Consider the following 276575-nt stretch of genomic DNA (forward strand, 5'->3'; position numbering starts at 1 on the left):
TCCGACCCGGTTCGCCTGGTTCAGCGAAGCAGCAGAAACGGTTCGACCCGGCACATCTGGTTCGAACCGGTTCAGCTTGCCCGATCCCGTCCAACTAAGCAACAGGAACGGTCCGACCGGTCCAGCGATGCAACAAAAAGGGTCCGATCGGTCCAGCGATGCAACAAAAAGGGTCCGACCAGGTCCAGCCGGTCCGACTCGATCTAACCGGTCTGAGCCGAAATGCAGAAAACTCACCGGTTTCTGCAGATTGTCGCCGGAATCCTTTCCGACTCTCAGTAGCTGGCCGATTGGAACGAAAAAACTCGCTAAAGTTTCTGAAACTTGTCGAAAAATGGCCGGGAAGTTGTGGACTTTCCAAGCTTCGATCACGACGATCGGGAAGGATGTTCGAGGCGAGGCTGGGTGTTGTCGACTAGCTGGCGGTGGGTTTGGGCCATGGTGGTCGGGAAAGTTGTGCACCGTGTGTGCACAGTGAGAGCAGGAGAAAGCGTGAGGGAGGAAGGAGGAGAGAGAAAGAAAATGCGAGGAGAAGTGAGAGGGAGAGAGAGAGAGACCGAGTGCGGGAGAATAATTCTGACAAGAAGAGGTAGTAAAACTTTTAGCCAACATTTCAAGTTAAAAACTCTTTAGTTCCGGGGAATTGTTGCGATGTAGACAGTTTGAATATTTCCGCCAATCTATCTCTTTCATAACGCGACGTACCTCCCATCACATGATGAGAAATATAAATAAGGAGATACATTGCAGATCACCGAAAATTCTGCCCATTTTACATGAGAGCCTAATTTCCGTCTAATTTTTGGGTCTAATTTACTTTCTCTTACACAAACCTCACACCACCTCCTCCTCTTCAAACCTTACAGCTTTCTACTAGACATTGACAGTATGGTGAAGACATATATTCCTGCAAATGAATGCTGATATCCAGAGAGACTCAAATGGAATATAGCAAGAAAAGCCGGTCCTTATTCTCTCTTGTCTTCCTCTACATCTTCCCCAAGCCCAAATACGTGATGTTCTGCTGCACTCGACGCCTTCCTTTCCTTTCTTTCTAGCTTGGTTGCCAAGTCTCCGCCCGCCACCTTAACTCCACTTCCTGTGAGCGAGATACCCTCGTCATCAAAGTCATCCGCGGTCTCCTCCGAGTATGCATATCTGCAGAAGCTCGTATTAGGTAACAGTTAGTATCCTCACCAGGTGTATTAGAAATTTACAAAGCTGAAGCTAGCGCATTCTATACAAAGGAAAAAATTCGGCACTTAATCGTTTTGGATATGTTTGTAGAGTTGAAACTTGGGACATTATGTCACGAACTTTAATGAAAATGAAATACGATATCTAGTAGATTTTCTATTCTGGTCTGTTCCTATGCTCGCTCATCTCCGGAATGGCTCATAAACGTCACCCAGATAGCATTTTAATGCATGATTAGGAGAATTTATTAAGACATTCAATCGAATAATGTTAGCTGGTTTACAAATGCCATGAGAGCAGAAGCCAGCTGAAGAAAACACAGAAACTTGCAGCATGCATTCATAAGGAGGCAAGGATTTAGAGCGTACCCGGTTGGGTTATGAGATGGAGCCCAAAGAACACATATCACCACCAACAGCAAATAAGCAAGCAAAGTCCAGAAAGCTGGGATGACCCAGGCTCTTCGCCACAGCTCACTCAACGGATCAGTGGCATTGAAGTACAACTGAAAGACAAAGGTCAGTAGTTTAATTCTTAATCATACAAATCTTACCATTGTACACAAAAGTAAAGGAATAGAAAGGAGTATGCGAGACATACTTACGAAAAATTCAGACAGGCGGCAAATTGAGCAATTTTGTGGCTAGTTAAAAAAGCTATAAAATTGTCTAGCCAAATGCAGTCACTAAGAAATCAAATACTTGTGACCTTTTCTTACAAAAAGATTGAAGCGAAATCACTATTAAATTGACAGCCTGGTAGAAGAAGAAAGAAATAACGGACCAAGGAAAAGAAACAAAACAAAACCAACCTCATAGCCAATCCAAGCAACAGAGAGCAGCACTGATACTGCAAGAGAATTCGTAAACTTTCGGTACAGCTCAAGTTTGGCCATGCTTCTTCGAATCTGTGTGCACAGTAGACAAGGGGCCATATTCACTTAGTTTCCTCAAGCTACATACAGAGTGTCCCATTCAAGCGCATGCTAATGAATCATTCCATGTATGTAACAGAAACATAACGAAATACATATTCCACAGTCAACATTCTCATATACATAGATGGTACCGTGTTCCTAAGCACTAAAATATTTTTTCAGCGGCAGTCATGCAGTAAAACACAGAATGGATTCAATTGTGCACCTTGAATTGAAAAACTGTTGGTTAGATTTCTATGATGCTCAAACATCCAAGATAGGAAATATCAATGCCTGTTAGTTAACGAATGTGCAGACGAAAGTCAAGCCAATAACTATATTCATGTAGCTGATAAGGTTTCTTAATTTTATTAATTATTCAATATTTACCAAAATGTAGCACATACTGTGTTTGATGTCCATATCTCACCTGCATAACTCTTCAACCTTAATGATAAGCTGAATAACTTATTTCCTTCCCTTAGCAATTGTAAACTACTGGAGACAGTAAGCGATGTCAATGTATCGATGGAAATGAAAAATAAGGTTACCTGAAGCTTCTCCAAAGTTTTAGATAACGAGGAAAAGATCCAAAGAATAAAACAGGCATCCAAAAGAGCAACAGGCAGCACCAGAAAAAGCCTTGCTTTTCCAGAAAAGTCGTTGATATTCCCCAAATGCTCAACAAGCTCAAGTGCTTCTGATGCAACAAAATATATCACACCAAGGAGAAGTACTTTCGAGGTTATACCACCGAGAGTTGGCCGCACCACACCATAGCCCATTGAAACCACCAGAAGGAGAAGCCGGGAGACAGTTTTTTTAACGGCGCTGAAGGTTACTGCCCATATGGTAATTCCCATTGGTCTGCTTCCAGTGGAATTGAAATTTGCATATTCAAAATACCAAAGGGCCATTTCACACATTCCAAGTCCAATTACAGCACTGATGTGGTAGTGCAACTGTATTATGTCTTTCCAATACTGTAAAAAGCGGAGAAACCAGAAAAGACCGAGGACTAGGTAAGCTAAAGACATTAGGCCGAAAAATGTCATCAATGGGGACATCTTTCCAGGTAAATAACCATCAGGGTTCCTCCAAACAGTTCTTCCACTGATTAATGTGCCGACAAGTTCTGGATCACAGAACATAAAATAGAGATAGTACATTCCAGTGCTGTTTATTTCAATAGTTTGGATATCCATATTAGCCTCTTCATTCTTCCCCTCGAAGAAGGTCTGAATCCTTTTTGGCCCATCAGGGTTGTCTGGGTTTTGTTGGATGATAACCTCTCCCACCTTGCAAGAACCATCCTTGGATAGCTCTGGGGTGCAGCATATTGCATTGGAGTTCAAATAAGAACCCCCAATCCTCTCCCTGTCCCTAACCTCAAGAACAATAGCCTCGACTAAGCCAGTCCTCTGCTGCATCTCATTCTTCTTTTCAGCAGATTCCTTGGTTCTTCGAAAGATGATTGATTCGAACCTGCATTAACATATGGCAAGGACACACAAACCCCTTTGAAATGTTTTGTTTATACACAAAAACCAACAAATACTTCTGATTGAAAATGGTTAACTAAGAATTTCCCATAGAACAGCCATATGTGACATTCTCTCATTATATTCATTCTAAGTTGTTTTCAAGTTTTAATTTTCGTATAATCTCCTTCATTTCTCTCTCCTCCCTCCCACCACATCCCTCCATCCTTCTCCATCCCTCATTCTCCTATATACTTTCCCTCTATCTCTAGCACAAAAAAATGATAAACAAAATGGTTGTCAAACGGGACCTAGATTAGCGTTATAAGTGGCATCCTCTCAACTATATTCATTATTTTTTCACCAGATTTCAACTCTATCGCATCAAGAACTGGCATTTCAATAGTCAACCCTCATTTAAACAAATCAATCACTGCTTAATAAATTGCACATTTAATCCATAAACCGCAGCTTTCAACAGACACCAACACAAAGCCAATTCAATTTTCACTAAAAATTTCAACTTTTCCTAATCATTTTACCAACCAGCAAATGCGGATTAGTTGGCTATGACAATGAGTCCACCCCCTTGCACCCAAGTTTTAACCCACCTCCCCGTAAATTAGATTTAGTTTAAAATATCGTCTTCTCAAACAAAACAAAAAACCAATCGCAATCACGAAAAAACAAAGAACCCATCAATTATTCCCCCCCCCCCCCCAAAAAAAAAAAAAAAAAAACAGATCAAGAACAAAAAGGCGGAAACTTTATCAATTTACCTGATGAATGACTTGCCATTGAGGGGCCTATCCTCAGAGCTGGACTTGTCATTGCCAGAGTCGAGCTTGGAAGCGTAAAGGCCTTCACTTCCGCCATGGAAGAAGAAGGAATTGGAACGACGGATGAAGGACTCGTCTTGGTAGTCATGGATCGAAGCTCGGGCTAAAATAATCAAGTGCATCAGCATCAAGATTATAAAATATCCATTTGAATTTGGAGAAGGCAGATCTCTGTGACCCATTTTGTCTGACAACGCTGTTTATCAATCACAAGGAATGATGTAGAATCATAGGATTTTAGGATTTTTCAGCACTCTTTGGAATTTGGCCTAACCGGGTTGACAGACACCATCGACATTCCAGTTTACCCTCCAAACTTACTAATTTTATATACAAAATTAAAAGGAGGTTTTATATGCCGTGGTGGAATTTTTTTTTAATTTTTTATATATAATTATTTTTTATCATTGATTTGCATCAGTTCATCAAAATTAAATGAGAATCAATGAGTTTGTAGCTTAAATCGTGAATTTTCTCTTGCATTAGTAGAGGTTGTGTGCTTGCTCCATCTATCGTTTGTATAAAAAATAAATATAATGTTAATTACAATTTTATTTAAGAAATATTTTAATAATATGCCCTTTTGATATGAAGAGTAGCCCTACTCTCTCTCAAGAGACTGGCCAACTCTGCATAAGCTCTTGTATGATTTGGTTCCTCATCGATGTCGAAATGTCCTCACATTCTCACAGTGACAAGGCTGAGGAGCAAGGTGATATGGCCGGTGACCTATTTTCCTCGAACATCATTGTTGTCGAGTAGGAGTTTGATTAGGCCTTGAGGGAAGATTGATGTGTTCAAGAGAGTGCTTAGAAGGCATAGTTTCCCCATTAGGCTATGCCCTTCTTATGCTTTTTTTGTTATGGCGACTCGGGGTTTTGCGAAATCCATTTCTTTTGGCGAAACAAGTAACCAACTCGGTCGAACGTGGTGCCAATTCCCACAGAAAGAGAAAATGTCTGCAATCTCTCGCTCTCTCGGATTATCACGAACAATTCAGTTTTCTTCGATTAGTTTAGTTCGAAAGAAAAGGGATAACTAAGAGATATAGTGCGAATTAATGTGTTTTGAGGTGAGAAGATGGCGATGAAGGACGATGCAAGTTACAAGAGGCAATGCAGGCTATTGATAGAAAAGCCGCTCGGATTCAAGAATGGCTTCCAGATGAAGAACAAGGCATGATTAGTATATTTTTGTGGATTACTAGTAGTTTTTTTTCTTCTTACATTTCCTTTCTCTAATTGGCATGAATGATGAGATGATTTGAGCATAATATTGTAAGGTAACGAAAAATTAATATGAACTACATTTCTTGTTAATTAAGCCTGTGATTTTCTTGTGTTGTGGACATTGCATGTTTTGCAGCAAAGGGAATCACAAAGGAAAGTTCAAGCAAAATATCGGAAACAAATGAAAACATTTCTTATGCCACCAAACTAAATTGGAAGCATTAACGATCATATTGCTTTGAATGATATGTTTATTCTTCTTAGGAAGAGGTATAATATACAATCTTAATCCTAATCAAATAGAGAAGAATAATTACAGGAGATTACAAAGAGATTTCTCCCAGATTACACGGGATCCATCCTAAACTAGGAAATCCTAAATTATAGAAAACTATACAAGTCAACACTCTCCTCCACAAGTTGGTGCATATATGTTACACATACCCAACTTGTCTAGAAACTTAGAGAACTTTTCACTAGAAATTGCTTTGGTGAGAATGTTAGCTATTTGATTGGAGGCACTTCAATTATTTTACCTTCTAGCTTTTCTTTAATAAAGAACATGTCAACCTCTACATGTTTAGTTATGTTGATGCACAAAACCGGAGGTCTTGGAAGAACGTAAATCCGACCGTGAATCTGCAAGAAAGTAAAGAACACAAGATGTATCGTGGTTCACTCCAATGTTTGGGCTACGTCCACACTGATGTTGATATTGTTTCTCTGTATGGATGTATGGATTACAAATGTGAGAGGGAGTCCCCCAGAGAAAGAGAGAGAGTTTGAGAGAGCCTCTGTTTAGGGGATATGAGGCCTCCGGATTGTGAGGGTGAGGAGTCCCTTTTATAGACTAAGTGATCCTCACTTATTACATATTTACCCCTTCATTTATTACATAATTACATTTGAGTCCCTCGAGTATTTATACGAGATCTAAATACGGAGGCCCTAAGTATAGTACAAACAAGTTATATCATGTTGCACCGGATTATGAGCAATATCGCGAGCAACCTTATTATCACAAAACAACTTTATCGGTTGACTATGTTTGACACCCAAATCTTGTAGTAGAATTTAAGCCATAAAATCTCACAAATACCAAGGGCCATACTTTTGTATTCCACTTCTGCATTCGACCTTGCTACTACTCCCTACTTCTTGCTTCGCCAAGTAACCAGATTTCCACCAACAAAGGTGAAGTAACCTGATGTTGAGCGCCTATCATCACTCGAATCGGCCAGTCAGCATCCGTATAACCTTCAATACTAAAATGACCACTTTTCTTAAATAAAATCCCTTTCCCAGGACTTCCTTTCAAATAACTCAATATTCTCATAACTGCATTCACTAACGACACTCAACGCATAAGCAAGGTCTGGTCTAATATCTGCCAAATACATTAATCTTCCCATTAACCGTTAATACCTCCCTTTATCTATTGGTACTTGGTTTAGATCAATGCTCAGCTTCATTCCTTATACCAACAGAGTAGTCACGGGTTTGCATGCTAACATGCCAGTTTTATTTAACAAGTCAAGAATATACTTTCTCTGTGATAGGAAGATTCCTGACTTGCTCCTTGATACCTCAATCTTGAGAAAATATTTCAGAAACCCAAGATCTTTCACTCGAATTATGTACTTAAATATTTCTGTAAGGCTGCACGCTCATCTGGATCATTACCGGTAACTACCATGTCATCCACATATATAATGAGTGTTGTAAGCTTTCCATTCTGACGTTTCAAGAACATATGTGTGATCACAGTTACTTTGCTTATATCCAAATGCTCTCATAGACTTGGTAAATCTACCAAACCACACTTTTGGGGACTGCTTTAACCCATACAATGATTTTCAAAGCCTGCACACCTTTTGTCTATGCATATCTGGAACATTACTCCCTGGTGGGAGTTCTATGTAATTCTCATCTGTTAAATCCCGCAAGAAGGCATTCTTCACATCGAACTGTTGTAATGGCCAATTAAGATTTGTAGCCAAGGACAACAAAACACGGATTGTATTCATCTTGGCCACATGGGCAAATGTATCTGTATAGTTAATTCCATATTTTTGAGTGTATCATTTCGCTACTAGTCTTGCCTTGAAGCGATCCATCGTCCCATCAGCTTTGTACTTCACTGTATAGACCCATTTGCATCCCACATGTTTCTTGCCAACTGGCAAGTCTGTGATCCCAGGTAGCATTCTTTTTCAAAGATTTCAATTCTTCAATCATTGCTGCTTGCTAACGTGGATCAGCTAAAGCCTCATGCACATTGTTAGGAATAGATACAGTAGACAATTGATGCACAAATGACTTATTTGATTCTAACAGGTGATTGGTAGACATATAATTACTTAATGGGTATAACACATTAGACTCAGGGTTGGGCTTACTCACCAGATACCTAGTTTTGCATTTGGGGTCGGCTTCATAAGTAAATTTAGGAACACCCCGGTTGATGCAATCAGGGAGACGACGTGGTGGTAGTGCATGTGGGATTGAAGGCGATTGATTATGGTTATTGGGACTCAAGATCAACTGTGAAGTAGCTGGCGACACATGACTGTCTAGTGGTGAGGAACTGGCAGTAAGTTATTGGACAATGAGTTATCTGGTGATGTCAACTCGTCACTTTCAAAGTTTTCGCCATTGTTTCTATGTGAATGATCACCACTTATCTCAAAGACATTACCCTTTAGTTTCAATTCATTCACATCATTGTTTTCATGTGAATGATCACCACTTATTTACAAGACATCACCACTTAAATCCAAACCATTCACACTATTTATATTTGGAATAGTATAATTAAGAGTTTGAACGTCTGTCTGATTCTCCCCCTGAAGTGAAGACTCAGGATTGGCAAAGTACATATCATTCTTATGAAACACAATATCCACAGTAACACACAGTTTTTTTCGTCGGAGGGTGATAACAACGATACCCTTTTCGATTTGAGGCATACCCCACAAACACACACCGTAAAGCCCGAGGTTCAATCTTACTTCTCTGCTGTTTATGAAGATGAAAGAAGGCCACACAACCAAACACGTGAGATGGAAGATTAAGAACTGTAGGAGTATTAATAGATGAAGAGAGAGTCTAGAACGGTGTCTGAAAGTTGACTGATTGGGATAGAACACGATTCATGAGATACATAGCTGAGGTGAGATTTTCTCCCCAAAAGGATAACGAGAGACGTGCCTCGAACAAAGAAGCAAGAACAATCTCTAAAAGCTGACGATTCTTGCGTTCTGCAACATCATTTTGTTGTGGAGTATGTAGACATGTAGTTTGATGAAGAATACCATGATGATCAAGAAAGGCACGAAGTTCAGAGTTTACATATCCGCCCTCATTGTCACTTTTGAGAACTTGTATTTATGACTTATATTGTACTTGTACCATTTTGTAAAACTGCTGAAACAAAGAAGTAACTTCACTTTTGGACTTCATCAAACAAACCCAAGTCATACGTGTGGACTCATCAATAAAAGTAACAAACCAATGAGCACCACCAAGTGTAGCAGTTTTAGATAGTCCCCAAACATCAAAATGAATTATCGTAAACGGGTTTGAATTTTTATTCAAACTAGGCGGAAATGAAGTATGATGACTTTTAGCCATTTCACAAACACCACATTTAAAGTTAGAAATATCATGATTAACAAATAGGCTGGGAAACAACCTCTGAAGATGGCTGAACGAAGCATGTCCAAGTCAATGATGCCACAACCAAATCTCCAAAACTTTATTCCTATCCCTCTGATTTCCTTCCACTACAAGAGCTTAAGTCAACATTCGGGAACTGTTCAATGTCAGCTCCAAGTAGTAGAGCTTTCCCTTCCTAATACCATAACCAATCATCTTGCGAGTTCAAATGTTCTTAAAAACACAAAAAGAAGGCCAAAAAATCACAAGACAATGTAGGGCGACGGTTATTTGAGCAACAAATAATAAATTATAGTCAAGAGAAGGAACAATGAGTACATAATCAAGATTCAAGGTATCAAAAACTGAGACATCGCATTTTTCGATAATAGGGGCAACATTACCATTGGCAACACTCACGACAGTTTTGGGGGAGTGTTTTAGGGTTTGTACCTGTCTAAAATCACAACTCATATGTTCAGTAGCACCATAATTAGTTATCTATGTATTATTCGTAACAAATGCAGAAACCTTTAAAGCCTTACCATCATTACATGTATCATTAAGAAAGGCCAACACTTTCTTGGCTATATGTCAGAATCTACCTTCACTTCGACAATGGATGTACAACAAGGAAAATCTGAAGAACAATTGGACCGATCACGATTAATCCTACTCTCCCGCCCGATTCGATCAGATCGATTTGGAGCGATACGACCCTAGACTGCCATATTCCCAAGAAACTTCAATTAGTACATCAATTGGTGATGGATAAAGCCCAAATTTTGCCCAAGCAGCTTCAAATAGCACGGTCCAACTAGAAAGAAGCCCAACAACCACAAACAACCAATTAACAAATAATAACAAATTGAAAAACCAATGAATTTTTTTCTTTTTTATTTTTTGCTTTTTTCTTTCTTCCTTTTTTCTCTCATTTTTCTCTTATTCTGTGTCTTCTATTCTTGGGTTTTCTCCATAACGCACAAAACAAGTGTGAACATAGCAACGATGAAGGTGTGCCAGCGGGTACAATTGTTGCAAGTTCGACAAGAAGGAATCTGTGCGGGTCGTGATAGATACACGAATCTAGGCTAGGATTTCAAACTGGCAAGACGCAATAGGTGCAATGTGTTGTAGAATTCTGGGGTTTGTCAAGTAGCAACCGCAGGTATGGTTTGATACGAGTTATGAGTATGGGTTCGTGTGCACGTGATGCAGCAGCAGATCTTGATGGGCGGATGATGGGATTGTTGGTGAATTCAGGTCAGCAACGAAGGCGTCACTTGCTGTTTGGAGGGGGCGATGCACAACTGGCTGCGCGGTTGCTGATTCTCGATGGATTCTAAGTCAACAATGACAATGTTGCTTGCTGGTCCGACGGTGCAGGGCACAACTAGCTACGCAGTTGATGGTTCTGGATTTTGCGCACAACGTTTTTATTATTATTATTTTTTAACCTAGGCTCTGGTGACAAAAAAAGAATGCTTTGAATGATATGCTTATTCTTCTCAGAAAGAAGTATAATATACAATCTTAATCCTAATCAAATAGGGAAGAATAATTATAAAGATTTATCCCAAATTACACGGGATCCATCCTAAACTAGGAAATCCTAAATTATAGAAAACTATACAAGTCAACTATATCTGTCTCAACCTGCAAGCAAGACTCGGACATCATGTCGAGGTATCACCTCCGTTGTGGCCATTATTTCACAGTATGATGGTTCGTGGTCGATGGTCCTCGAGTTGAGCAGCTATCGTTTGCTGGAAGATCAAACAATCTGAGTCATTGATTCTCGAAAAATCACAAGCAAAGTGAGGACCTCCATGTAGGATCGCGCCTACTAGCTACAATCATCTATATATTCAACATAAAATGTACAATGTTAAAAATGTGAAACATTTGTATTCGTGGGTTAGTGACTAGGGCAGTGTGCATGCATTATCCCCATGCAACAAAGTTTTCTTGAAAACTAGTTAATTTTAAAGAGAATCGATTTCCATGATTGAATGTACCTCAATGAAGTCCCGATTTTCGGCATCAAGCAGATTCCATTGCAAAAGTTCAAAATAAAATTATAATCCCTAAGAAATTCAATTTGTTATCTTGGTGGAGAACTCATGAAGAACTGAGGAGTATGCATGTGGTGAATTTAGTGCGTGTCCATCTCATGTTACTCTTGATTATTATATGTTCAATTAATGCAGGCGCCCCTCAAAATCTCCAAAGTATAGCTTTTTAACCATTTCAGATGTCCTCGTGAGTCCTGCTTAAAATGGTTGTTGTTGGAGCAGTTATGATTTTATTTAAATATTCATATATATATATATATTTATGTTTTGTTTTATTAGAAATATTTTGTATATAATTGTTAATTGCTATTAACCTTATCAATTAATAATGAGTAATTGGCACCACATAAATATTTTTTGAGATTCCTTCTCTATATAGAGAAGAAGAACAAGTCTTTATCCATAATCATTTCGTGTTAATTTTTATTCCGTTTTGAACTCTTCCGTTTTGTTTTTCCCCCTTTTAATTTCTTACAGTTTTCAAGCCCCCAATAACTCAACCCCTCAACGTCTCTTTCTTTAATATATATATATACACACACACACATATATATTTTTCCGTAGAAAAAACAATATTCGAAGAAGAAAAACTACAAGTTTTACATATATTTCTATTGAGTTAATAGCAACATATTGAAAAGGTGAAAGTTCGAAGGTTCTTTCGTTGTGCAAGGAAGAACCTCATTAGAAGAAGAATGTTCTAGACTATTTTATCTTGGGGCCAACGTGGTGTTTGTGAATTGCTTGCACACTTTGGGTAGAGCCGCAAAACGTCTTAAAAAGAGCGACTTAGTTTGCGACTCATCCTAATAATCATTTATCACTCAAGGCTTCTACATTTTTCGGGTAACTTCTTTCCTTTTTATTTCAGTTAACAACAGTTGCCTTCAAAGATGATGTATAAAGTGCAATTTGAAAAATAAACGATTCAGATTGTTAAAATTCGATATGGAGTGAGCCCCACAACTAATCCCAAATTTTACAAATAAATGAGAATCTTTTTGGATAAAGGCTCTCTCTATATATAGATTATTTATGGACTAAGTCGTGTTCCCTTCATGATGCCGTAGTTGTTATGATTTATTTGTACAATTCAAATGATGACCTTGTGGCTTTCCAGGTGTTGTGATTTGGTTCTGAACTGTGAGCTGCAGCTGGGAAAAGTTCTTGATCGATAAAGAAGGGTAGTTGGAGGTTAGCAAGTTTTGATTGGAGAAGTTGAGGTTTTACCATAAAATTAATTGACAATATAAAAAGTTCAACCTCTTATAAGCATATGCAATGTCCCTCATTTCATCAATGATTGACAATATGGAGAGTCCAACCCCTTATAAGCACATGCAATGTCCAACCTCTTATTAGCACATGCAATGTCCCTCATTTCATCAATGATTGGCAATATGGAGAGTCCAACCTCTTATAAGCACATGCAAGGTCCCTCATTTCATCAATGTGGGATTCATTCTCAATGCATGTGGCGAATTTTCAAGCCTAACACGTGGACAATACAACTCGGGTAATGTGGAGCTTGTGTGAGAATTCACACGTTGGACAATCTACTCTGATACCATGAAGAAGTTGAGGTTCTACTATAAAACTAATTAGCAATATGGGGAGTAGCACAACCTCTTATAAGTACATGCAAAGTCCCTCCTGTCATCAATGTGAAATTCATTCTCAACATTGATCAAATGCCAAAATTTGGTGAGGCTAGGGTGAAAAGAGAAAGATTATAGGATTTAAAACAATCAGATTTGACCGTGTCAGAATATGTGTTTGTGAAAGGGAGAGATTCTTAGCTATTCATATATATTTCTTTGTGTCTATCTCTTTCGTTATGAGAAAATGCACAACCTACTACAAGACAAATTTTCTTTACACTTTTTTGACACTGGCTTTGAAATGATCCAACTTACTACTTACCAGGGTCGGTCCAAGCCCAGTGCGAGCAGGGCGACCGTTCAGGGCCCAAAAAAAATTAGGGGCACCAAAATTATTAGTGTGGCATATTTATATACGTTTTCATAAGAGTATAAATTTATAAAATATGGTTTAATAACAAAGAAATTTAACTAGAACCAGTGATTTTGTTATTTGAAATTAATGAGGAGATCTTAGGTTCAAAATACCATGTGTGCTTATTTAAATTCCAATTTTTACAAATTTCTTTTCATAACAGTATAAATTTATAAAATTTGGCTAAATGATCAGAAGTTTAATTAGAAGCAATGATTTTTGTATTTAAAATTAACGAAATGTCCTAAGTTCGAAATGCTATGTGCATGTTTATTTTTTTCAATCTTTACGAATTTTTGTTTGGTTGTTAATTTATTTTTAATTACTAGCTAGTAACTATGTGGGTTGCTATTTTTAAACATTCGTTCTAATTCAAGTCTAATCTCTAACAAAGGGTAATGCGTAGACTAAATTTTTAGACTAAATTTGCAAATTGTATGACATGTCATCAAAAGGTTTAATTTGGTGCTCATTCATTACTTATACATATCCTTAAAGACTCGAAAATATCATTATTTTTTAATCTTATATTGACGAGGTTAGTAAATAAGAAAAAACATCTCACTATTTATACAAAAACACTTTAAAAGTTCACATGGAAGACAAAACTCATAATCTATCTAATTGTAAGCCTGCAGTTTTTTGGTCTCCTTCTCTCGATACAAAATAAATTAGTTTTTCCGTGTTTCTAAATTACTGAGTTTGAAGTGTTTTTCTAAATATAATTTTATTGATGTCTTACATGTAAAAATAAATAATTTTTTTATATAAAGTGAAGACACATTTTTTGGCATTGTCTTGAACCTCAAAAATCTCTGAACCAGCCCTGCTGCTTACACTGTGCATGAGGAGGCAAGAGCTCAAATGATCCCAATAATAGCCTTGTTTTTCTTCACTAATCTTAATTTTAATGTTCAATCTTTATGTAAATATTCAGTGTTAACTTTTCATGAACTGACGTCAGAGATAAATCACATCTTTCAAATTGAACAAAGAGAAATATATCAATTGGGAGATAAATTTTATACTCTCCCTCTATCTTTCACCCGACTCCTTTCAGTTTGTCCTTTATTGTCTAAGTACCTTTATCTTCCTTTATTGTCTAATGCGTCTTTATCTTGTGGAAGAAAAATGAGCAGGGACAAAATGGAAAAACATGGAAGTTTATAACGGATTTGGATCCTATTCGGATTCAAATTGTGGAAATTTTAGGGATTTTTACATTTTTATCATTCATCGTGCATCGTACCTTCAGAAATCATTTAATTTTTTTAATTTAAAATTAAACATTAATAGTATCTGATAAAAGTTGGCCGCACGATGTATGATGAACGGTTAGGATGTGAAGATCCCTAGGATCCCATAAAATGAATTCAAAAAAGATCCTCTTCCGTTTTTAACAACCTTAGGGGTGTTTTTTCCTTTTTAAAGTAACTTTTATTGCATTAAGGACAAACAAGGGTTGTGATTGGACCAGCATAACGGGCCCGACACAAAGTGTGGCAAGCAACCGAAAATTTTGAGAAAACTCCAGTACAAAATAAACCCAACTCATAACCAAAACAAACGAACATAACAGCAACCCTATTCTCTATATATATATTCCAAATGCTGAGCCCGCCGCCAGAACAGAAACCGTCATCAACCACTAAAGTAGTCGCGATGAAAAAAATAACCGACTGGTTAATTCGACCATGACGTCGCAACACAAAGACTATAGGACGAGGATTGTCTGTCTTTCTTGTTTCTGTGCCCTTCTGTTTGTATGATCACGGTTAAGTCACGTCAACATTTTATATTACTATTCATTTTTATCTTATTATTTCTATAAAAATAAAAATAAAATGCTGACATGGCTGAATCGTGATAACACAAAACAGAAGGAAACCGAGAGGGCACAGGAACAAGGAGCGCAAACAATCCTTGTCCAAAACTATAACCCGGGAACTTCATTTCGTCACCCGAGTCCAACAACCTGAGTGTTTAATTAAATATAATATATTTTTAGGTGTAATAGAAGCAGAGTGTGTAAAGTTTGCCTTTGTCAAATACCATTTCACGGAAATGAGGGTGCCATAGGACCCATGGATTCTTGACTCACTGTGGTTGGTTAGTGTAGATTTTCAGTGGAGAACCATCTTCCTTTCAACACAAACTAGACGTAGGTCCGGGGCAAGGGTTTCAAACACAAATTTACCATACCAAAACTAACTGGTTGAATGACACATCCCTTCAACACACCTAGAATATGCAATGAGTTAATTTCCTCAATAGCTTACTAATAAGCTATGGTGAATGTCTTGAAATTGCTCACTATGGTGAATTCATTGCATTGTATTCAGAATCAAAATGCCCATATGTTCGACTCTTTATTCAAATAAATAAAAATATATATTAGACGTACAAGTATTTTATTCATCAGTGTATGTGGATCTTTTCATGTTGTAGATAAATAGACGACTCATTAAGATGAGTTAATTATTTCAAACATATGCCTTAACAGATATGAGTTAGATCAGTTGACCATGACAATTTGTACACTTCTCATGAAGCAAGTCTTCTTCTAGACTAAGGAAAAGAGAAGGTTTGAAATTGAAATCCGAATTAAGTAGTTCAGCACCTGTTCCCATCTGACCAAGACTTGGTCATATTTGCGTACTTTCCAAATTTTGTACCGTGTAAAAGAAACAAAAATACCTTTGAACAATTTCTCAATCTTTTTCATGGAGCACCAACTCAGAAGAAGCCTCACAAAAGCAGCTTATATTCACAACACATTTAAATTTCCCCACCACCACCAGAACATCTTCAAATCCAAACCAATCCAAAAGAAAAGCAAAAGCAGCTAGAACCAGAAGCCATGGATGAAATCATTTCTTTAATCCTCCATGGATGCGAGTTGGCTAGAGAGCTTGGAGAAACCCTACCCAACTTGGCCACCCAACCTGACTCACTTTTCAATTCATTGGAAAAAATCACAAAGATTTTTGGTTCAGCAAAGGAAAGGGTTTTACATAGTCAAGATTCAAGTAGTAGTTCATATCTTCACAACACTTTAACACTTGAGCACCAGCAGATTGGAACAAGTGTTGAACAATGGCTGAGGTCTAATCCGCAGGCAATGGATATAATCCAAACCCAACTAGCAGCTGATCGAAACGAAGCGAAGATCAGTGGCGGCATTGATATCCGGGGTTTGGAGGCGGCAGTTAAGGGTTCTCAGGCAGTGGATGTTGTGCCAGCTTCTGACTTGAACATTGCTTCATCAAGCTCACAAAGACCGCGACAAAGGTTCGTTTATCTCCAAAATTTGAGAGATTATATTATGTGATTACTTAACATGACCTTAATTTGTGCATGTATACGTAAAAACATTATGTTAAATTATTGGCACCAAGACAACTCTGTAAAAGATATTGCTTTGTGTGTGTATCTGTGTACGATAGTTGAACAACACAACGTAGTCTGTATTGTATCGTTATTGTCAATATTGTATTAATAACATGTTCATGTATTGGCGATGATAATATATCGACATATTATCGACAAGAACAGTTGCCTGTCCTATAGCTAGAGTATGAAAACAAATACGGTAACTTTGCTAAGAAGAGAGAAGGAAAATGTATCGAAAGCAGAAGAGCATTACCAGGTTGCTTCTTAGAAAATGACCTCAATAAAGCATATAAACTCTATATGGCTTTTACTTTGTGAATCAAGTACTTTGTTTCGGCAGCATGCACTTGTTTTCTAATCATACTATTATATTTTCTTAAATAGGAAAGATCAAGGGTTAATTAGCAAAATGACAGTGCCAGCACCTAGGATTGGAAACACTGAAATCCCACCAGAGGATGGCTTCACTTGGAGAAAATATGGTCAAAAGGAGATCATAAACAGCAGATTCCCAAGGTAATTAATTTGACCATAATCATAGATTAAGGTTAATTATATCGTATTTGACATGTTCAATTCAAAGATATGTCACGTTCTTCTACTTCTCCATCTTAGTGGTTTACCAGGAATGCTATATATGATAGATATTGGAGGCCTTTAACTTGTTCGAGTTGGTATAATTAGTGTCATTTTTTTCATGGAATGAAATATTCATACGTGGACCAGACTTGACTTGGTCAGCAATCAGTCAGTTTTGACCAGAATTTGGCAAACAATCTTTAATTCTTATGACCAATTGCTTCTTAGTAAATGGGAAAACCCATGCCCAGAGTGGAGTGACTTGAGAATGTTCAATTAGTACTATATATTCGCTAAATTCAAATGTTTAGTCACAGTTAACTACTAAATTACTTAATTAATGCAGCCTCTGATTATGACAATGATATTAACAGTTGACGGGTGATAAGTTTTTTTCCTTCGTAATTTAATGAATCACTTCAATCGCCAAACTATAGAAGAAATAAAAATTCATTATCCGTCAACTATTAATGTTGGTTGCATGTATAACAGTTTGATACATTGTATTTTTCTTTCTCTTCAAAACGCTACTTTCAAGTGTTGTTTTGCTGATTAATTATATCATGTTTCTTTTTCAGGAGTTACTATAGATGCACCCATCAAAAGTTGTACAATTGCCTGGCCAAGAAGCATGTCCAGAGGCTGGACGATGATCCCTCGACATTTGAAGTAACGTACATAGGTGAACACACATGCCACATGTCAGCCACTGCACCTTCAATTCTAACACCCACAGCAGATCATCATATTACACAAGATCAGATGGCAGCAACCACTGAGCCTCCAACATCTCGATGGCTTTCCATGGACTTTAACCCTATTAGAGGGGGCAGCAGCAGCGGTGGTATGATCGGTGGCAGTTGTGGCGGCGGTGGTGATGACGTCGGTACATCCACCGGCACACGTTACCCCGGTAAAGAAGTTGACTTTCCTGTGATGGATTTGGCTGATGCTATGTTTAATTCAGGCAGCAGCAGCAGCAGTATGGATTTTATTTTCAGTTCTGCTGAACGTACATGGGAGCCAGATGACAAGAAAAATTGAGATCACTAGGCGGGAAATGCTTGTACTTGGGCCGGCAGGTCAATTTTCTTTATAATGTTGTTCAGCCAATGAAAAGATCATAGGAGCTAATTAACCAAATTAATCTGAGTCAGTCATCCTAGTCTTCTAGGGAGGTTAATTAAAGTAGTTTCACACAGGTGTTTGTAAACTTTTTTTCTGGTCAATAGGTGTTTGTAAACCTTATTTATTATTTATTTTGAAAAATGGTATTTTATAGTGATCTAATCTCCGAGAATGATAATCCAAATTCGAAAGTAAGAGAACGAGCCCACTGGCATAGCAGTTTAATTTTTGTTAATTTTAAATTGTATACTATGTTCACTTATGTTATGTGCATGCCCACTTCTTTTCCATGACAAGTTTGGGATGACCCTAAGGAAGATTATGAGTTAACGATAGGCTTACACATTAGTTAATGTGGTTTCAGTTTTTCTAACTAACTGATCATGAACATCATTATTAGGATACTCCATATTACGACGTCAATAATTTAAACTCAATTAGATGTGAGATGAAGCAACTATTCAACTAACTAAATCCACTTATGTCCAGTTTTTGTAAACTTTAAAGTAAAATTAACTTAATTCTTTGTTACTTTACAACTAATGCGATCGTTAGATAATCTTTGTCTATTGCCACAAATTAGGGTTTTCTTTTTCTCGGACTAATGTGATCGTTAAAGAATTTCTATCTACCGCCACAAATTCGGATTTTCTTTTTCTCGTAATAATATTACTAGACCAAAAACTAATTAATTAGTTAGTATTTGTTTAGTTATGTAGCATTGCACTGAACTCGATTGATGAGTAGGGATACGAAACCACAATCAACGTGAAACTTCTTCTAACTCAAACTGATTATTTACATCATTATTCAGAAACCCTTGCTATTAATGAGATACAAATTAAACAGCATCAAAACCTTCATCAAAATTAATATCACACTCAAAATTAATAGACTTAACCATGTCGTCCCACTGCATGTTTGAAACCACGTTCTCATTGGAAGACACGCAGATTCGGGCAGGCTCGGAAAAATCCAAGTGATCCTTCAAACCAAGCCACACATTGTTGTCCGTTACATCACTTGGTGTCCCCACTTTGGAATCTTCTTGTTTGACGATGGGAATGGACGACGAGGATGAGCCAAAGAAATTAGGGTTTTGGCGATGTGGGGACCCAGATTCTGAGCTAACAGTCTGAGATGGCCAAAGATCAGGGCCGATGATCATTGGAGAAGCCTTGATCATGGTTCTGCACGTGTGCTCGCCAATGTAGGTGATTTGGTACGTGCGTGGGTTGTCTTGGATTTGTTGGACCTGCTTGGTTGCCTTGCAACCTTGATCATACTTTCTTGTGCATCTGAAGTAAGCCCTGTAAATGCGATTATATAACTGTTAAAGAGTCCGTCTGGTAACGTTTTTTAAACACTTTATCGTAAAACGTTGTCATAAAAGGAACGAGAAAATACATTTATATTTTTAAAATTTGAGAATGCGCCGACACAAACTTACTGGCTACGTAAATTAAATTCAATCCACTTTGTTTGTTGAATGCCCTTCAATGATTGGGGCCTGGTGCTTTAACTTCATATGTTTGTACTGTGCATCTTTTCAATAGTGAAATGTGAACCCTACCTTTGTTGTAACCACACAATGTGAACACCGACTTTTCAAGTTAGGATTTCCATACTTCATTTATTTCTTTCTAGTTCTTTTCTTCATGAGTTGGATTTTAAACGCTTGTTTGTAAGTGTTTTCAAAAATACGTTTAATCATTTTAAAAGCACTTTTAAACAAGTCCTAACTCATATTGGATGCAAGCTGTCAAGCTATGTGAAAGTAAGAAATAAAGATATAGGCAGCTAACGGTTTATCATAACGATGGAAAATAATTATGCATATGCATCACAATACGGAATTGATTTCTACTAATTCTCAACACCAACCCCCTAACATTAACTATTTAATAAAAAATAAAGATAAGAGTTTAATAACTTTTGTGACTAGAAAAGAATAAGTATTACTTAACAATTATCCATATTTTACCTTTCATTTTTTTACTTTTACTTTTTTCTTTTAACATACTTGAATCTAACAAGTTATGCAATGCAATACAATTTTAAACACTAAATATACCCCTGTATTGCCACACTGTTTTTCTCTATGCACATCCATATTTGATTCTACTATTAAAATTGAATAAAATAAATGACAACATTTATTTTGAATAAATCATTTTCCCCGAAAAATTGTTCATAAATTCTTAAAAATAAAAACAAACCTTGGATATGAAGCTTTGAGGATTATCTTTTGGCCATATTTTCTCCACGCCTGACCATCTTCAATTTTGGTAGAGATTACTTTCCATGATTGAGATGTCTTTCTGCAACCAAGAAGATGAAATAAACTTATTAGTCTTGGATTTAATTTTTTATTTAATTTAAAAAAATAAGTACTAAGTAACTTACACTCATTATTTTTCGAAAACGTTAAATTCTTTTCTAATTGAGTATAAAAATCCTAATTAACTCAGTTAAAAACATTGAGATACGGTATAAGACGATATTTTAAACTATCATGAGCTACACAAGGGTATTTAAACTCGCTTTCACGGAACAAATATACTATTTCAGCCAACCAACCTAACTCATGTCCGTATGTTAAACAAATATATGAAATTGACAATACACCCCTGATTTGTGTATCATACTAGATAGGAAAGTAAACAAATAAAAGAAAATAGCAAACAATTATTCACATATTAATCTATGATTGAGATGTTTCAATTCATTACCTCCTCTTGTAGCTACCTCTCCGATCCTTGAAAGCCTGAGTCTTTGGACTCTCACCGGAACCTTCAGAGCTCCGGTCACCGCAATGCGAGTGCTCCACATGGGAAGGTTCAGGCTTGACCTGATAAACCTCACCGGAAGCAGCAGACTGGTGATCCTCATGGCCGTTAGAAGCAGTCAGAACAGAGAGACTCTCTGTGAATGTTGTCATGATCTTCATCAAAAGCTCCTCCGCCGATTCACGATCTCCGAACGGCTTGTGGAGCAGACTCTGAAGCTCCACCGCCGTCTTCCGGCCTTCTAGTAGCTCCTCGATCAGTCTCTTGTGGTTGGTTCCCATTCGTTCCAGGATGCTCTGCTTTTGCTCTGTTCCCAGCCTTAACTCCTCTGTTCTCTCTCTCACTGTTTTTGAGTAAATATAAGAAATGGGTTTTGTTTGGATGTAACCACTATTGGTATTGCTTTTGAAATGATTAAAAGCGTTTCTTACCGTGTTTGACGGTTTTTAGTAAAGGAAAAGTTTTCATTAGCTTCTAGATAAAGCGTTTCTTAATAGAAGTGCTTCTTACATAAACAGTTTCAAACAAACTATTGGAGAGTGGGAAGTGGTTCATGAAAGATGAGAAAAATGGCTTTTAGGGTGCTCCTCTTTGTTTGCTCTGTTTGTGTGTGGAAAAAGGAAAATTTTGAATTGGGGTTTGTTTGGATGAGGTGAGAGAAGTGGATGTGGTTTTATGTATGTGAATAGGAAGGTGGGAAGCAATTCATAGGAAGTTGCAAGGAAGGAGGTGAAATCCCTAATCACATAATTACATGATTAAAGTGAGAAATTTCCAAACAAATCAAATGCTTACAAGGCTGATGTGATGTCATATGGTGATGCAAATGCTTACATCATTGGTATTTTTCATGTTATCTTCCAATCCAACTGGCAGGCTGTGCATAGTATTTACTTTTTGAGTGTTCTTTGGTGCAATAAAGTCTCTGTAATTATTCAATGCATATCCATTTCCTAGATTCTTGCTAGATACACTTTGATCACAAATCTTGTAGTTCATGTTTTCACTAAGAGAATTGCTACCGACACTCGCCCTGAAAGCAATTTTCTATAAACTCGCTGACCATCTAGAGTTGAGAAATGCTAAACGGACTCATTTAAATGTGAGATTGTTCGTTAATTTTATGTCGCTTTACAATTTAACGTTAATATGTGACATAAAATCTACAAAGAGTCCCAATTTTGAAAGGCAATATCTTTACGTTTCTCAATTATCAAGGCGTAAACTCTAGATGGCCAACGAGTCCAAGGAGAATTGCTTTCAAAGATTAATCAACTTTCATAACTATGACTAATCATAAAGATTGGAATTGATGCAGCCTCACTCTCACAACAACTTTCCATGAAATTTATGTCGTTTAACCCTCACAGCATGAAACTCACCACAAACAGAAGGGTATGATTGGCATTAGGAATAAAATTATGTTTTTACAATTTGAGGGAGGGTATGATTGGCCGCTCCTTACAAATTCGAGAGAATTGACGAATACCTCTATTTGCATTTGGTAAATTTTGGCCCACCAACAAGTACACGTTTATCACATTTATCATATCACATTTATTTCATCTCTCTAATAGAGTAAAGTAAGACCCGCCAACACATGCGAGTCTCATTTCTATTAGAAAAGCGATTTAAAGCAGCTTAGGGTTTCATTGCAACTATGTATATTTTGTAACATTTTAATCTCCCACGTCTTTTTTGATATTAACATCAGAAATGTCCGAACGCATTGCCCAATCAAAAATATCCCCGGTTAAGGTTAAGATATTAGAAAGCTCTGTTTGTGGTGAGTTTCATGTTGTGAGGGTTAAACGACATAATATTAGGACCATCACTTTCAATGTAACCCTTTCCCCTTTGAAAACTATATATTACATAATATTATAATGTAACTCCTCCAGACTTTCATCCACAGGTGGAGAGGCCTAATTGGCTTATTGGTCCATTGATCATTGTACGACACTCTTAAAAAAAACAACTATTTTATTCAAAAACTAAAGATTCTTTGGAATTGTTTTTTAAGTGGTTAAAGACGCATTTTATGAATTTTATTTTGCAACTAATTTTTAATAAGAATGTAAATAAATTATTAAAAAATAATCAATTATAAAAGTTCAGAAGATAATCGATTAAAATTAAAATTTAACTAAGAAATTAATCAATTACAAAAATTTGGAAAGATAATTCACTAAAGTTACAATTAAAATGAAGAAATTGACAACTCTTGCGTATTGGAAAAGAAAATCGACAGACATCCGGTTCAAATATTGTGACGTGGGCCGTATTAGGATCATCACTTTTCAATGTAACCCTTTCTCCTTTGAAAACTATATATTTTATATATTACATAATATTATAATGCAACTCCGCCAGCCTTTCATCCACAGGTGGAGAGGCCTAATTGGCTTATCGGTCCATTGATCATTGTACGACACTCTTAAAAAACAACTATTTTATTCAAAAACTAAAGATTCTTTGGAATTGTTTTTGAAGTGGTTAAAGACGCTTTTTATGAATTTTATTTTGAAATTAATTTTTAATAAAAATATAAGTAAATTAAGAAAAAAAACATTTGAAGTGTTTACTATTATAAGAAATACTTAGTGTTTTTTAAACTCAGAAAAGTTTTCTCTAAACAAACCCTAAGTAATATCACACTTAAATAATGCTAAGTAAACTAATTAAGTAATCAGTATTAAAGTTTAATAATATTCTTCTTCACTTGTATCATTGTATGTGAGAGGTCTTAAGTTTGATTCTTGTCAAAGATGAATTTGAATCACATTATTGTTAGTCCATTGTGAGACTTAGTCATCCCCTTAGGGAAGAGGATCCTCTCCTGATCCACTTTGTGGGGATCCTAGAACTTCCCACATTCTAGCTGTATATCGTATATTATGCGGTCAGTTTTCGTAAGGTACTATTTGTGTTTAATTTTAAATAAAAAATAAAATGATTTATGACAGCACGATGCACGATGAATGATTAAGATGTGAGAATTTCTAAGATCTTCACAATTTAAATCAGGATGGAATCCAAATTCTTCCCGTAGTATATGTAATATTGTTTATTTAACAGAAAAAATAAAAAGTAAGATAGTGACAACACATAGGTAATAATTTAAGTAATAATCTCATTACTTAAGTAATAGTTTTATATTAATATTTAGAAAATAATCTAATTATCAATCACTATATAATTTATAAAATATTATCTATATATTATTATTAAAAGAATCCTTCTTTACAACTTTTTACCATATTGTTTTTCTATTTTGCCCTCACTTTTGATACACAATACTTACATAAGGAGGGTAAAATAGTAATTTTGTATTTTTGCCCCTTTTTTCCTATTTTGTCATCACTTTTTTCTATTTTTCCTTCACTTTTGATACACAATACTTACAAAAGAAGGGTAAAATAGTAATTTTATATCGTTTGAGAAAATGACCATCATATCCTTATTTTTCGTATTTTACCCTCACTTTTGATACACAATATTTACATAAAGAGGACAAAATAATAATAATTTAATATTAAGATAAAATATGCACTTATTAAGAGAAATTGTCACACTATTATTTTTTATATTTTTTTTAAAAAATTTTAAAAACTAATCATATTCCTTAATAAAAAAATAAAAAATAAAATAAAATTGTTCACATACATAGAACGTGTGCTTATGGGCTAGTTAAATTTTATTTTAACATTAGCCATTCAAATATCCAATTCAAACCTTTTTACAATACAGACAATATACGGCGCATTGATTGGATAAAGCCACGCATCTAACCCAATATACACCCGCCACGTGGTCCCGCCATTAATTGCAAATTCACACGTCGAGAGCAATACAGAAACCTAACCGAATGCCGCGCCGTATGCGAACCTTACCTTCCGCGGTCCACTCTATGCTAAGCTGGAGGTCACCTCCATCGCTGTCGCTGAGGATGCTATGGTTACCTCCACTGCACTCCGTAAACCCTAACCCTAGATTGCATCCCGCCTCTTCAGTTTCGCCGCCCTCCAATCGACCCCCTCAGTCGTTTTTCAACCCCAGTTGGATTCCTGTCTCCGATTCTCGCTGCGTCCCTCAAAGCATGACGCTTTCGAGGTGCTTCTACGGGCCCACCAGTCCGGTCCCGATTCCGGGCTCGCCCGAGTCGGATAACTCGGATTCGCAGATTCTCGTGGTGGTCTCCTTCTACAAGTTCGCTGATTTTCCCGACCATGCTTCTTTGCGGCAACCAGTGAAGCAGCTCTGCGAAGAACTGGCGGTACCCGTATTTTATCTGCATTTCTATATTTTCTTAAGTTTTAGTTTGTTAATGGTTAATTTCCATGAAATTTTAAATTTCAAATCTTCAGGCATTGTTGGACTACTGGGGATTAAAGCTTTGTTGGGTTAATTAACTTAATTTGGGTGAGATTAGAAGATGTCGAAATCAGTTTTGGTTGGCTAATGGCTAATTAGATAGATAATTTGATAAAGTCTGGCATTTTTTGTCAATTTATTGTTAAATTCTTAATTTGTGCTTAGCAATTCTCAAAAGACTTCATTTTTACAGGATTATAATTAAAAGAAAGCTAACGAAAAATTCAAAAAAAACTTTAGTTTTAATAAAAAATGACAAATAAAGATGTAGTGATTAATTCTAAGAAAATGTAAAAATGTGATTTTTCGTTAAAAATGAGCAGTACCAGGAGTTTTTCATTAAAGTTCTCTATAATTAATCCGTGACATTACATCTTCCTGTGGTTTTATTCGATTCTGTTTTATGCTTATGTACTGTCTATTTTGTACCTCACTAAGCTGATCGTGACCAGCATGTTTCAGGCGGTATCATACTTGCCCAAAAAGGGATAAATGGGAGCATTTGTGGGACAAGAGAATCGGTGGAGACGGTTCTTGAGTTCATCCAAAGTGATAACCGCCTCGAGGGACTAAGAAGATTCGAGTCAACTGTTAGTCCTAAGCATTCCGAGAGTTCCAATTTTATGTGATATAAAGTCTATGAAGAGTCTCAATTTTGAAAAAAAATCTATTTACGTTTCTCAATTATCAAGGCGTAAACTCTAGATGGCCAACGAGTCCAAGGAGAATTGCTTTCAAAGATTAATCAACTTTCATAACCTATGACTAATCATAAAGAGTGGAATTGATGCAGCCTCACTCTCACAACAACTTTCCATGAAATTTATGTCGTTTAACTCTCACAGCATGAAACTCACCACAAACAGAGCTTTCTAATATCTTAACCTTAACCAGGGATATTTTTGATTGGGCAATGCGTTCGGACATTTCTGATGTTAATATCAAAGACAAAGCACTCTCCCTCCCACAGGCTCTCTGTCCGCGGAACTTCCTCAAGATACTTAAGAATTCCGCCTTCTAGATGATAAACCTAAGACCATCTTGTGTTCCGGTCACACAAAAAAATCTCTTAATTCTAAGAGACTTAGGCCATCTTCAACATAGGCCATCTTCAACATAAGGGTCCAGAGGATCAAAAATAGCTTGAAAATCGTCTCCAACCGAGGGTTAGGCCAAAGGGCTTATGGGCTCCACGGGACAAAAAAGAGCAAAATGGCCAACCGGCTGGCCCAACCCAGCCAACCAGCCACCCCGGGCCAGGCCATAATTTCAAATGTAACGGCTAGCTGATGTCAATGTGACGTCAGCTAACCGTTATGTTTGATTTTTTTTTAACAATTTTAAAAAAAAAAATGTAAAAATTCTTTTTTTTTTCCTATGACTTCCTAAGCCATTAAACAACATTAAATAACATTAAACAACATTAAACAATGTTAAACAACATTAAATAACATTAAACAACATAAAAATTATACAACATAAAATAAAAACATTTAACAACATGAAACTTAAACAACATTTTAAAAAACATTTAACAACATAAAACTTAATCGCATACTCTATGGTTCTTTTGTCGCAAAGATGTGCAACAAGATCTTATTGTAAGTACTTGTTTGTGGCACATGAACATATCATTCTATAGCGTCTCATGTACTCATTTAAAGAGATACTATCAATTCTTGGATTGAAAGACAAATTAGGCCCATCATATTTTTTGCACGATCCCTTCTTAACCTATTTGGATCATCTTGGTCGTCATCAAACTCTCCATCAATGTACCAATCTCGCTCATCATGCACAATCATGTTGTGTAATATGATGCAAGACATCATGATGGAGTCCAAATTTTCTCGACTTCACCCTCTTGCCGGTTCCTTGATGATCTTCCACCATGCTTGGAGAATACCGAAAGTTCTCTCAACATCTTTTCGGTATGCCTCTTGTTGTATGGTAAACCACTTTTCGGCGTCATTCGCAGGGTTTGGAATTGGTTGGATAAGTGTCGCCTACTTTAGGTAGATGTCATATGTCAAGTAATACTCCATATTGTACTGACGCCCGTTGATGTAGTAGTCAAGTTGAGGTGATTTACCTTTCGTCAGGTTATTGAAGATGGGTGAACGCTCAAAAACTGTAATGTCATTTTGGGATCCAAGGACTCCAAAGAAAGTATGCCAGATCTATGTGTCATACGAGGCAACCACCTCTAACACAACAGTTGATTTTATCGACCTTCCGCTAAAGACTCATTGTCATCTGGTGGGATAATTCTTCCAATTCCAATGCATGCAGTCTAATGACCCTATTATGCCTGGAAACCCACGGTCTTCAGCTTTGCGAATGAGCCGATCCAGATCTTATTGATTTGGCTCAAGGCGGTACTCCTCTTTGTAAAGCTAAACAATTGTGTTACAGAATTCAACAAGAGTGTCAAGGCATGTAGACTTAGACATACCAAATGTTTCATTTATCGAATTAGCTGGGGAGTCATAGGCCATCATTCGTAGTGTAACAATAACCTTCTGATGAGGTGAGAAACCAGGGCGGCCTGCTCTGTCCAGCTTCTGTCGATTATATGGATTGACCTGCTGGACATCATGAAGTAAATACTTGAAGACATGACGCCTCATCCTAAAGCGACGTTTGAAATCCTCTTTTGTGTACACCGAGTTGGGGTTGAAGTAGTTGTTCATTAGATTGGCATACGTCATCGCTCTGTTTCGTGGTTTGTAAGAGCGACCAGTAACAGAGCCACCCCATTAAGACTATTCCTTAGTTGGCTGACACACCATGGTCGTAGCCATGGCTACCACATATTGTGTGTTGCGCCATGCTTCATCTTCTTCATCAGACTTCTCACCTTCTCGTCTCATCTGCGTCCATTTTTCTTCCAATTCAGAATTGGACGAGGACCCCTAGTTGGAATCCGAAGAGGATCCAAAGTTGGAATTCATTGCAAACTTGAATTGAAAGAGATTGAATTCAAAGGTGTGAATTATAGCCCAATATTCACCTTATTTATAGCCCTAAAAAATTCAAATCCAACGTCTAGCTGACGTCAGTTACCGTTGGCTTTGAATTTTTTTTTCCCGCCAAATTTTTTTTAAAAAATATTAAAAATTTCTCATTTTTTCCTATAAATTTAAGTTGTTGTTTTTAAATTTAAATAATAAATTATGTTTGGCCCTCAGTTGGAGATGATTTTTTGTCACAGGGCTATGTTTGGCCCTTTGGCCATCGGTTGGAGATGGTAAGAAATATGACCTTACATTGTTCATTAAAATATTAATTTCTTGGAGGGTGTTGACCCTAATAACTACCAAGCCTACGTGGCGCGCATGCCGAGTAACTAATGAGCTAACTACGTCATTTGGTTGTATGCGGGCGTGCCAACTCGTCGGCCGAGGAGTAAAATTTGTGATGTTGCGTTGAATGCGCTGTTGACTTCTGAATCTCGCAATTGCGGCTGAGGAAGGAACACGTCTCGGCCTTTGGGTTTTAGAGCTTGAAGACAAGGCTGCTAGTTTTGCGAAGTTCAATATCAAATTCGGCTTTCAATGTGTCGAATGTAGTAACTTGTAACACCTTACTTCGCCGAGAAGGTTGATGAGATGACCTCCGCCAATAAGGATCCGAGTATCCTTCTCGAACGAGACTCGGATAGATAACCAATCGGCCCTGTCGCAATATTGTTTATCCAAACTGAAGGTGCTTCACGGTCGGCAGATTCTATGACAACAGTGATGTTTATCCAAACTGAATATGTGTTGGCGAAAAAGAAAATAAAAAAATCTTAAGATGTTTGAGAGGTTTCGCGTAAAGTGAGGGTTTGCGCATGACAGTTTGTGTGTTGAGTTAGAGGTACCTTGAATGTTGCACCGAGTCTTGTATTTATAGTATTCATTTTTCTGCTTAGCAAGGTCTGATAATATTGTAGAGTCCAGCTGTAACTTAAACTCGCGGAGCAAAAATTGATATGTGTCAGAGGCCTATCCTTCAGATTGATATCCTTGGTAGCCTCTAGGTCTATCACATCATAATCAGAACTCCCATCAATGCCTTGCTTTATCCCATTAAAACTCCCAATGCAACTATAAAACTTTATTTTCCATGATATCTGTTCAGGTGCAACTACGCATTATCAAAGAAAATATCCACTAGATCACATCTCCCCACCCTCCACGTGTTTACATGTTGACTTACCAACTTAATCTAATCACCATATTCCAAAAAACATCACATCCAACAACTCCATCTATGAATTCCAAGTCAAATTGACTTGTACCACCCACTCTTTTATCAAAAATAGGACACGTAGGAGATTGCATGCATTTGGGAATTGATATGATGAGCTCATTCGAACTGAAGATGGACCATATCAACTTTTTCCAAAACAACCAACTGGATATATCACATATTAGGTTTAAATATCCTAGTTAATATTAAGAGACAATATTATCAAAATATCATTTCTCAATAATAACTAAAAATTATTTCTACCACTTTATCATCTAACGGTCTAATATTTGCTCATTCAATGGTCTCGATCGCTTGGGCCAATAGTGTTCAATTGGGTCCAAACAGAGGGCTAAGACCATCTCCAACCGAAGACTGACAAATGGCTCGCTTTAGCCTTTCGGCCCTTTAAGAAATTAATATTTTAATGAACAGTACAAGGCCATATTTGCCTCTATCTCCAACCGAGGGCCAAAGGGCCAGATGACTTGTTTTAGCCTTGTAATAAAAAAAACCGTCTCCAACCAATTGCCAAAGGGCCATAAGGTCAAACATAATTTATTATTTAAAAACAACTTAAATTCAAAGCCAAAGGCTAAGTGATGTCAGCTAGCCGTTGGATTTGAATTTTTTTTTTTTGCTATAAATAGGGTGGATATTGGGCTATAATTCATACAACTTTGAATTCAATATATTTCAATTTAATCTCTTTCAATTCAAGTTTGCAATGAATTCCAACTTTGGATCCTCTTCGGATTCCAACTGAGGGTCCTCATCCAATTCCAAATTGGAAGAAAAATGGGCGCAAATGAGATGAAAAGATGAGGAGTCTGATGAAAAAGTTCAAGTAAGGTGCAACAAACAAAACATAGCAGCAACCATGGCTGCGACCATGGTGTGTCAACCAACTGAGGAACAACCTCAATGGGGTGGCTGGCTCTGTTGCTGGTCCCTCTTACAAACCACGAAATAGGGCGATGATGCATGCCAATCTGATGAACAACTACTTCAACCCCAACTCGGTGTACATAGAAGAGGATTTCAGAAGTCGCTTCCGAATGAGGCATCATGTCTTCGAGCATTTACTTCGTGATATCCAACAGGTCAATCCATACTTTCGACAGAAGCGGGACATAGCAGGCCGCCCTGGTTTCTCACCTCATCAGAAGGTTACTGTTGCACTCCGAATGATGGCCTATGGCTCCCTAGCTGATTCGATAGATGAAACCTATGGTATATCTGAGTCTACATGCCTTGATACTCTTGAATAATTCTGTGACACAATTGTTCAGGTTTACAAAGACGAGTACCTCCGCGAGCCAAATCAAGAATATCTAAATCAGCTCATTCGCAAAGCTGAAGACTGTGGGTTTTCGGGCATGATAGGGTCATTAGACTGCATGCATTAGGATTGGAAGAACTGTCTCATCGGATGACAATGAGGCTTATGCGAAAGGTCGAGAAAGTCAACTGTTGTGTTAGAGGCGGTTGTGACAAACCCTAACCCGAAGACTAGGACGTGCTGGCCGTCACGTTTAGGGATATTTTAGTACTTTCACGTCCTCGGAATTAAAATTCCGGGACAGGCTGTGACAGGTTGCCTCATATGACACATAGGTATGACATGCTTTCTTTGGAGTCCCTGGATCCCAAAATGACATTACAGTTTTTGGGCGTTCACCATTCTTCAATTGTCTGACGGAAGGTAAAACACCTCAACTTGACTACTACAGAAACGGTCGTCAATACAATATGGGGTATTACTTGGCATATGACATCTACCCAAAGTGGGCGACACTTGTCTAAGCAATTCCAAACCCTAAGAATGACGCGGAAAAGTTGTTTACCTTACACCAAAAAGCATACCAGAAAGATGTTGAGAGAGCTTCCGCTATTCTACAAGCACGGTGGAAGATCATCAGCAAACCAGCAAAATGGTGGGGTTGAGAAAATTTGGACTCAATTATGATGTATTACATCATATTACACAATATGATAGTGGAGGATGAGCGAGATGGGTATATTGATGGAGAGTCTGATGATGACCAAGAATATCCAAATAGGTCAAAAAAGGCTCGTGCAAAAATATATGATGGGCCTAATTTGCCTTTCAATTCAAGAACTGGTAGTATCTCTATAAATGAGTATATGAGACGCTATAAAATGATACATTCCCATGCCACAAATAAGTACCTACAACAGGATCTTGTTGCACATCTTTGGGCCAAAAATAGCATGGAGTAGGCATTTAAGTTTTATGTTGGTTAATGTTATTTAATGTTGTTTCATATTGTTTAATGTTGTTTCATGTTACTTAATTTAATTTAATGTTGTATAATGGCTTAGGAAATTATAGGGGAAAAAAATAGAATTTAAAAAATATATGAAACAAATTTTGTAAAATAGAAGTTATAGGAAAAAAATATAAAACAAATTTTGTAAAATAGAAGTTATAGGAAGTTATAGAAAAAAATAGAAGTTATAGGAAGTTATAGAAAAAAATAGAAGTTATAAGAAAAACATTGTGTAAAAATAATAAAAAAAATAAAAATAAAACTGTAAAAAATAAAATAAAATAACGACTAGCTGACAGCTAGCCGTTGCATTTGAAATTTGGCATAGAATTCATGTCGGTTAGGCCATCTCCAACCGAAGGGTCCAGAGGGCCAGAGGGCCGAAAATAGTCCTAAAACCGTCTCCAACCGAGGGCTAGGCCAGAGGGTTCTGGAATCTGGGAGGGCCCCACGGGATCGGAGAGGGTTGGAAGGCTGGAGGGCTGGCTGGCTGGCTTATTTTTTTTTTAATGTTTTCTATTGTTGTCGGTTAAAACCGACAACATTAAAGAGGTTTTTTTTTTTAAAGTTCTACTATTAGTGTCGGTTATAACCGACACTAATAGTTTGAATGTTTTTTAATATAACGGCTAGTAGCCGTTGTATTATTAGGTCTTTTTTTTAATGAATTTAAACTTTTTTTTCCCTTTTTTTTCCTTTTCATATTAATCAAATTTTGTTTCATATTTTTTTTCAATTCTATTTTACAAAATTTGTTTCAATTTTTTTTTAAATTCTATTTTTTTTCCTATAACTTCTATTTTACAAAATTTGATTCATATTTTTTTTCCTATAACTTCTATTTCACAAAATTTGTTTAATAATTTTTTTCAATTCTATTTTTTTCCTAGGCCATTTATACAACATTAAATTAAATTAAGTAACATGAAACAACATTAAACAATATGAAATAACATTAAATAACATTAACCAACATACAATTATAAATTATGTTTGAATTTAAATTGTAGTTTTTAAATAATAAATTATGTTTGGCCCTCGGTTGGAGACGGTTTTTTGTGACAGGGCTAAAACGAGCCCTTTGGCCCTCTGGCCCTCGGTTGGAGACGGATGCAAATATGGCCCTGTACTGTTCATTAAAATATTAATATCTTGGGGAATCTTGGAGGGCCAGAGGGCTCAAACGAGCCATCTGGCCAGCCCTCGGTTGGAGATGGCCTTATATCTGACAGGAATGCTAGAATTTATGGCTCAGCCCGAGACTGGCTGGATTGGGCCAGTCGGTTGGCCCTTTGGCCCTTTCAGATTCCGTGGGGCCCACGAGCCCTCTGGCTTAGCCCTCGGTTGGAGACGGGTTTCGGGCTATTTTCGACCATCTGACCATCTGGACCCTTCAGTTGGAGATGACCTAAAACGAGTCTTCTGTCCCTCATTCGGTTGAAGATGGCCTTATACATTAATGGACTCCAAGCAATTTTGGTCCATTAAACATTGGACATTTAGGGGGTGTAGTCAATTTAGATTTCATAGGATTTTAATACTTTATTTTAAATGACAGATTTCAAAGGATTTTAATAGACTTTACAATTCTACATGGATTTTGGCAGATTTATATAGATTTCTATGGATTTGTATGGACTGTCTTCCATGGATTTCTTAGGATTTTCAAAAAGAAAATAAATTTTTATGTAAAAAAAATTAAATAAAAAAGAGTGATTCCATCCCTTCAATTAACAAAAATTCAAGAAATCTCTTTCTTCCTCTGCCCATTTTCCTCTCTTGTGTGCCTTTCAATGACTTCCAAAGAGAGTGCCTTCCAATGACTGAAGCACCAAAAGCCAACAATAACGAAGAAAATTCGGTACATAAACCCATGTCTTTGGCACGAAAATGTGAAGCTATTTTTTAAGTTATTTGCTATGAAATTTGAAGTGAGTATTGAATTTCTTAGAAATGTTGGGCAAGTTGGAATATGGGGATTTGGAAAAATGGAGGTTTTTGTTGGTTTCTGTGAAGTGGGTTTTGGATTGGAATATGGGTTGTGATATTGGCTTGGTCAATTTTGATGATTTGAGTGTGAATGGATCCAAAGGGCTGCCACAAAATTCTTGCTGTACATCTTCTTCTCTGCAATCACCTTGGCCTACTATGTATTACAATCCATCACCTTGGATTTTGTTTGTTTATAGTTTGAATAGTGAGGTTGAAGGCGATGGTAGGGAAGGGAGGGACGCGTAAGATGAATGTTCATCTTCTGTGGTTGCGTGAAAAGAAATCTGAAGGGAGAGGTTGGATTCTTTATGCTCTTTGGTATATATACCACATACCTTCAAATCTATCTAAATTCTTCACTTATTAAAATCCTAACAAATCTTTGACATTTTCACTACACTTGAATTTAGATGTATTCTTTAAAATTGTAATTGACTACTCTTGGATTTTGATGTATTCTTCAAAATCCTTTTTAAATCATAATTTGACTACACTAAGATTTCAAAATCCTTTAAAATTCTTTTTTAAAATCTAATTAGCTATACCTGAATTTTGAAGTCTATTAAAATCCTATAAAATCCTAATTTGACTACACCCTCCTCAATTTTAGGCTTGTTATTCCTTATTTATGTCCTTATTATTAATAAATTTGTATTAAATTTTTTTTATTAATTTTTCTAATTTTAAAAGTAATTTTCATTAATCTAAAAAAAACAGTGATCGTCAATTAGTTGGATGACTTTAGGGTCCCGCAGAATCAACGGCGGAAGATTGATAATCAAAGTGATACAGCATATCAGCGACCGCAGTGGAAGATTCCGTCTTCATTATGTTAGCGTACTTTTTGCCACTGATCTGACACATTGTGCGGACTGAAAAGGACTTGGATTGTCTGCACTTTAATTTTGATGCCCTACTCGTGTCCTTCTGTTTTTTACTCGTGTCCTTCTGTTTTTGTGGTCACGGTTAAGCCATATCAACATTTTATATTATTATTTTTTTTTGTTTTATTATTTTTATAAAAAAATAATATAAAATATTAACGTAATTTAACTATGACCACACAAAACAAGAGGATACGAAGAGGGCAGGGAGGGCAGACGATCCAAGTCCGACTGAGAAACAAAGATTTTCTTCATTTAATTCGGGTGATATTTTAGGGTTAGGGCTGAGAATACAGAAAATCGGAGGAAATGGCAGGTGAATTGAGCATGTTCAAGCTCGTGAAGCCAAGGCTTCGTCCCCATACTACCGATGTCCAAGCCACCGCCGCGTGGGGCGTCGCCGCCTTCACCGGTGCCCTTTGGCTCGTCCAGGTCTGTAAACTTTCATCCCTGTCGCTTCGATTTTCCACGCGCTCTGTTGGATCGCGCCTTTTTATCTTCTTGTGGAAATAAATCATTTCTCGTGTGCAAATTTGATCAAAGATTGTCAAAAGTCCATGTTTTTTAAACAATTGTAGCACTGAGATTGCGGATGATGAATCCATTTGCATGGAAACGGAGGATTGGACGGCAGATTTTACTGTATTTCTGCGAATTTGAATTATTTTTGCTAGAATTTCTGGTTCATTACTTTTAATTATTGATAATTATTAATTACAACTGATTCCCATGGGTTCAAAATTTCAAATCCTGATGAATGTGTTTTCTGATTGAGTAATGTGCTTGTTGCCGAAACTTTAATCGTTTATAATTTCAAAATCGTGCTATACTGTTTTCCGCTGAGAAGGTACCGGGTAGCACAATTGGAGATTTGTTTTAATTTGCTATGTGTGAAAGAATTACGATCATTAGCAGATGATCATAATCCCGTAAAAGTAAAGAATTAAAATCGTTAGCCAGGGAGCACCATTCGTTGGACTCCTGCCGGAGGATGTATTTGAGAGTTATGTTTGGATGAAATCCATCTACAATTTGGTTGCAATTTATCATGTTTTCATTATTAATTTTCTCAAATTTCGACCTGTCGGAAGTTCCATGAACTTCTCCGACTTAGCCGGAAGGCGATGAGTTTTTGTAAGCTCTTGTTTTGTTTTGCACTTTCCCAGAGCCTATGTTTGCATCATTGTTATTTTGCGTTTATAAGTTATTAATCTAAGAATTAAGTCTAATATTTTGTAATTTTGTTTTGCAGCCGTTTGATTGGATTAGGAAGACCTTTATTGAGAAGCCAGAGCCCGAAGCTAAGTGAGGAAGGGAATTGAACATTCTGGTAAAACTTTTCGGTTTCTGTTAAGTGGATTGAGCTTTGTTTTGATGAAACTACCAAGTGGAAGAGTTTATGCAAATAATCATGTACTTTCGTACCCTTGATCATCATTAATTACATGTTGATCATTGTTAATTACACGCAAAGGCCTTTCTTTGCATTATCTTACCAATTCCAGGGTCTTTGTTTGTGCATTCTTGCAGTTTACTTTCTTATCTGTGTTTTGTTTGGCATGTGAATGTGATCTTCTAATCCTCTATAAACAAATAACCATATGAAATTCCACACATTATGTAAATGAAACAAGCATTCCTTGGCCATTCGTCTTGCAGATAAATTATTGTCTGACACATCTGCAAAACTTATTTATTCTTTCCTGATTTTAACGTAGTTACTTTTGCATACATGTTAGACAATGATTTGCATTTTTAAGGAAAATAGCTCATTTACGTGTCAGATAGTGATTTGAAGCCAAAGAGAAATGACTCCTTAATAGCCTTTTGTCGGAATTTGGGAGTTTGTAAATCTCATTTGCATATTAAGGCTTATGAGTCGTGCTCTCCTAAGGTCCTCATTATGAGAACTTGTGAGGATCAAATGCATATTAGCAAAAAATTATATTAGTTTAGATTAAGTGGTTTAAAATATTTGACACTTAATAAAGTAAAAAAAAAAAAAAGAGTTTTCTAATGGTTGATAGATTTTAAGTTGGTTTTGCTTTATTAATAATCTTGTGGGTTTTAATCTATTATAATCTTGTGGTTAATATGCATTTAGTTCTCAGGTCTTCAAAATGAGGACCTTAGGAGAGTAAGACTGTAAAGCTTATATAGAATAACACTCATGCAAGAAGAAGTGATTTTCGCACTTTTTTTTTTTTCTGCATTTCTTCTCCTTTGTCTAATCTTGGGATTGAACAAAGAAAAATCAAGGGACAGAAATAAAGAGAGAAGTACAAAATGGGTACCCGACCCAGTTGGGATAGGCTATTTTTTTTTTTTTCCAAAGATAGGCTATTTTTTTATTTAATTTTAAATAAAATTAAAAAAATAAAAAGGAAAAGGCAAAAGCGTGCGAAAGTGCACAGTTCCGAACTCAATCTATGGATTCCAATTTCCCATTCTAATTAGGTTTTGGTAGTTGGTAGGTAGACTCGAGAAGGCGCGTAACTTGACGCGCCAAACTCCAAAACGAACGTAAGAAATAGAACACAAACAGAAAAACCGAACCCTAAAACACACGCGGCACAACGTCGGCCGTCCGATCTCCAGATCACAGTATGATATAGTCTAAAAGTTTGTTCGCGTCACCGAAACAGACCAGGACATTTTGCCGGAAGCAAAATAAAGGGGAGGACTTTCGACAGTCCCAATCTCTCTCTCTCTCTCTCTCTCTCTCTCTCTCTCTCTCTAGGTTTCTTACTCCCCTGTCGATTCGGTTTCTAGGTTTTCTGGGTTTCTTTCCCTTCGATTCACTGATCAAAGGGTGGATTTTGTTAGTCAATTTAGAGGAAAAATTGCGAATTGGGGGGAGATGGAGAAGGAGCTTCTGGAGTTGTTTGACGCCGTGAAGAAGACGGCGGACGCCGCCACATCTTGCGACGGAGGAGCCGAGGAAAGCCAATGCCTTGAGGCCTTCGAGCAGCTCAGGAATTTTCCCGTCACTCATCAAATCCTCGTCTCAACCCAAGTACGTTCCTTTTTCTTTTTGTCCCAAATTTAATTTGAATTTATATTTGAATTATTTTTTTGTCAAAATATTGTTTTGATTTTATTCTCCGCTGTTAATTCAGTTACACATATCTAGATGACATGAATCAATTTTTTTTTTATCTAAAAGTTTAATTATCCTTTTATTTTCTCTTGTTTTTTAGAAAAAAATTGGTAGACTAAAACAATTTGAACGTATTATTCATAGACCAGAATTGATCTTCCATAAGAAATAAATCTGCAATTTCTGTGTCCTAATTTGAAATGTCACATTGGTCTGTGGATTCAACTTTTTTCGTAAATTTTGGTTTGCAGTTTTAGCTCTTAGAGACGTAGATATTAGCAGCTTTTAAGATTAAATTGAAGTTCAGTATCTAGATGATGTCCTGTCTATGGCCAAGAGGGGTTGTTTGTTTAGTTGTAGATAGGGTTGTTTGTTTAGTTGTACATTGTTCTGCGTTGTCTAAATCTTTTTCTATGGGGCATGGGTGAAAAGACATGAAATTGGGTTTGAGGTTTGTTCTGACCTTTGATATGTAAATTTCCAGGTTGGGAAGCGTCTTCGACATCTCACAAAGCATCCTAGAAAGAAAATCCAGTCTGTTGCTTCTGGCCTGTTGGATAAATGGAAAGAGATTGTTATGATCGAGGTAGAAAAAACTGCGAAAAATGTGAACTTGGAGAGAATAGACTCTCTAAAACGTGATTCTCCACGTGCTGACAGCCCCAGGCCTGAGAAGGTTCAGAAGACATCTGCTGTGAAGGTTGAGAAGGTTTCCAAGGCTGAACCTGTTGAGGTTAAGAAGGTTGATCGTGATGTCAAACCAAGATCTGAGAATGCTTATGGTTCCGGAGCTGTCAAAACAGAAAGGAAGGTTCCAAATCCTAATCCTGTCAAGACTGAGAAAGCTGCTTCAGCGGAGACTGTTAAGGTTGAAATGATAGCCAAAGAAGTGAAGAAACCAGCACTCAACTCCTCTGATCCCCCAAAGTTAACCTCTATGATTAAGTGTAATGATACAGCTCGGGACAAAGTAAGGGTACTGCTGCATGAGGCCTTGTCAAAGGTTGCTGCGGAGGGTGATGAAAGGTTTGCCGATGAGGTGAATGCAGCTGATCCTATTCGAGTTGCTGTCACTGTGGAATCTGTGCTCTTTGAGAATTGGGGTGGTTCCACCGGCTCTCAGAAGGCTAAGTATCGATCTTTGATTTTCAACCTGAAGGACCAAAAGAACCTAGATTTCCGGAGAAAAGTTCTGCTTGGACATATCAAGGCAGAGAGGCTTGTGAACCTGTCAACAGCGGAAATGGCAAGTGATCAGAGGCAAGAGGAGACCAAGAAGCTTGAAGAAAAAGCATTGTTTGAGTGCGAGCGTGGAGGTCCACCAAAAGCCACAACCGATCAATTCAAATGTGGTCGGTGTGGGCAGCGCAAGACCACCTACTACCAAATGCAGACCCGGAGTGCGGATGAACCTATGACAACATATGTAACATGTGTAAACTGCAATAACCGTTGGAAGTTCTGTTAGGGATTCTTGTAGGAGCCATGGCCATTTTATTGCCATTTTGACGTCGTAAGTTAAGAGTCATAAGACGTGCAGTTTGTAGCGTGGTGGTGCGATTAGGGCAGTTGGACGAACGGGAACTAGTCAGGACGAATGATTCCCATTCGAGTATTGTAGCATGTAGAACTCTTTCTTCAATCATGTTTTCATGTTCTAGAGTTGGTAGGCTTAGTTTGTTTGGAGATGCTTTTATTGAATCGACGCTCTTCGTTTCTTTCACTTCACTGATGATTCATAATTTCATATTGCTGTGTTATTGGACTGTTATTCCAGCCTAGGGATTGTGGTGTGTGTTATTTTTGTTGCGAGTTGCCAAAGGAGGTTAGTGACAATTTTGATGTTGAAAAGGTAGTGATCTTCAAGCTCTCGTTTTCTCTTTCTGTAATTTTCTTTTGTTTTCGTCCCTTGATTCTTTTTGGTATATTCAATTCGAATATTGGAAAAATTGAAGAAAAGGGGAGTGCATAAATCGTTTTCTTCCAAACATAAGCTTTTGTTGTTGGTTTGCTTTTCGCTGTGGAAGCAAGTGCTTTTAAACAATATTGCAACTTGCGAGTGTGTTTCTTCAGCAGAACTTGGAAGCGCATAAATTGGTCCTACATAAATTGGGACAATTTGAACCACAAGTGCTTTTATAATCAGGAAAGCACTAGAAAACAGTTGGGAGCTTTCTAGTCACACTCAATTTTTGTCTCAAGACATCCATAGTTCTGCCGAACATCAATGATAAATTCGGTGGATAATACCGAATGTGAAAGTATTTGAAAGTGATGATTCGGTGGGTTCTTGCCGAATAATTTATAATGCAGTAAACATCGTTTATTTTGGAAGTGCTTTTAGCCTTCTAACCCTCCCTTGCTTTTACATACAAATTTTTTTTTGAGTATATCGATATTTTTACACTAAGAAGAAGAAAAGTTCGGTTAAGCCACACAATGTGCAACCTAATTAGATATCAAATTCATCATCCACGAGACTTCTAAGTAAAAGGAACACCACCAGACCGTAACTTTCAAGTAAAATGAATACCATCAGACCGTAACTTTCAAGTAAAATGAACACCACCAGACCGTAGTACTGAGTGGTTGCTTTTACATACAACTTAATAATTCTTGAAATTAAACCATACTATAAGGATCTAATGGCGTTTTGGATTCATTTCACACCAAAATTATCAAAACAACCGTTATATATTGGAACAAACACTGGACGAACGATTCGATTATTACAACCATCAGCATTCATAAATAAATAAGAAAAAAAAAATCACGATTGGGAACGTTCCTTGAGAGCCTGAAAAACCCTAGAGCTCTTGTAAAATATTTGAGCCCTTCTGTTGTAGTCGTCGGGTTCTTTGCCTTCGTCTTCCCCCATGATCGCCTCACGCTCCAAACACTCCAGAAGCTCCACCATTCCTTTATCGCCGCACTTCTCGCTCCACCTCCCTTCCCTCATCCACTCCGCTCCTTCTTCCGCCCTCAACTCCGCCTCCAACTCGCTTTCCACCTCGGTTGAGCATCCCTCGTCTCCGCACCTCACCGCCACCGCCTGTTTCTTGCGGTCCAAGCTTTCCTGCCTTAAGATCGCCCCATGGTTCTGCCAGTTCCTAAGTCTGAACCCTAAATTGTTGGGAGTTGCAGGGGTTTTGGCTATGCGTGTGGGGAGGATGGAAGGGCAGAAGTTGTGCGTTTTTGTGTGGCACAGAGAGAGCTCCATTTTTGAACCCTAGTTTTTTTAGCCAAAGTGGTTGGTTAGGTTGGGGTGGATATATATATATATATATATATATATATATATATATATATATATATATAATAGTATAGATGAAGTGTTGGAGGGGATGACAGGGTGGCGGTGTTCTTGTTGCTCCACGTGTCCAGTTTGGACACGTGACATGGTGGGGAGGCACGTGTTTGTTAGAGGTTTCGAGCATCGAGGTGATGCTTGCAGAGAGTGTGGGATGGTTTTATTTGGAGAGTTTTAACAAAACATTTTCAGTACTGTTTTTAATAAAAAATTATATTTTTATCTTTAACTGACATTTTTCACTATATCTTTAAAAATGGTTTTTCGTTAAATGAGAAGTTTTTTTGGACTTTTCGTTAATTTTCCTTTTTATTTGTTGTCCACGAGAAATTTTTAGTTGTAATGGAAATACAAGTGGTACACCATGTGTTGTAATAGGAGTGATGTGAAATTTTATTTTTTAAGTTATTAAGTTTTTAGCACACATATCCAACCATTTGTATAGTGAACCATTCTATATGCGATAACATTGAAAAATCTCTCATTGTCGACACCAAGAGGCACACTTTTCAAAGTGTCATGGCCCACGTCAGCCCTCCGAACCCTTGCTGATCTATTCTTTGTGCCCGATTCAAGGCAAAGACTTGATCAAAAAAATAAATAATAATAATTCAAGGGAGCGACGGTTAAATGTTAATCTGATAATAAAAATAGAAGAAACGTCTTACCAATTGTTCAAGTGAAGGAATACCTTTGGCATAATTGGATTAACAGTTTCCATGGTGATAGAGTAGTAGGAAAATAATTTTTGTTGTAAAAAACCTTAAGATTTAAAACCATGTAATGATGTTTGTTAGCAATTAAGCCCAAAATTAAAAATTTGTTCTTCCCTTAAGTTGGAATATCTATCCTCCCCTTAAGACATTTTTACTCAATAAAATCCGAGGAAGAATCAAAGAATTTAGAATAGGAGAAGTGTAAATAAACGAAATCTAATCAACAAGCCCCCTAATTGATACGATTGTTTATTTTAATTATTTGATTATGGATTTTAAAAATATATTAAACAAGTTTCCGATTTTATATGTATAAACAGCATAAAGTTCAGAAGTAAAAATGATTCTCATGTTGACATTTTGGCTAAACTCAATAATAAAAAAGAAAGAAACCAATGGTTTTAAGTCTCTCCTACCTAGGAAAGGGACTCGTCAACGAAGAACCCTAATCAGATAAAATGTCACGCTCTTTCCTTCTGCTTGGAAACTTCACATTTGAAGAGAATCCTGCTTTGTTTACTTTTTCTTTGTTTGATTTGATTGGAAATCTTGCTCAACTTGTTATTGATTATGTGAATAGGCAGGAACCAAATTACTACCAACCATAACTATTCAATGTATTAGAAATACGACTTGATACCACATGTGACTAATACATTTAGTTGGAGATTAAAGATCATTCAGTGTGCTGGAAACACGGCCAAATACACCATATATTATACTATGATGACACATGGTGTATCAAATCACTCTCCCGGCACACTAAAAAAATTTCCCTATACATATAGACGGGTCAAGCACGCTTGACGTCACCGTATTTGTATTTTCTGAAATCTTTCATATTCCTTGCCACAGTTTCCACGAAGAATATGACATGCGGATAAAACCTACCCATACTACGCTTTCAGTATTGACAAATCGATTTAATTTTTTGGAGGTGAAAGTTTGGACTAAGTCGGAATGGACCAACAATAATTTAGTTCTGAGCTCATCGTATATGAGTCGAGCTAAGACTCAAAAAATACCAATAAACTGTAGTGCAACTAGTACCGGCCACAAATCAATTTTTAGACCAAAAGAATACTACCGAGAGGGATTTTAGAATTTAGTGACTAGTATCTGTGTAATTAACATCAGACATCCAAAAAATTAGCAATAAATAATGAAGGATTCAATATATACAAGAAAAATGATAGTTCTGAAAATAAAATTCTAATTAAACAAAAAACATGATTGAAAAAGCCTAACAAAATCTCCTCTTTTTTTTTCTTTTTTTTTTCCTGTGTTGCAATGTGTTTCTACGAAATTGCTACTGTACTTTCAGCTGCTATGTTATGGTAATGAAGAAGATACATGCTACTCCTTATGTCTCTTCTCAGCTGCAATGGCAGCAGCCACAGAAGGTGGCAAATGCTGTAGACTTTCCGTTGGGTTCTCGTCGGGAATTTCAGTTGGCTTTTCGTTAGTTTCTGGTACCGGGGGTGGCACCGTTGCGAATAAGGACTCAATGTCTTTTAATGTGAAGAAAGGCTGGTCTTGGTTCTTCGTGTTCCCGATGAATGCAGTGCTGTTCCGGCTTCTGTTGAGTTTATATATACTCTCTTCAACCGTGTCTTTAACCTAACTCCAGAAAACGAATTAGCGTGATTAAATATAAAAAATGCACAGATAATTGTGTTCTCACAAGCACTTTCTAGTAACATGGTAGTGAATCTTAAAACAAGTTGTTCTACAAAACATAGAAGTATCCGAAGTTCAAGGGAGATGCACATACTATGAAACGATGAGCTATGGTCCTGCTTTTCTGTCCTATTCGGTGAACCCGGCTGATTGCTTGTGCTTCGACTGCTGGATTGAGAAGCGGCTCGACAAGGATAACATGCTTCGCTTCTAGAAGATTGAGGCTGTTGGCTCCATGTTGAATTAAGAGCAGTAACACTTGGAAAGATCTTTGCTCGGGTTTCTGTCCACGTAGCTTGTGATTTCCTTTTGAACCTATCTTTTCTCCTTTGAATTCGCTAATGGCAACTTGCGATTTCCTGTACTTACACAGCAAGCGTATTTAGAAAAAGGGAGAAGCAATTCCAAGTTCAGTAAATTTTATCTGCTGTAAATTCGGTAATGGCAACTTACCTTCCTCCTTTCATCCGAATATGCGTAATGTCATTAGCAGTGAAGGCATGCTCCAATGCGTTAATGTGTGTGGATGCTCAAACGTTTTCTCTTTACCCTCTTCTGAGGCATAAATAAGCATATACACAATTATACATGTGCATTGCCAACTAAAGAATCACCTTTGATCAGCCAGCACTTGGGGAAGGTTCACTTTTCTGAAGCTGCTCCGATGTTTTTACCACGTCGTTCATGTTTGGCCTAGACTTGGGGTCTGCTGCTAAGCATCGAATTGCTAGTTTAACTACTTTGCGAGTGTTACTCGAAGGGTACTGTCCTTCAATACGAGCATCAAAATTTTTGAAAACCTTGCGTTTGCTGGCAAGGTAAGGCTTGGCCCATTCAACTAAATTGCGTTCTCCGGATGGCCGGTTCTTGTCCACAACTGGTCTGCCAGACAACATTTCAAGCAGAACAACCCCAAAACTGTACACATTACTTTTGGCGGTTAATTGACCTAAAAAAACAAAAACACAGAAGGAATAAAAAAAGGATCAGAAGGGTGCGATATCATGCATTGTAGATCAAATCTAAGATAAAAATAATGCATTGTGGTAGCTGCAACACTAGTTAAGGTGAAGAGCGGTGGAGACGAAGCCTCTTATAAGTATAATCTAAGAAGAACAATTTGTTCCTACACGACAGTGACTGGAAAATGAACTACAAAACGAATACAAAAGAAAAGCTGGTCATTCCTTAAGGACTTTAGATGCTGCAACTGCACTAGGTATTGAGCAGAAACGAAGTAAACGGTGAGCGACACTAATCTGTGATGCATATTAAGAATGGAGAATGGCCTAATCCATGAAGTAATCACCATTTTATTGTAAAGATGATAGAAGAAGCGTAGCTCGGGTTTCAGCTGCAAATATTTGGGTTATTTTAAGTGATCAAATTGAACTGATCTGATTAATAAATAATAATAGTCTAATAGATGAACTTGATGGCCCAAACACAAAATATTGCAAGAAACAGAACATGGCCATTCAAAACGTAAACATGTTTTCCTCCTTTTTGGGCTAGTTTGCTTTTGTAAGTGAACTCAGTACTGTAAACTAAAGTACTTGTGGCTACATACTCAGGAGCTACATACCCATACGTCCCCGCGAGCCTTGTTGGGACATGGTTTCTATCACCGCCTGGCCAACCCTCGACCAGACAAAATCCAGAGAGTTTAGCATTGTACGTCTGTTGTTTTTCAATAAAATTTGATGTGTGAGCAAGTCAACAATAACTCTTCCAGAAAAAGAAACAAGAAAAAAAATCAATAATTAAAGTGTTTTTATCATGTCTAGTCCCAGAAATTGAACATTTCAATCAAAATGATCCTTGAAAATAGATCCTTCCGTTGTTCAATTTTTCTGTTACTGTAGTAATTGGCACCGAGTAGGACATATCCAATCATATCACGTCACGTGATTAACTATAAAAAACTATTTATTAATTAGAAAATAAAAGGGTAAATTATATTTTCATACATCAGGTTTGGGGTCTATTTCAATTCCTTACAACATCTTCAAAATATTTCACTTTTATACCTTAAGTTTCAATTTTTTTTTTCTTCCTCCCTCTTCTTTCTCTTGTAGACTGTGGGTCGCTGTGTGTTTCAATTTTTTATTTATTTATTTTTTTTTTGGGTGAGAAAAATCAGGTTTTGGGTTGGATGGGATGGGTTTTTGGATGGGAGGGGAGGTGAAGAGAGTGGAGGAGAGGGAGGTGGTTGGGATGCTTGGGAGGGAGAAGAGGAGTTGCGGGGGTGGGGTGGGTTTCTGCGTTTTTAAGTTTTTATCTACCTATGAGACAGATAAGGCAAGTCAAGACGACACCACACTCCGATACTTAGAAGTTTCGTGATTACGAGATCATTCTCCCACAATATTTCCTAATGTCATTTGTACTAAATCATTCACTCGTACTCACTAAAGGAGAGCTTGAACCTATGTACTTGTGTAAACCCTTCACAATTAATGAGAACTCTTCTATTCCGTGGACGTAGCCAATCTGGGTGAACCACGTACATCTTGTGTTTGCTTTCCTATCTCTATCCATTTATATACTTATCCACACTAATGACCGGAGCAATCTAGCGAAGATCACAAAAAGCGACCGTTTTCGTTACCTAGGATCTATCTTGCAAGAGAACGGAGAATTAGATGGAGATCTCAACCATAGAATACGAGCTGGATGGAAAGAGTGCATCCGGCGTGTTGTGTGACCGTCGTAGGCCACTGAAGCTCAAGGGAAAATTTTATAGGACGACAATAAGGCCAGCGATGGTGTATGGCAGAGAATGTTGGGTGGTGAAGCATCAACACGTACACAAAATGGGTGTAGCGGAGATGAGGATGCTTCATGGGATGTGTGGGCACACGAGAAAGGATAAGATTGGGAATGAGGATATCCGAGGTAAAGTAGGAGTAGCCGAAATTGTAGGAAAGATGAGAGAAAATCGGCTCTGGTGATTTGGACATGTGCAAAGAAGGCCGACTGACGCTCCGGTTCGAAGATGTGACTACGGGACAGAGGTTCAGGGCCGAAGGGGTAGAGGAAGACCTAGGAAAACTTTGGAAGAGACTCTAAGAAAAGACTTAGAGTACTTGGATCTAACGGAGGACATGACACAAAACCGAGCGCAATGGCGTTCTAGGATTCATATAGCCGACCCCACTTAGTGGGAAAAGGCTTTGTTGTTGTTGTTGTTGTTGTCACGTGGCAGACATTTGGCAGTCACGTGTCATATATGTGGCAGCCACGTTAGCATTTAACGGATCAATGGATGAAAAATATAATAGAGGTATTATTTTGAAATAAAATAGTACTTAAGCTATAAAAGTGAAATGTTTTAAAGATGTTGTAAGGAATTGAAATATAGCCCAAACCAAACTTGATGTATGAAAATGCAATTTACATAAAATAAAAATAAAAAGAAGCAGAACATTGTCGTCTTCATCTCCCACCCAGGTGGAGAATTGGAGATCTTTTTCAAGCAATTCCAATTAATTAGATTTTAACAGCAACCAAACAACAGGTAACATGCTTGGGATCTCAAATTCATCGGCTAGGAGATTGTGCTCAAGTTTGTCGACGATGGATTGTATATGAGCAGTGGAAGCGTCGTCGGAGTCATCGAATCGGAAGAGCAGAGAAAGCAGCGATAGAGCGAGAAAAAAGCCTAGTCTCGTCGCCGTCGTGGTGGTTCACAATCTTCTCCTCCTCATGGTGAATCTGCATCAACTTCACGTGCGGCATTGTAATCTTAACAGTGCAGGCACTCCATCTTCGTGCATCCTCCCTCCTCTTGCCCGGTCCAGTCAGCTATTTTGGCGGCTTTCCCACCGCCACGGTTCGTCATCGCAGGATCAACCTTGGCAACGGACCGCGGAGATGAAATGGGAGAATGCGTGTATCTCCTTAAAGAAGTTTTTATTTTTAGTTTTAGTTTTTAATCTTTTAAAAATTTGGTACTTATGATTAATCTACTGGCGTCATATGATTGGATTTGTGAGACTCACTCGTGTGCCACATAACAGAATGACAAATTAATTTGCAAACCCATTTTCAGAGATTAAATTGATGAATTTTCTATTTCAAGAACAATTTTAATTGAAAGGTCTAATTCTAGAGACCAACGTGATAAAACCCCATCGTTAAAAGTTTCACTTACTGAATCCAGCAGGATATTAGAACTTTTAAAGTCGTGATATATCACTTGTGCCTCACCACTGTGAAGAAATGCTAGACCCTTAGCAGCACCAAGAGCAATCCTCATACGAAGGTTCCACGAAAGTGGTGCAAAGTTAGAAGACCCTGTTCCACCAACAACATTCAAGTATCTAAATTATACTTTGTAGTGAAACAGTTGATCTCCTTATCAATAGTACTGCTGACTTAAAAGATCAAATGGCTAAAGAGTGAAGGAAGTTCATTCAGTCGATTATCCACGATTATCGGGTTTAATGATTTATTTAAATTTCTACTGTCCGCACATGAACAAAAGGTGCGGTGGAAATTTGCCATTAGCTATATGGCTAGAGCGGTCTGCTCTCCCAAGTTAAATTTTTTTTCCCCTAAAATATAGTGTAACTATCCTATCTTTTGTCAATATAAAAACAAAGAAATGTTTTCATTAGGTCGAAATAATAAAACAGTAAGGCTAAAGAGAAGATTTTCGAACCCACACATAGTAGAAACTCAACACCCTGTCCACTACAATATTGTACTACATGCATGAAGGCAGTTATTGGACAATAAACTTACAACAGAGAAATTTGGAAATGTAGAATACATATCACACAGGCACGAGTTCAACAATTATTGTGTCTTCATGGCATATCATATCCTATAAGTAGTAACCGCTCGAGATCTAAAAGAGATCGAGGAAGCCCTTGCAGTCCCCAACAACGTCTCATGGTGAGCTTTCTCAAACTGATCATCTCGCCAATGCCTTCAGGCAACGACTTAATGCCGACGCAATCAGATATGTCAAGAAAGTGTAACTTCCTGAGGTTCCGAATCGAGCCTGGCAACTCCAACAAGTTTGTGCAAGACCTCAGCCTCAGCACTTCTAGATTGACCAGATTCCCAGTTTCCACGGGCAAGGCACGCAACATATGACAGGTGGTGATGCTGAGTGTCTTTAGCTGAACAAGATTACAGAGGTCGGCGGGCAATTCTCTCAACTCAGTGCACCAATCAATGTTCATTTCCTCGAGATTTGGAAATGCATCTGAAATTGGGATGGAACAATTGCTAAAAGCTTGACCGATGTTGCACATGAACAAAGATATCTTTCGTAGATTCTTCAGTTGTACGAGATGCCTTGTTATAGAAGGATCAGAAATGTGTTGCAATCTGATTCTCTTAAGATTTGGCAACAAACCAAGTAGTTGAAAATGACCCAACTTTGCATGTAAGAAACCGTATTTTGTGACTATTAGAGCCTTTAATTTATCCATTTCTCCACAAATTTAGGCAAAACGTAGTTCTTTGTCTGAAAATTCAAAACTAGAACCTCAGCTTTTGGCAGTTGCATGTCGTTCCATTGACTTGAGAACTCTCCATCTAAGAACAAGATGCAATATCATATTAGTGTGGGAGAATTAATATGCAAATGTACGTATTTCCTGGGAAAAGAGATGAGATACCGGTCAAAATAGATATTAAGCGAGCCGTCTTAGGCCAATATTTAGGTTCTGTCCACCACTTTGGAAGATCGTTTCCACAAATGTCAAGAATTAGTCTTTCTCTATGTTCGATTGGGTCTGTACGCGTTTTAGTAATCGCAACGTCTCTAAGTAGATCATGTTGGGTAACAAACAGTTGACTGTATCATCCATCCACTTCAATCTCCTTCACCCTGTTATGGTCGAAAATAAGTTTTTTAGGAGAGATATTTTCGATGTACATATTGAAGTTGTACAATAACCAGATAATTGTTGGTAGCAGCAATCGAAACACATATACCAGAAAAAGTAAAGTGAGAATATCAGATAAGTGAAACACAGAAGCATGCACACCTTCTCACAACAAATTTAGCCAGACTTCGCTTGGTGAGCTCCTGGAGGTTTGCGATGCACTCGTCTTTGTTGAGATCATGTAACTACATATCAATGAGGGCAGCAGCAGGGATTCTTTGGTCTTCAAGAAATGAACAGAGGTCTAAGAAGCGTTCCTTGATCGTTTCCTTATTTGATCCATATTCTAAACTACTTCCGAGGTAAAAAAGCAAATCCCTCTGAGAATGTTTAGACCATTCATATAGCATTTGTTCCCAGATCTGTATAGGCTGCCCACGAAGTGATCCAGCAACCACTTTAATTGTGAGTGGTACCCCCACACATTGTTGGACTATCTTTTGTTTGTCAGTAAATATTTCAAGTGAAGTCAATTACTCTTTGAATATGAAGATAAGAAAATGGATTAGTAACCAATCTACTTTTTTTATTATTATTTTTAGATCTAGTTCATAATTGGCATACATACGCATATCAGTTAAGTACATTTGCAGACGCAGAATTACCTTTATTGCAAGATCTATTGGAAAGCTACTATCTCCCAGAGAAAGGCGGAACAACTCCATTGCACTCTCGTTATCAAGAACTTTACAATGGAAGGGATATGAACAATCAAGTCCCGGAAAATCAAATCTTGAAGTTACCAAAATCTTGTAGTTTAGCCTTTTGATTTCGTTTAATTTCTGAAGAAGTGATTCCGATCCAGGCCAAACATCATCGAGGACCAATAGTAGAGGATGTTCTACCTTGGCCTTGATAAAATTTTGCAAACACATGAATGCAATTTCTTTGTTTCGGATAGTAGGTAACTGGGAACCCTCGCATTGATATAGTTGTTGTACAATATGTTCCAAGTTGGGTTTTTTTCGAAACACTGACAAAGTAGATATTGTTCTTGAAAAGATCTATCCAAATACAATACAAGAAAGCTGTCACAAGTAGGCATTTAAGTACGTAGATATACGATCACACAAACATAAGACATACGAGATGGTGATGTTGAGGTCTCACAAATCTATCATTCCTTGAACATTTTTCAGAGTTTTTGCACTGGGGAAGGTTGTTAACAGAATTTTTCCACAAGGAAACTAACTATCAAGTTATAGTCTAGTGGCTTGGATCTATCAAGTTATAGCTAGTATAGTGGTGGATAAGGTTTGGGCATAGTTAACGTTAACTCTCATAAGAATGACAATGATATCCTTATGATTAGTCCATTTGTAAAACAAACATTCCATGACGCGCTGCAGAAAGAACTTCCATATATACCATAGATTAGGAGTTAACTTTCCTACTAACTACTAGAGAAGTTTGCGATTCAGAAGTTGGACTTCAACTAGAATAAAAAGATAAAATGATGATACGCGCGCACGCACACACACATAACATACCTTTTATCTCCCGATCTAGACAAAACATTGTTGCCAAAGTGGTTTTCCCGACTCCTCCAGGAGAAATCAGCATAAACATCGACACCTTTTCATTCTTCAATAACATCATCTTCAACTCTTCCAAAGGCTGACTCAGCGAAACTACAACCTCTGGAAGGTGAAGTACTGCATCCCAAGCATCAATCTCAAGATAAAACTAATTTTAGGGTTTCAATATATTTCTTTATATCCTTCTCTCATAGGAGGCAACACATATATATACATACTCAATCCTTGTACTACAAGGAATAAAGACATAAAAGGAGAGTTATACCCAAACTAGGAAACACAATTACATTCATATTGTATTATTGTTGACTCACACCAACAGTCCCCCTCAAGTTGGTGCATAGATATCACCTAGGCCCAACTTGTCGAGTGAGTCTTGAAACCTTCTTGCAGAAATTGCATGAGTTAGTAAATCTGCTAATTGTTCTTTTGTCTTCACGAACAAAATGTCAACCAACTTAACATCCAACTTTTATTTGATAAAATGCCTATCCACCTCAACATATTTGGTCCATCATACTGCACCGGATTGTTAGCTATCTCTCGTCCTGCTTGATTGTCACAGTACAACATCATAGAACCTTTTGGTTTAAACCCTATCTTAGTGAGTAGAATCTGAAGCCATAGAAGCTCACAAATACCATGTGCCATTCCTCTGTACTCAGCCTCGGTCGAAGACCTTGCCACCACATTTTGCTTCTTACTTTTCCATGTCACAAGATTACCAACTACAAATGTGAAGTATCCCGATGTAGACCGCCGATCAGTGATATTTCCAGCCCAATCTGCATCGGTATACCTTTTCACCTCCATATGCCCATGCTTTCTATACATCAACCCTTTTTCTGGAGCTCCTTTTAAGTAACTCAGAATCCGCATTACTGCTGCCATATGATCCTCACTAGGAGCATGCATAAATTGACTCACCACACTTACTGCGTAAGCAATATCTGACCTTGTAAATGACAAATAAATCAACCGCCCTACAAAACTTTGATACCTTTCTTTATTCACTGGGACTTGATCTTGATAAATTGCTAGATGATGATTCTGCACAATAGGTGTATCCACTGGTTTACACCCTAATATACCTGTTTCAGACAAAAGGTCAAATACATACTTTCTCTGAGATAAGTATATTCTTTCCTGAGACCTAGTCACTTCAATTCCCAAGAAGTATTTAAGTACTCCAAGATCTTTCATCTCAAACTCAGAACAAAAATGCCCTTGCAAACGTTCGATTTCCATTATATCATCACATGTGACAATCATATCATCTACATATATGATAAGCAAAGTTACCTTGTCATCCTTGCGTTTGATGAACAACGCATGGTCTGCGTTTCCCTATTGATGCCCATACTTCTTCATTGCCTGGGTGAACCGCCCAAACCATGCTCTGGGTGACTGTTTAAGGCCATACAATGCCTTCCGAAGTTTACACACTTTCCCGCTGGAGTTCGCAGCACCATAACCTGATGGAATATCCATGTACACCTCTTCCTCTAAATCACCATGTAGAAAAGCATTTTTAACATCAAACTGTCTCAGAGGCCAGTCATGGTTCGCAGCAAGAGATAATAAAACTCTAATGGTAGCAACAAGAGCAAAGGTCTCCTGATAATCAACCCCAACGGTTTGGGTAAAACCTTTGGCCACTAGCCTCGCCTTGTATCTATCAATTGTTCCATCTACCTTATGTTTAATAGTGAACACCTACTTGCACCCCACTGATTTCTTTCCTTTGGGAAGTGGGACCACACTCCATGTATTATTCTTTTGTAGTGCTTCCATTTCAACTTGCATTGCTTATGTCCATTTCGAATCTTTCAAAGCTTTCTCCACTCTGGTAGGTATTTAGATGGTTTCCATTTGCTGAACAAATGCACAGTATTTAGATAGTTTGAAATGGAATAACGCACCCTTCCTTCTGGAGAGTACCTGTCGGATGGTTTTCCTCGATTTTGTCGAGGAGGCAACATATAAGATGGTTTAATAATTTCCGAGTAAGTACTTACTTCGGGAATATCCATTGGAGTGTGAGGGAGTTTGTTACTATCTTCTAACGCACTGGAACTATTACTTGAATTTGGGGCACTCAGACCAACGCCACAATTTCTATTTGGCCCACTTGGGTTGGCAGCTGCAGATGGGCAGAAAGCAACAGTAGCGTCATAATTTGGGCTGCAGACAGCAGCGTCAGCATAAGATCCATCAGTATTCTCGCTGGGTACAACATGCGGCCCACTTGGGCAAGCATCACATAGTCCTGGCCCATTCCCTCTGCCATGGTTAGCACGCGCATCAAGGCAGTCACATTTAGCTTCATCTAAGCCAGTTTGGTCAGTAGCATCTGGGCTGATTTGGTCTAAAGGCCCGTTTGGGTTATTTACAGAAACAATAGGCAAAATATCGAACCAGCCATAATCTTCACCTGAGGTTTCTCCCCCTGAGGAGTATGGCTAGGAGGACAAAATAATTTGTCTTCAAAGAACGTAACATCCATGGTGACTTATGTATGTTGAGTGGATGGATAATAACATCTATAGCCTTTTTGTTGAGGATGAAAGCCAAGGAACACACATCGCACCGCACATGGATCAAGCTTGCTTCTTTGATTTTTGTGAAGAACATATGCCACACAATCAAAACTCGGGGTTCGAGATAAAGAGTGGAAGGGAGCAAAACATGATCAGCAAACACGACTAAGGGAGTTCTAAAAAACAGAACACCCGATGGCATTCGATTCATGACATAAATAACATAAGTGACTGCATCGCCCAATATGTCTTGGGTGCACAGCTACCAATAAGAAAGGCACGGGTAATCTCAAGGATGTGCCGATTTTTTCGTTCGGCAACTCCATTTTGTTGTGGGGTCTGAGGACACGTAGTTTCATGAAGAATGCCTTTTTTCTGTAAAAAACTGAGAAAGATCCTGATTAAGATACTCACCACCGTTGTCTAACCGAAGCACTTTAATAGGGAGTGAATACTGAGTATAGACCATGTGATTAAATGCTTTAAAGATGTCACCCACATCACTTTTATTCTTCATGAGGTACAACCAAGTCATCCTAGTGCAATCATCAACAAATGTTACAAACCAACACACACCATGTTGAGTAGTAACCGGAGATGACCCCCACACATCAGAATGAATTAACTCAAACGGAATTGTTCTTTTATGCAAACTCGGGGGATAAGAAGCTTGATGACTTTTGGCTAATGTGCAAACATTACACTTTAACGAAGAATCTGAAATATTACCAAATAATGATGGAAGTAATTTTCGCAAATAACTGAAGGAAGCATGACCAAGACGACGATGCCACAACTGAATAGTCTTCAACTTTCCACTATCATGACCTTGAACTTGATGAACACGGCCTTGTGTAACATCATCAACATAGTATAACCCCCTCATCTTAGTACCACGCCTAATGATCGCCTGAGTTCAGGTATCTTGAAGTAAATAGAAAGACGGAAACATTTGCACAACACAGTTTAATTGCTCGGTGACCTGTCCCACATATAACAAATGGCTAGAGAGTGTGGGAACAAGTAAGCAATTGTGTAAGGAAAGTGTAGGAGTGAGTGCAATCGAACCCACCCCTGTAACTGGGGCAACACCTCTATTAGTAGTGACAATACTATCCTTAGGTGGTGGTGTTATTAATGGCTCCAGAGTCAATAATCCAACCTATATCAAGATCAATAGATGCAATCAAAGTTGTGCCAGAGTTACCTGGATCATTGGATTGCCCTTGAGAAGCAATCAAATTCAATAGAGACAGCTGTGGGCTCGGATTGTCTGGGTCTGAGTTCCAGTCGTGATGAGTCTTCGCTGGTGGGCTAGGCGGGCCCATGCCCAAGTTGTTGCCAACCTTCTTACATTCTTGTTTCTCGTTCAAATTGTGAGCTTCAGGTTCACATGCCTGCTGCCCTATTGGTTTGTGGATTCTAGATGGACCTTGCTGTCTAAGTACCTTGTGGGCTCGAGAATCAGGCTCCATTTCATGTTTCCATTCCGCTGGTGGACTAACTGAGTTCGTCAAAGCCTTTATGGCAGCACCAGCATCATCACCTTTCTCGAGTTGATGGTGGGCTGCAGACTTGGCAAGCCCAAGTCATTCTACGCTGGAAGTCAGGGCCGCTACCCCATGTGTGGCCTCAGCGACCTTTGCTTGTGATGTAAGTCCATCGTCTGCCATAGTAGCAGCAGGTTGAAGTTTGGGTTTTTATTTTTTCTGGGTTTGAATTTTAATAGATGTCTGGTCTCTTGTTTCGAGACCTGGATTTGGGATTTTAACAGAGGTCTCTTTTTTTCGAGACTTCTGGGGTTGGTTCCAAACGACTGTTAAGCAGCCAACTGAGAAGCACCAAGTCCGCAGTGAATGGGATTAGGGTTTAGTGAAAGAGACAAGCCGAAACCTGCTTTGATACCAAGATAAAACTAATTTTAGGGTTTCAATATATTTCTCTCTATCCTGGCAACACATATATATACATACTCAATTCTTGTACTTCAAGAAATATTAAAGACATAAAAGGAGAGTTACCCAAACTAAGAAATACAATTGCATTCCTATTGTATTATTGTTGATTCACGCCTCCACAATCTCATATTCAATTTGGCTGACCTCTGCTGAAATATTCCTTACTGTCTCCATCGAATCTCTCACTTCTGACAGCAGTAATTTCATTTCTGACACCCCAACTATATTCAACAGTTCGTGTAGAGATTCGTCCAGTTCTATGAGTTTACGGGCGTAATTATACTTTTTGTAGACTGCCCACGTACTAACCTTGGTTGATTTCTGAACAAGCATTGCTCCATTCCTCAGCTGATTTTCAAAATATTGTAGTTTCTCCTTTGGCCAATGAAACACCTTGATGTACTTTTCTATCCTTTCAATCGGTTCTAAATCGTCGAGCTTGGATTTAATGCCTTCAAGCAGAGGTTTAAAGTGCATGGTCCTTTCCTTCACATCCATAAGGACATCAAGCAGCTCCTTGAATGCTGATATAAGAGTATGCCCTGCGAATAACGTGGCCTCTGTCGTAATTACAACACCACCATAAATTGTCAATTGATTATATTGGTATCTACAATATATCTTTAAATTCACAACATATATATGTAAACCAAGTAGATCTATGTATACCTTGTACCACAATGCTCTCTTCAACTGGTTCGAGTTCCGTCTCTATTTTGCTCATTGGAACCACGGCCTCCATGCTTTCACTTAATCTAACAATTTCTTCGCTTTTCGGGCCTCCTATCTGCAAGGTCACTGCTTCCTCAGGCGCCTTCAAGTCCACTTTTCCGGATGGTCCTGTAGCAGTAAGAGTAGCAAGCAGTGCTTCCAATCGCGCAATTGCTTTGGTATTTTGCTCAATCATATTGATTATGTCTTTCTTCTCGATTTGCAGCTGCTCCTGGACCTCGAGTAGTTTCTCGAGGTCGTTAGCAGTTTGCCTTCCCACAACCAGGACCTCCCTTACAACCACTAAATCCTGCATCTTCAGCTTGTCTACAAGTGTTTTAAGACACCCATCTAACTTCTTAAGCATGCCAGTGTAACGACACTTTACCATGCAGTTCCACGTCTGAAGCTTGGTAAACTTGGGAACGATCTCTGCTCCCTTCTTCATTTGTTTTGCCAGATCTTCTGCTTCCACAGTGGGGAGTGAAAGCTCTTTGTTAAGCTTTTCTATCTTTTGAATGATCAGTGGCTGTAACATGTCTAACGTCGTTTTGAGATCTTCGAGAGGTTTGAAGTGCAGAAGCTCGCCGCCCATCGCTTCCTTAACCACATCGTACAACACTGTGAATCCTGGTCCTAGCACGAAATCCATAACTACAACACCACCCCCAGTTTCCTTAATTTCAATCCAAACTTTTAATACAATAGACTAAGACGATAACAGTTCTCTTTTTTGCTGCCTCAGTAAGAGAGCAGTATCTTGGCTGAATGAAATTGCGAAAAAGAATCGGACATACTAGTACAGTACAATGTTGGAAACCAAGAAACTAGTAAAACAAGAGATTCATACCAAATGCAAAGCAGTGCGCTCCGTTTTTATCTTTCTGTATTAAGAGTTTTTTTTTTTGGGAAGAATCTGTATTAAGAGTTTTAGACTGACATTAACACTGAAATAAAAGAAAACAAAAGAAGATAATATAGGACAATACTTGGGTCCAAGTCATGGCTGCTGGCACGCCTTGATATATTTATTACATGGGTCCTTGTCATGGCAGCTGGCACGCATGTATATATATGGAATTTTTTATTATGATCGGAACACAGATGGTGTACTACGTGTTTTTATATAAATGATAAAAAAATTTATTTTTTAACACACATATCTCATCATTTGTATTGCAACTTGTGATATACCATTCTATATTTAGATCACCCTGGAAAAACTCTCATATGTAATATGTGTCACGGTATATTTGGTCATTGAGGGTCATGTCTTTGCGATTGAAACCTGATTTCAAGTTTTTAATTTACTAGTTACTCAAGTCAATTTTATGACACTAAAAAATGTCCACTGGGATAGGAATGTATAACGACTGAAATGGTGGGCTGTTGGACAATTTAACCCAGAAGACCTAACAGTTGGAAAAAGATCCTCATCGGATTTTTTTTTTCTAGAGATTCTAAGGATTCTATAATCATATTCATTTATTGTATATCGTGCGGTCAATTTTCATTTGGTATTTATATTTGAATTTTAAATTTTAAATGATTTTTAATCGCATAATGTATAATAAACGGATACGATTATTGGATCTTTAGGAAAAGGATCTGGCGATAATCCTTTTCCCTAACAGTTTATCATATATGTGTAGTTTTTTAGTTTTATATTTATAAATTCATTGAATTTAACATCTAATATTTATTATATAAATCCAACAGTAAAAAAAATAAAAATCTAACAGTCCAAATTTAAATCCAACTATTAAAATAATTTAAAAAAATTATTTCATTTGTTTCATATTCTTTCATAGTGTTCCACGAGTTTTATGGTGTCAGTTTATTTATTTTTCAATATTTATCGGAATATGAATATTTTTAGATTAAAATATTTATAAAATTAAATGTGACATCCCGTTTCGAGATTTATTATATTTTATTCTTAGTAGTAATGAAATGATCAAAATAACCCTAAGATGCCACGTAGGCCTTCCACATGAATCTTAATTTTCCTTTCACTTTTCTAATCTTATTTTACCATTTTCGAATAATACTCATTTTTACAAACACGTGGCCATAAATATAACTTAATTTGAAGTTATAACGAAAAAGTTATGTCCGAAACTATATGAAAATACTTGAGACAAATTCACACGTACCACTGCATGCGTTTTATCTGGAACACAAAACCAGCCTTTGTGCAGTGTAAATGCTTGCATAAGCTGACTGATTTGACTAAGACCTAGTTTGGGAGTGAGGTGCTTAAAAAAAAGCACCCATGAAAAAAAGCTGTGAGGGTTTTAGGTGTTTGGTAAACTGAAAAAAAAGGGCTTATTTTAGAAGCTGCTGTGAGAATAAACTGAAATCAAAGGAAAAAGCTGAAGCTGCTATTTGTAGTTTTGGAAAACTGGTTTTTTTTCAAAGCACACAGAGCTATAGTGCTTTTTTAATGAAAAGACCCACTATCAGACTGCTTTTTTTTTCCAAAAGCACTTTTACAAAAAAGTTTACCAAACACTCAGCTGATTTATTTTACAGCCGCTTATTCTCACAGGACAGCCGTTTATTCTCACAGCAGCTTTTTTTCAAAGCACAGCAATACCAAACCAGCCCTAAGAGAAGCAAGTGGCTTTTAATTAATATTTTATTGAGGCAAAATGAAATTTTGATGGTGGATTTCGTAGATGGATGAGTTGCATGAGAATTTATTGGCTTTGATGAAGGCAAGTGGAAGATTTATTATTTTGTTTGGGATTTGAAGGATTTGGATCCTCTCCTAGCTTAGGAGGTTGAATATTTTAAACAAATCACATAGATTATTGGATTTTGATTCAATGACCATGATTATTATAATTTTTAAAGGAACTCACTGTTTTTAACCGTTAGATCAAAATCTAATGATTCGTATGATTTGCTTAGAAGGTTCAGCCTCCTGAACTCAGAAAATGATCCAAATCCGGGTTTTGATTTTTGAACATCCCATTTTTCCACTCCATCTGACACCATCATTATTTTTTATTAAATCCCTCTTGCTTCTACTCTCATGTCCCATTCCCCAATTTTATTTTATTTCTTTTTCACCATTATCAGCTCCCAATTTATTAGGAAATATTATATACGGCATTATATGTAAATTCTTGTATTATATTTATCTAAATAAATTTGAGTCAAATCCCATAAAATATGGGTCATTGTTTCCTAGTCATTAATGTAGGGTTGATTAGTTGACTAGGAGATGTATATATTGTACAGTTTTCTCTGCCAATGAAAATTGACGAAGAATATTCAATCTATCACGTGTCATAGACATCCAATCTAGCCATTTGAATATTCAACTATTTTAACATGGTATCCAGAGCATAACGTCCTGGTGCCTGATTGCCCATGTTTTCAACTCTCATCAATTTCTAAACATCATGTCAGACACATTTGTTCAACAACCACCACAGAAAAATCAAAACAATAGATCCATCAAGTTCATACTATGTTCATCATTCAGATAACCCCCATCATATTAACCCCGGTCATATGATCGTTTCAGAAAAATTGAATGGACCCAATTATTCATCTTGGAGTAAATCCATAATCCATAATCCATGCTCTCACAACCAAGAACAAAATTGGCTTCATCGATGGTTCAATTCAGCCCCCCTCAGCAACAAATCAACCAAAAGAATTTGATCTCTAGAATCAATGCAACAGTATTCCTAGTCATTGTTTCCTAGGCATTAATGTAGGGTTGATTAGTTGACTAGGTGATGTATATATTGTACAGTTTTCTCTGCCAATGAAAATTGACGAAGAGTATTCAATCTATCACTTGTCATAGACATCCAATCTAGCCATTTGAATAAGAAGAAAATGCTTTGAATAATGATTTTATTCTTCTCAATGAGAGGTATTTATACAAGGTGTACAATCCTAATGTAATAGGAAGGAAACTAATTACACGAGATTATAGGAGATTAAACAGAATTGATATCTATTGATGCACAAAATCAATGAGGATTTTGGTACAACAGAAAGTGTTAAGTTTGTGACATTCGCTAGATTGATCCGGTTACTAGTGTGGATAAGTATGTATATGGATAGGGACAGGGAAGCAAACATAAGATGTACGAGGTTCACCCAGATTGGCTACGTCCACGGAGTAGATGAGTTCTCATTAATTATGAAGGGTTTACACAACTACATAGGTTCAAGCTCTCATTTAGTGAGTACTAGTGAATGATTTAATACAAATGACATTCAGAAATATTGTGAGAGAATGATCTCCTTTTATAGAAGAGTTTCTAGCTTTGTTCTGACATTGACACATGTCGTGTTGTGATTGGCTTCTGATGTTGACACGTGTCGCGCTGTGATTGGCTTCTGATGTCTACACGTGTCGGGATAACATTAACCGGTGCTCAGTAGTTTCGGGATTGGTCAAGTAAGGTACAAATAATATCAATTAGGAATCCTACCTAAAATACAAAGTCAACACTCCCCCTCAAGTTGGTGCATATATGTTACTCATGCCTAACTTGTGTAAGAAACATAAAAACTTATGACTTGAAACAGATTTCGTGAGGATATCTGCCAACTAATCCTCTGTTCTTATTATCGGTAGCTCAATTATTTTTTCTTCTAATTTTTCTTTGATGAAGAGCCGATCGACTTCGACATGCTTTGTTCTATCATGTTGTACCGGATTATGTGCAATGTCACATGCAGCTTTATTATCACAAAATAATTTCATGGGCTGATCATGTAATATACCCAAATCACGAAGCAGGAGCCTAAGCCACATAAATTCGTAAATCCCCAAAGCCATACCTCTATATTCAGCTTCTACACTGGAACGGGCAACCACATTCTGTTTCTTACTTCTCCATGTAACCAAGTTACCCCCAAGGAATGTAAAGTAACCTGATATTGAGCACCTATCGTCTATCGAACCTGCCCAATCTGCATCAGTATAACCTTCAACTTTAAGATGAATATTCCTTTTAAACAAAATTCCTTTGCCGGGACTTCCTTTCAAATATCTCAAAATTCTCATCACTGCATTCATATGTTGTTATCCGAGATCATGCATGTATTGACTTACTACATTTAAGGCATAAACAAGATCCGGCCTTGTGTGTGCCAAGTACATTAAACAACCTACTAACCTTTGGTATCTCCCTTTGTCAACTGGTACTTGATTAGGATCAACACTAAGCTTTAATCCTTCCTCTAATGGTGTAGCTACTGGTTGACAAGCTGACATGCCAATTTCGTGCAACAAATCAATAATATACTTCCTCTGTGATAAGAAAATTCCCGAACTGCTTCTTGATACCTCAATCCCCAAAAAATATTTCAAGGATCCAAGGTCCTTCATCTCAAATTCTGTAGACAAATATCTTTGTAATACTGCACGTTCTTCTGGGTCATTACCTGTTACCACCATATCATTTACATACACAATAAGTGCAATAAGTTTCCCATTTCGTCTTTTCAGGAACAGAGTATGATCGAAGTTACTTTGTTTGTAGCCAAATGCTCTCATAGATTTTGTGAATCTTCCAAACCATGTCCGAGGGGACTGCTTTAAACCATATAAGGATTTCTTCAACCTATACATTTTTCTTTTGTTTTTATCTGGAACATTACATCCCGGTGGAAGATCCATATAAATCTCTTCTGTCAAGTCCCCATGCAAGAAGGCATTCTTCACATCGTACTGCTATAATGACCAATTAAGATTTGCAGCCAATGACAACAAAACATAGACTGAATTAGTATCAGCTACAGGGGCAAATGTATATGTATAATCAATTCCATATTTTAGAGTGTATCATTTTGCTACTAGTCTTACCTTGAAGCGATCCACCGTCCCATAAGCTTTGTACTTCACCGTATAGACCCATTTGCATCCCACAGGTTTCTTGCCAGCTGGCAAGTCTGTGATCTCCCAGGTAGCATTCTTCTTCAAAGACTTCAATTCTTCATTCATTACTGATTGCCAATGTGGATCAGCTAAAGCCTCCTGCACACTGTTAGGAATAGATACAGTAGATAATTGATGCACAAATGACTTATTTGATTTTGATAGGTGATTGGTAGACACATAATTACTTAACGGGTATAACACATTAGACTCAGGGTTGGGCTTACTTATCGGATACCTAGTTTTGCATTTAGGGTCGGCTTCATATGTAAGTTTAGGAATACCTCGGTTGACACGATCAGGGAGACGATGTGGTGGTGGTGCATCCAGGATCGAAGACAATTGATTATGGTTATTGGGACTCAAGATCTACTGTGAGATAGCTGGCGACATAGGACTATCCGGTTGTGAGGAAACTGGCAGTGAGCCATCAGGCAGTGAGTTATCTGGTGATGTCGACTCGTCCTTTTCAAGGTTTTCAACATTGTTTCCATGTGAATGATCACCACTTGTCTGCAAGACACCACCACTTAGTTCCAATTCATTCACATCACTATTCTCGTGTGAATGATCACCACTTGTCTCCAAGACATCACCACTTAGTTTCAATTCATTCACATTATCTATATTTGGAATAGTATAATCAAGAGTTTGAACTTCTGTTTGATTCTCCCTCTAAAGTGAAGACTTGAGATGGGCAAAGTACATATCATTCTCATGAAACACAACATCCACAGTGACAAACAATTTTTCCGTCGAATGGTGATAACAACGATACCCTTTTTTATTTGAGGCATACCCCACAAACACACACCGTAAGGCCCGAGGCTCAAGCTTACTTCTCTGCTGTTTATGAAGATGAATGAAGGCCACACAGCCAAACACATGAGGTGGAAGATTAAGAATTGTATGAGCATCAACATATGAAGAAAGAGTCTGGAGCGGTGTCTGATAGTTGATTGATCGGGATGGAACACGATTCATGAGATACGCAACTGAGGTGAGAGCTTCTCCCCAAAAAGATAACGGGATACGCGCCTCAATCAAAGAATCACAAACAACCTCTAGAAGCTGACGATTCTTGCGTTCTGCAACACCATTTTGTTATGGAGTATATGGACATGTAGTCTGATGAACAATACCATGATGATCAAGAAACGCACGAAGTTCAGAGTTTACATATTCGCCGCCATTGTCACTCATGAGAACCTATATTTGTGACTTATATTGTACTTGTACCATTTTATAAAACCGCTGAAACAAATAAGTAACTTCACTTTTGGACTTCATCAAACAACCCAAGTCATACGTGTGCAATCATCAATAAAAGCAACAAACCAATGAGCACCACCAAGTCTAGCAGTTTTAGATGGTCCCCAAACATCATAATGAATGATCATAAACGAAATTAAACTTTTATTCAAACTAGGCGGAAACGAAGTACAATGACTTTTAGCCATTTCACAAACACCACATTTAAAGTTAGAAAGATCATGCTTACCACACAGGCTAGGAAACAACCTCCGCAGATAGCGAACGAAGCATGTCCAAGTCGACGATGCCACAACCAAATCTCTGAAGCTTTATTCCTATCCCCCGGATTTCCTTCCACTGCAAGAGCTTGAGTCAACATTCGGGAACTGTTTGATGTCAGTTCCAAGTAGTAGAGCTTCCCTTTCCTAATACCATAACCAATCGTCTTGCGAGTCCAAATGTCCTTAAAAACACAAAAAGAAGGCCAAAAAATCACAAGACAAAGCAGGACGACAGTTAATTGAACAACAGATAATAAATTATAGTCAAGAGAAGGAACAACAAGTACAGTATCAAGACTAAGGGTATATGAAAGGGAGACAGTTCTTTCCCTGATAAAAAGGGCAGGATTACCGTTGGTGACACTGACGATAGTTTTGGTGGATGGTTTTAGGGTTTCTACCTATCTAGAATCACAAGTCATATGTTCAGTAGCACCAGAATCAATTATCCACGTATTATTCGTAACAGAGGCAGAAACCTTTAAAGCCTTACCATTGTTACCTGTATTAGTAGAGGCAGACACTTCCACAACTATATTTTCAGAATCTACTTTCGCATCAACAAATGAGGTACACGTGGTCGTATTCTCATTTCTGAGTTGATCGGATCGACTTGGAGACGTACAAGTCCAGACTGCCATTCCAAAGCAACTTTAATCAATATGTCACTCGGTGATCGGTAAAGCCTAAATTTCCAAGCAAACAAAGCCTAAAAAACTTCAATTGCACAGGCCAACATGAAGGATAGCACAACAACAATTAAAAAATATTAATAATATAAAAAACCACAATTTTTCCCCTTGCTGTGTGGGCCTTAATCAAACAGCCATGTTTTTTTCTTTCTTTTTTTTTTCCTTATTTTCTTTTCCTGATTTCCCTTTTTTTTTCTTTTCTTTTCTCCTTCCTTTCAACCTCTCTTTCTAGGCAGTGTTCTCTAGAGAACAACCAAGTCCGAGTGCAGGTCTGGGATCTCAATTCTGGGATTCGGGACGCTATGAGATATCAGCAGTGGTAAAAGGCAGATCAATGTGACGGCGAAGATGCAGGTACAAGGAGTGCATCAAATTCAAATGGAGGTGTGCAAATGACTGGTACGAGCATAAAACCAATTGGCAATATGAGGAGTAGCCCAAGATCATATAAGCACATAACAAACCTTGTCCCTCACCAATGTGGGACAACTCTCAACACGCCCCCGCACGTGTGGCGGATTTTCAAGCCTACACGTGGACAACAACTGAGTGACGTGGAACGCATGTGGTCATTGGGCTTCACACGTGGACAACCTTGCTCTGATACCAAGAAGAAAATGCTTTGAATAATGATTTTATTCTTCTCAATGAGAGGTATTTATACAAGGTGTACAACCCTAGTGTAGTAGGAAGGAAACTAATTACATGAGATTATAGAAGATTAAACGGAATTGATATCAATTAGGAATCCTACCTAAAATACAAAGTCAACAGAATATTCATTTATTTTAAAATAATACACTCAATCACCATTACTCTCACACCACCATAATTTTTCTTCCATTTTGGCCGGTCCCTCTCTCTCTACCCACTTAACCTTCTCTCAGCCCTCAACTCTGCTTTTCCCGTAGCTCTTTCCCTCTGCAACTCATCTTCCCCTTCTATCTCCCTTTCTGCTCGTCGTCCCTGCAAGCAAGACTCCCAGGGCTGGTCTAGAGATTTTTTAGGCCCAGAGCGACGCCACAAAATATACCCTCATTTTATATAAGAAAATTATTTGTTTTCATAAGTAAGACATCGATAAAATTATACTTAGAAAAGCACTTCAAACTTAATAATTTAGAAACACGGAAAAATTAATTTATTTTGTATCGTGAGAAGGAAACAAAAAAACTTCGGGTTTACAAGTAGATAGATATGAGTTTTGTTTTCCATCTGAACTTTTAAAGTGTTTTTGTATGAATCGTGATGTGTTTTTTCTTATTTACTAACCTTGTCAATATGGGACTAAAAAAACAATGATGTTTTTGAGTCTTTAATTGATATGTATAAGTAATAAATTGGTACTAAATTAAACTTTTTGATGATACGTCATATGATTTGCAAATTTGGTCTAAATATTTGGTCAACGCATTAATCTTTGTTGAAGATTAGACTTGAATTTGAACAAATGTTTAAAAATAACCCACATAGGTACTAGCTACTAATTAAAAATAAATTAACAACCAAACAAAAATTCATAAAAATTGAAAAGAATAAATATGCACTTAGTATTTCGAACTTAGGACCTCTCGTTAATTTTAAACAACAAAAATCATTGATTCTAATTAAACTTCTTGATCATCTAGCCAAATTTTATATATTTATACTCTTATGAAAAGAAATTTGTAAAAATTGAAAAGTAAATAAGCACACATGGTGTTTTGAACCCAATACCTCCTTATTAATTTCAAACAACAAAACCACCAGTTCTAGTTAAATTTCTTTGTCATTGAACCAAATTTTATAAATTTATACTCTTATGAAAACATATATAAATATACCTATAAACATGAATTTTCCTGCGACAAATGAAACAAGAAACTTGTACGAAGTAATATTTTGTATTAATGATTTTGGGTTACAATCTCTTTTACAATTTGATTCTTTGACTCGATCTCCGTAAGGTGTAGATTTGTGGATGTGCTGTTGATCCAAGGGTCATCGGGGCTTGATCTAGGATGAACAATTGCCTCAAGGATTTGACTTGGGGCGAGCAAAAAACTGGCACGTGTGGTTGTGCTTGTTGATTCTTGTGATGGTTGATGATCCAAGGGTCGCGGTGACTTGATCTTAGATGAACGATTGGAAGTTTCTTCAAGGGTCGTCGGGGCTTGATCTTGAATGAATGAGGGCCTCAAGGATTTGACTTGCGATGGAAGAACCGGCACATGTAGGCAATGTTTGTTGATTGTTCGAAGGTGTTGATGAATAATGAAGAGAGTTTTCTTGATTCTTTGGAATTCTTGGGAATTTAGGAGGTTGGATGCTTGAGAGATTTAGAGTTTCAAAGCTTCAAGGATTTTGGGGAATGAATTCTCTTCCAATTTGGGAGTAGAGAAAATGTATGTGAATTGGTGAAATGAAATGAATGAAATGGCTTGCTATTTATCGAGTTTTTCAAGCCTTGATTTTGGATTTAAATAATTAGACCAAATAAATCATTTCTGTCAAGTGTTGACACGTGTCCTTCTGGATGACTTTTCCAATTTTTGTTAAGTCACACGCTATGTGTACAATTTATGCGACACGTGGCACGTGACATGTATGCCTCGGCACATTGAAATTTTAATGCGTGGGTCAACATTTATTTCACCGAAATTTCGATGTCTACAAATGCCCCCACTTCAAGGTGCATCGTATACATATGCTTGTCACGTGTAGAAGATGTGTTTTGAAGTCCCTCAATGTAGATGTCGATTCAAGGGCCGTTGATGCTTGATCTTGAATTGGGCTTGGAAATTTCTTCAAGGGCCGTCGATGCTTGATCTTGAATTGGGCTGGGAAATTTCTTCAAGGGTCGTCGAGGCTTGATCTTGAATTGAGCTGGAAGTTTCTTCAAGGGCCGTCGATGCTTGATCTTGAATGAAATTAAACCACGATGAGCTTTATGTGGTAGATGATCTTTGGCTTTGGTAATGGATGAATCAGCACATATTTTGTTGTGTTTGTTGACTTTCCACAAGCTTGATCTTGAACTGGGTTGGAGGATTTTTTTGGTTTCCTCTAATTGTTGACTTTCCACAGGCTTAATCTTGAACTGGGCTAGAAGTTCCGAGTAAGGAAGAGGATAATTCCCTAGCGGTGGTGGCAATTTGATGGCGTTGCAAGACGAGGTTTTGCTTTTCTATGACGATGTCAGCGAAAGGTTGTTGAGGCTTCTCGAGCTCTTCAATTAGAGTAATGATGCGGAGCTTGGATTTGACTTAGACTCATTCGTCTAGATTATGCGGTTCTGCAGGGAAGGGCGTCGTGTTATAGTGACCTGTTCTAGCCCATCATTGATCCTTCTGCTTCAGTCTTTTGCATAGCAGAAGTCGTGCACAACCTTTGCATTTGAATAGTCATTCAGAACATCACTTCTCAGCGACTCATCCATGCTTGGCAGCTTCAGTGTAAAGAGCCAGCATCATATCAACTGTTATGAGGTATTCACTAAGAAAATTTGAGACCTATCAACAGTTGAAGATGAGCATTTGAGAGCAATGCTAGGTAAGCAACCAGGCAAAGTTTCCAGGCAATCAGTTCCAGATCAAAAGTTTGATTTTAGGTTCCGACTGATTGCTTTCTTTCTCCTTGTCTTGCATGTAAGAGCAACGACAAAGGAAAAGACAGGGAAAAATCATGATATAAGATACCTTGCTTTCGACCTTGATGATATGAGATAGTTTGCTTTTGAAGAAGTAGCGGATGAATCGGCAAATGTATTTGTTGTGCTTGTTGATTCTCCACATGCTTTGACGTATCATTTTCACTTGCCTTATCAAATGCATGTTGATTCTCCACATACTTTGAATCGGCACTCGTATTGACTCGGATGCTTGATTGCTTATTGAAAAACCTTAGTGTTTGATGTTGTTCCATCGCCAACCCTTCCATAATTTGTCAGAGAAACACTTTTGGCTTTGCAACTTATGGCGCATAGAAGTCCATCTGCCAGAGATGACGGAAAATAAGACGTTGGGCTCGACTGCGATGGTTGAGGCAACTCTTCGAGACTGTATAGAAGCTGAACGCCTTTTTGGATTTTGAAGTCGTTGTTGAAGAGAGCGGCACAAGGGTCGGTGAAGATGGTGGAGTGAGCAGGATGTGGGTGTAACTGTGTTTTTTGCCGCTTGGTGCTTGTTGTAGTGCGTCACTTTTTTATCGTATGGTACTGTGTAAAAGACTGTAGCGGGGTTACGCTGTGTAGTGCCTTTGGGTCACAATTTTCCCTCGGTGGTGACGTTACCGTACAGTGCAAGAAACTGCTTGCGTAATCGCTGCGGGGTTACGTAGTGCAATTGCGTAGCATTTTGGTTTTCTTTGCTACTGTAGCATGCTTTGAATGACTGTCTTGTAGTTGCCCTCTTTGCTGTGTTGCTCAAGCTTTGTCGCTGATTTCTTTTTGTCATTGTGACTTTGTCATCGTCATCCTTCAACGCTCACGAGATTTGTCTCGCACGTCTTTTGCTCATTTTTGTAATAAGGCTTTGTAGCCATATCCTTCCTTTAAAGAAATAAAGTATTCACATTTTGAATTTGCTCTTCATTATTCAAAGTGTTAGTGTTTTTGTTGATGATGTGATTGTACTTGAAGTTTTGAAGTTTCAAGTTGCCTACGTACCCTCAATTGAGGAAGGATCAAGTCATGGCGTAGTTCAAATACATATTTTTTTTGGTTTTTTTTTATGTGTCGTACGCAGTTTATGCTCTTGTGGGCTAGGAGCATGGCTTCTTCTCAGACATAGTACCGCTTCAAGAACTTACAGTTTATAAGGCTAATCCTTAAGCCGTATTCTTCCATAATTTTATAAGCATCGTTTGTATAGACTTCTTGTACTACGTCAGGTCCATCCCACTTCGAGGTGAATTTTCTTTCCGTCTTATGTGTTGTGATGATAGGCCTACGTAATGCAAGGACGAGATCTCCCACTTGAAAATAACGAGGGCGAACTTTCTTGTTGAATGCCTTGGAGAGTCGTGCTTGATAACACTCCAAGTGCTGTTGAGCTTTGAGCCTTCTCTTATCCAGCACTTCCAACTCTTGAAGACGCAACTTTGTATTCTCTTCATCAGTCAAACCTTCTTGTATAGTCATCCTTAGTGAGGGAATTTGGCTTTCCAGTGGCAAAACAGCCTACATGCCATACACGAGCGAATACGACGTAGCTTGAGTAGGCGTCTAGTGCGTCGTCTTATATGCCTAGAGTGCTTCGCTTACTCTCTCATGCTAGTCTTTTTTGGTCCTGCCAACAACCATCTTCAAGAGGTTACATGGAGTCTTATTGAATGTTTCGGCAAGGCCATTGGCTGGGGCATGATACATGGAAGACTTGTGTTGCTTGAACTTTTATTTCTCGCAGAGCTCATCCATAAGTCGGTTAGATAACTGTTTTCCATTGTCAGTGATGATGTAACGAGGCACACCATATCGGTGGATGATATGCTCTTTGATGAAACGGATGACAGTTTCCTTCTTGACTTCCCTTAGAGGTATGGCTTCAGCCCACATAGAGAAGTAATTTGTTGCAGCTAGGATGTAAGTTTTCCCTGCAGATGACTTTGGTGTGATTGGTTCTACGACGTCCAATTCCCATTTATTGAACGGCCATGAAACAATTGTATGGTGTAATGGCTCAGGTGGTTGATGTATGAAGTTGGCGTGGAATTGGCAGGCTTGGCACCTGTTGGCATGTTCTAAGCAATATTTCACCATGCTTGGCCAGTAGTAACCTATTCATTTGAGCTGGAAATGTAGCTTTGGTCCAGACTGATGCGCCCCGTATACGCTTGAATGTGCTTCTTCCATGGCTTGATTGGCTTCTTCCTCACCTAGGCATCTAAGAAGTACTCCTTCAAAAGAGCATCGGTAGAGTGTTCCTTTGTAATGGAGGAAGCGAGGTGCTCGTCGACGTATTTCAGAGTAGTGTCTAGGATTGTCTGGAAGCTTTCTATGCTCCAAGTAGTCGATCAACAATTGTCTTCACTCTTCAGTGTCGACTGGAAGTACTAAGATGATGTTTGTATCATCCAATAGGATTTCAGTGACGAGCGGAATCACCCATCTTTGGCAAACTAACACGTCTGCAGCTTCGTCTTCTCCTAGTGCCATACTCGAAGCTAGGTTAGCGAGAGCGTCTGCCATTTAATTTTTTTTTCTTGGCACATGTTCTAGTGTCATGGCCTCAAACTTTTGTAGCAGTTGAGTTGCTAGCCGGATATATGGGATGAGATCGTATTTCCTTACTTTATATTCAGTTAAAATTTGATTGATTATGAGCTTGGAGTCGCCATATACTTCTAAGGTTGTGATTTCCATGTTGATCGCCATTTGGAGTCCGATGATCAGCGCTTGGTACTCAGCGATATTGTTGGAGCATAGATCGCTTAGTCGAAAGGAATATGGTAGTACTTGTCTTTGTGGCGACATGAATACTACTCCTACCTCCGCTTCTTCTGTTCGTGTCGATCCATCGAAGAACATCGTCTATGTCGGGAAGATGTTGACGTAGAACATTTCCTCATCAGGTAAGTCGTTTGAGATTTTCCAACCGGCTGGGATTAGATGATCGACAAGGAAGTCTGCTAGCGTTTGTCCCTTGACGGCTTTAGTTGGGACGTAGATGATCTCATACTGATTGAGAAGCAACACCCATTTAGCTCGTCGCTTTGTCAAAACTAGTTTGGTCATGACGTATTTGACTGGGTCAGCTTTAGCAATCAAGTGGATGGTGTAAGCATGCATGTAATGTCTTAGCTTTTGGAAAACAAATACTAGGGCAATGCACATCTTCTCAATCGGTGAGTAGTTGAGCTTGGCGCCAGTGAGAGTTCTACTTAGGTAGTAGAGTGTTCTCTCCTTTTGGTCTTCATTTCCTTGTGCTAAAAGAGCTCCAACTAAACTTTCCTGAGCGGCGATGTACAATATAAGCAACTTCCCAGGCACAGACGCCCCCAGGACTGGTGGACTTGATAAATATCTATTTATGCTTTCAAAGGCATTGTGGCATGCTTCATCTCATACGAACGAAACATCCTTCTTTATGAGTCAATTGAATGGTTGACAACGCTCTGCCAGGTTGAAGATAAACCGTCTGATGAAGGTGAGCCGTCCTTGTAAGTTTTTCAATTCTCATAGGTTTCTTGGCTCTGGCATACTTTGGATAGCCTTGATCTTGGATTGATCAACCTTAATGCCGTGATGTTTGATGATGAAGCCGAGGAACTTCCCTGACATGACACCAAATGCGCACTTCAACGGGTTCATCTTGAGGTTGTAGTGTCATAGTTTGTCGAACATCATTCGTAAATCCTTCAAGTGATCGGATCTTTTCTTGACCTTGACAATTATGTCGTCTACGTAATATTCTACGTTTTTATATAGCATGTCATTGAAGATTTTCTGCATTGCGCGTTGATATTTAGCTCTAGCGTTCTTCAGGCTAAAAGGCATTACATAGCAGCAGTAGATACCTTTTGGAGTGCGGAAGGCTGTTAGTTCATCGTCCCGAGAGCCATACGGATTTGATTGTATCCAGAGGAGCCGTCCATGAATGATAGTGCATCGTGGCCAATGGTTGCGTCCACCATGATTTTGATGATTGGCAAGGGAAAGTCATCCTTCAAGAAAGCATCGTTGAGGTCGCGAAAATCTACGCAAACACGTATTTGTTCAGATTTCTTAAGGACAATGATAATGTTGGAGATCCATTTAGGGTACTGCATATTTCGAATGAAACCCGCTTCAATTAGCTTGTCAATCTCAGCCTTAATTTGTGGGATGAGCTCGGATCGATAGCGTCTTTGAGTTTTCTTTATCGGTCGCGTTCCGAGTTTAATTGCAAGATGATGTACATCGATGGTAGGGTTAAGGCCGGGTATTTCTTTGTAGGTCTAAGCAAAGACGTCTTTGTACTTCATTAGCAGTTAGTAGTACTCCTCTATCTTGTCCGCACTTAACAGCGCACTTACGAAGATAGGTTTCAGCTCATCTTTTATGCCTAAGTTGAGCTCATTGAGATCATTGACCGTGGCTTGCCCCTTGTCCTCGAGTTGTGGTGACGCATCAATGACGGCTTCCTCGGGGATTTGGTCTTCTTTACCTTCTTGGATCGTGATGTGGAATACGTCTTGGACCTCCTCTTCAGTGTCGTCTACTTGGGCTTGTTGGCGTGAAGATTGGCCAATGTGGATGATGGTGCCCCTGCTTACCTTCAGTGGTCCTTTTGTGTCAACCTCCAAGATTTCTTGGCACTTCATTATTGAAGGAATCAAGCTTCGAACGTCGTCTTTTTCTGCTAGACTGTCGAGCTTTTCTTCCTTTGGCGTTGCTTTGTTTATTAGGTTTTGACAACCTTTTGAAAACAGAGCTTTGGGGTGTTGGCGTGTTAAGCCTCTTGAAGATGGAGGTTTGGTCTTAACCACTGATGCGATTAAACGCCAAAATTCTGGGTCAAGAACGATTTTGGCCTATCGAAAACTGATGTCTGAGGGGTAGGTTTAGGCTTCTCTTGATCTTATTCAATGCTCACGCTGATGTGTTAAGCGCTAGCGTCTTCCGCTTTGCTTGAAATCTTCACGGGTGCATTTGGCATGAAACCAAGTCCATCTTTGTTGTTGTCAACTCCATAACCATGCTCCTTCAACTTATTTTGAGTTTTGGTGAGGTCACGTTTTTTGTCGTTAACGGTGTTTGAAACCTTCTTTCCAAGATTCAAAGAGGAAGCGAAATCGTACCCAACCTTTGACATGAGTTTGTAGGCGTTTGGGTCAAAACCTTATTTGGTCCTCTTGGTTGGAAGAGAGCTTGGTTCCGCCCCATTTGGCAGTGGTTTTACGAAACCTTGTGGTGGTTTTGAAACCTTAGGGTCGCCTAACTGTGTCAGAGGTAAAACTGCATTTGTCTTGAGCAACTTTACAACATCCTTATGCAGTTGTGTGTCGGCTTTGCTTGTTCTAGTTTCAAATATGGATTAACCATTCTTTCTTCTTGACATTGGGATGTATCAGAAGACGGGTGTGTTTGGTCCTTTTGAGGGTGTCATACTCCCTTTGGTTTTTGTAGGTTTAGCAGGCTCATCATCATTTTTGCTTGAAGATGGCATGGTTTCCCTTTCTTGCTTCTTGGGCATGACTTGCCAATCCTGCTTTTTAAAAGCGACTTTGCCTATGGATTTGATCTCTTTTGGAAGAGCTTCAGGCACCATGTCTTCATCCATATAGAACTTGGCATCTATGAAATGTGATTCAGCTTCGATGAATGGTTTGGTGTCGCCTTGTATCACCTTTACTCCTTTTTGGTATAATTTTACGCATTGGTGAAAGGTGGACGATACCACTCTATTCTCGTGGATCCAAGGCCTTCCTAAGAGTAAGCTGTAAGAAGTTCTTGCATCAATCACATGGAATAGCGTGCTTGATTTGAGTTCACCAATGGTCAGCTCCACTCGGATCATGCCCATCGCTCTTTGTCATCCTTGGTTAAAACCTTGGATTAGGAGGCAGCTTCGGGATAGTTCATCCGCCTTGATGCCGATTGTGGTAATTAACTTTGGCATGATGTTTATGGCTGATCCACTTTCCACAAGCATACGGTTGACTTTGTACTCTTTTACGTACCCAGAGACAAAGAGATGACAGTTGTGAGGCTTTGATCCCAGTAGCAAGTCTTCGTCAGTGAAGTTGATTGCATTATGGACGGCACAACATGTGGCATATTCATGTGGCCGAAGCTTTAAGCCTTCATCCTTGCTTTCTTGCACCTCATGGTCGTCGGGACTTGCCAATACCCCTACTTGTGCTTTTCGTATCTCCTTGGGCAATCGTAGTGCTTCCTCGATGCTAAAGTATGTTGGCAGGCTTTCTTTGGGTGTGAGGGTCTTCTCTTCCTCGGTGGCGATAACTTTGCCTTTTAAGGGATCTTCTATCTCTACTTCAACCATGTGACAAGCAACAGTAGTGCACTGTTGGAAGAAGTCATTCAGGAAGTACTCATGCAAGGAGATAGGAATACATGGCTGTTACTTCATAGGTTCCCCAGCATATGTTGGCTTAGCAGTTCTTACATTCCCTTTGGGTTTCCTATTGTTGCGGCGGTGGTGTTTTCTCCCTTGTTCCACATTTGGCCTTGTGGCTTGTGATCTTGGCTTCCTCGTCTTTTTGTAAGTCACCAACGTCCACCATTCTTCATCGTCGGTAGGTGCATCTTGGTCATATGCCCCCAATGATGGCTGTGTAGAAGGTGTTGTGTGACCTGAGCATTGACGAGAATAGTCATGCGTCATTTGAAGAGGCACGGGATCGAAGAATCTAAACACGATTGTAGTAGTGTGCGTTGCGACCGTGTCTTCAAGGTCGAGTTCGATTCGCCCTTGTTGTGCCAGCTTTATGATGAGCTTCTTAAGGATGAAGCACTTCCCAATGGGATGACTTATGATACGATGGTACTTGCAGTACCTGGGATCGTTAACGTGATTCATCTCTTTGGGAAGCTTGCATTCAGGCAGCTCAATTACCTTCTTCTCTAACAGGTCGTTTAGCATTGCAGCCATGTCAGAGTCCGAAAAATGGTATGTCTTATGCACCAGTTCCTTCAAGATGTTTTTGTACATGTCTTGGTTGCGAGAATGCTCACCTCTCTTCATCTCCTTTGCTTTGTTCTTGAAGGAGATCTTGACGGGCGTATGGGAGGTCTTGATGGGGGTAGTGTTGATGGTAAAAGCTTCCTTAGTAGGCTTCTTCCCATGATTGTCCACCTTTGAAGCGAACACCTTGTCTTTCTTGAAGTCGGTGATCAGCTCATTCTTCCCATGATTGGCGATACTTAGCTCCATGTCATGAGAATGAGTTGCCAACTCCTCAAATGTTCTCGGCTTTATGCCTTGGAGGATGTAATGTAGCCCCTAATCTATGCCTTGAACACACATCTCAATGGCAGGGGTTTCAGAAAGCTGGTCTTTGCAATCTAAACTTAATGAACGCCATATATTGATTTAGTTGACGACAAGTTCTGTAGAAGCGGTTGAGGAATTCCCTTTCTAGCTGATCACAACTGTTGATAGATTCGGGCTCAAGGTTGGTGTACCAGTCAAATGCGTTATCTTTTAGCGAGCACACGAACTGCTTGACAAGGTAGTCTCCCTTCATCCCAACATTGTTGCAGGTTTCAATTAAATGGGCGACGTGTTGCTTTGGGTTTCCATTTCCATCGAATTGCATGAATTTTGGCGGCCGATAACCCCTCGGCATTAAGTATAGCACGGAATCATGTGAACTTCATTTGTACTGCGCCTTGATTGTGCTTGCGATCATCTCCTGCAACTGCTGGATAGAGAGAGATCCCATGAACGTCGTTGCTTGGTCTGGCTCCAGCTTTTCTTCGGCTTTCTCCACTATAGGCTCATCTTCTTCATCGACTTCTCTCTTTAGTGGATCGACCTTTGGGTGAGCTTTCACGTCGTGCTGCGCTTCCAGTCAGTTGATGAGTGAGGCAATTTGAAGTTTTTCTCATCCACGGTCCTTGTTAGCCTTGCAATTGCTTTGCTCATTTGAGCCAGCTGCTCCTCGACGGAAGTCGCACCAGTAGTCATGACTTGCATGGCTACGGATGCGAGCTGTTGCTTGAGTCAGCATCAGAAGTCAATGACTTAGAGTACCTCCTCGAGTTTTCTTCCTTTGGCGCTCTTAGCGAGGCCAGGGTGATCATAGGCTCGTGCCTCGGGTGCTCTTGTTCCTTCGGCAGAGTTGATGTAGGGGTGGAAGACACGGTTGAGAGAGCTCTGGCCTTGCTTCGTGTTGTGACACCCGAAGTGCCACCACTTGCGGCGAAGACGTTCTTGTTCATCGCGCTGGTTTCGAGAACAGTTTAAACCTTCCTTGATGCCATTTGTACTTTTTGCAGATTTGAAGATAAAGATGAGAGGCAAAGATTGTCCCACCGGGCGTGCCAAATTTGTAAACATGAATTTTCCTACGACAAATGAAATAAGAAACGTGTACAAAGTAATATTTTGTATTAATGATTTTGGGTTACAATCTCTTTTACAATTTGGTCATTTGATTCGATCTCCGTAAGGTGTAGATTTGTAGATGTGCTATTGATCCAAGGGTCGTCGGGGCTTGATCTAGGATGAACAGTTGCCTCAAGGATTTGGCTTGGGGCGAGCGAAGAACCAGCACATATGGTTGTGCTTGTTGATTCTTGTGATGGTTGATGATCCAAAGGTCGCGGTGACTTGATCTTGGATGAACGGTTGGAAGTTTCTTCAAGGGCCGTCGGAGCTTGATCTTGAATGAACGAGGGCCCTCAAGGATTTGACTTATGGCGAGGGAAGAACCGGCACGTGTAGGTGGTGCTTGTTGATTCTTCGAAGGTGTTGACGAAGAACGAAGAGAGTTTTGTTGATCCTTCGGAATTCTTGGGAATTTGGGAGGTTGGATGCTTGAGAGCTTTAGAGTTTCAAAGCTTCAAGGATTTTGGGGGAATGAATTCTCTTCCAATTTGGGAGTAGAGAAAATGTATGTGAATTGGTGAAATGAAATGAATGAAATGGCTTGCTATTTATAGAGTTTTTCAACCCTTGATTTTGGATTTAAATAATTAGATCAAAGAAATCATTTATGTCAAGTGTTGACACGTGTCATCTCTGGATGACTTTTCCAATTTTTGTTAAGTCATACGTTATGTGTACAATTTATGCAACAGGTGGCACGTGACATGTATGCCTCGCCATGTTGAAATTTTAATGTGTGGGTCAACATTTATTTCACTGAAATTTCGATGTCTACTATACCACACTAATAATTTTGGTACCCCCAATTATTTTGGGCCCAGGACGGCCGCCCTACCCGCACTGGGTCTAGGCCGGCCTTGAAAACTCCCCATGGAGAAATGGGGGCTGGGCGCGAGGTCCAAAACTCACTGGACGGGCTGAGAGACAAGAACGTGATGCAGTTGAAGAAGCTTTAACACTGCCCTGTTCCCAGTCCACTACAACAAGAAGCACTATGCTGATGCCCTCGCTTTTGGCGACTTCACCAAGCTAGCATATTTCAGTGATATATGCGTTGGTGCAATTGCATGCCGGCTTGAGAAAAAGGTAAATGGAGCTGTCCGCATGTACATCATGACATTGGGAGTTTTAGCACCATACTGTGGACTAGGAAAAAAAAAAGAAAAAAAAAAAAACTGTTTAACCATTCTCTTGATCTGTGCGCCAAGCAAAATATTTCACAAATTTAATTGCATGTTCAGACAAACAATGAGGAAACCCAGCGAACCGAAGCCCTCCATCTCAGTAAGGTGGACCTCCCTCCTCTAAAACTTAATATTTGGACTTTTCTAGTGCGTTTTACAAGCTTGCATGCAAGTTTCTGTGCGTTTTGAAGTGTGTTTTTAACTAACCACCATCTTTCCGACGAGTTTCGTAGGTTGAGTGGAACGAGGTCTTTTCGCCGTTTTTTCTTCTCTGTTTTTGGCTGCGATCCATTTGTTGCATCGAATTCGTCTTTTCGCCGTTTTGTTTCGAGCCTCTCTTTTGAGAGAGTTGGTACGTATTAAGGTGAGTGATTTCGAAATTTTTGAGTTTTGCTTTGCAGTTTGAAAATTTTCATCATCTGGGCTTTCAGACTCTCCGATCTTGAGTTCTCTGTCCCTCTCTCACTTTCTTGCTAAAACCGACGAAACGATTTTGGGGATTTTGTTTGTAGCACCGGATTCCTCATCATCTGGGCCCTTCGAGAGACTTCTTTCTTTCTTTCAGCTGAAGCAGTCTTGAATATTGTGCTTACTGCGAAATTTAGCTGATTAGTACAGGGTTAAAATAAACGTTTATTTTCTGTCCTAAATGTATTCATGTGTTGTTTACCTTCTCGAACAGGTTCCCGCGCAAGTTGCGGCTGCTGCAGCTGCCTCCATATCAAAGGTTTAGTCTCTAATCAAGCTCTGAAGAATTGAGCTCAATATATGGAAGCAGACATCATGGTAAAAAAGTGGAGGAGATAGAGGAAGTATTCTATGAAGAGTTGCTACTGTATAAATATGTTTTTTAGTACATTTCCATGTGAATTTTCGCAAAACATAACACATGAGGAAGTATATTGGTATTTGATTTCGATTTTAGTTGTAGAAATTAACAAACATATAATACATACCTTTTAATTTTCTAACGTAATAGTTCAAAAGATTACGTTGTGGAATTTTATTTTTTTACAAAAATGCTAACTTTACCACATTTTTCATACCACAGTTGTATCATCTCTTTAATAGAAATGAGATCCACATATATCGATGGGCCATACCTCTATAAAAAAAGCTGGTACAAATGTGATACAAAAATGTGATAAGTCTAGTATTAATCAAATTTTTATGCAAGGATAAAAGTATACGTACCTTCTACGAGAGTGAATAGCAGAAAAGCTTTCATGACACCACATATTTTCTCTCTCATAAACAGGTGGATTTCAGCAATATGTTGTACCTTTGGATGATCCATGCCTACTCTTATGGACTCCATAAGTTGCATTGGAACAGAGACACCAGATTCAAGCGTTCTACGTTAGCAAGGAACTCAATGCCTTGTGGCAATGTCTTTAACCCCATGCAGTCATCAATGTCTAAGACCTGGAGATTTGGCATCGCCCCTTTCTTTATAGCTATACTATCCAATAAGGGCATGTTGCTCAATTCCAAATGCTTAAACTTTATTCAGCCTCTAGAGAAACGCAGATTTTCGCCAACATATGCATTAATTAGGTCAAGCCTTTCAAGATTCGGCAATGCTTGAATGTGAGGTAGCACATCTTCTTCAAGTCTAGACCAATGTAGACACATACGTGTCAGGTTATGGAGTGAACCAAACCAAAGAGGTACCTTTTCTAGTTTTGATTTTGTAGTTGTAGAAATATTAGCATTTGATTTTGATTTTAGCTAAACTCATATTGATAAAATGATTCTCATTTTGATTTTGATTTTGATTTTAGTTGTAGACACATAATGTAAAATGATTCTCATATTGATATTTTAGCTAAACTCAATAATCAAAAAGAAAGAAACCAATGGTTTTAAGTCTCTCCTACCATAAGAAAGGGACTCTTCAACGAAGAACCCTAATCAGATAAAATGTCACGCTCTTTCCTGCTGCTTGGAAACTTCACATTTGAAGAGAATCCTGGTTTGTTTACTTTTTGTTTGTTTGATTTGATTGGAAATCTTGCTCAACTTGTGATTTATTCTGTGGATAGCACCAAATTACTACAAACCATACAAAAACAGAGATTATCCAGTACGCCAGAAACACAATCTAATACGATTAGTTAAAGATTAGAGGTTATTCAGTGTGTCAGAAACATGATCTGGTACACCATGTATTTTGACACATTCCTTGCCGGCACCGTTTTTGTATTTTCTGAAATCTTTCATATTCCTTGCCACAATTCCACGAAGAATATGACATGCGGATAAAACCTACCCAATACTACGTTTTCAGTATTGACAAATCAATTTAATTTTTTGGGATGAAAGTTTCGACAAAGTCGGAATGAACCAACAATAATTTAGTTCTAAGCTCGCTATATATGAGTCGAACTAAGAATCGAAAAATACCAATAAACTGTAGTGCAACTAGTACGGACCGCAAATCAATTTTTAAAGAATACTACAGAGGGATTTTAGAATTTAGTGACTAGTATCTGTGTAATTAACATCAGTCATAAAAAAAATTAGCAATAAATAATGAAGGATTCAATACATACAAGAAAAATGATAGTTCCGAAAATAAAATTCTAATTAAGCAAAAAACATGATTCAAAAAGCCTAATATAATCTCCCTTTTTTCTTCATTCTTTTTTTTCTTTCCCTGTGTTGCAATGTGTTTCTACGAAATTGCTACTGTACTTTCAGCTGCTATGTTATGGTAATGAAGAAGATGCATGCTGCTCCTTATGTCTCTTCTCAGCTGCTATGGCAGCAGCCACAGAAGGTGGCAAATGCGGTCGGCTTTCCGTTGGGTTCTCGTCGGGAATTTCAGTTGGCTTTTCGTTAGTTTCTGGTACGGGGGGGTGGCACCATTGCGAATAAGGACTCAATGTCTTTTAATGTGAAGAAAGGCTGGTCTTTGTTCTTCGTGTTCCCGATGAAAGCAGTGCTGTTCCGGAGTTTATGTATACTCTCTTCAACCGTCTCTTCAACCTAACTCCACAAAACGAAGCGTGATTAAATATCGAAAATGCAAAGATAATTGTGTTCTCACAAGCACTTTCTAGTAACATGGTAGTGAATCTTAAAACAAGTTGTTCTACAAAACACAGAAGTATCCAAAGTTCAAGGGAGATGCTCATACTACGAAACGATGAGCTATGGTCTTGCTTTTCTGTCCTATTCGGTGAACCCGGCTGATTGCTTGTGCTTCTACTGCTGGATTGAGAAGCGGCTCGACAAGGATAACATGCTTCGCTTCTAGAAGATTGAGGACGTTGGCTCCATGTTGAATTAAGAGCAGTAACACGTGGAAAGATTTTTGCTCGGGTTTCTGTTCACGTAGCTTGTGATTTCCTTTTGCACTTATCTTTTCTCCTTTGTATTCGCTAATGGCAACTTGCGATTTCCTGTACTTACACAGCAAGCGTATTTAGAAAAAGGGAGAAGCAATTCCACGTTCAGTAAATTTTATCTGATGCAAATTCATTAGCAGTGAAGGCATGCTCCAATACGTCGAGCACATCATTCCAGCTTGAGAAAACAAGAACTTTAGCTTCTGGATCTGTTGACTTTATCCACAGGATTCTTCTTGTCACTGCTTCAATCTGCACAAGTACCCCGCCCCAAATGAACATTAATCTAAACTTGCTGACACAAACTATACTAATAAAGTGGCAAGGGTCAGCGGAAAATGACGAAGTGGATAGATAGAACACATACCTTTGTTCCATATGAACCTTGGACCATGACAGATGCTTCAGACATTTCACGACTTTCAGTTGTATGAAGCACAGAAGAAGCACAAGTTTCACTCTGTCAATCATCAGCATAAGCAATGTTACCAACATCACTATGTTGTCGACATGTTGGGCATTTTACCCACTTATCATGAACCTTGTTATGCCGTTCAGTAATTGCAAATAAACCTAGCAGGAACAGTTGTGAACTCGAATTGAACAATTGCAAATAAACCTAGATGATGTTAGAGAGAAAGAAGAAGAAGGATAAGATTTGTTTCTGGAAAATCAGACTGAAAATTCTCTCTGCTGGTTTTTCATATACTCAGGGAATATGCACACTCTCACAGAGATTGTGAGCTCACACACTTTAATGAAATAACCGTTGGAGGAGAGAGAGAGAGAGAGAGAGAGACAGGTCCTCAATTCAATCTCAGCCATCCAATTTACACTCCACTAAGCTTAAGACACTTGTCCAATGTTAAGCCCTATGAGACTTAACCAACACATTACATTTTAACACACAAACTCAGCCTATGAGCTTAGGCATAACACAAATGTAAACTTATAATCTTCACTAATCAGTTCATCAATTTACACACTAACACTCCCCTTTAAATTGTGAACCGATTTCACTCCAAGAAGATCTCTAAGATATGTGTATTGTTCCCTCGCCAATGCCTTTGTGAAAATGTCAGCAACTTGCTCCTTTGTAGGACAGTGAATCAAGTCAATCACTCTTTGCTGCAATGCCTCCCTGATGAAATGATACATTCTGTTGATATGTTTGGTTTTCTGGTGGAATATGGGATTTTTAGTGATAGCAATAGCTGAAGTGTTGTCACAGTTCAATGGTGTGGCAATAGATTGCATTTCACCAAAGTCTTCCAACACAAATCTTAACCAAGTGGCTTGTGCAGTTGCCTCCAATGCACTGATATACTATGCTTCACATTGTTGTTTGACAGAAGCCCAAGAAAAGAAACAACTGCCAAATTTAAAAGCATATTCAAATGTGTTTTTCATGTCTTCTTCTGAACCACTCCAATCACTGTCACAAAAGCCTATCAGAATTGTCCCTTTGCCTTTCTTGTACTCCAAACCAAAATCCATAATTCCTTGAACATATCTAAGCACCTTCTTTGTTGTCCCATAATGCTTGTTAGAAGGAGAATGCATGAACCTTGCTAACAAACATGCATCATACATTATATCAGGCTTAGTTGCTGTGAGATACAACAAGCTTCCCACAATTTTCCTGTATGGAGCTTCATCTGCAGCTCCACTGTCATCATCCTTTCTCAGCTTGTCATTTGGTACAAGTGGGATACTCACAGGTTTACAATCCTGGAGTCCAAACTTCTTCAACAGAGTTAAGGCATACTTCCTCTGATGTATGAAGATACAATCTTCAGTTTGCATTACCCACATTCCCAGAAAATGGTGCAACAGACCCAAATCTGTCATTTCATACTTTTGCATCATATCAGTCTTGAATTCTTCCATTAACTCCTGAGAACTTCCAGTATAGACTATATCATCGACAGAAATAGACACAATGATCAAATCCGAGTCTCCTCTACATTTGGTATACAATGTTGCCTCACTGGTACTTCTTTTGAAACCACACTATGCAAGATAAGAATCAATCTCTCCACCTAGCCCTGGGTACCTGTTTCAAACCATATAAAGCCTTGTGCAATTTGTACACCTTATCCTCATTTCCTTGCACAATGAATCCATCTGGCTGATCTACATACACCTCATCTTCAAGTACACCATTTAAGAAAGCTGATTTCACATCTAGTTGAAACAGCTTCCAATTGTTCTTTGCAGCCAGTGCAATAAGAGTTCTGATGGTGTCTAACCTTGCCACATGTGCAAAGGTTTCATTATAGTCTATTCCAGGCTTTTATGCATAGCCCTTTGCAACTAGCCTAGCCTTATTCTTTTGGACCGAGCCATCTAAGTTCAGCTTTGTTTTATACACCCATTTCACCCTAATCACAGGCTTATCAGATGGTCTACTTACCAATTCCCATGTCTAGTTCTTCTCAATCATGCTCATTTCATTATCCATTGCCTTTTTCCATGCCTCATACTGTGCAGCTTCATTGAAATCTTCTGGTTTAACAATGCATAAATGACATCTCTTATAAATCTCACTCAAGTTCCTATACCTCAGTGGAGTATGATTATACTGAGATGGAGAACTTGAGCTACACCCTTCACTAGAGACAGTAGCTGGAGAGTCTTCAATTGGAGCTTGAGGACATCCAGGTACAACATCATCATTGAGTCCATTCATTTCCAGGGATTCATTTACAGATAGTGGAATGCATACTTCCTTGACTTTGTGCTTCTCCCAGTCCCATTTACCATTCTCATCAAAGATTACATCCTTAGAAAGCAAAACCTTTTGAGTTGCAGGATTCAGCACCCTATACCCCTTCTCACAAGCACCATATCCAATGAAAACACCTATGACACTTGTTTCTTCTAATTTGTGTCACAAATTTCCTGGAATAAGAGAGTAACACACTGAACCAAACACTTTCAGGTGTTTAATCCCAGGTTTTCTTCCACTGAATTTCTCAAAAGGTGTAATGTTCCCCAAAGCCTTTGTAGGACTTCTGTTTAGCAGATATACAGATGTGTTCACTGCTTCACACCAGAGATTGTAAGGAAGTTCTTTCTCATGAATCATGCATTTTGCCATCTCCATCACAATCCTGTTTTTCCTTTCTGCAACTCCATTATGTTATGGAGAGTATGCAACAGTGAGTTGCCTTTCTATCCTCATGTCTTCACAAAACTTCCCAAAGTCATTTGAAGTGAACTCTCATCCCCTATTTGTTCTCAACCTCTTCACAGAGTATCCACATTGAAGCTCTACCATAGCTTTAAACTTCTTAAACACATGGAAGACATCTGATTTGTTTCTTAAAAAATAAACCCATCACATCCTTGAACAATCATCTATGAAGGAAATGAAGTACCTGTTTCCACTCAGACTTGGTGTTTGCATAGGACCACACACATCTGAATGTATTAATTCTAGTGGCTTCTTTGCTCTCCACTTTGATTCCTTGGGAAATGACTCCCTGTGATTCTTCCCCAGTGCACACCCTTGACACATTGCATCACTATCTTGGATTTCAGGCAGCCCCAATACCATTCCTTGACTCTATAATAGCTTGAGACTCTTGAAATTTAGATGACCAAATCGCTTGTGCCATATCTTTGCACACTCTTGCACATTTGTTCTCAAAGCAAGCTCCCTGTTTGTACTAAAGATTAAAGGAAAACACCTATTTCCTTTCTGTTTCACACTGACCACTAAGTTTCTTAGAGATCTGTCATCAAACACATCCACTTTATAATCTCCAAATAGAAGAAAGTAACCATGCTCAATCATATGGCCTACACTTAGCAAATTCTCTGCAAGACCAGGTACAAGCATGACTTCCTTTATATATCTCTTACCCTTCATTATTTCAATGATCAGTGTCCCCTTTCCAGCCACTTCAACCAAGACTCCAGTGCCTACTTGGACCTTGTCTTTCACCCTTCTGTCAATGTCAACAAGTAAATCTTCCCTGGATGTCATATGATTACTACATCCATTATATATGTACCATTCATCACTTATCTTTTTTACTTCTCCAGAATGATTAGCATAGAATAGATTTCCAGGTTCTTCAATCTGATTAGCAAAATTCACTTGTTGCACAACCTTGTTTGTATTACAGTATCTTGCAATATGTCCAATTTTGCTACACTTGTGTCATTTGACCTTGTTCTTAACCCAACACTCCCTATAATGAAGTTTATCACATAACTTACACTTATCCCCAGTGTTATTGACATCATTCTTCACAGGGAAACTAGCCTTATTACCCCAATCAGCCTTGTTACTCCACTGTTTCCCCATTTGCTTAAAATTCTTCTGGTATTTGCTACTGTTTGGCTGACCATTAAACCTATTTATTTTCAGTGCAATATTCAAACTAGCAAATGCTTTCTCCATACTACTCTCCCCATGTCTATCAAGCCTTTGTTCATAACCTTTTAGGATAGCGACTACGTCATGTGCATCTATGGTCTCTAAGTCCTTAGTATTTTCTATTACAGCTGCAATACTATCATAGGACTTAGGTAGGTTAATTAACAACTTCTGAACAATTCTTTGATTACTCAGATCTTCACCATAACTTCTCATTTGATTAATCAGATCAAACAGTTTAGCAATATACACACACAGAAAGTCATTATCATTCATGCGAGTATATTCAAAATCTCGCCTAAGGCCTTGAAGTTCACAGATCTTACTTGCTTATCACCAACAAATTCTTGTTTCAGAATGACCCACGCAGCCTTTGCACTTTCCTGGGTTGCGATCCTCGGGAAAATTTCATCTGAAACGGCACCTTGGATGATTCCAAGTGCTCTAGCATCCTTGACCATATTCTCATGTATCAGCTTCTTCTCCGCTTCCGTGAGCGTCTCCTCCTTCTTCGTCGGAGTTTCGTACCCATTTTCAACCAGATCCCACAGTTCGTGTGAACGAAAAATGGTCTTCATTTTGATTTGCCAGAAATCAAAATTCTCGCCATTGAAGACTGGTGCTCTGAGTTCTCCTCCTCCAGATCCAGCCATGTTAGACTCGATCACTGATATTAGCTTGAATCACTGCAATAAGCTTGTTGTTGTGAATCCGAGCTTAACTCTAACAAACATGACGCCCAAAAATTCAGACCCAACCTGGCTCTGAGGCCATGTTAGAGAGAAAGAAGAAGAAGGATAAGATTTGTTTCTGGAAAATCAGAGCGAAAATGCTCTCGGCTGGTTTTTCATATATTCAGGGAATATGCACACTCTCACAGAGATTGTGAGCTCACACACTTTAATGAAATAACCGTTAGATGAGAGAGAGAGAGAGAAAGATAGACAGACAGATCCTCAATTCAATCTCAGCCATCTTATTCACACTCCACTAAGCTTAAGACACTTGTCTAATGTTAAGCCATATGAGACTTAACCAACACATTACATTTTAACACAGAAACTCAGCCTATGAGCTGAGGTATAACACAAATGTAAACTTATAATCTTCACTAATCAGTTCATCAATTTACACACTAACAAATGAATGGTTAAAAATGGACTTTTGCTTCTACCTTTAAATAACGAAGTTTCCCTTTTGTAACAGACAACGAATTCAAGGACATGAACTTGTCGCTAGTATATAGGACGCCAGCTGAAGGTAATTCTTCTTCACTTAAAGCATCAAGAGCTTTATCATCCTCATCTTCTGCAAGGCGCAGTCTTGAGGTTGCCATGTTAATTTCATCATAAGCTTGTAGAATTTGAGCTTGGGCTATTGCCAAGGATCTTGCATGGGGATACTCTTTACGCATGCCCTAGACCAGGTAAGAAAGAAAAAGGATCATGTCTTGCAAAAGCCTAACGGGAATACTATTAGGGCCCGTTTATTTGACCGGATTAGGGAAGACTGGACTGGACTGGACTAGACTATAGTCATTTGTTTGGTCTGCGCCAGGATTAGGTTTAATGACCTTAGCACGGACTCGCTCGGATTATACGCCTCCTTAGCAGTTCTTAACGAGGATCCCTAATTTTGGGCGGACTCGTAAGCCAGAGAAAACCACGAGAGATTTAGTCGTCCAAGAACCCCCCAACGTCGCTCGTCCTGCTCGTCCTCATCTCTACGTCTTCCCTCATCGTCGTCCTTGCCCTGCTCCCTCATCGTCGTCCTCCTCACCCTCATCTCTGTGTCTTTCCTCATCTGCATCTGCTCGGCCTCATCTGCTCCGAGTTGTCTGGTAAACTTTGAATCTTTGATTTATTTCGTTGATTTGTTTTGCAAATCGTGATGTTACTGAGCTTTATTTGATTTTGTTGTTTTGGGTTTGAGAAATTTTCAATCATAGAACTCTAGGCACTTGAACAAATTAGGGTTTTGATTTTTAGGTCAAATTGAGATTAGAATTTGGGGTTTTTTCATATTTCAATTTTTCTTTCAATTCAAACTCAGAAACGTGGGTGACTTTACTTGTTTTGTAGCCCTTCACATTGCGGTTAAAGTTGTTTGTACCATACTTGACCAATCCCGAAACTACCGAGCACTGGTTAACGTTATACCGTCAATGACCCAGAAGAGTTTCCCTCCAACCAAGAGGCCAATCACAGCGTGACACGTGTCGACATCAGAAGTCAATCATAGCGCGACACGTGTCAACATCGGAAGTCAATCACAACACGACACGTGTCAATGTCAGAACAAAGCTAGAAACTCTCTTCTATAAAAGGAGATCATTCTCCCACAATATTTCTTAATGTCATTTGTACTAAATCATTCACTGGTACTCACTAAAGGAGAGCTTGAACTTATGTACTTTTGTAAACCCTTCACAATTAATGAGAACTCCTCTACTCCGTGGACGTAGCCAATCTGGGTGAACCACGTACATCTTGTGTTTGCTTCCCTGTCCCTATCCATTTACATATTTATCGACACTAGTGACTGGAGCAATCTAGCGAAGGTCACAAACTTAACACTTTTTGTTGTACCAAAATTCTCACTGATTTTGTGCATCAACAAAAGTCATATATGTTTTGTAACATGAAGTACCACATATGACTTTCCAGTTTGTGGCTCTGTGCTGTTATTGCTAGTATGATGTTAAGAAATTATAAAGCACTAAACCAATTTGGCGTTTGCGTTTTCCGTCAACAATGTACTCTGCCATCTTCAGTTATTTCAAAATTCTGTTTGCTAGTGCAATGTCAGTGCTGTGGATTGATCTTTGATTCATCTCCACATGAATGATATCATCAATGTTTTGCCCTGCTTTCCGTCATTCCTCTATTTTCATTTTTTTTTCTTCTTCCCTTCCCCCTTTTCATCTGCATCACCCTTTCCTAATATTTGTGATATTGATTTTCGACTTGTATCATTGGCCTTAAGTCATCTGTTTAAAAAGAAGAGTTCAATGCAAACAACAAAATAAATGTGGTTTAGTCCCTTCTTTTTCCTCTTTTGTGTGTAGTGTTCTTTATGCATGTTATGATAACTGTCTATGGGTATATGAGATGAACTTGGGAGACAACAAGTATAGTTTACAGTCTTTTGATAACCATTTCATTCTTAGTATTTAGTTTCGATTTTCTTAGCTTCAAAGCGAAAATATGGGAGAAGTAAAGGAGAAAGGATGGAGAAAGAAAGAGAGGAAGGGGTGAGAATGGTGAATGCATAAATGATGAGACAAAACTTGAAGGGAAAAACAATCTCTCCTTCCTCCCTCCCTCTCTCATTTACATTCTTTCTCCCATGAAAAATGAAAACTAAAAACAGAACGTTCGGTAAAATTGTTGGATGAGAAATCTCTGCAAGCTGACGAAATTTTTGTTATGCACTCTTTAATGGTTTGTGGTTATGTTCGAAGTTGTAATTTCTGTTTGGTTTTGTTTCTGAATTTTTTGATTTCCTTTTACCTTCCTCGGACCACCTTGTTTGAATGGCATTGGAGATAGGCAGGAAGCAATTCCATATGTCCTGTCAATGCTTCATCATTGATGATTTTTTTCCCTTACAGAAGGGTAGTCTGGAAATATCTCATTTTGCATCTCAATCCATTTGTATCTTCATGGTCATTTTTATCATATTGATAAATGCAACTTCACTTGTTTGGTTGAAACATATAGTGGTTCGTTGTTGGTTCTGTTGTGTATTTAAGTAAATGGTTAAGTTCTTTTTCAGGCTCTTCTTGGGCTGCAGTGTTAGGGAAAAGAAATAGCCAGTCTTCCTGCAGATTTGTACCGAAGGTATGGATCAGCAATGTGAATCTGTTGAAATAGTTATATGTGGTTTGTGGTGATTGAAACCATTTTACACGAAATATGCATGTCTACTCTTGCAAACATATCTGCATCTTTATCTAGCATGAAATATAAAAAAGGACCCACCATTTTGTAAAACTTCATGGCTGTTTGATATTTGATCGTATGAATTTAACTTTAGAAATACATTTCTTTAATTAGGTGGTAAATGGAGAAAATTCCAGTGTGCTACATGTTTAATTGTATGACAATATCTTCAAAGGAGTGTTGATGCAGTTAGTTGTTTCAGAATTCTTTGCATACCGTTTCTTTTGATCTAGTTCATTTCATATCATAATCCATCACCCTTAATAACAGTAAATATTACGTATATAATGTTGTTATTTTTTTTTTCCTTTTTTTTTTGGTTTGGATAGATATGGATCGAAATGATGGATTGACTCTTATTTTGGAAAAACCACAAAATGTGGGAGTGTTCAGGGCAATCAATTCGGAACTCAAGAAAGTGTTCGTTCAAAGGCTTTTAAGCGACAAAGCAAGCGAATGAGTATATTATGTGGTGCCTTTTGACATGGATGTATTTTATTAATCGTACAATCTTATGTTATGACTTCTAACTTAGCTTTGCACTATGAAGTATTTTGGCTAATGTTAACTATAATTTTGTAAATTATGGAAATCTACTTTGGAATGCTATACTATAGTTAACTAGCATTTTGTAAATTATGGAGATCTTCTTTCTCTTCAGATTTAGTCCAAGAAGCAGTTACCCTCGGGACCATATTATTTGCTTTCCTTTTTGTACCTCTAACTCTAAGCAAGTTACTCTCAGACGCTTTCAGCAACCTTGCAAATGGGTTATCAAGAAGCACGATCTCGGGCTCCTTTTCGCCAATCAGTGCAGTTTCTTTCAATTCCATGGGAAGAAACTTTCAGGACTATCTTCTTGATTTGTTTCTTGTTTTCTTGATTTGTTTCTTGTTTTCTTGTTTAAACTTGGAAGACTTGTTTTCTGCTACTAGAATTCGTGTTAAAAAGCAAAATAGTCTCCTTGTCAAACTATAAGTGGTAAAATCGTTTTATACACCAAGCCCAATTTCATTTGAATTAGGATATGTATTTATCTTTTCATTTATATTAGCAGTACTAAAAACAAAACAATTGTTCTTTTTTTTTTAAGATTCATAATATATATGGAAAAAATATGCTCTAATTAACCCATATTATGAGATTTGTAGCATTACTCTATTACACAATGGGAAAAATTTTAGGGCGTTGGGCACATGTTTTTGAGCTATTAAAATAGAACAATAATGTAGTCCTAGTCTAAGCAAACACAAATCTGGCGAACAATACTGTTTTCATTATCCTGCTTCTTAGTCCGACATTGCACCAAACGCTTCACTAAGTTAGTCCAGCTTAGTCTAGTCTAAGCCAGTCCAGCTTAGTCCCTGCAGCTAGTCCAGTCCGAGACAGTCCGGTGCAACAAACGCACCCTTAGCGGACAATTAGCATCCCAAAGAAAACAAAAGTTTAGCACAAGTAGCCTCCGTTCTGTGATCCATCAACTACAGGAGTTCTTAGTTTCAGAGATAAATTGTGGCTACTGAAAGAATAGTACAATACAGGACATATGTGGAGGTGCTTTTTGGATTCTGATATACCATCCCTCCCTAATTGGGCCTTGCAATGATTTCTTATAACTCCACGAACAACCTCTAATTCAGATGGAGATTTTGAAACCTATCATCCAAATATATAGAAGCTCCATACTGTAGTTTCGGTGCCATTTAAAGTATAAACGAAAGACGGCTGCATTTTATCACCCTTTAAGGATGAACAAAACTAATAGTGAGATAAAGTGACTGACCACAACTTTTCCAGCATCTCTCTTCTTCAACTCTTTATTAGAATTGGATGATGTTGAATCTTTATGTGGCTGCGACAAATTCTGATAAAAACGATTAAGTTCAGAGTTCTTCTTCTGCAAAGCCACAGCCTCTTCAGCACATGTAGCTGTCCCTCCGCCTACTTTTTCACTACAAAAGAGCCTTGCTTCATATTCCTAGTAAGGAAATCAGAAATTGTAAAAACCATGCTGCATTAAGTCATACTGCAAATCAACAAGGATTAAAAAAAATAATAATAAAGAAGAAGAAGAGTAACAAACCCGGAACAATTCATCTAGTTCACAAAGAACACATAGAGGACCATCATCATAAGCCTTGCAATTTCGACAATTTCTCATGCAGTAATATCCTCTTCCTTTGGCGTCTCCATCGTCTGATCAAATTCTAAAAGTCGATCAAGCAACACCTTCCTAGATGCTGCTAATTGGTCCAAACCAGTCTGCATATGATACTTCAGGCCACTTATGCTTCGGAAACTATATATCAAAGGGACACAAAATTAATCAGAATCCACAAAATATTAGACAGCTAGACTCAGTTTACTTGAAAGTATTGGAAGCCACAAGCAACATTCTCGAGATACTGGTGAAGAGATAAACAGTGCATAAGGTCAAATATATGACCCTGCAGTAGATGTGATGTAGCGAACCCAAACGTTTACTTACCGAGACACAATTCTCGATGACTTCCCTTTGTTTAGAGTTGTTACAAGGGCCTCTTCAATCTTTCTGATCAAATCCCTAGAGAGGTCTGAGTTCTTTTCAGCGTGAAGAAGATACAGAGTGTGATCTTCTAGACAATACGAAATAGAGGATCATAAAGTGCTACACGGAAGCAGGTACGAAATATACCTGTGTGTGTGTAAGACTTGTTAAACTCTGGTTGAGCCATGGATAGCTTTGAACTGAATGCAGACAAGTACTTCTGCTTAATATTGTCACAGGCTATTCTCAAAGATACATCACTGAAAGAACTACATGATGCATGGGGCCCATTATCGCATTCTTGGTGAACAGCAGGAACTTTATATGATAATTCAGATGCACCTTCAAGTGAGTTACCGGCATCATTGGCAATTTCGTCTTTCCCACAAAGTTTTTGCCTCTTCGCTACATGTTGATCACAAGTTTCAATGCCCTGTATCTTGGAGGCCATTTTACTAGAGCTCCCGGGAAACTGTTCTTTTGAAGGGCAGCAGTTTGTTGCCAATGTGAGTATTTCTGCAAGATTATGATAAATGCGGATATTCAACAAGGGGTCCAGGCGGAAATCCTCAGAGTGCTCTTCGGCTAAATCCAGCGCTTCCTTGTACAGGGATATAGCTGGAGTGAAACGTTGTTCGAGTATACCTATCTCGGCAAGCCCATTGAGAGCCCATTAAACAACAGAACACCCAAAAAACAGAAAAACGAAAAAAAAGCTAATTAAACACACTACAATTTAACAAACAAAATAGTAAGCTTTTGACATATTACAATTTGGAATTCAGAAAGTCACAGAATTTAATCCCAGATGATTAAATTAACGAACTTTGATTATCCGGACATGTTCATTCACTGGAACAATGTAATTAAGTTAACGTACAATCTTTCAAAAAAAGTTTAAAGTACAAAAACAGGAACGACGAATTACTGTTAATCCAGAATTTTTGTTGGGTTGACTACGTATGTAATCTTGTATTCCAATGCAAATACACAGTTAATGGCAAAAAAAACATTTATCCAAGTTACTTTTACTGTTGTACTTTCTCTTCTACCGTTCGATTGCGATCCAACGGTAGTTTAATATAATTTTCTTAGTTTAAGGTCTACCGTTAAATTGCGATGGAACGGTAGCTTACTACAATTTTCTTAGTTTAAGAAATGGAATCATCGTTATACAGAGGCTTCATTTTTAATCACTGTGTCTCGGAGTCAAATTACACTTACAAAAATTAAAAATTAAGATTTAAAGAAACACGGCACAAAGTAATAGAAAAGCCAGAAGGATCCTTGCCGGATCTTCATTATGAGGATCGTCTAATTACATTTGTTCATCGTATTATAAATTATTGTAAATTTTTTTATTTAAAATTCAATATAAACAGTACCTGATAAAAACTAACCGCACTGTATACGATAAACATATATGATTAGAAGATTATTAGGATATGATCCTCTCTCATAGAAAAGCGCTATTAATTGAAGCAGTTCAGGACTGAGAGAAATCTCACGGCGGTAAAGTGGACAAGTCTCAGAACCGCGCCAACAGTGAACAGCCTAGCCACGTGGCGTCCTCTCTTTCACTTACGACTCGTGAGTCGTGTGTATTAGCCGGCACTCGCAAGCTGACAGAGAACGACGTCGTGAAAGTTTCCAAATTCCGCTTTGACACTTGCAAATTCCAAGCCCCGATTTAATTTCCAGAAATTTTGGTAATTTCTTTGTTTTTTTCGAGTGAAGAGATGGCTGTTTCGATGGTCTCAGCCGTGAGAGGCGGTCGTTTGCCGGCACTTCACCGTCATCACCGCCGTCAGATGATTCCGAGCTCCTCCTCCTCGTCGATTATTGGTAGTTGGGGTTCGTTAAAATCATCGAAGCAGCTTAATTGCAGCTCAAACTCAAGGGGCTTCACTCTCTTTGCCCGGTACTCTCAAGCTCAGGATCTTTACTCCTCCCGCCTTCAAGGTGCTTAATTTCTCTCTCCCGTTGGCTTTTGGATTTTGGGTTTGAATTTTGGTTTCTGGGTTTATCTCAAGCTTAAATCTTTATTTGATTTGTGGGTTTTTTTGAATAATTTATTTGTTACCCATACGAACAAAATAATAGATTATACTTCTGCTAATGGTAATGTTCTGCTCACATTGATATTTTTAATCATGAAGATGTGAACTTCTTGGTGTTTCGCTTAATGGGTACCTCGAAAAATGTTCATTTTTTCACTTCTTTTAGTGAGTAATTGGCTGTTGCCTTTTTCATGGATATACAGAAGTGAAACTTAGGTGTAAAAACTGTTGAAGCAGAAGTACAACTCTTCTGTTTGGCAGACAGTTATGAATTAATCGCATCACCTCTCAGAATGAGAAGGAAACTTTGATTCGCGCCTTTGTTTAGACCCGGGCATGGGCATCTGTGTTCTTTAAGCTTGAATTATTTTCTTTCTGGATCACTCTATTCGTTTGAGGTTTTAAGGTGAAGCTGGAATTTCATGTTGTTACCAGATAGGTTCGAAGACTTGCCTAAACTGGTGGAGGACATTCTCCAAACATCAGTAAGCACAGGTCCTCGCGGCGCTCTTAGGATGGTCCAAGGTATTCAGGCGTTTATTGGGGTTGGGGGGGAGTGGCTTGCCGACGTATCAAAGGTAACAGGAACTTCAATTTTTATGGTTGTACTTTCTTTATTCAATAGACTTTGTTTCCTACTGCTCAAGTCTTTCCTTTTAGTTATATTTTTTTAGGGTTTTCTCATTTTTTATTCTGTACATGAGGATTATGCAAATTTCATATCTTTTCCATTTTAACATATCATCACAAGCATTTGATTGTTGCATTGCTTGCTTGGCTTTCACCTTGTGCAATTGCCAATTGAAGGGGTTCAATGACAACATGTGTTTGTTATCACCAATTCCATTAACTTGGATTAAGATTTCACTCAATTGAGTGTTCTGTTAACACCTAGGTATTCGTTAACACTGACCCTTTTATCTGAATAAGCAAACTCTTCAGGAGTATACTTGTAAATGACCTTACCTTTGGTCTGTAGTCAGCAAACTCATCTGCCGGATTACCAACCCAACTGCAGCTTGGATTGGTGTCCCCCCTTTATTTGAGGAGATTGTTTGAGCGCATGGGGGCAACCTACGTTAAGTTGGGTCAGGTATATCTTGTTTTTATTCTTGTTTTTTGATTGCTACTCCATAAGTTTGTTCATTATATCTAGTATAAACTAGCAAAAGATTATTATTTTACTTTACTATCTTTATTCATTCAATGTACACAATCACTAATGCTATGCTATTTACAAATGATAGTTCATTGCATCGGCACCAACATTGTTCCCACCAGAATATGTTGAAGAATTTCAGAACTGCTTTGACAGAACTCCTGCAGTACCCTTTGCGGAGATTCAAGCAATCTTGCGACAGGAATTGGGGAGACCAATTGACAGTGTTTATGAATATGTTGACCCAACCCCGCTCGCTTCAGCCTCAATAGCACAAGTTCTTTTCTCTTCCTATCAAATTTCTTATGTTCCTCAATCATTCTGTAAGCTTGGTAATAAGATTTGTGATATATTATGTTTAGGTTCATGCTGCAAGGCTAAGAGGCTCCCAAGAAGATGTAGTTATAAAGATCTTGAAACCCGGAATAGAAGATATGTTGGTTGCAGATCTAAATTTTATCTACATTGTAGTCCGCATTTTGGAATTCTTGAGTCCTGACATAAGCCGCGCTTCATTGGTATGTGGACATAAATTTCTGCAGTTGTAACAATTGACTTTGACTCTTATTGTGGATGACAAGCATAACCATACTAATTATTTTCGTACTCTTTAAATCATTTACACTGCCAATTTCTTTAGTTACAAGTTTTATTCTGTGAAAGCACAAACATTTAAGCTGATTATGTAATTATTAGTGTCCTTTGGACTCTATGAGTAGTGAAATAATTTGGGACAATGTCAGCATCTTTGGTGCTTGTTCTTCTATCCTGCCTTAGTCGAAAGAATAAATGTCCATTTAGTATGCATTCATATGTTGCGAAATGATGGTGGATAGAAGTTTCCTTTGTAATCTGTAGAAGTTTCCTTTGTAATCTGTTCATCGTTTCAGTAGGTTGGTATTGTGCAAGATATACGGGAGTCCATGCTTGAAGAAGTTGATTTCTATAAGGAGGCTGCAAACATTGAGTCCTTTAGGAGATATTTAGAAGCCATGGGACTCACAAGGCAGGCTACGGCTCCAAAAGTGTATCACCAATGCAGCAGCAAACGAGTTTTAACAATGGAGAGGCTATACGGAGTTCCTCTTACTGACTTAAACAGTATAAGTTCCTTTGTCTCTAATCCGGAGACCAGTCTCATAACTGCCCTTAATGTGTGGTAGGACTTGAATATTTTATCCACCATTCAGGTGCTTGTAGTTTTTGTGTTCATTTATTTGTCAAAATTTTTACCTTGTCGCTTGTTATGAAATGTCTCTGTAGGTTTGGCAGTTTGCTTGCCTGTGAAAGCTTCCACGCAGATGTGCATGCAGGCAACCTGTGGTTGTTGCGAGATGGCCGCATTGGGTTTCTTGATTTTGGTATTCATATATCTTCATGCACCAATTGTACTCATTGCTTACTTATAGTTCTAATTGTCTGTCGGTTTTTTTTTTTTAATGTTTCAGTTGCTTATACAATATCTGCACATATGACTAAACGTTTATACCTTATATAATATATACTATGCAGAAAAAGACTTGCCTCATGTTTGTTCTTTAACAACTTGCATAGTTCCATGATGCAGTACCTACCATTTGCTTGAAAGTTTTAGAAGTTCTCTGTATTTGTCCAACCTTTCAAATGTTATTGAAGTATTTTTGCCTGCGTTTGACTTAAATTTACAGGAATCGTTGGCCGTATATCCCCGAAAACATGGGGTGCCATGGAAATCTTTCTGGCATCAATTGCAACTGAAGAATATGAATCAATGGCATCTGCACTGATTGAAATGGGTGCTACAGACACAAATGTTGATACTAAGGCCTTTGCAAGAGACTTGGAAAAGATGTTCTCATCAATAAAGGCAAGCATTAAATTCAGGAGTTTGCTAATTGTGTTTTGGTTTCCAAAAAGGTTAATTTTTCGGTCTGTACTTGTTCTGAGACTATTTCAGAGCTAAGGGAAATTCGTGTTTAGCAGAATGGTGCAGCCAAAAGATAACCCTATTTCCTTGCCCTTAAATGTTGTGCTGTTTAAAAGAATTCAAACTGAAAGAGGTGTGTTGAATCGGAAGGGGCAATAGCCGGATTTAGAATATAGAAAGGAAGTGGCTAAATCAGCTTATTGATAACAATCGCATTTGCTTCTTACAACTCCTCATGTGCAGGATTTGGATACTGAAGTAGTCATAGCAACTGCCAGGGAACCATCTACGAATGCAACTGCTGTCTCTGCTAATCTAGTTGTTGATGAGAGACAAATGAATGCACTTTTTCTCGATGTGGTACGCTGTTGACTCCCTTTAGGTTTACATGCCTGCATGATTTAGCGCTACTTCTGTAGCTTATGCCATCTTTTGACAAATTGTTCTGACGCCATGAACTGCTCGCATGTTCCTATTTCAGGTTCGGGTTGGTGAATCATATGGATTGAAATTTCCACGAGAGTTTGCACTTCTCCTGAAGCAGCTTTTGTATTTTGATCGGTACACCCGTTTGTTGGCCCCGAACTTGAATATGCTCCAAGACCAAAGGATTTCCATCGCTTCTAATCGAAGAACCAACTACAGGAACAATTTCAGATGAACCTAGGAAGTGCAGATGCAGCTTCTTGTAGGTTGTGTAAATGTAAATAAAAAGTTCTCCAGCATTCGGAGTTACATTCAATAGGAACGATATCGAGAACAAGAAGAATACTGTACTCTAAACCATACGAAAGCAAAGCGTGTATCGTTTTATGTATGGAATTGATCATATCAGATTCTTCTCCTATTTTATGTATGGTTTTATGTATAGTTGCACAGGATATGTTGCATATAAACAAATAAACGAAATAGAAATCCCTGGTAAACTTGTATATACACACAACGATCGAAAACTTGATTTCTACATCTAACATATACTCACTCATGGGAAACTATATCAGAAAGAACTCCTTTCGCGACAAATTTTCGAGTCCTAACATGTAGATATGGCAAAAATAAGGCAACGTCTCTGTTCGAATCACTTCCCGGAAACCTTTGCTTCCGTCAGGGTTCTATTCGCTTTCTCCAACTTTGCAATGCTTCAGGGTCCGGTAAGTGAGACGAATAAGTTCTTCCATTTGAGAAGAATCCTCGGAGCTTCGTATTATCATACTCTGAGAAATCTGTTGGTTCCTTGAGTTCAAGGTTATCTCTGCAAAGGGTATGAGCTTCTCCCTGTCTGAGATGATCCAGACCCTCTAATCACTTGGCTTGGCGAAGCGTAGCCCATGAGTCGATGAAGTGGTGAACTCGACTTTGCTGGCAGCTCCTTGATTTCTGAGGATAACGATGGTCTTGCTGACACATATGTTTCAATTGGATTCTTATCTTTGTTCTGAGACTCTCTCAAAACAAGCTCCTTCCTCTGTCTCATTTGATCCAATGAACTATATGACATATTCCGGTCTTCTGAATTGCCTCGGGGAGAGTTGGAGGGTGCGAGAGCTCCAGGATCACCGTCAGTAGAGTAACCGTTGTAGTAAGAGGGTCCGTAACCATAATCATCAGAACATGAAACAGTATCCGCATGTTGAGCCAAGTTACCGCCATTAGATGCAGCATTATAGTCGCCAACCTCACTCGGAGGAGGGGCTATAGCATTCTGTTCATAGGGGACAATATGCGATCTCTTTTGGAGCGAAAATCTGAGCACCTCCAAGCAAGCCCCACATCGAAGTCTATGGTATCTCCTTTTGAAAAGGAGAAAATCTGCAGGTATCAGCAGTAGTTTTGAGCAGTTGTAACAAGTTATGATAGGGGCTCCACCTGCTATGGGGCGGAAATGTCGCTTAGCCAAATGTTGTTTCTCTCTGTAAAGCTTCTTCACATCATGCCTTTGGTGCCTCAGATCATCAGACATTGTTTCACGGCCCCAAAGAGGAAAATCAGATTCCACATACCGTTCGGGAGTTAAGGGACGAGACTCGTCATATGATGTCCAGCAACTGTGACCAGGGTGAACCATACATAACCCGTTGTTGCTGCAACGAATGGGTTGAGGCAAAGGTGCTGAGCACTGCCAGTCTTGGGGTTCATGATGCAAATATGAAGAATCAGCTTGGTGCCTGCTGGTTGTTGCCTCACTTGAGAAAGGTATACGCATGTTTTTGCGGTGGTGTTCAGGGGGATAGTGGCTGCCTGCCCTGTGTCTTCTCAGATACCTCTGGTAGTTTGGATCATGATAGAGTTCCTCCTCGGATGCCTCATAATCACGGTACTGGGCCATGCTCTTCTCCTTCCAAGTGGCTCCTCTGGCAACCCTTCCACCCGCCTTTCCATTCAAATTGTTAACTTGATCCTGCAGTTCATAAACCATTCTTAATAGTGTCCTCTTGTCCTGTTCAGCCTCCACAGACATTTCAGATGATTGGTAGCCTGAATTGTGCTGGTACTCATTATCCAGTTGATTTGTGAGGCCTCTATTTTTGTATCCGCCTTGGGAAACTCTTCGACGGAATGCCATCCTAGACATATATTCATCACTCTGCAATCTATTCCAATCTCGGCTTGGATGGCCTTGTCTTCTAGGTGGCAGTAATGCATCTTGATCCCACTTTCTGTATTTCATGGCATGATCATTCTTCACAGGAAAATTTGACCAGGGATCCCTTGCTTGACGTTGCAATCCTGAATCTCTAGTCATCATGCTATTCGCCATGAATTTATCCCTTCGGATTCTTTCTTCAGAATGAACAATGTTTGAACGTGTATTTCGGTTGAAGAACTGATCATCCATGCCATCATAAGAAGAAACACTGGCATCATAAGCATGATGACTTCTATTTGCTGGGGACTTCGACAGATCTCTAGGTGCACCGCTAAGCTCAAAGCTGGGGAAGAACTCCGTATTTTCAAATGCATCAGGAGACCCTACATGATCAAAGCCATTGGGAAAATCATTATTCTGAGGTTCCTCCAGTTGGCCATTAGGAGAAGATGTCAGGGAATCCGCTGCAACGCTTTCCCTTACTGCCATATGAGCAGTAACTATACTTTCAAATGCAACAGGAGACCTTACATGATCAAAGCCATTGGGAACACTATTCCGAGGTTCCACCTGTTGTTCATTGCGAGAAGATTCAAAGGAACCTGATGAAATGATTTCCCGTGAGGCCGTATGAGCAGCAACATTTGAACTACTTCCCCTTGCATCTCCCTGATTTACAGTATTTGAGCTCTGGAAATCAGAATCAATCTCCTTGTTGATGCCTACGTCCATATTTTTTTCTCCTAAAGCTGAGCTCTCCTTAACTTCTTCACGTGCAAACTCAGTCGATGAACAAAATTCATTGGAAACTTCAAGTTTCTCACTATCAAAATCATGAGAATCATTTTGATCACTCTGATTATTTTGATCTTCATTTGGTAGGTTTATATCTCCAACTTGTTCATGATCACAATCTTCAGAAGACTCATCGGGACCCTTCATACTGGTTGAAGTGCACTCTCCTGAGTCTGGAAGAGTAGCCCCATGATTTGCGCTGCCAAATTCTCTGTCATCAGAAGACTTGATTTCACTCTTCTTATTGTCTTGTTCTGAGAAGCATTTTCCCGAGTCAGGAAAAGTTGCCTCTGGACTTGAGCTGCTAAGCTTGTTGCCTTCTGAAGGTTCACTTAGATCCCTCTCGTTGTTTTGGTCCAGTAAACATTCTCCCGAGTCAGGAAAAGTAGATTTTGGACTTGAGCTGCTAAATTTGTTGCCTTCTGAAGACTTAATCTGCTCCTTCTCATTGTTTAGGTCCAAGAAACATTCTCCTCGAACAGTAGCCTTGGGACTTAAGCTGCTGGATTCATTACCTTCTGAAGATTTACTAATGACAGGATTATCTGTCTCATTGTTTTGGTCTGAAGCGCATTCTCCCGACTTTGAAAGACTTGCATTATGACCTGAGGTGCTAGATCCTTCGTCTTCGGAAGACTTATCTTCGCTCTTCTCCTTGTTTTGGTCCGAAAAGTATTCTCCTGGGTTTGAAAGATTTTCATTTTGAATTGAGATGCTAGATTCGATGACTTCAGAAGACTTATCTTCACTCTTCTCGTTGTTTTGGTCAAAAGAGTATTTTCCCGACTCAAGAAAAGTAAGCTTACGAGTACTTGGGCTGCTAGATTCGTTGTCTTCTGAAGATTTACTTCGATCCCCCTCGTCGTTTTGCTCTGGAAGAGCTGCATTATGACTCGAGCTGCTAGATTTCTTTTCTTCGGAAGGCTTGTCTTCGTTCTTCTCATTGTTTTGGTTCAAAAAGAAATTTCCTGATTCAGGATAAGTAGCCTTAGGAGTACTTGAGGTGCTAGACTCGTTGCCTTCTGACGACTTCTTCTGATCCCTCTCATTCTCTTGGTCTAGAGGAGCTGCATTATGACTTGAGCTGCTAGATTTTTCTTCTTCGGAAGGCTTGTCTTCATCCTTCTCATTGTTTTGGTTCAAAAAGCAATTTCCTGATTCAGGATAAGTAGCCTTAGGAGTACTTGAGGTGCTAGACTCGTTGCCTTCTGACGACTTCTTCTGATCCCTCTCATTCTCTTGGTCTAGAGGAGCTGCATTATGACTCGAGCTGCTAGATTTCTCTTCTTCGGAAGGCTTGTCTTCATCCTTCTCATTGTTTTGGTTCGAAAAGCAATTTCCTGATTCAGGATAAGTAGCCTTAGGAGTACTTGAGGTGCTAGACTTGTTGCCTTCTGACGACTTCTTCTGATCCCTCTCATTCTCTTGGTCTAGAGGAGCTGCATTATGACTCAAGCTGCTAGATTTCTCTTCTTCGAAAGGCTTGTCTTCATCCTTCTCATTGTTTTGGTTTGAAAAGCAATTTCCTGATTCAGGATAAGTAGCCTTAGGAGTACTTGAGGTGCTAGACTCGTTGCCTTCTGATGACTTCTTCTGATCCCTCTCATTCTCTTGGTCTAGAGGAGCTGCATTATGACTCGAGCTGCTAGATTTCTCTTCTTCGAAAGGCTTGTCTTCATCCTTCTCATTGTTTTGGTTCGAAAAGAAATTTCCTGATTCAGGATAAGTAGCCTTAGGAGTACTTGAGGTGCTAGACTCGTTGCCTTCTGACGACTTCTTCTGATCCCTCTCATTCTCTTGGTCTAGAGGAGCTGCATTATGACTTGAGCTGCTAGATTTCTCTTCTTCGAAAGGCTTGTCTTCATCCTTCTCATTGTTTTGGTTTGAAAAGCAATTTCCTGATTCAGGATAAGTAGCCTTAGGAGTACTTGAGGTGCTAGACTCGTTGCCTTCTGACGACTTCTTCTGATCCCTCTCATTCTCTTGGTCTGAAGAGCATTCTCCGGATTCAGAAAGAGTTGCATTACGAGCAGAACTTCTGGATTTTTTATCTTCAGAACCGTGATCCAAACGAATCCTCTGAGCTGCCTCAGTGTCATTTAAGCTAGCGCTCTTGCTTCTCAATCCATTTACTCGAGGTTTTGCTGCATCCAGAAGGACGATTTAGGAAACTAATACAAACAATGAAGTAAAAAACTGAGTAACAATATGTCGAAGTAGCTATCTATAAAACTGCAGGTGAAAAAAAGAGAGAGCTCAATTACTCCGAACGTTGAATCAACAGATAGAAATGACATTGATCCCACATGCGATTTCTCATATTAAACAAACTAAGCAATCGAAGAACACAATCTCGCCAATGTGGGGTTAGGCCGGTTGGCCAGGTCCCACACACCCGAGTTCAAATCCCTCGCCCGATAAATTGTAGTAGTTTAGAATAGAATATCGCCTTATCAACAAAATTATCGCGGAAAATCTCAATAGCTGATTCCTTCCTTCTCTATACATGTTGATAGTTTTTTTTTTTTTAGTATATCAATATTTTTTACACTAAGAGAGGAAGGGAAGTTCGGCTAAGCCACAAAAGACAATCTAATTTGGTATCGAATTCGTCATCTACGAGATTCAAATCTAAGATCTCTCACTTCCAATGAAGAGGGATACCAACCAGTGGAGATGAATACCACCAGACCATAGTTATATATACAACAAAGTAGATAGCAAATTAAATTTGTGATATGGTTTGAGTTTAATACCTTGGAGAGTGACACCACATCCGCCGCACCTGTAGACCGGAACATCCGGCAACTCCGCAAGAAGTTGCCGGCATTTCGGACATCGTACCAGTCGAACATTTGCTGTCAGTTCAGGAGACATCTTTGCCCAACACAAACGAAGGGGCTTCCAGTTCCAGCAAAAAAGTCTCAAACTTCGAAGGAAGCTATAGAATTTCAAACACCATCTGCAACACAAACAAAAGGGCTTCCAGTTCCAACAAATTCTCCAAAAAACTAAAAGGGTTTTTCTAAGATCCATGAAACAACAGCAAGAACAACAAAAAAACATAAAAACAGGAACATTCCGAGCTAGAATTTGAGGAAATTAAGGAAGCAGTACCTGAACAAAACAGAAGCAAAACCTCAGACTTCGGAGAGATCCAAAAGAGAGAGACGGACAGAAAAAGGCAGTGAATTTTGTTTGTCTGTTTGGTTTTCACGAAATGGGTGAAGAAGGCAAGGCGAATGGAGGTGTTCGGCAAAAATGTGGAAAAAAAGTATATAAAAAATCTTAGTCTTTGGTGTTTACTGTTTGGCAAAGCTCGTCAAAGTCTTGGGAGTGCGTAAAGGGGTAAGTCTGTGATTTTCCAAGCAGAGGAATCGATAAGGATTTGGAATTGGTCTTCTGCTTTTTTCGTGGTGAAGAAGCTTCTTCCTGGTCAGATCACTGCTGACCGTGAGAAACCCGGGCAAGCTCAAAGACTGACTACAGAGAAGAGAGAGAAGATAGAGAGATGAGTGATACCCCCGCCCACGTATGTAAAGCGTCCGTCTTGACGTGTCATCTTGTTACTAACTCCGAGATTAGCTTACTTGATACGGAAATATCAAGGTTGCGAGAAATTCTTGTGCTCGGTCGTAGAACTTTGTCATCCTAATACCCACACACAAACTAGCGAGCCCCCTTGTAATTATAGCAAAGATTATCTCTTGGTGCTAAAACATAGTTCGAGTGGTGTCACCTGACCAATGAATATATGTTACGTGCAACCATTTAATACGGTCTATATGTGGTGTCTTTGATTACATGAGAGTTCTCCCATACAATAACGTCCCCCACTATCCCACTTTCACCAACAAAGCACAAAGCAATATGTTGGAAGTAGCGTTACACTTACCATCTATTGTACCATCATTTGTATCATTTCTACAATAGAAATAGATTCCGCCAACACATGTAGATCTCGTCTCTATTATAGAGATGGTACAAATAAATGGTAAGAATATCATTTTTAATCTTTTGGTTGTGAGTATTTTAAAGTAACGATATATCAAACTAATCATGAAGTTTTTTTTCAAAAAATGTAAAACAAATATTTATGTTATTAATTCAAAAAGTTAGGGTAGCGTTGAAGTGTAGGTAGGCCCTTGTCTACCAACTCCCCTTCCCCCCACCCCCCATAATTCAAATCAATCAATGCAAAGCTAAACACTTATCCCGTTATCCGTATTACCATTTGGCACAAGAGAATCGAAATACTAAGAAAAAAAATTCAAAAGTCAAACTCTCTCTCGGTCATTTTATATTTTTAGACAATTTTCATATTAATATAATAAAATATTATGTATAAAACTTGAGGAGCGAAGAGCTCAAAAAAAATCTAAAGATTCTCCTTAGCATTTCTCAACCAACCACTCTTCCCTCGTTGGCACGACAGTTATATAGGTAGGGTTATTTGGAAAAGGATCCTCGTCGAATTCTTTTTCTAGGAATCCCGTAATCGTATTTGTTCATTGTAAATCGTGCATTTAATTTTCATTAGGTACTATTTATATTTGAATTTTAAAATTTAAAATTTTAAATAATTTCTGAACGTATAATATACGATAAACAGACACGATTATGAGATCCCTAAAAAAAGGATCCGGCGGTTATTTTTCCAAAACTCGAAGGTCTTCAAGTCAAAGTCAACTGCCTCAGCCACACAAGCAACTGCTATTTCTGGGTTTCTGCTGGGAAGTCCCAGGGGAGTTTTCACGTCAAAAATCCCCATTGGCTATGAGGAATCACATAAAAATAGACAAAGGGCTGCAAAGTCAAACCTCTGGAATTGTATGGCCTGTCTCTCACTCGTGGCAGTCATCCTGCACTGTATAGAGTAGGTATATTTTCTTGTGTGGGTCCAAAATTTGACTATAGGGGTTTAACACATGAACCAAGTCAAATCAAATTATTAGGCTAACTACAATTTTCAATTACGAGAAAAAAAATGTTAAAAAGACTCTCTTAAAGTGAAATTATTTATGAAAATTCTGTCACCTTATAGTTTAACGTCAATTCGCATGTTAACATTATAAATATAATGCATAAAAATGAGGTGACATAGAGTCTATAGATAGTTCACTTTTGAGAGAGTCTCTTTAGCATTGTGTTTTCTGTCCAAAATGTTTTATAATGGTACCACATAAATTGACGTTAAACTGTGAGGTGACAAATAGTCAACTTATGAGATAGTCCCCTTAGCATTCCTCTTACATCTACAATAGTAAGCGGAGCTAGGTTGAAGATAATATTTTAGGAGTAAATTGTAACAATAGTCCCTCACCATTGGTCCCTCAACTTATCAAAACGTATAGCTATAGCCATTTTCGTCAACTTCGTCATATTTTTGTCAAAATAAGTTATGTTGGAAGGACCATTGCTACAATCGGGTTAAAGTAAAGGGATAATTTCTCCAATTAGGTTAAAGTTGAGGGACCATTTATTCAGTTAGATTAAAGTTGAGGGACCATTGGTAATGAATTTTTAGTTGAGGGACTATAGCTGCACGTTCTGATAAGTTGAAGAACCAATAGTAATGGATTTTTAGTTGAGTGACCATTACTCCAATTGAGTTAAAGTTGAGGAATCATTACTACAATTTACTCATATTTTGGTATGGCAATGTCGTAGTCATGGAGTGTTTCAAACGCACATATATTAAGAACGACATATATGTCAATTGGTAACAAAAGCGCTAAACTAAATTTTGGAATAAAAGAACTAGTGTCGTACTAATTTATTAATTAGTCAGTGTTTGAAGACAATTGAAAATATCATAAATAAATTAACACCGTAACACGTTACAATATGAGTAAACAGATTATTTGCGTAAAAGTCTCAGTATAAAACCAAAGATGAAAGATTTCTTGGAAGCGAGGGTACCTCTTGCAAAAAGACGTGGCCGCTCGGGCTTGGTAGCATGGCTTCGCATTCACAAGTGAAAAAGGGTTTCAAATTTGTCCGTATGACTACTTGACTTCGACGTGCTGACGGCATGAATGTTTCCGGACATGAATTTGGCTGAAATTTCTTTGTGAGTTTTTTTATCTATCGAAAGGCATAAATAACCGACTTACCAGTTACCACCAGTTATCTCCCTTCAAAAAAATAAAAATAAAAATAAAAAACTTTCTATTTCCAAATAACTCTTTTTTTGGTCAAACATCGGTATCTTCCTCGTTGTCTTTTTTTCTTTCTCTTTATTCCTGTTTTGTTCTTGTTTGTGTTCCCAAGTATTTTCTTTTGCTTTGCATTTGCATGTCTTCTTGTCCTTGTTGGTAACTCACAAAACCTGGGAAATTGAAGTCACTTGTGCATTTGGAGGCCATGTGAGATGAAAGTAGTTTTATATGAGCTCACTAAATTGAGAAAATGCTAGCATGAAGAGAATCTTCAGTTGGGCGGCTGATCACGTCATTTGTAATGTGAATTACTAAATTAACTAAGAAATTTGTATCAAACAAAATAAAAGAGTTGAAAAAGTTGAGGTTTTATCAGAAAATCAATTGATAATAGGAGTAGTCTTAAAAGACATAAAAGATGAATTTTAGGGAATATCTAAAAGATGTGGAGTGAACCCTACAAAAGACCCATCAAATAAACTTATATGAGGAATCCTTCAACAGAAGATGACTGATTCTTTCAATTTGTATTACATTATGAAATTTATAAGACAAGAACAAGCGTGTGGTGAAAGAATAGTCCCACATCATGAAAGGAGAAATCTAGTGAGGGCTTATAAGAAATTGAGTTATTTCCTATATTGTCAATTGATTTTATAGTGGAACCATAATTTTTTTCACAGATATGTGTGTGTGTGTGGGGTGGGAGGTGGGAGGTGGGAGAAAGAAAGAAATGGAGTCAAGTGAAACTCAAATGTAATTATTTGCGAGAGTTATTTTTCAGGTTAGACCATCTCGAACCGAAGGAGGGCCAGAGGGCTTGTTTTAGCCATTTGACCCTCCAAGAAATTAATATTTTAATGAACAGTGCAGGGCCATATTTTTTACCGTCTCCAATCGAGGGCTAAAGGGTCATAGGGCCAAACATAATTTATTATTTTAATTGAATTACTATGGTTACTTAAATTAAATTACCTCAATAATTTTATGTTATGGATTGTCAATAATTTTCATGTTGTTAAACGTTTTTAAAAATATTGTTAATTTTTTGTTGTTGTTTAATGTTATTTAATGTTATTTAATATTGTTTAATGTTGTTTCATGTTACTTAATGTAAAAAAAAAAAGCTGATAAAAAAAATCAAATATGACATCATCATGATGCCCGGTCCCGGGCTGGCTGGTTGACTCATTTGGGCTGCCGGGTTGGCCCTTTGGCCCTTTTTTGTCTAGTGGGGCTCAAGAGCCATTTGGCCTAGCCCTTGGTTGGAGACTATTTTCGGACCATTTTCGATCTTCTGGACCCTTCGATTGGGGATAGTCTTACCCCATTGAAGATTCACATGCCAGCATTGTCATTCGCACTATAATTGTTGCACAATAATGTGTAAAGCTCACAAAATAGAGCAATGTTAGCACAGTTGTCTACAATGTCACTATAGCAAATTAGTGCACGTCTACAGTGAATTAGGGTTTTTCTGTTAGTGTCCAATTAGTGAAGAAAGGATGCTTCTTTTTGTTATCATGCATATTTAAGTAGTAAACATCTAAAAAGCTGCTTAATTGAAGTGAGATTTTCAGTTTTTGAGCTCAATTTCATTTCTTATAGACAAATTTTTTCAAGATTTCTGGGTTTCTTTTTGCTTCTTCTCTGTTAAATTACTCATCTGGAAGTTAATTTTGTTCAAATACCAAGTATTGTTCTTGAATTAAAGATTTCTGGGTTTTTTTGTTGCTTCTTTTCTGTTAAATTACTCATCTAGAAGTTAATTTTGTTCAAAAACTTACTGTTCTTCAATTAATCTTACAAGAAAGCATATGAGAACGTGACACATTAGGTGTTTGATGAAATGTGTCTGAGAATCTGTCAGTATGATATATTATAATTCTGAACCTCCTCTTCAGCTCTGGCCACATGTGTGCGAAGGCGACATGGTCCTGGTCGAGGGTTCGGAAGCTCTGGCGATTCTGACTGAGAAAGAGGTCAATAACAAGAAGGTAATGGAATTCAATGTTTTGTGTTTGTTATAGAGGCATATTTGCAACAGTATATCAGATAATAATTCTAGATAGTCTGTCCAGATAGCTTAGATTGTGTTTCATGATGCATATGGCTAAAGCGCTTTTGGCTACTTTTTGGATTGCTCATTAATTTTTTAGCTGCCCTTGGCTGGTACAAATATATATATAAGAAGTTTATCCTTTTATCAACTTTTACTCAGGTCAAATTTAGGATCCATTTGTACTCATGCGCCATTGGGGTAAAGTGCATGTGCTTTGTTTCCTGTTGTATTTTTTCATCTAGGGGATAACGTTTTGTTGTTTGTTGGAAGGAATATTAAAACACATCCACACCCTATTTTGTCAAATTGTTCTAAAGTGGTTTGCTGCTCCATGTATGAAGTATTAGTGAATTATTGGAAATTTTACGAAACGAAACGAAATTTTTTGTGTTGTAAGCATACATATTGAAATTTATGTTATAAATTTTTTGATAAGAAACAGATATAAATTAGAATCATACTAATATAGGTATGCTGTATGCATAACTTCGATGGTACCATAAGTTCAGAATTAATCTTTAGTGTCATTAAAAAAGATGAGCACAAATTGGTGAAGCAGCCAAAAAACCCAACTTAAGTAGAAGTTTAGAAGTTTGTCACTTCCTGATATATTGACTGAAATAACAATAAGAAAATAATGTAGTTTTTGAAGATCGAAAACAACGATAAGAAAATGGATCCGAAAATATAGAGAACAAAGAACTAAGAATTCACTCCTCCAGAGTCCTTCAAATACTTGGCCTTGATTTTATTCAGTGCGACTACGGCATCTTTCATGTTAATCCTTTCTTTCGGCAATGCTGCAGTGCAAGCTAAAGCTAATCTTATAACGGATGATAAGCAATCCCTCCTGCTCACGAAACCACCATCTTCCTCCGTCCCAAGTATATCGGCATCCACAACTTCATCTATAGCAGCATTTAGAAATAATGAATCTGCAATCCATTGCTTTAAATTCATTTCCCCAACAAACATCTCATCCGTTGGCTTCCTTTTTGTGAATGTCTCCATGAGTACAATACCAAAACTATACACATCCCCACTCGTCGAAACGCTTCCTTCCATCCCGAACTCTGCAAAATTTGTATGTGAATTTAGTTATGTATGATAAAAAGAAAATTATAACTCCTAATAAAACCAACATAAACAAAATTGAAAAAATACATCACCTGGAGCCATGTATCCAACTGTGGCTAGGGTCATTGTTTCCGTCATCGAATCTCCACTGCCGATGAGTCTTGCAATGCCAAAATCAGCAACATGTGCAACCATATCATCATCTAATAGTATATTGCTTGGTTTCACGTCACAATGAACGATAGGTATCGAGTAACCTTGATGAAGATATTCTAGTGCCAATGCAACATCTTTCATTATGTCCAACCTCTGCAGGATAGTCATGGAGCGGTTTGGAGAATACAACCACTGTTCGAGGCTTCCATTAGGCATCAATTGAAGCACCAGGGCTTTGAAATCAAGTTCATCGCAATAACTTATGATTTTAATGAGATTCCGATGACGGATATTGCTTAGCATTTCACATTCCTTCACAAAACTCTTGAATGCCCTTTCTAGCTGTAAATTGAAAACCTTGAGGGCGATATCTATCCCGTCTGACAGTGTTCCTCTGTATACTGAGCCAAACCCCCCTGTGCCTAGTAAGTTACTCTCGTGAAGTCCATTTGTCGCCCTTACAAGTTCTAGGCGCGAAACTCTTCTCCAAAGAACTTGACGTAGCAAGGCAGTTTCTCTTACAACTTCAATATTCCTTTTCCTGCATAGCTTCAGAGTCAATGCAGCAGCCGCTAGGAGTATTACTGACATGACCCCTGAGATGATATATTTAGCTTTCCTCCAATTTGGCTCAACTTTTGTTTTATATTTGCATAATGGAACATGGAGTCGGGAAGTACCACAGAGTGCATCGTTTGATACAAATGATTCATCAGAGAAGTTTCCGAAAGGCCCGCCGGTTGGAATTTCTCCTTCGAGTTTGTTGAAAGACAAATTCAGATGCTTGAGATACAAGAGGGCTTCCAATGACTTTGGGATCACTCCAGATAGATTGTTTTTCGACAAATCCAAGAATTCTAGGCTTAGCAAGGTTTTAAATGAACCGGGAATAGGGCCTTCTAAATAATTGTTTGCCAAGGACAAATTAATCATTTTCTGAAGACCCCCAATGCTACCGGGAATGTTTCCGGAGAAATGGTTATTTGATAAATCCATATCCACCACATCTTTCAACTTTCCGATGTCTTCTGAGAGTGGTCCAACTAGAGAATTGGATGACAAGTCTAGCTCCAATATATACTTGAGTTCCCACAAGGAAGATGGTATTTTTGAAGTTAACAAATTGGACCCTAACCATAGAGATCTTAGAGCTACTGCCAAAGTACCCAAGCAGGAAGGAATAGAACCAGAGAGCCGATTACCAGCCAAAACTAAATCGGCTAGGTTGTTTAGTTGACAGAGTTCATAAGGGATATGTCCTTGCAGTTCGTTATCATCCAAATACAAAACTTGGAGATTTTGTAGCCTTTGTATTGAAGTTGGAATTGCTCCACTCAACCGATTGTTTCCCAGGTATAGTCCTATCAAGCCGCTCAAGTTGCCAATTTCTACTGGAATGTTGCCCCTGATGTTGGAACCGAATAAATTCACACATCGGAGTGACGTAGAGAGATTCCTGCGAGAAGCTGAAATTGTGGTGTTTAGTGGATTGTCTCCCAAGTATAACCTTGTCAAATTTCTAAGATTAAACAAGCAAGAGAGAGTGCTTGCTGCTTGTGGAGTAGAAGCATCAATTGTCAAATTATTCGAGTACAAGAAAAGACGCTCAAGGTTTTTCAAGGAACAGAGCGTGCTAGGAAGAAACCCGGTAAATGAGTTTGTGTTCAAGTCTAGCACCCTGAGCTTGGAAGCATTGGAGAGGTTAGGAAGTAGTCCAGCCACGAGGTTAGTTCTGGCTACATAAAGGAATTCTATGTTTGGAGCTTTAAGACCGATGTTTGCTGGGAGGCTACCTGAGAGCTGATTGATAGAAAGCCCTATTATTCTTATCATGGAGAGATTGAAGAGTTTGGATGGGATGACGCCACTGAGATTATTAATCTCCAGATCCAAAATCTCTAATTGCGGAAGATTACCAATCTCATCCGGTATTGTACCTGTAACAATTTCAGAACGTTTGTATTAACTTTGTAACTTCAGTTTAACTAAAAACTAAAAACAAATTGTATATGAAATGCCCCCAAATTTATTACCTGTTAAATGATTCTCAGCAAGAGTAATATGGGTTAAGTAGGTCAAATTGCCAAGACTTTTGGGTATGCTTCCACGGAAATTGTTAGAGAGTAATGAGATTTCACGAAGCTCTTTGCATTGCCACAGTTTGGAGGGAATCAGACCGTCAAGCTGGTTTCCACTAAAATTAAATATTCGAATACTGGAAAGATGCTCACATATATTGTCCGGGAGACTGCCACTCATGTTGTTTCCGTATAGATTCAAAATAGTCAAAGAAGATATGTTGAAAACAGGCACAAGAGCAGAGGCTTTTAGGGCATTGGACCGCACAGACAACTCCTCCAGCTGAACTAAACTGCCCATCTCGTTCGGAAGTTCTATTAAACAATCCGTATATATTGTTAAAATCATGTAAACATATATAGGAGTAGCTTCTTACTGGGAATCCCGTTCTACCGTAGCAAAAGTGGGATAACATTATAAGGACCATGTGCTCACTATATAGGTTCTCTTTTTGTTCTAGAATACGAGGGTCTTACACAATAAATATACGATTCTTATGATAGTCCTCTCATTTCATTTTTGCCAAAGTGGAACGAGATTCTTGCTAAGAAGGGGCTCATATCTAAACTACCTAGTACCCATTAATAGAACTCTGCTCTCAAACAAAACTACATAAAATTGCAATTTTAACCCTCACACCAAAACTGCACAAAAATAAAATATATGGGCAATTTAGTAATTACATGAACATAAATTTTGCTATTATTTACGACAACCTCACAACCAGGTTAACATAGCATGCCCTATTTAAAAATTAAAAATAAAATAAAATAGTAAATAAAAAACATGCCTACTTTAGAAGAAACTGCTCATCATTGCCCCAATTTTTATAATTGATTTTTTTTTTTAGGGCCGGTTCGGTTCGAAGATGTGATTATGGGACAGAGGTTCAGGGCCGAAGGGGTAGAGGAAGACCTAGGAAAACTTTGGAAGAGACCCTAAGAAAAGACTTAGAGTACTTGGATCTAACGGAGGACATGACACAAAACCGAGCGCAATGGCGTTCTAGGATTCATCTAGCCGACCCCACTTAGTGGGAAAAGGCTTTGTTGTTGTTGTTGTTGTATTTCTTTTTTTTTTAGAATTTAAAAAACTAATCACACTTCATAGTAAAAAAAAAAATGAAATGAAATTATTCACACACAGTGTGTGCAGGCATCTACTAGTATACATGTAACAAAACCTAAGTCATACAGTATACCTTCGAACTTGTTGTCGTCAAGGTATATGCCCTTCACCATTGTTAAGTTGCCTATTTCTCTGGGTATGCTACCTGTTAAATATGTGCATGCATTCCAACAAAAAAAGAAGGAAAAAAAAAAAAACAAACGAGATGATTGTTATACATGTTATATATAGATGTTAAAATGAAACAAATATATCAAAATGTAATGATGAAGCAAGCAATCATTAATTTATATTCCTAGGTGGCTCGTACTGGTGGTATGTACGTACCCGATAGTTGGTTCCTCCTTAGATCAATTATTTCGAGTGCAGATAAGTTGAAGATAGCAGCCGGTATGAAACCCGAGAAGCCATTACCGTACAATCTGATGGTTTGAAGTTTAGCAAAGGACCCAAACCACGAAGGAACGGTTCCCATAAAGCTGTTGTTTTCAAAGTTAATCGCCTTCAACCGGCGCAAACGAGACAGTTCTTGCGGCAGGGGACCATGAAAGCTATTATTCTCAATACCCAACTCAACGAGAAATGAGAGGTTGCCTAGATGCGGAGGAATAACTCCGGCAAGACCCATGTGGGAGAGATTTAAGGCCGTGACTCTGTGGTGGCCAGCACCGCAGCTAACGCCAACCCAGTTGCAAATGTTGGAATTAGAGGCAGAGGACCAGTTGGCGGTCAAGATGTTTTGAGGGTCACTAGTGATGTGAGCTTTGAGAGAAAGAAGCGCAGACTGATCTGTGCTGATATTGTTATGAGATATTGCTAATGCACCTGCAGTTAAGTAATTAGCCATAATCATCATATAGATATAACATAAGCAGTGTATCATCGACAACATTTTTGATAGTAGGAAACGACTTCTCTCCTTAATCGTAGTAGTTTTCATCTTTCGGTTTAGATTCGATCGAAAACTAAAACTCATTACATTCACATAAATAGGGAAACAAGTTGGTGTTACCAAGACTAGTGAATGACCTAGACTTGCCCGGCTTCTACATCAAGGTGAGGAGACTTAGACTAGTCGAACGAAGATGTGTTATTTGGATTTTTTTACATATCAAACAGACACCTTTCATTTTTCGCTGATAGCTTAGCTAGGTGAGGAGGAATAGTCTAAGTCCGATTTTTTTGTCAAAATGAGGAGGCTTAGACTAGTACTATCTATAGTATAGACCATAGCAAAAGAACCAAATTAAATTATTATCCCACAACATTGCAAATTGCAATCCTTGACTTGTTATTTGGATTTTTTTTACATATCAAACACACACCTTTCATTTTTCGCTGATAGCTTAGTTAGGTGAGGACGAATAGTCTAAGTCCGATTTTTTTGTCGAAGTGGGGAGGCTTAGACTAGTACTATCTAATATCTATAGACCATAGCAAAAGAACCAAATTAAATTATTATCCCACTTGTTGCAAATTGCAATCCTTGACTTGTAGTGGATGTAGTCATGGAGGCATCCTATTGGTATTTCCTTCGTCGCCCTCTTCCATTTAGCTTCTGCTAATAATTACCATTGGTAATGGCAATTTAGAAATCATTGGTTTCTAATAATATCATAGCTTATTAGATTATAGCGGCCGCAATGAATGAGGGTTACTTCACCTCACTGAATTAGGATTTAGTCAAAAACCCCCAGTTCACTGGCGGAGAATAGGTAGGTTGACCATTTTACCCTCCAAACAAGTGAGAACACTGAGTTTAACATCTTAATTAATAATAATTAGCAAACATTTTCCATGCCATTGTTGTTCTTTAACATTCAAAATCTAGAGCATTTAGTTTCGTAATTAACTAAATATTGATGTAACATCCGACCTGAATTGACCATATGACCCTAAACAAAAACTTGTTCCATACAAACACAACATATGATGCAAGAGACCTCAGAAACATACTAGGCGCTGCCTGTGCCCGGTAAACGCTTGGCGGAGCTCTTGGTATCCGCTCCTGTAGTGCTCCAGCGAGAAACAAAGCTGCCGGATCACCTCTCTTTTCTCCTCAGCCCCATCCGAGATCACAACACTCTGCCTTTTCACCTCTTGCTGCAACTCCTCCACTCTTGTTTTCAGCTCATCTACTAGCCTACGCGCACTTTCGTGTTCTGTTTGTAACCGACTAAGATGTCCCGCCATTTCCTGAATCTGATTGTCACGGGAACTCACATCGGCCATGAGCGTCTGAGCCCTACCATTGAGCTCGTCTTTCTCCACCATCAGCATGTCACATTTCAGTTTAAACCTGTCCAAGTCTTTATTTACAGCTTCCACATGTCCATTTTTATCAGCAACTTCTACCTTCAGGCGGCTTATATCATCTTGCAATGCCATCTCGTAGACAGCATGCAGCCTTTCCATTTCCTTCTTATCCGTTTCACATTGCCTTATTTCGTCCTCTAACCTCTTGTTTCTCAAACTCAATTCTTCGAGTCTCATGTCCAAGACAATTTGTTTCGCTGCAAAACTTGAAATGTCAGCCTGCAGGTTTGCTTTCTCAAGCGAGAATTGTTCCTGTGCATCACGCAACGCGCTCTTCAGTTGCGTCACCTCAAGATCGCGGCCGAATATGTCAGCATTGTACCTCACAATCCTCTCCTGCAGCTCCGAAACATGCTTTCTCTCCGAGTCAAGTTGAGATTCAAGACCTTGCATTTGATCAGCGCCTTAGGAAATTCTATCGGCAAGTTCATGCTTCAAATTCGCAATCTCTTCGTCCAACCCCTTAAGCCTTTCTTTAGTCACTTCCAAATCCTCCATCAATTTCCGAATCTCATTATCTCTGTCTCATGCACCATTTTCCAACTCAACTATCTGTTCTTGCAGCTCGAAGACACGCATTTTCTCCGTTGTAAGATCAGACTCCTTCACCTGGAGCTTCTCTTTCAAGCTAGATAGTTCAGTTTCAAGCTCAGCAATCTTCAGCTGCCATCCCTGACTGTCGAAATCAGCGCTCGGAGGTGGAACCAAGTAATTGCTGACCGGGGAATTAGGAGAATCTAACTCGTATCCCAATGATGAATCACCATCTTCTTTGATCAGCTTCAGCATTTGCTTAATGCTCTGGTCCATCTCTGTAAGATTCAGCATTTGAAACATTTTATTAGGTCAAATCGTCACAGAAGGAATACAGTAACGAACAAATTGTAATCAGCAAGAACAAACAAGATGAGCTCGCAAATAACCACTTACCTTCCAGATATTCTACCAGCGACATTGAACTATCTGGAGTGATACTATTGTCCAACCCGGCTGAATCTGACTTCTTCAGTTCTGTTTTCTCCATATCAGCCATCTGCTGACATAAAATGATATAAAGTAAACCACATAAGACATCAAAATAAAAAGAGAAAAGCAGTGGATTTCTGTAATCCCATATCACTGGGGGCTTTTTGGTGGTTAGGATTTGATTGAACAAGATGAAGCATGGATACCGATAAGGTGATACTATACACACGGCACGATAATACGTAAAATCTCGAAAAACTAGGATACGCTGCGTCATGGATACAACAATAAAAATACATAATTTAAAACATATTTCAACGTAAAAACATCCAAATTCAAGTTCATTCAAGTGTGAGAGTTATATTCCTCATTTTAATTAGAGACAAACTCTTTGTATTCATCTACTTTCAACTAAAGCTTTGTTTCCTATTGATTTTCTCCTCTTAATTTTTTATTTGAAATTGTAACGATATCCTAAAAGACAAATACTTGTAGATTATAAGAGATTAGACACGAAGAAAACATATTCTTCGTAATCTACCATTTTGTGGGGATTTGAAGGGATACGTTTTCTTCACGAGCAATACCCCTATTTTTTACTTTCAGTTTGAACAAATTTTTTAATGTCCTCAGCTATCCAATCCAATCGTAGACACTAAACGAGGGCTGAAAGAAGACGGATTTCGATGGCTCCAGTAACCAAACTATCAATTGTGATGCCCATAGAAAAACAGAAGTAATTAAAGGGAAAATTACAAAATCAAATCAAATCAAATACACCACTGAATCAGATCCCAAATAAGACTTTTCTTACCCTATAAATTTCCAGTAGTTCTCATCAATAGAGAAATCCTCAGTTTAAGCATACCAAACCAGATGCTTGAATAAATTAAAACAAAAAGCGATTCTTAAAAATGCATAATCTGTATGCAATCAATCATATCAACATAGACGAGAGAGAGAGAGAGAGAGAGAGAGCTCCAGATCCAAGCCCTGCCCAAATCAGAAGATAAGTGAAGCGATTAATCGGTGCTTTTGCCTTTTAAGCTAAAAGCGGCTTTTTTCCAAAATCAAAATGGATTCATTCGGTTGGGGACAACGAGGAAACTGCTGAGAGAGGGGGGGAAGGGCTCCAAATCCCGCGCTTTCTGTCCCATATTTTTATGCTCCGAAAATGCCCTCCCACACACCGTTTCATTTCCATGTCGTGATTTCTGGTAATGGGTATTTTCGTAACTTAACGAACTACTCCAATAATTAAGCCCTCAGAGGTGGGGCCGTAACTCATGGTGGGCAAGCGGCTTGCCGGCCCTGCCAGCGGAACAACCAAAGATTTTTGGCGGGAAAACATTCCAATTTAAGAAAATAATTTAATAAAAAAAATCTGGTTTTTTTTTAATGCTAAAAAGACATTTAAAAAATGACTTTCTATAAACTCTCAGCCACCTTATTGACACGAAAATTCATGTTTACTTGTTGAAAGACAGAAATTCATAAAGAATCTTATTATAAGAAACTCGCCTTAGCATTTCTCTTTATTTTATTTCTATTTACATTGACACTACGACACGAAGCCCGGAAGTATAAAAAATTATACTAATATATCACCAAGCTACTTTAATTTTATCAACAAAATAATTAGAGTTGAATTTGACAATTTGTAGTACATCGAAATTGTTTAAATATTTTTGGTATTTTTATCTAATTTAAAAGTCCAAATCTATATATTTATCTTTTTTAATTTTTCCATTATTTTCATAATAATCATTGATCAAGGTGGGAATCCACACTAACTAAGCAAAATTATTTCTTTTGGAACTTTATCATAGTCTTATTCAAAACATATGACCCCATATTTTATCTAATTTCATAATTTTAGTCTTTTTCTTGTTAGACTTGTCTATCTCTATCATTTTGTTTTGATTGACTTTTAAATAGATAATTTGTTATCTTTCAAATTTTATCTTTCACCAACCTTTTTTAAATTTGCAGTCAATGTTTATATTTGAAGCTCAATTCTTAATATGCATACGTGGTCGTAGTCACATTTGCTAAGACAGATGTAATTTCTTTTACGCATCGGAGTTTGAATTTCGCTACTCTCATTTTAAAATATTTTAAACTGCATTTATAATTCTATATGTGGCATTTAAATAAACTAATTTTTAACTCATAAAAAAATGTTAAGATTTGGGCTTTAGTTCTTGACCCAAAAAACATAAAAAAAGAAGTGGGCTCAAGTCATGCTTTCCTTTCTTCAAGGGCCTCACAGGCCCACCTCCTTGTCATTCTTTACTTTTTTTTTTTTTTTTAGCATTTCAAATTTCCCACAACACAAATGAGAGAGGTGGAAATGCGTCACTGGTCAGGTACTCATGGTGGAGACAACCAAACTTGGACTTAGTGACTCACCACTTCAGTATCTTATTTAGAAAGAAACTTTTGTGGTACAAATATTATACAAAGTTTTAACGAAAAGTCCGCGATATTGTTCACTTTAATGAAAAATCACATTTTTAAACTAGAAAATCAATTCTGGTACTATTCATAAAACCCTTTATTTTGTCCTTATCGTTAAAACTCAAAGTTTTCCAACCATTTTCATTAGTTTTCCTAATATTATATACATGAAAGGGCTACCACAACTCCAAGCAACAAAACTCTTTGTTTTGCAAGAGTCGGGAGAAACATCTATCGTACACAACTTTACTTTTACGTTGCAAAGAGTCTGTTTCTACGACTCGAACTCGTGTTCAATCACAAATGAGCAATCTTTTCTATCGCGTCAAGTCTCGTCCTAAAAATTATATGTTATTTAACACATGCGTATTTATATTCTCAGCCATCCACAGCCACCAGTACCGCATTTGGACGTACTGGGGACTATGAAATGCATCACTATTTTCTTTGTGTATTCTATCTTACCCTTCTCCTAAATTATATGTTATTTTACCCTCTCTTTGTGTATCCTATTTTACCATTTATTTTGTCTTTATCGTTAAAACTCAAAGTTTTCCAACCTTTTTCATTAGTTTTCCTAATATTATATACATGAAAGGTCTATCACAACTCCAAGCAACAAAACTCTTTGTTTTGCAAGAATCAGGAGAAACATCTATCGTACACAACTTTACTTTTACTTTGCAAAGAAACTGTTTCTACGACTCAAACTCGTGTTCAATCACAAACGAGCAATCTTTTCTATCGCGTCAAGTCTCGTCCTAAAAATTATATGTTATTTAACACATGCGTATTTATATTCTCAGCCATCCACAGCCACCAGTACCGCATTTGGACGTACTGGGGACTATGAAATGCAACACTGTTTTCTTTGCGTATCCTATCTTACCCTTCTCCTAAATTTTTATCAAGCTATAGGATTTATTTTGCTGATTTTATTTTTTGGGATTTGAGTTTTTATCTTCTGATTATTTTTATTTTTTGAAGTGGTATTACTTTTCCTTTGACTGGAAATTTTAGGGGTTTTAAAGTATAATGTTATCAAATTCTATTTTTCTAATTTTATGATTTTGGGCTTTGCAGGGAGTGCTAATATACTGAATTTTTGGGATTTTTGATCTTTGCATGATTTTTGGTCTTTGAAATGGGTATGTGTTGTTTTTAACGTTTTGGTTCTCACCTGTTTCGTTCTTTGATTTCTATTGTCTACTTCCTTCTAGGTTGCTTCGTGATTTTCATTTTCCATTGTTGGCTTATGGAATTTGTAAAAATGGTTGTAGTTTTATGACCAAATCCCAATAAGAGTGTGCCGAAACACAGATTATCATGCAGTGAACATACATTGAATTTGAACAAAATTTAATATACAAGCGAAGGCATATGCAGTGAACATGCATTGAATTTAAAAGGGTAAATTACATAGTAGCTCCTCAGGTTTGAGGTCTATTACAACCTCATACAACATCTTTAAAACATTTCACTTTCATACCTCACGTTCTATTTTATTTCAAAATAATACCTCTGTTACATTTTCCATCCATTGATCCGTTAAGTGCTGACGTGGCTGCTACATTTGTGCCACATAGCTGCCAAATATGTGCCACGTGGCAAAAAAATTAATATTTTTTAAAAAAAAACCTTAATCTTATAAAAAAAATTTAAAAAAAATAAAAACCTGAAAATTTGAAACCCATATCCCATTATCCCCCAACCCCTGAACCTTGGAAGAAGAAGGGAAAAAAAAAAACCAAAAAAGAAGAAACCCCCACCCCGTGAACCCCCCAAACCAGAAACCCAGAAAGAAGAAATCCCCCCACCACCACGCCACCCCCCACCTCGCGACCCACCTCACCCAGAACCTCCCCTTCACATTTATCTCCTTTCATTTTCCTCACCATCAAAGCGCAAAAGGGTTTCTTTGGTTTGCTCGCTCTCTGCAACTTTAACTGATCATCCATGGCCGACCTCTCCAGCTCAGCCTCTCGCCCCCAGCTCTCCGTCACCACTCCGCCCCAGATTTCCAAATGTAGAAAGAAGAAATCCAACCCCCTCCCCCGCAACCCTCCCTCCCCCACGACCCACCTCACCCAGAAACCCACATCCCTCCCTCCCAAAAAAAAAAAAAAACCCCCAATTCGTCCCCCCAAAATCTGCAAGAAGAAGAAGAAGAAGAAGAGGGAGAAAAAAAAAAGAGAAAAAAAAAGAAAAAAAAAAGCCCAGTTCGCAGGAAGGTCGCGCGGGGGGGGGGGGGGGGAAGGGAAGTGGGTCGTGGGTCGCGGCGGAGCGGGGGGAAGGGAGGTGGGTCGTGGGTCGCGGCAGGGCCTGGGGGGTTTCTTTTTTTTCTTCTTCCTCCCTCTTCTTCTTCTTCTTTTTGTTGTTGCAGGTATGTGGCGGTAGAACAAGCAATTGGGTCGGCGGTAGGGGGTGTGTAGAGGAGAGTGGAGGGTGTGTAGAGAAGGAAAGAGGGTGGGTGCGGAGGGAGGGAGGGTCGCGGGTTAGGGGGTGCACAGGCAGGGTCGTGGGTTGGGGGGGGCGGGGGTGTTCTGGGTTTCTGGTTTTGGGGTGGGGGGTTATCATTTCTGGGTTGCAGGGAAGAAGATGAAGATGGGGGATATGGGTTTGGGGGTTGCGGGGAGAAGAGATGATTTTGGGAGTTGCAGAAGGGTGGGGGAGGGGGGAAGGAAGGGATCTGGGTTTCGGGATTTTCTAGGTTTTTTTTTTTTTTTTTTTTTTAATATTTAGAAGATTTAGGTTTTTTTTTTTTAAAAAAAAAATTCCATGTGGCAGCCACATCAACACAAATGTGGTAGCCACGTCAGCATTTAACAGACTAATGGATGGAAAATCTAACGGAGGTGTTATTTTGAAATAAAATGGTACTAGATGTATGAAAGTGAAATGTTTTAAAGTTGTTGTATGAGGTTGTAATAGACCTCAAACCTGAGGGGCTACTATGTAATTTACCCAATTTAAAATTGATAGGGTAGTTAAGCTTTTGCCTTAGTTATTCTTTGTCACTCACTTTTGGAATTTAATTCATTGATTTCAATGTCACTCATGTACTCTGTCTTACTTTATTCACTCATTTTTAGTATGCACCATTTGTTGTAGAAATGGATGTCCACTCAAATAATGGGCAAGTTGCCCTTCCACTATTTAGCATGTGATTTACTTCTATAAAAATAACACTATGGAACACAACAAGTTAGAGAGAGTTTCATAATTGGTGGTGAGGTTCACGGGAGAGAAAAAAGAAAAGGAAGAAAGGAAGAGAGAGAGAGAGGAAAGAAGAGAAAGAGAGGAAGAAGAGGAAGATGTGGGGGAGATAATAGAGAAAGTTATCTTTGTACTCCTATTATTTCAAATTATAATGAAATCACCACTGCTGCCCCGAGGACGTAGTCCAGTCACACTCACTGTAGAGGAACCTCGTAAATTTTGTGTCTTGTTTCATTTATTCCACTGCACCCGCAGTCGATTTTACAACACCATTGAATTTTTTTTGTCATATATTATTCACTCATTTTACTCTATTCACTCATCTACTACACTAATGTTGAGATTTGGGTATCATTTCTTTTCTCATATGTCCTATTTTTAAGGGAAATCTAATATATAAATGGATAAAAAAACTCCTGCTGCAACACATTGAATTTGTTCAAATATTGATTGTTTTCCCTCTATTCACTTCAGTTGTCGTCTTCTTCTTCGTTCTTTTTTTTAATGGCAAAGCTGGGCGATCCATGGAGCACATGTTGGAGAGCCTTTTGCTGCTACTGGTCTAGTCCAATTCGAATGAGTCGATGGAGTACAATCTTTAGGCCCGTTGGAGGAGCTGAAAAACCAGTCTTGACTCTGCCGACCGAGACATATTCCGAGATATGCTCCAGCTCAATAACGAATCAGACATCAGCCCGGTACACTACTCTTACTCTTTCCTGCTTTTATTTTCAATTTTTTTTTGGAATTTTGCGCTGAATTTCATTTGTGTAATTTTGTTTTTTTTTCTTTTGTTAGGCAGCTTTTGGTGTGCCTGCGAATGTTGATTCGGCGATGCGTTTACAATAACGTCAAGAGGGGAGATATTCAAAAGATGTTCCCAGTGTAGCTGTTTCAGAGTTGAAGAGGCTGTTGATGCTTTTGCTGGAGGAGTTTCAACTAGAATGACGGCAAGATGCACACAAGGATCAGGTTAGAGATCTGCGTTGTTTGACATTTCTGTGTAAACACTTTTAAGTCTCAAATATATCTCAAATTTAGGGTGTCGGGTATGGGCTGCTAAAGCTGAAAGTTCTTTTGGCTCATACATTAAAGCGACATGTGTGCTTTTGGCTCATTTCTGTACAAAAGTTGAATCTTTGAATCTGCTTATTTATGTTTTGAAATGTGTGTGTTTGTTCTTACTACTGGAAGTGTTTCATGTGGAGATTAATCTTTGGATCTGCTTATTATGTTTTGGGAATGTTAATCTTTTTAATTTTTTCTTTCCAGGACGAAAATATTTAATAAAATGAATTGTGATTATAAAGTTAATTGAAGCTTTGAAAAATTTCGTGTTAAAAAAGGAAGACAGATTATTGTTGTTTTTTTTTCCTTCCTATCCAAAAACTACCTTTGATTTTCTTGATTGTGCATTTATTTAATATGTGCTATTTTAATCGTTCCCAGTATAATAGCAGGACCTACACGAGCAGGACCAAGTAGCCGACCCTCTACAACAAAATCAACCCGCTCGGAAACCCTAGCTTGAATGTGGTTCCAGAGCTCGACAACTGGGTCTACAATGGCAACAAAGTCCGAGTCACCGAGCTTCAGCGCATCATTTACGACATCCGAAAGCGGAAAAGCTTCTCCCAAGTCCTCCAGATTTCCATCTTTCTTTCTTACCTTGCAATTTGTGTTATCCCTTGTTTGGTTGCTCATAAAATGAAAGAAATTTGAAAGAAGCATCAAAGTAATTAAATTCTAGTTAAAGAAAGTGAGTGAAAGAGGGAATTAGGATTTTTGTTAATTTATGTGTTTGTTTGTATCATAAGTAATTGGAACTGCGATCTAGTGGCTGGATAGAAGAAAATGACAACTCACGCTCTCTCTCTCTCTCTCACACAGTAGCTCTGTGTTCCTCTCCCTCCAAACTTAATGGCTTAGCCTTTGATCTGATCAAACCCACCTCCAAAACCCTTCCTTGATCACCATCTTTAGCAACCTAATTCGGCGCTTACTCGGATCAGGACCTCTTGGAGATTCGGAACTCCAGGTGAGATAATTTTCCCCAAATTTTCCTCAAAATGTATTCAATTTATGTTGCTTCATTTCATTTTCCATTTTAATTTGGAATTGGTTGATATGTTAGGTGGGTATCGCATGTATAACCAGAACAATTTTTTTCTTTGGTTGGGGTCAAATTTTCCAACTTTCTTAGCTATTTGGTCCCGTGTATTTGAAATCGGAATAATATGAATTAGGGGTTTTCTGTTAGTGTCCAATTAGTGAAGAAAGGATGCTTCCGTTTGTTATCATGCATATTTAATCTGTAAACATCGGAAAAGCTGCTTAATTGAAGTTAGATTTCCAGTTTTTTAGCTCAATTTCATTTCTTATAAACAATTTTTTTCAAGATTTCTAGGTTTCTTTTTGCTTTTTCTCTGATATATTACTCATCTGGAAGTTAATTTTGTTCAAATACCAAGTATTGTTCTTGAATTAAAGATTTCTGGATTTTTTTGTTGCTTCTTTTCTGTTAAATTACTCATCTAGAAGTTAATTTTGTTCAAAAACTTACTGTTCTTCACTTAATCTTACAAGAAAGCATATGAGAACATGGCACATTAGGTGTTTGATGAAATGTGCCTGAGAATCTGTCAGTATGATATATTATAAATCTGAATCTCCTTTTCAGCTCTGGCCACATGTGTGCGAAGGCGACATGGTCCTGGTCGAGGGTTCGAAAGCTCTGGGGATTCTGACTGAGAAAGAGGTCAATAACAAGAAGGTAATGGAATTCAATGTTTTGTGTTTGTTATAGAGGCATATTTGCAACAGTATATCAGATAATAATTCTAGATACTATGTCCAGATAGCTTAGATTGTGTTTCATGATGCATATGGCTGAAGCGGTTTTGGCTACTTTTTGGATTGCTCATTAATTTTTTAGCTGCCCTTGGCTGGTACAAGTATATATATAAGAAGTTTATCCTTTTATCAACTTTTACTCAGGTCAAATTTAGGATCCATTTGTACTCATGCGCCATTGGGGTAAAAGTGCATATGCTTTGTTTTCTGTGGTATTTTTTCATCTAGGGGATAACGTTTTGTTGTTTGTTGGAAGGAATATTAAAACACATCCACACCCTATTTTGTCAAATTGTTCTAACGTATCTCATGCAAGTTTTAGAATTCTCCCGACTTTCTAACTTAAATCTGTGCCAAGAGAACCCAACTAAAGTGGTTTGCTGCTCCATGTATGAAGTATTTGTGAATTATTTGTAATTTTACGAAACGAAACGAAATTTTTTGTGTTGTATATATACATATTGAAATTTGTGTTATAAATTTTTTGATAAGAAACATATGTAAATTATAATCATACTAATAGAGGTATGCTGTATGCATAAGTTCAGAATTAATCTTTAGTGTCATTAAAAAATATACGTAAATTTATATACATAAATTTGATAGCACCATAAATTTGGGGTATTGTTATATTTAGTACAGGGAATATGATGTCGTTCAGGTGTTTTTAACTAATATCTGCAGTTTTTCAATTCATCTGGGGTATTTGTGATTTGAACAACACTGAAAAAATTTATGGGTTATAGGAACGGCAGGTTAAGAAAATGGGTCAAATTCAGGTCGAAGCTGTAAGATCATTTACATATTACAGAATGAATGAAAAGATCTTTGGGGCTGAAAATTGGAGTAACTTCGTTCCTTTTGTTAAAAAGATGAGCACAAATTGGTGAAGCAGCCAAAAAACCCAACTTAAGTAGAAGTTTAGAAGTTTGTCACTTCCTGATATATTGACTGAAATAACAATAAGAAAATAATGTAGTTTTTGAAGATAGAAAACAACAATAAGAAAATGGATCCGAAAATATAGAGAACAAAGAACTAAGAATTCACTCCTCCAGAGTCCTTCAAATACTTGGCCTTGATTTTATTGAGTGCGATTACGGCATCTTTCATGTTAATCCTTTCTTTCGGCAATGCTGCAGTGCAAGCTAAAGCTAATCTCATAATGGATGATAAGCAATCCCTCCTGCTCACGAAACCACCATCTTCCTCCGTCCCAAGTATATCGGCATCCACAACTCCATCTATAGCAGCATTTAGAAATAATGAATCTGCAATCCATTGCTTTAAATTCATTTCCCCAACAAACATCTCATCCGTTCGCTTCCTTTTTGTGAATGTCTCCATGAGTACAATACCAAAACTATACACATCCACACTCGTCGAAACACTTCCTTCCATCCCGAACTCTGCAAAATTTGTATGTGAATTTAGCTATGTATGATAAAAAGAAAATTATAACTCCTAATAAAACCAACATAAACAAAATTGAAAAAATACATCACCTGGAGCCATGTATCCAACTGTGGCTAGGGTCATTGTTTCCGTCATCGAATCTCCACTGCCGATGAGTCTTGCAATGCCAAAATCAGCAACATGTGCAACCATATCATCATCTAATAGTATATTGCTTGGTTTCACGTCACAATGAACGATAGGTATCGAGTAACCTTGATGAATATATTCTAGTGCCAATGCAACATCTTTCATTATGTCCAACCTCTGCAGGATAGTCATGGAGCGGTTTGGAGAATACAACCACTGTTCGAGGCTTCCATTAGGCATCAATTGAAGCACCAGGGCTTTGAAATCAAGTTCATCGCAACAACTTATGATTTTAATGAGATTCCGATGACGGATATTGCTTAGCATTTCACATTCCTTATCAAAACTCTTGAATGCCCCTTCTAGCTGTAAATTGAAAACCTTGAGGGCGATATCTATCCCGTCTGACAGTGTTCCTCTGTATACTGAGCCAAACCCCCCTGTGCCTAGTAAGTTACTCTCGTGAAGTCCATTTGTCGCCCTTACAAGTTCTAGGCGCGAAACTCTTCTCCAAAGAACTTGACGTAGCAAGGCAGTTTCTCTTACAACTTCAACATTCCTTTTCCTGCATAGCATCAGAGTCAATGCTACAGTCGCTAGGAGTATTACTGACATGACCCCTGAGATGATATATTTAGCTTTCCTCCAATTTGGCTCAACTTTTGTTTTATATTTGCATAATGGAACATGGAGTCGGGAAGTACTGCAGAGTGCACCGTTTGATACAAATGAATCATCAAAGAAGTTTCCGAAACGCCCGCCGGTTGGAATTTCTCCTTGGAGTTTGTTGAAAGACAAATTCAGATGCTTGAGATACAAGAGGGCTTCCAATGACTTTGGGATCACTCCAGATAGATTGTTTTTGGACAAATCCAAGAATTCTAGGCTTAGCAAGGTTTTAAATGAACCGGGAATAGGGCCTTCTAAATAATTGTTTGCCAAGGACAAATTAATGATTTTCTGAAGACCCCCAATGCTACCGGGAATGTTTCCGGAGAAATGGTTATTTGATAAATCCATTACCACCACATCTTTCAACTTTCCGATGTCTTCTGAGAGTGGTCCAACTAGAGAATTGGATGACAAGTTTAGCTCCAATATATACTTGAGTTCCCACAAGGAAGATGGTATTTTTGAAGTTAACAAATTGGACCCTAACCTTAGATATCTTAGAGCTACTAACAAAGTACCCAAGCAGGAAGGAATAGAACCAGAGAGCCGATTACTAGCCAAAATTAAATAGGCTAGGTTATTTAGTTGACAGAGTTCATACGGGATATGTCCTTGCAGTTCGTTATCATGCAAATCCAAAACTTGGAGATTTTGTAGCCTTTGTATTGAAGTTGGAATTGCTCCACTCAACTGATTGTTTCCCAGGTCTAGTAATATCAAGCTGCTCAAGTTGCCAATTTCTACTGGAATGTTGCCCCTGATGTTGGAACGGAATAAACTCACATATAGGAGTGACGTAGAAAGATTCCTGCGAGAAGCTGGAATCGTGGTGTTTAGTGGATTGTCTCCCAAGTATAAGCTTGTCAAATTTCTAAGATTAAACGAGCAAGAGAGAGTGCTTGCTGCTTGTGGAGTAGAAGCATCAATTGTCAAATTATTCGAGTACAAGAAAAGACGCTCAAGGTTTTTCAAGGAACAGAGCGTGCTAGGAAGAAACCCGGTAAATGAGTTGAGGCTCATGTCTAGCATCCTGAGCTTGGAAGCATTGGAGAGGTTAGGGAGTAGTCCAGCCACGAGGTTAGTTTTGGCTACACAAAGGATTTCTAGATTTGGAGCGTTAAGACCGATGTTTGCCGGGAGGCTACCTGAGAGCTGATTGGAAGAAAGCCCTATTATTCTTTTCATGGAGAGATTGAAGAGTTTGGATGGGATGACGCCACTGAGATTATTAAAATCCAGGTCCAAAAACTCTAACTGCGGAAGATCACCAATTTCATTTGGTATTGTACCTGTAACAATTTCAGAACGCTTGTATTAACTTTGTAACTTCAGTTTAACTAAAAACTAAAAACAAATAGATTATGAAATGCCCCCAAATTTATTACCTGTTAAATGATTCTCAATAAGAATAATCGTGGTTAAGTAGGTCAAATTGCCAAGACTTTTGGGTATGCTTCCACGGAAATTGTTAGAGTATAATACGATTTCACGAAGCTCTTTGCATTGCCACAGTTTGGAGGGAATCAGACCGTCAAGCTGGTTTCCACCAAAATTAAATATTCGAATACTGGAAAGATGCTCACATATATTGTCCGGAAGACTGCCACTCATGTTGTTTCCGTATAGATTCAAAATAGTCAAAGAAGATATGTTGAAGACAGGCACAAGAGCAGAGGCTTTTAGGGCATTGAACCGCACATACAACTCCTCCAGCTGAACTAAACTGCCCATCTCGTTCGGAAGTTCTATAAATCAATCCGTATATTGTTAAAATCATGTAAACATATATAGGAGTAGCTTCTTACTGGGAATCCCGTTCTACCGTAGCAAAAGTGGGATAACATTATAAGGACCATGTGCTCACTATATAGGTTCTCCTTTTGCTCTAGAATACGAGGGTCTTACACATTAAATATACGATTTTTATGATAGTCCTCTCATTCCATTTTTGCTAAAGTGGAACAAGATTCCTGCTAAGAAGGGGCTCGTATCTAAACTACCTAGTACCTATTAATAGAACTCTGAATAGAACTCTGCTCTCAACCAAAACTACATAAAATTGAAATTTTAACCCTCACACCAAAACTACACAAAAATAAAATATATGGGCAATTTAGTAATTACATGAACATAAATTTTGCTATTATTTACGACAACCTCACAGCCAGGTCAATATAGCATGCCCTATTTAAAAATTAAAAATAAAATAAAATAGTAAATAAAAAACATGCCTGCTTTAGAAGAAACTGCTCACCATTGTCCCAATTTTTATAATTGATTTCTTTTTTTTTTTTTTAGAATTTTAAAAACTAATCACACTTCATTGTAAAAAAAACAAAATGAAATGAAATTATTCACACACAGTGTGTGTAGGTATCTGCTAGTATACATGTAACAAAACCTAAGTCATACAGTATACCTTCGAACTTGTTGTCGTCAAGGTATATGCCCTTCACCATTCTTAAGTTGCCTATTTCTCTGGGTATGCTACCTGTTAAATATGTGCATGCATTCCAACAAAAAAGAAAGGGAAAAAAAAAACAAACGAGATGATTGTTATACATGTTATATATAGATGTTAAAATGAAACAAATATATCAAAATGTAATGATGAAGCAAGCAATCATTAATTTATATTCCTAGGTGGCTGGTACTGGTGGTATGTACGTACCCGATAGTTGGTTCCTCCTCAGATCAATTATTTCGAGTGCAGATAAGTTGAAGATAGCAGCCGGTATGAAACCCGAGAAGCCATTACCGTACAATTTGATGGTTTGAAGTTTAGCAAAGGACCCAAACCACGAAGGAATGGTTCCCATAAAGCTGTTGTTTCCAAAGTTAATCTCCTTCAACCGGCGCAAACGAGACAGTTCTTGCGGTAGGGGACCATGAAAGCTATTATTCTTAAGGCCCAACTCAACGAGAAATGAGAGGTTGCCTAGATGCGGAGGAATAACTCCGGCAAGACCCATGTGCGAGAGATTTAAGGCCGTGACTCTGTGGTGGCCAGCACCGCAGCTAACGCCAACCCAGTTGCAAATGTTGGAATTGGAGGCAGAGGACCAGTTGGCGGTCAAGATGTTTTGAGGGTCACTAGTGATGTGAGCTTTGAGAGAAAGAAGCGCAGACTGATCTGTGTTGATATTGGTATGAGATATTGCTAATACACCTGCAGTTAAGCAATTAGCCATAATCATCATATAGATATAACACAAGCAGTGTATCATCGACAACATTTTTTATAGTAGGAAACGACTTCTCTCCTTAATTGTAGTAGTTTTCGTCTTTCGGTTTGAATTCGATCGAAAACTAGAACTCATTAACATTCACATAAATAGGGAAACAAGTTGGTGTTACCAAGATTTGGATTTTTTTACATATCAAACACACACCTTTCATATTTCGCTGATAGCTTAGCTACGTGAGGAGGAATAGTCCAAGTCCCATTTTTTGGTCGAAGTGAGGAGGCTTAGACTAGTACTATCTATAGACCATAGAAAAAGAACCAAATTAAATTATTATCTCATTTTTTGCAAATTGCAATCCTCGACTTGTTATTTGGATTTTTTTACATAGCAAACACAGACCTTTCATTTTTCGCTGATAGCTTAGCTAGGTGAGGATGAATAGTCTAAGTCCGATTTTTTTGTCGAAGTGAGGAGGCTTAGACTAGTACTATCTATAGACCATAGAAAAAGAACCAAATTAAATTATTATCCCATTTTTTGCAAATTGCAATCCTCGACTTGTTATTTGGATTTTTTTACATATCAAACACAGACCTTTCATTTTTCGCTAATAGCTTAGCTAGGTGAGAACGAATAGTCTAAGTCCGATTTTTTTGTCCAAGTGAGGAGGCTTAGACTAGTACTATCTAATATCTATAGACCATAGCAAAAGAACCAAATTAAATTATTATCCCACTTTTTGCAAATTGCAATCCTTGACTTGTAGTGGATGTAGTCATGGAGGCATCCTATTGGTATTTCCTTCGTCGCCCTCTTCCATTTAGCTTCTGCTAATAATTACCATTGGTAATGGCAATTTAGAAATAATTGGTTTCTAATAATATCATAGCTTATTAGATTATAGCGGCCGCAATGAATGAGGGTTACTTCACCTCACTGAATTAGGATTTAGTCAAAATCCCCCAGTTCACTGCGAAGAATAGGTAGATTGATTATTTTGCCCTCCAAACAAGTGAGAACACTAAGTTTAACACCTTAATTAATAATAATTAGCAAACCTTTTCCATGCCATTGTTGTTCTTTAACATTCAAAATCTAGAGCATTTAGTTTCGTAATTAACTAAATATTGATGTAACATCCGACCTGAATTGACCATATGACCCTAAACAAAAACTTGTTCCATACAAACACAACATATGATGCAAGAGACCTCAGAAACATACTAGGCGCTGCCTGTGGCCGGTAAACGCTTGGCGGAGCTCTTGGTATCCGCTCCTGTAGTGCTCCAGCGAGAAACAAAGCTGCCGGATCACCTCTCTTTTCTCCTCAGCCCCATCCGAGATCACAACACTCTGCCTTTTCACCTCTTGCTGCAACTCCTCCACTCTTGTTTTCAGCTCATCTACTAGCCTACGCGCACTTTCGGATCCAACGATCAGACCCTCGTGTTCTGTTTGTAACCGACTAAGATGTCCCGCCATTTCCTGAATCTGATTGTCGCGGGAACTCACATTCGCCATGAACGTTTGAGCCCTACCATTGAGCTCGTCTTTCTCCGCCATCAGCATGTCACATTTCAGTTTAAACATGTCCAAGTCTTCATTTACAGCTTCCACATGTCCATTTTTATCAGCAACTTCTACCTTCAGGCGGCTTATATCATCTTGCAATGCCATCTCGTAGACAGCATGCAGACTTTCCGTTTCCATCTTATTCGTTTCACATTGCCTTATCTCGTCCTCTAACCTCTTGTTTCTCAAACTCAATTCTTCGAGTCTCATGTCCAAGACAATTTGTTTCGCTGCAAAACTTGAAATGTCAGCCTGCAGGTCTGCTTTCTCAAGTGAGAATTGTTCCTGTGCATCACGCAATGCCCTCTTCAGCTGCATCACCTCAAGATCACGGCCGAATATGTCAGCATTGTACCTCACAATCCTCTCCTGCAGCTCCGAAACATGCTTTCTCTCCGAGTCAAGTTGAGATTCAACACCTTGCATTTGATCAGCGCCTTTGGAAATTATATCGGCAAGTTCATGCTTCAAATTCGCAATCTTTTCGTCCGACCCCTTAAGCCTTTCTTTAGTCACTTCCAAGTCCTCCATCAATTTCCGAATCTCATTATCTCTGTCTGATGCACGATTTTCCAACTCAACTATCTGTTCTTGCAGCTCAAAGACACGCATTTTCTCCATTGTAAGATCAGACTCCTTCACCTGGAGCTTCTCTTTCAAGCTAGATAGTTTAGTTTCAAGCTCAGCAATCTTCTGCTGCCATCCCTGACTATCAAAATCGGCGCTTGGAGGTGGAACCGAGTAATTGCTGACAGGGGAATTAGGAGAATCTGACTCGGATCCCAATGATGAAGAGGAAGACGATTCAGCGCCATTCTTTAAAGTAAGAGCTGGACTAGAACCATCTGAGCTTAGTGATATATCAAAACCAACAACTTGATCATCGGATTTCCGCAAACCATGATTAGCATCAGGAGTCAGCAGAGGAGAGCCTTGGTTGAAACCATATTCAGAACCTCCAAACCCCTTATGTGCTTCTTTGGTCAAGTGTTCAAAGCACCCGGCCAGTGACCGATACATCCGGTGAAATTCCTGAACTAATTCCGACATCTTCTGCAAAAACATCTCGTCTTTGTTGGGCAAAGAATCACCATCTTCTTTGATCAGCTTCAGCATTTGCTTAATGCTCTGGTCCATCTCTGTAAGATTCAGCATTTAAAACATTTTATTACGTCAAATCATCACAGAAGGAATACAGTAACGAACAAATTGTAATCAGCAAGAACAAACAAGATGAGCTCGTAAATAACCACTTACCTTCCAGATATTCTACCAGCCACATTGAACTATCTGGAGTGATACTATTGTCCAACCCTGCTGAATCTGACTTCTTCAGTTCTGTTCTCTCCATATCAACCATCTGCTGACATGAAATGATATAAAGTAAACCACATAAGACATCAAAATAAAAAGAGAAAAGTAGTGGATTTCTGTAATCCCATATCACTCGGGGCTTTTTGGTGGTTAGGATTTGATTGAACAAATGAAGCATGGATACCAATAAGGTGATACTATACACACGGCACTATAATACGTAAAATCTCGAAAAACTAGGATACGTTGCGTCATGGATACGACAATAAAAATACATAATTTAAAACATATTTCAACGTAAAAACATCCAAATTCAAGTTCATTCAAGTGTGAGAGTTATATTCCTTATTTTAGTTAGAGACAAACTCTTTGTATTTGTCACAGCCCGTCCCGAAATTTCATTTATCGTGGATGTGAAATGACGGAATTGCCCTTAAAGGTTGCTAAGGTATGTGCGACATGTTTATTTGAATAATGCATACTTTCCTAAATTCTTGGAAGAAATTGAGTTGGATTAAAAATTGGTTTGCATTTTGTGTGGTTAGGGACTTAGGAGGACACACACACAAAGCAAACCTCACACTCTCTCTCCTATCCTGTATCTCTCTCTTCCCTCTCAGTTTCTCTCTCTCTCTCTTCCCTCACGTACGGACACACTCATCCGCAAACATTGTGTTCGTGAGGACCCTACGAACACATCCATACCCATTTCAGGTAAGAAACCTTTCGATTTCACGTTGAAAACTCAAGGTCCGAATTGAGCACTGTTCACAAACTTTGTAATGGTTGGTTTTTAGGACAATCCAAGCTCACAGTGAGCTCTAGGAGGTTCCCACGAAGCTCGGGGACGTTCGTTTGAAGGTTTTGGACGTCGGGATCACAAGGTTCGAAGGTGGCAGGTTTTGGTAGAAATTTCCCGACGTGATTTCGAAGGATTCGGAAGTTTTAAAAGGTATAGCCTTCTTCCTCTCTAAATTTGAGAAGTTTTGGTGAAAATTTCATGGAAAACGGTGTAGAAATGAGGGAGAAAAGGGCATTTACAGGTTTGCCCAGTTTTCCGGCGCCGGCGAGATTTTCCGGCGTCTGGAGGTAGGGGATGACGCGCGTGGGGGCGCGTAGCACCGTGCCTCTCCCGTCGCGTGGGGGCGTGTGCGGCGTTGAAAAATAATTCTCAAAATATCTCGACGTCCGTGACGTCGAGTAGGTCACTGTGGTATATTCATATACCCAAATTGAGCATCGTATGAGAAGTTATTACGTATTGTTGGTTATGTGCTTTAAAATAACGTTTTTATAGTTGTCTCGCATATAGGTGATACCTATCCCGAGGACGAGCGCATTCAAGGGCGTCACGGGGGTTACGACCCTTCGACATACCAATGAGTGGGCAGTTATTTTCTGTATATACCTATATACTACTGATTTTTCCTAGAAATTGAATTGAAATGAAAGTATGTTTTAAAATGCCATGCATACATATTATATGAAATTTATGAATTAGTACTTGATGCATATATGTGAAATGGTGATGTGGACGCACATGTGAGTATCAGGTGAGTTTTATGTTGTTCATGTGATTTATTGATGATGTGAATTGTGTTAAGAGCTCATAACATGCACTCATGGTGTTAGTGCTTATATTATTCACCTCGCACCACACGCTCACCTTGGATCCAAGTAGGTGCATGTCGTACAGACCACTGGAGGTGGTTCCGACATGTCATACAGACCATTAGAGGTGGTTCCGACTTGTAGGTGACTTTAGATTGTTATACAGCTGTTGATGAGAGAAGCATTAGAGTATATTCTTACACCATTCTTGTCGTACAGACTACTTCAAATAGTTCCGACTTGTGTGCAGAGTAGTGTCGTACATGTCACAGTTGGTGACTCCGGCTGGATTGGATATTGAGCTATAGAATTAGCCGTACAGGACAACTGCAGAGTCTCCGGCTGATTCCTTATTTCACCTGTTATGTTGATGCATCCTTATTATGTTTTGAAGCATAGCATGGCATATTTTCCTGAAAAGTGTTAAAGACTTGTGATTTGAGTTAATTGCTGTTATATGGTTATATATATACTATTTTTCGGGGAAAGTATACAGGTTTTACAGCGAGGGGTTAGAAGTGTTATTAAATGAAATATTTTCGAAAAGCTTTGTTTTACTGACCCACTCAATCTTGTTTGCGCCCCTCCAGGTTCTAGTTAGCAGTGTTGGTGGCTCACGAGGATTCCCACGGCGTTCTGACAGACTACTTAAATGTAGGACTCACCTTCGGGTGTTGTAATTTAGTAATGGTCCTACTTGACTACACTTCGTACTTATGCTCTGATTATGTGTGTTTCACACTTAAACTCACTCTAGCATGTTATTTGGATATTATTGCTAGTAGTTGGTTTTTATTCCTTCGTATTTCTGTTACATTTTTGCTTTCGCGTCGCACTTTTGGTTACGTCACGCCCACGTGACGGCCAGCACGCCCTGATTTTAGGGTCGGGGTGTGTCAGTATTCATCTACTTTCAACTAAAGCTTTGTTTCCTATTGATTTTCTCCTCTTAATTTTTTATTTGAAATTGTAATGATATCCTAAAAGACAAATACTTGTATCTGGCGAGTATGGTATCCACTGAAGCATCGAATACGAGATACGCGTGCTCCATAAATGAATGATGACGTGTAATTCAAGGTACCTGTGAAGATAAAAATGAATGATTTTTCATTTTGAGTAGATTATAAGAGATTAGACATGAAGAAAACATATTCTTCGTAATCTACCATTTTGTGGGGATTTGAAGGGATAAGTTTACTTCACGAGCAATACCCCTATTTTTTACTTTCAGTTTGAACAAAGAATTTTAATGTCCTCAGCTATCCAATCCAATCTTAGACACTAAACGAGCGCTTAAAGAAGAGGAATTTCGATGGCTCCAGTAACCAAACTATCAATTGTGATGCCCATAGAAAATCAGAAGTACTTAATGGGAAAATTACAAAATCAAATCAAATCAAATACACCACTGAATCAGATCCCAAATAAGGCTTTTCTTATTGTTCGGGCAGGAATTTCCGCTGGAGATGCTCCCTGGCCAACGAGCACACAGCTCCCCGAGAGATTGGCGCCGTTTGATTTCGTCTATCGGGCTTCTGCTTATTGGCAGGCTGTAAGAGAATGACAGAGTTAATTCTGAGAGGTGCCTTCGTGAGGCCTTAGGTATAGGCATTGAGGCTCACAATCAAAACTAACTAAGTGTTCAGGCGTACCACTGTCATCTTCAGCATGGCAGATGTAAAACAAGTGTTTAGGTTAATTGCTTATGCCCGTGGGACCAAGTCAGTTATGAGAGGTGCCTTTATGAGGCCTTAGGTATAAGCCTTGATGCTCACAATCAAAACCGACCAAGTACTCTGGCATATAGCTGGTGTTTCATTGTTGCGAATGTATTACAACTGTGTTTACTTTAATCACCCCAGCCCGAAGAACAGAACTAAACCTGATAGGTGCCTTTGTGGGGCCTTAAGTATAGGCCTTGCGGCTCACCATCAGAACTAATTCCATATTCGAGCGTTCTATAACGATCATAGTATAACAGATGTAAAACTAAGAAATGGGTCGATTACTTGCGCCCTAAGTAACTCGGACTTCTCGTTATCAAAGATTGTCGTGGATGGGTTAAGTCCACATTAAGTTCTTTTTTATGCCTTGAGACCAAGGACTTTTGGTTGATCAATCTTATATGCTTGAAAGGTTGGAACTTAGATCTGATCAAGCTATGAGCTCGAACCTTGACTTATCTTTTGTAATGGTTAAAACCACTAAACAGACCAGATCCGAGAACCAAGAGATCTTTTAATCACAAACTGACTAGAAATAACTTGGATATATATTGAAGGATACATCATACTACTAGATCTATGAATTAACAGACAAAACAAAGAGGGTCGGGCAAGGTTGATCGTCTTGCAGCTTCATCTCTTTGTGATTACAAAGTGTTTGGGTGCTGGAAGGGGAAGATTGGCAAATGAGTTTGTAGGAGGGAATCGATACTACAACAAGATTTAGACAAGGTAGCAAAGCTTTTACATAGACAAAGGTTGTCGGTTTTACGAGGAGCTTAAAGATGAAAAGAGTGTAGAATCTGGACAAAGCACAGTTTTATGGGTTTCTTGGCTTGACTGAGATAGACAAGTTGTAAGATTGTTTGTTTGATTGATTGAGTGTCTTCATCTTTGATTTCTCTTTCTTCTTTTATAGACAATTTGGCTCGGTTGCCTGTAACTTTGCTCTAGCTTGAATGTGACTGAAGGGTAGTGACTCACCAGTTTTTTACTTGTACCGCCATTGTAAAGTACTTTTGGGCTGATTAGCTAGCTGATCTACACCACTTGTCCTTTGAGTAGGTGAGCAAGTGGTTTAAGTGGTTTAAGTGGTCTGCACCTAGCAAGTGGTTTCAAGCACAAAAACTTCTCCAGTTTCATTCGTCAGGTCATACATACGTAAGCTCTTCGCCTCTTAATATTTTGATTTAGGCAAATTGTTAAGTTCTTGAAAAAAAATGAAAGCATTGTTCATTTTTGTCCCAAATTGGTTCAGGTATTTCTCCATTTCTCTTTTAATTTCTTACTTTTTGATTCAAGCGTTTAATTTTTTATTAATTAAATTACAAATAAGTATTATTGACCTTCGTTTGCTACCAATCAATCAAGTGAGAGATGAGTTGTTTGAATGTTTGATTTTACTTGAATCAGAGTCTCCAAGGAGGAGAAAGAGAAGGATCCGAATGATTTAGGGTTTAGGTGTTAGTGTGGGAGCAGGCGTATTGATGACTGTAATCAAGGTATCACTTAAGCTCCAATTGTGACTGGTAAATTTTGAATGGCTGCTGGTTACTGTTAAAATCCCAAATGTAGGCAATCCCACATTCCAATTTGTTGTGTGAAGACACACGGACCACAATTGCTTCCTCTCAGCACAATTAGTTTCCACGATTACTCTTAAACCCTAATTATCTCTCCTATCTCTAAAATCCATTTTTCAATTTCTGAATAGGGTAAATGGATATTGTTTCTTTGTGCATGTATTACTCGGAGAAGTTTGAAGGGCCCTGGGACAAGGAGGATTGCATTTCAGAATAGCAGAAATACAAGGCCACCCTCTCTTTGCGTATCCTATCTTACCCTTCTCCTAAATTTTTATCAAACTATAGGATTTATTTTGCTGATTTTTTTTTTTTTGGGATTTGAGTTTTTAGCTTCTGATTATTTTTATTTTTTGAAGTGGTATTACTTTTCCTTTGATTTTGGGCTTTGCAGGGAGTGCTAATATACTGAATTTTTGGGATTTTTGATCTTTGCATGATTTTTGGTCTTTGAAATGTGTATGTGCTGTTTTTAACGTTTTGGTTCTCACCTATTTCGTTCTTTGATTTCTGTTGTCTGCTTCCTTTTAGGTTGCTTCGTGATTTTCATTTTCCATTGTTGGCTTATGGAATTTGTAAAAATGGTTGTAGTTTTGTGACCAAATCCCAGTAAGAGTGTGCCGAAACACAGATTATCATGCAGTGAACATACATTGAATTTGAATAAAATTTAATATATAAGCGAAGGCATATGTAGTGAACAGACATTGAATTTAAAATTGATAGGGTAGTTAAGCTTCTGCCTTAGTTATTCTTTGTCACTCACTTTTGGAATTTAATTCATTGATTTCAAAGTCACTCGTACTCTGTCTTACTCTATTCACTCATTTTTAGTATGCACCATTGAATTTTTTTTGTCATATATTATTCACTCATTTTACTCTATTCACTCATCTACTACACTAATGTTGAGATTTGGGTACTTTTTGGATTGCTCATTAATATTTTAGCTGCCCTTGGCTGGTACAAATATATATATAAGAAGTTTATCCTTTTATCAACTTTTACTCAGGTCAAATTTAGGATCCATTTGTACTCATGCGCCATTGGGGTAAAAGTGCATGTGCTTTGTTTTCTGTTGTATTTTTTCATCTAGGGGATAACGTTTTGTTGTTTGTTGGAATGAATATTAAAACACATCCACACCCTATTTTGTCAAATTGTTCTAAAGTATCTCATGCTAGTTTTAGAATTCTCCCGACTTTCTAACTTAAATTTGTGCCAAGAGAACCCAACTAAAGTGGTTCGCTGCTCCATGTATGAAGTATTTGTGAATTATTTGTAATTTTACGAAACGAAACGAATTTTTTTGTGTTGTAAGCATACATAATGAAATTTATGTTATAAATTTTTAGATAAGAAACAGATGTAAATTAGAATCATACTAATAGAGGTATGCTGTATGCATAAGTTCAGAATTAATCTTTAGTGTCATTGAAAAATATACATAAATTTATATACATAAATTTGATAGCACCATAAATTAGGGGTACTGTTATATTTAGTTCAGGCAATATGATGTCGTTCAGGTGTTTTTAACTAATATCTGCAGTTTTCAATTCATCTAGGGTATTTGTGATTTGAACAACACTAAAAAAAATTATGGGTTATAGGAACCGCGGGTTAAGAAATTGGGTCAAATTCAGGTTGAAGTTGTAAGATCATTTACATATTACAGAATGAATGATAAGATCTTTGGGGCTGAAAATTGGAGTAACTTCGTTCCTTTTGTTAAAAAGATGAGCACAAATGGGTGAAGCAGCCAAAAAACCCAACTTAAGTAGAAGTTTAGAAGTTTGTCACTTCCTGATATATTGACTGAAATAACAATAAGAAAATAATGTAGTTTTTGAAGATCGAAAACAACAATAAGAAAATGGATCCGAAAATATAGAGAACAAAGAACTAAGAATTCACTCCTCCAGAGTCCTTCAAATACTTGGCCTTGATTTTATTGAGTGCGACTACGGCATCTTTCATGTTAATCCTTTCTTTCGGCAATGCTGCAGTGCAAGCTAAAGCTAATCTCATAACAGATGATAAGCAATCCCTCCTGCTCACGAAATCACCATCTTCCTCCGTCCCAAGTATATCAGCATCCACAACTTCATCTATAGCAGCATTTAGAAATAATGAATCTGCAATCCATTGCTTTAAATTCATTTCCCCAACAAACATCTCATTCGTTGGCTTCCTTTTTGTGAATGTCTCCATGAGTACAATACCAAAACTATACACATCCCCACTCGTCGAAACGCTTCCTTCCATCCCGAACTCTGCAAAATTTGTATGTGAATTTAGTTATGTATGATAAAAAGAAAATTATAACTCCTAATAAAACAACATAAACAAAATTGAAAAAATACATCACCTGGAGCCATGTATCCAACTGTGGCTAGGGTCATTGTTTCCGTCATCGAATCTCCACTGCCGATGAGTCTTGCAATGCCAAAATCAGCAACATGTGCAACCATATCATCATCTAATAGTATATTGCTTGGTTTCACGTCACAATGAACGATAGGTATCGAGTAACCTTGATGAAGATATTCTAGTGCCAATGCAACATCTTTCATTATGTCCAACCTCTGCAGGATAGTCATGGAGCGGTTTGGAGAATACAACCACTGTTCGAGGCTTCCATTAGGCATCAATTGAAGCACCAGGGCTTTGAAATCAAGTTCATCGCAATAACTTATGATTTTAATGAGATTTCGATGGCGGATATTGCTTAGCATTTCACATTCCTTCGCAAAACTCTTGAATGCCTCTTCTAGCTGTAAATTGAAAACCTTGAGGGCGATATCTATCCCGTTTGACAGTGTTCCTCTGTATACTGAGCCAAACCCCCCTGTGCCTAGTAAGTTACTCTCGTGAAGTCCATTTGTCGCCCTTACAAGTTCTAGGCGCGAAACTCTTCTCCAAAGAACTTGAGGTAGCAAGGCAGTTTCTCTTACAACTTCAACATTCCTTTTCCTGCATAGCACCAGAATCAATGCAGCAGCCGCTAGGAGTATTATTGACATGACCCCTGAGATGATATATTTAGCTTTCCTCCAATTTGGCTCAACTTTTGTTCTATATTTGCACAATGGAACATGGAGTCGGGAAGAACCGCAGAGTGCACCGTTTGATACAAATGAATCATCGGAGAAGTTTCCGAAATGCCCACCGGTTGGAATTTCTCCTTGGAGTTTGTTGAAAGACAAATTCAGATGCTTGAGATACAAGAGTGCTTCCAATGACTTTGGGATCACTCCAGATAGATTGTTTTTGGACAAATCCAAGAATTCTAGGCTTAGCAAGGTTTTAAATGAACCGGGAATAGGGCCTTTTAAATAATTGTTTGCCAAGGACAAATTAATGATTTTCTGAAGACCCCCAATGCTACCGGGAATGTTTCCGGAGAAATGGTTATTTGATAAATCCATATCCACCACATCTTTCAACTTTCCGATGCCTTCTGAGAGTGGTCCAACTAGAGAATTGGATGACAAGTTTAGGTCCAATATATACTTGAGTTCCCACAAGGAAGATGGTATTTTTGAAGTTAACAAATTGGACCCTAACCATAGAGATCTTAGAGCTACTGCCAAAGTACCCAAGCAGGAAGGAATAGAACCAGAGAGCCGATTACCAGCCAAATTTAAAAAGCCTAGGTTGTTTAGTTGACAGAGTTCATACGGGATATGTCCTTGCAGTTCGTTATCAAACAAACCCAAAGCTTGGAGATTTTGTAGCCTTTGTATTGAAGTTGGAATTGCTCCACTCAACTGATTGTTTCCCAGGTCTAGTAATATCAAGCTGCTCAAGTTGCCAATTTCTACTGGAATGTTGCCCCTGATGTTGGAACCGAATAAATGCACATATAGGAGTGACGTAGAGAGATTCCTGCGATAAGCTGGAATCGTGGTGTTTAGTGGATTGTCTCCCAAGTCTAACTTTGTCAAATTTCTAAGATTAAACAAGCAAGAGAGAGTGCTTGCTGCTTGTGGAGTAGAAGCATCAATTGTCAAATTATTCGAGTACAAGTTAAGACGCTCAAGGTTTTTCAAGGAACAGAGCGTGCCAGGAAGAAACCCGGTAAATGAGTTTTCGCTCATGTCTAGCATCCTGAGCTTGGAAGCATTGGAGAGGTTAGGGAGTAGTCCAGCCACGACGTTAGTTCTGGCTACATAAAGGAATTCTAGGTTTGGAGCGTTAAGACCGATGTTTGCTGGGAGGCTACCTGAGAGCTGATTGAAAGAAAGCCCTATTCTTCTTATCGTGGAGAGATTGAAGAGTTTGGATGGGATGACGCCAGTGAGATTATTAAATAACAGTCCCAAAAACTCTAACCGCGGAAGACCACAAATCTCATCCGGTATTATACCTGTAACAATTTCAGAACGCTTGTATTAACTTTGTAACTTCAGTTTAACTAAAAACTAAAAACAAATAGATTATGAAATGCCCCCAAATTTATTACCTGTTAAATGATTCTCACCAAGACTAATCTTGGTTAAGTAAGTCAAATTGCCAAGACTTTTGGGTATGCTTCCACGGAAATTGTTAGAGTATAATAAGATTTCACGAAGCTCTTTGCATTGCCACAGTTTGGAGGGAATCAGACCGTCAAGCTGGTTTCCACTAAAATTAAATATTCGAATACTGGAAAGATGCTCACATATATTGTCCGGAAGACTGCCACTCATGTTGTTTCCGTATAGATTCAAAATAGTCAAAGAAGATATGTTGAAGACAGGCACAAGAGCAGAGGCTGTTAGGGCATTGGACTGCACAAACAACTCCTCCAGCTGAACTAAACTGCCCATCTCGTTCGGAAGTTCTATAAATCAATCCGTATATATTGTTAAAATCATGTAAACATATATATAGGAGTAGCTTCTTACTGGGAATCCCGTTCTACCGTAGCAAAAGTGGGATAACATTATAAGGACCATGTGCTCACTATATAGGTTCTCTTTTCGCTCTAGAATACGAGGGTCTTACACAGTAAATATACGATTTTTATGATAGTCCTCTCATTTCATTTTTGCTAAAGTGGAACGAGATTCCTGCTAAGAAGGGGCTCGTATCTAAACTACCTAGTACCTATTTATAGAACTCTGCTCTCAAACAAAACTACATAAAATTGCAATTTTAACCCTCACACCTAAACTACAAAAAATATATATATACGGGCAATTTAGTAATTACATGAACATAAATTTTGCTATTATTTACAACAACCTCACAACCAGGTCAACATAGCATGCCCTATTTAAAAATTAAAAATAAAATAAAATAGTAAATAAAAAACATGCCTACTTTAGACGAAACTGCTCATCATTGTCTCAATTTTTATAATTGATTTCTTTTTTTTTAGAATTTTAAAAACTAATCACACTTCATTGTAAAAAAAAAACAAAAAAAATTGAAATTATTCACACACAGTGTGTGAAGGCATCTGCTAGTATACATGTAACAAAACCTAAGTCATACAGTATACCTTCGAACTTGTTGTCGTCAAGGTATATGCCTTTCACCATTGTTAAGTTGCCTATTTCTCTGGGTATGCTACCTGTTAAATATGTGCATGCATTCCAACAAAAAAGAAGGGAAAAAAAAACAAACGAGATGATTGTTATACATCTTATATATAGATGTTAAAATGAAACAAATATATCAAAATGTAATGATGAAGCAAGCAATCATTAATTTATATTCCTAGGTGGTTGGTAGTACTGGTGGTATGTACGTACCCGATAGTTGGTTCCTGCCTAGATCAATTGTTTCGAGTGCAGATAAGTTGAAGATAGCGGCCGGTATGAAACCCAAGAAGCCATTACCGTACAATTTGATGGTTTGAAGTTTAGCAAAGGACCCAAACCACGAAGGAATGGTTCCCATAAAGCTGTTGTTTCCAAAGTTAATCTCCTTCAACCGGCGCAAACGAGACAATTCTTGCGGTAGGGGACCATGAAAGCTATTATTCTCAAGGCCCAACTCAACGAGAAATGAGAGGTTGCCTAGATGTGGAGGAATAACTCCGGCAAGACCCATGTGCGAGAGATTTAAGGCCGTGACTCTGTGGTGGTCAGCACCGCAGCTAACGCCAACCCAGTTGCAAATGTTGGAATTGGAGGCAGAGGACCAGTTGGCGGTCAAGATGTTTTGAGGGTCACTAGTGATGTGAGCTTTGAGAGAAAGAAGCGCAGACTGATCTGTGCTGATATTGGTATGAGATATTGCTAATGCACCTGCAGTTAAGTAATTAGCCATAATCATCATATAGATATAACACAAGCAGTGTATCATCGACAACATTTTTTATAGTAGGAAACGACTTCTCTCCTTAATTGTAGTAGTTTTCGTCTTTCGGTTTAAATTCGATCGAAAACTAGAACTCATTACATTCACATAAATAGGGAAACAAGTTGGTGTTACCACGATTTGGATTTTTTTACATATCAAACACAGACCTTTCATTTTTCGCTGATAGCTTAGCTACGTGAGGAGGAATAGTCCAAGTCCCATTTTTTTGTTGAAGTGAGGAGGCTTAGACTAGTACTATCTATAGACCATAGAAAAAGAACCAAATTAAATTATTATCCCATTTTTTGCAAATTGCAATCCTCGACTTGTTATTTGGATTTTTTTTACATATCAAACACAGACCTTTCATTTTTCACTGATAGCTTAGCTAGGTGAGGACGAAGAGTCCAACTCCCATTTTTTTGTCGAAGTGAGGAGGCTTAGACTAGTACTATCTATAGACCATAGAAAAAGAACCAAATTAAATTATTATCCCATTTTTTGCAAATTGCAATCCTCGACTTGTTATTTGGATTTTTTTACATATCAAACACAGACCTTTCATTTTTCGTTGATAGCTTAGCTAGATGAGGACGAATAGTCTAAGTCCGATTTTTTTGTCGAAGTGAGGAGGCTTAGACTACTACCATCTAATATCTATAGACCATAGCAAAAGAACCAAATTAAATTATTATCCCACTTGTTGCAAATTGCAATCCTTGACTTGTAGTGGATGTAGTCATGGAGGCATCCTATTGGTATTTCCTTCGTCTTCCTCTTCCATTTAGCTTCTGCTAATAATTACCATTGGTAATGGCAATTTAGAAATCATGGGTTTCTAATAATATCATAGCTTATTAGATTATAGCGGCCGCAATGAATGAGGGTTACTTCACCTCACTGAATTAGGATTTAGTCAAAATCCCCCAGTTCACTGCGAAGAATAGGTAGATTGATTATTTTGCCCTCCAAACAAGTGAGAACACTAAGTTTAACACCTTAATTAATAATAATTAGCAAACCTTTTCCATACCATTGTTGTTCTTTAACATTCAAAATCTAGAGCATTTAGTTTCGTAATTAACTAAATATTGATGTAACATCCGACCTGAATTGACCATATGACCCTAAACAAAAATTGTTCCATACAAACACAACATATGATGCAAGAGACAATCAAGTGAGCCTCAGAAACATACTAGGCGCTGCCTGTGCCCGGTAAACGCTTGGCGGAGCTCTTGGTATCCGCTCCTGTAGTGCTCCAGCGAGAAACAAAGCTGCCGGATCACCTCTCTTTTCTCCTCAGCCCCATCCGAGATCACAACATTCTGCCTTTTCACCTCTTGCTGCAACTCCTCCACTCTTGTTTTCAGCTCATCTACTAGCCTACGCGCACTTTCGGATCCAACGATCAGACCCTCGTGTTCTGTTTGTAACCGACTAAGATGTCCCGCCATTTCCTGAACCTGATTGTCGCGGCAACTCACATTCGCCATGAGAGTTTGAGCCCTAGCATTGAGCTCGTCTTTCTCCGCCATCAGCATGCCACATTTCAGTTTCAATATGTCCAAGTCTTTATTTACAGCTTCCACATGTCCATTTTTATCAGCAACTTCTACCTTCAGGCTGCTTATATCATCTTGCAATGCCATCTCGTAGACAGCATGCAGCCTTTCCATTTCCATCTTATCCGTTTCACATTGCCTTATTTCGTCCTCTAACCCCTTGTTTCTCAAACTCAATTCTTCGAGTCTCGTGTCCAAGACAATTTGTTTCGCTGCAAAACTTGAAATGTCAGCCTGCAGGTCTGCTTTCTCAAGCGAGAATTGTTCCTGTGCTTCACGCAATGCACTCTTCAGCTGCATCACCTCAAGATCGCGGCCGAATATGTCAGCATTGCACCTCACAATCCTCTCCTGCAGCTCCGAAACATGCTTTCTCTCCAAGTCAAGTTGAGATTCAACACCTTGCATTTGATCAGCGCCTTTGGAAATTCTATCGGCAAGTTCATGCTTCAAATTCGCAATCTCTTCGTCTGACCCCTTAAGCCTTGCTTTAGTCACTTCCAAATCCTCCATCAATTTCCGAATCTCATTATCTCTGTCCGATGCACGATTTTCCAACTCAACTATCTGTTCTTGCAGCTCGAAGACACGCATTTTCTCCATTGTAAGATCAGACTCCTTCACCTGGAGCTTCTCTTTCAAGCTAGATAGTTCAGTTTCAAGCTCAGCAATCTTCACCTGCCATCCCTGACTGTCGAAATCCGCGCTCGGAGGTGGAACCAAGTAATTGCTGACCGGGGAATTAGGAGAATCTGACTCGGATCCCAATGATGAAGAGGAAGACGATTCAGCGCCATTCTTTAAAGTAAGAGCTGGACTAGAACCATCTGAGCTTAGTGATATATCAAAACCAACAACTTGATCGTCGGATTTCCGCAAACCATGTTTAGCATCGGGAGTCAGCAGAGGAGAGCCTTGGTTGAAACCATATTCAGAATCTCCAAACCCCTTATGTACTTTGTTCAAGTGTTCATAGCACCCGACCAGTGAACGATACATCCGTTGAAATTCCTGAACTAATTCCGGCTTCTTCTGCAAAAACGTTTCATCTTTGTTGGGCAAAGAATCACCATCTTCTTTGATCAGCTTCATCATTTGCTTAATGCTCTGGTCCATCTCTGTAAGATACAGCGTTTTAAACATTTTATTAGGTCAAATCATCACAGAAAAATTACAGTAAGGAACAATTTGAATCAGCAAGAACAAACAAGACGAGCTCGAAAATAAGCACTTACCTTCAAGATTTTCTACCAGCCACATTGAACTATCTGGAGAGATACTATTGTCCAACCCAGCTGAATCTGACTTCTTCAGTTCTGTTCTCTCCATATCGACCATCTACTGACATCAAATGATATAAAGTAAACCACATAAGACCTCAAAATACAGTCACGACACGCCGATACGTAAAATCTCTAAGCATACAAATGTCGTGGATACGACAATAAAAATATATAATTTAAAACATATTTTAACAAGAAAATATTCAAATTCGAGTTCATTCAAGTGTGAAAGTTAAATTCCTTGTTTTAATTAGAGCCAAGCTCTTTGTAGTAATCACTTTCAACTAGATCTTTGTTTCCTATTAATTTTCTCCTCTTAATTTTTCATTTGAAAGTGTAAAGCATCCTAAAAACCAAATACTTGTATCCAACGAGTATTCGGGAGTATCTGACGAGTACCGTAGCCGATGAGTATCAGGTATGAGACACGAAGAAAACATATCACTTGTAATCCGATCATTTTGTGAGGATTTGAAGGAATACATTTTCTTCACAAGTAATACCCCAATTTTTTACTTTCAATTTGAACACAATTTTTAATATAGTCTGTTATCCAATCCAATCCAATCTTAGACACCAAACGAGCGCTTAAAGAAGCGGAATTTCGATGGCTTCAGTAAGCCACCTATCAATCGTGATGCCCATAAAAAAAAAAGTAATTATAGTGAAAGTTACAAAATCAAATCAAATAAAATACACCACTGAATCAGATCAGAAATAAGATTTTTCTTTCCCTATAAATTTCCACCAACTCTTATCAATATTGAAATCATCAATTTAAGCATACCAAACCAGATGCATGAAAATTCAATAAATTAAACCGAAAAGCGATTCTTAAAAAAGCATAATCTGTATGCAATCGATTATGTCAGCATAGAAGAGTGAGCTCACTGTCACTTACCTTTTGCAGCGACACAGGTGAAGAGACTCAAGAGATAGAGAGAGAGAGAGAGAGATCCAGATCCAAGCCCTGGAAAAATCAGAAGGATAAGCGAAGCGATTAATCGGTGCTTTTGCCTTTTAAGCTAAAAGCGGCTTTTTTTAAAATTCAAAATGGATTCTTTCGGTTGAGGACAACGAGAAAAATGCTGAGAAAGAGTGGGAAGGGCTCAAAATCCCGCGTTTTCCGTTCCGGATTTTTATGCTCCGAAAATGCCCTCCCACGCACCGTTTCATTTTCATGTCGTGATTCATGGTAATGGGTATTTTCGTAACTTAACGAACTACTTCAATACTTAAGCCCTCAGAGGTGGGGCCGTAACGCATGGTGGGCAAGCGGCTTGCCGTCCCTGCCAGCGGAACAACCAAAGATTTATGGCGGGAAAACATTCCAACCTAAGAAAATAATTTAATAAAAAAAATCTAGTTTTATTTTAGAAAATTTTAACGAAAAGCTTCCGGTAATATTTATTTTAACGAAAAATTATATTTTTACACTAAAAATTCAATTATGGTACTATTTACTTTACCCTTTATTTTATTTTTATCGTTAAAACTCAAAGTTTTCAAACCCTTTTCATTAGTTTTTCTTTTATTTTAATGCTAAAAAGACATTTAAAAGATGACTTTTTATGAACTCTCTATCACCTTATTAACGCGAAAATTAATGTTAAATTGTGAAATAACAGAAAGCTTATAAAGAATCTTACTCTAAGAAACTCACCTTAGCATTTCTCTTTATTTTATTTCTATTTACATTGACACTATGACACAAAGCTCGAAAGTATGAAGTATTATACTAATATATCACCAAGCGACTTTAATTTTATCAACAAAATAATTAGAGTTTAATTTGACAATTTGTAGTACATCGAAATTGTTTAAATATTTTTGGTATTTTTATCTAATTTAAAAGTGCAAATCTATAGATTTATCTTTTTTTTATTTTTCCATTATTTTCATAATAATCATTGATCAAGGTGGGAATCCACACAAACTAAACAAAATTATTTCTTTTGGAACTTTATCATAGTCTTATTCAAAACATATGACCCCATATTTTATCTAATTTCATAATTTTAGTCTTTTTCTTGTTAGACTTGTCTATCTCTATCATTTTGTTTTGATTGACTTTTAAATAGATAATTTGTTATCTTTCAAAATTTATCTTTTACCAACCTTTTTTAAATTTGCACTCAATGTTTATATTTGAAGCTCAATTCTTAATTTGCATACGTGGTCGTAGTCACATTTGCTAAGATAGATGTGCTTTCTTTTACGCACCGGTCTCATTTTAGAATATTTTAAACTGCATTTATAATTCTATATGTGGCAATTAAATAAACTAATTTTTAACTCATAAAAAAAATGTTAAGATTTGGGCTTTAGTTCTTGACCCAAAAAACAGAAAAAAAAGAAGTGGGCTCAAGTCATGCTTTCCTTTCTTCAAGGGCCTCACCGGCCTACCTCCTTGTCATTCTTTGCTTTTTTTCTTTTTCTTTTTTAAGCATTTCAAATTTCCCACAACGCAAATGAGAGAGGTGGAAATGCAGTCACTGGTCAGGCACTCATGGTGGAGACAACCAAACGTGGACTTAGTGACTCACCACTTCGGTATCTTATTTAGGAAGAAACTTTTGTGGGACAAATATTATATATATGAAAGGGCTACCCCAACTCCAAGCAACAAAACTCTTCATTTTGCAAGAGTCGGGGATAACATCTATTGTACGCAGATTTACTCTTACTTTGCAAAGAGACTTTTTCTACGGTTTGAACCCGTGTTCAGTCACAAAAGAGCAATCTTTTCCATTGCGTCAAGGCTTACCCTAAAAATTATATGTTGTTTAACACATGCGTATATAAATATTCTCATCCATCCACAGCCACCAGTACCGCTCCGACAACCGCATTTGGACGTACTGGGGACTATGAAATGCAGCACTGTTTTCTTTTTAATGGAGAACTTTGCGTGCGCAAAAGAACGACAGGCTTTTTGCATGTGCATGCAGGATGCTGCTGCTTCAAACAAACCTTTTCCTAAAAATTACCCTACTTATTCTTGGTTAATTAAATTACAAATTCAGTTGTTAGGCTGCAGGTCTCTGCAATTTTTCGTATAATTTATAAACATTTACACAGGTCGTCTCTTGTCCGAATGTTAATGTCAAGCTTTTCGAATGCTGACTATCTAGTCAAGTTGATCAGCAGTGTAGTTGTACCATCCCCTGTGGAGGGATGGGATAAAAGGGGAATTCTATGTTAAGGAAATTTGTTATATTGTTAGGGATTTTAGGGTTTTTTTTTTCTTCAATTTAAAACATGTTGTTATGTAGCGTTTTTATAGTGGTGGTTTTGGGCATGTGCAATAGGTGCCCTTGCACAGGGCACCCAATCTTAAAGGCCCCTAAAAGATGAAATCATCAGCATATATACCAACTTGGTTTGTGGCAAAAAACAAAATCAAAAACAAAAAAACAAAAAAAAAACTTCATCTTTAGGAAATTTTCTAGGTTATGCATGTGAATAAGAGAAATATTGCTTTCACATGCATAAGAGAAATCACTATTATGTTTTTAGTTTAGATGCTGGCTTTGCTCTAAATTTTGTTTTTATTTATTTTCATGATTTTGGTTGATTTGAACTATAACTAATAATACTCCATTTATATCCTTTATTAATACAACTATAGACATATAAATTAGCTTTGTAACATAAATTTTTATACAAGGATCAATTTACTATCTTCCGCACAGTGACCCTAAAATCACATAGCCCCTAGTTTTCATCATGTATATGTAATTGTTTATAAGATAACATTTCTCCTTTCTTTTCTATTCCTTGATTAACAAATATACATTGTTCTTTTTTTAATGCCTTTAGAGATATTGGAATTTGATGAGTCAATTTACTTCGTGTGGGAGTACATGTCTTTTGATTAAGATCACTAACTTTTGGAGTTGTTGTCACAATAAATTTTTCATTGTGACGGGAATACGGGTGGTACATTACGTATTTTTATGTAAGTGGTGGGAAATTTTATTTTTTAAGTTATTAATTTTTTAACACACGTATCTCACCATTTATATAGTAACACGTGATGTACCACTTCGTGTGCCAGTCACATTGAAAAATCTCTACTGTTGTCACATACTATCTATAGCAAAAGAACCAATTAAATTATTATCCCAGTTTTTGCAAATTGCAATCCTTGACTTGTAGTGGACGTAGTCATGGAGGCATCCTATTGGTATTTCCTTCGTCGTCCTCTTCCATTTAGCTTCTGCTAATAATTACCATTGGTAATGGCAATATAGAAATCATTGGTTTCAAACAAATGGTATGGTGGAAGATCAAAGTCACACATACAGAATCTTATAAAAACAAATAAAATTATGTTGACTTAGGAACTTTATATAGTGAATCTCTAAGTTAAAAGGTGATTTCCGCACTTTCGTTCTTTCTTCAAGCATTTATTATTTTGTTATTGTTCATTGATTCTCCTTTAATTTGTTCAATCCAACAACTAGAACAAAAGAAAAGAGTGTGCTCAAGAAGAAGAAAAATGAGCGCAGAAATCATTTTCTATTCAGATTCCCTTTTACAATGGAAAGACAAATCTCTTTGCTTCAACAAATAATCACCTCCTGGATTTGCAAGAGGCCAATGCAAATGGTGCAAAAGCATTTGCTTTAGGAAATGGAGAAGCAAAACATTTTTGTCTCTATATATAATACAGAAACCGCGTTTCCAGTACTTCAATTAAAATCAAAGATCAAATGGCAGTAATTTAGTCATTTTCATTGTCTCGTTCTTCAAACGTGGAGGTGGTCTTCTCAGCCAAGCCAACTAGTAAGTGGAAAATAAGAAACATGCCAATGGAGTTTAGCTTCTAGTCCTTGCCAGTTTCTCGTTTCGAAGGGACAATTAGTAGACATATCAAATCAAAGAGAAAAACTGCCAAACACAACTTCATTTTCTGTGACGATGATCAATTTCTTCCAAATACATCTGTATTGCAGTCCCATATTCAACTTAAACCACCACCAATCCTGATATTCAAAGTCTTATCATTAAGAAGAAGAATTTTTTAAGTTTTGTGAATCAAATATAATTGTCGCACATTAGAGATAATTAGACTGTATGGATTTGTATGAAAGTGAAATGACTCATTTAAAAAAATTGAGTTAAGTAGTGTCCACTTGCACTGGTACCTTTCGACCTAAATGCGTCCATCCATAGAGCTAGTCACACATAAGGACCGTTCCGGTACCTTTCAATCTAAATGCAACCATGTATGGAACTAGTCAAATATGGTCATGAATGATGAAATTGACGATCAATATTAGTGTAACCGGAAAAAGAACCGAAGAACATGAATCCGTGACAAATGAGTATAGAGTAAATTGTCAAAAGTCTTTGTGTATAATAAGTAAATACGACAGCTACACTTACCTAACGTTTCTCGCCCTTTCTTCCATGACATTTTTTTTCACGTTCCTTCCAGCTGTATTATTGAGCATTATTTTCTGCGAACTAGGGTAAACGTGGAAGTCGTTTTCACAGTCTCAACTTTTTCAGAAAAAGATGAAACCTGGAGAGACGCTAATGTAATTGCTCAATCATGATCTACCTTTTAGCATTTTTTATAGCTAATCTTTTCAATCCCTAAAGATTCCTAACTTCCTGGAGGCTCAAACAGTCAACTGGGTCATTCACTTTTCACTGTGATTGTTTACCTTGGGAAATGTTTTATTACATCAATAATATTTTTTGGTAAAGATTTGGCATAAATTTGAATGAAAATTCTGACGATGTAAGAAAAGATAAATAAAAGAAGTAAACATTGATTGCGCTTATATTATCCTCATGACATTGGTGAAAAATAGCTTTTTTGCCAAGTGTATTCAAGTCAAATTTGGAGAATTGGATCCTTTTTTTTATTTATTTGTTCGAAGTTCATGGACTACTCTTTAAAATTATACGACTCTCATTTCTCTATTCCACTGGCCTTATTCACACAAATTAACGGTCCACATCTCTCTTTCTTCTTTTGAACGACTCCAATATAGAATCAATTGGCTCCGAATTTGAAGATCTAAAGAAGATCTCGATTTAAATTCGAAAAGGAGGAAAAACAATAATAATAACAACCGGCCCATTAATTAGAGTCAGATAATCATTGACAAATAAAAAAGTCTCAGGATATCCTTCGCCTGCAATGTATGGATCATATAACAAGGAATTTGTTTTTCAGTCTTTCAGATGAGCAGATAAGAATAAATTTAAAATAACCGACAAATGATATTTTTATTAGCTCCAGTTTTATTTTATTTTTATAAACCATAAAGGAGCTACAAAAGTTCTTCCTGCGTATGCAATTACAACGTCTCCGTTTCGAAGGACACCTTTTTGTTAGGACCAGGTATAAAATATCGATGATATCGGAAATATCGCTAGTTCAAAAACACGGAAATTTCAATGAATATATCGGGATATTATCGATATCGATAAAAATTAAATAAAAATCACGGAAATTGTAAGAAAAACTTGGAAATTTTTATTGAAACTTTGCAGGATGTTTATTTAGTCAATTATCTATTAGTTTATCACAAAAAATTGGAAGGAAATGCATTGCATGATAAATATAACTGATTTAAGTTGATTATATAGCGAGCTGACAAATATTGTGAGTGTAGAAAATATGTAGTAGTTAATGAAAGAAGTTTAAACAAATCATAATCATTTATATATAATGAATTAGTACAATATTTTACATTTTATACATTGCATGGTAAGATACATGAGTGACTTAGCAAGGTCTAAAATATCGATGATATCGGAAATATCGGTAGTCCAAAAACACGGAAATTTCGATGAAAATATCGATATATTATGGATATTTTAGACCTTGGACTGCCTAATTGTTTATTCCCAACATGCCTAGCATATGAATGCAGCATACGAAAAGCTGTGTGGAAGTGACTCCACATGGTGCCAAGTGGCATGCGACTTCGATGTCCACTAGATTCATTGGTGATGCTCATTGCTTGGCTGTGTTGTCTATTTAACCGCGTAAAAGAGTTGGTATTTCCTGTTCATGCACATATAGGAAGTCAATATGTTGTTCTTGCTGGAATCCATACCATAGCATGAAAAATATCAAGTTTTACGTAACGGTACATTTCTTTATGCATTTGAGAATTTGTTTTTAATTCTTTCGTCGCCTGAATAGCTTGTATATGAAAAATATCTTTAGACATAAAAACGTCAAAGTGACTTTGTGAAAAATATTTTTGCTTTGTAAGAAATGATGGGGAGATAAAATCTACTCCTTTAAGGATAAAGACTTTATCAAATAGAGACGTTAAAGTGACAGTACTATCTTTCATTTGTTGTTGTATAATTGATTTGAGCACTCTCTCACTTTAGCGTAACCCGTTTCATGTAAGTCATTCTTCCTTGCAAGTAATTATTCTTGGTAAGAATTGATTCCCGTCCTACATCATCAAGCTATATATCCTTTTACCAAAATTAATATTTGAATATGTGCATGATTAGAATAAAAGCAAAAACCATGACCGATGCAGCAAATTAACTATTTCAACTGCATATATATATAGAGGTCAAGAGGGGCTCTGGGAGAAAAGAAAACAAAAGGGCTTTGGAGCAGTTGGGAAGCAGAAAGAATGGTAGAGGAGAAGCCTGAGGAAGAAACCATAGTAGAGGAGAAGATGGAATTATCAGAAGTACACTTGAAGACTGCTCATTTTGTGCTGGTTCACGGCATAAGTCATGGAGCATGGTGCTGGTACAAAATCCGGTGTCTCATGGAGAATTCCGGCTACAAGGTATCGTGTGTCGATCTCAAGAGCGCCGGCATCGATCAATCTGATGCGAACTCAGTCCTTTCTTTTGATGATTACAACAAGCCACTCCTGGACTTACTGTCTGCTCTCCCTGAGAATGAACAGGTCTTTTATTTTGCTTCACTAATCATGACTAATAATTTTTTTTTAATTGTTTGATTATAGGAAACATGATTAGGGGATTGCTTTGTCTGCTTAATTAATATGTTTCTATGCAGGTAATTCTGGTGGGACACAGTGCTGGAGGGCTGAATGTAACTCAGGCCACTATCAAGTTCCCAAAGAAAATTCTCCTAGCAGTATATGTTGCAGCAACAATGCTCAAACATGGGTTCTCCACTGATCAAGATTTCAAAGATGTAATTCATTTTTCAAATTGCTACTTAATACCTTTTTTACTAATTAACTATAAGCTATATTTTTATGATGATTCAGTTTGAATTTAACATGGGAATTAAACTGTGAGTTGGCAGTCATGCATGACAGGTTGAATTTAGCTAGTTTTGAATCTTTGATTGGAAATTAGTAAGGTTTAAGATCCCAATGTTGGTAATGGCTGCCAACTGCCATGACAAACAAAATGGTTGTTAGGCCTAATCTCCTAAGAAATAATTAAACAATTAATTATACTATTAGTCTGATTAAAGCAGATTTGGTGAGGATACAAACCCAAAGTTGATGTGTATGGAAAGTGATTAAATTTTGATTACAAAGTCATTCGTAGCTTTTCAATTATTTATTCTATCACGTTGCATAGCAAATTAGCAATCATATATTAAAATTAGGGCATCATTTTTCCAATCAAGCCCAAATGATTGAGATGAGACCAATTAGTATCGGTTTTTTATTTTTTTATTTATTTATACAAGCGATAATGGATGAAGAAGAATTGAATTCTAGACCTCGATTTTGCAACGTTGAATACTCTTAGTTAACTGAGTTACAAGTCTTTGCAATTAATTTTTTTTCCTGATAGTAATGTTTGTGTGTAACAGGGGGTGCCAGATTTATCAGAGTTTGGTGATGTATATGAGTTAGGGTTTGGATTGGGAGCTGATAAACCTCCAACAAGCGCCATTGTCAAGAAAGAATTCCAACGCAAAATCTCATACCAATTGAGTCCTCAAGAGGTATCATCATATAAACCAATAATTCTATCACAGTTGAATTGATGCACTTGGTCGATCGATCATAGACTTTTTTGTGCCTATGGATAATAGGTTGCTCAGGCTTTCCTTTCTTCTTTCTTTTTTGGTGGTGGGCTCTTGGCATTTTGTGTCACAGTCCTTTGCTTTGCTTTTGAGCAAATTGGATGGCCATGAACATGTACAGCACCACATTCAGTTCTTCACATGATCAATTCGAATATGGAAGTAGAATTCTCTCCGCTCCAAATCATCTCCCATCTCCTCTCATCCTCTCTCACTTTAACCTATCTTTCTTTCTATAATGAAGTCAATACAAGATGTTAATGTGACTTAATCGTGACCGTTCAAATAAGAGAAGAAGGAAAGAGAGAGAAATTTGAACGAGAGAGAATCATACTTCTCGAATACGAGCATCACATTAAGCCCTTTTTTATAGACACGGCGTAGTGAGAAAATCTTTTTTTTTTATTCAATATTTTTTAACTTTGATATGACTTAAGTTACTAACATGGTAAATCCTTGGAGTGTAAAATCATCATGTAAAACTTAGACTTTATTTCTAGTTTGGTTAATTGCTTTAGTTTTAGGTTTTAAGTGTCAAATTTAGGTTCGGTAAGGACCATTAGATCCCCTAAATTAAGCTCATTCTGTCATGTTTAAGGATAGGATGCCATGCACAAAATCGCTTTTCACATGATTCATGTACTTTCATTCAATTTTTAGTTAATCTTGCTATAATTAATATACACATGTTAAGAGTTTGATACGTCAATTATCTATGCACTCTTGTTGGTTCCTTACTATATTGATTAATGTTGGTCTCACAATGATTGATGTTATAGGGCGTTCCTACGTATATACATGGATGACTGACATTAACAAACTAGAACTCATACACATGCTAATTTCATGCCTATTTTCCTTAGGATTCGACGCTAGCTGCCATGCTTTTGAGGCCAGGGCCGCTCTTGGCAATCACGTCAGCCCATTTCGAAGAGGACGGCGTCATCGACCAAGTGCCACGAGTTTACGTTAAAACGCTGCATGACCATGTCGTGAAACCAGAGCAACAAGGTTCGATGGTAAAGAGGTGGCCGCCATCGGAGGTCTATGTTTTGCATAGTGATCACAGCCCTATGTTCTCCACCCCATTTCTGCTATTTGGCTTCCTTGTAAAAGCAGCGGCTTCTTTTGGTGGACTTAAATAGTAGCTAGGACTAGGATCCTAGGATTTTTCATTACTTCATTGGAAAAAAATCAAATAATATAGGGGAATAAGAACATATGGAGCACTTGGAGCTAACGGAAGATTGGAAGCAAAATCGAGCGCATTGGCGTTATAGGATTCATATAGCCGACCACATTTAATGATGGGATAAGGCTTGATTATTGTTGTTGTGTAGGGGAATAAGAACAATCAAATGTTCATCAATTGGATATATGTGAGACGCTAAAACGACCACAGTGACGTTATATGTTATACAGCTGACCACACTTTATGAGACAAGATTTGGTGGTTGTTGTTGTTGTAATGGAGAATAAGAACAAACAAATGTTCATCAATTGGATATGTGTGAACTGTATAGTTGTGGTAAAATGATTGATTGCGCATAGTAAACATGAATTTTTTTTTTTGGTACAAATAGTATATGAATTATTTGGTTACATCCTTGGAATATGAGACAATTTTCAATAGAGCTTCCTTTGTTGTTGTTGATAATTTAAAGTTGAGAAATGAGCATGAGTATATATCTGGGGTGGTGCGGTTCAAACACTGGGGTGGTGCTGTTCAAACACCCCGTTTTACCTTACATATATTTCTGTCAATTTTTTTCTTAAATTTTATTTAATTCATTCGATCCGACGGTCGAAATTAAAAAGAATGTGTGAATAGCACCACCCTTTATCTTCTAATATCATTGAGCACTCTCTCTTACTGATGTCATGTAACAAAAAATGCACACATTCAACTATCACGGGATGATCCAGTGGTTGGGGACAAATTACAGGCCTTGTGGTTGAATTCTAGGCCCGTATTCCATATAGCATGTCCTAGGTTAGATCCCTTTCGCTGGTGAATCGTATGATGGTGACCAGGAGGAGGCTGATATGCCTCTGTGAGTCTTTCCGGCCCCCGAAAAAGAAGACTGCACCACCAGCTAGTCCCTTTTTAAAAGAAAGAAAAAATGTTTACATTCAATTTAGAGTATCCTATGATGCAGTTTAACGACAGAAATTGTATATAGTCGTGGCATCCTTGAAGATTTGTTTCTTCTAAAATTCATACACGTTCGAAACACATCTAAAATGTGAAAAAGAAAACCAAACCTTAGATAAAACTAAAACAAAAATGGAAACCTTGGCCAATTTTTCACACGAATAAGTATTGATAAGGGAGTTTAAAAATTAAACGGCTCTGATAATTTTAATTTTTTTTAAGTAAACAACAATGTCAAATCACTCTAGTATTTTTATGAAAATACATTGTTGCGAATATATTGAGAACTTCTTATTTAAATTGAAAATATAAGTCCAACAACTCAAAAAAATAATGTCTTAATTTTTTGAAATTAAGGACTGCTTTGGAAAAAGCTTTTGTATAAATAGAAGGTCAAATCCAATAAATAATCTCCGTAGTCAAGAAATATTCGAAAAGTAGCTCCCTAATGTTTAAAAGGGTGAGGAGACCATGGTAGAGGAGGCTACAAATTTAAGCCCAATTTCACATTTGATTTATTCTTTTAATATTACTTTTCATTTCATCTGTGCACTCCATGGAGCTGATGGTCTTATACAGAAGGACTTCTATGGAACATTGATGCTATTATGATGATATTTCAAGCGAATTACGCGGTATTATATGATAAAGTTAAAACGTATAACAGTGCGTAATTGGTTTGAGATAACGTCACTGTGATATCTAGTTTTTAAGTAAACGAGAAAGACATGAAAACTATAAAACTATAAACCCTTTTTTTTTTTTAACAAACGATAAACCCCATTTTTTTAACAAACAATAAACCCCATTGAAAAGGAGACTTTATTAAAATACACAAATCAGAAAAGGCACCAAAGGCCTCTAAACAGAGATATTTTTTAATGTGCCGGCAAGACGGTCTGATACCAGGGTGATAATATAATTGGTTGAAAACTTTAAAATACAAAATTTCAAACTAATTGTAGTATGACACTTAATATATTGGACCGTGTTCCGGCACACTCAAAATTTCCTCTAAACCATTCCCGTTTCAGCTTCCGGAACTTTATCTTTGCTAACAATGGCAGCACTTGTTTCAGCTGCATTCTCAATTGCACTAACGGCTGTCACACCGTTGCCTCCGAAATCATTGTCCTCCCCGGAAATCTCCTCAAGCGACCTCCCCTTGGTCTCTGGCACCAAGAAACTGAAGAAGAATCCGATCAAATTAATCACGGCAAGCGCCTTGATCGCCTTTTGCACCCCTTCAACCTCACGAGTATAACTCTGCAGCACAAATGCAGCAAGTATAGCCCCCGCTTTGCCCGCCGCCGCTGACACCCCGTGGCATGTGGACCGGAACCTAGCCGGGAAAAGCTCGGCCGGCACGATGAAAGTCGTGCTGTTGGGCCCAAAGTTTGCGAAAAACAATGTCAGCCCATATAACAAAGTGAACAATTTAGTGTGACCTTTGCAGAACTCATAGGTGGAGTGTTTATCCTCACACTCCACTCCCCTGAGATTTCCGTAATGAAACCCTAGAACTCCCATGAAAATCGACATCAGTAAAAACCCGCCTAGCTGGATCGGTTTTCTTCCAAGCTTGTCAATGGTAAACACAGTAAACCAGTAACCGGGAACCGAGGCAAAAAGTGCTACTAGCAGCATTGCACTGGATAGCCTGTAGACTTCTTCAATTGCATTCATTGCGGAAGGTCTAGGTAAAAGTCCACTTGAAGGGTAAATATCTTTCTGAGTGAGCTGGAGGCTGTAAAATGCAATGTCCAGCAGGAACCAGGTGGTGGTGGTGCCGAGAAGATGGGTGCCGTGCCGCCTAAGAAACTCCCTAGAAAACAACTTATATGCGGAATTTGGATCAACTAGGGTTTTGGAACCAGATTCTCCGACCGGTATGTCCCTTTCGAGGACTTTGGCCATGTCTGCATTGGCCTTGTCCTGATCTCCTGCAACCAAGGCAGTGTACCTTGCAGTCTCAGGCATTTTTAGTCTCCAATAGAAGGTCAGAGCCGCGGGGACTGCGCCGAACATGAGCACGATTCGCCACACAAAATCGCCTTCCGGCTGAGTGGAGAGGACAGGATTAGTCCAAAAATCCTTAGCTGGGTAGACTAGCAAGAATAGTTTGGACACGAACATGGCTACGGCTCCTGCAACCAAAATGCCAATTCCTTGCATTGCAAACACAGCTGCAATGAACCCGCCTCGGGTTTTTTGGTTGGCGTATTCGGACATGATCACTGCTGAGAGGGGATAGTCCCCTCCAATTCCGAATCCGAGCCAAAATCGGAAGAAACAGAGAGTTGTGACTACACCTTGAGCACTGTGGCCAAAGGAAAGGCCGGAGGCCAGAGCACATCCCACCATTGTGACTAATGTGATTCCGTAAACTTTTTTTCTACCAAGTTTGTCGCCAAGCCAGCCAAAGAAGAGTTGCCCTGCTAGGGTTCCGAACAGAGCAACCCCTGTTATGGCATTGTTGATGTGGTTAGGCAGAACGCCGGGCTTGTTGGTTGAAGGGTCGTAGTAGTAAAGGCGGCCTATGAGTTTTGTGACCGCAGTGATGCAGAAGAGGTCATAAGCATCGGTGAAAAACCCCATGCCGGCAATGACAATCGCTTTGTAATGGTAAAGTTGAGTCCTGGCATTGTCGAGAGTCGAAAAGAAGGTTTCTTTTCCATCCGCCATGGCAGAAAGTTGGGTTTTTTTGGCGACTGAGTGAGGGAGCCCGGGAAAGGTTTGCTAAAGAAATGATGATTTAAGAAGATCAAGGGGGCGGAGATTACCCCTGTTGTATTTTGGATTTTGGAAGATTTTCGAGAAATTCGCATTGTGATCAACGATTAATTTGTTTGAAATGCCGTTAGTACCTAGAGGACACTAATCTCTGGGACAAGTTTTCTATGTAACTCTCTGTCTCTTTCTGTTCTTTCTTGTCTGGTACACAATTGCCAAAGCTGAACCAATACATAGTTTGAGAAAAGCTTGCCATACAAGAAACGTATTCAGATGTATGTAACTTCTTCTTTTCTTAAGAGATTTCCTCTCAAATAATGCTGAATTTTGTCCGATTGCGATTGTCTTCTCATTTTTTTCATTCGATTCCAAATTGTATGTAATATCAACTTATATGAGTTGTTTCTGTGTGTCGGAGTACGCGTGTCAAGATTTGTCTATTTAGGGTTACTAAAATAGCATTGAGTTGCCTTCAGCTCCAACAACCTTGTACTGCAAGCAACAAAACGACATTGATATGCTGTACCCCTGACAGAGAAGATCTAAAAATTCTCTGATATGATGATATAACTATGTAATGAATCAAGATAACGAGTTTGTAGGACATCATTTTACACATTGAGGCCGGATTGACTTTTGTGAGAATATCCCGAAGAAAAGAAAAACGAAAAAATTCATCACCATAGAGTCAAGTAGGAGACTTGGTTGCTAACTGAGCCACGACGGCTGCTGTCTTCTTCTGGAGCTCCGGCTTGTTTCCTCCAATGAGTTTGTCCACTTGTCTTCCATCTTTAAGAAAAACGAATGTCGGAGTGGCCTTTATATCCCATGAAGTACTCAACTCCTGCAACCCCGGAATAACGAGAAGGAAAATTTCATTGGCAGCTGCATTTCTATACATCTGTTCTACGCAAAATATGCGATAAAATAAGAAATCATTCGCACTTACAGCGAGAACATCAACATCCACGGTTAGAAATAAGGTAGAAGGATATTTATCTGCAAGCTCACAGTAGGCTGGTGCAATTACAAGACAAGGCCTACACCAAGATGCACTGAAATTTGCAACAACCTGTTGGACAGTTCAATAGAGAGGATCTCGTGAGAGAGAAAATTTGTCTTTAGGGTTACACATTATCTCTAGCAAGTCCGATTTTTGCTACATCCGGCTCACGAAGGTTAGCAAAAATTTTATTTTTGTGACAATATTGGTTTGAAAATTCTCCTTTGGCTCAAGAACTGATTAGAAATTTGTTCATAAACGACGCTAATTTCAGTAATTTGAAGTTTTTTTATCACGGCGTAGAAAAGGTACATTATGTGAATTCATGACAAAATTAAGAACACGAAAAACTTACAATCTTTCCATCCTTGATTGCTTCTGATAACTTTTCCTCCCAACCGTCCATGGTCTTTATAAGGTGCACATTTCCACCGGCAAGATGATGACCCTCTTGATGAACCTCATCAACATTATATCCGGTACACTGCAAGAAATCGAAGCATTTCCTCAGATGGAATGCAGAAAGAGGCCAATTATATCGGATGGTTTTAAATGATCCTTGTGTGCATATAAAGAAACTTACCACAGAGCAGCAGCTTCCCATTGGGTGTGCACAGATGAACTGGGAATATATTTACCAGAAACATCTACAAAAGTAAAAGTAAAAACCTTGTCAGAAATTCAAAATATGCAATTGTGACTGGCCATCGTGTTGATTTGATCCAGAGACATTAGCTAAATTTGCATAGACACGAAGAAAAAATCCTCCGAAAAAGAATCATGTTCGTAATTCCTCGATTAATTGCCTCATTTTCTTGTATTAATTTGGTGTTGATCTAAATAACAACATTACGTAAACAAAGAGAAGGGTTTTAGATTGATGAGATGAATTACCTCAGACAAGCTTTAATCTCCATGGTGATTAAAGCCTAATCCGCGACCGAGGATGATGAAAAAAAAAAAAAAACCCAGGAATCAAGATTAATTAAGATGATGGAAGGAAGGGATTATGATAGAAAAAATTAATTTGTGGACGTCGATTCAAGAAAAAATGGGAAAATTATACACTGCTGAAACGGCAGCAAAGCTGTATTGTGATATAAGTAGGTGTAATTAACACATTAATAATCAGATATTTGGACAATTTATTTGGATCAAACATAACAACAATATGACAACGTGATCAGTTGTAAAAAACCAAACTGAAATATCATGAGAAGATAAAAATTGATTGTCTGTGATTGATCAATGGTGTAACAAACCTAGTACGTCCAATTGTTTGCAAAATATAAATTGTTACGTTTGTTGTTAGCAACTACGTTAGTTGTCCTGTTATGTGGAGGTAATTTCATGTCTAATCGTTTGACTCTACGTACCTAACTATGACTATACCATTTTTAGGGGGTCGAGTTAGACCCCTTCACCCGAGATTCTGTGTTCGGTTTTCTCTCTTCAATATTATCACTTGTATGATCAAGGCCTGGTTTGGTACCAAGATGATTATGAAAAAAGCTGGTATCAGCTTTTTTTATGTTTGGTAAACATTCAGCTTCAGCTTTTTTTCACAGTTTTGGGTGAAAAAAAGCCAAAAACAAGAAGCTGCAAAACCCAACTTTGAAAAACCGGCTTTTTTTAACATCTGTTTTACATAAAAGTTTACTAAACACTATAATACTGCTTTTTTTTTCAAAAGCATTTTTACAAAAAAGTTTACCAAACACTCTATAGCTTTATTTCACAGCCGCTTATTCTCACAGCACAACAGATGCAGCTTTTTTTTCAAAGCACAACAATACCAAACCAGCCCTTAAGAAAAACATACGGAGTAATAACCGATATACCATCTTGCTCAATGCAAGTTCTAACTTAATGTTGGAGATAGTGATGCTGAAAACACAATAACATTGAACATTATTTCCAAATTTCCAATTGCATTCCAAAAACAAGATGACAGTGCTTAAATAGAAAAAAGAACTAAAGTTTTTTCATGGGGTTTGCACATCAAATTCAGACCCAGAGGACGGCCTAGTTTTCGTGTCGGATTGCCGGAGTTCCCCTATCATTCTAACTACTTCATCCATGTTGGGGCGTGTTTCGGGCAATTTTGTTACGCATGCCAGAGCAATCTGCAGCACCTGCACCATCTCTTCTTCAATGTGGTGGTGTTTCAGAAGTTCCAAATCAAAAACCTCAGCTGTCCACTCCTCGCGCACAACAGACTTAACCCAACGCGGGAGATCAACTACGCAATCATGCCCCAGATATTCAAGCGTGGCTTTGCCTGTCAGCATTTCTAGGAGGAGCACACCAAAGCTGTAAACATCTGATTTGTGAGTGGTTTTCCGCATGTCAATTGCCTCTGGAGCGCGATATCCAATGGCTCGGGACATGGCTGGAGGGAAGTTCATTAGAGGACTCAACCCTACGTCCGAGATGCAAGCCTCGAGTTCTTGGGTGAGGAGAATGTTTGTGGACTTTATGTTGCCATGGCTGCATTTAGCACCCACGGAATGAATATGAGCAAGTCCCTTGGCAATTCCGAGCGAAATTTTTACTCTTGAATCCCAGTCTAGTGGAGACCTCCCAATATCACTGTTTCCTATAAATCCATTGAAACAACGAAAATAAGGCAAAAGCATAGGAGCATTGCAAATCAAAGTAACTATAAATGGAGATTAGGATTTAGATTATGTATATTACCATGCAAGTGAGCAAACAAGCTTCCTGCTGGCATGTAGTTGTACACCAAAAGCTTCTCCTCCGTGGAGAAATAATAAGCGCGAGGAGGCAGGACATTCGGGTGCTTCCCTACCCTCTCCACCACCTCCATATGCTGCTCAAACTCCCTCTTCCCCACCACAACTTCCCTCAACCTCTTCACCACAACCGTTGTTTCCTCATCCAATACAGCTTTGTAAGTTGTTCCGAAACTTCCTTTACCGAGAACTTCAGCTGACGCCCTCAGCAGATCCTCAAGGTCAAAATTGTAATGGCACCCTTCAAAGAAGAATAGCTTGTTCTTCTCTGCCTCTTGCACTCCACTTCCGAAATCCTTAGGCATCTCACCCTTTCCATCTCCTGAGGCCTTCCCTTTCAACATCCCGCCACCTACTTTGTTAGTCCTTTTCAAACAGCATATGACAACCACCAGGACTAGAAGAACCAACACTGCAGAGCCCCCAATTGCCACGGCAACAATGGTGCCCGGGCTAAGTTTTTTTATGAGTGTAGCATGGTGATTTTTGAGGATGGTTGGCGAGGGTAGCAAGAAAGCAGGGGATGCAGAAGGGTAAGTGGAGGTGTTTTTAGAACAATTGTTGAGAGGTGCCCCACATAACTGAGGATTCCCAACAAATGAAGAGTTGGAATATTTATCGAGGGAATATGGAACCGCGCCATTCAAGTTGTTGAAGCTCAAATTCAAAAGCTTAAGCGCGGGGAGGTTCAGATTCGGGATGGCTCCAGAGATGAAATTGTTTTGGAGGCGCAATGTAGTGAGGCGTGTAAGATTCTGGATTTTTGGTGGAATGTTACCGGAAAAGGAGTTGAAGGAGAGGTCTAATACAATGAGGTTGGGGGACAGAGAGGCAGGAAGCTTTCCTGAGAAGTTATTCTGATGGAGGTAAAGAAACTCCAAGGAAGGAATGGATGGGATATCAGAAGGAAGACTTCCATAGAGGAAATTTGAGTGGAGGCTGAGTACTCGAAGAGCACGAAGCTTTCCTATACTGTTGGAAGGGATGGAACCGAAAAGTCCAATTCCCGGAAGATGGATAGCAGTCACTCCAGTTTTGTTTAAATTGCAAGTGATTCCAACCCAAGAGGTGCAAACTGGTATGGAAGCATTCCAGTTGAGTTTTCGGGTGTGGACAACTGTGCCAGCAAAGTTGAGGAGGGCTTGTCCATCTGAGTTCAGGTCAGACAAAACCGAGGAAGGGAAAGGCGTAACAAGGGAAAGGAAGATAAGCGTGCGAACGAAGACCTGAAGCTTCATGGTTATCTGCTCAGAATGCAAATGGTACGATTAGAAAACCCCGAAAACAAAGTTAGCGAAACATGCAGATAGGATGCAGATAGCAGCAAAAATTCGACTACATTTCGGGTTTAGGAAGGCAAAGAGTGGCAAAGAACCACTGAATGACTTGGGGAAATCCAAGAGGATTGATCATAACTGTGTTTGAAAAGTGCTGTGCTAGGCAAAACGCCTCCCTTTATGCCTTAGCGATTTCAAACTTTGGATCAAACACAACCCAAACAAAAAGGTGACAAAAGACAACCCACTCAGCATGCAAAGTTCACATAACTTGAGACAGATTGCATTAGGGACAAATAAACATGCTAGTTAGCCTGTCTTGATCACCCTCATTGAAGAGAATAAATTCATCAAATTTGTTTATCTTATTGCTTTAGAAAATGTTACCAAATAGGAATTCCCCGCGTGTGTACTGATTTTACTCACTAGGAAAATACAAGTTTAAAACCAAAAAATGGGTTTGTGAAGAATAATCTTTGTCATTAGATGGATTAATCATGGGTTTAAATGAATTAAAATTTCTTCAAAAATATAAGGGAAAAAGGAAAATGCATCCCTACCAACTTTTGTAAGTGGGAAAAAGCAAAGTGCACTATCTTTAGCCAAAAGAAAAAAGAAATAAAGAGAGGCCAAACAAAGAAAAGAGAGGTTGGTAACCAAAATATAAGCTCACCTTTTTCCCTAAAAGAAAAAAAAAATTATGTACTTAAAAGTTAAAAGTTTAAAAACAAGTGGGAAAAGCAATCAAAATATATAAAGCAATGTGGTGACAAGGATAGAATCCAAGAAGAAGATAATCTTCCTAAAGAAAAAGAAAAAAGTTCAATATTATGTATAAGAGGAAGGTATTTTTGTGTGTTACAGGTTTTCTTTGATATTATACAGGAATTTTACGTGATTTATGGCTTGTTTGGAAGTTATTTTAAAATGATTGAAATTTGTTTTTGGTGAAATTGATTTTGAGCTTCAAAAACACTTTTAAGTGCTTTTTCATGATCCAATTGATTTTTTACCAAGGATTGATTTCAAAAACATTTTTACCAAAAACGTTTTCAATCATTTTAATTGCATTTCCAAACAAGCCTTGAATTGCCTTTTGTTGCAGGTTTCATGCTTGAATAATCAAAAGTAAGCACATTGGAACATGAATATATAATAAGGAAAACTAATGAAAAGGGCTTGAAAACTTTGAGTTTTAATGATAAGGACAAAATAAAGGGTAAAATGAATAATACCAGGTTTGACTTTTTAGTGTAAAAATGTGGTTTTTCGTTAAAGTGAACAGTACCTTGGGCTTTTCGTTAAAACTCGCATAATAATATGAATTTCCATATAAGTAACGAGTCATTTTTTTCTTAATTGTCAATCACAGGCTAATACGGATACACAATTGTAGAAGAAAAGAAAAGTTCGTACCAGACAAATTTGACTTCCGATGAATATTCATGCATTTTAACCCAAAGTGTTACTACAGATCTGTCAAAACAAAAGTAGACTCATGAAGGGAAAATGCCAGAAATACACAAATACACTGATGTGCTATAGAACTGTGAAAAAGAAGTAATCTCTAAAATTTAATCCCATGAGGATCATAAAAAACCTACCTGAAAATCTGAGCAATTTGTCACAGATTTCTGTGCTACTTGGAAGTTAAGGTGTGAGAAAATTAGCAAAGTTAAAGAGGCTGAAGAGGCTGAGATACTAAAACCAAAGGAAAATGAATTTATAATTTGAATACAACGGGAATAATTTTGTTTTTAAATTCCCCTATAATATATAATGAAAACAATAATAAATATACAATAATTGATAGAGAAACGGAATTTTTTTTAATGAATTGGTGATTGGATTGCAGGAGTTATGAAGTAAAAATGTCAGGTATGGACTATAAAGAAAATAATTATAAAAAAATAAAAAAAACAATGTTTGGCTACTCAAGGATGACGAAAGTTTCTCAAAAAATTTCATCTCCGATTTTTACAGACATTCATGCTTATAATTTGAACCGTTCATATTATAAATCACTCTGTAAATATCATATATGCAAAAAAAAATGATATTAAAACTAATATCGTTTAGTCAGTCAACTTTAGGTAAATAGATAGACAATTCGTAATACTTTTACCATTTTCATTCATTTATTGTTATACAGTTCGATAATTAAATGACCTTAGCTTTAATCGACTTTTTGCAGAAGGTGATTTTTATAAAATGATTTATAATACAAACGATTTTCATCTTAAATATGAAATTCTATGAATCAGAAACAAAGCATTTTGAGTAGGAATACTTAAATAGAAGGTTCAATTTATTCTTCAACAGTGACGTCGGCAATTACATGTATAAATTGCAATCAGAATATTTCTCAACCAGAAAAGCTAAATGCTGATTTAATATATAATAAATATAGATATAGTGCAATGGGGAGCAGCATCCATGAAAGCACACTTCACTCTAAATAAGGACCGTGGAGAGTGTGTAGAGTGGATAGGGACTGGAGAGCAACTGCTTTCATTTCATTGTCCTGCCTCTTGACTTGTCACTTTATATAGTATTGGTTAGGAGTTGGGACAAATGATTGTTGCACAATTTTTGGCACAAAACTCGCTTATTGCGTAAAGAGTGAATTTTTGACGAGATTGTCTGATTATGACAGTTCTCACATTGAAAAAATAAGCGGGAGGATCAGATGCGACTAAAATATAGAATCGAACTCAGGCCTTTATCTGTCCCAATAAAAAAAATTAAAAATTAAAAAAAATAAAAACCAAGCCTTTATCCAATAGAAGGCTTGTCCACAAACAATACCTTCAAAAACTTGTTCAGGTCACACACCTTCAGTTACCATTTCAAAAAGCTTTTCTATTAGAATATGTTAAAATTTACCTTAAATTGAAGTTTTTACGAAGAGCACCCGGTAGATACTTATTTAAACGGTGTAAGAAGCGTCCTTAGTTTTATGAAAATGCTTTCAGCCATTTTAAAAATACTTACAAACAACTTACAGCCTTACAGGTAGAAAGAGAACAAATTTTCTTAAAACCTAGCCCTTGTAATTACTAAAGGGAAATTTGTTATGTTGATCTGGGGTGGAATGATGAATTATCACGCATGATAATTATAATTATCCCCTGTTTTGACTTCAAACCCAACACCAGCAGATTCAAAACACTAATTATGTCAAACATAAACAACGAAAATTCTTCAACTCTCACATGGTAGTAGGGTCCTTGATAAAGTATCAAAGGTTAATTTCTGAAACTTTTCTTATGGAAAACATGGTCCTTTAGCAGAAACCATATCATGCTAAGTTGTCTCTTCGTATAGTAGGTTATTCCCAACAACTTCACTAGTAGTTCTACGAGTAGAACTGAGATATCAAACTCGTCATTCATAATCAAGTATTGAACTTGTCATTCAAATAAGCTAAAAGCTTAAACCTCATACGTCCAACTTACGAGTGAAGAGGAACATAGCATACGAACTGAAGACGAGGAAAGGGATGTGAAACTGAAATCGATGTCAGTGAGTAAGACTAACCTTATTATATGAGTAGTTGGCTGTTGCCGTTCTCGTAGGATGTTCCATGTCCTTCTCTGCGACGTATAGTATGGTGGTGTTCGGCTGTCGTTTCAACAAATGATATGCTCCATCCAAATTACAGGAGCCTTTTAACCGCTCCCGTGCGATGGACAGGCTTACGTCGCGGGACAGTTATTTTACTTGCAGTTGCAGGCTTGCTTGTTTTGGAGGGAGTATTCAGTAGGGTTGCCGCACTACGGCAATAGATACTAGAGAGTTTTAACGAAACACTTTCAGTACTGTTTATTTTAACGAAAAACTACATTTTTACTCTAAAAAGTCACTCATAATACTATTCACTTACAACACTCTTTTGTCATTTTGATTAAAACTCAAAGTTTTCAAGCAATTTTCGTTAGTTTTCCTTAGATACTAAGGATACGGACAACGGGCAGAATAAGGAGGAGAGGGCTATTTTTTGTGTTCCGATCATTGATGCAAAAAATATCCAAATACCAAATTCAATCTCTATAAAACTTCTTCAAAGCATAAGAAGCTCTTGGGAAGATTAAAGAAAGAATTTGTTCTTCTTCCGTAAAGAATTTGTCCAATAATTTATAACCTAATCTTTTCAAAAAAGTTCATACAGTACTTTTGTGTTTACTAGCCAAAGTTTTAACACAAGAAAGTCGAAGTAGGATGGAACTTGTTGTTCGGAAGCCTGAAGTTTTTCTCGGACTTTAGAATACTTTTTTTGTAAATACAAGCGATATTCCTACTCTAAACTTTAGAACCTTAGTTGTAGGGCCACGTGGTTTGAAAGTCCATGATGAAGTTTTTCTCCGACTTTAAAATAATCTTAGGTGTCAAAATGTGGATTTCATAAAATAAATAAATAAATAAAAACAAGAAAAAAAGGAACGCGGGAAAGAACCGATGAAGACATAAAATCGTGAATAAAAAAGCGTGACAAAAATTCTCAACTCGAGATGTTAGAAGATGCTTTTTTTTTTTAATACAAGCGATATTTCTACCTTTGATCGTATATTAGTCTTTGCAGCTTCTTGTATTAAGGTTTAACACCATAGGAGCTTTGAGGACAGAAGTAGATTTAAGATTGGACTTTATAAGATCATGGGCCGGTTCAAAGACCACCTTGATTTTATGAAAAAATTATAAGTGCTTTATGGCTTCTCCCAACAGCTTTAGGAAATTTTTTGCAGGCAGAAAACACCAATGGAAGAGCAACTTACATGGAACGTACATCACGGCAAAGTACTGTACCATGTAACTCCTTCGCAAATGGAAGCAACGATAACTTCAAAGGAATAATCTAATCAATTATATTTGATGACTGAGCAAAAGCTCGAATCGAAAATGCTGGAGAATTACACAACGGAGATCACAAGGCTTTGAAACATTACAAAATCAGAGAAACTAATAATCAAAGCCATGCTTTTTGCTTCAGCTGTTAGTCTGTCATTTTTATTTCCCTCTTTGGGGCCATCATAACTCTGAAATTTCCAAAGTTGGCTGTTTGCGGTACAAACGTAAATTAAACCAGTAAAACTCAACTCTGCAAAACAATGCAAGGGTAACCTACACCAACAATCTGAGTTGACGGCCGAAGACTTGCGCGTTATTTACAAGCTTCTGTATCAAAACAAAACAGAAGAGAATGGAAGGGACTTGAACAAAATCTAGAGAAACAATCACTGTGACCCGCTCTTTTCAAGTTTTTCAATTTCTTCGCGGTGCCTTTTTTCTGCCTCCTCAAGTGCTTGTTCAGCATCCTCCTCTTCTTCAATCTGATCAAGATTATCGAATTCCTCAGTTGCAGCCATTGCTTTCACAACCGGGTCTCTAAGCTCAGCTATTAGTCCGCCACCAACTTTGTACTCTTCTTCATCGCCAATCAGGAACAAGCGCTGGTCAGGTCCTGATGCCATGGGAATGTCAACTGCCAGCAGCTTCATATCATACTGCATAAGAAGATAACACCCTTGAATGAGGAAAACTTGGCCATCCAAGTACCCTTCCAAGTCATAAGATCCTAAATATACGGGTTTTCAACACCCCACACACTAACTAATGTAAAGCATAATTTGATTAGTCATGTCCCAGACCTTGCACTCAATCTGCTCCGTTTGAAAGGCACTCAGTCTGTTGTTTAACGAGGAAACTTTTTACCTAAAGCATCACAATAGTGGATACAGAAAATAACATACTTGCAATGTACATTTTCCACACTATCAACCGTGGCATGAAATTAGTTTAGTTTCAACTTCCATTTGGTACACACAAGGAGATCAAGGAAGAAATTGAAATAAAAACACGTGCTTATGAAAAGAAAAATTTAGAAGCATCCAGCATAGCATAGCACGAACACAAACCTGGCCTTTTTTCTTCTTTACTTCAACATTAACCAGACCCTTCCTCTCAGAACCTCGCACGGGGAAAATGAGGAAACACCGCTTGCTCCTAAAAGTTGGCTTGAACTTCTTCAGAGTAACTCCACCTCCGGACATTATGTAAGCTCTTAGCTCTGATCCAGAGAGAGGAGCACCCATAACCTCGAGAATCCCAGCAGATGTATTAAGCTTCCTCATTGCGATTCGATAAACTTTATCAGGATTGATTGTGAACCTCGAGCGGATGTAAAGGCCCTAAAAGTACCGATAGAACACATAACTCTCAAGTAGTAGTCTATAACCAAAAGCAAGATTGTCCACTAACATGAAATTCACATACACTGCATAATTAGATATCAAGATTTTAGTTCCTACTATCCTATAAGTAAAGACTTCAACTTTCGATCATACATAGATTCCCGAAAACAGTATAAAATGAACCCACTGGAAGGCAATCTGAATTCGATCATTATACATCCCCCAATAGAACTTATAAACTTATAATTCTAAATCATTAGATTGACATTCTCAGCTACTTCTATGTCATTGCAAGAGATTCAGAGGAACTTACAGCGAAGGCGACAATGGCGGTAGAAAGGGCGAGGAAGCCATACTTGGCTATGCCTTCAGAGAGTCCAATGAAGGTGCTAGCAATCCCAAACATCATCCTCCATAGCAAAGCACACACCAGCACTCCCCCAATTCCCAACAGCACCAGATTGTTCCTCTTCCAGAACGCCTCAATCTGCAACCCAATGGCCTCCTGGTACCGCGAGAAAGCCGATGACGCCGCAGAGAGCGGCTTATCAAACACCTTCTTAGCATCGATTTTGCTGAAATTCGACGGCTTGAAAGAGAAAAACCTCATGCCCAGGCCCATACCCGGCCCCGAGTATCTGCCAACCCCGCCTCCGGGGACTGTTTTCGGGTGAGAGGGAAACTGGGGAGGAGGCCCATTGCTGGAGTGGTAGCTCCTCCTGGCGGAGGACAACGAAGGCGGAGACCGAGATGAGGGTTTTGAGATTTGGCTGCGGTGAAATCTTAGCAGGCCTTCGAAGATCCGAGACGAGGGTTTTGACATTTGAATTTTGTGGGTTTGTGTGATTTGGGGTTCGATTAGGGATTTGAAATCAGCTTAAACAAACGAACAGACTTCACTCGGATTTCGATTGCGAAATTTAACGGCTTTATTCACCTGCCCACATTTCCCACCATTAAAAATTGGTAATTTTCTATGCTCTCTTCAGTGAAGACATTTTTGGGAAGTCGCCATGGATTCTGGTAGATAACCGTTGTTTCAATGGGAATGAAAAACCCTGCAAATGGACTTGAGCTCAGTTGGGAGTTTGTTCTATTGTCGCCATCGAGGGTTGGCGCGGTTGGTAAGGTTTTTACCTTGTGCGTCGTCCAGTAAAGTTCGAGTCTCGTTGCTAGCAATTATTATTGAAATGCGGTCTATAAATTCCTACATAAATTTATACCGATGACAACTCACAATTAGTTGCCACAAGCGAGTCCTTGAAGATCTCTCCCTAAACTTTTGCTTACCAAAAATAATTGGTCTATTGTCGATTTCTATAAAACTTATACACTCGTCGGTTATGAATAAAAGAAGTCAGAAATAAAATGCATATACAACTTCACCACTTATCAATTATATTCTAATCAATTTAAATTTAGTTTTTCAAGTATTAGATTAAAGATCGTATTGTGAAATCACATAATTTTTTATTCCGTATGTACTCCTTTCAGGCAAGTGAACATCGCATTCGAAACTCCGATACGAAAGCCAACCACTTGGTTATCAGACCAAACTATATATGGTAATGATCTCAAGATATAGCAATTACAACCGTTTAGGCTATTGTATACACGAGGAGAAGAGTCTTGGATCCCAAGTTATGATAAGTCTAACAAGCCTTCACACATCACATATACCACGCACCATATTCCGTTTACTCGAACTAGACGAACCCCAGAAAGATAGACTCGGCATGAGTTCTAAATAAATGCTACTACACAAGCAGTATCGTATTTCAAGCGGTCGACGAGGCGGGTCCAGACAGGAAAGCTCTTCCCGGTGGACGGTTAGCCAGAGGACCATGGCATCCGAGAAGCTGCACAATCAAATATTAAAACTCATTAGTTACGCAGGCTGCTGAGAAGAAGACATTATCTGTACATATTTCAACTTTTGGTAACTTGTGTAACAAATAACGGAATGTATGAGATGATGACAATGTATCAAGACACTAGCACAAGTATTACCTTAGCATTAACACCATCTGGCTGGATTCTGCCTTCGTTCTTGTACTTCACGTAATCAGCACGACTGAACTTGGTGAAACCCCTGAGAGAAAGGATAACAAGAAACATCGGCGATGAGAACTGAAGGATTATTTCGTAAACAATGTCCCTAACAACTAATTGCAACTCTCCGTTCGAGTAAATCATAACTTTGAGGTTCCATCTTCTCACAACGGTGAAAGAAGACCATACAAATTTATGCCAACTTAAACTATTGTTGTGTGACAAATAAAAACACTCTCTCGTTTCATTGCAGGCGGATAGTAACTCAGAGCAAACATAATTTAATCAAAAGTTTCCGAGCTAAAATGTATAAAAACTCGCCTGCTAGCACAATCAAACTAAATTCTATAAGTTGGATGCGATATAGAAGAATGCAAATTGCATCAATGCTTGAATTTGAAATGCAGAAATAGATGGAAAAATAACAAAAAGCATACCACTTCCTGCTGACAATAATCTTTTGGCGGCCAGGAAACTTGAACTTTGCACGGCGGAGGGCCTCCTGTGCATGTTGACCGTTGCTATCCCTGCAGCGAACAGACAAGAGGACCTGCCCGATAGCAACTCGAGCACATGTTCCCAGTGGCTTGCCAAACGCACCTCTCATCCCGGTCTGGAGCCTATCAGCCCCAGCACATGAAAGCATCTTGTTGATGCGCAGCACATGGAACGGATGCACCCTCACTCTCAAATGGAAAGTATCCTTCCCAGCAGATTTCGTCATGTACTTGTTGCAGGCGATGCGAGCTGCCTCAAGCGCCTCACTCGAGACATTCTCCTTCTCCCAACTCACGAGATGGACGCAGAAGGGGAACTCATCAACACCCTTCTTCTTCATTCCAACATCATAAATTTTGATCTTGGGATCAGGGACACCGCGACAGAACCGCGATTTCGGGTATGGCTTGTTCTTAATCTGCCTATAGCACCTTGCAGGCCCTAAAACATCACAAACCAGAACCAAATTATTACAAAAACATGATGATAGCGAAAAAGGGTATTCAAATATCCAATCTAAACACGATCTTGTAACGCAACCAAGCAATTCCAAATGCTACACAGAAATCAATCATACCAAACCGAAAATACAGCATCTTAATAACAAATAATCTCAGTATTAACAAATTAATCACGTACGAAATAATCCATTTCGGTATCAAAAACCGAAATCCACGTAAAATTCGTTTAAGCACATAGAATTCCAGATTAAGAACACACAGAAAATCCATCCAGCACTAACAAAATGGTAACTTCGATTAGATCTTTATATATAAAATTCGATAGGTGCATGTATAATACATCGATGTGCGAAGAATGAAGAAATAATTATAGAAAAAAATAAAATAAAAGCAAGAGAGAAGAACTCACTCCTCCCCATGGCGATCTCTTCGATTCTCTCTTCCTGTTTACGCTTCCGGGAAGAACACGCTTCACAAACCCTATCGCGGGCTTTTTATACTTGGTACCCCTCGAGATCCCTACTCCGGCCTATAACGGCCCAATTAAAGAGGCCCAAAGCATTTGAGTCCGGGTTGACCCAAACGATACCTGGAGTGGGGTTTTACAGGCGAAAGCCACAAAACTTCGTTATCAAATTCGTTATTTATGATCCATAAGCGGAAAATTCAAAATTTATCACCTACAAATGCAGATGAATACTGATTATATATAAATAAAGGAAACCTAATGAAAATGATTTCAAAACTTTGAGTTTTAATGATAAAGACAAAATAAAAGTAAAGTGAATAGTATCAATATTGACTTTTTAGTATAAAAATATTATTTTTAGTTAAAGTGATTAGTACTGGGAACTTTTCGTTAAAATTCTCAGTATAAATAATTACTAGACAATGTGATATTTAGATTCAAAGATTCCCACATTAATCATAGGGACCCTCAATCATCTTATTTGAAAAGTAATTTTCACGAAAACATAAGACACGTCGTATTACGAGTCTGTTCAATGAGTTTTAACAAAAATTTACTCGTTACAGTATCAAATGATGTGTTTTGTATTGGCCCAGTACACTATAAAGAACTTGCAATTCGCTCAGACAGTTGAACCGCACAATGTGAAGATAAAGCGGAAGCTATCGTGGGCACATCAGCAGCGAGAAGCAGATCTCCCCACGGTTCCTTCAACCATTGAGGAAGAGATTGATAAAATTGGTTCCATCATAAAATCAATTGGCAATATGGGAAGTAACTCAAGATCATATAAGCACATAGCAAACTTTGTCCCTCACCGATGTGGGACAATTCTACACGTGGACAACAACTGGGTGACGTGGAGCGTGTGTGGTTGTTTGGCTTCACACGAGGACAACCCGCTATGATACCATAATGAAATTGGGGTTCCACCATAAAACTAATTGGCAATATAAAGAGTAGCTCAAGATCATATAAGCACATAACAAACCTTGTCCAATGTGGCTCTCAACAGAAATGGAGACAAACCCTTTCATCCGTGCCGATCTACCACAACTTCCTTAGGCAGAAATATGTAATTGTTTTACAGGAAAAGGTCGGTTGCAAAACCGCCGTTGAAGCTCTACGGGAGATAAGGCAGCGAAAGGGCAATTGGAAGAGTTCGTTCGTGTCATCTTGCTTTCGATTTTTCTTTGCAACAGAAATGGGGATGGAGATTGCAGAGCTTATATATGAAACGTAAAGATATTGTACTCGTTTGAAAGTGTTTTTAAAATGACTGAAAGTGCTTTTAGTGAAAATATTTTCTGAACAGATCATTAGTAAAATTTCAAGTTACTTTTGGGGGAAAAAAAAGTTTTAAAGTACTTTATGGAAGAAACACATAGACATAGGGCTCGTTTGAATGTAATTTTAAAATAACTGAAAGCGATTTTAGAGAAAATATTATTGGGTTCCAAAAGTACTTTTAAGTATTTTCTACAAAAAACACCAGTTATGTGCTTCTTCCAAGAAGCATTTTAAGTGTTTTTCCATGATTTATTCGTATTTTTACTAAGGATTGTTTCAAAAAAAATTTCACCAAAAGCATTTTCAATCATTTTAAAAACATATCAAAACGAATTCATATACTGTTGCTTTTTGTAGAAAACACTTCCAAGTATTTTTTGAATCAAAATATTTTTTCTAAAAACGTTTTTAATCATTTTAAAAATTCTTGTAAATAAGGCCAACATCTTTATGATAGTTACTTGATGGTTGGGCCAGCTGTAAAACATATGTCAATGTTCTTTGAGGACGCTTGACAAATAAAGTGGTTCGTTTGAGTGTCGGCCAACCTACCACATGAAAGGGCTTACAAATTCTTTATTGTTTGATTTCTGGCCTGTCTGAATTTGTTAATAAAGTATAGGTTGGTCCTCTTGCATAGTGAAGGGGCCTTTTCTTCTCCAACAAGTAAACTCATAATTCCAATCAAATTATGAGATTTCTTTTTATCGAAAATGACCCTTTCAAAGAAAATTAAATAAAAGCATACGGCACCTGTGTAAAGCAATTCGGAAAAGGAGAAATAATAAATGGAGTCGTTGGTGGACTGCATTGTTCAAACTCGAAATCTGAATTGAATTCGTTTTACTCTAAAATTGAGAATATACCAATTACAATAAAATCGCACGGTTTAGTCCTAAAAAATGACTGATCGAACCAAACCAAAGAAATTTTGGACAAGTTGATTTGGGGTTTTTTTTTTCTTAGGCCACAATAATGAGCCCAACGACTCTTTCTTTCATCTGATGATACTGGATCATTGGACTGTTTTATGATCCAACGATTTAGGTTCACTTTTTTTTTCAGTTTTATATTTATAAATTTATTAAATTCAATGGTTGAGATCTAATATGATCAAATTTAAAGGTAAAAAAAAAAAAAAAATCTTACTGCCCAAATTTAAATCCAACGGCTAACATAATTAAAAAAAAATTATTCATAGTGTTCCATGAGTTTCATGGTATCGGTTTAGTAATTTTTCAATATTTATCATAATCTATTATTTTTACGTTGAAATGTTTATAAAATTAAATTAGGATAGTCTACATTATTATTATTATTTTTAAGTTATTTTAAACAAATTAGCCTAAATTCATTCTTTTAAAATCTCGTGCTAAAATTTAATCCAGAAGGGTTGAAGTAGAAAAATTATTTATTGATTAAAATAAATTTTCTAGGTTAAAAATTTTAAGCTTTAATCCAAGAGTTTAAGATGATTTTTAGAATAAAAAATAACAATCAAAATGGTAAAAAAAAAATTTGTTAATTACTAAAAATAGATTTGAAGTTGTTATCAAATTTACAACAACAACTTTTGATGTCAATCCACGTCATGCCATGTAGAAGTTGGCACTTTAGTTGGAAAACACCGAAGTTGTCTTCTTTTTTTTTTTTTACTGTTATTGTTGATGTGGACTTTTTGACTCTTCCTTTAGAGATGTTGTTTAGCTTAGGGGTGGTAATCAAATTAGGATTTTGAACTATTTTAAAAGACCCTAAAATTATAGAGTAGTCAATGAGGATTTTAATTGACATTTTTAAAATCCATTCAAATTCATGTGTAGTCAATTAAGATTTTAATTGGCATGTTTAAAGTCCATGCAAAACTATGCGTATTAAAAAAAACTTGTGGGATTTCATTAACTTATGGATTTTGGTGGATTCTAGTGGATTTGATGATATCAAACAAGCATCCCACTTACTTCAAGCATTCAAGAACTTCAAATTCATCTTTTTCTTGGATTCTTGAAATCCAGACATTCAAGAAAAAGTGCATAAATAAGTAGTTGGCTTTTTAGCCAAAATGGTCCCTCATCCCTGACAGATTGACGTAACTCCTCATTTTGGTCGATGTGATTTGAAATAAAAAGAAGTGAACCTGGCTGTGGGAAGTACACAAGTCGTAGAAGAGAGAAGTCATTGAACTAAGAAATGGGTGAAAGGGGATGCAGCACGACATGAGCCTTTAGATTATTTTGAACGGTTAGGATTAAAATTCTTGTATAGATAATTAAAAAAAAATAGATAAATGAGAGAATGTCCTTGAAAATCCATGAAATTCTATATAGAAAGTCCATACAAATGCTTAAAAATCCATATACAAATCCTATCAAATCCTTAAAATTCTTCAAACCTTATGAAATCTATTTATTTAAAAAGTCTTTTAAACCTCAAAAATCCTAAGTTGACTATACCCTTCATTCAGCAAACCATCTTAAAACTTAACAAGCAAGCAAACTTCAAAATTCACTTTTTGATATCGGTTCAAATTTCACTTCCTGATATTGGTTTAGTTTGGTTCCATACTTACTCGACATCTTATCGAAACCAAATCAAACCAAACCGACCAATCTGATGAACCAATCAATCAATTTTAAATTGACCGGTTCGGTAAGTTTGACTAGACTGGTACCACTCCAAAGTTGTACCAAAGTGAACATGTTACTGCTAACAACCAATAAAAATGGCCAATGCAAAGACGATAAATAAACAAATAGATAAAATTAAAGCAAGAGGTAAAAAAAAAGGGCCAGAGGAAGCTAATGATGCATAGAAATTGATATTTCGGTTGGAAAACATTGAAGCTATCTTTTTTTACTATTACTGTTGATGTGGACCTTTTGACTCCTCATTTGGAGTTGCTGTTAAGCTTAGAGGTGGTAATCAAATTAGGATTTACAATTATTTTAAAAGACCCTAAAATTATTTTAAATGATTTTGAACAAGTTGATTTGGGGGTATTTTTTTCATAGGCCATCTTAGGCCACAATAATGAGCCCAACGACTCTTTATTTCATCTGATGATACTAGATCATTGGATTGTTTTATGATCCAACAACTTAGGTTCACTTTTTTTTTTTCAGTTCTATATTTATAAATTTATTGAATCCAACGGTTGAGATATAATATGATCAAATTTAAATTAAAAAAAAGAAGATCTCATTGCCCAAATTTAAATCCGACTGCTAACATAATTAAAAAAAAAATATTTCATAATGTTCCATGAGTTTCATGGTGTCGGTTTAGTGATTTTTCAATATTTATCGGAATCTATTATTTTTTAGGTTAAAATGTTTATAAAATTAAATTATGATAGTCTACATAATTTTTTTTTTAAAGTTACTTTAAACAAATTATCCTAAATTCATTCTTTTAAAATCTCAGGTTAAAATTCAATCTAGAAGGGTTGGAGCAGAAAAACTATTTATTGGTTAAAATAAATTTTCTAGGTTAAAAATTTTAAGTTTTAACCCAAACATTGAAGATGATTTTTAGAATAAAAAATAACAATAAAAATGGTAAAATTTTTTTTTTTTAATTACTAAAAATAGATTTGAAGTTGTTGTCAAATTTACAACAACAACTTTTGATGTCAATCCACGTCATGCCACGTAGAAGTTGGCACTTTAGTTGGAAAACACTGAAGTTGTTTTTTTTTTATTGTTATTGCTGATGTCTTTTTTACTCTTCCTTTAGAGATGTTGTTTAGCTTAGGGGTGATAATCAAATTAGGATTTTGAACTATTTTAAAAGACCCTAAAATTATAGAGTAGTCAATGAGGATTTTAATTGACATTTTAAAAATCCATTCAAATTCATGTGTAGTCAATTAAAATGTTAATTGCCATTTTTAAAGTCCATGCAAAACCATGTGTATTAAAAAAAACTTGTGGGATTTCATTAAGTTATGAATTTTGGTGGATTCTAGTGGATTTGATGAAGAATCTCTCTATCCAACAAGCATCCCACTTACTTCAAGCATTCGAGAACTTCAAATTCATATTTTTCTTGGATTTTTGAACTCCAGACATTCAAGAAAAAGTGCATAAATAAGTAGTTGGCTTTTTAGCCAAAATGGTCCCTCATACATGAGAGATTGACGTAACTCCCTATTTTAGTCCTTGTGATTTGAAATAAAAAGAAGTGGACCCTGGTTGTGGGAAGTACACAAGTCATAAAAGAGAGAAGTCATTGAACTAAGAAATGGGTGAAAGGGGATGCATCACGACATGATCCTTTAGATTATTTTGAACGATTAGGATTAAAATTCTTGTATAGATAATTCAAAATAAAAAATCTAGATAAATGAGAGAATGTCTTTGAAAATCCATCAAATTCTATAAAGAAAGTCCATACAAATGCTTAAAAATCCATATACAAATCCTATCAAATCCTTAAAATTCTTCAAACCCTATAAAATCTATTTATTTAAAAAGTCTTTTAAAACCTCAAAAATCCTAAGTTGACTATACCCTCATTCAACAAACCATCTTAAAACTTAACAAGCAAGCAAACTTCAAAATTCACTTTATGATATCGGTTCAAAATTCACTTCCTGATATTGGTTTAGTTTGGTTCCATACTTACTTGACATCTTATAGAAACCAAATCAAACCAAACCAGTCAATATGATAAAACCGATCAATCAGTTTTAAACTAACCGGTTCGTTAAGTTCGACCAAATTGGTACCACTCCAAAGTTGTACCAAAGTGAACATGTTGCTGCTAACAACCAATAAAAATGGCCAATTCAAAGACAATAAAGAAATAAATAAATAGATAAGATAAAAGCAAGATGAAAAAAAAAGGGCCAGAGGAAGTTGATGACGCATAGAATTTAACATTTCGATTGGAAAACATTGAAACTATCTTTTTTTACTATTATTGCTAATGTGGACCTTTTGATTCCTCATTTGGAGATGTTGTTAAGCTTAGAGGTGGTAGTCAAATTAGGATCCAATTATTTTAAAAGACCCTAAAATTATGGAGTAGTCAATGAGGATTTTAATGACATTTTAAAATCTATTCAAATTCATATGTAGTCCATTAAGATTTTAATTGGCATTTTAAAGTCTATGCAAATTTCATGTGTATTAAAAAACTTAAAGATTTTGTAGGATTTCATTAAGTTATGAATTTTGGTGGATTCTAATGAATTTGATGAAGATTCTCCGTATCAAACAAGCATCCCACTAACTTCAGGCATTCAAGAACTTCCAATTCATCTTTTTTTTTTAATTCTCAAACTCCAGACATTCAAGAAAAAGTGCATAAAAAAGTAGTTGGTTTTTTAGCCAAAATGGTATCTCAGATTGACATAACTTATTACTTTGGTTCTTATGATTAGAAATCAATAGAAGTAGTCTATGGCTGTGGGAAGTACACAAGTCGTGGAAGAGATAAGTCATTGAACGAAGAAATGGGATGTAGCATGATATGAGCCTTTAGATTATTTTCAACGGCTATTTGGTTAGGATTAAAATTCTTGTATAGATAATTCAAAAAAATTAATTAGGTAAATGAGAGAATGTATGTGAAAATCCATCAAAATCTATAAACAAAGCCCATACAAATCTTTAAAAATCCGCATATAAATCCTATCAAATTCTTCAATTCCTAAGAAATCTATTAATTTAAAAAGTAAAAGGTTTTATGTTCGAATTTAGTAGATGACAAATTCAATACCAAATTAAGTTACCCATTATGTGGTTTAGCCGAACTCCTCCCCTCTTTAACATAAAATATATCGTTGTACTTAAAAAAAAAAAAATCAATTCGACCGGTCGATCAGCTTTGAACTGACCGGTTCGGTAAGTTCGAACGGATTGGTTCCACTCCAAAGGTGCACCAGAGTCGACACGTTACAGCTGACAAGGCAATGACGACGGCCAATGCAAAGACGATGAATAAATAAATAAAGAAAATCAAGAGGAAAAAGAAAAAGAAAAAGAAAGGGGGCCAGAGGAAGCCGACGACGCGTAGCTTGTCGTTCATCTTACTCGAACCAGAAAACGAAAGCTTTGATCCCCAGTTTTTGGTTCAAGCTTGGAATTTTCAGTTCCAGCTACCTCGGTAAATAGGGCGGCCCCGTTTTATTCAGTGTGGTCTGTCGTTTTTTGACTTTTTCTTCTTCAACGGTCTGCCGTCTCTGAATCCGTCGTTGTTTCGTCGGCCTAAAACCCTACAAAAAGGTCGGTTCTTTCTGAAACCCCAAAGAAAAAAAAAAATTAGGGTTTTTGGTTTTCATGGAGGCATCTTCCGGAAATGGTAGTCCCGCCAGTGGGGGAGCCACTGGGGATAGCAGCAATACGTCGTCGTTCGGGTCTATGCAGTTCCCCGCCCTCCGGTTATTCCAGTCGCCGCTCTCATTCGTGTTGGATTACTCCGGAATACTCTCTCCCAGCTCTTCGCGCCGCGATTCCGACGCTCCGGTGGTCAACGCTGTAGTCGTCGCCGATTCTCAGCCCCACTCCCCTACGGCCTGCACCTCCGGGTCGAGCAACACCGGGGAGGTTTCGATTCGGATTATCGGCGCCAGCGAGCACGAGGACCGCGGGAACGGGGGTGCGACGGTGCCGGTTCAAGGGGAGGAGAATGGTGGGTCGCCGGGTAGGGTTCAATCGTTGGATGATCTGGCGGGTACAGTCAATGGGGTTGGGTCGGACGAGAGAGTCCCCTTGGTGGCTTCGTCGTCTCCCACACACGCTGGGGATACTGGGAATGGCGCGGAGGATAGTTCTAGGGATTCTGCTTACCAGAGATATGATATTCAGCAGATAGCTAGGTGGATTGAGCAGATTCTTCCGTTTTCGTTGCTCTTACTCGTTGTGTTCATTCGTCAGCATTTGCAAGGTACTAACTTTCACCACTTGCTTACTTCAAATTCTAATTGCAGATTGTGGGTTATTACAATTGTTCTTAATTTGCAACCAGCTATAATTTTGCTTGGATTTTGGCTGTAGTTTTAAGTTTGAATTAACCTAATGTGTACCCGAAAATTCCGCCTTTGCTTTGTAAGTGTGGAGCTGTTGCGGGGCACTTGTGTTTTTGGTTCTGTTTATGTTACTTTAGAGGGCCTGTGCTTTACATTCTCTAGTATTTCTTTGTTTTTCAATTTGGATGGAGCTAGGATTTTCTTGGCCCATTTGGAGTTGAGTCTCATCCATGTTCTTTGTTAATGTTAACGGTTGATGTTAAAAGATGTAGAAGCTATTTCTAATAGTCGGTGGCACAAAATAGAAATGCTAGCTTTAGAAAATTCAGTGCCTTGTTCTTATTATCAACTATCATAGAGATACCAATGTGAGAGGCTGTAACATCGCACATGAACACTTAAAACTTGAGAACGAGTTTTCTTCCACCAGGCACATACTTATTAGTTTTCAGTCCTAACAATACTTAAGTCTGAATATTAAGCTTTTCCGGTGCTAAAAAAATATCCTTTCTCATAAATAGAATGGTTAAACCCGTCAATGGAAATGTATATGTGGATGACTGGCGATCACTTTTTCACCTAATTGGTTTTGACGTACTTATATTTTTTTTACTGTAGTGCTGAATTCATTTGTTTTTTGGGTTGAGAACTTGCAGGTTTCTTTGTCACTATATGGGTATCAGCTGTCATGTATAGGTCAAATGATGTTGTTAAGAAGCAGACTGCTCTAAAGGTGATTTAATACGGTCGTTAATTCCATGAGATTATTTTGTTCACTCTGCCACTCTAAAATCTGCTCAAATGCCAAATCAAATATCTCAAACAAATATTGGTTTTTGCAGGGAGATAGGAAAATCTCTGTTCTTGTAAGTATTGCTGGTGCTTTTATGCTTCATGTAGTTGTTGTTTACTTGTGGTATCGAAGTGATGATCTTCTATACCCATTGGCAATGCTTCCTCCAAAAACCATACCACCTTTCTGGCATGCCATATTCATCATTTTGGTAAATGGTAAGGAGACAGTCTTTTTTGCTATTATTATTGTTTTATGAATACAATTGTTTTACTAATATATTAGATGTAGAGAAGACCGCTGATCTGTTGCAACCATCAGAAAAGGATGTGGTGGATGTTGGGGATAGAATGACAATAGGTTTTTAAGTTTTGCGTTTGAATCCTCAATTTATTGTTCAAGTCTGTCCGACTGGTTCAGGCTCTGTTAAGCATATTGTCTCTCTGTCTTTTTGTGTCAACTTAGAGCCTAATGTAGGGTTGGGCAGTCTCTTTTTCTGGTGCTATATATAATTCATGCTTCTGTCCTCTGTTTGTCCTTTTAATGTTGCCTGTTTATTTGCTATGCCACTGCGATTATAGTGGATGCTTATCTTCCTTTGAAATTGTGGGAGAGTTTCTCTAATTTCTGTTGCTTTCAGATACCATGGTGAGGCAGGCAGCGATGGCTTTCAAGTGTTTGTTGCTTATATATTACAAGAATGGCAGAGGCCATAACTATCGTCGGCAGGTATATGATGCTGAGCACTATAAATTTCCATAAGCATATCATCTCCATATCTCATTATTTGGAAGATCTCTCTGAACGCTGTTATCTCATTTTGAAGGGTCAAATGTTAACTGTCATTGAGTACACACTGCTGCTGTACCGTGCCTTGTTACCAGCACCCGTTTGGTACAGATTCTTCCTGAACAAAGACAATGGGAGCCTCTTCTCCTCACTTACAACGGGATTATATTTAACTTTCAAGCTAACATCTGTTGTTGAGAAGGTAAGTCAAATATATAGTAAGCTGTTGTACTGGAAGATAATGATATAAGTTGTGACACTTGAATTGAATCCATTAGTTATATTTTTATTTTATTGCTTTTTAGGTCCAATCCTTTTTTGCTTCCATAAGGGCATTGTCAAGGAAGGATATCCATTATGGGTCTCATGCAACATTGGAACAGGTATGACATCGAACTGAATTATTTGATTTATTTGGATTCTGGAAGCTCGATCAACAGGGTTGAGATCAGTTTTTTTTCTTCTAGAGATCAGGTTTTTTTTTTTCTATGTGTTATTGCCTCGAGTTATTATCCTCTATTACCCAAATAAAAACTGGCTCTACCCCTCCTTAATTTATCCTTGTTTAATGTTAATCTTTAACCTACTACTCTCGGGTTTTCTTGTCCTGTCACCAAATTAAAAGCTAGTTAGCTACATTAATCTTTCGAAAATATAAATTATAACCTCTTCCTGGTGTTCCTTAGCCTTAAGTTTTGTTGATTAACTTGTTTTCTGGAACAACTTTGAGGCTTCTTCCTAGGTCAAATCAGAAATTTGATGTCTTTTTTCATGTTAAGAGTTCATCTAACAAGCAATGATGATATTCTATGCGGGCGCATTTATATCTTTATATACATCCAAGCATGTCTATTAAATGGTCAATTTGAGCTTAACATTGGTCATTTTGAAAGATGGATGTTTTATTCTTGATTTTTGTGGGTAATGAAGTATTTATCAATTTTGTGTTTGCATAGTTAATACGAGTATGTTGTTTTGGATGAGGGTTGCAAAAGGTAATTGTTCTCATCCCCTAGGAGACACCTGATGGTTTTCTCCCAAGTTGCCTTGGTTTCAAGTCTGGTTTTTTTCATAGGCCACAAGGATGTGGAGAAATACCTCAGATTGCTCAGAGGATTCCTTTCTGTTAAAAACATAAAATCGATTTAGATCCTTCTGGGTGCAGCTTTGAAGCTTTGTTATCAATATATGTCCATGTCTACCTCCCTTGCTTCTGTGTGCACCTCCCTTGCTTCTGTGTGCACCAAAGCATGTTTAATTTTACATAGTGAATACTGTTCTTGTGTTTCTGCTGAAGTACCTATGCCTTCTAGCTCACGCGTATATTTAATCAGGTAAATGCAGCAGGAGACCTTTGTGCCATTTGCCAGGAGAAGATGCATGCTCCAATTCTGTTGCGCTGTAAACATATTTTCTGCGAGGATTGTGTCTCTGAATGGTTAGCGTATTTGCCTTATATTTCTCATTGAGTTTTAGAATCGTCACGATTTTATAGTTAAGACATTGGAATATGAGTTTCTTATGGTTTGCCTGGTAATGCTCCTTGCATGATGTTCATGAGGATTAATGATGAGCCTCATAAGTTCTAAAATATGAAGGATTCGATCTAAAATGCCATAATGTAAGTCTCTTTAAAAGCATCATGGCCTTTGGACGAAATTCTGCCTCCGGCAATTTTGCTTTGCGCCAAGTTTGGGACCCATCTATTTGCTAGTTGTATCAACTGCATGACTAGAATTCTACTAGGTCCCTACCGGCTGCAGCTTTATTTTTTTATTTTTCAACCATTTTACAATGTAGTAGTGCTTTGTTTATGTTCTTCGCTTAACTCTTTCAACTAACTGACAAGTACTTACGTTTTTCAGGTTTGAGAGAGAAAGAACTTGCCCTCTATGCAGGGCACTAGTAAAACCTGCAGATTTGCGAACATTTGGGGACGGATCAACGAGTTTATTTTTCCAGTTGTTCTGAACTCCGAGTGTTCTCCTTGTGGAGCGGAGATATGTGAGCAGCGTTCTTGAGTGTCTCGGTTTTGTTTTGTTATATAGGCAAAAATGAATGTATGTCCAATAGCATTGTATCATCATCAGGTTGCCTCCAGGTAATCAGATGGAAGGTATGAGACGAGATGCGGATCGATATGACGTCAATATGCTGCAATCATGAGGTCATCCATGATCCCAGTGGATGATGAAAAACAGTAGATGACATGATTATTAAGCTGCCATGCCATTTCTCAGCTACAAAATGGTGGCCTCTGATTACTTTGGGGTCCTCTGTTCATATATTATCTCCTTTGTGTAGATACATCTTTTCACTCTCTTCGCTAATATTTACAAGATCTTTTCACGCATCTGTGTTTGACCGCAGACGCAAATCCTCACCCACCCTGTATTTTGGCCACACTCAACTCTTATAACTGGCTTTGCTATCCTTAAAAGAGAAATCGATTAGGATTTTTATGCAAAGATGACGTGATGAACAGGTGAGGAACTTGCCCTATTTTGGACGAGATTCTCAATTAACAAAAGATCAAGTACAAATTGGTTAGAAATTAATAAAGAATTTTAAAAAATGTTTGACAAAAATGTTAGATTTGAAATACACTACGTAACCTTTAGCTGACATAAATAAGAGTTATTTGCTAATCCTTTGGTATGTTTACACACTTTTATTTTTATTTTTAACCAACGATGGTAGTACATTAAAGAGTGAGGGAGTGGGCTATGTGGCTCAACTACGTCTTTATCAAGAATCGAATCTAAGACTTCTCATTTACAAGTGAAAAGGAATATCACTAGATCGTAATACTAAGTGGTCGTATGTTTACATACAGTGTGTGAAGTCATGCATCCACGAAAGAAGGAATGAGGATGAGATTAACTATCCATCCCTCCCAGTTGATTTGACTCTTAATTTTTCATGCATTGGATTACGAATTTAAAACAAAAATTCACTTTTTTTAATGTTTCATATGTTAGCAAACATGAGAGAGTTAGAAATTATAATAACTAGAATACTCATGTTTTTAGAAAGGGTGGTTCTGTATACCCTATTTTACTTTTTGAACTCTGTTAATTTCTGTCATTTGATCATTTTTAATTCCTTTGATTTGACCGTTGAAAATTGAAAGAGGTGTATGGATGACACCACACTTTCAGCAAATGCGGAAAACAAGAATTTTGCACACTGTTAATTTATGTCATTTGATCATTTTCAATTCTTTTGATTTGACCGTTGAAAATTGAAAAAGGTGTATAGATGACACCACACTTTCAGTAAACGCGGAAAACAAGAATCATAATGACCAATATCATTTGTAGGCTTCATTTATAACTATTTTAGTCCAAATAACTCATTGTTTGAAAATTCCTCATCTAAACATATACCATTACAATGCATGTACTTTTCTGAAATAGCATTACTATGCATGACGTTGCTGCATGCCATGAAATGCAATATATAATAAACCTAAGTGGTCCATTAGCTTTTGCATTCCAAGTCAATAAACTTTATAAGGTGGTGTATATTTTATTAGTGACATGAATCTAACAAGGAAAAGCAGGAACCAAAACTGTTTGTGGTCCAGTGACATAGCCTGGCTTGCCGTTGCTGCTCCCCATAGTCGATGGCTGTGGAATCAAAGTCGTACCATCGTCAGCCCTGCAATCTTCATGTCTTTCTTTTTAGTGCTAAAAAAGTAATACAAAAACAGCTCATGCATTCACGCATTTGGTTAATAATTCAATATTTTACTTGTTCATTTTCCTTCTGCTACTCAAATAGCTTCAACTTCTGCCTTTTGGGACCACAATTTGGCAAAACCATTTATTTGTTTTTGCATCATGGATCATTGGCTGAGGTGTTGACTCCTATAATTTGCATCATTTGGTTATTTTTTTGGCTTCTTAGGCACTGGAAGTTTCTGACTGCTATCAGTTGATTACATATTTCCCCTTCATGTTTACCAGCAATAGAGCCTTCGAAGAATATCTGGACCAAAAGGCTAGGGTTTCCTCAACTTATTTACTAACAAAGCATCTATTTCCTTGTTGTAACTTGTACATGTAACTTGTAAGGCCTAACTGAGAGTTATTTAGAGTTAATGGTTAAAGATATGTTTAAGGTTACTTTTGAAAGGGTTAAAAGTTCTTTCTGACAACTAAGAACGCTTCTGATTACGTGCGGCAGAAAACGTAAAGAGTTTATAGGTTGTAGAAGCATTTTCTGGAGAAACACCAACTAGGTGCTACATTTCCATGTGTTTTGCTGTAAACATGTTGAAATTTTAAACACTTACACCAAAAACAATTTTGAAAGGGTTAAAAGTGTTATTAGGAAACCAAAAACACTTTCATATATAACAGCATTTGACATAAAAAACGTTGAAGTGCGTTTATGTGAAACACAGTATTTCTTACAAAAATTCCAACGTGTATCTAATGGAAGCGATTTTAACAGTCCCGTTATGGTTTGATTGCTAGTTGGCCATGACACTAAAACCAGATTGAAATTTGAGACCATCTGGTCTTTGGTGGTGGCTATGATAATGCAGGACTGATCCTGTCCCTTAGCATTTTGATTTGACTCTTGCGCACTTTCCCATTGAGCAATGAGTGCATATAGTGGTAAAAGATCGCAATATCCAGTCTCTCAGAGGCTTAGATATGTATACAATATGATGATGGCAAACAGGACTAGCTAAAAAAATGCACAGATGCCCGTCTGTTTTTTCCATAAGCACTCTATGCCACTCATGACCCTATTAGCACATCAAATTAGGAACACTTGTATGAAAGTTATGTTACCTTTCATGGCCGATTGTTCATGTACTAACTTGTTTTGGGTGCATCCCTTGTTTTTTAAGCCATGCAAGCTATTCCCCAAATCGAAATGAGTTCTTTTGTAGAGGCTGATTGTATACAAATATTTGTCTATTTTTCTTATATTATTATGTAAAAATTATATTTCTAAGATTTTAATAAGGACGGATAACAATAAAGAATCGTTTGAATGCGTGCATTCTCTCATTAACACCCAACACAACCAGAATCTAGAGCTAAAGCTAGGTCCGAACTCGATTATGAAATGCACTCGGCGAGGGCGGCTACAACTGTCACGTAAATTTGTCATTTTATCCAAAACTTTCCTCCCAAAGGAACAGTGCCTGGGGTGAAAATTGTTTAAGCATGTCGCAAAATAGAATTACATAATGCGAAACAGGATGATAGTAAAATCTGTCTCACTAAAAAATGATAAAAAGGACATCATGGACATGACACATGAGTTTGGCTGTTTCTTTTGTGCGTACATACCAACCCTAACCCCCCAAGGATCCTTCCCTAACCCCAACCCCAAGACTGAAAGGATACCACTACCACTACTAGTGCCATTGTGGTGTTTACTTGTTAGAAACTGAGCCATACATTGATTGACCCCAGAGAATTAGAAAAGAAATCCCAAAGTGGTAGCTGCAGTGGGAGTGGGACTGTGATGAGAGTGCACACAGTACACTCTCAGAGATAAACGTGGGCTGTCGGTTGTCCCCCTCCAATAATATTTTTTTCCGGTGTTGAGGGGATCAAAATTTTTAATTAAAATTTTTAATTTAAATGATGTGGATGTTGATAATGAAAAATGTTGATTAACATGCTTATTTTTTAATTGTAACACATCTTTTAATTTGTAAATTTAATTTAAAATTTAGTCTTTCTAGTATTATTATTATTTTTCACTGGATTTCATTATCTTTCCTCAAATAAATTGCTTTACACTACATAACGTTTTATCACAGTGACAAAAATCAATTATCTATACATTCCGATGAGGGTTCAGTCTTCATTTATTCTTCTCTCTCCTAACTAGTGTTTGAAATATCCTGGATATGCTTGATATTTCCACGGAAATGTCCAAAAATTAAGGGAACGATATGGAAATAGGGGCCCATATCCGCGATATTTTCGGAAATTAGTCAATTTTCTCGATATTTTCCATATTTTAATGAAATATCCTAGATTTGTAGACAATTTACAAAAAGTTTGCAGGAAATATCCATGAGCCTATGCATCATTTATTTATTTTAATTTCTTTCTTTATGGAATTAGTTTACTTCAATAAAACTTGTGCTGCTTTCGTGACGAAAATTTCAATTAAGTTATGTATAATTTATTCTTTCTAGTGAAATGCTTTATTTTATTATTTGTCATTAAAATGAAGTTTTTCTTCTCACATGTCACATACTTATTGTTTACACAGTATCTAATTATTAATTATTGATTCATACGTGTGTTGTGGCTTCATATGACATTCCCTAAAAAATAATTTTAAATTTCCATATTTTTAAACAAATTTCCATCATTTCTATTGAAGAATCAATGATATTCGACATATCAATTAATATTTCCACAAATTTACCTATTGATATTTTCACCCATACTAATATTTTAGACACTGCTCTAACAACTAATTATATAACATACTGACTACCGCTGTGGACAAACAAATTGCTCTGCATCCGTTATTATTATACACAGTTAAATTTAAGTTAAAAGTCATCCCATAAAACGTAACTTTAAGTTAACAGTCGTCACATAAAATACAAGTGCATGTTATTGTTTTTCTCGACTAATCATGGTAATTAAGTTTATCAAAATACCTAAGTGGTAGTTGCAGTGGGACTGTGAGAAACATTCTTTCAATCTGTTAAATTAGAATCATCATACGTTCGTTCGTAGTTCAATTCCTTTTAATAAATATAATAAAAGAAATAGTATCTTGAATTTGGATCAGGATAGACTCATTGTTCAATCCCCTTCAATACAACCGAAAACAGTATGTTAAAATTAAATCAACAAGAAAAATTTATTAATTAATGGAAATCATTTAGTGTTGATGTTTTTTTGTAACATTAGTATGGGTAATACTAGAGATTAAATTTTCTAAATTAAAATTTGTAAACCAAATAATGTAACATTAATATTAAATTATTACTTAAGTATTTTTTATTAATAACACATTATTTAATTTGTAAATATATTTTAAAATTTTAATCTCCCAATACCCAAAAATCCTACAGTACAAACTCAAATCCAATTCAAGACCCTGTCTATATATATTCTTCTCCTTTCATTGGGTCAGCTAAAGTGTTGTTTACATGTGCGTGTTGGGGTGTGTGTCTGTGAGAGAGAGACTCCTTAATTAATTATCTCTCACAAACCCTTTCTTGTTTATCTTCATAATTATCTTCTAGTGAAAATTCTCCTGAAAGCAGAAAAGTGAAACCCCCCTCTCTCTGGCCTGCGTTTAGATTTGCTAAGATCCTGAGTCGCTTTCCTGCGTCTGACTTTCATATGGCCATGGGGACAATGACCCATCTTTTCTATTTGCATCACAAATATAAAACTCTCTCCTGGAACTCCCTTTCCTTCTTCTCCTGACAGGAAAATATGGATTAGGGTTTTGAAGAACGCCTCTAATTACTAAGATTTTAGGGTTTCGGTCTCTTCCATTATTCTGTACACTATTTGTGGATCCTATATTCTGCAGACGAAGATACTACTACTTACCGCTTGGAAGGTTCATAACCAGTGAGTCAATGTCTTCTCTCTCTCTCTCTCTCTCTCTCTCTCTCTCTCTCTCTATATATATATATATATTGTTAGTTTTTCATACTGTATGCCTTTGGGGGGTTTAATTTACCCCCTCTTCTAGCTGCAGTCCTTTGGTCTGGTATTGTATTTGGTCCTTTAATTTTTGCTTTAATTGATTTAATCTGAAGCAGAAAGTTGGTTTTATTTGTAAGATTCAAGTCTCTTAATTTATATGACTATTAGCCTCTTCGTTTTAAGCTATAGTCATTTTGTATGAATATTAGAGCGTCTTTGTTTTTCAGTTTGCTAAAGATTCACTTGTTACCTTAGCCTCCTTAAAGAACCAAATGTTATTGTTTTTTTTTTCAACTGTAATATATTTATGCGCTCCTTTTTAAACTAACTTAACGAATTGATTTTCCAACTGTATATTATATGTTCATAATGAAACTTGGGGTCGTATCAGTACTACTCTAGATTTCTGAAATAGACATTTTAATTTATTTTCGACTTCTGGGATTTATGAGAATCTGAGACCAAACATAAGTTTAATCAACTTGTACGTGTTTGATAATTCCTAGCTACTCAATGAATTGGAAAATCTTTTGGGTAGTGATATATAGCCATTGATTTAGGACTGAGATATATCTTTACCTATTTAAATATCTTCCTGTTTTTTTTCCTTGAAGAATCCATGGAAAGGAATAGGGTTGCTCTTAATTAAGCTAATTTTTTGGCATTTTCTTAATGGAAAAAGCTCTCAATATAATGAAAAAGCACTTTCTTGTATTTGAAAAATTGAATAAATGAATTCGGTGTCTTTTTTTCTGGACTAAGAATTCAATATGTCTTTGTCTATGATTTGCAGATGTTGAAGTTGCTTTCATTGATTTGGATTGTGAAAGTGGTGCACAGTACTACCAGTACTACTGCAGTTGCATGGTGGGGTTTACTTGATTTATGGATACAAATTTACAATGCAATATCCGCTAGGTGTAAAAATTATATGGTGAATATTGAAGAAATGGGGAGAGAGAGCTTTCTTCAGTCCACTCATGGATAGAATTCGAAAGGGTTGTTGAAGTAACTGCCGACTCATTCACTCAAGCACTCAGTAGAGATTAAAGGAGTGTAAACATCAGACAATTTGCTACTGTGATTGTGTGAATGAAGCGGGAGATATTTTACATCCCTCTTTCTCTGCGCTTGGACTGAAGGGAGCTCCTCCTTTTCATTCTCTCCACTTTTCTCCATCCCTCAGTTAAGGTTTAGGAGCACTAAACTAAGTTAGGTGCCAAAACTTAGTTACTACTAATTAGTTTCATATGCGTATATATCAGTTAGGGAAGAGTTAATAGTATCATCATCATCATTCTTTCCCATCTGTTACATGCTTAAGTTGACTGATGGTTACCATTTGGTTCTCTGGCAAGAAGTAATGTGTAGTTCTCTTACTGAAATGTGTAGTTTAGCTTCATAGTTTAGCAACACAAGTTATGAATGTATATATGTTCAGATTCAGAGTCTAGTAACATAAGTTAAGAAATACATGTTTAGATTCACAATCTACCAACATAAGCCATTGCATATATGCACCCCTCATAAGCATTTGATGAATCAATTTGCTTGTTGTAATAGCAAAAACACCTTTTCTGAATTTCATGGGTTACTAGTTACTAGTAGCTGTACTCCAACTAGTACCAATGACCATGCATATGAAGAAGGGGCCTACGTCAAGTGCCTTCTCTTGTCCACGGGGTTGATCACAGCTCTCCCATTGTCCTCCTCTAATAATTTTACTTCATCTCCTCTACTTTTTTCACCCGACAAGTAATCTTGGTCAGGTGCTTTTATCTTTATTTACTTTCCCATCTTTTTAAATAATGTTCAGTATGTAACTTTTCCCTTTCCCCCACTCTCTCACCTGTGATACTCAAAGAAAACATGTGTCATCTGTAGGTTCTCCATATTGTGCATGCTAAAAAAGAACACTGAAGGTTCTCGGTTTAGTTTGCAGTTTTTCTCATGTACTTCAAAATTCAAATCGTGTGTAGGCCATGCCAGTAACATGCAGCATGCATGCACTCACCATTCATGACATTTTACCAAAAAATTTCAAGAAACTGTGCTCTTTTCTTTAGGCTAAAGAAACTGTGTTTTCTGCAATATTGGCCAAGTACTTATTTAGTGTGTGTGTGTGTATATACACATACATACATATATATATATACATACATACATATATATATATATATACATACATACATATATATATATATATATATATATATGCAGGCAGAAGGCCTCGATTTTCATTCTTGCATTGCATGTGTTCATCGAAAGGTGTACACTATGTCACACTTTTAATTCATCTGGAGTTGAGCCATCCAGTCTTCTATGCTGTCATTCGTTGATTTATTTTATTTTTTAATTAGAGCAATAAGATCAGATGCTTAATCCGTACTTAACCAAATACTTTATAAATAATGGTCGTATTTGTTGAACAGATAAGGAAATTAAAGCCAGCATTTTATATAATCTTTTGTTGGAGTCGGGTTATATTTTTAAGTTATTTCTGAAACTGGACGGTGAGTGGCTTTATCTGACTATGTGGTGAGTTTATATATTTCCATATTTGGAATGGATTGGAGCTGATGTGCCAGATCGCAGAGAGCTTGGAGCTCCTCCACTTGATGTTTTAATATTTGTAAAATGTGCTGCAGAGTGACCTATATTAGCATGCACTGTGATCCGTTTATTTTAATTTTTTTTCTTTCTTTTCAGGAGTTTCAACTTCAAGTTCCAATTTTTTCTTTCTTTTCAGGAGTTTCAAGTTCCAATGGTGCAGCTCGAGTACTATATTTTGTTAGGATCAAGTTCGAATTTATTGTTTTATTATTTTCACCATTTCACTAATCTTTTGCCTTTTTCTCGGGGCATGATAAATGACAAAGGGGTGGTGGTAATTCAATTAGAAGGAAGTAGTTAGTCTACAACAACAAAACTTTATCTTACTAAGTGGGTCGGCTGTATAAAGTACTTCAATGTATTCATTTTTGTGTTAAGTTTTACATTAATTTCAAGTGTATCCTGAAGTAATTCTCAAGAACATGGAAATTTTAGGGTATAGGAGTTTTTGGGCTCATTTGAAAGTATCAGAATGGAAGGAAGCCATGAAAAGTCCAAGGCGAAGCTACTCGGCCCCATAGACCAAGAAGCCCAAGGTATGAGAAGCCTAGGATGGAACACGGCCGAGCACAAGAGGGCGATCGCTGGTCGGTGTCATGCATTAACTGCTGACCAACAAGAGCATGTGGAGATTGTCTTTAAGGAAAGGTCTACTCAGATGTCAATCGCGTAGCTTGGTGACTCGAAGCCAACTGCAAGGACCCCGGATGGGACACAAAGCAAATCAGAGAAGCGCTCGGAGATATTGGGTTGAACGATTGAGACCGATCGAGAAGAATAGTGCACTTTACTCTGGGAATGTGAGTACACTCAACTGGACAACCATGATTACTTCACCGTCGAATGTCATGTTGGCACGTAAAAAGATGTGCTAGTACGTTAGTCTACATAGATGACAAAATAAATGCCCATTAGAAGGGATCCAAAGCACTGGAGTTTTCTGAGGGCCTATATAAATGGGTGTGGAATTTGGATCCTCTTATCGGGGTTGGATAAAAAAAGAGATTATGTGTATTAGCCGAGCGTTATCTTACAATTAATTGAATTTGTGCAAAACAGTCGACCTAGACCAATTTGAGGGTTTACCACTTACATTCCATACCTATTAAGGGTTTAAGATATTTGTTTGTTAAGCTTATAACCTGATGAGTGTCATCAAACTCATCTGGATTTGATCTATAAGTTTTGAGCGTTAATGAATTTATTAATGATGCTCACGTCTTTAAGAGTATTTATCAACGAAGAAAAAAAAAAACTACTTCAAATTTTTCTAAATTCAAATTTAAAACAAATTTAGGTATTTGGATAATCTCCATAGAAGACAAAGTGGGACAATAAATGACAAATTACGCTTCCTAAGAATGAATTTTGGCATCAAGTAATCCCTTTTTATAATTGAGTGGGATCAACATCAAGTTGATCAACTAATCTTTGTATGTAAGTACTTTTAAAATAGTTGAAAGTACTTTTAGTGAAAATATTTTTAAAACTAGTTCTTTGTATATTCTAATCTTTGCATGAAAGTGCTTTTAAAATAGTTGAATTGAAAGTACTTTTGGTGAAAATATTTTTAAAACCAGTTCTTTGTAAATATACAAGTGTTTTTAAAACCATTTATTTATACAAACCTTTTCTTAAAGCGTTTTCAGTCATTTAAAAAAGCAAGTGAGAATTGAAATGAGCAGTAGCAATGTGGTCCAAATTCGCATTTGGTGAAAATTGAAACTAAAACCTTTCACTTACAAGTGAAAATAAATACAACTAAATCGTAGTAATAAGCACTTTTAATCTTTTAAAAAAAGTATTTATGAAATTTACTTGCATTTTAATTTAAAAATATTTCAATAAAAACGCTTTCAGTCAGTTTAATAAACGAGCAATTGAGCAACATCTATTTTCAACAAAAAGAATAAAAACCAAACAAGGAGAGGAAAGAAAATAAAAAGAGAATCGAAAATTTAAAAAAGGAAAGACAGACGTATCGCTGTCGTCTCCTCTCGTCTCGTCTGGTGTTGATGGCCTGTCTCAGATCGAAAAGGTCAGTTCATCCAAATTCAGCAATTGACTCTCAAACTCTGAATCTGATTTCATCTCCTTCCTGCTGTTGCCCTCCAGTCCCCTCTTCTCTCTTTCTTCCATAAATTTAATCAATTAATTCGATTTTTCATTTTTTCTGATAGAGCATCTGCGGCGCCACGGAAGATTCAGTATTTGCCTGATCGTTGTCAAACGCTGTAGCAGCTGTGAGTTTGTCAAAATTTATAATTATGGTTATTGATTGCTCATGATCTTCTCATTGCTGTACTGTGAAAAGAAAAGATGGATAATTTGCTGCTAAATGTGCTTAATTTAATGGAGATTAGCTATATTTTTAGTACAATTAGGTTAATTTGATGATGGGTATTGGAGATCTTTCTCTAAAGGATGGTAATTTATATAGAATTTTATAAGTTTTCTCTCTTTCGGGTTACTTTTTGTTTCGAATTAGTTGGATTTAGTAAGGTTGATTTGATATTCGTGTTAAATTTATACTTTCTGTTTGAAATTGTTGTTCCCTATAAGTAACTGGTACTCTTTTCCCAGCTTTAGGAACTGATAGAAACTGCTTTTATTGTATTTGAAATTTTTGACATTGATTTAATTTTTTTGATGGAATGACAGAATTAATCTTGTGCACCTGTGGTTATCCATCTTTTGGTGCTCGGGTTATCTGTCGTTTCGCATGATTATTGATTGTGGAAATTGGTTTTAAGTGGGCCTGATTCCCTCATGAGTTCAACAGTGTCAACATCTCGAGGAATGCATTCACCCGCAAGGCTTGGCATGCATGAATCACCGGATTCTGGGGCTTCTGGTTCTTACAACCCGCTCGAACCAGATGTCAATGACAGTGAAACGGATTTGCTCTCTGTATCGTGGAATCAGGACTACGGTTGCTTTTCTGCAGGCACAAGCAATGGTTTTCGAATCTACAACTGCGAGCCTTTCAAAGAAACTTTTAGGCGTGATTTGAAAAGTGGGGGATTCAAAATTGTGGAGATGCTATTCCGATGCAACATTCTTGTACTTGTTGGTAGCGGGGACAATTCACAATATCCGCCTAACAAGGTTATGATTTGGGATGATCATCAGAGTCGATGTATTGGTGAATTTTCATTCAGATCTGAGGTTCGTGCTGTAAAGTTAAGGCGTGATCGCATAGTTGTGGTTCTTGAGCACAAAATATATGGTTACAACTTTATGGATCTGAAGCTGCTGCATCAGATTGAGACTGTAGCAAATCCTAGGGGATTGTGCAGCCTTTCACACCATCCAAATACATCTGTGCTGGCTTGCCCGGGCCTTCAACGAGGACAAGTTCGAATTGAACATTTTGGGCTGAACTTGACGAAGTTAATCAATGCTCATGATTCTCATATTGCATGCTTGACCTTAACAATGGACGGGCTGCTTCTTGCAACTGCTAGTAATAAGGGTACTTTGATAAGAATCTTCAACACAATGGATGGGACTCGCTTGCAAGAGGTAGCATATTGCATGTGAACTTTTAGTAATATATTATGGTGGTTCCTCAAGTTTATGATGAATGGCTTCAGATTCCGTACGAGAAAGTTAATTTTTTAAACTAACATGCTGTGAATTACTAAATAGAAGAACAAAGGTCATTCGTATTAGCCATAAATTTTCTTTTATAATGTTATTCTTTTGTGGATGCGAGGAATGACGCCCACTAGTAATTGTGTTTCAAGAGGGTTATATTAATCTATTGCCTTTGTGTAGGTACGGAGAGGAGTGGACAGAGCAGAAATTTACAGTATTGCTCTTTCTCCAAATGTTCAGTGGTTGGCAGCATCGAGTGATAAAGGCACTGTGCATATATTCAGCCTCAGAGTTAGAGTATTCGGGGAGGTTCTTTCTGCTCATAATTCTGCTCAAGGGGCAGCAATGTTTCAGCAGAACTCTTCAAATTCCCTGGATCCTCTTATTTCTCCAAGCACCGGTGCCAATTCTAGTTCATCATTGTCTTTCATGGGAGGTAATAAAATTGTGCTCAAACTTCTTTTCAAGACTAACACGAGTTATCTGCTTGGATACTACGCTTCTCCATTTTAAGTGTTTGAGGGACTTCAGTTTGGATTTCTCCATAATTTTTTGCCCTTGAATGGTTTTTTTAAGTGTTGTAAAAATAATCATTCTGACAATTTTGCAGGGGTTTTACCTAAATATTTTAGCTCAGAACGGTCATTTGCTCGGTTCCACTTGCCAGAAGACACTCAATTCATTACTGCATTTGGTTCTCAAAACACTGTCATCATTGTTGGCATGGATGGGAGGTATGCTCTCTCTTTGTGTATGCATGTGTGTGTTTCTATTTCTTCTTGCATTTTCCGCTAGCCTAAAAGTTGTGGAAATATTCGAGTAATTCTTCCTCAACGGTTTCATCGAGATTCATATACATAGATTTTGAATCCTTTCTGAAGATCAAAGAAAATAAACGGAATGAAGATTATTTAGATCGACCTCCCTTTAGTTGTCGCCTTTTTTTGGACCAACTCATCTGTCTCCCACCCCTGCTCACTGGTTCCTTTTTTCTGGTTTATCAGTTTCTACAAGTGCAGTTTTGATCCAGTAAATGGAGGTGAGATGGTGCAGCAGGAATACGTACGCTTTCTGAAAACCGAAAGCAGGCGGCCCGGTTAGAATTTGTTCGAATGAGTCGTGGAACTATACATTCTTTCATCCTATGTAAATATTGATTTGGAATATCCGTTGGATGTAAATATTTGGAAATGTTGTGTTCCTTTTTACTTCATCTCGTAAAATAAAGCAATCTTTATAGCTACTTTGCCAGAAGCAAACCTGTCCCATAAATTGCTTGGCTACTCATCTCTAACTCTACAATCGTAACATTGTTGATTCAGCCTCGGAAATGGCGCAAAACATAAGAACCTAAACAATCAGGCCACTCTCGAACAATCTTCAGCTCGGTCGCTCATAAAACCCGGCTTGATCACGACCCTTATCCACCCTCCCTCTGTGAACGCAAGCACTTTAAGACAACAATGAAGGTGAACAGAACAAGTTTTTCACCGGCATTTCATAAAAAATTCTTCGTCCTTCGTTCAAACAACCACATTTCTGCATTTCCAGGTCTAGTAGTGAATCCAAGTTCACTTCTAACATATTCATGAATTGTTTTACCAAGCTCCAAAATTTTCAACGCTGTGCAAGCTGAAATGGTGCTTACAACCGTAGCTTCATCAGGCTTCTCGTTGCTCTCACATCGCATCCCCCGAAACACATCCAAAGCCTCCTAAAAAATCCTGCACCTAAGATACCTCGAGATCGTAACGTTCCAACAAAGCCTGTTTCTCTCAGGCATTTCATCAAACACCTGCTTGAAACTCTGAACCATGTCGACGAGCGAGTTACACACATACACATCAAACCCAATTCCGGTTTTTACCCCAAACCCATGAAACCTTCACCTTCCCGAACCTCTCCCAAGCATCCAAAGGCTTTGAAAACAAATGGTTGTTTCCGGCATTGGAAAACTCGATGTGGGCAAGTCCTTTCTCTACTCCAAAGCCTTCCTTGTCCGCCTTGAGTTGTTGTGGCGGTGGTTGGGGTGACACTCAACCTGGTTGTAGTGTCTGCTAGTTTGTATCCCCTTCCATCGTTTTCTTTCTCGTTGTGCCTGTTTGGTGTTAGCCAAGGCTCTCCTGTTGTTTTCGGCTTCGGCCTTGGTTTGTTTTTCCTCTTCCAAAAAAAAAAAATAATAATAATAATAATAAAAATAATAATAATAAAAATGGAACTTTAACGAAAAATCATATTTTTAAACTAAAAAGTCAATCATATACTATTCACTTTATCTTTTATTTTGTCCTTATCGTTAAAACTTAAAATTTTCAAGCTATTTTCATTAAAAAAAACTATCGAAAAGTAAAAAAAACACTTTAATTTTAATGAAAAATGACAAATAAAGGTGTAGTAAATAGTACCAAGGAAAGATAAAAATGTGGTTTTTCTTTAAAAGTGAACAGTACCGAAAATGTTTCGTTAAAAGTCCTTAATAATAATTTGATGGGTGCCCCAACTTTGAAACTTTTAACAAATTAATAAGAAGTGCTAAATGCATTGACCAAAAAATGAGAAGAACATGGAACATGAACTTCTTGGCTAAGCATTTAATAAAGGGTTAATCTCATTTTACTATTTTGAAATTTTTTGATTTTTAACATTTGATACATAAAATTGTTTTCATTTCCGAGTGGTACCTAAAGTCATAATTTTGGAACATTTTCATACATACGTCAAAGTTGCTATTAAATCAGCTGTTAATGGATGACGTGGCATCCATTGAACAATAATTGAACATTACGTGCCAATATGCGTCCACCTGGATATTAAAAACATTAAAAAAAAAATTTCTGGGCTCTATCCTGTCCCATCACCCACCCCACGTTCCCCTGATACCCACCCTGACACTCCATCCCTTCTAATCTCCCTTCTCTCTTCTGCACCTACCCCCTTCATCCTCTCCCTTCTCTCTTCTGCATCCACCCCCTCCCTCCTCGACTCCCCGCACCATTAACGAGGAGATCATCTCTCTCCTCTCCTTTCCTTTCTCTCTGTCTCTCTTTTCATTGACTTCCCTTCCACTTCTCTCCGATTTGCTACCGTCACTGCCGCCCTCTAATAGAGCTCTCGTTCCCAAAGAGAGCCTAGGATTTCCAATTTCAAATTTCGAACAATCCCAGGGGTTTGGAAATTGGATTTCTCCAAAGTTTCAAGGGTTTCCATTTCAATTTGTGTTGAAATTTCTTAATTTGGTGGTGATTTTGAGATTATTGAATCTGCGGAAATTGGGGAATTGAGGGGAGGTTGTGGATTTGGATGAGAGAGGAGGTTGATTGTGTATGTGTTTGTGCTATAAAGGACTTCGGGCTCGTCGTTTGGACTGGTGCAAATATGGATGAGAGACGACGCTCTCCGCCGCAGATTTGTACTGCAGGGAAGACGATGGGAGGGGGAGCGAGGGAGGAAGATGCCCTTGTAAATTTTTTATTTTTAAATATTTTTATTTATTAATTTTTAATAATTACGTGGCTTTCATATTGACACGTGACATCTAGTTATTGTGGACGCTATGTCATCGGTTTATAGAGATTCTGACGGAAAAGTTAAGGAAGCATTTTTGCTCATCATTATAAACTATGATGTATGCTTACCATACACATAATTAATTGACATGTGTCATTTCACTTCATTCTAGTTCATTTACACATTAAACGTTAGTTTTTCAATTTTGAAGAAAATTAAAAAAGTATTTTTGCTTACCATCATAAAACTATGGTGTATGCTCATCATACACATAATCAATTGACACGTGTCATTTCACTTGATTCTAGTTAATTTTCACATTAAATGTTAGTTTTTTAATTTTGAAAAAAATTAACAGACGTATGAAAGTGTTTCAAAATTATGACTTTAAGTACTACTTTGAAATGAAAAAAAAATTACGTATCAAATATTAAAAACCAAGAACTTCATGGCAGTAAACTAAGATTAACCTTTTAATAAAGGGAACTTTAACGAAAAGCACCCGGTACTGTTCACTTTAACGAAAAACCACATTTATACACTAAAAAGTCAATCCTGGTACTATTCACTTTACCCTTTATTTTGTCCTTATCATTAAAACTCAAAGTTTTCAAACCCTTTTCATTAGTTTTCCTTTTAATAAATTAGGACGTGCCCTCACGTTCGGACCAGGATCTTCTCCTGAGCTAAGGATGAGGATCCTCCTCATCAAGGGATGTAGACTGTTAGATGAAAATTTAATGACTACAATTATTATAACTTTAAAGGAATTCACTTGTTTGTAACCGTTGGATTTTTATCCAACAGTCCACACCAATTGATGAGAAGGATCTTTATCCTTAGCTCAGGAGAGGATGTGGTCCCTCACGTTCTCTTTTTTTGGCTCCTTTGCCATATCTTATTCTTTATCATTTTTGTCGTAATTATTTTTATCGGTAAAAGAAAGAGAGAAAATTTTATCTGACGACATGTTTTGTTTTTCTTTTCATTTTGTCAATTTTTGGTGGGATATTATATTCATAGTTACATCACTAATCGATAAATTTACTCAAAATCTGCAGAGATCAACAAATCAGAGCAGACTTTAAATAAATCTTACCCGATTAAATAACCAAAAAGTCTTCAAAACGCCGCGTTCTCCCTCCCCCTGCATGAACCAAATCTAAACGTCGTAAAAATTTCAATGCTATTCCTCCATAGAACCATTCTCTGTGCATTGCAACGCCGTAGAAATTTCACTTTGCTCCTCTGAGCTCGCCGGAGCTCCCTCCTAGATCTCGGCCTCCGCCGCAACCCCTTCATCCTTTTCGTTTCGCTTCGAATATCTGAGCTTTTCTAGATGTCGGTGAAGTGACAGAGCCAAGAATTTACAGCAATAGGATCAAAAAATAGCTTTCAAAAATCAATTATACTTTCATTTAAAAATATATTTTAAACTCAAATCCGAAATCTCACATACACCAATAGCTCTCACTCACAAAGAACAAGTAGAGAATACGAAAATACATAAAAAGTTTTCTCTATCACCAATATGAGTAATTTGCTCAAATGAGAGCAAAAAATGAAGCAATCCAACGGGAACACTAAAGCGGCATAATCTTCAAAACCCATATCTCAGATTTCTCTATGAAGTGCTCACCTCTTCGATAACTCTACATTTCTTCCATAACTCTATATTTCAATCGATTCAGTTGACGTTTAATGCATTAATTTCAAAAGTAAATAGTAGATCGGCATAATCTTCAAAACCCATATCTCAGATTTCTCTATGAAGTGCTCACCTCTTCGATTTCATTCACTTGCCTATGTTAGTGTAGCCTTTCACTGTACATATAGCTCTTGAAATTTTGAAGATCTGATAGATTTTTTTTGCTTTGAATTCGAATTGGGTATTTTAGTTAGTGACAATGTCTAGCAAAACTAATATTCTTACTATTATTTGTACTATCTTTTTAATAGAAATATGACTTACATATAAATATAACTTACATGCATGACAAACTTTATTTTTATTAAAAAGATGATACAAATAGTACAATTAAGAAATAAATATAGCATCAATTCAAATTTGATTTCTTTAAATTTTGTTATTTATTTATGTAATCTCAATTGAAGTGCATCTATGCAGACACTTCCTCAACTCCGAGGACTTTCGGTTCGCAGTGCCGATGCGTAGATATTCGTTGGAAGGATAAATTTTTAGAAAATTAATGAAATAGTTTGAAAACTTTGAATTTTAACTATAAAGACAAAATAAAGAGTAAAGTGAATGGTACTATGATTGACTTTTTAATGTAAAAATATGATTTTTCGTTAAAATGAATAATACCGAAAACTTTTATTCTCTAAATTTTTCTAGGTACCCGGCACATGTGCTTACATGGAGTTCCTCATTAATAAATGTTTGACACATGTGCCGCTACTGTTTAAATGACTATTAGGGTTAATGCTTTTATTAAAATACCTCTTTTATCCTTATACTTTTCAGAAAATAATAAATAAATAAAAAGAGTGAGATTCTTTTGCCATGATGCCATGATGCCCATCCCCACCATCCCCTCGCCTCTCTCTCTCTCTCTCTCTCTCTCTTCCCTTTTTATTTCTTCTACGCCAGAAAATACACAAGGGATGTCGGCGACCTCAGCGGCTGATAGATCGGGATTGGCGACGTCAGATCTGAGTTTGGAGTCGCCGCCGACAATTCCTGGGTTCCGTAGAAATAAGAGTGGGATAGAAAAAGTGGTATAAAAAAGGAGAAAGTCGAAGAGAGAGAAGTGATGGATGAAGCTAGTAAAATCGCCGGCCGATGATGGAGGTGGGTGCAGATTGACCGGTACTTAGTTGGTATTTTTTTAGATTTAAAAGAATAAAAATATAAAGGAGTTAAGTGATTATTGGTGGAACTTCATGTCAGCATATGTGCCGGTACTCAGTTGAGCGCGGTTTCGTTAAAGCGGTTTTTTTCCCGATCTTTTCCGAAACTTCAATCTCAGCCGTCCAGTGATCAGATCGTGAGGCCACGAACATCGTGGTTTTCCCCTGGAAACGTTCTTGGTTTTCTTCAAAACTTGGGGCCGATGCTTCCTGGAAAGAACAAAAAGTGTCCCTTCAGTATTATATATACTCTTGTGCTCGCTCGATTGGAACCACTGTAGTGCCGTAAACAGTAACACCACACCATGACATCCCATGAAGCCTCCTCCTCAAAACTCTGGAATTACGACGTGTTCATGAGTTTTAGAGGCGAAGATACACGCAACGGCTTCACGGGCCACCTTCACGCTGCGTTACAAGACAGGGGCTTCAATGCCTTTATTGATGAGGATAATCTGAAAAGAGGGGAAGAAATAAAACCCGAACTGTTGCGGGCAATCGAAGAGTCCAGAATCTCGGTAATTGTCTTCTCAAAGAGGTACGCGGAATCAAGATGGTGTCTTGACGAGCTGGTAAAGATCATGGAATGTAGAGAAAAGCTGGGGCAAAAGGTTTTGCCAATATTCTATCACGTCGATCCTTCACATGTGAGGAAGCAGGAAGGTTGTTTAGCCCGAGCATTTAAGAAGCACGAAGATGGCATCCTTGAAGAAGAAGATGACAAAGAACGCGAAGCCAAGAAAGAAAGGGTAAAGCAGTGGAAAGAGGCTCTTACTCAAGCTGCAAATTTGTCTGGCCACGATCTTAATAACGGGTAACCATTTTCATTGGACTTGGACGTCTTTCAATACTAGACTAGTTTACTAGTAATGCTGCTATCTATTTTCGGCTTTTCCACCTTCTGAAACATGTTAATGAATGGTCGTTAGGCAGATAGCACACAGGAAAAATAGCTTCATTGATTGAAACATCAAGATTTGCAAGATATAATCTCAGTTTACAAAAGTTTAATTATATTTAAGCGCATATTTAAAATATATTTTACAAAAGTTTAATTATATTTAAGCGCCTAAAATTTGAAGGTTTTTTCTTTTTTATCAAACATCTGTGCTTTTTAAGATTTTGAGTAAGATGCTTAGGTACATTAGGCTACAGCAGTATTTTTTTATTTATCAAATTAAAAATTATGTTTATAATTTTCGAAATTATGAGGAACCGTGGATATGGTATAAAAATGCCAAATAACTTTCAAGACGGAAGTTATCCTATAGAAGGGCCTAACGAATTCGAAATTGGAATTAGAAGATCTTTTTTAATTGATTCTTAAGAGCATAATATGAGTTATTCAGTATATTTTGATTTGATCACATTCGTGGGTGGTCCTATAAAGAAACACTTATGATGCTAGAACTCATTTTAAAGGTATTTTAGAAGCTGTGGACTCCTTTTTAAGAGATAATCATGCTCACAATACACTTAATTATTTATCATTTGTCATTTCAATTAATTTTAGTTAACTTTTACAATAAATATTAATTTTTTAATTGTGAAAAAAATTAACCAAAGTTAGTTGAAAAGTCACATGACACGTGATTAGGTGTATGGTGAGCAAAAATCTCCCGTAAATATTTACCTAATTATCTCTTTTATTATATTTTTTTCTCCTAAAATTAAAATATGATCTTATCTTCAAGATAACAAAAATAGTGGATGTTTACATTTAAAAAAAAAATTATTATGTATACATTTCATTGAGATAATTATTTGTATACATTACTGGTACGTTTAGTATTAGTTTTCATGCGTTGATATTATTCATATTACGGATCGATACGTTTATTTTTAATTTTTGGTGCGTTCATTTTTTGTACATATTGTTAATTGGTAATTTGGTACGTTTAGTTTTAATTTTTGTACATATCATCGATTGATTTTTTTTTTTTGAGCAAACATATCATCGATTGATAACTTAATAATTTATTTGGATTATTACTAATATTAATTTTGGTATAAAGAAGGCTAGATTTAGGGGCTTTGGATATTATTTTTGAATCTTAGAAAGACGGCATTTTAAAAAATATGGCACAAAAATTGTAGAAAGTAGTTTAATAAAAAGTCTAAAAGCCAGGGATGTTTGGTCTAACAAATTTAAAAATCAAGCACCTAAATCAAAATTTCCCTTTTACAAATCATATGAAGTGATTCTTGATGATTAAATTTTCATTGGTGACACATCTCATAATTTGCTAATTTGACCTAAAAATATGTTACTAAAATGAAATTTTTGGCATTGAAAGTTATATACAATACTCCAAGTCCACGCATCGAAAATTAAGGTTATTTTGTTCTAGGGTTTAAATGATATTGGGCATATCTCTCCTATATATTGCAAGTTGATTTTAGGTTGAAATCAGTGTATCAAATAGATATATGCTAGTTTAGTCGATTTGTATATGTATATAATTGCACCAATGAGAAATAATATGTTGTGCTAAAGTGTCAAATATGAAATCAATAAACTAATATAAGAAAATAGAACAAAAACGAAACAATCCAAAATGACATAAAAGATTTATACTCGTTCGGCTTAAACTCGTATGCATTTCGAAGATAGCAAGAAAATTCCACTACTAATCAAAATAAAGATTACAAATATAATTTAATTCTCAAATTCTAAATCCCACATATACCCAATAACTCTCACTAAATTTCTTCTCTCCCAAAAGCCACAAAAGCAACACCAATATCTTTGAATGTGGAATTGGCAACAAAAACCACAAGAAAGCATCACATGCCTTGTGTACTTGCACTTGCTGCGGCAAATACCCTAGCCACTCACGTGGCAAGCACATGGTGCAAACAAAAAGAACCAGACAAATCCAACACAACAGACTACACTGTCTTTCTTCCAAATCTCCTCTGGTTCTATTTTTTTTTTTTCACAAATCCCAAACCATAATTTCTTAAACCTTTATTGAAAGTCTAAGAAGTCAGGCTATATTATCACCCTCCATGTCGTTCATGTTTACTAATTGAGTGAAGGTGATAGCTTCTAGTAATCCTTCATTGAGTTAATGCTGACTAATTGAGTTTTCAGGCATGAAGCAAAGCTTATTAGGAGAATTGTTGAAGAGAATATTAGGGAATTGCTTCCCCGCACAGATGAATTACACGTGGCCAAATACCCGGTTGGAATCGACTCTCGTGTTCAACCAATTATCAGTGATATTTCAAGTGGTGGATCAGATGACGTTAAAATGGTTGGAATTTGGGGGATGGGTGGATTGGGCAAAACAACTGTTGCCAAAGCCATTTATAACAAAATTCATCATAGCTTCCAATTCAAATGCTTCCTTGAAGATGTTTGCCACCATGGTACAAGCCAACATGGTCTGCTCTGTTTGCAACAAAAATTTATTTCTGACATCTTACAACATGCCAAGCCTCAAATTATTAGTAGCGTTGCTGCAGGGATCCCTGTTATAAGACAACACCTCCAACGTAGAAGGGTACTCGTCATTATTGACAATGTAGATAAGGTGGAGCAACTAAATGCAATAGCTGGAAGTCGTGAATGGTTTGGTCCAGGAAGTATAATTATCATAACAACAAGAGATGAGCATTTACTAAATCAACTGAGAGCGGATATGAGATATCGAGCTCGGGGAATGAATAAAGAGGAAGCTCTTGAGCTTTTCAGTTGGCATGCATTTGACAATAGTTGCCCTAATGAAAAATATCTTGAATTGTCAAAGAAGGTAGTTTCTTACTGTGGGGGTTTGCCGTTAGCACTCCAAGTTCTAGGCTCTTCTCTTATTGGCAGACCCAAAATAGAGTGGGAAAGCTATCTGGAGAAATTGGAAAGAATACCTGAAGAAGACATTATTACAAAACTAAGAATCAGCTTTGATGGGCTAGATGATACTGAGAAGGCTATATTCCTTGATATATGTTTCTTTCTTGAAATCAGCCAGGGTTATGTGAACAAGGATTATGTTACAAAAATATTAGATGGATGTGGGTTATCTCCAATAATAGGAATCAGTGTTCTCCGTGAACGGTGCCTTGTAGCTGTTGAACGAGGCAAGCTGAAGATGCATGATTTGATTCGAGAAATGGGCAAGATAATCATTTCTGAAAAATCTCCTACTCAACCTGAAAGATTGAGTAGACTGTGGGACCCTAAAACCGCAACAGATGTGTTGACAAATAAATCTGTAAGTAGATTCCCAACAAAGTTTAATATTAATGCTCGCTAACTCATATCCCAGTGCAACTGCTTACATTTAATAATATTTAGAAATATATTTATAAGTACAATAAACCTTCACGTGGAAATAGAAGCAATTAAATCGATTTCCAACCGATTATATGACTATTGTTTGTAAGTAAATCATTTTTCAGACGCAAATTACCCTTTTCTTACTCATCATATGTCGTTTTGTTTACTTAACAGGGATCTGAAGAAATTGAAGCACTATCTGTAGATTTGCCCAGCTCTAAAAAAATGGCTAGTTTCAGTACAAAAGCATTTGTCAATATGAAAAAACTGAGATTGCTAAGGCTCAACTATGTAGAGCTCACTGGAAGCTTCAAACATTTTCCAAAAGAGTTGAGATGGTTGTGCTGGCATCGATTCCCTTTCAAGTACATGCCAGAGCATCTTCTTAATCAGCCAAAACTTGTTGCCCTTGACCTGCAGTTCAGCAAACTTAGAAAAGGCTGGAAGAATTCCAAGGTACAATCACCCCCTAGCGGATTATAATTAATTCCCACTCTGATTTTATTTTTTAAGCCATGTTCTTCTTGGATTTTGAATAATATTTTCTTTTGGGTTTGTGCAGCCACTCGAAAATTTGAAAATCCTTGATCTCAGTGATTCCCTTCTGTTAAAACAGTCACCAGACTTCTCAAGGCTCCCAAATCTTGGAGAACTGCATTTTTCATACTGTGAGAGTTTGTCCAAGATTCACCCATCCATCGGTCAACTTAAAAAACTCACTTTGGTAAATTTTGAATACTGCCAAAAGCTTAGGTGTCTCCCAGGGGAATTCTGTAAATTGAAATCTGTTGAGACTCTTCTACTTAATGATTGCAGTTCATTAAGAGAACTGCCTGGGGGCTTAGGGGAGATGGTATCATTGAGAAAACTGTATGTAACTAGTACAGCCATAAAACAATTCCCCAACGACCTTGGGAGTCTAATTTCTTTACAAAAGTTGAAACTTAGAGACAATAGTTGTCTTAGCCTACCTAGCCTCAGTGGTCTTTCAAGTCTTGTATCTTTGAGGTTATCTGTGTGCAAGAATCTTCGTGCAATCCCCAATTTACCAACAAATTTGGAAGTCTTGGAAGCAGATTTCTGCCCTGCATTGGAGACAATGCCAGACTTTTCGCAAATGTCAAACATGAGACAACTGTGCCTAGATAATTCGCCCAAAGTAAGAGAGGTTCCAGGTTTAGGCTTGGGCAAATCATTAAACTCCATGACAGAGCTTTGTATGCGCGGGTGCACCAATCTCACAGCTGAGTTTAGGAACAACATCCTACAGGTCTCTCTCTATCTCTATCTCCTCCTACTCTTGTCTTTCTCTGTCAATCACACACACAAACACAATCGCACATGTACAAGTATTTGACACTATATTACTATGTATGTTATAGGGATGGACTTCTTGCGGAGGTGGTGGTATTTTTCTGAATGAGATTTATGATATTCCGGAGTGGTTTGACTTTGTTGGTGACGGCAATAAAGTCAGTTTTGATGTTCTTCAATGTGATGGTCGTAATTTTAAAGGTTTGACACTCTGCTTGGTTTGCTCGCAGTTCCAATTTGGAATGGTTACCTTTACTGTTGTAAATTGTACCAAGCGTACTACTTCGAGGGTCTCTAAGCCTACTTCGGGAGGAAGAGAGGATTATTTTTGGCAGGTACAATTATCGAACGATAAGCTCAAGCTCAATTTGCAAGGCGGGGACAAGATTGTTATTCATTTAGAGGGTTATTATTCTTGTACGGTGAAGAAAATTGGGGTAAATCTACTATGGGACAAACCTTTGAAGGAAAACAAGCATCTTGGTAGGGGTGATTATTATTACTATGAATATGAATCTGAAGCAGTTCCGGATTGGTTGTATGATGAGTCAAGTCCGGTACCACCAGGTCGGCAGTCTTTCTTGTTTTCCCAGCTCTGTTGTTCGGACATTTGATTTGATCGCATCCAACAGATGATTTGTTCCTCATTTTACTGACAATTCATTTGCGATATTGACTAGTTGTTCAGTTGTTAATTGTTCTATGCTTTACAAATATTCATATTCTCTTGTGGAACCAAATTATTAGCTTCAGTCCTGAATCAAAATTTTAGATTGAAATGTGCAATTACTGACCATGGATGCAAACATATAGAAATCGGGACTATAATCTTACTTGAGACCCTTTCTATCAACTCCTCTGCTTCATCTGACAGTCTAGCACGGCCAAGAAGGTCGATCAGGCAACCATAGTGTTCGAACCTCGCTCAATCTCATATATCTTTCTCTTGGAGTTGAAGAACAAGAACACACAACCCTCATCTACCAACCCTCTGTGAACGCAGTCAGTTAAGACAACAATGAAGGTGAAATCATCAGGCTTCATGCCAATTTTCGTGAACAACTCGATTCCTTTGCTTGTCTTGCCATTCCTTGCAGGCCCATAAATGATTGAAGTCCAAAGATTTGTCCATGTTCCAACATTTTGCATACATTTCTGTAACCGTGGTACCAACAACTGCATCAATTTTTAATTCTGTTATATTCGATGTGCCCATGAATCCATTCCCCTTGCTCTAATGCTCCCAACGGAGCATAGCCCGTGAGGAGAGCAACCACTGTAAATTTATCCCCTTTTAACTCTTTTAGTTTGCGAGCTCGTTTGGATGTACTTTTAAAATGATTGAAAACGTTTTTTCAGAAAATGTTTTTAGGTTCCAAAAGTACTTTAAGTGCTTTCTGCAAGAAGCACCAGTTATATGCTTCTTCTGTGAAGCACTTTAAAGTGATTTTCCAGGATTTACTTGCATTTTTACTAAAGATTGGTTCTAAAAACATTTTCACCAAAAACGCTTTCAGTCATTTTAATAGTATCCAAACGAGCTCTGCATCTCTTGAAATAGAGCGACCGCCTCGTTAAAACGGTTGTATTGTATACCCATTAAAAATTCTCCGGCCTTCAATCAAATAACCACGTTTTACATACATATTCAACAACCACATTTCCAGTTCTAGTAGTGAATCCAAGTTCACTTCTAACATATTCATGAATTTCTTTACCAAGCTCCAAAGTTTTCGATGCTGTTCAAGCTGAAATGGTGGTTACAACCGTAGCTTCATCGGGCTTCTCGTTGCTCTCACATGACATCCTCCGAAACATATCCAAAGCCTCCTCAAACCTCCTGCACCTAACATACCTCAAAATCGTAACGTTCCAAGTTCCAACAAAGCCTGTTTCTCTAAGGTATTTCATCAAACACCTGCTTGAAACTCTCAACCATGCCCAATAACGTATTCATGTCAATGAGCGAGTTACACATACGCATCAAACCCAATACCAGTTTCTACTACAAAGGCACAAACCCATGAACCCTTTGACCTTCCTGAACCTCTTCCAATGGCTTTAAAAACAAATGGGTTGGTGAAATTATCAGGGCACAATCCGTCCTCCCTCAGCCGCCGGAAGAGCTCAACGGCGCTTCTGAAACTACCCTTTGCCAAACGCCTTGATCATTACAATGTAAACGAAAAAGAAAGGATCCTTGATGAAACTGAAGACTTTCTCGGCTTAATTCACGTTTCCGAGGGAAGGGTCGGTGCAGAAAACCACGAGCTTGTTGACGGCGGCTCTCTCTTGGTTGCAGGAGGTGGAGAAGGAGATTGGTTTGTGAAAGTGCAAGCTTTTTAGCTGGCACGTGTCATAGATGTTTAGCTTTCAAATTTTTTATTTTTTATTTATTTTTGATGAAGGTCATCGATTTCATTTTGAATCCTTAAGTTTTAGATCTAAGTGGCCACTTAGTACTACGTTATAAATGAGAAGTTTTATGTTTGATTCTCGTTAAAAACGAATTTGAATCACATTATCATTTGACTTGATTTACATGGCAACATCATTTGACTTGATTTCGTGAATTTCTTAAGGTAAAAATCATTGCATTTATTTAGAAAATTAACTTTTGCATAACTAAGTATATATTGTGAGAAATTAACTTTTGCGTATTCTAAGAATGTTGAGAGCAAAAGTGTGTTTTTTTTTTCTAGGGCTAGATTTTGAGAGCAATTTTCGTGAGGCTTTAGAAATCTAACAATTATCGTATCGTGTGAAGCAAAATTGTGTGCATTCCTTTGTTTGTCAACCGTGTTCATCCAAAAGAAGGCTAAGTAAGGACTGCGTGCTACAAGAACAAAAGTACAAGAGATAATTTCAAGTGCAGTAATTTACTGCTAGTAAATGTCTATCTTATTGAGTCTTGTATAAGTCATTTTTCCTTAGTGGACAGTGATGCTTGAGTTGTGTGCTACGAGGCTTTTCTCCTCACTTGTTGAGGACTTTTTCTCTCGTAAAATTGTTTGTGTTCTCAGTTTTAATTTATTATTGTTTCTGTTTGTTAAATGTAGGATTGAAACTGCGATTCAATCTTACCGACGACATCTAAGTTTGATCCATCAAAAGCTTGCAAAGAAAATAGCGGAAAAGTAACCTGAAAATTTGACATTTGAGGTGGATGAGCATTTCGTATTTTAGCTTTTGCAATTTCAACTTATCTGGTCCTGAATACCGAAAGCACATTTCTTCGGTTTAATTTTAGGCCTAAGTTGGGCTAAAAGAATGGACATTATTTAGATTGTTCTTAAAAAAAATTGGTATGACAATGTACGAATACGTACTCAATATGGAGACCATAAAATAGTGCCATCCTGACTCATAGAATAGAACTGGATCCTCTCCAAGGCAAACCCTCGGGATCTTGTTGAGCGACAAACATGGGCTGTTGGATTTCGATCCAACGGCTACAATTATTATAGCTTTAAGAGGGACCCCCTATTTGTAGCCGTTGGATTTCGATCCAGCAGGATCCCGAGGGTTTGCCTCGGAGATAATCCAGGTCCTCATAGAATGACCTATTTGACCCACCAAAGGGGTACCATTTGGGTCGTTGTTGACTCATTGAATAGGTTAGCACCCCTTAAAAGGGGAATGACTCACGTTCACCTTTTAGAACATCACTATGATATTATGAGTTAATAGTCAATACCACAATGTTGCCTATAAATCTTTTTACATATGAGATCACAATATTAGTTTAAAATACTGGCGTAATAGAAAACTTGATGCGTGCAAGTCCTTCTCTACTTTAACGGTCCATTACATCATCTGATTAGACAAATACACAATTACATGGGTAATGTAAGTGTTGCACTTAACAAATGTATGTATCCTAAAAACTATTATGTCAAGTGCACAATTTGATTGGTGCCCTAAATTTGAAACTTTTAACAAATTAATAAGAAGTACTAAATGCATTGGCCAAAAAAAGAGAGTAACATGGAACATGGGCGTCTTGGCTAAACAAACATAACAAATTAGGAGCATGTCCTCTTTTTGCATCACCTCTCATTGGTGGAACCCAAACCTCCTCTTTTTTTGCCTTCTTTTCCCTCCCATACATAAAAAAACAATTATTTTAAGGCTTTTTTTATTAGCACCCCACATAATGTTGAATGCACCCCACATTAAAATTTAATATTAAGTGTCTTATGTAACCTATTATGTAATGATAATTTTGACCTTATGAGGTTTAAAGAAAATAAGAAATTTCTAAATACACCCCAAATTACTTTTAACCCATTATTTATCTTCTTCAACTATCAAAACTCATCTCACCCTCCACTCCATTGTTGAATAAAATTTTAACTATTGAAACTATAAACACGTTGATTGAGAAAAAAAATTAACGAATGGAACACGATATCAATATTTCGGAAGCTTCACATGAGATAAAATTTCATATTTATTATTGTTTTAATTATTCAATGACATCGGTAATTATTTAAGCCTGCTTTTGCTTTCCATACTACCCAATTTCATAGGAGGCCAACCCAGCAACGCCTTTTCCGTTCTTATTCATCTTCTGGGATTTACTTTTGCTCTGTTAGGTTCCTCCCAGTTGCCATTTTTTAGTATAAATCATTTTTTGTTAGCAAAAGGCTTAAGAGAAAGAGAAAAGGAGATTGGTTTGTGATGACCCAATGAAATATCACTTTTGTAATCTCAATTGAACGGCATCTATCAGTTGATCTCGCATTCGCAAATAAACCTTGGCTCCAATTTTTATTTATTTTTTGAATACATCGATATTTTTACACTAATAAGAGGGGGAGTTTGGCGAAGTCACACAATGGGCAACTGAATTTAGAATTGAATTCGCCATCCACGAAATTCGAAGCTTGGCTTCATTGTGCATTCATAAATGAACAAAAATAGACAAACAGAGGCAGGTCAATAAAACACAGAGGTTACATAACTGGTACTACGGACCCAAACCATCAGATTTTATTTGATTTTCTATCATCATCTGATCAAATGGTAAACGACGCTTAACACATTACGAAAGTTTCTGGATATGAAGTGCCAACGATTACAAGGCTCCGCCATCCCGGATGAATTCTGATCCAGTTAAAGCTTTGATCTTGCACTTCTCTCGTCATCGAGAACAAGCATCACTTTTCCAATGACTTTCCTATCTTTGATGGCAGAGAAAGCGAGATTGGCCTGTCATTTACACGCAAATGAAAACAGCTCAGATAATCAATCTCTGCAGTAAACTAAAGTCAAAGCAACAAATCACTTAATCACATGGACAATACTAGACGGAGTTCCTTGAAGAATTATTCTACATTTCGTTCACTTATATCTGATCAGTTCTATAGGATGTGTCTTCATACCATCATCCAAATCATAATGTTACTCACACAGAGTACTGAAAACTCAGAAGCCAGAGCTGGTAGCTCTGATAAGAGGTTAAAAAAGAGTACGAGTTCCTAACCTCGGGCAGGCGATAAGCATGAGAAATGTGGATGCTGATCAACCCTCTTGCCACCCAGGACAGTAGCTCCTTGAGCGATTCTTCAAGAATACCTGGTCGATGTATTTTGTAGCTACCCCAGTAAAGTCCATGCACCGTCCAGTTCTGGTGCAAATAATACACAAGCATAAGTGCATTATTCTTGAACCAAAACTTCAGGAACAAAATATAAGTAAGACCCACGTAAGTTAGATACACAATTTTATACACTCATATTTTCATTCAGCCTTCTCCAACATTATTCTCACATATTTCAAGCAATGATCGCTTCACATACAGATGCTAAAGGCTATATGATTGAAGTGGTAGTTACTGCAATCACTACTTGGAAAAAGGAAGTAAGAGTTTCAGGTGATCAATTTCAAATAACTATAATTCTCACTAAGGTTTTGGCGTCCTTAAAAACTTCCACATCCTATCCACTAATCAATCCTAAATACTCTTATGTTCCTCTAACCATCGAATCTTAAGCCGGCATTACTCATATCCGCCAACAATTGCGATATTTGGGACTGCAAACAATCTAACCATCGAATCTTAAGCCGGCATTACTCATATCCGCCAACAATTGCGATATTTGGGACTGTAAACAATCAATAATTGTACCTTAACAAGCGCAATATTTGCAGGAATGACAGGGACCTCTCCACTTGCAAAGCCTATGACCAAAATGTTGGCTCCCCAACTCAAAACCTTCATGGCCTCTTTCGTAAGCTTGCCTCCAACCGGATCATACAAAACGTCAACCCCTTTAAGCTTTCGGGATTTCAAGAAATCCTTCACACTTTGGATAACATTTTCGCTGCTCGAGTCCACCACATGATCAACCCCCAACTGCTTCAAATACTCCACCTTCTCAGCTCCCCTGCAAATTCAGCACCCAACAACAAAATCCCATTTCCTAAATGCATTCAAAAGCAAAACTAACAACCAATTACAGTCAAATCAAAACAAGTTTAAGTACCTAGCTACGGCGATAACAATGGCTCCCACAACCTTGCCAATCTGTATGGCCGCTAGGCCAACTCCTCCAGCTGCACCAAGAACCAGCAATACCTACAGATTCAAACACACAACACAATAAATCAAACACGAACAAACACATAGAAAAATACACACAGAAAGATTATCAGAAAGATCAGTACTTGACCGGAGGACAAATTGGCCCTATGAACAAGTGCCACGTGCGAGGTCCCAAATGCAACAGGCAGTGCACCGGCAGCCACCAGATCACACCCCTCCGGCACTCCAAACCTTCCAACCCCAACAATCCCACATCAGTAATTTATAGAGAGAAAGGAGAGAGGGACAAAGCGAACTCACAGCTCTTTCTGATCGGCGACGATGAACTGGGCGAAAGAGCCGAGGGCGGCAAAAGAGCAAACAGGGTCGCCGACTTTGAACTTGGATACGGCGGGTCCAACGGCGTCGACGGTCCCGGAGTAGTCGGAGCCTGGGATGAAAGGGAGGGGCGGCTTCTCCTGGTACTTGCCCAGTATCTGCAGATAATTGGCGTAGTTCAAGCTCGTAGCTTTCACTCTCACTCTCACCGATGTCGGCGAACCCAATTCCGGAATTGGGTGGTTCTTCTCCACCACGATCGCTTTCTCCGCACCTCCGTCTGATATGGGTTGTGTCGGGTCGCCCAGTTTCCGGCACACCAGAGCCTCCATCGTCGTCATCCTCGGGAATTTCAATTAGACTTTCCAATTCTTACATTAATAAAAAGAAGAATTGCAGAAATGGCCCCTGAAGGTTTTGGGTTTTATGAATTTGCCTCACAAACTAATAATTTTACATTGAATCACCCAAAGTGCAAGTTATATTACAATTGACACCTAAATAAAAGTCTTTTCACAGATTCAAGGCCACTACGTAAAGTTCAGGTGAGGCGGTAGAGATTGAAGGCGCCAAAATCCCAATGGGGAGCAGCGCAGGAGTGGGGGTGCTTCCTCCGGACTTTGCCTTGCTCAAGAATTGCAGCAAAGTTTCAAGCTTTCGTGGCGGCAACACCACCATCAGCTTAAGCTTTCCGTCAAGATTTGGTTCAGATGCCAAAAACCACACAATTCTTAAGTCTTTTCCAGTCGCTTCTGCTGCTTCCGTCAGTGGCTCCGGCGGCGCCCAATACTCCGGTTCTGGTAAGCCTAAATTCCTTATCTTTCTGTGTTTTATTATCGATACTCGTTATTCCGCTCATCATGTTAATTAGCCGTTGGGAATTGGGAAGTGGGATAACTTTTCATCATTGGAATTATTTGCTCTTGTTTTGCTTTATGCATTATTGGGTTTGTTCTTAATTGTTAGTATACATTAGGAAATGATTTCCGCGCACTCATTTTCTCCTTCTGCGTAAGTTAGAATTAAACACAGGCGTGCATAAGGAGAAAAGGGGTGTGTGGAAATCACTTCCCTTTACCTCTTGTGTATGTTTTTTTTTTTTTTTTTGGGTTCTGACTTTAAATCTCGACCAGAGCAATTGCTGGATGTGCAAACAAAGCAGAAGAGGAGGGGAATAGCTGGGGTTGAAGAAGATGAACTGGAGAATCCGAAACTTTTAGCTGACCCGGATAGTTGTTTTTGTGAGTTTAGAGGAGTGGAGATACACCACAAGGTATATAATGCACAATCACAGGTATATGAGACCGAGGCTCTCTCTAGCCAGACTAAGAATGTTGGGTATCCTATGATTTTGTTACATGGCTTCGGTGCCTCAGTTTTCTCGTTCAGTCGAGTTATGAAGCCATTGGCAGAGGCTACTGGTTCCAAGGTTCTTGCCTTTGATAGACCAGCCTTTGGATTGACATCAAGGGTAAGCGCTTTTGGGCATTCAGCTTCTGAAAATGGGGAATCCAAACCTTTGAATCCATATTCCATGGCATTTGCAGTGCTTGCTACCTTGTACTTCATTGATTTTCTGGCAGCTGAGAAGGCGATTCTAGTGGGGTATGTATATTTTCGTTCTCTTGATTTGCCTTTTATTCTAAGGGAATCATTGATTTTCACTTCTCTATTCTGGAGATTGCAATTTTTGTAAACATGCATATGTGGAGAAAGCTCGTACCTTGGATTACCCTAAGTAGATGTTGGATAAACTTGAATTAAAACCTCAATGAAACATATAAATTTGCTGACCAGGTGGCCAGTCATCTTGGCCGTTTTCATTGTTGTGTCCGAATCAAAATGACTAGCACCATATATTCACTGATCTAGAAGAGAAGAAAACACTGGCAAATTCTGCACCCTATAAATCAGTCTTGAGAAAGGAAAAAACTGGTTCTGCTCACATTTCCTTGGTACTCCCATTGAGGTTAAGTCTCGTATAGTGCCTTTGGGCTATATATAAGTTGTTTTAGGAATGATAGTAAAGCTTCTCAATCATTGTCATCATTTCATCACAATGATTTGAATTTTTAAATCAGGCATTCCGCTGGTTGTCTTGTAGCAGTTGATTCATATTTTGAATCCCCAGAGCGTGTTGCTGCTCTAATCCTTATCTCCCCAGCAATTTTTGCCCCAAGGGCTATTGAGAAGGTTGCTAAGGGCCATCAACCGGAAGAAGATAACCAGACTGAAGAAGATGCCTCAAATTCTGTAAATCAAGGAAATCCATTTATCCAGTTTTTCAAGACTCTGTCCAAGTTTACCAAATTTATTTCAGATGCAGTAATGCGACTCGTGAAGGGAATGGTTGGCATGCTTAACTCTTTGTACAAGAAATTCTTATTGGCTATTCTACGCTCTGCCTTTGCTGCAATGCTTGTAAGGATCTCCCTCTCTCAATTTTTTTACATTGCATTTGGTTTCATTTTTCCAGTTACTGTAAATTGATCGAGTGTTCCAGCGAACTAGAGGAAAAGATCAAATGTTTAAGATTATCTCGAAAACGTTTTCTCCTGATGTTCTAAGTTCTGGCTTGAAAAATCTTTTAGTTCAGTAACAATGGTTGTATAGTTATGTCACTGGACAAGATATACTGGTATTTTTCTTTTTTTGACATCTGACAGTAACTTACGAAACAATCTTCAGGTGAGGATGGCTATTGATAAATTTGGTGTTGCTGGTGTTAAGAATGCATGGTATGACTCGAAACAAGTCACCGAACATGTCATACAAGGTTATACAAAGGTTATCATCTTGAACAGTTTTGCCTTCTTTCTTGTGTTTGGTTTCGGGGGAGCATAGTGCTCACCTGGATGTTCGTATGACATGCAGCCATTGAGGATTAAGGGTTGGGACAAGGCACTTCTGGAGTACACAGCAGCAATGCTCACAGACACTTCATCTAAGTCGAAGCCACCATTGTCGAAAAGACTTTGTGAAATCTCATGCCCTGGTAACAGTTTAACCTTATATTTTTCCCCAAGCCAAATAACCAGATTCTAGTTTTGGCTAGTGTGTTTGAGCCATGAACTTTTAGTGTAGCCAAGACCTTTTATGCTCTACTACCAGACTGTCTTATCGATGTTATCGTTAATGTTGGAGAGGAAACATGTAGTGTTGATACTAAGCGTTCTCTCTTTGGAACGCAGTTCTGATAATTACGGGTGATACTGACCGGATTGTCCCCTCGTGGAATGCCAAGAGGCTATCACAAGCCATACCCGGGTCTTACCTTGAAGTAATCAAGCATTGTGGGCACTTGCCACATGAAGAGAAATTTCATGAGTTTGTCTCAATAGTTAAGAAGTTTCTGCAAACAGCTTTGGGAGATTCTCAGGAGCAGCACATACAAGCTGTAGTATGACGCTAGTCTCGTAAATGACGGGTTTGATCAAGCAAACTAACATCGGAATGCGCTCAGGCGAAGTTCTTAGGACGTGAATTTTTTTTTCAGCAACGGAATGGGAAATGCCTGTAACTTGAAGTATAACACAATAGCTGTACTACTTTTCATCATAAAATTTATGTTCGGATGATTATAGCTGTAATTAAAAAGTAATTAACAGATTTTCATTTCATAAGCTGATGCTAATTACAAACATGGTCAGAAAGGAGGATCAATTGATATGGTAAGACTAGCATCTTGTAAGCCTGAAGGAACGTCGAATCCTGACATGAAGTCATCACCAAAGATCACGGCACCAGCCGCCAGCGCTCCAGCACCGATTCCCATTCCAACACCAGCTGCTCCTCTGCGACCAGGCGGTGCTCCAGATGATGGCATATTGATGTAGGTCTCTGGCATTCGATCTGTTCTCTGGATAAAAGTGGGTATGTAGCCAACATTAGAAGGTGGGGGAGGCGGTGGTGGAGCTCTAGGCGGCTGATAGCTTGGCCCGCCTGCTGGTGGGTAGCTTGGTCCGCTTGCTGAAGGGTAGTTTGGTTCTCTTGCTGGCGGGTAACTTGTGGCGCTGGCTGGTGGGTAGCTTGGTCCAAATGCAGATGGATTGGAATAGTTTGGAGGGAAAGGCATTGGTTGTGCATATGGGGAGTTGATACGGAACTGATCTTCTGGCCTTAGTTGTCGACCTACAGGTCGTATCACTGGTGCAGACCCGTCTCCAGTAGCCAAGGTGATGGTGTTGCTGTGATCCATAGGTCCTCCCTCACTGCCTATAAAAAAACAGAAGTGAAGTCTAATCACATTAAATTCGAAACCAATTTATACAAAGATCTTTCAAAGTTTTTCTATAAATTATGAACCTGTGTACGAGCTTCGAGCTTCCATATCCTCGGAAATTCGTATTGAAACATCGATGAACCCTTGAGGTTTGTTGGAGTTCTTCTTCCGCAACTGGTAGCTCCCGACTTCTTCAGCTCCTTGCCTTGGAGCCCCAGAGTTCTTGTTATGCTTAGCCAGAAACTCTCTCAGGACAATAGTTGCCGTCCCCTGAAGCTTTTCCCTAAGGAATATAGGCTCTCTGCTGTACACATCAATGTGCAGCGCCAGATCCTGCAAGTCCGCCTCCGAGCCCTCAACCAAGGTAGCAAACTTGGTTCTCCAAACCGGATTTGCATTTCCAGATGCATCAATCTTGGTGCAGTATTTGTTGTTGGGATTAGTCCACCCAACAGCATACCACTGGAGCTTCCATAACGAAGAGGAACGCGTGAGCCCTCGAGCGGATATCAGGCACACTTCAACCCAGAGTTTCCCCATGCCAGGCTAATTGAAGGAAAGAGAGAAGCTGAGAGAGACAACTTTCTTGAAGAGAAAGAAGGGAAGCTGTCTAAATTGCTACTTTACTTTAGAGGTGAGATAATTTTTATGCCCTACCAACATTTTGGGCTAACCCCTTTTGTCAAACTTCTTTTCCCTGCCAAAACTGCACCACAGCTGGGCAGGAATCTGTGATTTAAAATACAAAACGCACAGCATAATACTGTAGGGAATATGACTCTGAAGGCAATATATAATAACAGTGAGACTATTTTTTACACAAGTTTTCATGATCAAAAGCTTACAGGTAAACTAGCTTACTCCCTTCCTCCTTCAGGAAAACAGAAGAAGAAAGGAGTTCGTTTTGGGTCTCGAATCTCGATGCTTCAGCCAAGGGTATATAGAGGCTGGGCTTTATGATTTCCTAGTCTTCTTGCGTTCTAAGGTATTTAAGAGGGGTGGAACTAGCAATAGCTTCCGACCGGCACGTTTAATCATCTGTTCATTGCCTTCAGGATCAGTTGAAATACTACTCCTTGTATACATCATTGCAGTGGAGGCCAAAATGTCATCCCCAAAGCCACACCCTTTGAAGAATGACCTGAAATCAAGATTCACAGCAGATATTTTTTTCACCAAAAGATTGAGGCTTTTCGGCATTCAAGCGAGATCGGTGTAATTTGTTACCTCTCATCATCTGAGCAAAGGGCTGCTATGTCATAGATGTCTCTACTTGTGAGTATTCTGCAACAAGTAATGGAAAGCTTTTCACACACCACAAAATCCTAGCGTTTTTCTTATGGGAGCGATATTCTAATCTAATCTAAACTACAGGAAGAGAATTGGAACTTGGGTAGCCAACTCAGTTACGCCCGAGTCTGCAAATCCCTGTGCTACTTAACAATGTGAGCTAAATGAACATATCATGAAGGCATTCAGAGAAACGACGAAGTTGAAAACTTTACGAAAAGTCGGTTTTCAAGAACGATAGAAAACTGAAGCACCTTATGATTCTTCTAACAATCATCCTGCCGATTCCCATTTCCCGCAACGAAGGAATCACCTGACAAACAGACACTGAAGCATCTTCAAACAATACATCCATATTTCAACATTTTCTATTGGAAAAATGGTGTTAATTTATACCATGACATCGTAGACGGAAGCGGTGAGTCCGAGATCGGAAACGGCGCGGCCAAAGCCGACCAACTGACCGTTAGATGGTGAAACAGGCGTCACCGCATTCCGAAGCAACTCCCCAAAACCAACCGTCTTCTTCTTCTTCTTCCTCTTTTGCTGCTGCGTTTCGTTGGAAGACGATAACGATGATGAATCACCATTTAAATCACTTGGCTTGCAGAAGACCGAGACCAGGACTGAGCTGTGGGAGAGAGCAATGCGCAGCTTGTGCAAGTCGACGGCTTCAACGCCGCCGTCGTCGGCGTAATTGGGGAACCGTTGGGGTGAGAGGTTGCAGGCGGTGAAGAGGTCTCGGAGGTCAGATGGGTGTACGTGAGATGGGTTTGTGGATATGAAAATTGGGACCATGGCTTGCAGGGGAAATGGCGAATTGGACTTTGATGGCGTTTTTATTGTTTTTTCCATCTGGGTTTTGCCTCTGCTGCTCACCCATTTCAACTCCATGCTCTTGACGGACATGGCGGCAGCCGCCGTAGCCACCGCTGCACTGACCTCCATTCTCTTTCTCTCTGCTTTTATTCTGCGTCGATAGTGGAAGATAATGGGTATACGTAATGGATTAGAAACAGCACAACTGGAGTCCAATAAGTCGATTATGCCCTTGCCTTTTTACAATTTATCAGGGTAAAATCGACATTATATATTTCTCCTTATTCACGAAAGGCCCCTAAGCCCGTTGCATTTTTACAGATGAGGACACATCTGGTTTAATCAATTTTTCAGAATCTTAAAAAATTCAAATTTGCAGTGAGGTTTTGCTGGAAACGGCACGAGGACACGTCGTATTTTAAGGGTAAGGAAGGATTGTTAGGATCCATTGGGCCACTATTTGTGACTATTTCTTATTCGGCCCATTACAAGTTAGGCCCATTAGAGAAGTAGCGGGAATTGAACTCAACGAGAAATTGAACTTAAAACCTCCGATACAGAAGCAAATGTTAACCATTTTAGACTACAACACTCTGAACCAACATGCAACAAGCAGGAGACGGATTGTAATTGTCTAGGAAAAACCAAAACCAAAGCCAAAAGTTGAGTTCATCTCAGCAGTTTCATAAAAAACAACAAAGCATAACTTCAAACTCTTATGTTCTGACGAAATGGAAACGGTACGATAAAACAGACCCGCGAGCACACTGACATGTTTGTTCACGCAACATATTCATACAACCTTCATGGCCGATATTTCCAGGGGTTCAGTCACATCCCTGAGAACTTGCAGGCGGAGCTCCAGTGTTTGATCCCCCTGAGTGCGGAGAGTTCAAAGGAAACATGTTTGTTTCCGCCGCACCTAGCCCTTGTGAGCTTGCAGGAGGAGCTCCAGTGTTTGATCCCCCTCCACTCCGATGATGCCCAAACCATTGATCTACGTCTGACAAATTTATAGGCTTCATGCTGGTTCCAGAGGTTGGTGTGCTCGGGCCTTGCCCTTGCTGCTGGAATGGTTGGAAGACAGGTCGTCGTGGCCCTATCTCCGCTGGCCTCAACCGGTACAGACCCTGGCTTCCAGAGGTTGGTGTGCTCCGGCCTTGCCCTTGCTGCTGGAATGGTTGGAAGACAGGTCGTTGTGGCCCTATCTCCGCTGGCCTAAACGGGTTCAGAACTTGGCTTCCAGAGGTTGGTGCGCTCCGGCCTTGCCCTTGCTGCTGGAATGGTTGGAAGACAGGTCGTTGAGGCCCTATCTCCGCTGGCCTCGACCGGTTCAGACCTTGGCTTGCCTGCTTGGAACTATTAGTTCCATACGGTGTGCGTCCTCTACCACCCATAGGTTGAAATTGACGTGGTTCACCTCCCGAACAATTTGAGTTCAGCCCAAGTGTGGAGCAAAAGGGTGGAGTCCAACTTGAATTACCTCGAGGGTAGCGCCACCTGGAAGAAGATGGCGACGGACCATAAACCTTTTCAAATTGCCTCCTTAGTTCTGAAGCAGGCAGATTAGTTATAACGGGACCCCTACCCCTACCAACATCAGTTCCAATGCTGCTGTTAAAGGAGGCATTGATTGAGGGCAGAGTCCCAATAAACTGACCATTATGGCACCCAACGTTTGTTTGTGCACCACAGTACTGAGTTGGGGTGGAACTAGGAAGGATATTTGAAGATTGAGAATTATTGATGCCATTATGAGATAATGCCACATTAAGATCTAGATCTCTACGCTGAAAGTTTGAAGTCGAAATCTGGGGATTAAGAACTTCGGCTTTTTGTAACTTCTGCTCGGCAACCCCTTGCGCTGTTACAAGCAAATGCAGAATACTGAATAAGTCTTTGATCAATATCTCATAAGAAATGAGGGTAGTCTATTCCTGTATAATCACTTTGGCCAAAATGTAAATTTCAAAGTTGAACTTAGGGCATGCGTAGTTTGGACTTACACCTACCCTTTGAAGGCATCCCATTAGTTGACCTATCAGCAGAACTGTTCGTGATGTTCTTGCTCCTCATACCAGCTCGTGATGTTTTTGAGGAACGCACACTTTCAAAGCTTTTAAGGTCATTCTTCAGTGCACCAAACAACTCATCTGCTATAATTTTTACATCACGAGCCTGGAAAGCCGTAAATTGAATATAGTTAACGCGAAAATGGAGATTTCAAGAGCATAAGATGTTGGTCAACTTTGATGATAACAGTGCTTAATGTACTGACCTCTCTATTAAAAATGGAGGATGGGGGGTTGTATGACATTGCGTTGGCTGACACCAAATACACATCATGCTGTACATTGACCAAATGAACATCAAAACTAAAGCACCAGATATGTGTATCAGTATTAACATTTAATCCGCCATTAAGGTTACAATCACAAATGTGATGGGACACAGTTTGTTTCAATCCTACAACCATAAACTAGAACAAAAATAGAAATTTGATAAGGAAACTTATGAACCAACCCCAGACGACCTGTTTATGTCAAAACAAATGTTTATGCACATGCTGACCCAAAATTTTCAGCAAACTCAAAAGGAGAGAGGAGTTAAAAACAGAAGCTCAAAGACCAGTTTTCTCTTCCGAGCCTTACTGAAAGGAAAAACAAGTAGAAAACCACCTGAAATTCTTCCAGTGTTCTGTAGCTTCCTGCACTGAGTTTTTCTGAAATTGTCCCGAAATCCATTGGCTCTTTAATAATATCACTGTACCCTTTAACCTTTCAAATTGAACCATGTATTAGCAACTGTACAAGAATATACACTTGGAAAGACCGTAAATAAATAGGGCAAACCTCTTGTGAGTTTACTGGCTTTGCAAACATATTGTACGAGTCTTTCCTGTAGTTAAAGTTGAAGAAAGATATAAAAAGCATTAACTTTCTTGATGAGGAATTCACTAAAGAAGAGGCTAATCACTTATACGAGCAAAAGAAAAAATTATTCACTTCATTAAATATTATGGCGTGGTTAACTATAAATAATCATTAAGAAAAGATGTCGTAACCCAGTGTTTACTTTCGCAGAAAGCTAAGAAGCAGTTCAAGCTTCCATGATTCTGGTAGAGGAGTCTCTGATGGCATGGCAGCTGTTTGATTAAATACAATAAAAATGAATTACCGAGTCTTTTCATTCATAGCATATATATAGTAAGTTGCAATTTAAATCTTAAAGAAAAAAAATACAGACCATCACCGGCAAGTGTATTGTCAACCTGCAATTTATGCACACAAAAAAAAAAAAAAAAGATTAAAAAACATGACCCCAGTGCAAAATTCACAATAAACAATCATGTCCTTACATTCAAAATACATTAACTTAAATAAATATGAAGTATGTAGAAAAGATGTGGAGTGCCTGCCAGATTTTATTACTCAGAAATTATGCTTGACTAATAAAAACTCAAAAGAATAAATTAATCGTCATGTGGTCCGATATATTATTCTATATAAGGTATATTTACATACATATTATGTCAACACACTTCAACATTTCCACTTCCTTTTCAATAACTGTTCCAGTTTTCACAGCATTATTAAGTACACACCTCTGTTTTCAGTTCATGCTCATTTCTGCTTGCGGCCGGATCTTGGACTGGTCCAATCTGAACCCTTTTTCTTCTCCGTGTCTGGCAGGAATTATCTTCTTCAGAAGACACATCCTCTTCGGTGTAACATATTTTCTTGCCCTTGCTTTCCGCATCCATCAATCTTGCACTCTTGCGTCTATTTCCGTCCGACATCATAGCTACTACTACCAGTCTCCTGATCCATAAATCAAGTTATAGATATTAGGTATGGAGCATGGTAATTTCAAGAAGACTATTAGATATTCATGTATAATATATTCAATTTTGGAAAAGTAAAAGTGCCAGAAAATAAAAGGCAATGAAATTCCTAGTGATTCCACAAAAAGAAATAGTTTTAGTAGAAGAGTAAGGGTTACATCGGATATATTTGTCCCTAAACTTCATCTGTGGGGTGGTTCTCACAATACCAAGTTGAGCGATGCTCTTCTTACTAGAAAACTCACTTAAGTGATTTTAATATTTTCTCACAAGCTCTTAGACAGGAAACCATCACATCTTTCAGAACTTCTTTAGATTGGGCCCCCTTTTCATCTCAATTTAAAAATAAATAAATAAAATTGATTTGCATTATAATCAACCAAGTAAAATCGGAAAATTTTGAATGAACTGATGCCACCTGATCTTAGATTTACAATGTGATAGAACACAAATTCAAGTATTACTCAACTGAGAGATTGCAAGTTTTACAATAAATGCAAACCAAAAAAAGAAATCCCCAATCGTCTTACTTTCATAAGCTAAATTTCTTATGCGCAATTCAATCTTCTAAAAGAAGGCAACTTAAGTGAATTTTCTAGTACAATTCTAGTAGAATATATATTCCAAAAGAACAACACGCAACCTGTTTCTGCATTGATAAGTACTACCACCACCATCTATTTGGCATTTTCCACAAAAGAAGACACATGAAAAATACGTACTCATTGACAGGCTACATATTGAACATAGTACATGTGCTTTTACCTTCTTTGTTTGTTTCTTCATTAAATTGCTAGTTCGATGGACCTGTTTTTTCTATGAGGAATTTTTTTAACTGTCCTTTATACCTAGAAATCCCTCAAACCCATTTCTGGACTCGGATTTGAATTAGGGACATCGCTGAACCCTACAATCCTTAGACATTCTAATTTATAACCAAATAAGAGTATACAAAATTTTCATTTCCTCCATCCATTTGACTTATCCCCTTTGAGCATCAACTGTTTAACAATCTGATAAGCAATCAGGTGTTGGAACTTAGTTCAGATGCCAAAATATTATGACTCTGGGTTTAGCTTAATATCAAACTAGTGTGCTTGAAGGTCTGATTCCAACACAACTGGTTCCAAGCCTACTCCAAATCTATCATTTTTTGTACCAGCCGCAACATTTTCGACATCAATGAACTTCCAATACTACTCCAAAATCCATCAATTCTTACCAATCACAACATTTTGGCATCAGATCTTCTCTAATAGACAAAACCTTAACACATCAATATCACAAATTGATGATAACCATTATCCAATTATGACAAAAACACCACTTGATATAAAAACAATTAAAGAATCAACAAGGTACAAAGCCCTTTGGGAAGGAGTAAAAAAACTTTCACTCATATATGTATGATTATCAGAAATACTCTTCCTTTTTAGCAGGACTTGCCTACCAGCAGCTTACCTCGATTATCGTAAATCTGATATCCGTGCAACTGATCTACTCAAAACAATTCACCACCGGTAAACCCTCAATCCCTTTATATCCTGATCATGACAGCAAAAATTGATTAGTGAATATACAAAAACATAGGAAGATTATCTAAGAACAATCAAGATCTGCAATTTTTGTTCTTAGATTCTCCTTCGGCCATCAAAAAACAACTGAAGACAACATGCAAGACTTGCATTTAAAAGCAATAGAGAATTACCAATTGCTCTTCTTCAAGAAACCGACCAGCAAAAGTATTTACAAGACCTCCGCCGCGATAAGGTCAATCCTCATTGCTCAAACAAACCCTATGAAGGCCATTTTATAAAGCGCCTCAATAAATTCCACCCGTCATTTAAGGTAAGCTTGGTAGATTTGATTGGATATGAACGGATAATGACTAGCACAGGTCACCCCGTGCATGAAGCACTTGACCTGACAAATGCGTTATAGTGAACCAGTGCAGTGGCAATTGTTACATCTGGCAAAACACTGATAGTGAGAATAAATGCATGGTTAAAAAACAAAACTTAGTGGTTAACTCAAATTCACTTCTCTAAAGTGCGGTAACAAAAGTGATTGAAATGAATAAGAGCTTTATTTTTCTAAAAGTAATGTAAATGAAAATAAAATGAAGAGTTACAAACGATTACTTTGTTTCATTTCCATGTGTGATTTTGAATTCATTTCTCAGAAGCCTTTACAAATCAAATCTTCACTATTATGGCAATTTCTAAGTAACTCTCTTGAAGAATGAACAAAAAATAAAAACACATATCTAGCTTTAGATATGATTTCTGAATAATGTGCCATCTGTTATAAAAATCTTGGACTAAATCAGTGAACAAACCACTTGACAATTGCTTACAACTCCCTATGTGTTTCCCAAATATACATCATTCTTTAAAGTTTAGAATGAATACACTATCGGACCTTTAGAAGCTCTTGATTAAAGCACATTAGTTTCTATATCTATTTTGTGATCATGCCTTGTGCTCAATGCTTTCGCAACACGAATCAATTATGTGATAAGGCTTGTTCATATCGCACATACCACACTGAAAAAAGTAGGTAACGATTCATGAAGCTAAAAAACAAGTCAATTATGTTAAATATTTGTTAAGAAAACACTTCAATGAACAGGATAACTGCAGAAGCAAGCATACCAGTATCCATTTCTGAAACAATTGGAACCCAGTTATGGTGGTCTGAAGCAATCCCAAATGGCCAAGAAGATTTCTTGCATCATCAACCCTCACTACAAAAACCAAAGTCATCACATACATAAAGTTGTTTATGCTGAAAATAAACAAAAACCCAAAAGATATAGAGATAGGCAATCATATAAAATGTTGGGTTTTCTTACAAAGATTCAGTCTCGAATTTGCAAGCAATGATGAAAACCCCATAATAGTTGGATCCAAATGACTGATGAGATGTTCTTGCAGACTTTGAAGATTTTCCAAGCAGCTGGAGCACTCAAAGTTGTGATCTTTTGGGGAAATATCTCCGCTTTTTTGCATGAAGGGAGGATCAAGAGAGCCCCAATAGTCCATAACTTTGATGGGTTGCAGTGACCTACTCCTTCTGGGTCGGAATCTGACGCCACCGTCGCCATTGCAGTAAAAGAAGACGGTGCTGCCATTTCTTCGACCTCTGCGAAATTCAGGAAACATGGTGAAGGATGAGGATGTGGAGAAGCTTGGATACAACTGCGCTTTGCAAATGGTCGCTAAATCTTCTTGGGAATATACCTTACTGCCGTCACACCAATTCCCCATTAGTTTCTTCCTGAGACAATACTTCCCTACTGATAGGTCAGTAACCAATTTTTACTGACCATTATATAGCTCAATAGAAATGCTACACCTGTCCATTTGATTGCTCCAAGCTCCTGCTATTTTGATACCCAAACATCCTAACTTGCTCCCATAACCTGATAACCAAACAACATTCTTCTTCCTCACATAAATGATAAATCCCACCAGACATGGCTGACCAACCCTCACCTCCTCCAACCTCTGCCGTCCTACAAACCTACTCTCGTCTTCTTTTCCAGCCTCTTGCTGCCGACCCCACCTCGTCTCCTCCTCCAAGCTTTCCCCTCCGGCGACCCCACCTCATCTCCTCCCCAATCTCTCTTCGTCGGCGGCCCCACCCTTAATCCACCCTCTTCTACCCCAAGGTAGCCATAGCAGCAGAGTTTAGAGGAGAAAGGTGGCAACGATTCCCCAAGTATTCTGATGGTTCTTTCATGAATTCCTCGGAAAAGAAGATGCTGATAGGTTGCGTTATGGATGGCGAAAGGTTAGAGTAGGAGATGGGATGGGAGACATGGAAGTTCTTGCTGGTTCGGGGAGATGGAAGGATGGAGAAATGTTGCAGTGAGGGAGAAGGGACGTTTGGATACTAGAATAGTGAATGTTTGGTAATCAATTTTAGTTAAGTGTTAATGAGTTTTGAAAATACACGTGTTGGTAATTCACTATTTCCTCTTGTATGTATTCACGATTTTACAAAGAGAATGTTATTAACACTTAAAAAAAAAAAACTCCTTTATTTCTCATTGTGTATATTAGAGAAAAGTGTTTTGAGGACTTTGTTTGAGTGAATTCCTCTTATCTGTATGTAAGGTATTAATTTATTTTGGATGCATATGCATCGGTAGACTAGAATGACGATGTAAATTCTCGTATTTCATTTGGATGTATATTATTTGCTGATTGGAATGATAACGTAAATTCTCCAAGGGCTAAATAGCTAAAATAGTCCCTGAGACTTGCATAACTCATCATTTTGGTCCTTAACATTTCAAATCAATAACAGTGGTCTTTAAGATTGTCCATCATCCATCATTTTAGTCTTTCCGTTAAAAACTCCGTTAAATGTGTTGAAGATCTTGGCCGGAAGTTTTGGCAATTTTCAAAGCTTCATAACTCAATCGTTTCTTAACCAAATTCAACCCATAATGTATCAAAATGAAGATAGGAAAGTGCAGAATACGATTATACCTATTTGGAAGCCCAATGTTTGCAGGAGATGACCTGAAAATAGCCTCAAAATTGACTGGTCCAAGGAAAAATTGGAAAACTCGTCGGAAACTGGGTAAACTTTAAACGTTCGTAACTTCTTCAATACTCAACAAAATCAAGTGATTCAATAATAAAAATCATACTTCTCGACGAGACGAAGAGAATGTTACTTTTTAGATAGCTAAATGGTTGTGTTTTGGCTGGAAACCGGCTCAAAAGTGGCTATTTATATATTATGGGTCGAATTTAGCTGTTTTCCGGCCAAACCATGGCCATTTAGCTGTTTTCCGGCCAAACCACGGCCATTTAGCTGTTTTCCTATCTTCATTTTTATATATTATGGGTCGAATTTGGTTAAGAAACGGTTGAGTTACAAAACTTTTGAAAATTGCCCAAACTCAGTGGACTAAAATGATTGAGTAACTAAGTGGCTACTTTCAAGCCATTTTCCGACCAAACCATGACCATTTAGTTGTCTAAAAAGGTAACATTCTCTTCATCTCGTCGAGAAGTATGATTTTCGTTTTTGAATCACTTGATTTTGTTGAGTATTAAATAAGTTATGAACATTTAAAGTTTACCCAATTTCTAATGAGTTTTCCAGTTTTCTCTCGGACCAGTCAACATTGAGGCTATTTTCCGGCCATCTCCGGCAGCCATTGAGATTCCAAATAGGTATAATCTTATTCTACACTTTCCTATCTTTATTTTGATATATTATGGGTCGAATTTGGTTAAGAAACGATTGAGTTACGAAGCTTTGAAAATTGCCCAAACTTCCGGCCAAGAGCTTTGGGACACTTAATGGAGTTTTTAATGGAATGACTAAAATGATGGATAATGGACAATCTCAGGGACCACTTTTATTGATTTGAAATGTTAGGGACCAAAATGATGGATGGTGGACAAATCTCATGGACCATTTTGGCTATTTAGCCTTCTCCAAGTTATATATGAATTTAATTTCCCTACTACTTATTTGGTTATGAGATTGATGATTGATTTCATAAGTAAATGTTGTTAACGACTTGAATTGCAAACTTTCTGGTTAAATGGAATGAAAAACAAGGACTTGGGAGAAATTTTCAACTCCTTATATATGCAATACCATATTCAGAATTCAAACATTGGGGGCTCCCAATGTTGAAGGTCTTAGGGTTTTTTAATAGAAATACAACGCAAAGCGTGCACATTTTATTCCCTTGAGGCATTTCGTCGAAAATTTTGGACTTATTGTCGTTAGCCGAACTATGTTGCACACATGGCAACAGATGTCGATATATGTCCAAGTAATATGATGAGTGCTATCAAGAGAATTTGTCAATTACTCTCGACGCAATCTGATGAGTGATGCTAAAATATGCATAGCATGAATTACATCAAACATTTGGTGTGCACAAAATGGATCCATACCAAAAAGTCGAAGGATTCTCGAAATACCTTTACATATATATATTTTCCAAGCTCTTGGTGGTTTAGGGACCACCTTGATCTCAATGTACATCTGTCACTGTATACATGACAAGTCATTTTTCATTACAGAAAAATCATAACTTAACACGTGCATACAAATTAGATATTACCAAAGCGAAAAAAATGTTTTAGATAAGTAAACCTACATCTACATTCCACTATCCCACATTTTGCAAACATGACATTTCTTATCTTCAATCTGTCATTCCGATCAAGAGACACCTAGCTGACTTATTTTTCAATCAGTCAACAGATTTTCTGAATAAGAATATGTACACCATTTCCAGGCACCACGATCATTTTGTAGGCAGGAGAATGCTTATATTTTGGAGATAGAGTGAAAGAAAACTTGGAGATAACAAGGGATAGCACAACCTTTAGTTCAACCATGGCAAGGTTTTTGCCCAAACATGTCCTAGGCCCCAACCCAAATGGGATGTAGACGTGGGGAAACTTGCATGCCTTCGAGACTCCATCAGTGAACCTCTCTGGTTTGAACTCATTTGCATCTGGTCCCCAAGTTTCTGTGTCTCTGTGCAGCGTTGGGATCAATGTCCATAAGCATACGCCTTTTGGGAAAGTCATGTTTCCCACTTGGGTGTCTTCGAGTGCCTCCCTTGACACGAATGCAGCCGGCGGGTATAGGCGCAGGACTTCTTGGATCACCATTGCCATCTGCATGGTCAAACAGTCTTAACATGTTATGTTTTTAGATTGTGAATACAAGTTACCAGTGAGGTGGAATATTGTTTGAATGGGTAGACAATCCTTAGTTATATTGTCACACTGTCAATCAAGATCGCCGATTTATCACCATTTTGTTTGAATGTACAGTGACAACATAGTATGGCATCAAAACATTACTCTATTTCGAACTTAATTAATCAACATAACGAGCAATGTAAACGCTTGTACCGTTTTCAACTGAGGGAGGGTGTTTGAGTCTGGCAGGCCATCCGGGCAAGCTTGTGCCAACTCCGTCCTGATTCGGGCTTGCCACTCAGGATGTAACGCGAGCAGCATCAAACACCAAGAGGCAGCAACAGCTGTGGATTCATGGCCTGCAAAATATATGTTCTTGCAGTTGTCAACTATGAATTGCTTGGATGAACCATTGCCTAGGGTTTGGTCATTGATGGCTCCCTCTAGTATTTTCTGCAACAAATCCTTTTGGTCACATGAACTTTCTCTTTCTTTCACTGCCTCCCAAATCAAAGTTTCTATCTCCCTCTCCAAGCCTTTCTCATTTTGCTTCTTCAATCCACTGCATTGTTAAACATGCATTTATGAATTAAAATTTTACGAGTAGTGAAATTCTAATGTAATATAAACTGTCAACCTGGCTACGCTCGGGTCTGCTGTTTAGCATACACTGTTAAGTAATGGAAAGTTTTCGTACCCCAAATTACTAAAGAGGAAGTTTTGCTGGGATATTACTTCTTGAAGACTTCTAAGCTTTTTGAAAATCTCTTTGCCCTTTACATAAGAGCTTCCAAAACAAGTTCTTGATATAACATCTGCAGAGAAATCTCTCAAATCCTCGTCCACCTGAATCTCCGCTGTCACGCTGCCTTGCGCTTCGATTAAGTCCTCCCATTTTCTAAGCAATGTATGTCCTGACTCCAGCATCAGCGACACCATGCCCTGCCACATTATATCAACGGTAAGTCTCAGTTTACAAATGAATCATGCAATGAAACAATTATTTGCGACAAAATCATTCGAATTTTGATTTGGAAGCGAGTTTAATTACCTTGACTTTGTCTGAGAAGAACTCAGGGGCAACAATCTTCCTTTGCTGTGACCAAACAATGCCATTGGACCTCACAATTCCATTGCCAAGCATGGGTGCAAGTCTCTTGCTTACATAAGTAGGCTTGCCTAAATCCAAACTCATGCACTGGTTCATTTCCTTCACTAGTTCTGGGTTGTTCACATACAAATGTTGCCTCATTCCTGTTGAATATGTGTACACTAGACCTGCAACATTTTATACTTCATGTCACTAATCTTTCTTATCGACGTCTAGAGGAGATCCAAACTTGGAACCTCTTTCAACTTTCGAAATAACTGTTCCACCAGATTATGGCCAATTTGAGAATGCTTATAAGCGCACCTCTGCTTATAATTGTTTTTGTTGAAATCACTATTATTAGAAACTTCATACACGTTGAAGATTTTATTAAAAATTTGGAATTGCTTACCGAAGAAACACCTACCACAATAGAAAACACTAAATGGTGTTCTTATAATACAAAAAAACTTTTGAATGTTAACTTTTTCTGTCCAAATTATGTTAAAGCGTTTTAGTCATTTTAAAAACAATCCTAACATGTCATGAGCATATTAGTACCTATGATTTGGAGGATACTTCCGTTGTAACCACCAAAGGAATTGAACAAGTTAACAAAGAACATTCATGAAGTCCATTTTGATTCTATGATGGGACAGAATGAGATAGGGCCAGCTATAAAAAATTTATTTTTGTCTACCCAAATTGAAAACTCATCAATTTCATCATCAACGGTTAAGATATGACTCTCCATGTTAACAACCATTTAATCATTATTTAATCCTCTAAACCTTCATCTAAATCTTCTCACTTTTATAAAATACTTTTATTTTTTGTTAGATTGTGAGCCATGGCCACATCAACAATTCTGTTTGTTAATTTTGAGAATTAGTATTTTATAATCTAATATTATATATTAGATGTGGCCCTCCCACGTTCCAATCATCCTAAATAAATTACATAACATAGTAAAATTCTAGATTGTATTAAAAAGTGGTATCGTTTTTCATAATTTGAATTATTATTAATAGTAGTCACTGTCTTGACATCTCATATTTAATTGTAATTTATAATAAAGAGAACATGATTAGAAAGTAACATGATTTAAGATTGGGGGCGACTATCCATACACTATTTTTTACATTTTACATACCTCTTTTAATTTTCAAACGTCGAATCAAATGACTTGAAAAAAATAAATAAATAAATAACATTAATTATGTAAAAGGTAAAAAGAAAGCATGAAAGCACCACCCTTAAAATTTTGATATTTGTTCAACTTGGATTCTACTCATTAGTTCTAGGGCCTGAGACATTGGCATGAATTTTTTTTATTTAACAAAAATGATTTTTCATTTGGTTTAATTTACAAGAAACGAGATTTGAACATGAATGCAAAAGAATGAATTCAACGTATAGACCAACTGGCTCAAGGATTTGCAGACGTTGATGTAGTTGTTTTCTTTTTACCTTCATTGTTATTCACTTCAAATCCAGAAATTAATCATTACAGAATACATACACTCATTTATCACCTTGTACTTGTTATGATCATATTAATGAAATCTCTATCGCTTCTTATCCGAAAAAAAATAAAACAACAATACTTTTATCTACTTTAACTTATATGGGATTCAAACATGAATTTAAAAGGCACACGGATTCAGATTAATTGGCTAAAACATGGCCGAGTTTTGATAGTCAAACTCGACTGGCGTGTATAGGAACTCTATTTCCTTCTTAGCTGGACAGTTGCCCCTTAAATCTCCAAAATATTCAACATATCCAGCAAGAATCAAATTCATATGAACTCTATTTCCTTCTTAGCTTTATATCCATTTCTTTTTTCGGATTTTGTTTCTCTAATCAATTATCTGTTTTCGCGTTTAATAAAAAAAGAAATTTACAGAAATATATAGGAGCTATAGCCTGTGTTACGTATGAAAAATTATATATATATATATATATATTACATATAACATGCCACAGATAAATTCTTAAAGAAGAACAAACATTGGATGGGACTAATTACGACAAACAGAAAGGGATAAGATTAATACCGTATTGTTTTCTCCAGTGTTCGAAATAAGGGAAGAGAGTGGAGGTGTAGTCATGGGCTATAAAATCAGCCTGCAGGTTTGGAGTCTTCAACTCTTGCAGTTGTTGGATTTTCTGCATCTCGGGAAGATTCCCATACAGAAAGGTAGGTGCAGGGCCTTTGATGCCTTGCAGTCGGAGCTTCCTTCTGACCCTCTCGGACTTTAGCCAAACAGTGCGGTAGAGGTGGAGGTAGAAGCCAACCAGTCCCACGACAGCCATGGAAGAAATTATTCTCAAGACAATATATACATCCATCTCTCTCTCTCTCTCTCTCTCTCTCTCTCTCAGTTTCAGTTTGTAGCTAGTTAGAGTGATGATATATAGGCCATGGAACGAGCGGAAATGTTCTATTGTCAGACGTATTTTTCAGACTCTTTCGAATTATTGAGTAAATGTACTTATTTATATGAATATTATTCGGTTTCAAAATGTAGTTTGGAAAAATAAAATATGCCAATTGTCTTACAAACCACAGTTGCTTAGCTCCTTACAAGGTATTTATTTCTTAATTAAATTACAGTAATATTTCATTGAAAGCAGAAAAGAAATTTTTTTGCAAACATGCCAATGCTGATTTTTGTGCAATGAAGAATGACTTGATACATATAAAGAGTTCGATATTTTTCCATAAGAAATGATGAAACATTTACCAATTTTTTTGTTCATTGAGCGATTGTTACTGTTTTAGGTGTCATTTAGAAGCATTTTTAAAATGACTGAAAGTGATTTTAGATTTCAAAAGCATTTGAGATGCTTTATGCAAGAAGTACCAGTTATGTGTTTCTTGTAGAAAGTACTTTAAGTACTTTTCTAGGTTTTACTTGCATTTTTACTAAATATTAAAATTAAAAATATTTTTACCATAAGCGCTTTTAACAATTTTAAAAATACTTGTAAATGAGCCATTGCTATTCAATTTGGATCCACTTTGAAAGTAAATTACTTTAGGGAAATGATTTCTACAAAATTCTTCTTTATTTTATTTGAACTTGAGTGCAAATAATGAATCGTGTTATTTTAACCAACTTGACTTAACCTTACTTTTTAACAAACAAGATAGAGTGGTGCTATCCACACATCACTTTTTACCTCTCAGACACCATTTTCAAATTTCAGCTGTTGGATTAAATGAATTGAAGAAAATCAAATGACATAAATTAATAAGGGGTGTGTGTGGGAGGTAAAAGTAGGTGTCCAGATTTTTATTTTTTTGTCAACAAAGTAGGTGTCCAAATAGCACCACCCACAAGATATTGACAATTATACTAAAAAACCAATGAACAAACAAATACATACGGTAAACAGATTTGATATGTCTAGTATTATTGGTATAAAATAGATTGTGCACAATAAATATCTACGTCACACATGTAGCGTGCTTGTACATTATTGATATAAAATAGGGTTATGCGAACTTGAGTGCAAAAGTGCAAATGGTGAATCGCGCTACCATAACGAACTTGACTAAACCTTATTTTTGATAAACAAGATACTGACATTTATACTAAATAACCAATGAACAAACAAATACATACGGTAAACAGATTTGATATGCCTAGCATTATTGATATATAATAGGGTTGTGCGTAATAAATATCTCATCAAACGTATAGCATGCTTGTACATTAGTGATATAAAATAGAGTTATTTGAACTTGAGTGCAAATAGTGAATTGCGCTGCCCTAACGAACTTGACTAAACCTTATTTTTGACAAGCAACATATTGACATTTATACTAATTAACCAATAAACAACCAAATACATACAATAAACAGATTTAATATGTCTAGTATTATAAAACATAGTTGTGCAATAAATATATACGTCACACGTGTATCATGCTTCTACATTATGGATATAAAAAAAAGGTTATTTGAACTTGAGTGCAAACAATGAATCTTATTGCCTTAACGATTTTTTACAAACAAGATATTGACACTAGTTTAAACTAAAACACCAGTGAACAAACAAATACATACAGTAAACAAATTTGATATGTATAGCATTATTAAAATAGAGTAGGGTTGTGCACAATAAATATCTTGGTCAAACGTGTAGCATGCTTGTAAATTATTGATATAAAATAGGGTTATTCGAACTTAAGTGCAAATAGTGAATTGCAATGTCCTAATGAACTTGACTAAATCTTATTTTTGACAAGCGAGATATGACATTTATACTAAATAACCAATGAACAAACAAATGTATACGGTAAACATATTTGATATGTCTAGCATTATTGATATAAAATTGAGTTGTGCACAATAAATAATTATACGTGTAGCATGCTTGTACACATAAAAGGTTGAAGGATTCGGAAATGAATTATCTTCGGATCCCTTCTATCAAATTCACCCAATCAATCAATCGGAGCCTTTAAAATTTGATCTAACGGCTACAAACAGGAGATCATTTTAAAAGTTATAATAATTTTAGCCGTTAAATCAAATTTCAATAACTCAAATTAAATGATTAGATGAATTTGATGGAAGGGGCGGAAGTATTCATCCATATTTAAGGGGGCATCGGGTTGTAATCTATCGTACACACAAAAGCACATTTTAAGTCTTGCCAGAAGAATGATCATGTACTTGTTTGGTGATGAGATGATTGATGAAATGGATCTGTCTAGGACGACATCATCAATTAGTTGAATTTTATTTTTTTTATGGTAAGTTGGGAAACTAAGACGTTGATGTATGCAATTTAAATGGGGTGCTGATGACATGCACTTTTCATATTTTATTTATACATATAATATATACACGAATTACTATCCCAAAAAAAAAGAAGGCGAAAAGCGTCTCAAAAATTATGCTTTTGAGGTACATTGGTTTTTGATATTAACGTAACTTCGTATTTTAATTTCTAACAATAAAAATAAATTGAAGTAATCTTTGAGTTTGTTCGTTGTAAATTATTTTATGAAAAATTTGTCAATAATCTCGTTAAATGGAAGAGTTTATTGGTTTGACAAAAATACTTTTTAAAAGGTGACCACGTGGTTGTTCAAGTGATAATTCAATGAGGATATGGATAGATTTTTCATGAAATAACTAAAATGATTTACAGTGGATACACTCAGAGACCACTTTTATCGATTTTCAATGTCAAATACCAAAATAAGGAATTATGTCTAGAAATTTTGGCTAACGTGGCTAGAAAATTTGGCTATCACTTATGTAGATGCACGGGATGGGGTGTAGCGTAGCCTATGATAAGGTGGAAGGGAAAAATGGGTGCATTTTTACTCATCATCCTCAAACGGTGGTAATGCTCACCCTTTTGTTTATTACTATCAAATGAGTTTAAATTTTAAAATTTGTATCTATCCATTAAATAGATATTGAAATTTAAACTCTTCTAATGATAATGAACAAAGTTGTGAGGAAAAAATATTCTCGATGGAAATACTTATTCGCAAGCGTTAACTACATGAGAAGTGCAACTATAATTAACTTAACAGTGATTTTCCATCGTACCGTAAAGGAATTTAAAAAAAAAACAAAAGACTTAAAAAAAAAAAAGACTAAAGACCTTTTTTTTTATTTTACCAAACGATATTAATGGAGAGGAGGAGGGGGAGGGGAAGGAGGTGAGTTTAGCCTCATAATAGGCTAACAATAATGTGGTTAAATTTGCATTTGACGATAATCGAACTTAAAGAATCTTAATTACTAGAAAATAACACATATATTGTAATCTGCACACACTTAGATGCAGTGCCACTTCCTACTTTGGTGGTGAAATCTTAGGATGGACCAGGCCGATAAGCTTATTCTACATGCGAGAAATTGACAAACGAACCTCAAGGTTCTTAATTACATTTTAGGACCACTTTATACTTGAGTTATCTCAATAAACTAATCGACCACTGATGTGACCAAACTAATTATCTTGTAAATTAATCCTGTTTGAAAGGCTTTGAAACTATCTTCTTGTTTCCAACTCTCAACTTACAATGCCCTAATCACACTTGCGGGCGAGATTGCCTGCTATATGAACACATTGTGTATCGTTAGATCAACATAATTATATTGTCCTAATAGTTCAAACCATTGTTATTAACTACACAAACACATCTTGAATTGTTAAATTAACAAATTTAACGATTCAGACAACGATCGCACAAGAAAATTCCCCTCAGCATTGCACAATAACGTGGTGTGCTACGAAAACACTTCTTGAATTGCTAGATCAACATAAATTTGTTGATCTAAAGTTTCAGACAATTATCGAAGGCATACTTGAGTTGCATGCGTGAACTATAATAAGGATCCAACCAAACTTTAGCAAAAGCCAAGGTCTAAAACAAAAGCTAGTTAATGGCTAATGGCTAATGGTTGTAGGGTACTATGGTGTGATGCTTTTTCCTGTAATAAAAGAGATTAGGTGGTGACTTTGCCACGACAATTCATCATTTTTGGGCATAAAATGCTCATAAATGCATTTTAGTTTTCTTCTAACTACCATTGTGTGATTCACTATTATGTGATGCTTCAATCAACAATGTTTTTATTCATTATTGGGTACATGTAGAAAGCTGATGAGGATCCTCTTCGAATCCTTTTTGTGAGGATCCGCATTTGTTCTTATAAATTATTTTAAATACTTTTATTTAAAATTAAATATAAATAGTACTGAAAAAAATTGATTGCATAATGTACGATAAACATACATAATTTGAGAATTTTCAGAATATTTTCAAAGATGATACTGAGAGCATCCTCATTCGTAGAAAGCAAGACCAGGAACCGGCGGATCGCGCCCTCCTTGGAAGTTGGAACACAGGATTGCCCCGTGGCAAAAAAATGGGCAGGGGCCAGGGGTACTCCTCGTTGTCCAGAAGATAGATTGGGGCTCCTTGGTTAATCAGGTAGCCCTCCACTTGGAGGACAGCCAGCCTTATTCCACTTCATCTCAACCATTTTCGACCATACAACACACATTGGGATCATAGAGTGGGACGAAAGGGATCCACCATCATCCAGAAATACACAGAATGTGTTCAGAGAACTGAATTGTCAGTTTGACGGGTGAGTTGTCGGGTGAGTGAACGAAGCTGTTGATGTCAGATTGAAGAGTTCATCTTTTTGTGTTTCGATTAATCACGATCAATTGAGTTGTGTTAACACGATGATTTCAAAGCCAAATCTGTACATGTGAGCTGTCGGGCAAGCTATTGCTGCTGTATCTGTTAGATTGACGAGTTCATCATTCTTTAGTGCAATACATATAGGTTAACACAATTCATTGCATTGTATCAATACGATTGTTTCAAAACCAATTTTACGTGTTAGTTGTTAAGTAATTAAAGAGAGAGTTTTAACGCAACGAAAAAATTACTTCTTTGTAATCGAAAGATCATAAGTTCGAATCAAGAAAATAATCTCTTTACAAAGTAAAAATTAGGCTGTAAACAGTAGAAATCTTGTTGGCTTATGATTGTTATTTAGTTGTCAAGTAAGATAACATAGCTACAATCGTTAGATTGACATGTCATCATTATCTGTTTTAATAAAGCTTATAACGATACGTTGAATGTGTCAACACTATAGCTTCAAAAGCCTACAAGTCTACAAATGTGGATGATGATGACTATACTGAAATCTAGCTATCTATAAAGTTTAGGTCTCCAGAAAAGGCCTATATAATAATAAACTTCTTGTTGAACTGTATGGTTCAATAATTGGTTACACCAAGATGGAAAGAGATATCATTTGGGATAGATTTTTCAATGTGTTAGAAATACGATTCGATACATCAAATATTATTATATAAGTAGTTAGATATTTGAAAAAAAAATCAACCACTTGTATTACATTATTTGGTGTTCCGAACCGTATTCCTAACACTATGAGAATTTCTCAAAATGGTGATAGTAACTTATCATGTTGGACCATATTAATCTCATACTTCCCTTTCAACGCATGCAATTTGAAAGTGTCATTTGGAATTCAGGTACACTGTATGAGTTGCTAGAATGGTACTTAAAAGGCATTTGTTGACGCCTCTTTTAGAAGAAAGCGTTTTCAAATAACCAAAAGCATTCGTTATGACGTGTAGCAAAAATAAAAAAAGTGCTTCTAAATTATAAAAGAATTTACGAGTGCTTGCTAGAGAAATAACTCTTCTTCAAGCATCACTTGGAATTTATTTACCTTGTCGTTCATAGTCTTCTGATGATAGTACAATACTTATTTTGTGTCTTAATGGTGTTAGGTCCTGATTGGACCGTTTAGGCCTTGTGAGCATATATTTTTTGTTGGTCAAGTGTGGGTCTCTCTTGATGAAGAATCGTACATTTGAAGACTTTAGTTTTTGTGTTGTTTTTTGTTTTGTTTTGGTTGTGCTTTCGTTGTTTGTTTGCCAGCCAAACGATTGTGAGTCTATGAGGACATTCATAGCACGGCTTCCTTGCCAAAAAAGCATTGTCTTTTGCAAGTTCATCACAAAGTGATGCAAGGTTTTGTCCTCATGAGTGTTATCTTTCCGTTTTGTTAGATATGGTTGTGTGGGGTAGTGGGGTAGGTTTGTATTGTCTTTCTATTGCGTTTGTAATCATAAAATTGTATTCTTAACAAATGATGTTCTTCGTTTTATTTAATTAATATAATACTTATTACCTTCAAAAAACCACTTGAAATTTTAATAAAATTTTGTTGTACACCGTATACATACATGCTTCTAACAAAAACACTAATGAGCATTCGAATCATAGAAAACGATTTCTGCAGTAGCACCCGCCATATGCTTCTTCATCGAAGCGCTCAAAAGGAAAGTAGAGCCCTAAAAAAACAAAAAAAAGGAGAACCAAGGGTGCAAGTCGGGCTTCCAAATTATATTTGGGCATCGTAATAAAACCATTCGAAACCCAACAACGTTGGCCCAAACATGTCTATGGGCCTTTTCTGATCCAATAATTCATTTAAAAGCCCACAAAACTGCCGTCGGTAATTATCGTCAACTTTTCTAAAAAGAGAGATTTTTGAAAATGGATCGGAGCTAGAAACACTCCAACATCCCCAATCCGAGTCCGACAATAAAAATCTCCTTCTCCGTCACAGAGCTCGACCTCCGAGTGCTCCGCGTAGCGAGAGATAGAGGGAGACGACGCCGTTTTGTCTCTGAAATTGGGGTTGTGTGTGGGTGTCTCTGCAGCTAAAACCCTAGAACTGTTTTGATTTTCCTCCCGAATTCGATTTCTCTGAGTTTTTAGGGTTTATGCGATGCTGCAAAAGGTCAGAAATTGGGTAATTAGTGAGGAATTGGAGGAGTAGGTATGTGTTGCTATTTGGTTCTAGGTTTGAAGTGAGTTTATTGGGCTTTTTCTGTGAGAGAAATTGATGGAAGGGGGAAGGAGAATCTCGGCGAGTCCTCGGCCTTGCAACGGTAGGAGGGTGGTGGCGAAGAAACGACCTCGTATTGGGGGGGTTGATGGGTTCGTCAACAGCGTTAAGAAGCTACAGAGGCGCGAAATCAGCTCCAAGCGCGACCGTGCCTTCACTATGAGCGATGCCCAAGAGAGGTTTCGCAATATCCGCCTCCAGGTACTATTTATTTTTTGAATTTATTTATTTAATCGAAGGAAAGCTTCGGGCTTTGATGCTTGTTTACCTCATCTGCTTGGTTCGATGGTTTCCATTTAATTCAAAAACCAAAGTTAAGTAATGGGATTTTGTTGTTAAATTATTAGGATGCTAGATCTTCTCACAAAAACTTGAAAAAAAGGGGATTTTATTATGAATTATTTGCATTTTTAGTTTAATTTTGATTTATCTTTCTGTTAGCTGTTGAGAAATGGATGATTACTTTGTCAATTCCCCTACCAGAAAATCCCCCGTAGCGTTACTTCTGGGTGTTAGGAGCATTCAGTGGAATTCAATCAACATAAACATGCTTATGCTTCTGATTTCGTGAGTGTGTGATTGTTTTCGTTAATACTTCCTGTTAAGTTTGCGCAAATATGTCTTTTATCCTCGTGAGGTTCTTACCATCAAATTGGTAGTACACGTTCGGAGTCCATGCCATGTTACTAATGCCAACATTTGAAAGCATGCTGTATAATAAAGCCTAGATGCAATGATGCAGTAAGAAAGTTTTGAGTTTCAAGATTGGAGATTTGAATTTGTGCAGTCAAGCTATTGTGTACGCATGCTCTCTTCAATTTTGAATTGTGTGGAAGGATTTTTTTTTTCCACTTGTGATGTTAATGTGTGTCTGCAATACCTAATTTCTGCTTGTCATGATATTTGGATGTATAGGAGGAATATGATACGCATGATCCTAAGGGTCATTGTGCCATGGTTCTGCCTTTCCTGCGAAAGAGGTCCAAAATTATTGAAATTGTAGCAGCACGTGACATCGTGTTTGCCCTCGCACAATCAGGTGTTTGTGCAGCATTTAGCCGAGGTAGTAGCTGTATTATCTGTATTTCTGAACTTATATTGCATGCACTAATCTTATTACGTATAAATATTCAATGAAGGGAATATGTAATGTTTATATTGTTTTATGCAGAAACCAACCAGAGAATATGCTTTCTGAATGTCAGTCCTGATGAAGTGATAAGAAGCTTGTTTTATAATAAAAACAATGACTCACTTATCACCGTTTCGGTTTATGCCTCAGACAACTTCAGTTCTTTGAAATGCAGAAGCACAAGGATTGAGTACGTATCGACCTTCCCCCTCCCCTACATATCGACCTCCCCCCTCCCCTCCAGACACAAAAAAAAAAAAAAAATTCAAAAGAAACAGCTGTGTAGTTGTCCAATTTACATCATCTTCTTTTATTTCTTTCTGAACGCACTATAAAATTATATGATCCAGATACATAAGAAGGGGTAAACCAGATGCTGGATTTGCTCTTTTTGAATCCGAGTCACTGAAATGGCCTGGTTTTGTAGAGTTTGATGATGTAAATGGGAAGGTTCTTACTTATTCTGCACAGGATAGGTAAATAGTCTGTCTTATTGGTATACCTTTCTAATACACTGTTGTCTTCTTGATTTGATTAACCTTCCTTTTGCTTCCATTTTATTATCAGTATATACAAGGTGTTTGATCTGAAAAACTACACAATGTTGTACTCCATATCGGATAAGAATGTCCAAGAGATTAAGATCAGGTAGTTCGCATGCCTCCTTAAACAGTGTGTCCGTTTTGTATTTGTTATTCTTTTGTTATTGCTAGTGGACATTTGTGTCGCTTATGATTTCCAATTTTTCTTTTGTTTGTTGTCATAGCCCTGGGATCATGCTGTTGATTTTTACTAAAGCTAGTAGCCATGTTCCTCTTAAGATTCTGTCTATAGAGGATGGTACTGTCCTTAAATCCTTTAACCATCTCCTTCATCGGAATAAGAAGGTGGATTTCATCGAACAGTTCAACGAAAAGCTTCTTGTAAAGCAAGAAAATGAGAACCTTCAAATTCTTGATGTGAGAACTTCTTGATATCTTGCAGAAGTACTATAATTTATTCATTTGGATTTGTACGTCTGACTGCTATTATCTGTAGGTTCGCAATTTTGAGATGACAGAAGTAAGCAGAACTCAATTCATGACACCATCAGCCTTCATATTTCTGTATGAGAATCAGTTATTCCTGACGTTTCGGAATCGAACCGTGGCTGTTTGGAACTTTAGAGGAGAACTTGTGACTTCGTTTGAGGATCATCTTTTGTGGCATCCCGACTGCAATACCAATAACATATACATTACGAGTGACCAGGATCTTATCATTTCTTACTGCAAGGCCGATTCTGACGATCCATTATCTGAAGGAAATGGTAACATAGTTTTCTTCCTTTACTTCTAGTCTTCTATCCAATTTGATCTTCGACTATCCACCACAGGGATCACCTTCAGGGATCTCATTGGATGGAGAATCCTTTCTGTAACAGTTGTTTTGTATCTGAAACGGTGTTTGCATCTATATTTGCAGCTGGATCCATAAATATCAGCAATATCTTGACTGGAAAATGCCTTGCTAAGATAAGAGCAACCAACAACGCTGAAAAAGAATGCACTTGTAGTGGTGAGTCTTGTGGTAGCAGTTGCAATTCGAAGAAGCGGGCCCTTTCATCCCGAATTAGGAGTACAGTTGCAGAAGCCTTGGAAGACATTACTGCTCTCTTCTACGACGAAGAGCGCAACGAGATTTACACGGGCAATAGGCTCGGTCTAGTTCACGTATGGTCTAACTAATGGTTCTCCGAGTTTATTCTCCATGTCCATTAGATTCTTTCTTGGTCTTCTAGATGGTTGAATCGATCGCGCTGCCCCCCCCACCGCAACGACTCCCTAGAACTGTACCATTAGTTTGCTCTTGTACCATCAATCCCTTTGTGTTGCCTGAAATCCGAATTCGTTCCTTGTGTCTGTGTTGAGCTTGAGAACTTATTTTATAGCGACTCTTTCATGGTGGTGTAATATAAATGTAGAATTGAGTTTGCCATTTTTTTTCCCTTTTAACTGCACTCTTTTTACAACAATTATTGTTACAATAGTGGAGCTGGAAATGTTAGGAAGTGGAATTGGTGGGACAGAGATTCACTCGGGTCACTCAAATTGAATTTAACGGTCCATAATAATTCAATTCGTTAGCTCATCTCGCACAAACCAGAGGCACATATTTCTCTCCACACAAACTTAGGGTTCGGATTTCCTCGTCTTTAAGAATCGGACTTTAGAGTCAAGGGTGATCCAAATTTGAATTGGTGTGACCACATGGAACAGCTAGCTCAATTTTTTTCTTACCTTTTTCTGAAAGGAATAAAGTGGGAACTGGTGTGTGAAGAATACTTTACATGGATTAGAAGGCTCGCAATATCTACCATTCGTGCATCACATGGAAATACCAAAGGCATGAGTGGATCGGCACCTTTACGATTTGCCAACCTTCGATCCCTTTGTCAAGCTCGTGCTGCTTCTGCAGCACCACTCAATTGTAACAATTTAGGGGGCCGTTTGCCACGACTTTCGTAGGAAGCACTTCTGTTTGTAAGAGTTTTTGTTGAAAGCATGCCAGAAATTAATTATTTAAAAAAATATCTTGAAAATGCTTCATGAAGATGCATGATCAGTGATGGATTTAAGATTTGAACTTGGGGGTCTTAATGTTAAATATCCAAGATTTTTAGATGGAAACATAGTGCAAAATGCGCAACCAAATTTCAATTTATTCACAGAGATATTTCATCAAACACTTAGTGGGCTTGTTGTTGTCAGTTGAACCATATTGGACATATGTCAATAGATATCAACATTTGCTAAAACAATCTAATAAGTGCTTTCGAGTACCGCTGAGATATATATAGCAAGGGTTACATCAAACACTTGGTAAGCACAAGAGGATCCGTGCCGTACATTTGGAGGATCTTCAGAAAGCCTTCACATGATTATTTCCTTGCCTCTGGGTGCTCATGGGACCACCTTGGTCCCCATGTGTATCCGCCCTTGTGCATGACCAATTTAAAAGTGCTTATCTAAAAGCATTTCTGCTCAAAAGCGATTTCAGTAAAAGCAGTTTTATTAAAAGCACATTAATACTTTTAACCTAAAAGCATTTAAGAACACATTTAATTGTTTTGAAGAAACACTTCCAAAGAGTATTGTCATCACATAAACTAGTATTTGCAAGTGCTTTTAAATTTTTATGTCAAACGGTGAGGACCTACCGGTGTCCTTGTGCTGCAACTATATGCACACTTCCACTGGCTGTGCGTGACAACATACAAGACAATATTTCGCAAGATATGATGAGAATATAGGAAGAGGGGAATGAGATTTAATAATGCTTATGGGAATCGTAGTTGTTTCGTCTTGTATGTTGGATCTTAATGGGCACCAAACCAACATATAAAATTTCTTTCGTTTTGGAATTTGGAAACGACCTCTTTTGTTGTTGTCCTTAAATTTGTTGAGCAACACGACACGAGCATGTGATAGGAGAATGAGTAATGCTATTCACATCTATTTTTTATTTTTCGGTTGATTTTATACACTTTATTTAATTTAACGGTTGAAAATTAAAAAAAAATGCGTAAAAAGTAGTGTGTGTTTAACACAACTATCTGATAATAACAAAACTGTTGCTTTTAGAATTTCAAACTCAAAAGTCACAAAAACTATTACATTACTCATTTTCACTTTATTTTCTGTCTTTATAATTATTGTGTTTTTAGTAATAATTAAAATAACAAAAAATGATATTGGTTAGAAAATTAACGTTAAATTGTCAAGTGATAGACTCTCTCAAAAGTGATACTCTACATCGACTCTCGTCACCTCATGTTTTTTTGCATAATATTTTATAATGTTTGCACGAGAATTCACGTTAAACTGTGAGGTGTCAAAGAGTTCATGAATAGTCTCACTTCTAAGAGAATTCCCTTAACGGTCCACTAGTTTAGTATGGCTTGCAATCAAGTCCTAATCATAAAATCCATATATAATGTCAGGGAAAACTAATGAAAATGGTTTGAAAACTTTGAGTTTTAACGATAAGAACAAAATTAAGGGTAAAGTGAATAATACCAGGATTGACTTTTTAGTGTAAAAATATGATTTTTCATTAAAATGAACAGTACCGAGAGCTTTTCGTTAAAGTTCTTTATATGTATTAATACATGAAATCCAATGGGGTAGTATGCAACGACCACGTGGGGGTGGCGCCTTATCTCTCTAAAACATTTTTGTGATTAACCCAAAATTAACCACCATCTAACTTTTTTTTAGCAATTTTGGAACACTTGCTTGCTAAATAAATAAGATTACAAGATTAAAAGATGACGTTGTTATTTAAACCACATTTACTGATCCAATTTTTTTTTTTTTGTTGAAGATTGACCGCATGGTTGTTCACTCTTTTAATACATGTAGGTCCGACATATACACAGATGAAACTTAGCTCACTTTGTATAAAATGGTAGTCAACGATTTATATGGTACAAGTACATTGCAACTATGATGTATGAACACACGTCGTTATATTGTCAGTAGACTTCGCCACAATAACATTTACCAATATCATAAACGTCTTACAACGAGTGTTTACGATATCGTATCGGTGGAAATATTGATATCCGTTTCCTTCTATGAAAACGATAGAAATTTGTTCAAAAACGTGAAAATTTAAATGAAGCTTTAGGGAGTATTATATGATACTTTGTCGATATTTAACTGATATGTTTAAAATATTAATGAAAACTGTCAATTTTAACTAAAATTTGAGAATTTCCCCGATGCAGAGTTAGACCTCACTCCCTTCCATATGTTTTTTTTTTCTGGCATTTTTTACAAAAATATCAATCGTATCGAAGAAATCTCAAACACTACCTCGAACTCACCTTGTTACTAAAAATTAAACATGCTCGAAACTGAAATGACAGTGACTTAAGTGAAAAAGGAAACAAACTTGCGGGGATAAAAAAACATGCCAATGAGGAAAAGAAAACGCGCAGAGAAAAAGGAGGTGGAGGGAGGGAGGTGAGAGCGTGAGAAGTAGGCGAGTGGAGGACAAGTATACTCTCCAGCATCCACACAAAGCTATCAACGCGGTGGCTTTTCTCTTATTCTTCAGTCTACAAGTCTAGTGTGTGTTGCTCCTCGGTCTTCTTCTTCCTCCTCCTCCTGCATGTGCATTTCGCCATTGGAGCTCTCAGTCTCTCACTCGCACACGCACTCGCACTCGCTTGCAGATCTCTCAGGCTAAAAGGTAAGCATTGCATCTGCATTTTGGTTACTATTTTGATTGAATCTCTGTGTTTTTTGTTTGATTTGGATTCGAATCAATGCACTGCGAATGAATCGAATGTTTTTTAGATTGTTGGCGAGATTAGCATTGACTGATTTGGTTGTTTGTTATGCTGAGATATAGGGGAGGACTTTCATTTTCCTAGATCTGCATTTCCAAAATTTCAAATGCTGACTTTTCTTTTAGTAAATGAAATGCTCAAGTTTCAGCTGAATTTCGATCGAAAAAGAAAAATTTTCAGCTGAATCTGGGTTTTCAGTGACTTTGTTGAGCAATGGTTTATATATTTTCTGTAAATTTTGATGTGGATAAGTAAATCTGAGACTGTGATTGCATTTGCGAGAGAGAGAGACTGAGAACGATGTTTTGAATTTCGGGTTGTCGGTGTGCCTACCGGATTAAATTCTCTTAGAAACTGCACTTGTTGCAGCATAAAACTTACCACTTTTTAGCAGCCTGGGCACACACTCTTTACCTCTACTCAGTCAAAGGTCACTCTAGTTATTTGTCATTTTTGTTGTTTGTTTTGGGTTTTACCTAAAATCTGTTTCCCTCTTTTGCCATACAGGTTGCTCTACTTGGGTTCAGTTGTAAGCGCATTGAGAATGGATGCGAAAATTGATGCCAATGCATCCTTGGACTACGCTGAATTTCAGATTTTTCCATCCCAGAACAGGTTAGGTTTTCGCCTTTTGGTAAATTTTGTTCTTTTAAGGGCATGTGCTTTCTCTTTTGTTGTATTGGATTATAAAATTTATTCTTTCTGTATATACTACACTAAGTGCATTATCAAAATTGCAACAAATATTACGAAACCTTTGATCATCACTTTAACTAGAATGAGTCTTTGGAGATAGGATTTGATAAAAAATTCAAGATATCCATGAAACCTATCAATCGATAGAAAGATATGTATAATTACCTGTTGGTGATTCCAATTGTTTCTAGTTTGCTTCGCTAATGTGTTGAGGGATGCTCTAGGTATGAGGCGCTTGTTTCCAGTGATGGAGAAGTAGAAAAGTTAGCAGGCGGGACGCTAGAGCCACTGTTGCCACATTTACCAGAAGTAAATGAATTGCATCGGAAGGGAACGAATGCCAGCCTGACACTTCGACTTCCTAAAAGCCTGCATGGTGCAGCCTGGTTCACGAAGTTGACTTTCACCAGGTTTTAAACACACAAGTGTTTCATTTTTCTTGTCTTTTTACCTTCAGTTTATAATAAAGACTTGTAATAATTCCTACCACTACAATTCTTTTAACTGTTCACTTTTGGAAATTATCCATTTTATTTCCTGATTCACAAATTGTTTTATTTCATCACAGATTCCTGCAAATTACTGGTTCACCAGAAATAATGCATACCATTACTGCTACCGAAGAAGAAATATCTCAACTGGAAGAAGCCAGAAAGTTTCATGTTTCTTTATATGGCCAGGTCCCTTCTCCCTTCTTTCAAGATTGATGTTTGAATGTATGGTTTAATAACTATTCTGTTATCCGGTAACGAAGGTGTGTGATTTTTGTCAACAGTCTGAAGCTGAGATTGCATCATCAGATGCTTCAAAGTAAGTCCTTTTAATTCTTCATTTGAAATTTCATTTGAGTTGCATCAGCCTGACGCTATAGGAATTTGTGCTGTCAGGAACGAACTTTTGCGGGCTTTGGACTTGAGGCTCACAGCACTAAAAAGGGAATTAACTACCGCTATTGAAAAGGCTTCTCATTCCTCGTTCAACTCTAAAGAGATTTCAAATTTAGCAAACTTTTCTCAACATTTTGGAACAACAGATTTCAGGTAAGGTAGTCACTTAGATTGATAGAAAGTGCACAGGTATTTTAGCTTCCTAGTTGCTCTGAAAGAATCCGTTGTTTGAAGATTTATCTGCTAAATTTTCTTACATAGGCAGTACTGTGGTGAAAATGCAGGAACGCTCTGTTCAAGATTTTAGAACAGTATCAACAAAGCAAGAGTGGTGATCCTCAAAATGATGACAAGTGCGGCAATTTTGGAATTGCGAATGTTGATAAGACAGATGGAAGTGCTCAGATATCAAAGCCCATGAATTTTGATACGCCAGTAAAATATAGTGTTTCACCTGCAAAAGCTGCCCTGGTTGAGCGACAGAGTTCAACTGAAAGCGGGGAGTCATCTGAGTCAAGTGATGGGGAGCAAACATCTGCAGAAAGAAGTCGGAGTCTCATGAGAAGTGCCACACCTAGAAGGTCAGCATCTCCAATGCGGAGGATTCAAATAGGGAGAACTGGATCGCGCAGAGCCGCTGCATTAACCATTAAAAGCCTCAATTACTTTCCTTCTAGGGAAAAGCCTTTTTCTGAAGAGGGTGAACCTGAACAATCAAATAAGAAATCTGAGAGCAATGCACTCAGGATGAGTGTTCAAGATGCAATTAGTCTTTTCGAAAGCAAACAAAGAGATCAGGCTGCTGCAGATGCTCAAAAAAGGAGCTCGTTAACAAATATCTCTACGAGCACAAATAAAGCTGTATTAAGAAGGTGGAATTCAAGTTTGGGGGAAGCTTCCACCCAATGCCAATCTGAAATTGTCTCTGGAGACCGTGTTCCAATAACTTCCAATGATATACCAAATGATGAGATGCCAACATCTTCAGAAGAAGTGAAACCAGAGTCTGATCTTTTACCCACAGATCAAAGTACTATTGAAGCTCCTAAACCTGCAGTTAACGAAGGAAATTTTGAGAAAAAATTATCTAGTCCAATTGATAATGAAGCAGACTCTAATGTAACTCCGGGAGAGAAAAGTAATAAAAAATCAACAGCATCAATGGAATGGACTCGAGAAAGGGAAGCAGAATTGAACCGAATGCTGATGAAAATGATGGAAAGTAAGCCTATTAAGCCTGTGAAGCCTGTTAAGCCTGTGAAGCCTGTTAAATCTACAAAGCCTCAAGCTACCAGAAATCAAAGCCTTCCTTCTGAACAGAGAGGTGGCTTTTATGACCACTACAAGGAGAAGAGAGATGAAAAACTACGAGGTGAGAATTCTAGAAAGCGAGCGGAGAAAGAAGAACAATTCAAAGCCATGCAACGAATTCTTGATGAAAGGAAAGCTGAAATGTCCTCTACAAAGGCGAATGATATTGATAAAAAAAGTGTTATGCAGAAGCCCCAAAAATCAGTTGGAAAAGTATCTCAGCCTGCAAATCCTAGAAAGGAAAATGCAAAACCTTCTGTTACAAAGAAGGCTTCACCTAGAACATCACCCTTGCCTGCTACACGCAAGTCATGGCCATCGACACCAACACCGAGAGCCACAGGGGCATCGCCAGCTAGAACTCCAGTTGGGGTCTCTTCTACCAGCACTACCCCTACCCGTCAAAAACCCAAGCCAACACCACCCAGCACTAAAGTGGAAAGACCCCTGCAGCGACAGAGGAATGTGAAGGAATCTGTGAGTACTAATGACAGGAGCTCAAAGGGAGTGAATGAGAAGCAGCAGCAAGCAGTGAAAAAGAGTGGTAAAACAACAAAACCCAAAGTAGTGACAACCTCTGGTGATTATTCTGATATAATTCCAGCAAAGCACAGCAAGGTGACCAAGAAAAGCAGTGTAGTTCCAGTGGAATCAAAACCATTTCTTCGGAAGGGTTCTCGAACGAGCCCTGGTGTTGGTCCCGTTGTTAACAAGACAAGAACTTCTCCTCAGTCGGAGGAATCTTTGGGAAACAGCACAAATATGATTGAGACTCAAGAGGATGAGGTAATTTGTAGTGCCTCTGATCCTGTGAGTCAGCATCAAGAGCCCGATGTTGTGTCAGTCGGCCTTTCAAATGATGCTGTGGAACCAGAAGCTCTGGTAAATGATAGCCTGACATGTAGTGAGACACAACATGTTGAACCAGTTTCTCCTGATCGTAATGATGACTTAAAAAATGTTGCAGAATCGTCATTGCAAGTTCAAGCTGAAGAAGAATCAACCATCTCCCCAAGTGCTTGGGTGGAAATAGAGGAGCATCAGGCCATGTCCCCTGGTAACAACGGCTCATCTCAAGTAACTACTTCAGCCAATGTTGCACCAGCTGGACTGTCAAGTCCTCGTGTCCGTCATTCTTTGTCCCAGATGCTGCAAGAAGAAATTAACGGACCAGATAATATTGAGTGGGGAAATGCTGAAAATCCTCCTGCCATTGTGTTCCAAAAGGATGCCCCAAAAGGACTGAAGAGGCTCTTAAAATTTGCTCGGAAGAGCAAGGGAGATGGTAATTTGACTGATTGGTCTAGTCCGCCAGTTTTCTCTGAAGGAGAGGATGATGTTGACAGTGTACTCAGAAAGGCTTCGCTTCATACAAGGAACTATGAACCATACTCTAGTAAGTTTCCTATTTAACAAAAGCAGATTGTATTTCATATTGTAGTTGTGAAAAGTTAGATGTTTGGATGTTCATCTTGTTCCTCATGCTATTAACATTTTGGATTTGTGCATGCAGCTCAATCAAATATTAGCAGATTCGACAATCAGAGTTCTTCACATAAGTCACAAGAGAACCGTGACGCAGCTGCAGGACCTGCAACTAAAGGTTGTCTTCCCACACGACTAGAGTATACACAGTATCGTTTTCTTTGATTTTTTTTTCCTGCAAATTTTTCTACACCTACATGCAGAATTTCATCACGCCAATTCTAATTCGCTTAATAAGATTCCAACACTACTATCTTTGTGTTTCAGCTGCAACAAGGTCATTCTTCTCTCTTTCAGCGTTTAGAGGCAGCAAACCAAATGAAATGAAGTTTCGCTAATCCTAGAGGCGCATGTGGAGTACTGGAGTCGGATTCTGCGAAACTTTCAAGTTTTCGTTCACTGTCGTTGTAGCATACTAGCATGCATGATGCATTCATCCCTATACTTCTGGCATTTCTTTTCACTTCTTTTCTCGTCGTAGTACTGTGTTGCCGGGTCTTTGTACATGCTATATGCCCTTGTTCTGTTGTTCTCAGAGATTTAAACAGAGCTCTTGTTCTTAAACCTTATGTTTCGGATGTCAAAGCGACTACAGATCGCTACATTGGCATCAATACGAATGCTTTGCGTATATTGTCATCAATACGAATGGTTTGTGACAGAGGATGTCTGTTTCCTAAATTCTTTACAAAATTACATAGACAAATGCTGTCTTAGTCTTCATTATTTGCGTCGCACGCCATTTTGCTTGTTCCATAACCACCCGAATTACGAAGAGCACGTCATTTACCAGTTTTCTCTAGGGGATTTTTGTGCGTGCGGACAATCCTTGCGCCCAAGAATTTATCTACACGTGTGGTCGGGAAATTCTTGGGTGCGGAGGTCAACCACACGCACCACCCCATCCTCTTGTATTTTGATCCTACCCACCCCCGGTCACACCAACTTGCGTCTAGCGCGGCGTCCAGACTGAAGAATTTCTCGTACATGCTGGGAAAAATATCACAGTTGCAACCTAATACCATATCCAAATCTTATCCAAGTAGATCCCGGTTGCAACCTCACATCTTGTTTCACGTAGATGGCGGCTTATGAATCGAAAGAGACGATGCAAAACGAATGCTAATTCGTGCAACAATGTCGAGAGGTGCCGAGACTCAAACATAAATTATACATCGAAACTGATCAGGTTATATCTACATGTAGTATTCTCAACAGTTTTTAAAAGTTAATCAGTCTGATGAGTTAGATATTGCAACAGAATCAGGGAAGTTGGTCCTTACAAGAACAGGAGATCAGACAGAATCATGTTTTCATGTGAGTTGGTCCTCCAAAGAACTGATGTGCTTCTCCCTCCTCAGAAATCGAAGGTACGGGAAAATCACGTACGTATGAGACCCATAATAACATGAAAATATTTGATACAGTCGGTTTATGCTGTCCGCGGCAGCACGGTCACCCAAGGATAACTGAAGAGATGAGAGCTTCACAAGTTCATATCCAATGACAATGTGATTAGGGTTATAGAGCTTCTCCAGGATCTGCCAATTGCCAGCGCGAACATGAAAACGTAATTTGGAATTATGCAAAAGAAATATACACCAAGTGACTAGTGAGATATTTTTATAAAAACCAAAGAAGATCATGCTTCGTTTTAATTCACAAATTACTATCTATGAATACATATCCTTGCAGAAACTTAGATCTAATCAACACTAATGCAAAAAGTTCAAGATGATATGGCTTGTGTATGACAAGAATTTTACCTCGATTGATGCTTTGCAATGTTCCATTGCGGGTTGCAACTCTCCAACCAAACAAAATGCCTGCGCAAGATTGTCTTCTGCCTGCAAATGTCAAATTATTTTAGTTAACCGTATACAAATGAAAGTTGCACATTCAAATGATATGAACAATGGCCAAGTAGCTCCTCAGATAAAAACGTAGAGTTAAAGATCGTAATGATTTTTGTGATGATAAATTTCTAAGATTCGAAAGTAAAGGGTGGTCAGAACTCACTTCTGCAATGCTCCTGTTATATGCAAAAAATGTTGATCTCAGCAGACCAAGAGAACTTAAAGCATCCAAAAGTACTGTACTAGAAACATCTTGTGAGACTATTGCATCCCGTAATCTGTCAAGAAAACAGTCAATACTCCAGCATGCAAAATGAACATAGAGAATAGGCACTCCGGTAATTTGGAAAGATAAGAACCACTTTTCAGACAGTGTTATACCTTCTGATGCGCGTCCGAGCTTTATCTGCAGCTGCAGAGGAAGATTCCACATCACGATAAGAACCACATTTTAAACAAAAGCCCGGATTAATGTCGAAAACATTATTGGGTTGCACATGAGGAGCCAGTTTATTGATCTCATCAGTATTGAACTCTTCAACCTGTACGAACATAAATGAAAATTAATAACAAAAAAAATTCAGTGAAGGACCACAGGAAAAGAACGGAAAGTGACTTGGGAGATCATACATTCTTGGGATATATAGTTATTTACAATACCTGAAGATGAGGCTCCACACTACTAGTGCTGACGATACGGGGCAAATACTTAAGTTTCTCTCTTTCAATGTTAACAACACCGCTATCCAAGACTATGCCGGGACAATTTGGTTTGACACAGTGAAAACCATTTAGGGCTAGGTTGGAAAAGTTCACATTTAAACAACCCCTACACTGACATCGAAATGAGTACTCATCTTCCAGAAACTTGACACGGTCCTTACAGTCCCACTGCCCAACCTGTATAAACAAAACTTAGTTTATAGTAAGAACAGAAATTTAGTGTTTCACCATGTAGAAGGGGCCCTTCGGAAGGGCTACCTGCATTGATACATATACAGCTCCTTCATTGTCAAGATTCAATATCACCATAGCATTTCATGGAAGAACATCATAATCTTATTCCATATTAGAAAAACTGAACAATATAATAGTAACTGGGCATACCTGTGGACCATATGAAAATTCCAAAGGAACCCCCGATGTGACAAATTCTGTTGTTCGTATAAAGAGAGTGCGTGAAAGGAAATATGCATGGATGTTTGGCCGACAAGAATGGTTGAACAGACTTCCAGATATATAGATTGCTTGACCTACTTTGACCTATATAAGTTGCAAAAATAATGTTGCAGATAGATCAGAGGGCATAATATTTATGAATTGAGGTTTGATGTACATAAACAGATCAACTGATCAACACAAGCATCTTTTACATAGATTATCACAAGTGTCAAAAATGAAAATTGCCACTTAATAAAGATCATTCAACGCAAGAGCAGTGAACAAGGATGGCAAGGATTGTCAGGAAAAGAGGAGAAACAAACAAGAACAAATAAAAACAAAAGCATACCATAAATGCGAACCTGTTCCATGTTACTAGTTAGACCTTCTCCCCAAGGTGTAAGCTTTCCAAATTGATCTTCTAACCCATGATGATCAATGGATTTCATACGAACAATTGTCATAGAGTTCACCCTAATTTGGGATATAAGTATGACAATCTGCAACAACAGGGGAATGGAACCTCATATAACAGATGACAATCAAGACGTGACATATAAATCCTTTTGAGATATAGATAGTCTAAGTATTTACAGGTCGTACCCAGTGCACAAGGCTCCCGCTTTACGCAGGGTCTGGGAGAGGTGAATGTCGGCTAGCCTTACCCCCATTTTATGGAGAGGCTGCTCCCAAGTCTTGAACCCGAGACCTACTGCTCATGGGCGAAGGCACTTGCCATCGCACCAAGTGCGACCTCTTAGTCTAAGTATTTACAGATGTCAAAAAAAAAAAAAGTTCAATATTTATTACAATCTCTGAAATGATAACATAATTTGGTGATGATAGCAATGAACATATTTAGGATCTGCACGTGCACCTTGCATTTATGAGAGCATTGGGTTTGTACGTGTGTGCGTGTGTGAGTGAGAGAGAGACTGAGAGATAGAGAGGTGACCTGTGAAATAGAGAGCCCATTTATTGGTAATTCAAAACCATCGGAATGTTGAAGACAGTATAATAATACAGCAGAATATATATGTAATTCCAATTTCGTTTCTGGAGGCATTTTCGAATAATGATGAGAAAGATCCTGTGAGAAAAAATAGAGGTCATTAGCTACAAGTAAAATCTATTCATGAGATAGTGATAAGATAAATTGAAATGAAAGTTAGTAGACAATATAATAAGTATATGTACCGAAATTTCACTAAGATGAAAAGTATCAGTGGAACCTCTTCTTTTGATTACAGACTTTACTAGCACTCGGCCAGCCAAAACTATCTCTGATGGCAATACTGCTGGCCAGTGTACACGTTTACATTCATGTTTATGTTCAGGAATGTGCTCAGTATCTGTTTCAGATTCAACATTTAAAGTGGTATCTACAATGTACTTTTCAAGATTGGCTGACAGATTTTCAAGAATGTTTTGATTGCTTGGGTAATCCCAGCACATTTTTCCTCCTGCTTGTATACGGCATTTCTGGGAGCAATACAATGGTATTGAACACGATGTACATGGGACTTTATCCGCTGGTAGCTCATTCAGGCAGTAGTGGCAGTGAGTTTCTCGACAAGGCTTTAATATTATCTGCAAAAAACAAGGCCAAAATTTCATCCATCAGTATGGCACAGAAATGCGCCAATCCCTCTCTTTTGGAAGGGAAGAGAAGACAAGGCAGTGGACCACACCACAAATATAGCTTAAGGATTCAAGAAAAGCTGAATAAAAAGGAAATCTACTTGGACTGAAACACTAAAATCTAAAATTAAAGGAAATTAACAAGATGGAAAAGTAAATAATAGCAAATATGAAAGAGATGTCAGTTCATACCATTGCAAAAGGGTCTTCTGTATGTACCAAGGAGGCTTGAGGAAGGTCACTGGTTGAAGTCATACCCCTTCCTTTCTCTGGTGTGGTGACACATTGTAATTCCATTTGGCGCAGTTCATCTGATGGATTACAATGTACTTTAATTAGGTCATTAGTACTTGCATCCCCAAGATGAGTTACGACTTGCTTTATTAGAAAGAAAATAACTGTTGCGAAGTTTAACCAGTACAACAGCTGCACAGTCAAAGGTATCTTAGAAAAACTGGAAACCATGTAAAGATTGCATTAAGAGGTTTAATAACAAAAGTACACTAGCAATGAGACCATTGGCCACTGCTACATCCTAACGTAAGTGTGAACAATCCATCAGCTTAAGTGAATATAAAGTAAGAAACACAAATATTATGAAATAACGAATACTCCAAGAGAGTTATATCATTTCAAGCTGTTAGGCGTCAACATGGATTCATATTTGTAGCTTTTGTATGTCTCCAAATTGTTACTTATTCATCTGTTGTTTTAATCACAGGGTTTAGAAAAACGTATAGGGGCCAATCTCGAAAATTATCTTAAGAAACCACGAAATGATTATTCATCAAAAGTGAGCAGTGACTTTCAGTCCAGAGGTCAAAAGATTTGAATATAGTCACATACTTTAATACTTAACAGTGTTAATATCTTACCAAAAATATTTGAGTTATTCTCGTTATCTTGTTCTGATGGAATCGTACTTTTATGCTGATCCGAAATTATCTTCATCTCACTTTCTATCTGTCTCTTTCCACTCATTGACAACTCCAGAACCTTAGCAACATCCAAGTCACAGATTGCATCCTCATAATTTCCGATAGAAGCATTTGCCTTGCCCCTTCTATACCATGCCTGCAGCACACACAACAAATGTAAGTTTGGAAAAACTAGTGCAAGTCCTTTTGTCTCCCTTGTTCTATAGTCACAAAGGCAATAAACTCAAATCCACAATACGAAACATAATGTAGCGCAGCACAATAAAAGCATTTCACCTTTGCATAGTTTGAAGAAGTTTGAAGTGCCCGATTGCAGTCTTGTACACACTCCCTCAGAAGACCCAATTTCTAAAAGAAAACTTATGGCAGTAAGCAATGAAATCTGTCGAAAAGGCTTTGAACTTTTAAGTTTGGTGCATACACAATTACCCACATATCTAAAGAATGAGACATACCTGCAACACAGAAGCCCGATTCGTAAACAAAGTAGCAACCAGATTTCTGTCTTCATCTACATCCATAGGAGCAACTCTCAATGCCTGTGTGCCCCATGCCAATGAAAAATATATACAAACAAACAAACAAATATAGAATTAGCAATGCCTGCTGGTTAGAGAACTAATCTCAAATACAGAAGTACCTGGGTATAGCAATCCAAAGCTTCAGCATAATCACTTCTCAAAAAGCACTTATTGCCCTTTTGCTTCGCCTCCAAAGCTGCTTCTTTGTTCTTTCCACAGAGAGCTACTTCTGGGTCCGCTAAGTCCCTCACCATCTGATAAAATCCCACAAATTCCAATCAACTTCTCATCTGATTTCTTCTGTTCCTGTTTCCTTTTCGAAGCTCGCGAATTTCAGTGTATAAAGATATCGACTTACTTGGTGAAAGGGCTCGAAATGGAGGAGAAAATCGGCTAGAGAAGAGCAGGTTCGAGGAAGATCGTCGGCGGCGCTGGCGGCGATCGATCGCTTTAGGGTTTCTGGAACCAGAGATTTCAGCTTCTCCATGAGAGCGGGTTTTTGAGCTTTGGAACTTCGCCCAACGGCTATTTGCTACCCGCCGCTAAACGGCCACGGCGCTTTTGCTCCGCTTTTCACACACGTGTGAAGCCAGTTTCTTTCTTTTTTTTGGAAATCACACGTGATGGGAAGAAACCACAAAGGCCCTTTGCAACTCCAATAAAAAGTAGGAGTTTCTACTTAAAACTGTTCGTTTGTTGATTCATAGAATTTTGTGTTTATGATTTGAGTCGGTCATAATATAAATCACTTTGTAAGAGCGCCTTTGCCAAAAATAACTAAAAGTAAGTTCGTTTAGTCATCCAATTATATAAAAACATATGAACGGAAATGATAAAAGCATTACGAACCATATGTATTTACTATAATAGGTTGACTAAACCTTAGTTTTAATTCATTTTTTGCAGTGATGATCTTTACAAAGTGATTCATTATATGAATAATTTGTTAGACGAAGTCAAGATCCACGCGTGATTCCCGCGACTTGAGGAATCCTCTTTCAGTTCAAACTGTGATCTTTCTGTTGTCCCTAGTTTATAGGATTTTTCAGTTTCAAATGTTTGTTGTAAGTCAAACGCTGAGCATGTAATCTTTCTGTTTGTATTTTGAAATCTCCTTGTATCTAAGGTTTTCAAACTCTTGCTGTAATCCTGATGCTAATATAAATACATGCATCCCATGTTTAACTGGGTATGCAATTAAAGTGAAAACCCTACGAGTGTTAAAGTTTTTACATGGTATTGAGCCCTACCGTCTAACAACTCGATCCACCCTTTTTTTTCCCACGCTTCCATGGCTGACGGAAATGTCACCTCCTTCCATTCCACTATCACCACCCCTCCTACCACCAATCCCTTCCATCCTTTCTCCACCGTGGTCCATATTAAGCTTGATAGAACCAACTACCCACCGTGGTTGGCTCAAATTCTCCCAATTTTTCGAAGTCGAGATCTGATGGGGTATGTGGATGGTACCTCGGTGTGTCCTCCAAAACACTTGCCCGGTATCACCACTGTCAATCCACAGTATGCTGCATGGGTCCAACAAGATCAAACGATCTTTAGTTGGATAAATGGCTCTTTAATTGCTTCTGTATTGTCTATTGTGGCGAGCAAGAGGACTGCTCGCACCACTTGGGAAGCCTTGGAGCAGAGGTATGCCTCAACATCCCAAAATCGAATTTTGTTCCTGCGAAATGAATTGTTGCAGACCAAGAAAGGTGATCTATCTGTTGCGGATTACCTGGATCGCATGAATGCGATAGCTGATAACCTAGCCCTAGCCGGGCAACCTGTCAATGATGATGAACTTGTACAGATTGTGCTGAACAATCTGGGACCTGCCTTTGAAATGACGGTGAGTGCTGCTCAAGCTCGGGATTCTCCCATTACTTATCCCACACTTGAGGCATTACTGTTGACCACTGAACGCAGAATGGCGGAACAACAAGCTTCCTTGGCTGAGACTGCTCCTGTGAATGCCTTTGTTGCTCGAGGTCGTGGCGGTGGAAGGTCGCGAGGAAATGGGAGAGGTGCGTCTCCATCCAATCGTGGCACTCCATTCAATCACCGAGGTTACAACCCTTGTACCAATAATCAGCGCAACCTGGCAAATGGTGATCGTCCTCCTTGTCCTAGTGAGCGCATTGTTTGCCAAATTTGTTGCAAACCAGGTCATCCTGCCCTTGATTGCTACCAACGAATGAATGCGGCGTATGAAGGTAGGATTCCTACAAAAAAACTCTCAGCTATGACCTTCTCTCCTATTACTCTGAACAAGCAATAACATGGTAATTGGCTTTTGGACACCAGTGCTAATGCACACATCACTCCTGATCTTCAAAATCTCGTCAATCCTAAAGAGTATACTGGTAATGAAGCTGTTGGAGGTGTAGGTAATGATTCTGGCATCACTATTTTGCATTCTGGTTCCAATCAATTATGTACTAAAGCTTGCTCATTTAAATTAAACAATAGTCTCCATTGTCCCACTGCTTCTCAACATATAGTTTATGCCCATAGGTTTACATTAGATAACCGATGCTACCTACTAATATTTCCCTATTTTTTCCTTGTTAAGGACCTCAAGACCCGGAAGACGCTTTTCAGAGGGAGATGTGAAGAATGGGTTATACCCATTTCCAAGTGGCAGTGGACAACTCCAGTATCCAATTTCAGCCTTTGTTGGAGTCCGGTGTTCTGTGAAAAAATGGCATGCACGTCTTGGCTCCATAATTAAGTTTTTAATTTCAAATAAATTGGTACCAATTCATGGTACTTTTGATGTGATCACAGTTTGAACTGAAAGAGGATTCCTCAAGTCGCGGGAATCACGCGTGGATCTTGCCTTCGTCTAACATAATTATGATTATAAACACAAAACTCTGTATTAGAACACACATAATTTTAAGTAGAAGTTTCTGCTCACACTAGCCAAGCATTGTTACTTGCTACTGTGTTCCCTGAAATTAGGAGAGAGAGAGAGAGAGAGAGAGAGAGAGAGAGAGAGAGAGAGAGGGGCGCCAAGGTCCAGTTGTATCAAAGAGAAGTGCAGCAACCCAAAATACCAAATCAAATTTCGAATCGCATTTTAACCATACAACAAATCAATGTTTTGAACTAGTTGATTCAACATGTTTTTATGGTACAACAACATATGTAATTCCATAATGCTTCATTTGACTACACTCCCCTTAAAATCCCTCGTCCAAACACAAAGCTGAGAAACAAAATCCACGAAATTTATACGAAAATCATGAACATTCTCTTGTTGTAACAAAATCCATATTACAAACACTATGCTTTTCACTAAGCCCAGACTCTTTTTCTGGGCGCAAGATCTGATGTTTTTATGTCATCTATTCTGGCAGCCACGATGAAATCATTCATACTCAATCCTCCTGCAATCAAAGTTACCTGTTAGCCCAATCAAAACTTTCTAAAGTCATGCGTGTGTGGACGTAGCCTCATTGGACGTCTCCTGTGTTAATTTAGAATCTCGCTTGTATTAAAAAAAGTAAAGACGTTGTAACAAGATGTTTTACCGATGGAAGATGTACATAGCTCTGCTCTAACTTGGTTGGGTTGCTCCAAGTGAAGATTTGGGAAATGCCCAGCAGAATCTACAACCTTATAAATTCTGTTGATGAGTTCAACCCCACATTGATAATCTCTCAACTTCCACAGGCACTGCAATTTCAGCCCACCTTCTCCCACTATCAATCTCCACCCAACAACCTACAGAAAACAAAAGGCACATTTCAACTTTACAAACACCACCCAATTCTAAAAGAGACAATCAAAGCAGGTCGGGCGTAGCCATATTGGTTAGAGCGGATGTGCCATGCTGACCCGAAGTCCGAATCCCCCTCGCGCCCGTAGTTTGTATTGTATCAAAAAACAGACAACCCACAAAGTCCTGAACTTTGAACAGAACCCAAAAGGGTCCCCTCCCTCAGGTGAAGTCGATATTTTTCGTTTATGATAAAAGAAAAAAAGACTGAGACTGAAAGGGTAATTTCATCGAACACCATATGGGCATCTCATACAAAAATGGGGATGTAAGTGAAGAATTGAATTGACCTTTCTGAGGAGCTCCTTGGCATCGTCCTCCGACATAGGAGGCTGGAGGGGAGAGACGGGGCTGCAGTCTAACTGGGACAGAGAGAGAGCAGACAAATTGGGGATGAGGATTTTGTGCTCGGTGTTGCCGCTGCCCAGCACCTTCTCACCAAACCCACTCGCTATCTCAGCCGGAAAGGGGTCTCTGGCACCGAAATCCCCCAGCATGTCATTGCCCAGAGCCTGAGTTCGCAGGCCGAGTCGAACCCGAGTTGGAACGGTGGTTAAGTTGGGTAGGTAGTGGTGGCAGCGGTGAGGTGGAAGGGAGAGATGGGGTAAGCAGAGGATGGTGGTCGCCATGGCCATGGGGGATGTGCAGGCAGAGTGCTGCTTTGAGGGTTGTTTGGATTGGTGTTTGCTTATCTTGGATTACAGGGAAGGGGCGTTCGGCTCTCAGTGGCTGGATAAAACCCACATCATTAACCAATGGTATCATGTATTTTTTTTTTAAAAAAAACTAATGAAAAGAGCTTGAAAACTTTGAGTTTTAATGATAAGGACAAAACAAATAGTAAAATAAATAGTACCAGGATTGACTTTTTAATGTAAAAATGTGGTTTTTTGTTAAAGTACCGGGTGCTTTTCGTTAAAGTTCCCTTTTTTTTATTTTATTTTAAGAAATCATGTTTTTGCTATCAGTGATTTTGGGTACATGTATTCGAACAACATAGAACATCGGGTACAAAATATATATCCTTAAGGTTTATTTTTAGATATGTCTCTTAGAATTTGATTTTAAACTCACTCGATTTCTGTAACTCAAAAGTCGTCATTTTACTTTTTAAAATTAAAAATCTGCTCCACTTTGTTACTTGGAACTCGATTTTGATTCTATTTTGTCCCTTGAAACTTAAAAGTCATCTCTATAAAATTCAAAATTCGTTCCATATTACCTTAAATTTGCTAATTTCTTATATGAGTTTGATTTGTATGCGCCATGTTAAACAAATTTCAATTTTTTTTTTCATCTCTTCAATTTCTTTTAAATTTAATATTATCGAATTATTGAATGTTAATGTGCAATGATATTTATAATCAAATGTATTTCACATATGACATAGTCTTATTAGGTGTTAGGTCCCATATATGTTCTAAGAGTCGACCTATAATTTTCAAGGAGAAGAGAGCATCTACAAGTCAAAGTGGAACAAATTTTGAGTTTCAATGAAAAAAGTGGTGACTCTTGAGTTACATGAGCAAAGTGAGATAAAAATAGAGTTCCAAGGGGCGTAACTAAAAATAAGTCTTTTTTTAATTACTTGAATTACAAACTTCCAACATATGTTAAGAAAATGTTCATTGATATTGAACTATTGTGCAATTATCTCGCTTATGACAAGATTTTAGTATTGTTCCTCATCAGAATCGTGGTAGTGATTGTTTTATCAATTTCTTTTATGTTTTGATTCAATTTTTTACAGGGTTAATTAGTTTGAAAGTGTCTACCAAATCAAACTCCAAAATTAAAATAGGGTAAATCTGTGCACCAAATGATGCGCAGGTAGATTTTACACCTCATAAATTTTATGGGACGTTTTGATATAGGCGCCTTGTTTTTTAATTTTTTAGACTAAACATACACTCCTTTTAAAAATTTGATCAAACATTTTCCTAAAATTTTGGTTATTGATTTCAATTTTTCACATAAGTTCAACTTTGTATAGAATTTTAGTTTTTCACGATTTCTCCTGGGCATTTCCTTTTTTTTTTCTTTACCTATTATCCCTATATTTATGCATTTATTATCCATCTCTATGCATTTTTTTTATTGTTTGTTATAATTTTTATTTTTTGTGTGAATATAGTAGAATATTTATATAAAAAAAATGTCATATTTGATTATTTGAAAAGACCTAGCACACAATAAAGATTTGTTTGATTATACAGCTAAGTCGAGTTATCTATAATATGAATACATTTAGTTTTATAGTGGATTTGATTTTTTGTATTTCTCGATACATTTGGAATGTAAATGTACCGAAAGGGTTATTTGATAGAGACATTTGGTTTTGTGGTGCATTTGAGATTTTTTGTTTATTTGGTCTTTTAGTACATTTGGAATCTAAACTTACCAAGAAGGTTACTTGACAATGGGCACATTTGGTTTTATGGTACATTTGAAATTTTGGTACATTTGAAATCTAAACGTACCAAAAGGGTTACATAATAATGGGTACATTTTGTCACATCCCGGCCCAGGGTCCACCACATCCCGAGCTCGCTCCACCACCATAGCACGATATTGTCTGTTTTGGGCCCCGACTACGCCCTCACGGTTTTGTTTTTGAGAACTCACACGAGAACTTCCCAATGGGTCATCCATCATGGGATTGCTCTCGCGCGCTACTCGCTTAACTTCAGAGTTCCGATGGAATCCGAAGCCAGTGAGCTCCTAAAAGGCCTCATGCTAGGTAGGGATGGGAATATACATTTAAGGATCACTCCCCTAGGCGATGTGGGATGTTACAATTCACCCCCCTTAGGGGCCCGACGTCCTCGTCGGCACATTTCCGGCTGGGGATTGGCTCTGATACCAAATTGTCACATCCCGGCCCGGGGTCCACCACATCTCAGGCCCGCTCCACCACCATAGTAAGATATTGTCCGCTTTAGGCCCCGACTACGCCATCACGGTTTTGTTTCTGGGAACTCACGACCAATTTCCCAGTAGGTCACCCATCTTAGGAGTGCTTTGGCCCCCTTCTTGCTTAACTTCGGAGTTCCAACGGAACCCGAAGCCAGTGAGCTCCCAAAAGGCCTCGTGCTAGGTAGGGATGAAAAAATATATATAAGGATCACACCCCTGGGCGATGTGGGATCTTACAATCCACCCTCCTTAAGGGGCCTGACGTCTTCGTTAGCACACCACGGCCAGGGGTACCCCTGGGCGATGTGAGATCTTACAATCCACCCCCCTTAAGGGGCCCGACGTCTTCGTTAGCACACCACGGCCAGGGTTAGGCTCTGATACCAAATTGTCACATCCCGGCCTGGGGTCCACCACATCCCAGGCCCGCTCCATCACCGTAGCACGATATTGTCTGCTTTGGGCCCCGACTTCGCCCTCACGATTTTGTTTCTGGGAACTTACACGAGAACTTCCCAGTGGGTCACCCATCATGGGATTGCTCTCGCGCGCTACTCGCTTAACTTCAGAGTTCCGATGGAATCCGAAGCCAATGAGCTCTCAAAAAACCTCATGCTAGGTGGGGATGAGAATATACATTTAAGGATCACTCCCATGGATGATGTGGGATGTTACACATTTGGTTTTATGGTACATTTGAATTTTTGGTACATTTGGTTTCTCGGTACATTTGAAATCTAAACGTACCAAAAGTCGATACTTTTGTTCTCAAATGTACCATAAGTTTTAAGTATATTTTTTTATTATCTATACGTGAAAAAATACGTATTGAAAACTTTTTATTGAGACATTTTTAATAGAAAGAGAACTTTTTTTTTAATTACTGATAATAAGAAAATGAGGAATTAGTTAATTAATTTTTTTTATTAAAAAATATCATTTAATGCGTAGAAGGGGATTGATGAAATTAAATTCCTATATTATAGGCAATTAGTTGCTAAGCTATCTTATGCCTCTATATAAATGCATTTAAATTAATGACATAGAAATTAAATAAATAGAAAGTTATTGAGGTGGTAATTGATCAAAGCACCTTAATCAAATCTTTAAAAAGGATGAATGTTTAATCTAATTGTCACATCCAGGCTCAGGGCGGACCACTTCCCGAGCCCGCTTCACCACTGTAGCACGATATTGTCCGCTTTGGGCCCCGACCACGCCCTCACAGCTTTGTTTCTGGGAACTCACGAGCAACTTTCCAGTGGGTCACCCATCCTGGGAGTGCTCTGGCCTCCTTCTCGCTTAACTTCGGAGTTCCTACGGAACCTGAAGCCAGTGAGCTCCCAAAAAGCCTCGTGCTAGGTAGGGATGAGAATATACATTTAAGGATCACTCCTCTGGGCAATGTGGGATGTTACAATCCACCCCCCTTAGGGGGCCCGACGTCCTCGTCGGCACACCACGGCCAGGGTTAGGCTTTGATACCAAATTGTCACATCCCGGCTTGGGGCGGACCACTTCCCCGGCCCGTTCCACCACTGTAGCACGATATTGTCCGCTTTGGGCGCCGACCACGCCCTCACGGTTTTGTTTCTGGGAACTCATGAGCAACTTCTCAGTGGATCAACCATCCTGGGAGTGCTCTGGCCTCATTCTCGCTTAACTTCGGAGTTCCTACGGAACCCGAAGCCAGTGAGCTCCCAAAAGCCTCGTGCTAGGTAGGGATGAGAATATACATTTAAGGATCACTCCCCTGGACGATGTGGGATGTTACACTAATAACTATAGAAAATATGTAGGAAATTCTAATTTTCTCAAATTTTATTACACAAATTTAGTGCATGAATTTTGTGTCTTTCGCATAATTCATTAAAATAAAATTTATCAAGGGGTGTACTATCTACACACTTTTTTTTACTTCTCACACATCCCTTATTAATTTCTATCATTTGATATTCTTTGATTCAGTCAATCTGATGGCCGCAAATTAAGAGGATGCATATGCATATGAAGTAAAAAGGTGGCCGCAAATTAAGAGGGTGTATATGAAGTAAAAGGGTTGTGTGGATAGCACACACCTTTTATTAATTCCACTTATTTATGAACGACTAATGCTAAAGAGACCAAATTTTTTAAATTAAATTCGCAAGTCAAATGATGTGATTGTAGATGATTGAATTATTAATTAAGTATATATTAACGTGCTTATTTCTTATTGGTGAAACGTCATTTGTTTTGCAATTTGGTCTTCCTAACATTACTCTTTATGGATATATCACCTCTGTGTCCTTTCTTCCTCCCCTGCAACACTCATACGCTTACCAATACATGGAATTCAACTTCAGAATATGTTATAAATTATTTATATTAAATATTCTAATTATGATAGGATTGGCCACTGACTTCTATGGAGTGGTGATGCCTGCATAAATTAAATAAGATTTAGTTGAAGTTGTGAGGGAGGGAGAGTATATGAAGTGCAAGTTCAGTAAGAATAAGTAATGCTAGGGAAACTAAATTTGTAGATAAAATCTTGTAAACTAAATAACATGAAAGTTGACGATTATATTATTACTTAAGCGCTGATAAACGTACTCATTTTTTTTATTGGTGACACATCACTTAGTGTGCAAATTTTATCTACAAATTTAGTCTCCCTAGCATTACTCAAGAATTTAAAGGTTTTCACCTAAGTAGGTCAAAGACAAAGTATATGGAGTGCAAGTTCAATGAGATCAAATATTCAAATGAGTTAGGAAGGAGGATTGGAGATTAAGAAGTACAAAAAAGCTAACGCTTTCGATATCTTAGATCTATCTTGCAAAAGAACATAGAATTAGATAGAGACCTCAATTATAAAATACAAGCTGGATGGATGAAGTAGAAGAATGCATTGTGTCTGTTGAACGACCGTTGTATGCCACTAAAGCTCAAGAAAAAATTTATAGAAAGACAATAAGGCCAACAATGCTTTATTGTATGGAATGTTGAGCGGTGAAGCACTACACATACACAAAATGAGTGTAGTGGATATGAGAATTTTTCGTTAGATGTGTGGACACACGAGAAAGGAAAAAATTAGGAATGAGAATATCCGAGGTAAATTAGTAGCCGAAATTGAAGATAAGATGAGAAAAAATTGGTTAAGATGATTTGGACATCTAAAACGAAGACCTACAAACCCTTCGGTCACAAGATGTGATTGCAATGTTGGTGCTTAAGATTTTGCAGCTGCATTTGATCCAAGCTTCATGTTTCCTTTCAATTTCGAGTGTTTGTTCTTAGTTTGTAATGTATGGCTGAAATTAAAACAAAGCTAATAGGCTAGATGTGTGCCACATGTCATAACAACTAACTTATAAGTGAGCATGTGTTGTCCATGTGAGTGTGTAAGCTGCATGAGTGTGTGTGCCTCCAACGGCTATAACTCACCCTCTATTTCCATTTTCTCTAAGCATCAATTTAGTTACACCTAAATCGAATTCAAGGAGCTATGATTCCGAGTTTCTTGCATCACTATTCTTCCATGCTCTTCGAGTAGAGATCATCATCTCATTGATTTTTATGCTTGAATGATTTGCTCTGATACCTCTAATACTACACACAGATCATAAACACTAATATATGAGACATAGACTCAAGGACAAAGGGGTAGAGGAAGACCTAGGAAGACTTGGAAAGTGATATAAGAAAACACTTAGACTACTTAACCTAACGAAAGACATAACACAAAACCAAGCACAGTGGCGTTCTAGGATTTATATAGTCGACTCCACTCAGTAGGATAAATTTTGTTGTTGTTGTTGTTGTGGAGAGAGAGAGAGAGAGAGAGAGAGAGAGAGAGAGAGAGAGTCACTGCCACACTTGAAGCTGTGAGGGACATACTTTCTTCAAGCTCGAACCTGCCGAATGGTATATGCTGGACGGAGATCAAATTAGTGATCTTGGGAGTAACGTGAAGGCAGAAGCATTCGAAGTGCATAAGCCTAAAGCGTTGGCAACAGTATGCGAAAGCTTTTTGCCCCATGAAAACTGGCTTACACGCACTGATAAGAATATTGTTCTCCTGCTTGCACTGGCTAGGGCTCGTATCCGCCTTCGCCGCCATTACCATGTATAATATTATGAACCCTAATAACACTGTTGTCCCCTGCTGCCTCATGATATAATATGTTTCCTGATTTTTTTTTTCCCTTCTCTTTCTTAATTGATTTTTCAATTACTTTGGGTTGTTGTGGCAACTATAGCAATACCCCATTTTATAGGTTGAGAGAGAGGATGGATGGTTCAATAATTTAGGGCAACCAGTCAACCAAGACAACCAACGGCTTGGATATATTAGAAGGGAGAGATTTTTCAGTATGCTCAAAACATATGGTTGTATACTATGTGTTACTATATATACAAGTGGTGAAATACTTATGTTAAAAAATAAAATTTCCTTCTATTTATATAATGACATGTGGTCAGTGACTGATCTAGAATTTTAATATAGGATAGTCCCAATATAAAAGCTTAAAAAAAAAGAAGATGAAAATAACATTGAAAAAATAAATGACAAACTACAATTTTTCATTCATAATCTTTGTGCAAAATAATCACAAGCTACAAAGACTAAATTTGTCCACAATAAGTTTTTATAATCTGAAAATGTGTCATGATAGTTTCGTTATCAATACAAAAAAAGAAAAAAAAACATATTTCCCATTGTAAATAACTAAGCTATTATTTAATGTTAATCACCCATTTTGGAGAAATTATTAAATAGTAGGTGGTAATACTGTACCATCTAATAATTTCTCCCCATTTTGTTGCATAATAGATTGAAAATGGTGTCTACTCAAAAGTCATTTGTCTTTTATTTATGTTTAAATGCTTTGACCTTTTGAGCTTAAAAAGTGGTGCTACTAGCATGCTAATAAATGATTTTTCAATGTGGGTCTGTAAGGTCTCTCACGTTCTGTCTTTTTAATTTGTTTTAATAGGGTGGCTAAAACGACGTCTTTTTGGTCAAGTCATTAAAAAAAAAAATCTTCTTCTTCCTCTTGTTGTTTTGCAGAACGTGCAACTGCCATGGCTGCTATTCTCTGCCATCATAGCCCAAACTTGGGTGGTCATCGAAGGTCCTCACAACCACTTAGTCGAGCTTCCGGGTGATCCCAAAACCACTCTAGTCCTTTAATAGATCTGCCTATGCAATTGTTGTACCATCCCGGGCAATGAAAAACTTCTCCTTAAGAGGGCCATTAGGAAGATAGATTTTTCAATGTGTCCGGAACACATGATGGTAAATCATATGGTATTATATAAGTAGAAGAATTTTTTTTTTCTTCTAAGAATTCTTCCACTTGTGCAATGACAAATAACATATGTACCTGTATTTCGGATACACATTGAAAAATCTATTCATTGGGACCCACCGGTAGTGTGAAGGGCACGGGTCAGTCAACTATTGGAAATGGTTATTCCACCTTCTAATTCATGAAAAAGGTTTTAGTTAGCGTGCATGTCTCAGTTTAATTAACTAAGTTGATTGGAGTAGTTTACTCAAATCTCTATTTTTATAATTTAAATTAATTTAGTATAACTAACGCTCGTATAAAAAAAAAACTGTACGTGTGGCTAATATATATTATAGTAAAACTAAATTTTGAGAGATTTTTGTGGATACTATACATCAAATGTGAATAATTTTTCAGTGAGATATGGTGCTAGACCGGAAAAGTAATCTCACGAATTTTTTTTTGAAGTACTTTTGTTTTGTTATTTTTTTTAACAGATTTGTTTTGTTGTTCAATATATAATTACACAAGTTACAAATTTTCTATATATGTTAAGAAAATGTTCATTGATACTGAACCATTGTGCAATTATCTCCTGTATATGACAAGATTTATGGCGCGTTTACTAATCCGTAATCAGATTGAAGGGAATTGAATTGAGGAGGAATCAGATTGAGGAGGAATTGGATTAAGGAGGAAATAGAATTAGATTCCTGTTAGAATTGTTTACTAAAACTGTCTGGATCGGAGTAGGAATGACATCGATTTATATAATCTGTTTACTAATTCACTTGAATCGGAATGAAAATTAACACGATTACTAAAATACCCCTAGTGTAACTAATCTAATTTATATGCTAATTATTTTTAGTTAAACTTTTTTATTTTATTTTTTATGGTAGAGAGAGTATAGTTTTTCTTTAGTAAAACTTTTATTCTTTTTTTTTCATTTTTTATTGAGACCCTCTCCTTCCCCATCTTTATCTTCCCCTTTCTTTTCATTTTTATCGTGACCCTCCCTCTGTCCTATCCCATATCTTTTCCTTACCCCATAGCCAGAGTCTTTCCAATCACCACCAGGCGCCTGCTCTCTCTCCCTCCCCTACAAATTCCTCTCTCTTCATCTGTTATTGATTTTGTAAATGTTTAATTTGGGTCGTCACTAACGCACTAGTCGATGATAAATCGAAGTGATTTTAGTTGTTGCCGACGAAGTGATTTGGGTCGCCACTGACGCACTAGCCGCGTGCTCTATCTCCCTCCCCTATAAATTCCTCATCTTCTTCCCTTCTAATTTTGGTCATGAAACCATAATCCCGCAGGCCATGAAACCTGCTAAATCTTCCTTTGACAGAGAGAGCAGAGACAGAGGTTGAAGGAAGAAGGAGATAACGGTATATTGGGCAGCACAAGTTGATTCTGGATGGATGCTTTCTTCGGGAGTTCGAATACCACCTATTGTTCGGTAGTCCAATTCCGGGAAAATCAGTAACCTGATTCCCATTTTAGATGGGCCCCACCGACACTTTCATTCCGCCAGTGTTGGTAAACACCGGAATCCTTTGAAAGTAGTGCAATTCC

The 276575-nt window shown here is 37.8% G+C and overlaps 31 protein-coding genes, 5 long non-coding RNA genes and 2 pseudogenes across 60 annotated transcripts; 15 read left to right on the top strand and 23 right to left on the bottom strand.

Moving 5' to 3' along the window:
* Positions 1-669: 669 nt before the first annotated feature.
* Positions 670-4755, bottom strand: LOC126629566 (uncharacterized). The gene is made up of 5 exons (XM_050299646.1): positions 4374-4755; positions 2665-3598; positions 2009-2104; positions 1566-1702; positions 670-1158 (listed from the first exon to the last, which is right to left on the bottom strand). The coding sequence occupies exons 1-5, from the start codon at positions 4613-4615 to the stop codon at positions 969-971; spliced, it is 1599 nt and encodes a 532-aa protein (XP_050155603.1). The 5' UTR covers positions 4616-4755; the 3' UTR covers positions 670-968.
* Positions 4756-16207: 11452 nt separating this feature from the next.
* Positions 16208-18641, top strand: LOC126629762 (WRKY transcription factor 55-like). The gene is made up of 3 exons (XM_050299879.1): positions 16208-16701; positions 17188-17319; positions 17961-18641. Exons 1-3 carry the CDS (start codon positions 16271-16273, stop codon positions 18424-18426), a joined length of 1029 nt encoding a protein of 342 aa, XP_050155836.1. The 5' UTR covers positions 16208-16270; the 3' UTR covers positions 18427-18641.
* Positions 18642-19260: 619 nt separating this feature from the next.
* LOC126630712 (WRKY DNA-binding transcription factor 70-like) lies at positions 19261-21959 on the bottom strand. Its single transcript, XM_050300863.1, has 4 exons — positions 21731-21959; positions 21243-21642; positions 20730-20831; positions 19261-19820 (listed from the first exon to the last, which is right to left on the bottom strand). The coding sequence occupies exons 1-4, from the start codon at positions 21765-21767 to the stop codon at positions 19352-19354; spliced, it is 1008 nt and encodes a 335-aa protein (XP_050156820.1). The 5' UTR covers positions 21768-21959; the 3' UTR covers positions 19261-19351.
* A 3150-nt stretch (positions 21960-25109) lies between these two features.
* On the top strand, positions 25110-26357 carry LOC126629674 (rhodanese-like domain-containing protein 7). 2 transcript variants are annotated; one of them, XM_050299768.1, is made up of 2 exons: positions 25110-25575; positions 26136-26357. In XM_050299768.1, the coding sequence occupies exons 1-2, from the start codon at positions 25168-25170 to the stop codon at positions 26163-26165; spliced, it is 438 nt and encodes a 145-aa protein (XP_050155725.1). In that variant the 5' UTR covers positions 25110-25167; the 3' UTR covers positions 26166-26357. The 2 variants fall into 2 exon arrangements, with proteins under 2 accessions (XP_050155725.1, XP_050155726.1); XM_050299769.1 differs by having other exon boundaries at positions 25112-25572.
* Positions 26358-35266: 8909 nt separating this feature from the next.
* Positions 35267-36578, top strand: LOC126629412 (uncharacterized). The gene is made up of 2 exons (XR_007625756.1): positions 35267-35511; positions 36332-36578. It is a non-coding gene; the product is annotated as an uncharacterized LOC126629412 (long non-coding RNA).
* Positions 36579-37531: 953 nt separating this feature from the next.
* LOC126629411 (transcription elongation factor TFIIS-like) lies at positions 37532-39900 on the top strand. Its single transcript, XM_050299450.1, has 2 exons — positions 37532-38095; positions 38664-39900. The coding sequence occupies exons 1-2, from the start codon at positions 37940-37942 to the stop codon at positions 39645-39647; spliced, it is 1140 nt and encodes a 379-aa protein (XP_050155407.1). The 5' UTR covers positions 37532-37939; the 3' UTR covers positions 39648-39900.
* Positions 39901-40814: 914 nt separating this feature from the next.
* Positions 40815-41444, bottom strand: LOC126629560 (uncharacterized). The gene has a single exon (XM_050299638.1). The coding sequence runs from the start codon at positions 41397-41399 to the stop codon at positions 40950-40952; it is 450 nt and encodes a 149-aa protein (XP_050155595.1). The 5' UTR covers positions 41400-41444; the 3' UTR covers positions 40815-40949.
* A 1901-nt stretch (positions 41445-43345) lies between these two features.
* LOC126630274 (uncharacterized) lies at positions 43346-93441 on the bottom strand (annotated as a pseudogene).
* LOC126630350 (probable disease resistance protein At5g66900) lies at positions 48684-51402 on the bottom strand (annotated as a pseudogene).
* On the bottom strand, positions 55780-57486 carry LOC126630349 (uncharacterized). The gene is made up of 2 exons (XM_050300444.1): positions 56497-57486; positions 55780-56387 (listed from the first exon to the last, which is right to left on the bottom strand). The coding sequence occupies exons 1-2, from the start codon at positions 57188-57190 to the stop codon at positions 55936-55938; spliced, it is 1146 nt and encodes a 381-aa protein (XP_050156401.1). The 5' UTR covers positions 57191-57486; the 3' UTR covers positions 55780-55935.
* A 194-nt stretch (positions 93442-93635) lies between the features above and the next one.
* Positions 93636-98081, top strand: LOC126630346 (uncharacterized aarF domain-containing protein kinase At5g05200, chloroplastic-like). 2 transcript variants are annotated; one of them, XM_050300436.1, is made up of 10 exons: positions 93638-94071; positions 94605-94747; positions 95149-95262; positions 95417-95605; positions 95691-95846; positions 96222-96487; positions 96592-96689; positions 96996-97174; positions 97478-97594; positions 97716-98081. In XM_050300436.1, the coding sequence occupies exons 1-10, from the start codon at positions 93849-93851 to the stop codon at positions 97893-97895; spliced, it is 1665 nt and encodes a 554-aa protein (XP_050156393.1). In that variant the 5' UTR covers positions 93638-93848; the 3' UTR covers positions 97896-98081. The 2 variants fall into 2 exon arrangements, with proteins under 2 accessions (XP_050156394.1, XP_050156393.1); XM_050300437.1 differs by lacking the exons at positions 97478-97594; positions 97716-98081 and adding an exon at positions 97265-97456 and having other exon boundaries at positions 93636-94071.
* Positions 98082-98119: 38 nt separating this feature from the next.
* On the bottom strand, positions 98120-104114 carry LOC126630343 (uncharacterized). Of its 2 annotated transcripts, XM_050300429.1 has the most exons (4): positions 103734-104114; positions 103373-103578; positions 102364-102760; positions 98120-102177 (listed from the first exon to the last, which is right to left on the bottom strand). In XM_050300429.1, exons 2-4 carry the CDS (start codon positions 103491-103493, stop codon positions 98481-98483), a joined length of 4215 nt encoding a protein of 1404 aa, XP_050156386.1. In that variant the 5' UTR covers positions 103494-103578; positions 103734-104114; the 3' UTR covers positions 98120-98480. The 2 variants fall into 2 exon arrangements, with proteins under 2 accessions (XP_050156386.1, XP_050156385.1); XM_050300428.1 differs by having other exon boundaries at positions 98120-102760.
* Positions 104115-109412: 5298 nt separating this feature from the next.
* Positions 109413-114626, bottom strand: LOC126630344 (probable LRR receptor-like serine/threonine-protein kinase At3g47570). Of its 3 annotated transcripts, none has more exons than XM_050300431.1 (6): positions 114605-114626; positions 113607-114104; positions 113353-113424; positions 112106-112465; positions 110009-112009; positions 109413-109912 (listed from the first exon to the last, which is right to left on the bottom strand). In XM_050300431.1, exons 1-6 carry the CDS (start codon positions 114609-114611, stop codon positions 109542-109544), a joined length of 3309 nt encoding a protein of 1102 aa, XP_050156388.1. In that variant the 5' UTR covers positions 114612-114626; the 3' UTR covers positions 109413-109541. The 3 variants fall into 3 exon arrangements, with proteins under 3 accessions (XP_050156388.1, XP_050156390.1, XP_050156387.1); XM_050300433.1 differs by lacking the exon at positions 114605-114626 and adding an exon at positions 114403-114434; XM_050300430.1 differs by lacking the exon at positions 114605-114626 and having other exon boundaries at positions 113607-114369.
* A 444-nt stretch (positions 114627-115070) lies between these two features.
* LOC126630347 (protein NETWORKED 4A-like) lies at positions 115071-148511 on the bottom strand. Of its 6 annotated transcripts, none has more exons than XR_007625957.1 (4): positions 148352-148509; positions 147403-147505; positions 145711-147285; positions 115071-115155 (listed from the first exon to the last, which is right to left on the bottom strand). XR_007625957.1 is itself a non-coding variant. In XM_050300442.1 (4 exons), the coding sequence occupies exons 2-4, from the start codon at positions 147503-147505 to the stop codon at positions 115224-115226; spliced, it is 1578 nt and encodes a 525-aa protein (XP_050156399.1). In that variant the 5' UTR covers positions 148352-148509; the 3' UTR covers positions 115071-115223. The 6 variants fall into 6 exon arrangements, 4 of the variants coding, with proteins under 4 accessions (XP_050156399.1, XP_050156397.1, XP_050156395.1 ...); XM_050300442.1 differs by having other exon boundaries at positions 115071-115481; positions 146069-147285; XM_050300440.1 differs by having other exon boundaries at positions 115071-115376; positions 145943-147285.
* Positions 115524-146969, top strand: LOC126630352 (uncharacterized). Its single transcript, XR_007625961.1, has 3 exons — positions 115524-115670; positions 116224-116293; positions 146881-146969. It is a non-coding gene; the product is annotated as an uncharacterized LOC126630352 (long non-coding RNA).
* LOC126630351 (uncharacterized) lies at positions 120155-139497 on the top strand. Of its 3 annotated transcripts, XR_007625960.1 has the most exons (6): positions 120155-120169; positions 122715-122938; positions 123039-123212; positions 123698-124278; positions 124921-125282; positions 139364-139497. It is a non-coding gene; the product is annotated as an uncharacterized LOC126630351 (long non-coding RNA). The 3 variants fall into 3 exon arrangements; XR_007625959.1 differs by lacking the exon at positions 120155-120169 and having other exon boundaries at positions 122696-122938; positions 123690-124278; XR_007625958.1 differs by lacking the exon at positions 120155-120169 and having other exon boundaries at positions 122697-122938.
* LOC126630345 (LRR receptor-like serine/threonine-protein kinase GSO1) lies at positions 126003-144760 on the bottom strand. 2 transcript variants are annotated; one of them, XM_050300434.1, is made up of 6 exons: positions 144050-144760; positions 143797-143868; positions 142774-143133; positions 141876-142677; positions 126599-127797; positions 126003-126502 (listed from the first exon to the last, which is right to left on the bottom strand). In XM_050300434.1, exons 1-6 carry the CDS (start codon positions 144612-144614, stop codon positions 126132-126134), a joined length of 3369 nt encoding a protein of 1122 aa, XP_050156391.1. In that variant the 5' UTR covers positions 144615-144760; the 3' UTR covers positions 126003-126131. The 2 variants fall into 2 exon arrangements, with proteins under 2 accessions (XP_050156391.1, XP_050156392.1); XM_050300435.1 differs by lacking the exons at positions 141876-142677; positions 142774-143133; positions 143797-143868; positions 144050-144760 and adding exons at positions 128696-129055; positions 129730-129801; positions 129982-130660 and having other exon boundaries at positions 126599-128599.
* On the bottom strand, positions 140060-141883 carry LOC126630348 (receptor kinase-like protein Xa21). Its single transcript, XM_050300443.1, has 2 exons — positions 140677-141883; positions 140060-140581 (listed from the first exon to the last, which is right to left on the bottom strand). Exons 1-2 carry the CDS (start codon positions 141734-141736, stop codon positions 140211-140213), a joined length of 1431 nt encoding a protein of 476 aa, XP_050156400.1. The 5' UTR covers positions 141737-141883; the 3' UTR covers positions 140060-140210.
* A 5993-nt stretch (positions 148512-154504) lies between the features above and the next one.
* LOC126630520 (methylesterase 17-like) lies at positions 154505-157969 on the top strand. The gene is made up of 5 exons (XM_050300640.1): positions 154505-154568; positions 155013-155363; positions 155477-155617; positions 156254-156388; positions 157333-157969. Exons 1-5 carry the CDS (start codon positions 154542-154544, stop codon positions 157612-157614), a joined length of 936 nt encoding a protein of 311 aa, XP_050156597.1. The 5' UTR covers positions 154505-154541; the 3' UTR covers positions 157615-157969.
* A 1654-nt stretch (positions 157970-159623) lies between these two features.
* Positions 159624-166889, bottom strand: LOC126629187 (low affinity inorganic phosphate transporter 8-like). Of its 2 annotated transcripts, none has more exons than XM_050299126.1 (2): positions 165181-166889; positions 159624-161284 (listed from the first exon to the last, which is right to left on the bottom strand). In XM_050299126.1, exons 1-2 carry the CDS (start codon positions 166352-166354, stop codon positions 159639-159641), a joined length of 2820 nt encoding a protein of 939 aa, XP_050155083.1. In that variant the 5' UTR covers positions 166355-166889; the 3' UTR covers positions 159624-159638. The 2 variants fall into 2 exon arrangements, with proteins under 2 accessions (XP_050155083.1, XP_050155084.1); XM_050299127.1 differs by lacking the exon at positions 159624-161284 and adding an exon at positions 163974-164959 and having other exon boundaries at positions 165061-166764.
* LOC126629190 (thioredoxin H4-1-like) lies at positions 161899-163502 on the bottom strand. The gene is made up of 5 exons (XM_050299130.1): positions 163255-163502; positions 162944-163007; positions 162716-162844; positions 162307-162429; positions 161899-162201 (listed from the first exon to the last, which is right to left on the bottom strand). The coding sequence occupies exons 2-5, from the start codon at positions 162962-162964 to the stop codon at positions 162046-162048; spliced, it is 429 nt and encodes a 142-aa protein (XP_050155087.1). The 5' UTR covers positions 162965-163007; positions 163255-163502; the 3' UTR covers positions 161899-162045.
* A 4464-nt stretch (positions 166890-171353) lies between the features above and the next one.
* LOC126629188 (uncharacterized) lies at positions 171354-173703 on the bottom strand. Its single transcript, XM_050299128.1, has 3 exons — positions 172898-173703; positions 172309-172581; positions 171354-171897 (listed from the first exon to the last, which is right to left on the bottom strand). Exons 1-3 carry the CDS (start codon positions 173405-173407, stop codon positions 171628-171630), a joined length of 1053 nt encoding a protein of 350 aa, XP_050155085.1. The 5' UTR covers positions 173408-173703; the 3' UTR covers positions 171354-171627.
* Positions 173704-174034: 331 nt separating this feature from the next.
* Positions 174035-176155, bottom strand: LOC126629189 (60S ribosomal protein L10). The gene is made up of 4 exons (XM_050299129.1): positions 176005-176155; positions 175074-175575; positions 174595-174676; positions 174035-174443 (listed from the first exon to the last, which is right to left on the bottom strand). Exons 1-4 carry the CDS (start codon positions 176012-176014, stop codon positions 174363-174365), a joined length of 675 nt encoding a protein of 224 aa, XP_050155086.1. The 5' UTR covers positions 176015-176155; the 3' UTR covers positions 174035-174362.
* A 7165-nt stretch (positions 176156-183320) lies between these two features.
* LOC126628658 (uncharacterized) lies at positions 183321-188262 on the top strand. Of its 2 annotated transcripts, none has more exons than XM_050298431.1 (8): positions 183321-184245; positions 184984-185060; positions 185170-185193; positions 185778-185849; positions 185947-186111; positions 186215-186292; positions 187244-187347; positions 187775-188262. In XM_050298431.1, the coding sequence occupies exons 1-8, from the start codon at positions 183639-183641 to the stop codon at positions 187878-187880; spliced, it is 1233 nt and encodes a 410-aa protein (XP_050154388.1). In that variant the 5' UTR covers positions 183321-183638; the 3' UTR covers positions 187881-188262. The 2 variants fall into 2 exon arrangements, with proteins under 2 accessions (XP_050154388.1, XP_050154387.1); XM_050298430.1 differs by having other exon boundaries at positions 183322-184245; positions 185170-185338; positions 185761-185849.
* A 4771-nt stretch (positions 188263-193033) lies between these two features.
* LOC126628661 (uncharacterized) lies at positions 193034-197271 on the top strand. Its single transcript, XR_007625515.1, has 2 exons — positions 193034-193495; positions 194367-197271. It is a non-coding gene; the product is annotated as an uncharacterized LOC126628661 (long non-coding RNA).
* A 799-nt stretch (positions 197272-198070) lies between these two features.
* LOC126628659 (autophagy-related protein 18c-like) lies at positions 198071-201029 on the top strand. 3 transcript variants are annotated; one of them, XM_050298432.1, is made up of 6 exons: positions 198071-198224; positions 198367-198429; positions 198848-199711; positions 199967-200222; positions 200397-200520; positions 200791-201029. In XM_050298432.1, the coding sequence occupies exons 3-6, from the start codon at positions 198956-198958 to the stop codon at positions 200885-200887; spliced, it is 1233 nt and encodes a 410-aa protein (XP_050154389.1). In that variant the 5' UTR covers positions 198071-198224; positions 198367-198429; positions 198848-198955; the 3' UTR covers positions 200888-201029. The 3 variants fall into 3 exon arrangements, with proteins under 3 accessions (XP_050154389.1, XP_050154390.1, XP_050154391.1); XM_050298433.1 differs by having other exon boundaries at positions 198940-199711; XM_050298434.1 differs by having other exon boundaries at positions 198969-199711.
* A 229-nt stretch (positions 201030-201258) lies between these two features.
* LOC126628662 (uncharacterized) lies at positions 201259-204633 on the bottom strand. The gene is made up of 2 exons (XR_007625516.1): positions 204393-204633; positions 201259-201789 (listed from the first exon to the last, which is right to left on the bottom strand). It is a non-coding gene; the product is annotated as an uncharacterized LOC126628662 (long non-coding RNA).
* Positions 204634-205837: 1204 nt separating this feature from the next.
* LOC126630458 (disease resistance protein RPV1-like) lies at positions 205838-212549 on the top strand. The gene is made up of 5 exons (XM_050300585.1): positions 205838-206981; positions 209265-210384; positions 210624-210905; positions 211012-211719; positions 211832-212549. The coding sequence occupies exons 1-5, from the start codon at positions 206473-206475 to the stop codon at positions 212375-212377; spliced, it is 3165 nt and encodes a 1054-aa protein (XP_050156542.1). The 5' UTR covers positions 205838-206472; the 3' UTR covers positions 212378-212549.
* A 4037-nt stretch (positions 212550-216586) lies between these two features.
* On the bottom strand, positions 216587-218998 carry LOC126628251 (uncharacterized). Its single transcript, XM_050297870.1, has 6 exons — positions 218614-218998; positions 218436-218544; positions 218255-218346; positions 217897-218155; positions 217252-217395; positions 216587-216977 (listed from the first exon to the last, which is right to left on the bottom strand). Exons 1-6 carry the CDS (start codon positions 218970-218972, stop codon positions 216882-216884), a joined length of 1059 nt encoding a protein of 352 aa, XP_050153827.1. The 5' UTR covers positions 218973-218998; the 3' UTR covers positions 216587-216881.
* A 136-nt stretch (positions 218999-219134) lies between these two features.
* On the top strand, positions 219135-222254 carry LOC126628250 (uncharacterized). The gene is made up of 6 exons (XM_050297869.1): positions 219135-219431; positions 219765-220236; positions 220713-221052; positions 221320-221418; positions 221506-221626; positions 221823-222254. The coding sequence occupies exons 1-6, from the start codon at positions 219212-219214 to the stop codon at positions 222035-222037; spliced, it is 1467 nt and encodes a 488-aa protein (XP_050153826.1). The 5' UTR covers positions 219135-219211; the 3' UTR covers positions 222038-222254.
* Positions 222222-223398, bottom strand: LOC126628252 (protein SRC2 homolog). Its single transcript, XM_050297871.1, has 2 exons — positions 222937-223398; positions 222222-222846 (listed from the first exon to the last, which is right to left on the bottom strand). The coding sequence occupies exons 1-2, from the start codon at positions 223391-223393 to the stop codon at positions 222278-222280; spliced, it is 1026 nt and encodes a 341-aa protein (XP_050153828.1). The 5' UTR covers positions 223394-223398; the 3' UTR covers positions 222222-222277.
* Positions 223399-223493: 95 nt separating this feature from the next.
* On the bottom strand, positions 223494-225174 carry LOC126628253 (uncharacterized). Of its 2 annotated transcripts, XR_007625327.1 has the most exons (5): positions 224540-225174; positions 224398-224456; positions 224081-224137; positions 223699-223994; positions 223494-223550 (listed from the first exon to the last, which is right to left on the bottom strand). XR_007625327.1 is itself a non-coding variant. In XM_050297872.1 (4 exons), the coding sequence occupies exons 1-4, from the start codon at positions 225089-225091 to the stop codon at positions 223808-223810; spliced, it is 855 nt and encodes a 284-aa protein (XP_050153829.1). In that variant the 5' UTR covers positions 225092-225174; the 3' UTR covers positions 223629-223807. The 2 variants fall into 2 exon arrangements, 1 of the variants encoding a protein (XP_050153829.1); XM_050297872.1 differs by lacking the exon at positions 223494-223550 and having other exon boundaries at positions 223629-223994.
* A 307-nt stretch (positions 225175-225481) lies between these two features.
* Positions 225482-232779, bottom strand: LOC126628248 (uncharacterized). Of its 7 annotated transcripts, XM_050297867.1 has the most exons (14): positions 231661-232779; positions 231461-231552; positions 230515-230775; positions 230268-230350; positions 228567-228783; positions 228209-228233; positions 228038-228107; positions 227815-227860; positions 227641-227739; positions 227241-227309; positions 226969-227140; positions 226260-226826; positions 226106-226154; positions 225482-226000 (listed from the first exon to the last, which is right to left on the bottom strand). In XM_050297867.1, exons 5-14 carry the CDS (start codon positions 228762-228764, stop codon positions 225790-225792), a joined length of 1506 nt encoding a protein of 501 aa, XP_050153824.1. In that variant the 5' UTR covers positions 228765-228783; positions 230268-230350; positions 230515-230775; positions 231461-231552; positions 231661-232779; the 3' UTR covers positions 225482-225789. The 7 variants fall into 7 exon arrangements, with proteins under 7 accessions (XP_050153824.1, XP_050153823.1, XP_050153822.1 ...); XM_050297866.1 differs by having other exon boundaries at positions 225482-226154; XM_050297865.1 differs by having other exon boundaries at positions 226106-226826.
* Positions 232780-234754: 1975 nt separating this feature from the next.
* Positions 234755-239060, bottom strand: LOC126630029 (cytochrome P450 714A1-like). The gene is made up of 5 exons (XM_050300207.1): positions 238652-239060; positions 236553-236779; positions 236199-236443; positions 235715-236063; positions 234755-235474 (listed from the first exon to the last, which is right to left on the bottom strand). The coding sequence occupies exons 1-5, from the start codon at positions 238944-238946 to the stop codon at positions 235046-235048; spliced, it is 1545 nt and encodes a 514-aa protein (XP_050156164.1). The 5' UTR covers positions 238947-239060; the 3' UTR covers positions 234755-235045.
* A 6610-nt stretch (positions 239061-245670) lies between these two features.
* Positions 245671-249149, top strand: LOC126629550 (uncharacterized). Its single transcript, XM_050299629.1, has 8 exons — positions 245671-246241; positions 246956-247103; positions 247212-247362; positions 247523-247648; positions 247740-247820; positions 247939-248131; positions 248211-248481; positions 248637-249149. Exons 1-8 carry the CDS (start codon positions 246038-246040, stop codon positions 248897-248899), a joined length of 1437 nt encoding a protein of 478 aa, XP_050155586.1. The 5' UTR covers positions 245671-246037; the 3' UTR covers positions 248900-249149.
* Positions 249150-252141: 2992 nt separating this feature from the next.
* On the top strand, positions 252142-257566 carry LOC126628840 (COP1-interacting protein 7-like). Its single transcript, XM_050298694.1, has 9 exons — positions 252142-252410; positions 253018-253125; positions 253431-253616; positions 253775-253886; positions 253982-254016; positions 254094-254246; positions 254378-256800; positions 256918-257007; positions 257157-257566. Exons 2-9 carry the CDS (start codon positions 253055-253057, stop codon positions 257225-257227), a joined length of 3141 nt encoding a protein of 1046 aa, XP_050154651.1. The 5' UTR covers positions 252142-252410; positions 253018-253054; the 3' UTR covers positions 257228-257566.
* Positions 257567-258043: 477 nt separating this feature from the next.
* On the bottom strand, positions 258044-263632 carry LOC126628841 (uncharacterized). Its single transcript, XM_050298695.1, has 15 exons — positions 263365-263632; positions 263126-263260; positions 262941-263024; positions 262762-262833; positions 262423-262621; positions 261740-261858; positions 261104-261496; positions 260862-260996; positions 260269-260406; positions 259853-260008; positions 259406-259645; positions 259127-259287; positions 258909-259023; positions 258656-258736; positions 258044-258430 (listed from the first exon to the last, which is right to left on the bottom strand). The coding sequence occupies exons 1-15, from the start codon at positions 263491-263493 to the stop codon at positions 258203-258205; spliced, it is 2385 nt and encodes a 794-aa protein (XP_050154652.1). The 5' UTR covers positions 263494-263632; the 3' UTR covers positions 258044-258202.
* A 2436-nt stretch (positions 263633-266068) lies between these two features.
* On the bottom strand, positions 266069-267549 carry LOC126630406 (probable pterin-4-alpha-carbinolamine dehydratase, chloroplastic). Its single transcript, XM_050300530.1, has 3 exons — positions 267087-267549; positions 266549-266741; positions 266069-266404 (listed from the first exon to the last, which is right to left on the bottom strand). Exons 1-3 carry the CDS (start codon positions 267429-267431, stop codon positions 266313-266315), a joined length of 630 nt encoding a protein of 209 aa, XP_050156487.1. The 5' UTR covers positions 267432-267549; the 3' UTR covers positions 266069-266312.
* Between the last annotated feature and the right edge of the window lie 9026 nt (positions 267550-276575).

The sequence above is a fragment of the Malus sylvestris genome, chromosome 7, assembly GCF_916048215.2.
Source record: "Malus sylvestris chromosome 7, drMalSylv7.2, whole genome shotgun sequence".
Taxonomy (NCBI): domain Eukaryota; kingdom Viridiplantae; phylum Streptophyta; class Magnoliopsida; order Rosales; family Rosaceae; genus Malus; species Malus sylvestris.

What these genes read in the sequence shown, in the direction of transcription:
- LOC126629566 (XM_050299646.1), bottom strand. Translation starts at nt 4,615, where the DNA reads ATGGGTCACAGAGATCTGCCTTCTCCAAATTCAAATGGATATTTTATA. An exon ending in TTGCTTGGATTGGCTATGAG is followed by an intron (nt 1,703 to 2,008) that starts GTTGGTTTTGTT and finishes TTTGTCTTTCAG; the next exon opens with TTGTACTTCAATGCCACTGA. An exon ending in CCATCTCATAACCCAACCGG is followed by an intron (nt 1,159 to 1,565) that starts GTACGCTCTAAA and finishes GAGCTTCTGCAG; the next exon opens with ATATGCATACTCGGAGGAGA.
- LOC126629762 (XM_050299879.1), top strand. Translation starts at nt 16,271, where the DNA reads ATGGATGAAATCATTTCTTTAATCCTCCATGGATGCGAGTTGGCTAGA. An exon ending in TCACAAAGACCGCGACAAAG is followed by an intron (nt 16,702 to 17,187) that starts GTTCGTTTATCT and finishes TTTCTTAAATAG; the next exon opens with GAAAGATCAAGGGTTAATTA. An exon ending in ATAAACAGCAGATTCCCAAG is followed by an intron (nt 17,320 to 17,960) that starts GTAATTAATTTG and finishes TTTCTTTTTCAG; the next exon opens with GAGTTACTATAGATGCACCC.
- LOC126630712 (XM_050300863.1), bottom strand. Translation starts at nt 21,767, where the DNA reads ATGAAAACTTTTCCTTTACTAAAAACCGTCAAACACG. An exon ending in AGAGGTAGCTACAAGAGGAG is followed by an intron (nt 20,832 to 21,242) that starts GTAATGAATTGA and finishes TCTTGGTTGCAG; the next exon opens with AAAGACATCTCAATCATGGA. An exon ending in CTCAAAGCTTCATATCCAAG is followed by an intron (nt 19,821 to 20,729) that starts GTTTGTTTTTAT and finishes TCGCATTTACAG; the next exon opens with GGCTTACTTCAGATGCACAA.
- LOC126629674 (XM_050299768.1), top strand. Translation starts at nt 25,168, where the DNA reads ATGCCGCGCCGTATGCGAACCTTACCTTCCGCGGTCCACTCTATGCTA. An exon ending in AGCTCTGCGAAGAACTGGCG is followed by an intron (nt 25,576 to 26,135) that starts GTACCCGTATTT and finishes AGCATGTTTCAG; the next exon opens with GCGGTATCATACTTGCCCAA.
- LOC126629411 (XM_050299450.1), top strand. Translation starts at nt 37,940, where the DNA reads ATGGAGAAGGAGCTTCTGGAGTTGTTTGACGCCGTGAAGAAGACGGCG. An exon ending in AAATCCTCGTCTCAACCCAA is followed by an intron (nt 38,096 to 38,663) that starts GTACGTTCCTTT and finishes GTAAATTTCCAG; the next exon opens with GTTGGGAAGCGTCTTCGACA.
- LOC126629560 (XM_050299638.1), bottom strand. Translation starts at nt 41,399, where the DNA reads ATGGAGCTCTCTCTGTGCCACACAAAAACGCACAACTTCTGCCCTTCC.
- LOC126630349 (XM_050300444.1), bottom strand. Translation starts at nt 57,190, where the DNA reads ATGGATTTCGTGCTAGGACCAGGATTCACAGTGTTGTACGATGTGGTT. An exon ending in AGAGAGCATTGTGGTACAAG is followed by an intron (nt 56,388 to 56,496) that starts GTATACATAGAT and finishes TAATTACGACAG; the next exon opens with AGGCCACGTTATTCGCAGGG.
- LOC126630346 (XM_050300436.1), top strand. Translation starts at nt 93,849, where the DNA reads ATGGCTGTTTCGATGGTCTCAGCCGTGAGAGGCGGTCGTTTGCCGGCA. An exon ending in CATTGGGTTTCTTGATTTTG is followed by an intron (nt 96,690 to 96,995) that starts GTATTCATATAT and finishes TTAAATTTACAG; the next exon opens with GAATCGTTGGCCGTATATCC. An exon ending in AGATGTTCTCATCAATAAAG is followed by an intron (nt 97,175 to 97,477) that starts GCAAGCATTAAA and finishes CCTCATGTGCAG; the next exon opens with GATTTGGATACTGAAGTAGT.
- LOC126630343 (XM_050300428.1), bottom strand. Translation starts at nt 103,493, where the DNA reads ATGTCTCCTGAACTGACAGCAAATGTTCGACTGGTACGATGTCCGAAA. An exon ending in ATGTGGTGTCACTCTCCAAG is followed by an intron (nt 102,761 to 103,372) that starts GTATTAAACTCA and finishes TTCTGGATGCAG; the next exon opens with CAAAACCTCGAGTAAATGGA.
- LOC126630344 (XM_050300430.1), bottom strand. Translation starts at nt 114,255, where the DNA reads ATGAGTTTTAGTTTTCGATCGAATCTAAACCGAAAGATGAAAACTACT. An exon ending in AAGGAGGAACCAACTATCGG is followed by an intron (nt 113,425 to 113,606) that starts GTACGTACATAC and finishes CATATTTAACAG; the next exon opens with GTAGCATACCCAGAGAAATA. An exon ending in TGCTGAGAATCATTTAACAG is followed by an intron (nt 112,010 to 112,105) that starts GTAATAAATTTG and finishes AAATTGTTACAG; the next exon opens with GTACAATACCGGATGAGATT.
- LOC126630347 (XM_050300438.1), bottom strand. Translation starts at nt 133,430, where the DNA reads ATGGTTGATATGGAGAGAACAGAACTGAAGAAGTCAGATTCAGCAGGG. An exon ending in GCTGGTAGAATATCTGGAAG is followed by an intron (nt 133,210 to 133,327) that starts GTAAGTGGTTAT and finishes TGAATCTTACAG; the next exon opens with AGATGGACCAGAGCATTAAG.
- LOC126630348 (XM_050300443.1), bottom strand. Translation starts at nt 141,736, where the DNA reads ATGGATTTATCAAATAACCATTTCTCCGGAAACATTCCCGGTAGCATT. An exon ending in AGTTGGATACATGGCTCCAG is followed by an intron (nt 140,582 to 140,676) that starts GTGATGTATTTT and finishes CAAATTTTGCAG; the next exon opens with AGTTCGGGATGGAAGGAAGC.
- LOC126630345 (XM_050300434.1), bottom strand. Translation starts at nt 144,614, where the DNA reads ATGTTGTCGATGATACACTGCTTGTGTTATATCTATATGATGATTATG. An exon ending in TGGTGAGAATCATTTAACAG is followed by an intron (nt 142,678 to 142,773) that starts GTAATAAATTTG and finishes AAATTGTTACAG; the next exon opens with GTATAATACCGGATGAGATT. An exon ending in GTAGCTCTAAGATCTCTATG is followed by an intron (nt 127,798 to 141,875) that starts GTTAGGGTCCAA and finishes AAGATATCTAAG; the next exon opens with GTTAGGGTCCAATTTGTTAA.
- LOC126630520 (XM_050300640.1), top strand. Translation starts at nt 154,542, where the DNA reads ATGAAAAATATCAAGTTTTACGTAACG. An exon ending in ATATCAAGTTTTACGTAACG is followed by an intron (nt 154,569 to 155,012) that starts GTACATTTCTTT and finishes ATATATATATAG; the next exon opens with AGGTCAAGAGGGGCTCTGGG. An exon ending in ACCAATTGAGTCCTCAAGAG is followed by an intron (nt 156,389 to 157,332) that starts GTATCATCATAT and finishes TATTTTCCTTAG; the next exon opens with GATTCGACGCTAGCTGCCAT.
- LOC126629190 (XM_050299130.1), bottom strand. Translation starts at nt 162,964, where the DNA reads ATGGGAAGCTGCTGCTCTGTG. An exon ending in CAATCAAGGATGGAAAGATT is followed by an intron (nt 162,430 to 162,715) that starts GTAAGTTTTTCG and finishes ACTGTCCAACAG; the next exon opens with GTTGTTGCAAATTTCAGTGC. An exon ending in TGGATGTTGATGTTCTCGCT is followed by an intron (nt 162,202 to 162,306) that starts GTAAGTGCGAAT and finishes CCGGGGTTGCAG; the next exon opens with GAGTTGAGTACTTCATGGGA.
- LOC126629187 (XM_050299126.1), bottom strand. Translation starts at nt 166,354, where the DNA reads ATGAAGCTTCAGGTCTTCGTTCGCACGCTTATCTTCCTTTCCCTTGTT. An exon ending in TGAGCAGCATATGGAGGTGG is followed by an intron (nt 161,285 to 165,180) that starts TGGAGAGGGTAG and finishes AAGAAACCTTCT; the next exon opens with TTTCGACTCTCGACAATGCC.
- LOC126629188 (XM_050299128.1), bottom strand. Translation starts at nt 173,407, where the DNA reads ATGTCAAAACCCTCGTCTCGGATCTTCGAAGGCCTGCTAAGATTTCAC. An exon ending in CCGCCATTGTCGCCTTCGCT is followed by an intron (nt 172,582 to 172,897) that starts GTAAGTTCCTCT and finishes CGGTACTTTTAG; the next exon opens with GGCCTTTACATCCGCTCGAG. An exon ending in TAAAGAAGAAAAAAGGCCAG is followed by an intron (nt 171,898 to 172,308) that starts GTTTGTGTTCGT and finishes CTTCTTATGCAG; the next exon opens with TATGATATGAAGCTGCTGGC.
- LOC126629189 (XM_050299129.1), bottom strand. An exon ending in ATTATTGTCAGCAGGAAGTG is followed by an intron (nt 174,677 to 175,073) that starts GTATGCTTTTTG and finishes CCTTTCTCTCAG; the next exon opens with GGGTTTCACCAAGTTCAGTC. An exon ending in CAGATGGTGTTAATGCTAAG is followed by an intron (nt 174,444 to 174,594) that starts GTAATACTTGTG and finishes TTGATTGTGCAG; the next exon opens with CTTCTCGGATGCCATGGTCC.
- LOC126628658 (XM_050298430.1), top strand. Translation starts at nt 183,639, where the DNA reads ATGGAGGCATCTTCCGGAAATGGTAGTCCCGCCAGTGGGGGAGCCACT. An exon ending in AGAAGCAGACTGCTCTAAAG is followed by an intron (nt 185,061 to 185,169) that starts GTGATTTAATAC and finishes TGGTTTTTGCAG; the next exon opens with GGAGATAGGAAAATCTCTGT. An exon ending in GAGGATTGTGTCTCTGAATG is followed by an intron (nt 187,348 to 187,774) that starts GTTAGCGTATTT and finishes TACGTTTTTCAG; the next exon opens with GTTTGAGAGAGAAAGAACTT.
- LOC126628659 (XM_050298432.1), top strand. Translation starts at nt 198,956, where the DNA reads ATGAGTTCAACAGTGTCAACATCTCGAGGAATGCATTCACCCGCAAGG. An exon ending in ATGGGACTCGCTTGCAAGAG is followed by an intron (nt 199,712 to 199,966) that starts GTAGCATATTGC and finishes GCCTTTGTGTAG; the next exon opens with GTACGGAGAGGAGTGGACAG. An exon ending in ATCATTGTCTTTCATGGGAG is followed by an intron (nt 200,223 to 200,396) that starts GTAATAAAATTG and finishes ACAATTTTGCAG; the next exon opens with GGGTTTTACCTAAATATTTT.
- LOC126630458 (XM_050300585.1), top strand. Translation starts at nt 206,473, where the DNA reads ATGACATCCCATGAAGCCTCCTCCTCAAAACTCTGGAATTACGACGTG. An exon ending in GGCCACGATCTTAATAACGG is followed by an intron (nt 206,982 to 209,264) that starts GTAACCATTTTC and finishes TTGAGTTTTCAG; the next exon opens with GCATGAAGCAAAGCTTATTA. An exon ending in AAGGCTGGAAGAATTCCAAG is followed by an intron (nt 210,906 to 211,011) that starts GTACAATCACCC and finishes GGGTTTGTGCAG; the next exon opens with CCACTCGAAAATTTGAAAAT.
- LOC126628251 (XM_050297870.1), bottom strand. Translation starts at nt 218,972, where the DNA reads ATGACGACGATGGAGGCTCTGGTGTGCCGGAAACTGGGCGACCCGACA. An exon ending in GTCGCCGATCAGAAAGAGCT is followed by an intron (nt 218,545 to 218,613) that starts GTGAGTTCGCTT and finishes TGGGGTTGGAAG; the next exon opens with GTTTGGAGTGCCGGAGGGGT. An exon ending in CAAATATTGCGCTTGTTAAG is followed by an intron (nt 217,396 to 217,896) that starts GTACAATTATTG and finishes TATTTGCACCAG; the next exon opens with AACTGGACGGTGCATGGACT.
- LOC126628250 (XM_050297869.1), top strand. Translation starts at nt 219,212, where the DNA reads ATGGGGAGCAGCGCAGGAGTGGGGGTGCTTCCTCCGGACTTTGCCTTG. An exon ending in GAGAAGGCGATTCTAGTGGG is followed by an intron (nt 220,237 to 220,712) that starts GTATGTATATTT and finishes TTTTTAAATCAG; the next exon opens with GCATTCCGCTGGTTGTCTTG. An exon ending in CTGCCTTTGCTGCAATGCTT is followed by an intron (nt 221,053 to 221,319) that starts GTAAGGATCTCC and finishes AACAATCTTCAG; the next exon opens with GTGAGGATGGCTATTGATAA.
- LOC126628252 (XM_050297871.1), bottom strand. Translation starts at nt 223,393, where the DNA reads ATGGGGAAACTCTGGGTTGAAGTGTGCCTGATATCCGCTCGAGGGCTC. An exon ending in AGCTCGAAGCTCGTACACAG is followed by an intron (nt 222,847 to 222,936) that starts GTTCATAATTTA and finishes GTTTTTTTATAG; the next exon opens with GCAGTGAGGGAGGACCTATG.
- LOC126628253 (XM_050297872.1), bottom strand. Translation starts at nt 225,091, where the DNA reads ATGGAGGTCAGTGCAGCGGTGGCTACGGCGGCTGCCGCCATGTCCGTC. An exon ending in ATTGTTAGAAGAATCATAAG is followed by an intron (nt 224,138 to 224,397) that starts GTGCTTCAGTTT and finishes TACTTGTTGCAG; the next exon opens with AATACTCACAAGTAGAGACA. An exon ending in CTTTGCTCAGATGATGAGAG is followed by an intron (nt 223,995 to 224,080) that starts GTAACAAATTAC and finishes TCTTGATTTCAG; the next exon opens with GTCATTCTTCAAAGGGTGTG.
- LOC126628248 (XM_050297863.1), bottom strand. Translation starts at nt 228,764, where the DNA reads ATGATGTCGGACGGAAATAGACGCAAGAGTGCAAGATTGATGGATGCG. An exon ending in AGCCAGTAAACTCACAAGAG is followed by an intron (nt 227,740 to 227,814) that starts GTTTGCCCTATT and finishes TCAATTTGAAAG; the next exon opens with GTTAAAGGGTACAGTGATAT. An exon ending in CCTCCATTTTTAATAGAGAG is followed by an intron (nt 227,141 to 227,240) that starts GTCAGTACATTA and finishes ACGGCTTTCCAG; the next exon opens with GCTCGTGATGTAAAAATTAT.
- LOC126630029 (XM_050300207.1), bottom strand. Translation starts at nt 238,946, where the DNA reads ATGGATGTATATATTGTCTTGAGAATAATTTCTTCCATGGCTGTCGTG. An exon ending in TCTTCTCAGACAAAGTCAAG is followed by an intron (nt 236,444 to 236,552) that starts GTAATTAAACTC and finishes ATAATGTGGCAG; the next exon opens with GGCATGGTGTCGCTGATGCT. An exon ending in TTCCTCTTTAGTAATTTGGG is followed by an intron (nt 236,064 to 236,198) that starts GTACGAAAACTT and finishes TTAACAATGCAG; the next exon opens with TGGATTGAAGAAGCAAAATG.
- LOC126629550 (XM_050299629.1), top strand. Translation starts at nt 246,038, where the DNA reads ATGGAAGGGGGAAGGAGAATCTCGGCGAGTCCTCGGCCTTGCAACGGT. An exon ending in TTCGCAATATCCGCCTCCAG is followed by an intron (nt 246,242 to 246,955) that starts GTACTATTTATT and finishes TTGGATGTATAG; the next exon opens with GAGGAATATGATACGCATGA. An exon ending in TCCATTATCTGAAGGAAATG is followed by an intron (nt 248,482 to 248,636) that starts GTAACATAGTTT and finishes CTATATTTGCAG; the next exon opens with CTGGATCCATAAATATCAGC.
- LOC126628840 (XM_050298694.1), top strand. Translation starts at nt 253,055, where the DNA reads ATGGATGCGAAAATTGATGCCAATGCATCCTTGGACTACGCTGAATTT. An exon ending in ATTTTTCCATCCCAGAACAG is followed by an intron (nt 253,126 to 253,430) that starts GTTAGGTTTTCG and finishes GGGATGCTCTAG; the next exon opens with GTATGAGGCGCTTGTTTCCA. An exon ending in TGCAGGACCTGCAACTAAAG is followed by an intron (nt 257,008 to 257,156) that starts GTTGTCTTCCCA and finishes TTTGTGTTTCAG; the next exon opens with CTGCAACAAGGTCATTCTTC.
- LOC126628841 (XM_050298695.1), bottom strand. Translation starts at nt 263,493, where the DNA reads ATGGAGAAGCTGAAATCTCTGGTTCCAGAAACCCTAAAGCGATCGATC. An exon ending in GAATAACTCAAATATTTTTG is followed by an intron (nt 261,859 to 262,422) that starts GTAAGATATTAA and finishes GTAATCCATCAG; the next exon opens with ATGAACTGCGCCAAATGGAA. An exon ending in TTCATCTTAGTGAAATTTCG is followed by an intron (nt 260,997 to 261,103) that starts GTACATATACTT and finishes TTTTTCTCACAG; the next exon opens with GATCTTTCTCATCATTATTC.
- LOC126630406 (XM_050300530.1), bottom strand. Translation starts at nt 267,431, where the DNA reads ATGGCCATGGCGACCACCATCCTCTGCTTACCCCATCTCTCCCTTCCA. An exon ending in CCAAGGAGCTCCTCAGAAAG is followed by an intron (nt 266,742 to 267,086) that starts GTCAATTCAATT and finishes TGTTTTCTGTAG; the next exon opens with GTTGTTGGGTGGAGATTGAT. An exon ending in GCTATGTACATCTTCCATCG is followed by an intron (nt 266,405 to 266,548) that starts GTAAAACATCTT and finishes CTTTGATTGCAG; the next exon opens with GAGGATTGAGTATGAATGAT.